At 41.9% G+C, this 260,330-nt stretch overlaps 1 protein-coding gene and 2 long non-coding RNA genes across 3 annotated transcripts; 1 reads left to right on the forward strand and 2 right to left on the reverse strand.

The window, feature by feature from the left end:
• Positions 1-54,711: 54,711 nt before the first annotated feature.
• SCN11A (sodium voltage-gated channel alpha subunit 11) lies at positions 54,712-133,846 on the reverse strand. Its single transcript, XM_075994292.1, has 26 exons — positions 133,580-133,846; positions 130,194-130,312; positions 128,813-128,905; positions 118,849-118,977; positions 117,481-117,575; positions 113,591-113,770; positions 112,758-112,824; positions 107,484-107,625; positions 106,790-106,987; positions 105,767-105,940; positions 102,960-103,089; positions 101,671-101,909; positions 90,724-90,903; positions 88,333-88,698; positions 86,345-86,773; positions 80,859-80,972; positions 80,050-80,164; positions 78,607-78,761; positions 75,831-76,004; positions 73,198-73,299; positions 72,442-72,711; positions 71,711-71,764; positions 67,504-67,645; positions 62,933-63,033; positions 58,681-58,951; positions 54,712-55,745 (listed from the first exon to the last, which is right to left on the reverse strand). Exons 1-26 carry the CDS (start codon positions 133,844-133,846, stop codon positions 54,712-54,714), a joined length of 5,340 nt encoding a protein of 1,779 aa, XP_075850407.1.
• A 5,184-nt stretch (positions 133,847-139,030) lies between these two features.
• On the forward strand, positions 139,031-145,240 carry LOC142861933 (uncharacterized). Its single transcript, XR_012913048.1, has 2 exons — positions 139,031-139,260; positions 144,020-145,240. It is a non-coding gene; the product is annotated as an uncharacterized LOC142861933 (long non-coding RNA).
• A 35,194-nt stretch (positions 145,241-180,434) lies between these two features.
• Positions 180,435-186,065, reverse strand: LOC142861939 (uncharacterized). The gene is made up of 3 exons (XR_012913052.1): positions 185,885-186,065; positions 185,472-185,550; positions 180,435-180,630 (listed from the first exon to the last, which is right to left on the reverse strand). It is a non-coding gene; the product is annotated as an uncharacterized LOC142861939 (long non-coding RNA).
• Positions 186,066-260,330: the final 74,265 nt, after the last annotated feature.

A 260,330-nucleotide genomic window follows, 5' to 3' on the forward strand; every position in this document is an offset into this window, starting at 1 on the left:
CTCATATGTCCTTGGGGCTTAGTTCTTCATTTGACATCTCCACTTTAGTGTCTCGCAGGCACCTCAAACTCAACATGCCCCAAATTAAACTTACTATCATCTCCCCACTCTTTTCTGATACCTGCCTCTCCTCTGTGCTCTCTCCCTCTGTTGGCCCCAAATAGCTTATTTCTGTGCCTTCCCACAACCTGAGTACCATCTTTACGTCCTTTCTATTCCATTCCCATATACAATTAGACATTTAGTGCTGCTGATTCCATCTCCTTGGTAACTTCTCTCCATGCCTCTCCAACCTCTCCATTGCAGAGGAGATCCAGCCACTGATCCAGCTTTCCAAATAGCCTCCTATGTGTCCTTTTGATACCCTATTATTCCTTTCTAGCTATGCCCCAACTATAACCAAAAGATCTTTCTAAGATGTAGATCTATGTTATATACTTATTTAAAATCCATCCAAAGCTCTGCATGGCACTCAAGATAACCCACACTATGTGCTGCCCTCCCTAGCACTGGAGTTACCAGCCATACTTTTTACCTTGAATTTGACCCATTTCTTTTATGTTAAGGCCTTTCCATGTTCCCTTTCCGTTGCCTGAAATTATCCTCCTACTTTGTCTGGCCTGGCTAATCCTCTCTAGTTCTTTAACTCTAGGCTTTGAGACAACTTTTTCCATTTCTGACCCTATATGAAGTCTATGTTAAGATTCCTAATTTATGCTTCTGTAACTTTCTGTGCTTTCCCCATAAACCTCTGATTTGTAATTTCTGTGTGCCTTTCTATTTCCTCTACTAAATTGTAAGCTCAGTGAGGGTTGGGCACACGTCTATTTTTGTTCAGCATTGATTCCTTAGAGCCTAATACAGTGCCTGGCATATAGTAGATATCCAATAGATATTTGTTGAATGAATAGTGGTAACTACAATGCTCAATAACTAAAAAACTAAAGAACATTTTGTTTAGAAAAATTCATGGATCCAAAAATCATGGATCCATTCATAGGAATGGAAGGAACCAAAGAGATTATCAAATCCATTGACTTTTTAAAGCTAGCACACCCCAAAGTCAAGCAGAGGACGTCAGAGGCAGCACTTGAATCTAATATTCCTGTAGTGGAGATCCTCCTTGCTCCAGCCAGGCCTAGAGGCAGCTCTTGAATTCAACACCCCTGTGATAAACATGCTGCAACTCTTGTATCCAATGTCCATATGTGGGAGACCCTGCTGACTGTCACCAGTCCCCCCATATACTGTCGTTGTAGAAGGAGCTCTCACCTCTCTAACACTACCCCTTCTCCTTAATGTTCTCCATTACTTTCTCCTGGAAACTTTCCCTGTTCCTTCCCTCTTCTCCTGCCTATTTGTACTTGGTCTGTCTCTTAGGGAACTTTTCAAAGTCAATTTACATTGAACATCTGTCTTGTACTTCCTTCTATCTTCGAAGTTGTATGTGCTGTATGTTTTTGTCCTGATTAATGTGGTATATTTATGCAATGGCCATTCAAGCACCATTGACTTGATCAAATCTAATCAGTGTTCTTAATTCTTCCCTTGAGTAACAAGGACTAAGTTAACTTTCTCTTCCTTGTCTGGGGGAGAAGAGCTACTTATATGTTGGAACCATATTTGGGTCCCAGGACTTAGTTATAGAGAAACAATTCAGGGATTCCCTCAGTGATGCTGGAATGCAATGTTGAGGCTTGAGAACAGGACTAAGCCAGAATTCCAGGTGCCAGAGTTGGGCTTGATTTCAAAGCAGATTCAGCCATGAGGCTAGCTTGATGCCAAGTGTCCATAATTCTGCTGATCCACCATAAATCCCATTGACCAAGGACAAGTTTGTTCTCAGAGCTGCAGGTGGGACTGTACTCGCAGGTGAGAATTGTAGTGATACAATGTAGGTACAAGGGCCTAGTCCTTCTCCCAAGATTTCCCAATCAGAAGAAATAGCTCTGGACTTGGGATCCCTTGATCAAAGTGGTTCTCTTTATTTCCACATATTGCCCATTGCCTTTACCTGGTACCCTGAGACAAACATTTGGCTGCAAGTAGTTTATCTGAGAGCTTATTCCAGGAACGTCGTAGCAAGTGGAAAAGTAAGACAGGAAGGAGAAAGCAGTATTTTTATGAGAAGATTATTCTTATGGGTACCCAGGGCTCAGAATTGTTTTACTGAAGGATAATGATACTGGGGTTTTACTTATCAATCCTGTCTCTCATTTGCTGAGAGTCGCATCAGGGATGCTAATTCTACATAAGTTACATCAGTGCCCAGAGAAAGCCCTAGGCAGAGATGCAGGGAGCCTACATGTAGGGGAAGTGTCTGCAGGTGAAATTTGGGCTAGATTTCTGGGATATGAGCAAGGTGCAGACAGTGACTGCTACATCCCTGGACTAAGATGCAGCTGCTTTCAACCCTAATTGGGACTCCTTATTTGGGGAGTCCATTTGGATGCAGTGAGGAAGGCACATCCTTTGTAAAGTAGCCACATCAGAACTATGTGTTATGGGATTAGTCTGGGCCCTGGATTCACTTCTTGGATTGATGGCTGGGAAGGAGCCAATCCAAGAAATTTCTTATATTCTGCTTCAGTCCCAAGCTCAGCCCTGGATTTTAAATAGTCTGCATGAGTATTTTCACATGTATTCACTTTAGTCCAGTATCTCTTCCTATTGAGCAGGACGTGGCCATTCAGCCCTCCCAAGGTGAGCCAACAGGGACATTTGGTTCCCTTTGCCTTCTTAATGTCAGGTGGGAGAGGACTTCTTCTATTGCTCTCTTCTAAAGATCCCATGTCTTCCAGAACTTTTAGGATCTCTAGGGGGAGGCTAAACTTCCTTAATGTTAACCTCTATCATGGGCAGATTAGCTACAGGGCCAATGCTTTCTTCTCTGCAGTGGTGACTCTCTCTGGCCCCAGCCCCCAAAGGCCAGACCCAGGCCTACAGAAATTCCTCTCACAGAAAGCCCCCTGCCCCCATCACTCACCTTGACTGATTAATTATAGGGGGTTTGGCTCAGAGCCTTCAGAGACGATTGTCTAAACTTGCATTTCCCCCAATGTGTTCTGTAGAATTTTAGTGCATTGTAAACAAGTGTTCTGTGGGGAAAACAATGTTGATACAATTTTCCTACTATAATGTATTTGTTTAAAAGTGTGGAAGACACTAACATATTGTATTGTTATTTTTATTATGTAATTGTGTGCTTTTAAGAAGTGACAGGCCTTCCTGAATGTGGCAGGGAGACAGAGGCGCAGACCCAGCTCCTTGACTTCACGGCTGCACTTGCCAACTGAGAATGTGCTTCTGCTGACACCCCACAGCTTGGCAGCATATTGGCAGGTTTTTTGTTGTTCTTAATAAATTATTTAATTTCCCTAATTGGTTACTTTTCCTTCAAGTATAAAGTTTTTCTTAAAAAAATCATATGAATAAGGTTTTGATTATTCCTTCATGTGATTTATTCATGAGCCCATTTTTGCTGTTTACTTTAATCCAAGTGCATCTTACATCTCCTGAGAGCCCATTGATGACTTAGCAATGCATGGTGATTTTAAAGTTTTTCATTGGTCTTATAAATTTACAAAATCCTGACCTCAGACATGTTCTCTAATGCTCCTAGAAAGGATCTCTGGGATCCCTGGTCCACCACAATCCATGCAAACCCCAAAAGGCAGTCCAACGACTTTCTAGGTTTTCTATGGGCTGTAATGTTCTCAGGAAGCTGTCACTGCTAGAGCTAGTCTGCACATAAAGAGGATGGCTCCCCATCATAGTTGGCTAAGGAAGTGTCTAGATGGCATTTTCCCTGAGTTCTCTAGGGAAGCTAGATCCGGAACTTCTACAATAGGCATGCATCCTCTTAGTTCTCTGCAGGAACCACTGGCTCTGTGGATAACATTGTTCTCCTGCCTTCTCTGGTACAGGGATTTTTAAGTGCTAGCCCACAATCTAGTTCCAGTCCAGCTGTATCACCATCACGGGGGGGGGGGGGAGAGGGGGGCGAGTGTGTTAAAATTTAAATTCCTGGACTCCACCTGCGAAGATTTTCCTTGAAGAGGTCTGAGGTGAGAATCAGGCCACTGTATATCTTATAGGTTCATGGCTGAAGCTGCTGAAGGTGTTTTCCCTTTCAGAGGCACTGAAAGTCTCTGCAACTGTGGATGTGAGATGGAATGCAGGTCAGGCTCATAGAATCTGGTGCAGCCATGACCTACTTCTACAGCTCTAGAGCCTGGATGAAAATCTTCCTGGATTTTGAAGGCAGGTCAGAAGCTACTGTTGGGTGTGTTAGGGGAGAAGAAACCTGGCATCAAGTGGCAGGTGTTCTTGTTGAGTCACCATTCTAAGAAATTCTAACTTCTCAGAGGTTTTGGTGGGACCTCCTCCCTTCTGTTGTCAGAATCAGGAAAATTGCTGGCCAGGAACTTCAGGTAGCTTACCCTCAGGGGATGAAAATAAATGGTGTAATTTTGTTGTTTCTGAGGACTAAGCTCCAAAGATATTTACCCTATGTCTGGGATCTCTGGGCTATAAGAGGACCAACTGAGTCTCCTCTTCATGTACAGAAACATCTTGACTTGAATTTCTGAGACCTGAGGAGTGAGCAGTTTCCAAGAAGGGAATTAAAGGTGATTTAACAGATAGCAGATGTTTCACGTTTCTCATTTCGCTGGTGATGGAAATAGCTTTGGTCCATCTTTGGTTAAGACCTATGGTCTGGGAAGACAAGTAGACTCAAGGCTGCTCAGTGAAAGTGGGTGCAAATAAGGGAGCCACTGAGGGTCTCTCTGAGATTACAATGGGCAGAGCAGGACAGAGGGTTCTTTCTATCAGTTTTGGTGGGTCTTAGCAGGAAGAAGATTTCTCTGATAATACAGCAAGCATGAACTCTGCTATCTCCCTAGTGTGTACTAAATCAGGTCTGAGTTGATCTCAGAAATGCCCAACCCTTATGAGAATTACTCAAATCTTTAATCCGCAGTAACATCAACAGTGCCTCACTTATGTTCAGTGAGTTTACAAAGTGCCTCTGCATAATTATCCCTTTTAGTTTCCACGGAAATCCTGTAAAGTAGGTAAAATTCTATTCTAAAGTAGGTAAAATTATATTCTCTTAAATATAAGAAAACTAAGAACCGGGGAGGGTCTGTTCTTATTGTAGGTTTTAAAGATATTAATTGGACTAAACAAGTTTGTCTCAGTGCCTCCCATCTCTGGGGTGGGCCTGGCTGGCTGGAGCAGTTCTGGCATCCTATTGACTAGTGCAACATTGGAGGGGTCTGGGACTCAAGGCAGGCAGGAACTGGTCTGAATGTGTTAGATTTGATGAGGTTTCAAGGGTCCTCAGAGAAGTGCCTGTTTGTCTCATAATTCACTGAAGTTCTTAAGAATATAGAATTCAGCTGTGTATGGCAGATATAATGTGGACAAATAGGTAATTGTAGTTTTTTCCAGAGCTTAATTAGTGGATAAAAGTGTCAGCTCCTATCCCGTGTAGGATTGTACCTTCTCCTACTTCTTATGTTGCTCTCATCTACGAATATACATTTTCATGCAGGTGACTCCCACATCTGGATCTTTCTTCAGAGCTACAGCCACACTAATGCAAAGCCTTTGGACATATCCCCTTGCATGCACCATAGTCACTTCAAAACCCTTGTCTTCAATGATCTTATCAACTTCCTCCACCCAAATCCAGCTTCTCCTTCTGTGTTTTCTATCTCAATAAATGCATACTCATTTTTCTAAGATGGAAACTTAGGGGCCCTCCTTTATACATCCTTCTACCTCCAATCTTCCTCCCTTATGCCAGATACTATTTTAGACTCTGGGGATGCAGCATTAAACAAGCTATAGGTAGATAACCTTTGGGAGCTTAAATGTAGTTCTGGGCCTCAGCCAATTTATCTGGCCAGCTTCCCAGACCCTTACTTCCCAGAGGAGAAAAAGACTGAAGTTATGGTGACAACATAAGTAGTCTGGAGCCACATTTGAAACATGAATCTAAATTTATATCTCCAGCCCAGGTCTTTCACCTGCATTCTAAATTCTTGTATTCAATCATCCACTCATCACACTCAACTACATGTCTGGCAGATGAATAAAGTAAAATTATAAATTTCTTTACCTCAAACATACTCTGTCCTTAGTGTTCCTCCCATTACAATACATTGAAATTTCATACTTCTAGTAGCTCAGGTTCCAAGCCTTGAAACTTTGTAATTATCCATTACTTCTTTCTCTCAAATTTCAAATTCAGCCCCTCAGAAAACCATACTTCTAAAGTGTAGCTGTCTACTTCTCATCACAGCTACTGCTACCACCATAGTCCAAATCACTATCACCCACTTCTACTTCTACTTCCATAGTCCAATATATCCTCATCTCTTGACTGGACTGGACTGCTATTATGTCTTCTTAACTTGTCTCATTGCTAGCATCCTTTCAACCCCTTCAAGCCTATACTTTTGCAGCAATTAGAGTGATCCTTAAAAAAACATACCCTTTAGTATGTTCCCATTAACTTTGTATCTGAACTCATCTCATATCATTCTCTTCCTTGTTTACTGGAACCCAGTCCCACAGACTGCCTTACTGTTTCCTGAACATAGCAAGCACACTCTTGCCTCATGGGTTTTGAACTTGCTGTTCTCTCTGCCCACTATTATCTTCCCATTTATAAAGACATGGCTGATTCCAATATCACCTTGCTAGGGAAGACTCCCACAACTGTCTTTTGCCAAACAACAGCCTCTGGCCACTCTCTATCCCTTTACTTCTCTTGATTTTTTCTCCATAACACTTTTCACCACCTAATATTTGGCATTTTTATTTGTTAATTATTTACCTCATTCAACTAAAATGTTTGCCCCTGAAAGTATGGATTTGTCTCTTTGGTTAACTGTTGCACTCCTAATACTGAGGACAGTGCTTGGCACATTGTAGGTGATCAACAAATATTTGTTGAATAAATAAATAAATATTCAAGGAATATGGATATGGGCAGGCATCAGATATTTATGGAACAGAGCTTTTCATCTGACACTAGTATTGAGTTTGGGGAAAACAGTGAAGAGAAAGCATATATACCTGAACTGTGAATCCAGGGTGGATGGAAATTGACTATATCCCATGTTACTGAAAAATAAGGGTCTTCTGTTTGATAATAACCTACTAAAACCCACCCTGATTTGAATAAAAGTTGTTCTCAAAGGTGAGAGGAGAACAATGAAGGCTGAAACCAGGAGGGTTGTGAGGGTGGAGAGGCACTGAACATTACAAAGATGCAGTAGCCAAAAAGGAAAAAGAAAAAGGATACATCAGTGTCATAGAAACAGCAGGCAAAAGTTTTAAGAATTGCTTATCCTTATTTTAGTTGTGGGAATGACTTTAGTCATGGGCACTCAAGGGAGTGTGAATAAGTACTTTGGAGTGGAGAGGATGTAACTTGGCTTCTTGAGTTGCTGGAAAAGGATAGTTGGGATATTGTTGTGAGAACAAACATGACTCAGCTAATTATAAGAGATACCAAAGGAGGATGGTCATGATAATGAGCTGTTTCAGGTTCTGCTGGTATGACTTAGCTGCTTGGTGGAATGGTGAGTATGTTGTAAGGATGTTACTAGTACTGAGGATGTGATTGGAACTTTCATGGCATGGGTTGAGAGTGTGACTGAGCTGGTGCTGAGAAATAGTAGCTGAACCTTGGTGCATCTGAGTGAAACTGTATGGTTCATTGTGCTGAGGGCATGATTAGGTTCTCTAGTTCATGGAACAAATAACTAAGCTAGCTTTAGCACTGACAATAATGCCATCTCTCCATGGCAACAGAAGCATGGGATTAAATGTTCCTGGTTTAGGAGATGTGGCCAGACTGGTCAAGATTTAGAGAAGATTGTCCCCAAGATGTCAGCATTTTATATAGTCAGTAATACTGGCATGTGTCTAGCCAAGCAATTCATTGCCCTGAAAATTTTAATCTTCAAACATCTGATTAGAGCAATAGGACACTGAACATGTAAGTAAGTTATCCTGGAAAGAAATAGACTTTGAAGTAGCTATGACACTGAGAAAGTATAATAAGCTATTTGTGATGATGAAAGTGAGATCACACTATCCATAATCCTGCCCAGTCGTCAGACACTGAACCTCAGTGGCACCCGAAAGATAGCCCTGAGCCATCTTCAAAGTTGAATAATTCTGAGTTGCCTCTGGTACTAAAGGAATGGATCTAGGGGGATCCTTGCTGAACATGACTTAACCTCTGAATGATTTCAGAGATAATAATAGCTAGCTAATCTGTCTGTTGTTGGAGTAAGACCAAATGCTATTTACAGGGCTGAGTAAAGCGTGTGCTGTCCATGGTTCTGAAATTGTGAGGCAGTGTCTAGTATAGGCTTGAGCTGTCCGTGGTGCTGAATGAGAGAGGTGGAAATGAGTGAGAGCTGAGTGGGACTGGTTTTCTGTAAGGGTTGGTAAGTAATTGATCTGTTTGTACTGCTGAATGAGTGCACCAGACTGAAATATTGAGAATAGCTGCATTTCTTTGGAAGCTATAAGGGAGAAGGGAGTAATTCAAGGAAGAAATAAAGATGAGAGTTTGAAGGAGAAAGTGCCTAATAAGGCACTTAATCTAAACAGCTCTGCTCACCAGAATGGAGATTCAAATGAAGTTGAGGAGAAAGAAAGTCCCTATCTCAAGAGTCTTTGACTCCCTAGAATCTTCCCCAACCTATTGAAAATGGTATCAGAAGGAAGGAAGGAAGAGATTTTTGTTTCTTAGGAAGAAAAGAAGTTTCTCATCACATGATCTGAAAGTGCTGTGAACCAAGAAACTCAGAATGGTGGATCGAATCAGCTCTGGAGAATTTGAGTTATAATTATTCAAAAATATCAGAGAGGTTGTGTGGTTTTGTTGAAACATTCACTGGGCTTGGAGATAGGAAGCATGAATTCTGACACTGACTGGGCCTTTTGAATTGTGACCCTCATTTGTATGATTTGAAAACTGAGGATGGCTACCTCTACCCTACTCATCTGGCACTGTTGTTGGGAGAATCAAATAACATATGTGAAAGTACTTTTTAAGCTAAGTGCTGCACAAATTCACAATGTGGACACTATTTCCATTACGCATGTGATTTAAGGGCCAATAGCCACATAACCTGTTTCAATTCCACAGCACTAGCTCTCAGCATGCAAACTAAATAAACATGTGAGATCATTTGCAATTAAATTTAATATAAAGAAGTTACAATATTCCACTTTATTTCTCCATACCCTATCTTCAGTGTGTGAATGTGTTTGAATATGGTTCAACTCTTCAAAATAATGAGATAATTTAAATTACAATAGACCAAAGAAGTTGAAGAGGATTCATGCTGTGGATAAGATTTTTTATTTAAAACATATAAAATCTATGTCCTTTCTCCTACCCCTAATCACCCTCCCACAATTCCTGTCCTATTCAACGGGACCCTATCAAGTATATATCATGAACAGACCTTCAGACATTTTGGAGGAGTGGGCCTGACAAGTACTGTGAGTTCTTATGATTTTTAAAACTGTAGTTTAATACTACCACATATATTTAAGTAAGCCAAAGATTTTGTAAGGATGAAGCATAAGGTTGATTCCACAAGAATATTGAGATCATCAATGTAGACAATTCTTTGCTATTTGTAGCGTCCTGGTGGACAGTAGAGTTTAAGCAGTCAATTTAATAGCCGATGAAGGTTTTCTAGGGATGCTGGGGCCATGGGATTAACTAGGCGACATAATATCACAAAGGACATAAATAAAAAATGCATCAGTACATGTTGCTTCTTCTCAACATGCTCTACTAAGTCTCTCCCAGCCCCTTTTACAAGAGCTTTTACTAAGTTGCAAATGACCACCAGCCTGCCCATTCCAGGCACTCTTTTAGGCCTCTATTTACGTGACTTCTCAGCAGGATTTGACACAGTTGACCACCCAATTTTTCTTGAAATACTCTGTCTTTTTCTGTTCCATCTGAGGCTTCGCTGAAGGCTTCTTTTCTAGTGGGCCATTAAACTTCGGAGCATCTTAGACGTCTATTATCAACCTCTTTTACATCCCCTAGCATCAAAATTTAAACTTCTCTCATTGTTTTTATTCCCACTAACCTCTCTTCTGTGCCAGACCGACTACCCACCTACTCTTTTAGGATATTTCCCACCTCTAAATTGGCTCCTTTTTCTCTATTCTTTATTTGGTTAATTGGCATCATCAAGTACCCAGTTGCTCACATCATAAACACATAGACTTTCTCTTTACCCCATTCTTCACATGGATTCCCACTACTAAGTCACAACCATCTATTATCTGGCCTCTGTGCTTACTTATTAACTGGTCTCTGCCCATATTCTTTTTGCCTATATTCATAGCAATCAACATGATCTTTTAGAAGTGCAACTATGATCATATTGCTCCTCTGATTATACCTTGAAAAAGCTTCCCAATCTCTTCAGACAATGTCTAAATTCACTCACATGGCACATAAGGCCTGGCATGATCAAACCCTTCTCATTACCTCCTTCTACATCTCTCTTTTCCTTATTTTCCCCTAGTGGTTACCCTGGTCTTCTTTCAGTTATTAAAATGTACCAAATTCCTTTCTGCTTTCATTCTTTCACACATGCTTTTTTCTCTCAGTAATTCTTTTTCCATCCATTTCCCCTGACTGACTTCTATTCTCTTTCTGTTTAGTTTAAATGTCACTTCCTCAGAACAGTATTTCCTGACCCTCTGGACTAGACAAGTTTTCTTTGTTATTCATTTGCATAACAGCTTGTATCTCCATGTTGGCCATTTATTTCAATAATTATCTGTTCCATGTCAGTTCCTATGCTAGAAAGTAAGTTTCCTGATGCCAGAGACCATGTCCATTTCTTCCTCTGCTCCATCCTTGGCACACAGGACAATGTGACACATGTAAGTGTTTGATAAATATTTGTGGAGGAAAGGAATAAATGAATGAGTGATGGTGGCTTTCTCAGAGACAGACTATTTTAGGGAAGCATCATGATTGTGCACTATGATTAGTTAGACTAGAATTTCTGCTGTCAGTGTGCCTGGTTTGACCTTAATATGAAAGAGTTTGTTCCCAACCCCCAAAGATGCCAAGCATGACTGGGCTTTTCTTGTGAAGAAAGAGTAACCTGAAGCTGAAATGCAAAGGCAAGAAAACTGCAATAGGGGCAATGACTGAGGGAAAATTCAGTGACATTTAGTGAGAGAGGGTCATTGGGATGCAGTGGAAAGAACTATGATTTGGGAGTGGAGTTAGCCCTGGACTTCCTGCTGGCTTGGTTTCTGATGTTGGATACAGTGTGTTTTTTGGGTTTTGTTTTTGTTTTGGGGTTTTGTTTTGTTTTTGTCTCTGCGAAGTAGTTACTACACAGGAAGATGAAGAAATGTTCTAAGGTGACTTCTGTGAACACTGATGCTTTATGAATCTGGAAGTAATGTTATAGCTCTGATTTATTCTGATTGTGATCTTGTGAGGAAATAAAATCCTTTGTTAAATTATGGGCTAGGCAAGTTCCATGAAGACCAATTGACTTTGCAATAGCAAACATCAGGACAGGGTTTGGTCATGCATCTGGCAGGGGTATTTCTCCCAAATGTGATTGGTATGTTCGGTTGCCTTCTGGATGCAACTCCTGGAGGAATAAGAAGACTGCCTTCATATTTATTTGGGTTCTTGACTCCCTAGAGAAAGAGAAGCAAAAGATCTGTGTGCTCTTGGCTTTAGTCAAATGTTCTTGTGTCTTTAAGGTTCAAGGGCTTCTCTCTTGAAATGGTCATAACCTGGAAGTACCAGCTGAGTCACTCTTGGTCATGGGGTGTCAGTCAGAGAAACAGCTGTTTCTCATTCTGATGAATATTAATAAAAATTCTTTCATTATCAGTAGTTGCAGAAAGTCTACCAAGCATTTAACACTATTAGTTGTTGCAGAAGATGGTGTGGTGTAGTGGGCTAATAGTTAGGAGACCGGAGTCCCAGCCATAAATCTGTAAGAAACTGTATTCAGTCTTTGGGCATCTTCCCTCTCTGTATCTTAGTTTTACATCTGTGCAATGAGGAGATTAGTCCAGGTATATAATGAGGCTCTTCCATCTTGACAAGAAGCCTTGTTCCTTACTTTGGAGGTCTTTGAGTCTACCCAAGGAGAAAAGAAGTCCTAACAAACCAGGAAATCATTAGAAAAATAAATAAGAGCTATATTATGTGGTTCTGACCATGGAGTTTTAAGTAACAAAGGTAAGTGCCCCAAGGTATTGAAGAAGGAATGGGCCAACATAGATAAGAAAACTGGTGCAGGCTTCCTGGAAAAAGCTATTGGTAGAGTGTTTTTATGACTGCATGTGTCACAATATGAGTGCCACATAATCTAACTCAGAGGGACATCATGTAGTCTGGGCTCTGGGACCCTCAAGAATACACAAATGCATTACTAGACTGAGGGTCCTCACTGGGGCACTTTCTCTCTGGGTCTAGCCTTGGTCAAACACCTACTAAAAGCAGGGGTGCCTGTATGGGGCCCCTGTCAGTGAGGCAATTCTGTGGTTCTCAATCTTCTTAAACACTAATTATTTTAAAACCAAATTTATTTCTCATGGACAATAATCCCCCTTTTTCTTTGCTGAGTTTTTAAAGAAAAAAATATGCAAATTCTAATAAAAATTGACAGGTAGAAATGGGTTTTGGACAAGGTTCTGAGGCAAGAGCACAGTGAACATTATGTAAATGCCAATCATTATAATGCAGCCCATTGGTTTATTCCAGGGAAGCAAAGGGTACTCAGAAAATCCAGTGTTGCTGAGCAGCTCCTGACATTGAAGGAATCCGTCTTTTGTTCACAAATCACATTCTGACTTGGCCCTCAAATTCTGCTTCCAAATGGCAAATTCTGACAAAAATAGTGCATCTCCTTTTAGGCCAAATCTTAAATGTCACTTCCTCAGGGAGGCCTCTCTTGATCTTGCCTGTCTAAATTAGTTGCCCCCAAGATGATCTCCCAAATAATCCAGAGTTCTTTTCTTTCCTGGCACTTATCATAGTTTGTAATTATATTTATTTGTGTGTTTGTTTAATATCTGTCTGCCCCACCAGACTTTAAATGCTATAAGGGTAGAAATGAAATGTATTCTGTCCACAGCCCTGTGCCTCCAGTGACTGGCATAGTCAACAGCATGTAGCGGATGCTCCATGTGGGTTCATTGAATGTCTGCATGAAATATTGTCATTAGGTAAAAATGGGGTCTTGGTGAAATAGTCACAGTTTTAAAACTTTGTGGCATATACTTAGTGTTTCAGATTTTTTAAAATGCGTTCGATTGCATCTAGTGTTTGAGTCCTCTAAATTTTTTTTTTAATTTTTTTACACTTATCATATCTCTTCAAAACAACAACATACTTTCCATTGGTGAAGAAAGCAATGTTTAGAGAGGCAGCATAGTGTAATGGTTAAGTTCTTGGATTCTGGAGCCAGATGATCTGGGTTTAAATTCCTACTCTACAAATTACTAGTTGTGGGACTATGGGAAGATTACTTAACTTTTCTGTGCCTGTTTCTCAACTGTAAAACAGTCATAAAAATAGTATTCTGAAGCAAGTAGTCACTAGAATTAAATGAGTGAAGAAAACATATACAGTGCTAAGAGCATAGGAAGCATTATACTAATTTGACTATTAATATTATTATTTCCCAAGGTAATGTAATTATTAAGTAGTCGACTCAGAAGTGCTACCAATCTGTCTGATTTCACATCATACCATATATTTTTTCTGATGTGCAACACTATTTCCAACCGATAGGTGAAGAATTTGAGACCCAGGTGGATAATGGATCTTGCCTAGAACTCCAGCTAATAAGAGGCAGAGCTGGGACAACATCCCAGACTTTCCAGGGCTCTTTATACTCCAGCACCAATGCTGTCAGTTTCCCTGGGATTCCCTTTCTCTGCTCTCACAGTGATTTCCCACAAAGCTAGGACTGGAATCAATGGGAGCGGGAGATACAGGGCAGTGTCTGGATGAGCCCTCTGTCAGCCATGGAACCAGTGGGCCAACAAGGACGTTCTGAGCATTCTACCTCTCACTTATAGCCGGGCAGTGGGCCAAGAATCCAGTCAACACTTTCTGAGCATCCTGATCCATGGTGCCTGCCAACAAGCTCTGGGCCACCAGTAGCCCAAATGCTATTGATGCACGCTTGACCTATGATCCTGCACTGAGCCAGCTAGCACTTCTCACACAAAATTTCATCCCAGTTTTATTTGTTTAAAATTGAACAAAAAAAGGATGATTATCTTACTAATAAATACATCTTCTAGCTTTCTATTTGCTGGGCGTAGTGCAAAGAATTCTATGCACACTGTGTCATTTAGCCCTCACCCAATCATACACAGCAGACCCTATTATGAACCCATTTCTACAGATAAGGCTAATTTAGCCAAAGTCATAGCTTATTGGAGATCTAAGTCATTATTCTCATCTCCTCTGCCCAGTAGGTAATGAATAAAAACATTAACACTGATTATCCTTGGAAAGTGTTATTACTGGTGATTTTTTTAAATTGAGGAATAATATACATACACAAAGTGCGCAAAGTTCACTAATCTTAAGTTTACAGCTTGATGATTTTTATTTTAAAAAATATGCAAACACCTGTGTAACTACCACCAACACTAGGATATAGAACGTGTACTGCACTTCAGAAGACTCCTCTGTGCCCCTTCCCAGTGGCTACCCCTCTCAACCTGGAGGGAACAACTATTCTGACTTCTATCAGCATATCAGAGGCAGCACTTTCTAGGTGTTTCTAGGTGTTTCTGGTTCTTTGCCTGTGCCACTACACTCTGGGCACAGTAACCTTGCCTCTCTTTTCCACCTATCTAAAGTCTACCCACTTTTCATGGCCCCCCTCAACTCTCCTTTCCCTGAAGCACCCTTTGATTTGTGCTGCTGGTCAGCTCTGTGAGTACCTCAAAATAATAATAATAATAATAATAATAATAATAATAATATCATGACTCATTTTACCTTCCCTCTCAAAGGACTGCCTAATGCAAACTCAAGCTCACACCTACTGAAGCATTCGTGCCGGGCTTTGAATACCTTGGCTCCCCCCTACAGAGTATGAACAAAGTTTCTTCGACATGGCTCCCTTCTTGTCACCTTACATTGTGGGCAGCGGACTCAGGACCCTGCTCTTTACACAAGTAGCCAGCTATGTGACCTTGAATAAGTCCCTAAAACTGAAATTCCAAGCCTCAGTTTCCTTCTCTATAAAACGAGGGCATCAGTCTGAACAATGACAGAAGGAGGAGCTAACAGACTGGGCTAAGTCCTTCATGTACCTCTCCCTGCCTCATCTTTACAATAGTCTTGTGATGCAGCCAGTTCACAATTGAGGAAACAAAAAGAAGGGGAGTGATTTGCCTAAGGTGCTGATAAGTGGCACAATGAGGACCCTAACCAAGGTCTGGCTCAGCCCACAAGGCCTGTGCTCTTAGCCACTGAACTCTATACCTGGCCTTGGTCACTCTGACCCATTCCAGCTCTTGTGAGCTGGTTCATAAAACATAGTTCTAGTTATTTTTGGAGAACCAGAGAAAAGCACAACAAGTGAATAGCGAGTTAAGAAGAGTGACCATGGAATCTAATGAGCAAGATGGACCAGAGTGACATCTCCCTAAAGACAAATGGCTCTAAGCCTCTCAGAATTGATACTCAAGGGCAAGGGAGCGATCTCATTTGCTCATGTGGAGGGAGGGAGAGAAGGTGCTGTCATATTTGAATCTTATTCCCACATGATCTAGGACACCCAGCCATGATTTTTATTCAGTAAACGATAAAGCCACCAGTGTGTGCAAAGTTTTGATAGGGTCTAACCCTCAAAGAGAGTGAACCCCTGCCCCTCACAAACTCACATTCTCCTGGGGAGAGAGACAAATACAAGTGGCACTGTGATGTGACACATGCACCATATAAATAAACATAAATAAAGAAGAAGAGAAGCAGAGAAAGGGAGGGAAGGCACTATGCCTTGTGGGAGAATGAAGTCTACCCAGGAGTCGGAAAGGCGGGTAATATTTGGGCAGACAGTGATTATGCAGAAAGGGGGAGCCCAGTGGATGCAAACTGAATGACAGAGGGAGGGAAGGACACAGTGGTCAGAAGGAATGCGCTGTGAACGCCAAGCTCAGGGCATTCTTTGTACCTGGGCATCTTGGGGCTGGTCTTGTTCTAGAGAGAGGGAGCTAAGGGGAAGCTTGGGGCTGGTACTCAAGCCTTCTTGACTTGACTGGGCTCTGACACAAGGGAATACATGGTTTCACATGGCCAAAACCAGTGAGTCCTTGTTTTCTCCTCCTGCAATAGCATTTCCTTGGTCATTTGTGAAAAACCCTTTACCACCATTTACCATTAACAGACCATTCTCAGGTTTCTTTTTCATTTCCTTCTGATGATTATTATCTCAAAACCATCTTTGTAGTTATGTGCTCCTTCCTATGTTTGGAGCAAAAATAAAATGCTGATGTTTCAGTTTACATGCTTGTTTATTATTATCATTATTACCACCTTTTTTTGACTGAGTGGACAGGGAACTAGGAAATTACTTTTTAAGACCACTCTAAAACCTTCCTAACATTTCAAACCAACTTTACGCCATTTCAAAACAAATTTTTCCATCAGTCTAAAAGCAATTCATTTCTCTGTGTCATTTCAACCTTCCTCCCACACTGTGTGGCTATAAAGCCCAACCTTTGGCTTCTGTTACTCAAAATATATACGTGTGGTTGCTTCTCCCTGCTTCATTTTGCAAGTCCACTAAAGCTGACTCAAACTACATTTTAAAACCATAGCAGACTTTTTTTCTGGCTCCAATCCAATCAGGTAATCTCAAAGAGCAAAATTACGATCACGAATCAAATTTATCCTAAGTGCACAAGAGCTATGGGGGAAAAACAAAAACCAAACAAAGTCAGAACCAAAGAAATTTCTGAATGAAATTTCTTCTGGATTGCAGATTTAAGGTTAAACATAAAGTATAGGTGGCTTTGGTCCTACCTGTTGTCACCACTCTAAACATGTATCAGTGTTCCACAGCAGGTTGGATAACACCCTTGGCCACCTGGGTTTGTCTTTTTTTTTTTTTTTTTTTTAATCATAATATCTTAAAACAGGGGTTTCTCAACCTTCTTGTCCATCATAATTTTTGGGAGAGTGTTGAAAAAAATACAGATTCATGCTGTCACCCCATTCAGATTTAGTAGACCTAGAAGTGGGGCCCAGGAGTCTGTGTTTCTAAAAAGTTCTCCAGTTTGTTCTGATGTGTGACCACAACTGGAAACCACAGCTCTGACCCTCGCCCTACCTCTACGCCCTACCTCTAACAAAAGAACTCGTTGCCTCCAGTTTGAGGCACAGCTTACATCTGAAACTATGTATCACCACCTGTCAGAGACCATGGAGTCTCTGCTCTCTGTGTCCATTTTTCTTTAGTTTTAACAACTTCATTAATACTCCCAGGATACTTGACCTCTGTCATCACAGTTTTGGTAAAATTTCTGAAATGACACCTGCTAATAAAGCATCTTTTTATATCAATTTGCTTCTTTGAAGAGCATAAACTTGACGTCGATGTGACATGTAGAAATTAATAGCTTTGGGATTTAGCTATGATCTTTCCCCTTGTTCTTCAGAGGGAGGGAAGCAGTGGGAGTTTTCTATACAAATAGATTGATAGTAAGTCTTTTTCTAAGAACTATGGGTGTTTTGAGAAGGCCATATATTCAAACATTCTACAAAAATTGCTTCATTTTTGATTCATGAATAAAATCTATAACTCTCCCCAGAATACCCCAAACACACAGCTTTACACCATCAGCCACAGACTGGCCCCTGAGTCCCAAAGCCAAACCTTTGCTGCTCAATCTTGAATGTCTTCTAGGTAAGAGATCCTCTCTTCTATCCCAGATTGCCTCCACTGGAAACCATGAGCTCCTGGAACATATATTCAGCTTAACATTCAAGCATGGCAAGAAGAAACTCCATCTGACATCTGTTCTCCAGCCAAGAGGCTAGCGGGTGGCTCAGGCAGGGGAAGCAAGTCTGAGATGCCCAGCTTTGCAAAGACTTACACTTGCTTGTCCTCTGCAATGTGGGTGGTTCAGCTTGTCTGATGGCAACCTTGCTGTCACTCACGAAACTACAAGGAATCCTTTCTTGGGTGCCATTCTCATTTCCCGTCCCGAGTTCCACCCTGGTTGCTGGTGCTCCAGAAAGTGCACTCCCAGGATGGAGCAGGGCGGGGGTGGGGGATCGCAGGGAGAGGCTTATGTGTGATTAGATGGTAAAGTAGCAAATGTGATTTTAAATGATCTCATGGGAAATGCTGAAACCTGAGGAAGCAAAGAAGCTGCACTTAGATAACGATGCCTCCAACATCCACAATAGACTCCCAGCCTGGACAAGGCAGCCTTGATAGTGGGATGGGCTGACTCCTACCATTGACCCCAGAAAGCAGAGCTGCTTCCGTTCGTATGGTGCCTTCCTTACCTCTAGGACCCAGTTCCAGAATAAACATCTCATGTTTTTTGAAATATTTTTGTGTCCCTTCCTCAACTGAAACCTAAAAATCTTATTTTTTTGCATCTTGAAAATTTCATTTAAAACATATTTGGAGGAATTTTCATATGCTTCGTGTATACTCAGTAGAAGAGTAGGTTTCCTAAAACAATAGTTTGGAATAAAATTATAAGGGAAAAAAAAATAAAGAAGAGTTGATGCGGGAGATCCCAGCCCAAGCCAGCTGCTCTGGGGCTGCTTGATTCACTTTGGGCTGGAATGAGAGCTGTCCCTCCATGCCAGTTGATGCTACAGGAAATTGGCTAGATGCTTTATTGCATTACAACTCTGTTTATTCAAATCCAACCAAATCAAACAAAACGTAGCTTCTTAGGGTCAGGGTTCCACCCTTACGAAGCCTTGGCCTCTGTAGGGACCATAACTTGTAAGGGAAAGGCCAAGGAGAGCCAATACCCCTGCCTAGAAGAAAGGGTGGAGGTCAGAGGGCATGGGCCCCAGGACAGCTCCATGGAGGGGCAGGGGAAGAGGAGAAGGACAGAACCTCCCCCAGCCCTGCAACCTCTTTAAGGTGATTCTGTTGGCAGTCTCTCCCGGCAATGGTATCCGAACTGCCCCAAAAGATGATGATTCTGAAATACTTATGTGTGAAATGACAGGATGTCTGGGATTTGCTGCAAAATAATCTAAGGGGAAGTGGGGTGAAAATGAAGCAAGACCAGCTCTGAGTAGATAATTGAGGAACTGGACTCGGTAAGGATTTATTGCGTTATTCTTTCTACTTTGGTATATACTCGAAACTTTCTTTCACAAAAGTTTTAAACGTATGATACTCATGCAGAGGCATTACCACCAGGCTGTTACATGAAAAGTGCATTATGACACTCTATTGAGCCTAACTTTATGAAAAAAAATTCTAGCAATATGCAGAGAATATTTTCTAGGAGGAAAGACACTCAAGGTTTGAGTGTTTGTATGTATGTGATAAAATTATAATTCTAATTTTCTTTTTTGTCATGTTTGTTTTACTTCTGTCTATATTAAATTTTTTTTCTACAACAAATTCAGTAATTTAAGACAATATTTATTTATTTATTTATTTAGAGACAGAGTCTCCCTCTGTTATCTGGGCTAGAGTGCCGTGGCATCAGCCAAGCTCACAGCAACCTCAAACTCCTGGGCTCAAGCAATCCTCCTGCCTCAGCCTCCCAGAGTGTTAGAATTACAGGTGTGAGCCATTGTGCCTGGCCTTAAGACAATAGTTGAGGAGCAAGGTTAGGGCTCCTGCTCTCAGGATCTCTGCTCTCTTGGTCTGGTGAGTAGGAAGGAGAGACTCTGGGAATGTTATCTGGGGGAAGAGAATCCTTTCACCCAGAGGGGGTTCCCTGAGCACCCCTCGGCATACATTAAGACCTGTCATCATCCCTGGAATGAATCTGCACAAGGGCTGCTCTCTGTTTTTAGAAACCACCTTTTGCACCTGCTCTCTCTCCCCCTCCTAGTTTAGAACCAGGGCTTCAGAGTCCTCAGAGGTGGCATTGTTAGGGGAAATAGCCCTGGAGTTGATGTCAGGGAGGGTCAGTGCTGCCACCGGTTAAGTTTTGTGTCTTAATTTCTCTGGGCTTCATTTTCTCTGTGAAATGAACATGTCGGGCAAGGGGTCCTCTTAGCTGCCTTCTGGCTCCATGGTTCTATTCACACTTAGAAATATCATAAAAAGCCCTGGCTGTCTCTTTCCTTGCAGAGTTCAGAAGTCTCACCACGCTGTTGGTATGGTGCGATCTTTCCCCTCCTGTAACTAATTACCACATTCAGGGTTCATCTCAATATCCTTGCAGAGTGATGTTTTGGGAGAAGCTGCCAATTTTTTAATGTGGCTGTTTTTATGGTGGTGGTTCCATTTAGTTGGAAACGCTTTTGCGCTTTGGCGTGCACGATCTGGGCCAAATGCCTCTACCAGCTGAGGCGGAGTGGAAGGCAAGGGCCCAGGGAGTGAAAGCGTGTGGGGAAAGTCACCTACTGAAACTCCATTTCAACACCTACAACGCCCCTCCTCATTCTTGGACCACTTAGGAATACCGTTTAGAGTCGTGGGTGCCATTGACAGAGTGAAAATAGTCATTCCATGGGACTATTCCATACATCTCAGAGGAGGAAAATCTCCCAGCTCTGCACCAGGCTCCCATGCTTCAAAAACATGTTGCTGAAATATTATTCAGCCATAAAAATAAATAGAGTAATGATACATGCTATAACATGCACAAACCTTAAAAATATTACATTAAGCAAAAGAGGCCAAACATAAAAGGCTGCATATTGTGTGATTCCGTTTATATGAAATGTCCAGAACAGGCAAATCCATGGAGACAGAAAAGAGATTAGTGGTTGCCAGGAGAAGGGAGTGAAAGAGATGATTGCTAATGGAGATAGGGTTTCTTTTTAGGGTGATAAAAATTGGATAGTGGTGATGATTGCACAACTTTGTGAATATATTAAAAACCACTGAACTGTATACCTTAAAAGGGTGACTTTTATGGTATACAAATCATATTTTAATTATGATGAAACAACAAAAAAGTTAGCTGTGTTAAAATTGTATAGAACTCTATATCAATAAAAGAAAGAAAAGAAAAGAAGAAGAGGAGGAGGAAAAGGGAGAATGAGGAGGAGGAAGAGGATGAAGAAGGAGGAGGAAGGAGGAAGAGGAGGAGGAGGAGGGGAACAAGAAGAAGAAGAAGAAAGGAGGAGGAGGGGGAAGAGAAGAAAAATAGGAGGAGGAGGAAGGAGAAGAAAGAGGAGGAGGAAGTAAGGATATGTAAATTCTGGTGCATCCCAAACAAGGCTTATACCTGAGTTAACAGTATTGCACGCGTATCAGTTTCCTGGTTTTGTCAACGTACTATGATTATGGAAGAGATTACCCATTGGGGAAAGCTGGGTTAAGAGTACACGGAAACTGTACTATTTTTCCACCTTTTGAGAGTCTTAAAATATTTCAATAAAATATTACGTATTTTTAAAAGTGTTAGGGCAAACTGATAGCAGGTGGCAGTGTGGTGGCATGAAGCCAGAGGAGGTGAGCCCTGGACCCACTGAACACCATCACAGTGGCCTAATTGCTGTTAGTGATGAATACTGATACTTAGGGTTCTGTCCCTAGGTTCCAAGGCTCCCTGGCTTGTACAATGTCATAGACAGCCCTAATCAGACCTCCTTCCCCAATGACCCACTGTTGGCTGGGATGCATTCATTCTTAAAGAATGAATCTCTTTAAGCTACCCAGAAAAGACCAGGTTAAGGGAAAAAAGAGAAAAGGAGGTAGGCATTTAACATTCTGATGGTATCTGGTCTGGGCGGGTATTCAGCCCGCTCTAGTGAACCTCTTGGAAGCAGAAGGAGACCCATTTCCGAAATGTGCAGCTTCCTGTTGTTAAGATGGGGCATCTGTAGTGGAGTGATGATGCTGGCTGTATATGTGATGGTGAAGATTATTTCAGGGGTTTTTCAATGTGTCACCAGCTGCTCAAGCCTCTCACCAAACTCCAGTTAAAGGGAGAAATGGACTGAATCTGGAATTCCCGTCCAAAGGGAACAAGTGAAAGAGGGAGAGGAACGGCTATATCTAAATAAGGAAGAAGCTTTGATGGTGGACCCAGCTCTGAGACCCCCAGAATTCTAAAGGATTTCCATTTTTCTCCCTGTGGACTCATAAATCTCTCAGTTGATCACCACCATTGGTGTTGAGCATGATTGGTCACATTCTCCTTGCAGAAACCTTCCCTTCCCTTGGCTTTGATTATCAGAGGATCTTCCGTGGCCCCTTTTGCTGTCTCCCCATCCTCTGACTACTGAATCATGGAATTGCTTATGGTTCTGTCCTAGCCCTCTTTCTGGTGGCTTCATTCATTCTCACAGCTTGAGATGGCACCTGAACATTTATCTCCAATACAAATTTCTCCCCTGTATTGCAGACTCACAGAGCCACTTACATGGCAGAGTCCCAGATGCCCATTTACATGCATTTCAGATTAAGCATGTCTAAAACTAAGCTGGTCATTTCTGTTCCCATGCCCCACCCCAAATGGTCCTCCTCCAGAGGTCCCCAGCCAATAGTGTCACCGTCTACCTGGATACTCAAGCCAGAAATATAGAGATTATCCCAGAGTCCCCCCTCCCCTTCACCCCATATCAATTCTCCACCAAGTCCTTTTAACTTGAACCTCTAGAAAGCCCCTGTTTCCAGTGGCTTCTCTCCATCTCCATGATCTAATTCTTTTGAATACAGATTATATTTCTGACCTGGGTAGTAACCATCACGATATGGTCACCACCTTCTCTCCCAGGAGACTTCAGTGACATCCTCACAGGTCACCCCACTGCCAGTCCACCACATTCCAGTGTGGTCCCCACACAGCTGGAATGTTCTTTATGAAAACAGACGTCCGGTCAGAAGACATCTCTGCTGAGAAGGCTTGGGTGCCTGCCCATTGCTGTTACGATGAAGTCCCAAATCCCAGAAGTAATGTGCGAGCTTTCCATGACCTCCCAGCTCTACTTTGAAGATGCCCCTCCCCATCCCTATTTCCGTGCCCTGGCGATACTGGGATGCTTTCTGGTGCTTGAACACACCACAATCCTCCAAATAGGAGCTTTTGCAGATGTTGTTTTTTCTTGTTTTCTCATATTTCGTTTGTTCCCCTCCCATTCACTTACTAATTTCTAGTCCTCCTTCACCCCTCAGACTGAACATCACTGCCTTGAGAACACATTCCCTGACTCAACGATGGTGAATACTCATGTTACACTCGCAGATGAATTCATTTATTCACTCATTCAGGATATATATTTGTTGAGTACTACCGATGTTTCAGGAGCTCACAGTGTAGTGAGGAGACAAATACCGAACAAATATTTAATAATTCTGAAAGTGATCACATTAGTGTCTTGTGATGACATTTCCCAGAATAACGCAAATTCAGACAGACAGCAATCGGCAATTGGCTCTCATCCGTGGCAGCTGGCTCACCCTGGTCACTTCACCAGGCTCATGACAATGCACCACACATTCTGCATGACTGAACTTTTTGGGTCGCACATTTAGGGGTATCATGGCAGAATTGCAATTTTACTACCAATTGCAATAGGAGTTTTGGAGAAAAAAAATAAAGGGAATAAAGTGTTTACATAATATCACTGTGGATAGAAAGCACTTCTTTAAGCCACTTGTTGAATGCCCATCTTCTCTACTAGTTAATTATTTAAGTAGTGCTTAATAAAAATCTGCTATGTATCTAAGCTGAGTGCTGGGAATACCAAAATGAAAAGATGAAGTTCTGTACTCATGGAACTTATATTCTGGGGGTGGGGGGGAGATGTGGAGAAAATAAGCAGCCAAGTGAATTAGCAAATACATTTTAAAGAATAAGAGTTATTTTTCAGAAAGCAACATATTTTGCAAAGATTTTTTTTTCTGTTTCAGCAAAGCAAAGAATTTTATGATGCAAACTAGTGTTACTCCCGACCTTTGACTCAACCTCTTCTTTCCATGCTATCTCCCAGGAGCCTTTCTGTGTCTACCAAAGACACCATTAAAGTCTTCTTCCCCAATAAGTTACAATCTTCCTTGTCTGTTTCATAGGTACATGTGTTGTGTTTGTCTCCCTAAAGTTTCATTTGTGCTCCTTAAGAAAAGGCTTGCTATGTCTATTCTTGCATGCGTCACAGTGCTAGGCACATAGTAGGTCAACCGAGAACACTTCTGTGAGGTTAGAAGTTCCTCCAGAAAAGGGCTTATGACTTATTTCAAAGCTCTCCAGCCCCTAGCAGCAGGCCTGGCTAGGTAGAGGAATGTTGAGCTAAGACACATCAAAAGAATAAAGGAATTACTACTTTTAATAATCCGTCAGCATTTGGCATACCTGCATTGATCTAATTCTTTTGAATACAGGTCATATTTTTAACCTGGACAGTAACAATCCTTTATACATACAAGGGCTTTATAGCTTACACATTATATTTGAATAATGATACCTGATGACTATCTGGTGGATGAAATGGCCCTTATTTTGTATGTGGGCAAGTCACACAGTTTGGGGTGGAGTTGAAAGGGAGGAAGAAGATGCAGCTGGGGGATGGGCAGGAGCCCCAAACTTTGTATGAGGCTGCCAGGCTTCATGAGTGACACCCAGCTGTGAAGTGTTAGAATGAAGAGGAGAGCTCAAGGTCTCCTGCTCCAAGGCTCCTGACACCAGAATTTCCCAGAAGTGACTCTTGTCTTCTTTGCTTACTGCCTCTTGGGTAAGTCAACTCCTTTCAGGGAGTAAGCAACCCCGGGGAATGTGGCAATGGCCGGATGAGGTAGAAGGGGAGAATCATGGGCAGTTTCTTGGTTCCTCTCCTTTCCCTGCTCCTCCAAGCCCTTTGACCCCTCTCTGTGCTCACAATGTGCCCTGGACACAGACCGAGTGGCCGAGGAGGATGCCAGAGATGAGGACACGCTGGTGGAGTCTGGCCTCCCTGTCAGAATGCCAGACACTAGGAAAAGATGAGCAGCTTGGTTTCCATGGCAACCTGCCCACCCAGTCCCTGCAGCTGCAGCCCCTTGTGGGCCCCTGAGGCGGGGGCTGCAGGTGCCCTGCTGGGCTCCAGGGCCTCACAGGCAGGAGGGAGTTCAGGCTCAAGGCAAGCTGCTCACTCCGAGTTGGAGCTTTGTTTGACATGGTTCCCATGGGGACGGCTGTGGGCATGTGCTGCCTGTGGTCAGATACCCAAATCAAAACTGCCCTGCAATTCAGGTGGCTTCCTCCTGGGCTCAGAGCCTTTGGAAGAAAGACTGAATTTTGAGCCTCCTAGCCCCTCAAATCTTCCCTGCCCCAAGCAAAGGTGGATTTAAGAGCTTGGGACTATGGGGTTTTCTGGATCATGTATCGGGCATCCCTCTGTGCCGGGGCCTAGAGACACCAAAATGACTGAGGTACAGTCACCACCCTTAAGGAGGGGTGAGGAAGAAAGGCCATCAATCAAGCTGATCATTACAACCCAGCATGGCCCAGCAACAGTTGAACTCAGAGAAAGAGAGGTGGACTCCATCAACTCTGGGAAAGATGTAGAATTGGAAGGGGGAGGCATTCCAGGCAGACAAAAGTGTTTCTGTGAAACGTGAGATGAAAGAACATGCTCTGTGAAGTCACACAGTTTGGGGTGGAGTTGAAAGGGAGGAAGAAGATGCAGCTGGGGGATGGGCAGGAGCCCCAAACTGCAGAAGGCAGTTGAGGCTGTATCCCATAGGGAAGGAGGGGTCATTCTGTGCAGGAAAGGCAGTAGCATGGCTGCATTAGTGATTTAGAAGGGTCGCAGGGATGCTGTGAGAGAACCGATTTAAGGAGGAGGAGGCATAGCTGCAAAAAGGGACTCGCGTGAGACCCTGCAGGACCTCGAATGGCCATTGTTCTAGGAGAAGATATCATGTGATACTTGTTTGGGAAGCCTGGGGTTCCATAGACAACAGATTCATTGAACCGCCTCCCACCCCAAACTCCTGAGACAGGGAAGTTGCTGGGACGAAAGAGGGGTACTCTGCTAAGGGTCACAGAGTCATCTGAGAGGGAATGGATTGATACCTTGACTTTCCTCTGGGGTTCCAAATTACCAGGACTTGGATGGACCAAGTTCAGTGAACTATTGGCAATCTTGAACTTTGTATGAGCCGTGGGTGGCCGTAGGAAAGACTGACACCCTCACAGTGAGTAGGAATGAGCCTGGAGTTAAATTAATTTGAAAACTGAAAGAGATGTGATTTTGTTTGTACCCCTAGCTCCTAGTTACCATAGGAGTGGATGGGGGTGGGGCTGGTGAGAGAGATGCACTGTTACTCAATTGTCGTTGAAATGGATTCACATTCGTTTAAATGACAATTGTTTTAGAGTCATAACTGATAGCTGTTTTCATAATATCAAAGTAAGGGGAAAAAATAGGTAGAAGAAAAGACGCCTAAATCAGCAACGGCGGTGAAATCTGAAGGCACCGTTTTTAGACAATAATAGCATTTCATTTTACAGAGAGCTGTCCAAAGAAAAATGCCTTGCCTGATGTGGTTTCAGTGCAAGCTGGATGGAGAGGTTTTTATAAGAAGAAAAAACATTTGGGATCTCAAACCTCTTAGCCTTCGGCTGGAGGAAAAACTCAGAGATGGGCTGAAAGAAGCAGAATGTGCTCTAAGAGCTATGCCATGCCCAGGAGAATCAGGAGCTCGGAATACAACTTAATCTAAATGGACAGAGGAACTACGGAATGGATGTTAATGGATATTTCAATCCAAGATGAAATATGAGTCGAAGGGAGCATTTCAATATAATATATATTTAATTGATATGAACTACATATCTTAAATCAAAAATGATGTTAGCAATTCCATGCAGAGGGAGAATTACTCTGTGAACTTTATTTTCTCCCTCTCTAAGGCTTATGTGGGGTGAGCTCAAATATTTGCTGAATGAACAATTGCATGCATGGATGAATGAAGTCAAAATTAGCAGATGAGGGTTTTAAAAATGTACTTTTAATAATGCAGTTAATTTCCTATGCTTTCCAGGTTTTCTACAGTGAAAGGTATTATTCTGACAAGTAGAATAAGGTTAAAAACAGAGTCGGGGACTGGTTAGGAGTCTGTTCTCCTGGGGGAGAGTTTCCCAAGGGGGCCAGTGAAGTGTCCACTCTCCCGTGCCAGAGATGGTGCCCTCCTGACCCATGAATCAACTGTGGGTGACAGAGGAAGGCAGGTGCTGGTCACAAGGCCCGGGCAGTGAACCAGCTGGGATCATGTTTCTCTGTATCAGAAGTTGTACACAAAGCTGGCATTCCAGGGGAGGGCACTCGGACGGCCTTTCTTGCCAAGAGCTCACGGTTTGGCTGGACGTCTCATGCACTTGGTACATGTAAGTCCAGAACAACCTGTCTGCGCTGCGGCCAATAAAGACGGCAGCGCTGGAGCGGGGCTGCAGCTGGCGAGCTGGCAGCCAGGTGGGAAACGTGTCTACTGAGAAACAATTGTGGTGGCAGAGAAGTGTGCCCCTGGCCCATGACCCCCCTCACCGTGAACGATGCCTGAACGCGGCGAGCCATCTCAGCTCTCCCTAGGTACACTTCCTGGCATGCGCTGCTGAAACCCCATCCAAGGATTTTACTGGAGGAGGTGTTGGGGGGTGGAACTTTTCTGGAAGGGGCCGGGCCGTATCCGGACTCCTTGGGATGGGGAGTGTGGAGTAGGGGACAGGGAGACTCGGCAATGGATGGGCGGAGGGGCATCTAAATGTCATCAGCAGGAGTGTCCCATCCAGCAGTGCCTTCTAAACTTCAGAAATGGCCTGGGGGGTGGGGATCCTAAAATTCATATTCTGGGGCCCCATTCCTATCTTTCTTCCTCCCCTATCCTTCCCTTCCCTTCCCTTCCCTTCCCTTCCCTTCCCTTCCCTTCCCTTCCCTTCCCTTCCCTTCCCTTCCCTTCCCTTCTCTCCCCCCCCCTCTTTCTGGTAGGTTTGAAGTTGGTTCCAAGAATCTACATTTTCCACAAGTACTCTGGGTGGTTCCAAGGCAGGGGGTGAAGTATTACAGTTTGGGATTGTACTACTGACCCCAGGTTGCCATAACAAAATACTGCAGACTGCGTGGCAGAGAGATCGTTCCCTCTTCCTTTTCTTCTAAGGCCACTAATCCTATCAGATTAGGGCAGGGTGGGGATCCTGAGGCTTTAAGGCCACATATGACCTTCTAGGTCCTTAAATGTGGCCTTTTGACTGAATCCAAATTTTATAGAACAAATCACTTTATTTTTATTGATACTTTTTTCATCTTTTATATTTTAACTTTATTTTTTAAATGAATGTATTTAAAATACCAAAGAATAAAATAGGTTTCAACGAAATCATCCTCCCAGATTGACTGGCATAGTTGGAACATTAGTGAGACATAAGGGCTAAATTGACGGCTGCTTTGCTCATGATTTAGTTCCAACTTCCCCCACCTGACTGGTGCCCCTACCATACAAAGCTGGTTGGCAAGAGTTTATTGGGGTCAAGTAAGCCAGTCTGCTATCAGCTATTGACAATGGTGCACAGTGTTTCTGTTTGAAGTGGAGTTTGTGCATAGTTGCACAGCTCAACGGTATTTTTTAATTCTGTCTGTTTAATAGTCCATCCTGTCAAAGAAGACTAAGAGAACACCGAAGGAAGAAAACTGATTTTTTAAATGAGAATTGGGAATTGCAGTATTATCTTGTTTCTGCTAAAATAAGATGATTTGCTTGCTTTGGGATACTGCAATATCGACATTAAAGAAATTCAATGCTCATCAGCATTATAACACTCATAAGGACCACAAATATTTTAAAATAGAGGGAGAGGAGCAGAAGGTTGTATTGCAGAAACTAAAAGATGAACAGCAAAAGCAAAGACAATTCTTTGAAGCAGCAATACGACCTGGAAATAATACCACTGAAGCAATTTATAAAGTAATTTATATAGTGGGGGGGGGGGGAGGGAAGCCACTCAGTGATATAGAAATTGTGAAAGAATTCATTGCCAAAGTTGTAGGATGCTTAAGTCCCGATAATGTTTCAAAGTACAAACAACTCTTCTTTCAAGGAGAACCATAACTGATGGGGCAGCATGAATTAGCCTTCAACTTAACAGAACAACTTCATGCAATACTTCAAAAAGAAAATATATATTATTCAACTGCTTTGGATGAATCAACTGATACTACTGACTCGGTGTAGGTTTTATACTTCATTTGGATCATAACAGAAGATTTTCTTTGCTATGAAGAGTTACTCTGGGCACTCTTATGAACAGAACACGGAAAACAGATATCTTCAACAACTTTCAAGATAAATGTTATGAAGTTGGACTGAATTTGGTCAATTCAGTGAGTGTATGTAAAGACAGTGCACCTTCCATAACAGGAAAATATGAAGGGTTTATTGCATAGACAACAAAAAAGTATTAACAAATCCAGATACACTCATTTCTTTTCATTGTATCTTGCTTCAGCAAAATCTCTCTGCTAAACCTACTATTTTAAGTGACACTTTGCAACAAGTTATAAGTATTGTTAACTATATTCCTGCAAATGCAACATGGCATCCTCAGTTTTATAACATGCTAAAGTTGAACAATGAATTATTCAGTGTGGATTTGCCCTATCGTTCTAAAGTGCATTGACTATCACAGGGACAGTTGTTGGCCAAAATTTATCTCTTCGAGAACAGATAGTTAAATTTTATGAACTGAATCAACATCGTGAATTATTGTTGATTTCTATGGGAAGATTTCTATGGGAATGTAGCATTTCTGGGTGATATCCTGTCAAATCAAAATGACTGGAATATTTCTTTGCAAGGTAAAACTAAGTCTATATATGATATGTGGCAAAAAAATGAAAGCATTTCAAAAAAAGGGATCTTTTTTCAAAACAGTTCTTCTTCAAAAGGAAATTTCAGATGAACATTTTCCCTAGTTACCAAAGGTCATTGATGAGCAGGATGATATATGCAAACCATTTGCAGAATATGCAGCTGTTACAGACCCATTAATTGAAGAATCCAATCAAAGATTCATGGACTTTGAGAATCATGACATAACACAAAATACCATTTCAGCCTCACCTAGTTGATATCACCAAGACACCTAAAGAACTAAAGGTGGAATTGATTGAGCTCTCAGTAGATGGTATTTTAAAGTCATTATTTGATGCTAAGAAAGATCCAATTGAAATAAGCAAAAATGAGGTAGAACACACACACCTTTGGCAACATGCCCCCCAAAATGCTTTCCTGCTTTTCAGCCACTTATTGCTGCGAATCTACATTCTCCTACCTAACCTAAATCAAGATGCCCTTAAGATCACTCATCTAGAGGGTCCACTGAAACTGCGGACCTCCATGCTGCAACCAAATTTTCAAATGCTTTCCACCAAAAAAGCAGACACAACGAAGTCATTAAAAGGTTAGTTAATTTAAAAATTAACGAATAGTTTCAATTTTTTGAAATTATTAAGTACACGGTAGTTAGACTTTTATAAAATAATGTACATTTTTAAGTATATCTAATTGAAGTTTCTTGATCGTGGTTTTATTTGATTAGAGCTGAATTAGTGAGGCCTTCCAACATGGAAAGGTTCCCCACCCTGAGATTAGGGCCTTGCCCTTAAGACCTCATTTAGCCTTACTTACCACTGAAGGCCGTGTCACCATGCACTGTCACTTTGGGGGTTAGGGATTCCATCTGGATTTTGGCAGGACACAATTCCATCCACAGTGGCAGCACTCCATAGGAGAACAGAGCCTGAACACCTGGCTGAGGGTTGGGGAGGATGTGACAGAGAGGGGCCAGACCCCTGGTGAAGGGTCTTGTGCAAGGAGACGCTGGATGTCAATGTTGCCACCTGCTTCAGATCGTCTAAAGATGTATGTGCTGCAAGTAGGGATTTTGCTTTGCTACAACGCTCTGGTGCAAGCAATGCTACATTCCTTCATTTTGCTAAAATTCTATGTCTCTTCGATCACCCATTCCTCTAGGGCAGGGGTCCTCAAACTTTTTAAACAGGGGGCCAGTTCCCTGTCCCTCAGACCGTTGGAGAGTGCAGCGCATATTCCGCACATGCGCACCATGGGCCCGGGAAGAGTCGGCTGCTAAGCAGGACAGGCAGCGGCAGCAGAAATACCCAGAGGGCCGGATAAATGTGCTAGGCGGCCCGTATGTGGCGCGTACTTTGAGGATGCCTGCTCTAGGGGATGGGAACTCATCCCGGTCATCTCTGAGGCTCTTCCTCTCTCCACCTTCTCCCAGGGGCAAGTGAAGCTCTTTGTAAGAGTTTCTTTACAAAGTCTGCAACACTTGGGAACGTTGCTCTGGCCTTGCACCCACACGGGTCACACTGGCCATGCTCATTGTCCGAATCTGCCTGGTCTTGTAAAGTCAGAAGGTTACTGGGCTTGGAGTTCAGCTTCCCTTTTACACCAAGAGGACTTTCTGCTCTGGTTCTGCCATCTTTCTTGAACACTAGCTCAAGCTCCTAGCTCAACATTTCTCCCTGGTCAAATTTAATAGGGTTCACAAGTCTTGAGGTCTCTACTACTCAAGAAAGTCTCCTTTCTAGTTCCAGGCCATGTCTGGCTCATCCATGGACCCGGACAGTCCATCCTGCCCCACTCCATGCCCTCTTGTTCTGGGAGGGGCCCACACAATCTGTGCCCAGTAGGCCTGTGACAGAGCAATGCTGTCCCTCCTTAGGGAGGGGCTTGGGAAGAACAGGCCGAAAGCAGGTGATCTGGTGCCCGTTGAAGGTTGAGACCACTGCCCTGCAGAGTTTAATGCTCTATCCCTACCAGATTTCTTACAGCGTTTAGGTCTCTGGGACTAGGGCACAATATGCAGCCTCACTCAGCCCTGGAAGGCAGGAATGAGCCAGTGGGTGTATTTTTAAACTGTGTGCAAAGTAACAGGGCCAAAAGCAATCCAGAGTGTCTCTGCAAGGGTGAGCAGATCACACAGTGTCCGTGCTGGGAGAGGAAGTGGCGCTTATCTCATTGGCCGCCTTGTTTTGCAAATGAGGAACCAGAGGCCCAGAGAGGGCAAGGAACTTGCTCGAGGTCACACAGCAAGTCAATGCCAGGGCAGGAATGGATTCTTCTTATTCTCATTTAATGTGGGTCTGGTTACTCTGCTCTAATGAAATCTTGCCATTTAACTTGGTTTTTCTATCCTTAAAATGACCATGCATGTCATTAGAAAACTCACAATACATCTAGAGCATCTAGAAGCCTTAGGGAAACACACACACTCCTCACCACCACTGCAAGGTGACCGCTGTTAGCATTGGGGGGGGCACATTCTCACAGGATATGGAGAAAGCCCCTGACCCAGAGCTTTGGCCTGCATCTGGGGGAAGTAGCTCCACCCTTCACCGCCTCAGCACCCTCCCACCTGCAAGTGTGAACCGCTGCATCTGGCCCTCACCGCCACCGCTTGGGTAATGGGTGTCCGTGAGAGAATGATCTCAGCCCAGAGTGGAGGGAGAAGATCCAGAGACTACTGGCGCGTAGTCTCTTACTACGCTTCTCCAAGAGTCCACGAACCATTAGGAAAGGCACTTAGTGCATTTCCGAGAGACCTGGCAGCCACGCAGCCTGACCTGGGCGTGCTGCGGCCCAGGCAGCGAGGGTGGGGGACCTGGATGTGGCGCCAGTTTCCTTAATCAACAGTGACCTGCAATAAGCCGTTCTGGACTATGGAGCAAGGTGAGGCCACACAGAATGGTGAGAGCAAGGACTAATGCTAAGGGCAACGCCAGCTAACACTTACTGGTGCTTCTTACATGCAAAGAGCCTGACGTGGATTATCTCATTTAATTCCCAGAACGAAGTGTGGACAAGGGTGCTAGATCTGGGGGCGAGGAGATGGGGCTGGATGTGACATGCATGGGTTGACAGAGCTCCCCAGCGGATCCATGTGGAGCACAGGTTCCTTTGATGACACGTTCTGGGCCTTCCCCTGAACTCATAGGCTCTTCCGTCAGCAGCTGGGAGCCGCACTGTCTGGCAAAAAGCAAGTGTGTGTGTGTTTTGCTGGCCAGAGCCCTGAAGTGAGAGGAGAAGGAGGGGGAGGAAGGAGGCTGCTCTCAGCGCCCCTTCTCTGTCTGATTCTGGCCCCCAGACCCCCATTCTCCCCTCCCCACATTCCTGCCCGGGGCTGGTGGCGGGACAGGCAGCCACCGCGATTCGGGGACAGAACCAGTCAGCTCTCAGAAAAGAGAAGGGAAGAAAGGCTCACTTGTCTAGTTCCTTCTCTAGAAAGCAAGCTCTGGGCTGGGCACAGGTGGGCTTCAGACAGTCTGGCCTCAAAGGCAGCTGCTGCCCTAGTGGCTTTGCAGAGCACTGACTCACTGATTCAGACAAATGGCGGTTTGCCATATTATTTGTGGGGCTCCCCCTCTTCCCACAACCAGGAAGGATACGCCAGTTCTCCATGGGCAGCTCTCTGCAGTGGGGAGGGGAGGGGGCTGGCAGGTGGACCTGTCATCAGAGAGGTGTAGAGAAGGGGTTGTGAGTGAGGCTGGGACGGCAGGTGGGCTCCATGGAGGGAGGGCAGATATGGACCTGGTGACAGGCAGCACGCCCAGCCACTTCACCTGCCAGCCCTCGCTGAGCTCTCCTGCAGCCCTGGGAGACGACTGGCTTCATCTTTCTCATTTTAATGCCAAGAAAACTGAGTTAGGGACAGCTTTTTCCAGAGAAATGCCAGGAATGGGGGTGAGGTGGCCAGTTCCTTGAAAACCTCTGGGCATTGTTGAGTGCCCTGGAGAAACCCATTTAGAACTCACCCCCGGAGTCCCCAGGGGTCCCTGGATAGTGACTCCAGAGGCTTGCAGGGGCTGGGGCCCAGGATGCAGCCTCACCTTTGGGCTCGCTCCTTTGGCAGCATCTCAATGATTTCCTGACAATCAAAGGCAAGAAACAACCCTCCTCAAGGAACGAGATTGGGAGGTCCTCAAGGGAACAGGACTGCTCTTTCGTCATCTTTGTATCCACATCCAGCTCTTCACAATTTAGCAAATACACCTACAATAAATATTTAATAAATAGTAATAGTGGTCAATGCTAATTGAGTTGTATCTCATTTAAGGATCACAGCTGCCTCAGGAAGTGAGTATTGTCATTGCTGTCTCTGGGAGCCTCAGAGAGACTGAGGAGTGGAGTCGAGGTCACCCTGCTGCTATTTGATAGGATGGGTGAGACTGCATCATGCAATGAGGGTGACATAGACCTCCTGTGGGAGCAGACTATCTGCACCTACTCATAGAAGCGGTGGCACTCTCTCCAGCTCACCCCACCCAAATTAGTCCATTCCTGCTCATTTTAAATCCAATTTCAGTTCCATTATTTCATTCTCGGAATGGAATACATAAAGATATGTTGCATCACTCTTTAGGGTTGATGACAGAATCATTGTATCAGCTAGAAATTCTCTACGATGGCTTGAAACAGAGACTCACAAAATAATGGCTTAAAGAATATGTGGGTCTCTTTTTTCCCAACATAATGTGATATGCAGAATTAGGTGATTCAGGGCTAATGCAGGAGATCCACAATCCCATCTGGTCTCACATTCTTTCCATCTTTCAGCTCTGCCATCCTTAGGCTATGGCTTCCTTTCTTTAGAGTACCTCATGATCACATGATGGCTGTTGGAGCCCTACCCACACATCTGAATTCCAGGCAATAAGAAGGAGGAGGTGTCAAACTTTTTTGATGGGGGGAAAAATAAAAAAAAATAAAAATAAAAATAAAAAAACAAGAAGGAGGAGGTGGAGAAAGATAAACAGTCATATTCAAACTGATTTAGCCTCTTCTTTTAAGGATTTTTCTTTTCTGGAAGCCTCATCCAGCAATGTCCGCTTAGAAGTCATTGGCCAGAACTTAGTAAAAGCCTACTCCTAACATCAAGGGAGAATGGAAATTGTATTTTCTTTTAACTGGGCACTTTGGTGCCTCCAATGAAATCAAATTTCTTTTAATAATAAGAATGAGGGAGTGGGTATTAGGTGAGTACCCCACCATCTTTGCCACAGCTTTACTTTGCTTTGGCCTGGCTTTGGTCTATGTAGCCAAAGACAACCCTGGGGAACATTTCCATAGAGACTCAGTTGTAACTGACTGCCACTGTCAGAAACCTAAGGTGGGTCTGTCCCTGCTCTGAACTTGTTCCTCTCTCCAACAGCAGCCTCAAAAGCACAGCCCCTCTCTGGGCTGGCCTCAGGTAGGAAACACCTAGGTGTGGGGAGAATAAATACCTTTGGCTTGGCCCTGCCCAATGGCAGCTGAGAGCCTCAGGGGAGCTAATGCATGTGACAGCTGGTCATAAAGTAGGATGACTCTTCCTGATGTCACCAAGTCACTGTTGTCACTGCCTGTCTTAGTCTGTTTTGTGAAGCTATAACAGAATGCCACAGGCTGGGTAATTTATGAGGAACAGAAAGTTATTTCCCCGCAGTTCTGGAGGCTGGGAAGTGCAAGATTAAGATGCCGGCATCTGGTGAGGACCTTCTTGCTATGTCATCACATGGTGGAAGGGCAAATACACACACAGAGAGAGAGAAAGAGAGAGAGAGAGAGAGAGAGAAAGAGAGAGAAATGGGGCCAAACTTACCCTTTTATAAGAGCATTAATCTCACCCATGAGGGCAGAGCCTAATCACCTCTCAAAGGTCCTGCCTTTTAATACTGTTACGATGACAATTAAGTCTCAACATGCATTTTGGAGGGGACAAACATTCAAACCATAGCACTGCCACTGTCCAGGACCTCACTATTCAAATGGGGTCCATGGACCGCAGCACTGGCATCACCTGGGGGCTGTTAGAGACCCTCAGGCTCACCAGAGACGTGCTGAATCAGAATCTGCAATATTTTTATTTTGGCATATTATGGGGGTACAAATGTTTAGGTTACATATGCTGCCCTTGCCCAGCCCCAGTCGGAGCTTCAAGCGTGTCCATTCCCCAGACGGTGCACATCACACTCATTATATGTGTATATACCCACCCCCTCCTCTCTCCTCCCATCTGCCCGACACCCGATAGCTGGTATTCCTATATGTCCACTTAGGTATTGATCAGTTACTACCAATTTGCTGGTGAGTACATGTGGTGCTTATTTTTCCATTTTGGGGATACATCACTTAGTAGAATGGGCTCCAGCTCTATCCAGAATAACACAAGATAACACAACTTGGATGTCTCAAAAAAAAAATAATAATACAGAATAACACAAGAGGTGCTAGATCCCCTTTGTTTCTTATAACTGAATAGTACTCCATGCTATACAAATACATTTTATTAATCCACTCATGTATTGATGGGCATATGAACAAGATCCTGGGGTAATTCACACGCACATTAAAGTTTGAGAAGCACTTCACTAAAGAGCTGTGGGCCTGTATCACAAGAGAGGCCAGGTGACAGGAGGCAGGTGAGCCCACCTGAGACACTTTCTCCAGCCTGATTTAAATATCTTGAAAAAGTACTTCTCTGACTCTGGGCTCAGGTTTCCCACCTGCAGGATGAGGGGTGTGCACAGGACTCCTGCTCCATAAACTGTGGTCTTGACCAGCCACAAGAGCATCGCCTTGTTAGAAATGCAGACCCTCAGGCCTCACTCCAGGGTGACAGAGTAAGAGTCTGCATTTTAGCAGGCTCCCTGGGGATGCATCTGTACGTTAAAGTTTGAGAAACCTTGCACTCAATGCTCTGTGTGCCCTGAAATGAGAGAAACAAAAGTAACAAAAATGTAAAAACAAAACAAAACAAAACAAAAAAACAAGCCTTTATCGGGCAAGTGGGAGGGGAGAGGAGGGGATGGGTATATATATATATATATATATATATATATATATATATATATATCTCATAAGTGTGCACTGTCTGGGGTATGGACACGCTTGAAGCTCTGACTTGAGGAGGGAGGGAAGGCAAGAGCAATGTACGTAACCTTAACATTTGTACCCCCATATTATGCTGAAATAAAAAAAAAAAAGGAATTCAGACAACTGGTTCCAAGTTCCCAGACTGTGATGTGGATGATGAGAGATGATTGATTCTTGCAGCTCTATGAGGTGGGTTGAGTGGAGATAAGCTCCCTTTGGAAGCTCAGGGACTGGCAGACCACAGGGTCAGGGTGGCGAGCCCCTCCGCTGGTACTGCAGATGCCTCTGCTAGGTCTGGAGTGGGGATCAGGCTTGGGGGCGGTTCCCTCCTCTGGTTCATCTCTGGAGCTGGATGGGCACCTGGAGACCAAAGCAGGAGCTGCAGGGCTCTGGGGATGGCTTTGGACCATGCCTCTCACCTTCCCTTCTCGCTGTCCGGGGAAGGTGGGCACCCCTGGGGTACATCAGCCGGCAGTGAGCAAACCACTGAGTTAATGCCACCTGCATTTTCAGCAGCAGAAGGAAGCGGAACCTATTTCACCCATCTTCTTGCCACTGAACACTTGGTTGTTAAAAAGAATCCTTTAAAACCGATGTTTGGGACTAAATAAAGCAATGCTCCCACTCCAATTGAGCTTATAATGGAGTCTAATTTTATAAAGAAGCCAATTAATGGCTTTGTAAATATAAAAGAAAGGATCCCTGCTTTTTCTCCTGACCAAAAGGCCCCAGAAGTTAGTCCTGTAAAAATGTCAAATTTTGCTCTAAAGAATGGCAGGACTTCTACGACGAGAATAACAGGAAATGACTCACGGAGGGCACCCTGAGGCCGCTCAGCCACACAAAGGGGCCCCCTGCGCAGTGATGCCTGGCCGCTGGCCCCAGCCGCAGGGAGAAAAGTGCCCCGCCCACGAGGGGGGACGCTGCCCATCTTCTCCAGGCAGGGGCTGCTCTGTGGGACCCCAGGGACTGCTGGCATGCTGGCTCGCAGAGACGGGGCAATGCTGTGAGCCTGACAGCCGGACAGAGTCAGCACTTGGTGCCTCAAGGAAAACTTGTCCACTGAATTAACCGCACAGAGCTGTCAGTCTAGGGCTGCTTACCTGCGCTAGACTCTCTCTGGCTCTCACCTTGATCCCATCGGATGAGCTGGGTGGGGCTCATTACAGAGCAGGTAGAGTCCTGGAAAACGCCTCTCCTGATTTCTTGTGGACCAACTCAGACCTCAATCTGTTATTCTGCCATCTAGCTCCTTGTCTGCCTCCCCTTTACCTCCCTTCTCCCTTCTCGCTTTTCTCCACGCCCTTGTTCTATACTCTCCCCAAGCCCTGGGTTTTGCCCTGTCCAGGGCCCTCGCTAAGCATGGGGGTTCCCCCGCCCCGGACTTCCGAGATCTTCAAGTGATGAGTCAGAAAGCATTCAGATGGAACATACCGGTATAGCCACAGTCTTGTTAAGATGCCAGACTTTTTCTATACCAGCGGTTAAGAGGCTACTGCATGGAGCCCTGTATTAGTCAGCAAGCAGAAGCCACCTCAGATGATTCGGGAAACTTTAATGAAGTGACTGTTTACAGAGGTATGGATGGAGTTGGATTAGTTATCTACTGCTGTGTAACAAATTACCCCAATACTTTGCAGCTGAAAACAACAAACGTTTACCATCTCCCACCATGTCTGAGGGATGAGAAGCTCAGTGTGGCTTTGCTGGGTGGTTCTGCCTCAGGGTCTCTCACGAGGCTGCAGTCAAGCTGTCTGCAGGGGCTACAGTCATCGTGAGACGTTCCTGGGGCTGCGGGACCGTTTCCAAGCTCATTCGGGGGCTTGCTGGTAAGCTGCAGTTCCTTGCTGCCTGTTAGTTAGAGACTTCAGGTTTTTTCCACAGGGCTACTCACAACCTGCCTCCCCTCAGAGTGAGTGATCCAAGAGAAAGCAAGCCAGAGGGTACCCAGGACAGAAGTTGTAGTCTTTTGTAGCTTAATCTCAAAAGTTGGCATGTTATCACTGCTGCTGTGTGCTATGGGCTATCCCAAACGAATCGGGGTGATGGGGGAGGGACTACTCAAAGGGAAGAATACCAGGGGGCGAGGACCAGGAGGGCCAGTCTGGAGGCTGGCTGCCCCAGGAGTTCAGACGTTGAGGCATCAATGACTAGCAATAGCAGAAGTCATCTCCATCCTCAGACCGGAAGGGGCAGAGGCAAGATGGTGTTACTGGAGCCTGTGGAGGGCTGGAACAGGGGACAAAGAGTGCATGGCAGGAGTTGTGGCATTAGAGGAGTAGAACCACTGCTAGAAACACAGCCTGGAGCAGGGAGAAAGAAGCGAAGAAATATCCTGATTCCTCTTCCTTCCCTTCAACCTCTTGCTGTGCCTCTCATTGATGGAAACCAGCAAGGGAGTCCAGCCGGCATAGCCTGGAAGCATCCATCTCCCTGGACACAGACCAAGGAAGAGAAGGGCAGAGAATGGATCTGGAGTGGGGTATGGGTCAATGGATTCTAACCAGCACCCATAAATGTCCCCTGGCTGCCCAACTGCCCTAGCTCCTCCTCTGATACCCCATCCCCCAATACATCCAGGGATCCAACAACTAAAGGGTCACACCTGGCTGCACCTCTCCTCTAGCCCCCCTACTATCTCCCCTTTGGCCAATCTCAAGGACCCTCTCCAGCACCCAGTGATGTCCACGCTGTCTGGCCAGTGCCTAAACCTTGCCACGTATTCTCTTTTGCCTATCATTTTTGGCCAGAATAGACAACAAAGAAAATAATTTGAACCAAAGCAGAGAATGTTGGCCCAGTAAGAGTTGAATGAGAGTTCAGTCTGGAAAGGGGAGAACCTGTGGTTCACACACTGGTCCACATTTCTGAAGCAGCCTCCACCAGGGGCAGAAACAGGCTCTATGTCCCATGGGGAAGGGCTCTCCTGGCTCAAAAGAGCTGCCATTTTGGATTTGGAATGAATCTCTCAGGGCCACCAGCATGTTGCCTGTGGTTTAGCATGCTTTGTAGGGTCCCAGTGTGGGATGGGAAAGGGGACAGATTAAGGTGCAGCAGACTAAGCTTATGGCCCCAGACAGAACCTCCTCCATACCTTTGTCCAAGCTGTTTCCTGCACAGCAGCAGGTTATGCAGAGTTTGAGGGCTGACAGGAGTCTTCTCAGTCAGCTTGGAAGGCAGTTAGGCAGAGCCGTTTTCTCCTAGATTGAGTCCAGGGCTGCTTTGGGAAGGGAACAAGAAGGGGAGGGCATTCCAGTGGAGAGGATTGGTGTGAGGAGGATGCAGAGGCAGGAACCACCAGGATTATGCAAAGAACAGCCTAGGGGCTGGCAGGGCCTGAATGGGAAGTAATGAGTGGGTGGATTAGCAGAAAATGTCCATCATGGCCTGCAAAGGACAACCCAGGTGCCCTCATTCTTTCTCCCTCTGGGAGCTGCCTGAACCATTGAGCCCATGCCTGAGGCCAGCTGTGGCACATCTGGGCCAGCTACTGAAAGGTCTGTGATGGTGGGTGGAGTTGGATGCCATACAGGAAAGGTGGCCAGGTCACTGTAACCTGGACTGTACTTTTGCATAATTCTTTACATGCTGATTATAATGTATTTGCTCTCTAAATGAGCAGAAACCCATCTAGAATTTCTCTTTCTTTCTGACACCTCTGGTTTCTGGCATTTCTGCCCTTGACAATTCTCTCACAAACCTCCAACCTGGCATGTGTGCCCTGTTCTTGCTCTGCCCACCCCGAGATGAGGCCTTGTGCGGACGAACAAGCCAAACACACACCCAAGTCAGTCCTTCCACTTTATGAATGTCAGAATTAGGCCCAGAGAGGGGATGGGGCACACAGCAAGTTGGTGGAAAGGCAGGCTGGACCCACTGCACTGTGAGGAAGGGCAGGGAGTCTTTCTCAGCATAGAAAGGAGGGAGCGGGAAAGTAGCTGCATGCCCCAGTGGCTCTGAGAAAGCTGTTGTTGGGCTCATCAGAGCATTCTTAAGTGTAATTGACTTTTAGGCATTAAACTTTTACCAGAATGAGCTCACACATGGTCTGTAGGGAGAGGGAAAGTGCCTGGCGTTTCCTGCCTCCTGGGGCAGCGTCTGGGGGTGGAAAGTCCATCCTTCTGGCTGCAGGATGGAGTCCTCTCCTGGGAGGGAGAAGGGAAAGGGTGCAGGCCAGGACGTGCAGTGTTTAGTGGCCAATGGGTCCTCACCAGCTCTGGGTGGGAGGGGACAGGGGCTTTGAACACCCATCCAACAGCCTTCAAGCAGCCATGCTCTGTTCAGTGAGTGACTGCAGGGGTTGGGGAGAAGAAACAGAGAACTCAGTTCCTGCACAAAGCTATACCCCCTACCCTAACCATTCTCACTCACCAGTTTGTCCCTAAATCGTCCTGCCATCAACCACAAACCTTGTTTAAATCACTACCAACCTCTATGCATCAGTTTTCTCATCTGTATAATGAGGAGCTGGATCATATGATGTCTTGAAGGTTTATGAGCTTTGTCATTCCCTAATGAGGGAGTTATCATAATTCTTAGGTGGGCGAGTGCCCAGGCTCAGCAGCTATCACTAGAACAGCTGCAGCCTCTCCCTTCAACTTTAGTACTAAAATGAGGGATCCAGAGGCTTATTGAGACTTCCATTTAGATCCCTGAACTTCAAGGGTTGTATATTTTTTACAGGTTGGTTGACATTGACATACCATAAACTGCACGAATCTAAGGGGTACAATTTGTTAAATTTTGACATATATTATTCACTTGTGAAACCATCACCACCATAAAGACAGGTTTCCTCTTGCCCCTCTGTCCTCCCTTCTTATCAACTTTGCCCTCATCCCTAGGATGGAAAATAAACTCAAAGAAACAAGAAAAACCATTCAGGAAAACAAGAAAAAAATCACTAAATATATCAACATATTTTAAACATTTTGAACTTCTAGAAATGAAAAATTCATTTAAGGAAATACAAAATACAGTGGGAAGTTTTAAGAATAGACTAGACCAGGCAGAAGAAAGAATCTCAGAACTTAAAGACAACTCTTTTGAATTAATTCAGTCAGTCAAAAATAAAAAACAGGCCGGGCGCTGTGGCTCACGCCTGTAATCCTAGCTCTTGGGAGGCCGAGGCGGGCGGATTGCTCAAGGTCAGGAGTTCAAAACCAGCCTGAGCAAGAGTGAGACCCCGTCTCTACTATAAATAGAAAGAAATTAATTGGCCAACTGATATATATATATAAAATTAGCCGGGCATGGTGGCACATGCCTGTAGTCCCAGCTACTCGGGAGGCTGAGGCAGGAGGATCGCTTGAGCCCAGGAGTTTGAGGTTGCTGTGAGCTAGGCTGACGCCACGGCACTCACTCTAGCCTGGACAACAAAGCGAAACTCTGTCTCAAAAAAAAAAAAAATAAAAAAATAAAAAATAAAAAACAGAGAATTAACAGGAATGAACAAAGCCTACAAGAAATATGAGATTATGTGAAACAGCCAAATATAAGAATCATAGACATCCCTGAGGGTGAGGAAAGAAAATGGACATGGGCTGGAAAATTTGAGAGAATAATTGAGGAAAACTTCCCTGGTCTTGCTAAAGATTTAGACATTCAAGTACAAGAAGCCCAGCAAACACCTGGGAGATTCATTGCAAAGAGGCAATCATCAAGACACATAGTCATCAGACTGGCCAAAGTCAACATGAAAGAAGAACTCCTGCAAGACATGAGGTGAAAACATCAAGAAACTTACAAAGGAAAACCCATCAGGCTAACTGCAGACTTCTCAATTGAGACCTTACAAGCTAGAAGGTATTGGGACCCCCATCTTCAGTCTTCTGAAACAGAACAATGTCCAGCTTAGAATTTTGTACGCTGCAAAACTAAGTCTCATATATGAAGGAGAAATAAAGACTTGTCCAGACAAGCAAACACTGAGGGAATTTGTCAAGACCATACCTGCTGTGCAGGAAATACCCAGAACTGCATCATGGATGGATCAGCACAATAGACACCCATCAGTGTAAAACCACCCAAAAGCTAAAACTCAGAGCTCATATTAAACAATAGCACAGGAGGTAAAACAAAGCAATAAGGTACTATCCAACAGTATGAATTAAACAGTACCCCACATATCAACTCTATCAACTAAGGTGAATAGTCTGATTGCCCTACTCAAGAGACATAGGTTGGATGAATAGATGAAAAATACAAGCCAAGTACCTACTGATTCTAGGAAACACATCTAACACACAAGGACTCAAACAGACTCAAGGTGAAGGGATGGAAAAAATGTTCCATGTAAATAGAAACCAAAAGAAAACAGGTGTAGCCATTCTTATATAAGATAAAATTGACTTTAAATCAATAATATTAATAGTAAAGAAAGACAAAGATGGTCATTATATGATGGTAAAGGGAGAAATTCAACAAGAAGGCATAACAATCCTAAATATCTATGCACCTAACACAGGAGCACCCAGATTCATTAGCAAACCCTAATAGATCTAAGCAAAGAGATAAACAGCAGTATTCTAATTGGTGGGAACTTCAACACCCCACTGAGAGAACTGGACAGATCATCCAATCAGAAGATAAATATAGAAACATTGAACTTAAATGGGACTCTAGAACAAATAGGAGTAACATTTACAGAACATTTTACCCCCCAAATACTGAATTTACATTATTCTCATTAGCACATGGAAAAAATCTCCAAGATCAATCACATCTTAGGCCAAAAAACATGGCTCACCAAATTAAAAAAAAAAAAAAAAAAGAAATCATTCCATGTATCTTCTTAGACCACAGTGGAATAAAACTAGAAATCAATTCTAAGAGAAACATTCAACTCTACACAAAGTCATGGAAATTAAACAACCTGCTTCTGAAGGATTATTTGGTCAATAATGAAATTAAGATGGAAATAAAAAGATTCCTCAAACTGCATGACAAAGGGGACACAAGATATAAAAATCTATGGAATTCAGCAAAATCATTCCTAAGGGGAAAATTCGTAGCCTTAACTGCTTACATCAAAAAGACAGAAAGATGAAAAATTAACAATCTAATGACACACCTCAAGGAACTAGAAAAGGAAGAGCAAACCAAAGCCAAAGCCAGCAGAAGAAATTAAATAACTAAGGTTAGAGCAGAACTATATAAAATGGAAAACAAATGAAAAAGATACAAAGGATCAATGAAACAAAAAGTTGGTTCTTTGAAAATATAAATGAAATTGATAGACCTCTTGCTAGATTAATCAGGAATAGGAGAGAAAGGACCCAAAAAGTTCAATCAGAAATGAAAAAGGTGATATTTCAACTGATACCACAGAAATACAAAACCTCATCTGTGAATACTATGAAAATATGTATACACATAAACTTGAAAACATAGAGGAAATGGACAGATTCCTGGAAACACACAACTTCCCAAGACTAAATGATGCAGAAATAAAACTCCTCAACTGACCAATAATGAAGCAAATGAGATTGAAGCAATAATAAATAAATAAATAAATAAAAAACTTCTAATAAAAAAGCCCCAGACCACATGGAGTCACAGCTGAATTTTATCAGAACTACAAAGAAGAGCTGGTACTCATACTGCAGATATTATTCCATAATATTGAGAAGGAGGGAATCCTCCCCAACTCATTCTACAAAGCCAGTAACACCTGAATACCAAAGCTAAGAAAAAACACAACATAAAAAGACAAAAGAGACCAATGAATATAGATGCAAAAATTTTCAATAAAATACTAGAAAATCAAATTCAACAGCACATCCAAAAAATAATCCACCACGACCAAGTGGTCTTCCTCCCAGGGATACAATGATGGTTCAATTACATAAATAAAAAATGTGATTCACCACATAGACAGAAGCAAAAACAAAGACCATATGATCATCTCAATAGATGCAGAAAAAGCATTTGACAAAATTCGGCACCCTTTCATGATTAAAAACCCTCAACAAACTAGGCATAGAAGGAACATGTCTCAAAATTATGAAAGTCATACATGACAAACCCATAGCCAACATCATACTGAATGGGGAAAAGTTGAAAGCATTCCCACTAAGAACTAAAACAAGATAAGCATGCTCATTGTCACCATTTCTATTCAACATAGAATAGCTAAATGGTGCTGGATGTCCTAGTCAGAGCAATCAGTCAAGAGAAATAAATAAATAAAAGATATCCCAGAGAGGAGGGCAAACTATTGTTTTTTTCTGATGATATGATCTTATATCTAGAAAACCCCAAAGAATCCACCAAGAGAATCCTGGAGTTGATAAATAAATTCAGCAAAGTCTCAGGTTACAAAATTAATGTACACAAATCAGTAGCATTCCTATATGCCATAAACAGTCAAGCTGAGAATCAAATCCAAGATTCAATACCATTCATAATAGCAACAAAGAAAATAAAACCTAGGAATTTACTTAACCAAGGAGGTGAAAGACAGACCTCTACAAAGAGAACTATGAAACACTGAGGAAAGAAATCATAGATGACACAAACAAATGGAAAAACATATCATGTTCATGGATCAGTAGAATCAACACTGTTAAAATGTCTGTACTATCCAAAGTGATATACAGATTCAATGCAATCCCTGTGAAAATACCAATGGTATATATCACAGATCCAGAAAAAATAATTATATGCTTCATTTGGAACCAGAAAAGAGCCCGAAATAGCCAAAGCAATCTTAAGCAAAAAGAACAAATCTGGATGCATCACATTACCAGACTTAAAATTGCACTACAAGGCTAAAGTAATCAAAACAGTATGGTTGTGGTGCAAAAATAGAGACATAGACCAATGGAATAGAACAGATAACCCAGATATAAAACCATCCACATATTGCCAACTGATCTTTAAAAAAGCAGATAACAATGTACACTGGGGAAAAGAAGCTCTATTCAATAAATAGTGCCAGCAAAATTGGACAGCCACATGCAGAAGAATAAAACAGGATCCATATCTATCACCACTGACAAAAATTAATTCAAGATGGATAAAAGACTTAAATGTAAGGCATAAAACCATAAGAATTCTAGAAGAAAATGTTGGAAAAACTCTTCTAGATATGGGCCTAGGCAAAGAATTTATGATGAAGACCCCAATGGCAATCATGGCAAAAACAAAAATAAATAAATGGGGCTTGCTTAAATTAAAAAGCTTCTCACGGTTAAGGAAATAATCAACAGAGCAAATAGACAACCTACAGAACGGGAGAAAATATTCACATTCAATACATCCAATAAAGGGCTAATAAACAGAATTTACAACAAATTCAAGCAAAGCAGCAGGAAAAAAATCAAAGAACTCTATTAAAAAGTGGGCAAAATCCATGAACAGTAGCTTTTCAAAAGAAGATAGACAAATAGCCAATAAACATATGAAAAAAATGCTGAACTTCACTAATCGTCAGAGAAATGCAAATCAAAACCACAATGAGATATCACCTTACTCCAGTTAGAATGGCTTTTATTAAAAAGTTCAAAAACAATAGATGCTGTCATAGATGTGGAGGGAAAGGAATGCTTATACACTTTTGGTGGTACTGAAAATTAATATCACTTTTGTGGAAAACAATATGGAGATTCTTCAAAGAACTAAAATTAGACCTAACATTTGATCCAGCAATCCCACTACCAGGTATTTACCCAAAGGAAAATAAGTCATTTTATTAAAAAGACGCCTGTACATGAATGTTTATTGCAGCACAATTCACAATTGTAAAGATGTGGAATCAACCCAAGTGCCCATCAAATCATGAATGGATTAACAAAATGTGGTATATATATATATACACATATACACACACACACATATATATGTGTATATATATATACATATATACATATATATATATGTATATATATACACACATACATACCTTGGAATACTACTCAGCTATGAAGAAGGATGAATTAATGCCTTTTGCAGCAATTTGAATGGAATTAGAGACTATTATCCTAAGTGAAGTATCTAAAGAATGGAAAAACAAACACCATATGTACTCATTATTAAATTGGAACTAACTGGTGAGTACACATGTACGGAGGGAAGTAAAACTCAGCAGAAATCAAGTGGAGGGTGCAGGAGGAGGGATTGGACAAAAACCTAATTAATGGGTACAATGGACACTATCTGAGTGATAGGCACACTTATAACCCTGACCCAAGCATTACAAAAGCAATCCATGCAACCAAAAACATTTGTACTCCCATAATATTTTGAAAGAATAAAAGAAATGAAAGTTACTAACAAATGTTTAAAAAGATCAACTGAACATATACATGTAGGTCTATTTCTTTTCAGGATTCTTTTCTGCTCCATTGAGCTACTTGTCTGTTTACTGTCTCGATTACTGTAGCTGTATAGTATTTCTTGAAATAGTATTTTCTTGGGTAGTGTTAGCCTCTCCAACTTTTTTCTTCTTTTCAAATCCATTTTTTCTAATTCTAGGTCCTTTGTATTTCTGTATAAATTTTAGAATCAGCTTGTTAATTTCTACAAAAAAAACCTGCAGAGACTTCAACTGGGATGGCTTTGGGGGGAAACTGGTATCTTAACAATATCGAATCTTCTGATCCATGACCATGGTGTTATATTCTTTAATTATTTATAGCTGTTTAAATTTCTCTCAGCAATGTTTTGTAATTTTCAGTACACAAATCTTATATCTGAGTTGTCAAATTTATTTCTAAGTATTTCATTTTTTATGCTACTGTAAATTCAATTTGCAGTTTTTCTTTGCTAATATATAGAAATATAGTTCATTTTAAAATAATGATCTTGTATCCTGATGCCTCCCTAACCTCACTTTTTTAATACATTCCATAGGATTTTCTACATAGTCAATTATGTAATTTGCCAGCATATACAATCATACTTCTTTCCCAATCTATCTGGTTGCCTTTTACTTTTTCTTGCTTTATTTTCCTAGCTATAATCTTCTGTTCTGTATTGAGTAAAAGTGGTATAAGCAGACTTCTTTGCCTTGTTTCGGATCTTAAGGGGAAAGTACATCAGCATGTAATTAGCTCTCATTTATTTTATGTCTTTCTTCAGGTTGAGGAAGTTTCCTTTTATGCCCAATTTGCTGAAATCTAAAACCATTATTTTTAAATTAAGGAATGGATGTTAGATTTTGATAAATGACATTTTTGCATCTTTTGAGATGATCATATGTTTTTTCTTCTTTAGTTCATCAATATGATGCATTATGCTGATTGCTTTTCAACATTAGATCAACCATGTATTTCTGGGACAAATCTCACTTTATAGTAATATCTTCTTAAAATTATATTTACAAATTTGATTTGCTAAATTTTGTAAAAGTTCTTTGAATCTATGTTCATGAAGGATATTCATTTGTAATTTTCTTTTCTTGATATGTCTTTGTCTGGTTTTTATATCAGGATACTGCTGGCCTCATAGAATGAATTGAAAATATTTCCACTTCTTCAACTTTTTGGAAGAGTTTGTGTAGAAATGGAATTACTTTTTCCTTTGATATATGACAGATGTAACCATCTGAAGCCATCTGACCTGGAATTTTCTTCATGAAAAAATGTTTTAACTACAAATTCAATTTTAAAAATAAAGCTAGAACTATTAAAGTTATTTCTTCTTGAGTGAGATTAGTTTCTATCTTTTAAGGAACTTATCCACTTCATCTAAATTGTTGAGTTTGTCATAATAGAATTGTGATAACCTCTTATTTTCCTGTTATTATCTATAGAACCTGTGGCAACATCACTGCTCTTATTCCTAACATCGGTCATTACTGTCTCTTCTTTTTTTTCCTGGTCAGTCTAGCTAGAACTTTATCACGTTTATTGATCTTCCAAAAGAGCCAGCTTTTGGTGTCATTGATTTTTCTGTATTATTTTTCTGATTTCCATTTAATTAATTTCTCTCTTATCTTTATTATTTAAGTTCTTCCATTTTCTTTGGGTTTAGTTTACTCTTCTTTTTTCTAGTTTGTTATGATGGAAGCTGAAGCCGTTGATTTGGGAACTTTCGTTTTTTGAACATAGCATTTAGTGCTGTAATTTCTCTCTAAATACTGTTTTAGCTGTATCCCACACATTTTCATATGTTGTGTTTTTAATTGAGTTAGAAATCAACAACAGAAAGATATCTAGAAACTGGAAACTATAAATAACATACTTCTAAATAACTCATAGTTCAAAGATGAAGTCAAAAGGGAAATTAGAAAGTACTTTGAACTAAAGTTGTTTTCTCACTCAATTCCATTGGGATCTGATAATGTATTTTTAAGAGTTAAATATTTTTAAATTTATTGAGACATTTTATGGCCCTATCTTGGTAAAAGTTCTACATGTACTTGAAAATAATGTGTATTTTGCTCTTGTTGAATTCTACAAATAGCAATTAGGTTAAGTTGGCTGACAGTTTTGTTCAAGTCTCCCATAAGTTTCTACATTTTCACCCAAGCCTGGAGCTGTCACCCTCAGCTCCAGGCGGGCCATTTCCTTTGCTTGGTAAGTCTCGCTAGATTGGTGAGCCATCTGAGGCTCTGTTGAGCTCTCATGGAATAGCAGAAACCTCTCCTTTTGAACCTCAGTGCTAAAATGGGTGATTCAGAACCTTATTGAGACCTACATTTGGATCCAAAGAAATTTTTTTTCTCAAGTATTGCACTTTGAAGCATTAATTTATGAGGAAATCTATCGAGGAGTCTGACCAGAGCTCGTGAATCAATAGAAGATGAGCCATCAGTGTAATTTGGCTCCAGAAGCGATTTTAAAATATAGAAGAGTTTAGAGTATGGAAAGGGGGTAAGGGACCTTGCAGCTGCATTGTCACAGCAGACAGACTATTTTTACTGGGCCTGTAGGTCCATTCATAGTATCTTGAGTTAGGGGATTGAGGGAGAATAAAGGAGGCTAGATTAGTAACCCTAGGATACCCTCTCGGTACCGTCCCTGTCTAACTAGAGCACTTACAGTCTACATTAACAGAGGTATACTGTCCAAAAGCAGGAGATAGTCCACTGTCCCCTGGGCACCTGGTTTTAGAGGAGAGAAATTAACCAGAGGTTTTCTGAAGAAGGAGGGAGAGAAACGTAAAAGGATAGAAACTAACAAAACATTCAGGAAGCAAATACATACACAGAATTGAGTATGTGAAACTTGGAGAGGGAGCAGAGCATCTCCTCAAAGCAGGTTTCCACACTGTCAAAAGAACTTTTAACATATGCATTATCTCCAGAGGATAAAAACCCTAGGGTTCCCCCAGAAATGGATGGTGAAAGGTTTACAGACACTACCAGGAAAACCCCATTCCCTCTCTTTGACATCAATCACGGCGTCCCCTCTTGGAGCGGTGCAGTGTAGTGGTTGATGCCTGGCTTTGAATCCTGACGGGGCCACTTTTGGGCCACGTGGCCTTGAGTAAGCCTCTTATTTTTTCTACATGCCTCAGTTTCCTCGTGTGTCTAATGAAGGTTAAAAGTCGTTTCTACCCGATAGAGCCGCCGCGAAGGGGCAATGCTGGTAAAGTGGCTACCTGACCCAGGATAAGTGCTCAATAAATGTTAGCTCTTGTTTTCTCAGTGCCACTTCCACTACTCCTTGTGTGCCAAGGGACAAGATTGCCCATTCAATGACCCTGGAGGTTCTGTCTGGGTTGCCAGGCAACAAGCTATCTGGGCTCCCCCTCCTTGAGCAGGAGGAGCTGTGCAGGATTTCAACTCCCCCAAGGGCACTGGGGACTAGTAGCTGACATTCCCAAGACTGCTCCCTGGAACAGCTGGCTCCCGAGCCTGATTATTTATAAGGCAAGCTCTCATCCTTGCCCTATGAAAAGGTAGAGGAGTTGGCGGGGTGGGATCCATTCCTGGATCCTGCATGCTTCTTGGCGGAAGGGATGAAAAGGTGGGAATTTGTACCTCATTTTGTTGGCTGAATTTCTCCAGCGAAGCCTGCTCCGTGCCTATACTGTGTGTCATGGTATTTGCCTTCGCCTACCTCCCCGCATCCTTCTCTGAACTGTCTCACTCCTCTTCATCTTTACTCTCTGAAAGCGTACCCCAACAGCCCCCAGGGAAAGTCCTCTGCCTCCTTCTAGGTCTGGGTATGCTCTCTCTCCCACGACACCATCTGCTCCCAGAGTTTCAGATGCACCTTTGTGCCAAAGACTCCTCTCCACACCTGTCCTCAGGTTCTAGTCCTGGCTGGGCATCATAATTTGGACCTGGCATCTTAAACCTTTAAAATATTTAAAATTGAATTAATTGTTAGGTTTTCTTTCTCCTTAGCCATGAAAATAAACAAAAATAAAAACAACAACAAAAACACTCTTGCTCCTCATATACTTATTAACTTGGTAACTTGTACTGTTTTATCATCTCTTTTGTCACCCTGGTCAAAAAATCCTAAGGTTCCCCCAGACTCCTGCCCCATGGCCAGTCAGTTGGCACAAGCATCCTAGAGTCACACCACATTGCTCCCACCTCCTTCCTGGCCCAGTGCCTCTTCCCCGCCAGGAATGGTCTCCTTCTCCATTCCACTTTGCACACCCTGTCCAGCTAATGTTCCTTCCCTGTTCAAACACCTTCAATGCCTCCCTATTATCTAAATGTAACTCTGGCATTTGAGGCTCTCCACAGATAGTCCATTTCTAAGCTTCAGTTGCTGCCGCTCTACTGTCTACACTGTATGTCCAGTCACTTGGGTAGCTCAGACTTCCTCACACTTTCTAGCTTCCATGGTGCTGCCTCCTCTACTTCAAACACCTCCCAAACCATTTGCACCTGTCCAAATCCTACACATCTGTTAAGTGCATCTCAGATGCCCCTCTCTCATGAAGCCTTCCCGTGAGCTTGTCTCCATTCACATCTTCAGAGCAGAGGCATGTCCCTGGTCCATGGCACTTGTTATGCTGCATTATATTGTCATCACATGAGCACTCATCTAATTCTCCCGACAAGCATATATGCTCTTGGGGTTGAGGACCATGGATTAGAAGCAGTTTACACAAATGTATTGCATTGGTCCTCGAGAATACGTCTGTTGATTGACTTGTGCAGGAGCTGATTTACCTGGAGAAAAGAAGACTCAAAGGACAAGGGGACTGGCTTCATGTGCCAGAGGGCTGTTTACCATGGAAGATCAGTATGTCTCAGGAAAACAGAGCTCAGACCAACATCTCTGCCTCTTGCAGGTGGCCTGGATCCTTGCACAGTGAGCAATATCTCTATGGGCTTTCTAGCCCTCGTCCAGGGTTTGGAAAATTCACCACTTCCTGCCTTGGCCCTCCTCCCCCCAGCCCTCTGGCTCTGCAAGTGCCAGGCTCACAAGCTCAGAAAAGAATGCATTGGACATTTGCTGCCACCTAGTGAAGGAAGCATGGTTCAACCTCCTGCTAAACTGAAGCAGATTCTGTTCTCTCTCTGGGAGGTGGCTCCAGAAATCCAGCCTTGGGCAAATGGAACCATGTCAGGGTGGATAGGTGTGTGGGGTGGGGTGAGGGGTACGAATCTTCTATGCAGAACAGTTCACATCCCTAAATAGTAGTCTGGAATGGGCAAGACCGTGTCCTTCCAGCTCCTTTGTTATCTCTAGCCAAGAAGTATCCCTACTGGAATGATGACCAGCCATCATTTTCAGAAAACTTGGTAGGAATCTATAAAACACCCAGGTCTCATAATCAAAGGCGTCTTTTAAGGGAGCTATAGGTCATTCCCAGTGCCTCAAGAAGAACTTTCCACGAGGCTCTCGCAGTACTGCACGAGAGCCTCCGTGGCCCAACTGAAAGTGGGACTACCCACACTCCCTTCCCTAGCATGGCACAAAGCCTCAGGCTCTATCAGGCACACGACTGTGTGCAGGTCACTCAGCTTCTCTGAGCCTCAGTTTTCTCATTTTTAAATAGGTTATACCTTCCTTATTGAGTTATTAGGAGATACAGATGAGATTATTCATGACAAACGTTTAGCCAGTGCCTGATGTGCAGCAGCCACAAAATAAATACTAGATAATGATATTATTACTATTTTTCCCAATGCTCCAGAGCACAAGGCTGCCTGCAAAACTTACAAAACTCAGGTTCTGGATATGAATACACCATCATGTTAGATCTTGTACACATTGAGAATAATCACCTGCAGCCCAGTCTGGATCCAGTGCTGCCCTTCCCTCTGCTGGACAGCAGGGGCAGGTGGAAGGCTCAGAACGCAGACTCCAGGCTGCTGACAGACACGTCAGCTCTTCCTGCCTGTCTGAGATACAGGATTCCCTGGCTATATCTGTGGGGTTTTCCTCTGCACCTAGATTGTCACAATGTAGGCTCTTTGCCCCTAGTCCAGCCTCTTTGGGGGCTGAAAGCCTAATGCCTTGTTTGGCCTCTTGGTGTTTCCAGTGTTTAGGGAAGCAGGCAAGTCCTGGACTACTCCTGGGGCCAAGCCCTTCTGATAGGCCTTGGGTTTTCCTATGGGCTGCGTTGCATGTAAGCTTTCAGCCAGAACTGAGTGCAGGGCTCATCAAATGGCTAAGAGCACTGGCGAAGAGGGATGTTTTTAGCTCCTCCACCCTATGACCTGGCCCAGGTATGGCTAAGAGGGTGTTTTCTACATCCAAAGGACCCACTGCAAATATTTCAAGCAGGGCTCTCTCATGAGTTCCAGCAAGTGGTTGTGCTGGAGCCAGCTAGGACCAGCTCTTGCGAACTTGTTACAAGCTTCTCTTCCTAACTCCGTATCTGGTAACATCATGTTGGTGGCTTGAAATTAGCCACGGTGGCAGCGTTCACACCACAGAGATGGGTAAATGCTACAAAGCATGGCTTTCTTTTTCCCTGAAGAGCCAATTGTTAAAGTCTTATCAGACACGCAGCTGGCTCCAATCTTTAATTCCAAGCAAAGCACCACATTTAAACCAGTTCTTATACAACCACTGAACAAGAAGGAAGTATTAGTCTGCTACCTTAGAGAAACACAAACTGAAAGTCTTATTTATTTGTTTATTTTCAAAACAGAGATTGTAGCTTACGAAAGATAGAGTGGTAAATGACAAGTCAAGATTGTGCCTTTAGGTTTGAAATAAACCCCAAATATTTAATGTTGGTGTAAAAAAAAAAAACATTTGCAATAAGATATTCATTTATTGGCAGGTTTTAAATTTTTTTTACTTAGCATGCAGAAGAGCTATGTGATAAACCACATACTACTGGGAAAAACATTAAACAAAGGTATTTGGGCAAATGTACCTAGAAACATATGGAAAAACACAACTTAAAATTTTAATGTGCTTTTTGTTTCTTACTCTTTTGTTTTGACATAATATGAACTGTGTTTTGATCCTAACATTAGCATGTCCTTTGCAGCACATTCTAGTCTCTTCTTCCTTATTAAAGTAGTACCAGTGGTTAATAGTTAGGCAGCCTTATCTTCTATTTCTGTAAGACTCATTTAAAATGAAATAAAAATATATCAACTCAATTAGCTAGAAAACAAATGGAATGGCTTGCTTAGTGAGTCTACTGCTTGTTTTTACACTGAGCTTCAGACCCCTGGGGCTCAGAGGCTAGAGGCAAGGCTGTATGTGGCTGTGAGGTAGGGGTGAAGGTGAGGGGCTCAGTCATAGTGGGCCTTGCCCTGGGCCACCCCAGAGCTGGACAAGTCTCCATTGCAAAGTGTCTCAAGTGGTGAATGAAGCTCGTTTTCCAAGTCGCCCTTGGTCATTTTCCTGTACTTTCGAAAGGCCTTTTGAATAATAGCAGCACCTCTTTCCTCTTCCTTTCTCTTGGTGGTGGTGACTATGGGTTCATATAACTTCTTGAAAGGATTGGCTTCCATGAACTTCTCCTCCATCATTGCCTTCATGCTATCCAGGCCATCGGAGTCACCAAGCACCCTAGTGGTGAAGGCGAAGAGAATATCCATGCAGTGGAGGCGATCTCCACTGACCATGGGCAGGTCCATTACTAGAAATTGAAATTTATTTGGCTTCGCCACACGCAAAGGCTCGGGTAGGGAATCGGCAAAGTCAGACAGAGCAGAATATTTGATAAACTGTGTTGCTTTTGGGTCGAACTTTTCCCAGACTTCGTAGAATATTTCAAAGTCGTCTTCACCCAGAGGGTCCTCACTTTCTTCAGTGGCTGTATTGAAGTTCTCCAAAATCACAGCAATATACATGTTGACAACAATGAGAAAGGAGATAATGATGTAACTGACAAAGTAGGTTGTGGCTATGACAGGGAGGTGGTGACATTTGTCTGGGGAGGAGGAATTACAGGGGTCTTTTGATCGCAGCATGGGCTTGAGGAGGGCATCCCAGCCTGCTGATGTGGTGATCTGGAAGAGGCAGAGCATGCTGCTGGCGAAAGTCTCGAAGTTGAATATGTCATCAATTCCAGCCCCTTGCCTCACATCGGAAAAACACTGCATGCCAAAAATGGCATAGATAAACATCACCAGAAAGAGTAGAAGACCGATGTTGAATAGGGAGGGAAGAGACATCATCAGAGCAAAGAGGAGAGTCCTAATTCCTCGGGCTGCCCGAACAAGTCTCAGGATTCGGCCAATCCGAGCCAAGCGAACGACTCTGAAGAGCGTCGGAGGGAAGGGAATGTGCTCCTGGCTTTCCAAGGCAGAAATAATTGTACCTCAGGAGAAGGAGAAGGGTCAGTAAATTTCCAGCAGATGCATTGGTTTCAGACTCAGCCTGTCTCCCACCTCAGAATCTTACTGGGGTAAACTTTTTATCAATACTTTTGTGATTTATGCACACAACTGAGAATTTTCTTTACCAGTATCAGGGAAAATATCTATCTGTACCTGAACTTGGAGAATAATTTCCAAAGGCCATACAATTTTAGATGGGACTTTATATGGGAGAGGATGTCTAAAATATTGATGACAAGGAAAGGAATGCAGTTTACAAGAGGCTATTTTGTGAATTATCTCATGTACTTAAAGTATATGATCTATGTTGAGTTCTTAAAGCCACTTATGAAGTAAAAATTACAATAGGTTTCTGCACTTATTGAACATATAGAATGTAAAAGAGATAAACTACACCTTGAGTCTTTTAGATTTACAGTGCAAGGAGAAGTTTCTGCTGTTGAAGTTAGCTTGAGCCTGAGCTGCTGGAGGAAATTACACAACCTCTGACTCCAAAGGGCAGGTTCTTATTTGTTTGGAGGAATTTGAATATAGCCCGGCTACAGGTGAAGACTGATCTGCTGAAAGGAGCCACAACGCGTGTAGGGCTAGAGGCAGATGGCAGCGTTGGAATGCTCATCTTTAGGCTGAGGTTGCCCATGGATCTTCATATTTACCACTATGCTCAGTCCTGAGGTCCAAACTTAAAAAGCTCAAGGGGCAAAATTGAGAGATATTTCCTCTGTGGCTGTGAACACCCCAGAAATGGCATCTCAAACAGAGGTTTGTGCAAACAGCCGAATATTGGCCTAAAATGTCAACCTGTTCTCTCATTGCCTGCTCTATAGGCAAGTGACACACAGATTTAAAATAACTCACATTTTGGCCCAAATATTATAGAATGGCTGGAACATGGTTGCTCTGTGTAAACATGGCATTTTTCTTGTTCTAAGGGTCCTCTAAGGTCATTAGGGGTCACAGGTAGTCAAAATGCTTCTGCCAGTACCTAGTGGCTAAATAAAACTAGTTGATATATTTCACCAACTGCCCAATTGTGCCAAAGCACTTTAACTCATACATTAATTGGGAAGTCAAATATGGTAAGACATGAAATTTATTAAATGCAAGTTTAGCAACAACTGGAGGAGGTCTGTGATTTAAGGCTTACCACCTCCACAAATATTTCTTTGGCTAGTCACGCCCACAGTAATCTGTCCTTTCTCTGAGCTTAGTACTTCTGTGAACCATGTGATTTGGTGTTCGACTACTTCCTCTATCTTCTTCTGACCCTTTAAGATGAGTAGGTTTTAATACCTCAACTGAATTGTTAACTCCTAGACAGAGATGGTCTTCAAGTCACACTCATTTTGTATTTCTCTGAAAGCTTCCAAAGCAGCTTGGGAAAGTATTGAGGCTGGGCCTTGGGTGGCAGACCTACTGGCAAAGGCACATAAAATTCTGCCTATGCTGGTGAGTAGGATTTGGCTCAACATGTGGGATTTTCTCATCCATCAAAGTAAAATGCTATACAGTATGTGTAACTGCAATTGTCTAGCAGCTGTTCAAAGGACAGAAGTCAGAGATATTTACACAAACCCCAAAACTGCACAATGTCTGGCACTGCCTGGAAGGGGCTGTGGAAAGAAGGAACTGCTCTTGACTTATCAGAGGAAGGGCTCTTTGAGCTCTCAGGGGGCTGCCTCAGACTCATCCTACCACCATTATCTAACTGTTTTTACTTCTAATCAGGACTTGTGATTAGAATTGACTGAGAAAAATCAAAGGTCTATTTAACCACAAACACACAGAAGAATCTAGTGCTAAATTTTATCTACATTGACTTCATCATGGCTTAGAAACCAGAACACACTACACACTATAGCATTTTTTTTTTTTCTCCCTGAAACATCTGTAGTGCAGTGGCAGCAGTGGGAACCAAAATATTTTGATCCAACATATCTCTTTGATGTATCCTTTCTGAGACTACACAAAAGCTTCCACTTGTAAAATCAGTTTTCCTTGTCCTCATTGCTTTTTGAACTAGGAGAAGGGCTTCTGGACAGTTTTGCGCAATTATAAAAAGTGAAACTAATGGTTTCGTTCAAACCAGACTTCAAAAACCCAGAGTCAATGCCATGGTTCCGCCATGACAAATTTAATTTCAATGCTGATGTGTGCATGTATGTGTTTGATAAAAAGGGGGTGTGACAATAACCCCCTTTCTGCTTTATTCTTCTTCTGTAAACTTTATAGTTAATCCAGCCTATGGTTAAGAAAAATATGGTCATTATAGAGTGAGGCTAGTTGGTAAATGTATCAAAGCAGTTGATACAAGCACAGTTCACACTGTGGCTTAAGTTAGCATGATGTAGGGGATGAAGGAAACGCACTGCCCCTCTGTATGGTACACTCCCAGAAGCCTAATCTAGAGTGGGCCGTGGGCCTTGTATAGGAGGTGAGTGAAGTCACAATGCCACAGGGGCATAATAATTGTGATCTGGCAACACAAATTGTTCACAAATGCACAAAGGAAAAACATGGGCACTAAATATGAAATCCTTAAAACTATAAAAGGCTCATTAGGGCTTACAGTTGAACGGGAAAGCTAGAACTTTGGCTCAATTACCTGAATAAATCAGGTACCACCACAAAAACTTCCAAGTCATCTTAATTTTGTCTATCTGCATCGAATAAATTATCCACATAATTATTTAACTCTCAATTTCTGTTGTGTAGACAGTCAAGGGAATGGAAATCACCCCATTTCCTAGCATCTTCCCAGTAGAGAATGGCATTAGTACACCTGTTTTTTCAGAAACCACAATAAGCTTAGTTTGCTGTGTTGTGGGTAGTTTGGACATTCTTCCAAATGGTAAGTCTTTCATGTTTACTTCTGGCTCTCAGTTTAAAGCCCCTCTGGCTGCTGATTTTACTTACTAACAATAGAAAGAACCACGACCACACAATCAAATAAATTCCAGCCATTGGTGAAGTAGTATTGCCTCAAAGCAAAGATTTTGATGAGACACTCTATTGTAAAGATGACCACAAAGGCCAGGTTGAGTTGGTCAAGGATGAATTTCGTCTTTTGAGTTTGGTTATATGATTCAGCCATCATGCTAATCATGTTTAGGATAATGAGACTTATGATGACGATGTCAAAGACCTGGTTTGTTACTAGGTCAAACACGAGACCTTGACATTTGTTCTAAGGAAGAAAAAAAGAAGAAGAAATCATAGATCACTTTGAGTTGCAAGAATGAAATCACCTACATTAAAAACGCAGTTTAATAAAACAGTTTGTTCTTTCTTACAATTAAAGCAGTTCTGTGAAAAATGCACGGACTCCTTACAAAGGGGAAGAAATTCTTATAAGATTCCCAGTGTTGCCTTATGTATTTTCAGTTAAATTTAATTAGATAACTGGTTTTAAGTGCTTAGGCTTACAGCTTTAATTCCATTTTAAAACAAAAAATAATAATAAAAAAGTCTTTGTAACAACATAACTTTGATGTGATTGATGATGTTGCTTTGCTGAAATAAAACAGTGCATGTTGGATTTAATAATAAAAAGATGAAGTTTGATCTCTATGTTTCATCTGTTACTGTATTTTCACTTCAATAGTATTAACGCAGAGAATACCTTCTCACATAAGTATGCTGGGCAAAATGGAATTAACATCTCTAAGGCTCCATTTGCCAGTTCAGAATAATCAGAACTTTATACTTAACCAAAACTCTATATTCAAACAATTCTTGAATGCCAATTTTTAAATTCTCATTTACTTTTAGATAATGCTACACAAATGGAATTCTGATCCAATGATTACTAAAAATGGAAAGAGAAAAACTAATAATTTCATATTATTACTGATGGTGAACTTGCATGTTTGTTTCTATAGAGATGGCCACACTGTTCATCCATAGTGAGTATACGCTGATTGCCCTGGTACAGGTTCTAACTCAAATTTGCACACCTAAACTATCATGTGCAGTGAAATGACTCAATTATTCTATGATTTTCTTTACTGTAAGTGTTTTGAAACACTACTTTGTTCTTTACTTAGTGGAAAACTGTTCCTAAACACAAACTCAACAAAATTGTATGGCATTCTTGGGCTATATGTTGGTTGTTTTATTATATGTGCATACGCTGGATTGTTTTATATTTTATCATCTAATCAAAGTAGCATACACTACTCTACTTAAAGAGCTCATAGACCCCTAGGTACATCTTTAGACCCCCCTTTCAGAGATTTGCTATGGTAATCAGGCAAAAGATAATGTTGGCTTGTGGTGGTGATAGTAGATAAAGACAGAAGCATATGGATTTAGGAGCTAATGTGGAGGTAGAAACAAGAACAGTCATACTGTTTGAATGCAGTGGGCTGGGGAAAGTTAAGGCCAAGGTTACTGTTTCTGGTTGATAAAACCATTTAACCAGCCAGAGAACAGAGGATGAGGAGTACTGAAGGAAGATGATGAGATCTGTCCTGAGCATGTTGAGATGAAGGTGCCAGTTGGGCATCCTGGGGCCAGGAGCAGGTAGAAGTGTGGGTTTGGAGCTCGGGGCAGAAGATGCAATGCAGATATGGAGTTTGATTGCTTTAATACTGACATTTATTAAACCCATGAGAGTGAATCACATCATTCATGGAGACCAAGAACAATGAGAAGAAGGAGGGTAGGGACAGCACTGGTGGGACACACATTTTAATTGGTCACTTTCAAACCATGTGCCAGGAGTCCTAAGGCTTGTATCGAGGAGCCTGGAGAAGACACTTGACAGTCAAGTGCTTTTCCTATATGAGAATGCATCTGGGAAGTCAGGAAGGAGCTGGAGAAAAAATGCTCTTAAGGGCACACTCCAGGGAAATAAAATAAGGGGCAATAAGAAATGTGAGGAAGGGTGAGCATTGATATTATAGTCATCTCTAATGTTTAGACAAATAAAGGAAATTAAGTTTATAAATTACCTAAAGTGTTAGATGATCAAAAAGCATTCTGTATCACTTTAGAAGGAATAGACTCCTATACTATAGTGTGAATTTTTAACCAAGTAATGCAGCCACCCTGTGGGGATGCTTCAGGAGAAATCAGAAATGATTCTAAATCCCTTGGTCTATTGCTGGAAACGAAATGCATCCATGCTCAGCCCAAAACAGCTGAATTTCCTTCTCTATGAAATTGCTATTCATTTTTTCCAAAGGTCAAAAGATAATATTTAGATTTTAGAGATTTAAAAAGAAAATCTCTGGGGAGATAAAGTCATGGGTCCACTGTTGATCTGAATTCTTAGTTCAGACTCAAGGACTTCTGGAGGTACGTTGGATCTGTCTCATGCAACACTGCTCTCTGGAATACAGAAGTTAAGATAAATGTGCAGCCTCAATTGGTGAGATTGTACTTGGTTATCAGAATCATTCATTGAAGGTTTCGTTGGTGAATTGCAGGTACACAGGGAGGGCCGTGACTGGGCACCTACGCCCAGATGAGCCATGTGATAAACATGCTGTAAGAGACAGTTAAGGAGTGCAGGTGGCAGCTTTCCTGTGGTCAAGTAGTCCACACTCACTTTCAGTTCATCTCTTGTAGCCCAGCAAAGCCCTGTGCAGAAGAAGGGCCAAGAATCTGCATCTGTGCTGTTGCAACTTCTGTTTGGCTGCGTGCTGAATCGCTTGACATACACTGGGAAATATGTGGGAACATATTGTGTCTTTTAGTTAATTCCAAACGTAGGACCAACTGGTATTGAGCCAGTGGTTATGCAGCATGTACACATAAACAAAAATTCTCTTTTTCTGTTTATGTTGGCTCAAGTTCAGATAAGAACTTCAAAGTGAAATGGGTGCTAGAAAGTGAGGTTGGTATTTAAAAGCTGGATTCAACTTAGCTAAATTGAAGTTTCATATACTGTTGGCAAATTAAACCTCTCCAAATACAATTTTGTCATTAACCCTACAGTCAAAAATCCCTCTCTATATAAGGGATAAATTCTAAATACTTGGCTCTAACACTCACAGACATTTTTAGTGCAATACAAATATTTAATCTTAGTGGAATGGAATCTGTTTATGCTCTAAAACATATTTTTTTTCATTCAAAAAATAATTAACCGAGAAGATATTTTATGCCAGTTTGTCTTCTGAGTGCTGGGAATAGCAGTAAATTAGAAATATCTTTGATCATTTGGGGTCTTGTATTTGAATGAAAATCTCCAAATCCTCTATGTGCTTGAGATTGCAAGCTCTTCTTCCATACTGCTTTCTCTGACTTCTCAGCCCCTGCCAACCCTCCCTGCCTTGAAAGCTTTCAAACTCACTGGTCAGAGCCACCAACTGTGCCTGCTGTATTACTTTATAATGTAATATCCTCATATACGCATACAGCATCTCAGCTCCTCAATTAGACTCAAGCATGGAGCAACTCTGAGTGCTGCTTCTGTCTCACCCTGTAGTACCTGATACAACAGGATTCACAGGAGAGCCGGGGTCAGCAAACTATGGCCCGCAGCCCAAACCCAGCCAACCATCTGTTTTTGTACAGCTCATGAATGGGTTTTACATTTTTAAATGTTGGGGGAAAAAATCAAAAGAAGAATAAAATTGTGTGACATGTGAAAATTACACGAAATCCAAATTTCCGTGTCCCTAAATAAAGTTGTGTTGGAACACAACCATGTTCGTCTGTTCGTCTGTTCTGTGGCTGCTTTTGTGCTACAACAGCTGAGTTGAGTAGTAGCAGCAGATACCATATGGCCAGCAAAGCCTAAAATATGTGCTATCTGGCTCTTTAAGAAAAAGTTTGCCAACTCTTGATATACAAAGTTTATCATAAATACTGTAAAGTGGAAATGAGTGTGGGTGACCTCAACTTCATACCAATGATACATTTTAAACTCGTCAAAATTAAGTTCAAACAAACTGCTAAATTTGTGTTGTTGCAATGAGTATTCACTAAGCACCTACTGCATGTTCACTAAAAAATAAATTTAAGTCGTTGCCTAGGCTCTTACTATTAAATTTGAATATATAATTTTCCTAAGGACGTAAGTGTATCTGGGTTTTTGTTGAGCTCTTAGATAATGTCTGTAAATTTAAAAAATAAGGGAGGATGGCAATACAGAAATCTGAATTCCTCACAATCACTCAACTGATCTATATATTTAGAATAATTCAGTTGCTCTCACCAGAGGCCTTGGAATGGGTTTTTGAGGTTTTTTGGATCCTAATTTTTTCATTGCATTATAGTATTTCTTCTGTTCTTCTGTCATAAAAATGTCTTGGCCACCTAAGTATAAGGAGAAGATGAGAGCTAATTACCTTTAACAGGTTTTTTTTTGTTTTGTTTTTGGAATCACGTTCTGAATTTCTAGAAACAATTTTAAAGTTACATTTCTATTAACAATTCCTAAAATTGCAATGGGAAGCAAAAGAAGCTGGACTCTAGGGAAAGGCTGAAAAGAAACAAGTTTTAACTTGAAGAATAATGGAGAAATAAGGTTACTTTTATCACTCATATTTTTACTTTTACTTTTTTCTACTTTACTTTTTTACTAATATAAAGATTACAAATTCTTTGCAAACATTGGCAGAATCTTTACAAAAACTGAATATATTTCAGGTTGCATAAATCAAGCCACAATGGACAAAAACAGAAACTAGTAACAAAAATTTAGACCAATGTCTCATAAAGTAGCAATTGAAAGTCTCCTAAATAATGAACACATAAAACATTATTAGTGAAATTGCATAAAATCTGTCCAGAGCCAGGCTCAGGGAAACAAAGTAAGAGTTGTACATGTTTTCACTACTGAGCAAGAAAGGGTAGAAAAATGAAGTGGGATTTTATTTCTGGAAATTTGGGGGCAAAATATCTGAAAAATGCTAAATGAAATAGAACAGAATTCTTTTTAAATGTGTAGTTTAACTTGCACAAAAGTAAGGAAAATTTCCAGAGTCTCAAAATGAAGAGATACAAAAGATTAAGTAAAGTAGCCCCAAAGCTGGCCTAAGATCTGCTAATCTCTGTAAACTAGAATCTTGGGTTTTAATAACTGCAGGGAAGTCGTGCATGAAAAAAAGGCAGTGGGCTTAAGGGCTTCCAATAAAAGGACGAAGAAAAAACCCAGAATCTATTTGTTGGACATGGAAGACAACCAAGAAACTGTCTCAGTCTGGACTGTGAGTAAAAATCCAGTCTTCCCTGATAATTTGTGACACCAGGTCTTCATTGATGAGGGTTTATGGTTTGGATTTACTCCACCAGTATAGACCAAAAATGTGTAGGCCTAGAAGTTAACCTAGAAGTTAATCAGGTTGTTTTGGGATGCAGAGCAAAAATAAGTCTTTTAGTAATCATATTTGTCATGATAACATTAATCATATTATTCTGAGACTGTAATGTCTATATGTGTGTTGTAGAATGAAGAAAATGAGGCCAGGCGTGGTGGCTCACGCCTGTAATCCTAGCTCTCTGGGAGGTGGAGGCGGGAGGATCACTCAAGGTCAGGAGTTCGAAACCAGCCTGAGCAAGAGCGAGACCCTGTCTCTACTAAAAACACAAAGAAATTAATTGGCCAACTAAAAATACATAGCAAAAATTAGCTGGGCATGGAAAAATTAGCTGGGCATGGTGGTACACGCCTGTAGTCCCAGGTACTCAGGAGGCTGAAGTAGAAGGATCGCTTGAGCCCGGGAATTTGAGGTTGCTGTGAGCTAGGCTGACGCCATGGCACCTATAGCCCAGGCAACAGAGTGAGACTCTATCTCAAAAAAAAAAAAAAAAAAAAAAAGAGAGAGAGAGAGAGAGAGAAAATGAGTAATCGTGGAAATTTTTAATTCTATCATCTCTGTGCCCTTAAGAACCATGTTTTTCAGTATGGAAAAGAGGAGATACAGATATATCACAGAAGAGGTTAAATGGAAAACTTTGTAGTCCCAACTTTGAATTATCAGCATGCATATTTCCACATATTTTTTGTATTCTTGAATTTAAGTAGCTTTGTCCACTGCGAAGGCCTAGAAATAATGAGAATGAGCATCCCACATTGTGGTCTTGGAACATCATCACTTCCCACAAAGAAACCAGCACTTTTTAGAGAAATGACTGATTTCAGGTCTAGGGTGGAAAGAGTACAACCTAAGCCTGGAACATCTGAGCATTTCTAAGAATAAGAAAGCTGTCAAATGGGAAAATTTATATATTTGAATCTGATTTGAAAACTAAACAAAAAACTCCACACAAATAGAGCTTTAACAGAAATAAATAAATGAATGAAAGAATTAATAAACATTTTTTTAAAAATTAAAGGCTTGGGCCAGGGACAGTGGTTCACACCTGTAATCCTAGCACTCTGGGAGGCTGAGGCAGGTGGATCGTTTGAGCTCAGGAGTTCGAGAACAGCCTGAACAAGAGCAAGACCCAGTCTCTACTAAAAATAGAAAGAAATTAACTGGCCAACTAAAAATATATAGAAAAAATTAGCCGGGCATGGTGGTGCATGCCTATAGTCCCAGTTACTTGGGAAGCTGAGGCAGGAAGATCACTTGAAGTCAGGAGTTTGAGGTTGCTGTGAGCTAGGCTGATGCCACGGCACTCTAGCCAGGGCAACAAGAGTGAGACTCTGTTTCCAAAAAAAAAAAAATTAAAGGCTTGGAACAATTTGAACATAGACTAGGTATTTGATGAATTTGAAGAATTCACATTAAATATTTTAGGTGTGATAATGGAATTGTGCTTGTGTTTAAAAAGAGATATGTTCTGAAATATTTATGAATGAAATGATGTGATATCTGTGATTTGCTGCATTAAAAAATCCAGTGGCAGAGTTGAGTAAGGGCATTGCTGGCTTAGAACAAGGATATTCTTAAGTCAATACATGTAGTGCTGGATGGTGAGTATTTCAGTTTTCTAACATACTCTTGTGCACATTTGAAATTCTCGAGTAAAACAAAAACAAAACAAAAGGATGCATGGACTGATCAAAACAATGATTTCTAATGTAAGCTTAAATCTAAAATCACAAGGGCTGACACCCAAATTGCAAGTATCGATTGCAATCAGGATGCATATTACAAAGGGGACTTGCTATCAAATACTTCTGAGTAGGAGAAGCCGTGTGGTTGTGTAAAAACAGTGAAAGACTTTCCCAGCAGATGCTAAGAAGGCCAGTTGGTATCTAGGTACATTTTGGATGAATTACAACAGTTCAAAAGAAAAATTAAAAACCCACAAAATAAGCAGGAAAGCAAATGGTGAGTATTTAGTTATCTGATTTTAGGATTAAAAAATGCCTCAGTTCATTAAGTGCATGAAAAGGAAGCCAAAAAGAACTAACTTGGGAGGTTGACTCCATAAAAATATTAATGTCTATAAGTCAAAATGTAATTACAAAAATGTAAGTAGCAAGCCACAAATTGGACTTACTATATAAAAAGGCATGAAAAAAAGTTGACAATCTCAGTCTTAAAAATAGATAAAGGATACAAATAGGTAATTCTTTAGGGAAAAATATTTATGGCCATTGACTTATAAAAAAGTGTATAGCCTCACTAATGATCAAATAAATAAATATAAAACGATGAGGTAATACTTTCCCCCATCAATCTAGAAAAGATAATAAAAATTATAACAAACAGAATGATGAGAACAGAGTGACCATTCTCATGTCCTGCAGAAAGAAGATACCTGGCAGAGCATTTCTGCAAGGCAATTTGACAATATGTCTTTAATGCCTTACATATTCTAATTCTGGAAACTTATTCTGAGGAAATAATCAGAGATACACAGAATTTCAAGAATGTTCATGACTATTTGAGAAGAGCAGCAAATTTGGAAATAATTTAAATGTACAAACAGGGGAGAATGATCAGTATAAACTGCAGTCTATCCATAACATGGGATATAATTCAGCCCTAAAAATTCTTTTTTTTTTTTATTTTTTATTTTCAACAGGGCAGACTGTCTCAAGCCCTAAAAATTCTTATAGCAAAGATGATTTTATGACACAGGTTCATAATTACTGAGCTCATAAACTACAAAATTAAAAACCTTAGATAATACCAACCATGTAAAAGGAATATATATCTTATTGGAAAGTACCTGGAAGGGATTATACCAAAATTATAAGAGGCATTGTCTAAAGTGGTTATCATTTGGTGGTTGCCTTTGGGTGATTTACATTTTCTTTTTGTCTTCTTAATGTCCCACATTTACTACAAAGTTCCTATGGGTTTTAGAGTCAGCAAAATCAATATCTGTTTATGACAATGCATTAAAACCTCCCTGCCCCAGCCTCTTCCCCAATCTTCTTTCCAGGTAGGTCTGCTGAGGCTTGGGCATTGGGAGTCAGGACACAAGTTTGCTGAAAAAGGAGAGCCCATTCTTTTCATAGTGGATAATAAAGTACACTTGAAAGGTTATTAAAATATGAGTATTATATCATAAATACTCATCTGGTAGTGCTTGTTCTATTAGGGTTTAATTATCAGGATTAATCTCAACTATAGCAATATCCATTGATTAAGAGGGTGAGACAGAGAGTGAAAACAATGACTTAATAAAACCCAGGTGTTTTCAATATCCTTTCGGCTTCATCTTTGAGGCAGAACTTCTCCAGGCAGAAACTGGTAGGGACCCACTTTGTTCTCATGCAGATCATAAAAGCTACTTTGCACAACAATCTAGACCAGAATTATGATTCATTAAAGCCCTTTGGAGAACGGAGGTGAAATGACCAAATCAAGGTAGCATGCATACTTATCTTTTTCTGCTGTTGGTTGAAGTTGTCAATAATAACACCAATAAAGAGATTCAGAGTGAAGAACGAGCCAAAGATGATAAAAACCACAAAGTAAAGGTACATTTGTGAACTCTGCTCAAACACTGGCTGTTTTTCTTTCTGTTATGGATTTTTTTAATGAGAAAGAGAAAAAAAAACAATTACTAGAGAAAAATATAAGCATCCTAACTTCTTTATCTAGAAGATCAAAATGTTTCTCAGCGGCCACGTTGATTACATAGCCTTCTCCCAACAGCTATGGCTCCTGGGTGGGGGGGCACGGAGGGCTCTTTTAGTTTCCCCAACTCAACTCGAGTGGTACCATGTGGTGGGGAGCTGGGGTCGTAGAGAATTGGCCCTTTATCTTCTAAGCAATGGAGAATCATTGAGGAGTTGCACAAGAGAGGAGTGACATGATCACATTTGTTTGTTTGTTTGTTTGTTTGTTTGTTTGGTTGGTTGGTTGGTTGGTTGGTTTTTGAGACAGAGTCTTACTCTGTTGCCCCAGCTAGAGTGCTGTGGCATCAGACTAGCTCACAGCAACCTCAAACTCCTGGGTTGAAGTGATCCTTCTGCCTCAGACTCCCCAGTAGCTGGGACTACAGGCGTGTGCCACCATGTCCGCCTAATTTTTTCTATATATATTTTTAGTTGGCCAATTAATTTCTTTCTATTTTTAGTAGAGATGGGGGTCTCGCTCTTGCTCAGGCTGGTCTTGAACTCCTGAGCTCAAGTGATCCTCCCGCCTTGGCCTCCCAGAGAGCTAGGATTACAGGTGTGAGCCACCACGCCCAGCTAATCACATTTGTTTTGTGAAAAAGTCATCCATATAGGATGTTTACATGGGTATGTAATTGGAGGGAGCCAGACTGGAGGTGAGGCCACCAGAGAAGGGGCCATACTCACCTTGGGCAGAGGTGACTAAACTACTAACTGTTATTGAACTACCACATCTTCCATACAGAGCCCACTGTTCTATTTAATTTGTGGTTGCGTTCTTTCACTCTTGAATTCCTAATACCTAGCATTACTTCTGGTATGTAGATTCTCAACACACAGAATAAATCTATGAATGAATGGATAAGCAAGCTCCAAAATGTACACAAATTAACGACAGCCAACATCTCCCAGTTCAATATCTGAGATGCCTTTTGCCCAAGTTCTTCACATTGTCATTGGCTTCTTGCACTTTGGGGCAGGTGGTGAGAAGATTTCCCCTTTTTTCTCCCTGATCATATCAGAGATATAGATATGGGCATTGATAGCTCTGTTATATGGTGAATGTATTTATGATATTTGTTATTTAACACCCACCACGTAGACTAATGTAATGGAGGTAATTATCAGAAAATGTTATTTCCCCCTTTTGCCATGAAGAGTACCTGACCTTAGTCCCAGTTGTCTTGAGGCATCCACTCTGTACTAATGCCTGTCCTCTGAACTAACAATGGTCATAACGACTAATTCTCATTCTTCAGCGCTGCTATAACACCACTTGTACCACCTCCCCTGCTACTACAGGTGGAGCATCCCTATTCAAAGATTCAACAATTAGGCCGGGCATAGTGGCTCACACCTGTAATCCTAGCACTCTGGGAGGCCGAGGCAGGCGGATCGCTCAAGGTCAGGAGTTCAAAACCAGCCTGAGGAAGAGCAAGACCCTGTCTCTACTAAAAATAGAAAGAAATTAATTGGCCAACTAAAAATATACGGAAAAAATTAGCCGGGCATGATCGCGCATGCCTGTAGTCCCAGCTACTCGGGAGGCTGAGGCAGGAGGATCCCTTGAGCCCAGGAGTTTGAGGTTGCTGTGAGCTAGGCTGACACCACGGCAATCTAGTCTGGGCAACAGAGTGAGACTTTGTCTCAAAAAAAAAAAAAAATTCAAAAATTAGACTAACGGTAGGTATAGAAACAATGTGATAAAAAGAAAGAATTAAATTTCAGCACCAGATATTTAACATAAGATTACCCTGTGGACTAACAGTCTTGCAAGTTAGGTGAATGCCTTAAAATATAAGAATGTTTACATTCTTGAGTGTCTCTCTTTGGTCTATCAAGGGCTTGAAGGGGAAGAGTTTTATGAGAGGGAGGTTAATACAGAAAGAGGAAAAAATAAAAGCTCATTCCATTTATCCCTAGGGAATTGTGGTAAAAAGAAACAGAGAGACAGAAAATCAGAGCTACAAGATGTGTGGTCTGATTTTCCCTCTTTGGGTCTGGAAAGGGGGATTGGGGTCCAGTAAATTGAGGGGAACATGAAAGGCAAAGAGAGTGCTCTTGTTTCATGTGTGTTTTTCTGGGAGGAAACTGCTGCTGGCAAGGCCTGGGATATATTGGGCAGGCTGACATAAGGGCCTAGAGGAACATGACTGGGCAGGGAGAAGTCTCTCGAACCTCTCTCAGTCCCCATGTGGTGTGGACATGGAGTTGACAGCCATGGACCTCCCATGGTGGGCCTCTTAGCAAGGGATAGGAGTGGACTTCTGGGCCAGGGACCAAATGGAGGATATGGCATAAGTCAGTACTTGAGGGCAGGAGGAATTGAGGGGAGAATGGCCCACATTTTCACCAGTTACAGCATCAATATTTGAGGCCATCGGGGTGCTCCGTGGCTGCATAGACAAGGGTCATCATGCAAGAAGCCAACATACAACAGTTAGCACATACCAGGATGAGCATCAAACAGGCACCCCTTCACCTGCTTGTCACTCACTATGGTAGCGTATGTAAGCCACACACCTGGTCCACCACATCTGCAAAAGCCTTCCTCCCCCTTCCCAATCTCTACCTCAAGGCAGATGGATGCCCAAGGCAAACTAGAGTAAAAGTCATGCACTCAAAAAAGACAAAAGAAGTGAGTACATTAATATTTTTTAAATATTTCCTTTGTTATAAATTATATTATAACGCATAATTACATTGTATATATAACATATAACTATAAAATTACATTGTATATAAAAATGTTACAATATAAATTGTAATTGTTATAAACAGGTAGCTACTATTAGCTTTGCCTTTCCAGAAACTTGATTTTATTAACACACCCAGAATTAAGCAAATTCAGATTCGTTGCTATGTGTCATCTATATATTAACTCATGATGACAGTCTATGAATTCATGATGAGAACTAGGATGGCCATAAAGACTAATTCTCATTCTTCAGTGCGGCTGTAACACTACTCATACCATCTCTACTGCTACTACAGGTTGCGCATCCCTAATCCAAAAATTCAAAATCTGAAACGCTCCAAAATCTAAAACTTTTTGAGCACACATATGACACTCACAGGTCATGCACGAGGTAAATGCTCACTGGAAGAATTTGGATTTTGGATTGGGGGATTAGAAATGCTCAGCTGGAAAGTATTATGCAAATATCCCCAAATCCAAAGAACTTCTGGTCCCAAGCATTTTGGATAAGGGATACTCAACCTGTACCAGCTCGCATGTATTGAACACATCACATGGCAGGCATCAACTCTGCAGACACCCAAATACAACGAGACACATGTGCTATGATAGGAAAAAATAAACAAATTTTTCCATTGATTCCATCCTTGACTCAACCATCTGCTGACCCCATGGCTTTGGGCAACTCTCTTCTTTTCTATCCCTCAATTTTACCTGCTGGAAAATAAAAACTAGAATAGATTCCTGAGTATGCTTCAAACTTTGTGAATTTATAATTATTTTTTTTCTTTAACTAGAATTCAACAGTTGGCAATCACTAGAAATCTCTCTAGTCTCCAGGGAGCCATGAGAGGGTCTCTCCTGCTCATATTTAGTCCAGTCTTAAGGTTTTCCCACAATCTGAAACAAGTACCCTTTGACATTTGGCTTCTGCCTGTCCACCCATTTGGAGAAGAGTTAAGAGGAAAATCAAGGCATCCTGTGCTTCGCTGCTTCTGGCTCTATCTCCTACATGAGTGGTTTGTCCTTGGCCACCATGGAGAAAGAAGACTGGACTTTAGAGAATACGGGAGTGTTAGATACTCACCAGAGGATGCATAAGAACCCTTTTATCAGGCAGTGGTATTTCATAGAGTTTTGTCCCAAGAAAGAGAAGGCAGAGTACCCTGGCCCCCTGGAACTATGATGCAATGTCCATGTCATTATGCTATTCCTAGTTTGACCCTACACTTTAGAACTTGGTAGAACTTGGTGGAACACAAACTCACCTCTTTGGAATCAACAGCTGCATACATAATATCCATCCAGCCTTTAAATGTTGCCTGCAGAAAATGCAGAGAAACATGAACACAACTGTAGACTTGCCCTCCATAGACACATGGCATACAAAAGCAGGCAAGGCCCAGCGGGCTGATGAATATAAGATAATGTCGCACCTTTCCAGGACAGAATATTCAAATAAATGAACAGTAGAAGGGAACTCTAGGACACGTGTCTTGCATTTGTTTTTCCTTTCCCATTTGCACAAGATAAAGAGTTTAAAAACAAAAGAAATTTCCACCTTAAAATTTAGTAGAGAAGCTGTGGCCCAACTGCCGATTAAGTCTCTTTCCCAATGCCACATGTATTTGCACTGCCTGTCCAAGACTTGACAATTGTGGTTTAAACAGGCAGTTGCTCAAAACGTCATTACCTACATCTAAGGTGCCACTCCTCTCTGGCTGGAGTTTTGGAGAGCCAGCGAGACACCATATAGGACAAGGTGAGAGATACAGGTCCTTATAGGAGTATCACTGGGAGGTACAGCTCAGTAGTCTACAAAGTTAGAGATGCTCGGTAAGGGAAAATTCTAGGAGGTGTTGGCTCCCACATGAAGAACTAGGATTTGATTCCATCATCTCAGTGGAGTCACTGCATTTCTTTTTTTGGCTGAGAAATGATTTATGATTCTCTCGAGTTTTCTCTCCCTCAGAGTGAAAAACATACCAACAGCACTTACCACCTGCAACAGAGCCAGGTAAGCGTTCCCCACGTTGTCAAAGTTGACTTCCATATTGTGCCAGGAGAAATTGCCATTCTTACATTGAGTTCGGTTGGGAATGACCTCATAGGCGATAGGTAAGCTTGTATCTGTTCCGTTAATGCATCTTCCAAATTTTCCAGAAAAGAAGTTTACACCCAGGATACAAAATATGAGCCAGAAAATGAGGCAGACAAGTAAAACATTCAGAATGGCAGGTATGGCACCTATGAGAGCATTGACCACCACCTTAAGGAAACAAAGTGGAAGAAAAACGTAACAGATGGGCAGGACTCACCATGCTCTTCATCTTCACAGGATGGGCCTGCTGTGCAGGGCTAGGTTTCTTGCAGCTCGGTCTTTATTCTCCACACCCCACTACCCCCGGCCCATGGCAAGTTCTGCTCTTGGTTCCATACCTAATGGGTCCTTTCTGTTGCCACTGAGGGTAACTAGAGAAGTGCCCGGTGATGACGGTGTTAGAAACGTACCAGGCACCTGCTCTGAGATCCTGAAGGGAAGTCAGGGCTCTTCTCGGCTGTCACAGAAGCTCTTTTAGGATAGAGAGTATGTCTTAGACTTTTTTCCACCTCTCAAATTCCAAGCACTGGGCTGGGCGAGAAGCAGCTCAGGAAAAGCTTGGCAATTTAAGAAAATCCCAGCCCAAGAAGAGCACCTGGCCTCTCCGCCTTTCCCTGTGAGCTGAACTTCCACCCTTTGCCGTAGAGAACGTACCTTCATTCCTTCAAACTGGGACAGTGCTCGAAGAGGCCTTAGTGCTCGCAGAGTCCGGAAGTATTTCAAACCCTTTATGTTAATCAGACTGGGCACAGAGACCTGGTGGGAAGAGAAGCCACAGGTAGTACATCTGACTTGGTGTCCAGGGGAGCCAGGGAGGGGTTGAGAGCCCTCTTTCTGAGAGGCATAATGCATCGTGCTCATAGCAACAAGTCAGACCCTGCAGGAAGTGACAGGGCAGAGGGAGGGTCCATTTTTCTCCTAGCAAATCTACAGTCCATTAAGGTGGAAACCATGCATTATCATCATTTGTTTCAGGAAAGACAAAGAAAGCCTGAGAAATTGTTGTAAATTAAAGGAAACCAAAGAGCCATGACAATGATATGCAGTATGGGATGTCGAATTGGATCCTGGATTGGTGTGGGGGCAAGGGGTGGATGGGTGGAGAGAATTAGCCATAGAGTACCTCATGACAATTGACAAAATTTGAAAATGGATGTGGAGTTTAGTATTGAATCAATGTTAAATTTCCTAACTCTGATCACTGTATTATGATTATGTGAGACAATGTCCTTGTTAGGAAATACACACTGAAATGTTTAAGGGCAATGGGCATAACGCTTGCAACTTAATCTCAAGCAGGTTAGATTAAAAAATGGAGAGAGAGTGAGAGAGAGAAAAGCAAAACAAAAGCAGACAGGTGATAACGGTAACAGTTGGTGAATCTGGGGAAACAGTATGAGCATTTCTTTATAATATTTCTTGCAACATTGTTTGCAAGTTTGAAATGATATCAAAATAAAAATTTACAAAGGAAAATTAATTATTTGTTTACTAATATTTCCTCTCATTCAAATAGCCCCTTTTTGGGGAATTAAATGCAATTTTTTTTCCCCTAAAACACTCTCCCCAATGGCACAGGACTGAGGACTGGAAAGCTCTGTTAAGGACACGAAATTAAAACTTGACAATATGCTGCAGTTAAGTTGAAGACCACTTTTTGAAGATCTTTAGCCATTCTAATTAGTTATGGAGAGTCTTCAGAGGCTCAACTTGAAAGAAGTCAGGTTCAGCTGGACAGGAAGTGAATCATGATACTCCTGATCAAGCTGATGTCAGAGTTCGCTACCATCTAAAAACATTCACCACTATTCCTACCAACCTCATAGTAGTAGTGAAGAGAAGTTAAGTTAATATGACAATTCTGTCAACAAGATTTAAACATTTTTAATCAATTTAAAACGTTTGTATTCATAATCATAAAACAGGGTTTTTGTTTATGATGACATTACTTTTGGAGAGAGTTATTTAAGCAGTTTTCTCGCAAATACTCCTTTTGTCCCTACTCAGATGGGAAAGGATGGTGAAGTTTAGCAGTTCTTCTGGCTTTACCAAGTCATTGCCATAAGTGATGTGAAGAGTTGTCCCCTAGAGGGACATAATATTCCTTTTCATCTGGAGCCTCACTCCAGTCTCTGTTCCAACAAATTTAGAGGCATCAATGAGACACTCATATAAAACACTGACATTCTTTCCCACTCTACAGCGCTCTTCATGTGGGAAGTCTTCTGCTAATTTTATCTTATTTTTTTTTCTACATAAATTGCATTTATCACTGCACTTTTTTTTTGTTTTTCAGCCAGTCAAATTTTGAAATCCCTCATGTTGATATGGTTTGCTCCTTTTAACTGTTGTGGAATATTACAGCATATAAATATTCATGTTTTATGGATTCATTCCCCCTTGGTTAAATATCTAGGGTATTTCCATGTCTTTATTATCATGAACAACAGTATACTGGACAGACATGTGCATTTTGCCTGAATACACAGACAAGAGTATTCCTTGGATCTGTTAATATAACAGAAAGTGGTATTTGTGGATTGCGAGTTAGGCTCTTTTGTAATTCTACTTAATAGTGCAAAATGTTCCTTTCAACGGCCGTGCCAATTAAATTGTTAGCAGTGCTTAGAAATTACACCCTCCTATATCCTTCTCAATATTAGATATCTTTCAACTTTAAAGTTTTTGCCAATCTGATGAGTGAAAAGAGGCCTCCCACTTTAACATGCACTCCTATGTTAACTGGTGATATACCTTGGGTGTATTTCTTCATACACTTATTCCTTTTGTGAGTTGCCTGTATAATGCTGCTTAGCACAGAACATTGCTGTGCACATTAAATGAGAGAATGTATATGAACAATCCCTTTATGCTGCCCGGCAATCAAGGTGGGCACCAGCCCCGTCTGTTGGCTGCTGACCTGCTTTGAGAAGTCTTGAAAAGAAATGGAAAACCGGAAGGAGGAGGAAATATCAAGGATACTGAAAATTCTTCTACGTACACATGAGACACAAGTGCTTGTGCAAAGACGTGGAGGAGTGCCGTGGTGGGAAAGGCTGGGTGGTGAGCATGTGACCTGCAGTGTACGAGGGGTCGGACCCAGGAAAGGGTGGACTGCCGATGGAACAATGGCAACTACTTTCCAGTACCGTGAAGGAGCAATATTAATAAGAAAAAATATTTTGGAAAGGCATTCATCTGAGACACATGGGAAGAGCAGCTTGCATAGGACTCCCTTCCCCAACCCCCCACCCTGGTCGGCATGGACACAGCGATGACAAACTTACAACCACAATGATGAAGTCGAGCCAGCACCAGGCACTGGTGAAATACTTTCTAAATCCAAAGGCCACCCATTTCAGACCCATCTCCAGGATAAAAATATATGTGAAAATATTGTCAGTATAATTTAGTAGTTCTTGGATTTGGGGTCGGTTTTTAAGGTGAACATCTTCAAATACCTGAAATGGTAAAATATAGCCATAGGCCAGGTTGCATATTTACAAAAAACTCACTGCTCACTTTACTTTTTACTTTTCTTCCTACTGCAGTGGCTCTATTCAGCGCCTCTCAAGTGCTCACGACATTGAGCCCAAACGCCTTAGTCTACCAGCCCTGGGCCCCGTCATCTCCCACCACAGCCCCCTCCCTTTACCCCAGCGTTCCCGACCGATATTAACATTTTGTATGCACACCATGACACACAAAATTTGGGAAGCCCAGGGCTAGAGCACCCAGGATAAATTACTTTGAATATTAAACACTCATTAAGTGTGATTATGAAAAAGAGATATCCTGGCTTTCAGAGAGACTCTTTTTCATGCTATATCCAAACATTGACCTCACCCAAAGTGTATGTGATTCTTCAGGGTCTATGTAACTGGGGTATAATCTGTTATTTTGGCCTTTACAGGGTTTCTGAGAATGAAAGGAAGGGAAAATGCCTGGTGCTAAACTTGCTCATAACATTTAGGCCAACACTGAAGGCAGGAAAGAGATCAGCCCTGCTGTCAGGGACTAAGGTAAGCTCACAGCCCCACATCTCTGGGAAGAAAGAATGCGAAAAAATAAAACAATCCCACTTCCAACTGCCAAGTGAGTTTTTGACTGGAGAAGGCCTCCATCTCCTCTGTCCTGTTGGTTCCTCTTTTCAGCCGTAAGATCTCAGTTTCACTGATATTTGCTGTAGGAAACCTAACAGAAGGCTGGGTTAGGTGCCCATCCTACAAGCCCCCATGTCACCCACTGTTTCTCTGAGTGTATCATTTAATTGCCTCATCTATCTTGGTCTATAATTGCAAGTCTATAATTGCTCCATCTATCTTTCCTACTCGACTCCAAGCTCCTGGAGGTCAGGGACTTGACAGTTTGTTTGCCTCTTAAGGAAAGACAAATCAGAATTTTATTAGAAGTTAATTTCCTCCCTCACTTTGGAAGCTTAGCAGTAAGCTGGCTCAGCAGGTCTGCGTTAGCTCAATGGATGACCAGCCTGATACCAGCGACTGAGCTTCAGAAGATTCTGCATTGTGTAATAACTAGGCCATGTTATGATCCAGGAAGCTCTCATTATTGCATAGTTGCCCAGACCAGAGCTTCTCAAACTCTAATGAGACCCAAATCACCTAGGGAACTTGTTACCGTGTAAGACTGCATTTCTAACAAGCTTCCTGGTGATGCTGATGCTGCCGGTTCATAGACCACATACAGTGGCAAAGACTAGATGTCTCCTGTTCTCATTTCTCTACAAATAGGTACAAGGGCTGGGTCCTGCTCCTGGCATCCTCCCTCTGCATTGTGTGGTCAGTCTTGCTCTGCCCAGCCTACACTTGCCTTTCTGAAGGCAGATGAGAACTAGGATTGTGTGCCCTCTGGCACGTCCCTGACTATAAATTTTCTCTTTATTGCACCATGGGGCATTTGTCTGTGGCCTTTTGACACCACCACTGCTTTCCCACTGATAGCACAAGTACCACTTGTGGAATAAATCAAAGAAATCTTACCACTGGAATAAGAGTAGATAGCCAGTGAAAATGTAATCGCTAGAAGACTACAGGTCACCCTAGACCCAAGACGAGCAATAAAAATTAATCAAGAGAACTCCCAGGATGCTTTTAGAGGAATTTGCTTTTTGTCTGAGGAATAATTTACATTGCAGTAAGTAGATAAATAGGGCTGTATGTTGATCACAGTCCCCGGTGGGTCTGGTACCTTTCACCCAGAGATCATACAGGTATAAAGCACTAACCAGAAGGCAGGGAGTGTAGGAACAAAGCATTTCTCTGACCTTTCCATTTCCTGGTGACATTTTATGAAATGTTCTGTCACTCTAAATAACAAGGGGGAACATAGGACTCCATTCATTTGACATAGCAAACAATAAGAGAGTTTAGTTCCATATTACTTACGACCATTATAAGGGAAGACACAAGACAGAAGGGAGAGGGAAAGGGAGGAGAAAAATATGTAGGTAAACTGATGGGTTCAGAGTTATTTCCAGACCTCACTGGGACTCACACCACACCTCGGTTTGGAAGGACCATACACATACAGAAGTATCTCACTGTCCTTCCTCTCAAGGGATCATGAGTGATGGAAAATACCAAAGCAACTTATCATATCCTAAACTGGCCCCTGTAGCCCTCTCCCCTAATATTTTATGTTTTAGAAAGCAGCATTGTGGTCTTCAGGAAAAAGGAGAGCGTAGGAGCATTGCTGCCCAAAGGAGGAAATGTGTAGGATACAATGAAGACGTCTAGAAATCCTCCAAGAATAAGGGGTAGATGAATGGGCCTGGGCTCAAGGGGCCAGAATCCAGAGGCCACTGTAAGGCTGTGGGTTGGGTTACTCTTTCACACAGAAAATGCATCTTTGGCTTGGGGGCTTCCCAGTTGAGCACAACTCCAGAAGTCATGCAAACCCCCACCCCCTGAGGGAAGCATCAGGGAAGACCCCACTTCTGCCTGGTATTGCACGTTCACACCCCCCTGCGGGGGGACCAAGTCAGAACGTGGCTCCCCCAGCTGCCCTGACGCCCAACATCCCCACGAGACCATGAGGATTTACCAGTGCCCCACTGCTCAGCAGAATCACAAAGATAATAAAGCTCTCAAACCAACTGTGATTCACAATTTGGTAGCAGGTTTTCCGCAGGTTCCACCAAGTGATGCAGGGGGACTTTCTCTTGTCCATGCTACAACATGGAAAGCAGCAACTCAGGCCTGAAACGAATCAGTAGTGGCGATATCATTAGTGTCTGTAGCCAGTGGCACTCATAGCTCCAACTCTTTGCCTCTCCCTGTGTTCATGCCCCTTGCGATGACCTCTATTTAAATGGGAGAGGTAGAGTCTTTCTAACCCCTTAAATCTTGGCTGAGCCATGTGATCTGCTTTGGCCAGTAGAGTGGAAGCCACAGTGTGCCAGTTCTGAGTCCAGGCCTTGAAAAGCCTTGCATGTCTCACTTGCTCTCTTGCACCATCTCCATAAAAAAAAAAAAAAAAAAGGCATATTCATGCTAGCCCATTGGTCCTGGGAGAAGAATGACAGTCACATAGAGCAGAGCCAAGCTGCCCAGTTGAGCCCAGGCTGTATCTGCTGACTCTCAGGCAACGCCACACATACGGACAAAGCTAGCCAAGACCAGCTGTGATATCCAGCCTAGACCAGCTGAATTGTTCTTTTTGGGCCTAGGTTAGTCCTAAACTTAAAGGGAAATTTTTAATTTTCAGATCTAGTCATTAATTTGTTAAGTCGCTTATTTATTTATGAACACTTGTTGAACCCATTGTCTAAGTCAGCTTCCATTCCCCCATCAGAGATACAGTGCTGATAAAGTCACTGCCTTTGTTTTTAAGGACCTCATGGGGAGACAAGTACAAATAAATTCCCCATGCTGAATACAAGAAATAATGAAGGCCCATAGGAAGAAGCCACTACATTCACTCAAGGAATTAGGAAAGGCTGCATGGATTGCGTACTACGTGCCAGATACTCATCTAAGTGGTTTCTATTAACTCATTTAATACCCACAACAACTCTTTGCCATAGGCACTATTATTATCCTCATTTTATAAATGAGGTGCAGCGAGGTTAACTAAATTGAACAAGTCAAATATGGTGGAAGTGGACAGGCCAGAATTTGAGCCCAGGCAGTCTGGCTGCTGAGCTGGAGATCCTGATTACAACAGCCAAGCCCTTCTCTTGGTCTATGACCTCAAATACATGTGCCAAACAGGTTGGCCCTATTGGGGCTTTCTAGGAAGTTTTCTAGAATGTTTACCCTGCTTGTTGGGCTGGCATGAGTAGAGCCCACTTAAAGCAAGAATTTCCTGAAATCTTCTCTGCTTTGACCTGACAGTGTCCCCAAGAATCCATGGGTGCCCTCTCTTGTTTTTGTCCCCAGTAGAAGGGGAAAGAGGCATTTATTACCATCATCACAGAGCTTCAAAGAAGAACTGAGATCTCATCCAAAGACTCTGTGAACTTGATGCAGGAACACTGCCACTTACCTTTGGGAAAACATCTCTCTGGTACCTTTTTGGGAACCATTTCAGGTAACCGTCTAAATGTATCCTGTAGATCAATGGTGCTACATTCTGATAGTATACTGGTAGCGTCAGACTTCTGCATATCAGAACAAAAGAAAGGGGGTGTCATTTATCAAGACTCTTGCTCACCATGGTAGTACCTAATTCCTCATTGTCAGATTTGTTAGGGAAGACACCAACTAGGCAAAGGCTTCTAGGTATGAGGGGTATCAAGAAAGCGCCCCACTTGATGGGTCCCTTTCTAAGTGCTATGACCAGCCTGACTTCATACTCTCCTTGGCTGAGGAAGAGCAAGGCATATGACAACACAGTTTCTTAACTCTTTTATTCCTAAAGATCATAACCCTGATAGGCTGTCTAACCCCAATTAGGGAAAGGCTACGTTCCAGATACTATAATTTTTCAGCTATCTCAACTGCTGGAATAATAAGCCCAGACCAGTGGCTCTCATTGATTTTTGCCCTCCAGGAGACATGCTGGCAATGTCTAAAGACATTTTTGATTGTCATAACTAGGGGATGCTACTGGCATCTAGTGGGTAGAGACTAAGGATCCCGCTACACATCTTGCAATTCACAGAGAAGCGCACTAGAATGATTAACTGTCCTATTATAGTAGTAAAGTTGAGAAACCTGGCCCAGACCTTTGCTTAAGACTATATTCTGGCAATTTTGTCAGCATCAATGCTGATATTTTTCCATAATGGCTATCCTGGAGAAGGTGTGTGCATGAGCCACATGTTCCTTCTGACATCACCCTAGGAAAATTACCTTTCGGGGATTCTGTGTAGCCAGACAAGTGTCATCTACAGAGAACACGTCAATTTCCACACTTTGAACTCCTGGGCTGGTGGGCTTCTTGGTCTCCTGATGGAGTTCATAGGCCTGACACAGAAAAGCCCAGAATAAAATTAATATTCCTCCTGGATATCTCGTTTGAGATGAAACAAGTTTGAATTCTATTTGGTTTTCTGTTTGTCATGAGCATAGTCTGCAACAGTATTACTTTTCCTTTTCTTTATAAAAACTGCTCCGGGAAAACTCAACATAAAATAATTCTGGGAAAACTACTTGAGGAAAAAGATATTGAAACTTACTGCAAAGTTACATGATCAAAACAGTATGGTTCTAGTACAAAACTCAGCGAATAATTCAGATATGAAACTTATATGGGGATTTAATATATTTTAAGGTGTGTCCTTTCAATTCAATGGCTAAATAATAAATTACTTAATAAATGGCACTCATATATATTGCCATAATATAGTAAAAATAAAATCTATAATCATCTGATATTCTGATAAAGAAACAAATGAGTAAAAATGTTAAAAATTTTCAAAAAATATTTTTTTATTATTTGGGGTACGGAGGGTTTCCTTAGTAAAATAGGAAACCAAAAGGTATAAAGAAAAATATGAAAATATTTCATAATATTACATAAAATTAACAAATAAATTTGGTCTGATGACCTGCAGGTATATCTAAGAAGGATGTATGAAGTCACATTTTAGGTGACTAACATCTATGAGGGTTCCTGAGACTCTAACATTGTAAGGCCATGATTTAAGAACATTTTTCCACTTTGAACACAGGTAATAACTTAGAAAACACACACACACAACTATACACAGAAACACACATAGAAAAAGAGGTAAATGTATCTATGGACTAGACACAGAACAGAAATATAAAGTAGTAACAATTTAAAGCAAGTAGCACCTCTTGTATTTTCCTGGATAGAGCTGGAACCCATTCTACTAAGTGAAATATCTCAAGAATGGAAAAACAAGCACCACATGTACTCACCAGCCAATTGGTATTAACGGATCAACACCTCAGTGGACATATAGGAATAACATTTATTGGGCGTCAGGCAGGCGGGAGAGGGGAGGAGGGGTATATACAAACATAATAAGTGGGATGTGCAACATTTGGGGGATGGTCACGCTTGAAGCTCTGACTCGAGGGGATGAGGGGGCATGGGCAATATACATAACCTTAACATTTGTACCTCCATAATATGCCGAAATTTAAAAAAATTAAAAAAATAAAGCAAATATTAGATAATGGTAACTAAAAGTGCCCTATGTGAGGAAGGGAACCAGAGCTACATTTAAGGTTTGAAACCATGGGCTAGGGTAAAGTTCTTGAAAATGAAAAAAGAAAAGCTGTGGCAAATGCTTGTAATTGCAATTATGCAAAGCTGCATACCTAGGGAGGTAGGAGGAAGTACAGCTTCAGAAATAGGACCTGGGCAAACATACCTACTGGTTCAGTGTCCAAATCTGCAATATGCCCAGTATCACTATTAGACAAGAATCCCAAGTTGCAACATAAGAAATGAAATGTATGCCCCAGAAGGGTTTATCAGAGACAACCACAGAACTCAGACTGCAAAGAAAGTGACGGATCCTCCCACTAAAGATGAGCTTTTAAACTAATATCCAAAATATATGAGGAAACAAACATAAAATCAGTAGCATTCCAAAAATGAATAACTAGGAGGTGAATTTACTTGAGAAAAAAATGAAAGCAATATCATAATCTGAAATTGTCTTTAAAATTAATGTTTAGAATTTAATAAAAAAAAGATAACTAATGTATAGAGTTTCACTTCCTGGATGACAACATGAAAAGCTCTACAGATATTCTCCCCAGGGAAATAAGAATAAGTGGTGAAAACTATTAAAAAATCATTTAAAGTCTCTAGAAATTGTCCTGAGGGCATGCATCAAAGGATGAAACATTTAAGAATATATACTAAAATTCAGTAAGAACAGCAGAAGTCTATGGCACCTAAGCCATGACCTACTCTCTCCTTCCCCAACCCCAGCCCAGTTTCTTAGAAGTTCCACTCTAGGCAGAGGAGGCCAAAAAGAAGGGGCTCAGCTTCCAACCAAGGGCTACAGTATCTTATCAGGACCTGCAGGCCACCAGTGTTTCTCATCTCCTCCAACTCTGAGTTGAAGAGTCTAAATTCTTGGTAAGTGTGGCCAAAAAGTGTACTCCTTTTCCCCATCTAGCCCCAACTCATAGGACAGAGACTCTACCCCACAAGAAGCAGCCTGAGAACAGTGGAGCCCTGAGCATCCTCACTCAAGCTTACTTGTAGGACTACAGGAGGCTACCAGAAGAGGGAAGCTAAGAAGATGAGAGGCTACTGCCCCTGCTGAGTACCTGAAATAGTGGCTAAGATATTTTGCCCAGGCTGGGAAGCAATTCCTAAGAAAAAAGAGCTCTGAAGCTGTGCTGGAAAGAACTGACTTCATTTGAAACAAAGTGTGGGAGAAGTTCAGGCTTAAGAGAGTTCTTGAAAACAATGGACATTGTGATAGCAAGCAAATAAGAAGAGGCTAGGAGCTCTTCTTCATTAAAGGCATAGGCCAGCAAGTTCATTGCAGAGAATCATAGAAAGAGACAGCTAAAAAGAACCCCCCCTGGAGTCAAAACAAATCTCAAGGTCTGGCATTAAAAGCTACCCCTTCCTGAATTTAATTGAATCAGACTGTTGAGCAATTTATGCCTTGTGGGTTGTCAAAGAAAATAGAGCAATTATCCAGCAATTAGTTGAGCTTAAAATCTGAGTGTAATACCAAATGAGGCAGATGGCTTAAGAGAAATCATAGAAAGAGACAGTCAAATAGAGTTCTGCTAAAACAACAATCATCCTAGACTATGTGCACATCCAAGGCTGTACTCTGTGTGGTGACACCAAAGATTTCACATTGTATGTGTGTGGAGGAGGGTGGGTTGGAGAGAGATAGACATCACTAAAATACTCTAGCCAAGTCACCATTTAATAAACGAGCCCCAGAGAGGATAAAGAGGACTCAGTTCTAGATTTTCTACAATATATTACTTAAAATGTCCAACTATTAGCAAAAATGATGAAATGTGCAAAAATAGGAAAATGTGATCCATACATAGGAAAAAATCAGATAACAAGAAACTGCATGTGAAAGGGCCAAGATATCAGAGTTAACAAAGAATGTAAAGCAGCCCTTATAAATATGACCAACAAACATATGAAAAAATGTTCAACATCACTAATCAGTAGGGAAATGTAAATTAAAACCACGATGAGATACCACCTTACCCCAGTCAGAATGGTCATTTTTAAAAAGTCAAAAAACAACAGATGTTGGAGCAGATGCAGTGAAAAGGGAAGGCTTATACACCATTTTAGGGCATGTCTATTAGCACAACCTCTATGGAAAACAGTATGGAGACTTTTCAGAGAACTAAAAGTAGACCTACCATTTGACCTAGCAATCCCACTACTGGGGATCTACCCAAAGGAAAATAAGTCATTTTATTTAAAAAGACACCTATACTTGTATATTTACCACAGCACAATTCACAACTGCAAAGATATGGAATCAACCTCAGTGACCATCAATTGATGAGTGGGTAAAGAAAATGTGGTAAATACCATGGGATAATACTCAGCCATGAAAAACAATGAAATAATGTCTTTAGCAGCAACTTGTAGGGGACTGGAGGCCATTTTTCTAAGTGAAATAAGAAATGAATGAAAAACCAAATACCTCATGTTCTCACTTATGGGTAGGAGCTAAGCAATGGTTATACATGGTCATACAGAGTGTCTTAATAGACATTGAAGACTCAGAAAGGGGAGGTGGAAGAGGGGTGCTGGATGGAAAATTACCTATTGGGTACAATTTACACTATTCAGGTGATGGGTAAATTAAAAGCCTAGGACTCCTCCACTATGCAATTCATCCATGTAACAATAATCCACTTGTACCCCCTAAATCCAGTTAAATAAAAAATTAAATTGAAATGGATCATGGACTTGAACCTGAGAGTTAAACCTATAAAATTCTAAAAAAAAAAAAATTAGAAAACTTTTGCAACTTTAGGGTACATTAAGAAAATATGCCAGGTGCAGTGGCTCATGACTATAATCCTAGCACTTTAGGAGGCCATGGTGGGAGGATTGCTTGAGGCCAGGAGTTTGAGACCAGACTGAACAAGAGTGAGACTCCATCTCTACAAAAAATGGAAAAATCAGCCGGGCATGGTGACATATGCTGAGGCAGGAGGATCACTTGAGCCCAGGAGTTGGAGGTTGGTTGCCAGGAGCTGTGATAACTGCACTCCAGCCCAGGCGACAGAGTGAAATTCTGTCTCAAAGACTAGAAGAAAATATGGCAATATACATATCATACAAGGGACTTGTATTCAGACTCTGTAATAATCTCTTACAACCCAATAGTAAGAAGACAAATCCCTCAATAAAAGTGAGCAATAGACAAACCCACCAGAATGATTAAAATTAAAGAGGTTGACAACACCATTGTCACATTGGTAAGGATGTGGAGCAACTGGAACTTCCATTCCCTGCTGGTGGGAATGCAGTATGTTTCACCTATGTGGAAAATTCAGAAGTATACAAACAGCCCCTGTTGCATCCAGAATGGTTATTTATTTAATGCGTCTGGTATGGTCTGAATGTTTGTGTCCCCCCTAAATTCATATGTTGAAATCCTAACCCTCAAGATGATAGTATTAAGAGGTGGGGCCCTTGGGAGGTGATTAGATCCTAAAGGAGAGCTCTCATGAGTGAGATTAGTATGTAAAAGAGACCCAAGGGAGCTTGTTTGCCCCTTCCACTATGTGAAGACACAGTGAGAAGATGCCACCTATGAACCAGAAGTGGGCCCTCACCAGACATCAAATCTGCAGGGACCTCGATCTTGAACTTCCTAGCCTCCAGAAGTGTGAAAAATGAATTTCTGTTGTTTAGAAGCTACCCAATCTATGGCAGTTTATTATAGCAGCTCAAAGAGACTAAGACAACATCCATTGCCTTCACAATCCCCAACAGCCCTCAACTCTCACCACCCCTCACCCACGAGACTGGTCCCTGCAGAGACTGAGTTTGTTCCTACCATTGTCTCTTTTTCCAATCTATTCACTTCATCTTCCACAACCCATTTGTCACTTTCCAGCCAATCCAAACTCTAGATTCTTTTATGGTTTCTTCCCCTGTCCCCTCAGCCCATTCTGATCTTGCTCCCCTCTGAACTCTTCTGACACCTCTCATCCACTCCACATGTGCAGGGCCATGATTATAACCTGCCCTGGGATGTGCATATGGGTACCAAAGAGCAGCCACCACATCTCCTACCTGGTATTATCCCAGCAGAATGCTCAGAAGGGGCCAGGCAATCTGTTCCCTGTGGTAACTCTAGCTTTGTATGATCTCTAAGTCTATGTGTGCACCTTCATACCTGTCTTTCAGCCTCAGATTTTGTGGTGGGCTGTGCATTTTCTTCACTAGGAGATTCAACATCATCTTCTTCTTCTGCAAGTGGGGCCAGCCAAGTCCGATCATGCCCAATGCCCAAGGTCTTTGGTGTAGAGGTTAGTACACCAAATGCCTCCTGGGTCTCTGGTCCCCTTTTCATCTTTGTGACCAGGGGAATGATGTCTTTGCTCTCTGCAGCAGGACCTCCTGTCGCTTCTTCCTTTGGTAAGTTTTGCCTCCTGCAGCACTTTTGACAGAAATGCTCAAGAGTGTGCATTACAAACCAAAAAGCCCGGCGGAACCGAAGCAGGGCTAACTGGACTTTAGTTTTCCTGGCTTCTCCTTCTACATTTCCATCTCTCTCCTCATTGCTAAAGGAATTGAGCAGTAAGGCAATGAAGAGGTTGAGCACCTAGGAATGGATTGGGTAACAAGGGAGAATGGAAAATTTAGCAAAGGAAAGGACACAGTGTGTTTCCAGGATAACTTTTCCCCAAGACTAAAAGCAGAATCAAATGAGAGTTCTACATTCTGCTGTATCCCAAGAAAGTTAATCTTTAAAATAAATGAAAGAAGAGAAGATTGAGGAAGGAATAGAGACAGTATGACAGAACAAAAAAAGTTGAATTCAGCTGTTAGTGGCACCAATAAAAAAAAAATTGAAGTTAAAGGGTGTGAATAGCCAAATTCAGTTTACATACATATAAAAACATGTAAGTATAGACCTTGGCCAGAGTAAAGCAGAGAAGGATAATCATGGGGCAAAGTTAAGAGTGTGTCTTCCTTGGGAATCAGCTGGATCATGAGCTTGTATTTTTACCGGAATTGCCCACAGGTATATGGATCTGATATCCAAGGCTATTGTACAATCCTCTCCTGTTTGCACAATTTGAGAGATAGTGTACTCTGTGCAGTGTCTTTAGTTTCTGTTGCAGTAACCTTAATCAGGTACTGGGGCTGAGCCAGAGGGGTTTGGACCAAATCTGCAACTCTTCCATTGGAGCACATTGCACTTTAAATTCAGATCATCCCAACAGCTTCCTTCTGGGGTTTTTGGCTTACACTTACCCTCTAATCCATCATCTTTACCTTTTTCAAATTCCTTTGTTTGTGGCTCTTATCAGCTCAAAAATAAACAGCCTTGTGGGTGTAAATGGGTCTAGTCACAGGCCTCAGCTGCACGGTGAGAATTCCAGATCTTGGTGCAAGCTCTCCTCTATTTGCCTAAGTAGCCCTCCTTGCCTCTTGAGTGGTCTTCTTAAGTACCATATCTTCGTCCACAAATCCTTTCTCAATGCTCTCTCCTCACTCCCAGTGGTGATGCCTTGCTCTTCTGAACTTTTATATCATTTACTGTCTATGTACACCATTTATAAGGAACTTAGGATAAAGCTATCGTGTGGAGATAGTTAATTATATTTTCACAATAGCCCCAACCTGATTCTGAAGATCTTGTGGTCAAGCATCCTTGTGTGTCTTCTGTCTCTTCATATCTTCACTAGAATTCCCTTAATCAGCCTCTCCATAATACCTATGCTTTCAGTTGCAAGCAACAGACACAAGCCAGCTTACCCAATAAGAAAATGTAACATAACGAGAAGTTTGGAAATAGAACAGGGGACCAATTATGACACAAAGACAGGTTTGTTTCATCTTCCTACTCTAGTTTCTTCAGTGTTTGCTTTGTCTTAGGCTGGTTCTTCCCTTTACATGTAAAGAGATGTCCGCTGGAGAAACCTGGGAAAGATATCTCGTTTTTAAAAAGTGTATACGGGAAAAAATGGTTGAATGTGCCAAGGAGATTTTGTTTCATGATTATCATAGTTTCCTCAAACTCAATTCAAATGGATATTTAAATTAGTTGGCATTATATTTGCAATAATAATTTTCACTAGTGAAGTGTTGCAAAAGAAGCTAATGAATTTGAAAGGCATGTATTTTTTTTGGGAAAAAAAAATCTAAGAAACTTACCACAAGTTTTCCTATCACCATGATCAACACAAACACAATAACACACAATGGTATGTCCGCTTCTTGCATACATTCCCACATGTTTTCGATCCATTCCCCACAGAGGATGCGGAATACCACCAAGAAGGAGTGGTAAAAATCCTCCATGTGCCAGCGCCGGTAACAGGGGGGAGGAGTGTCACACAATTTTGTACTTTTTTTGGAGTTGAATCTAGAGCCAAAAAGCTGCATGCCAACTACTGAGAAAATAAAGACCACAATGGCCAGGACCACAGTCAGGTTTCCGAGGGCTCCAACGGAGTGGCCAATTATCTTTATTAGTGTGTTTAAAGTTGGCCAGGATTTGGCTAACTTGAAGACTCTCAGCTGTAAAAAAAAAAAAAAAGACAACAAACAAAGATAGAAGAAAAGCCAGTTAAGGACAAACTCCTTCTGCTCTTCTATATAGCAAATGGCATATTTTCAAACAGCGCTTATGACTCCCAAAACTCCTTTCCAGGCCAAATCCATCCTAAGCATAGTCCCCAACTCCCTGTGCCAATCTTATATTCATCTGTATCTACTTTTTGATTTAAAAGTGGAAATATTTTATTCTAATTATTTTTAATGGTAAAGACTTTGGGGCCAGCATAGTGACTGAGCATTATTATCATATAATAATTATTATATAAAATGAATGATTATTATATAAAATGAATGTTTTAGAATTGTATATAATAGACCAGAGGTTAGCAAACTCTGGCCCGAGAGCCAAATCTAACCCATTGCCTGTTTTTGTATAGCCTGGTCAAGATAAGAATGTTCTTTACATTTTTAAGTGGTTGAAAATAATCCAAAGAAGGATAGCTCACGACATGAGAAAATCATATAAAGTTCAAATGTCAGTGTCCATAAATAAAGTTTTAATAGAACATAGCAATGCTCCTTGGTTTTCCAATGTCTGTGGCTACTTTTGTGCTACAATGGCAAAGTGTAATGGTTGTAACAGAGACCATAGGCCCGTAAGGCTGAAAATATTCACTATCTGGCCCTTCACAGAAGAAGTTTGCTCATTCCTGCATTATATAATTCAGGCCGTAAGTTTGAATCTAAACCTTTTAACAATGATGACAGAAATGTGACATTTTGTACTCAGGAGAGAAAAGGTAAACAGCTATTTAAGATAGCTAAGAGAAATTTTATTCACAGAACCCCACAGACTATGGGAAATAATCTTAAAGAAACCTTAAAGAAAACACAGCAACTAGCTTTAAGGTTGTTTCTTACAGTCACTTTCAATGTAAACTGGTGATTTCACTGCAAAGGGCAATCCTGTTCAGAATCAACTATTTGGGGATGGAAATATTGCGGGCCAATAAGATTTATGCCCAAAGACAAGAACCGTCATTGTCTACTCAAAATGGAACTAGAGAAACCCTAGGAAGAAATCGTGGTTCTAATTTCATATACAGACAATGCCACAAAGTTCCTTGCTTCAGAGCGTGACTGTGAGAAGCGTAGGCAAGGGTAAAGCAATGTAATTTTGGTCACCTGAGTGCCAATAAAGCGTTAGTAGAGAAGCCTAATAATGCTTGACTTTGAGCAGTGTTACTGAACCAAGTGTCTCTACAGGCTTGGAAATCCTACCCATACCCACCCCAAAAAGTAAATATCTTGGAAAGAAGACAAAAGCCCATCTTAGAGGTTTCCCAATTCCCCTTTTAGATGTGATTTTTTTCTGTGGTTTTCTATCTGGACCTCTTCCGGGCACCCATCACACTCTACTGAGCACTGTGGCTCCCTTTTGGCCCAATCTTACACCACCTGGTACTGCAAACTCCTTGAGGATGCTGATTTCTTCATCTTTCTGCCTTCCCTCATGTCAGCTCCTATTAGGTACTCTGCAAAGGTTGCCAGAATGCCTCCAAATGAGCAGATAGAGGGCAAAACTATAGACCAGGAATGTGACCCTGGCAGCAGTGAGAAGGGACCTTATTGTGGGGCAGCACTTGCTGGCAGCACACCCATCCTCTCCTGGGCTCTGTATTTGTCACTCCCCTCGGTGAGTCCAGTGTGAAGGTGCCTGCCTTAGATCTCCATGGGGCGGGAGAGCATTGGAGGGGTCTTGCTCAAAACAAGGCACAGACTCTTGATACTGGGAGACACAATTTGGCATCTGGTTGCCTAAAGGGTCACCTGTGGGTGGGTGGGTGATAAGTGTCCAGCTGCGAGAAGACACACTTGGGGCTCCAGAGGGTATTAAAAACCCGGGTGAGAGGAGGAGGGGTGCAGTTTGGGTTCTGGGGTTAACTATGGTAGATAAAAGTGTAGTGCAAGATAGCCATTGAACTCACTCATGACTCTTCAAATTTGGGAAGCTAAGAGACGCAGTGGAACAAGAAGGTGCCTTACCACTCTGAAGGAACGTAAGAATGGCCACTGTTGTTTTCCAGAGAGACCGTTCATCACATCTGCAAAACTCAGAACAGCAACAATGCTGTCAAAAATGTTCCAGCCTCGGCAAAAGTAGTGGTAGGGGTCGAGTGCGAGGATTTTTAGGCACATTTCTGCTATGAAAATGCCAGTGAAAACCTACAGCAGGACAAAGAAGAGTGAAAAAAGGAAGCTCACTCTCCTGGAGACACACTTTTAAGAATGGTCTTAAACAGAGAGTGACAAAGCAATGAAAAGCATTCTCATGGTTGATACACTACACCCTGAAGACCAGGCAACAGAAACATTTCCTGCTGCAGCCATGAACCTCACCCTGCCTTTGCTTCTCTTTCCATCCCTCCATGGTGCCCAGCCTAGTGTTCCCAAGCTCACAGATATCAGGATGGAAAATGAATAGCATTTCCCATCCTGTTGAAAATAAGGCAAAATTGGCTTCTTGGTAGATAGCATGGTGATAGAAAGTATCAGGCAATTTTTTGTCTGAATTCTCTTTAAATACCAATTAAAACTCCAAAATGGGGGGAAAGGGAGGGTGCACAACAGCTCTGAAAACTAAGGATAAATATCCTCTGTAAACCAGGATCCAGGAGAAGTTCACCTAACCAGTCAGTCTCAACACTTTGATCAGAAAAATAATAATAAAACAAAAAAAGGAGCTCATATCAAAGAATTAGGAAACAGAGAAAAATGTCTTTGAGCAACTCAGTATATAGGATAAGCCCTAGATTGCTTATGGTTGAAAGAAGGATTAGTGAATCAGAAAATAATCCTAAAAATTCACTCAGAATACAGGGCTCGTAATCCCAGAAGAAAATATCAAAGAATAAAAAGGAAAGGCAAGAATTACAAAAAGTGCTAAATGTTGTGATTTGCATGGGCAAAAAAGTTTTGTTTTTGTTTTAGATAAATAAATACAGGCTTAAGAAATTTGTAAAAAGGTTGAATAAATAGTATCCAGATTAAAACCAAATCTATCTCCCACATCTTTGCAGAAAATAGAGCAAATCATTTCTTCACAGCAAGTACCATGTTCTCTATTACACACATGCGCACAAACACATATACATATACAAATAGAAATTTAAAAGTAAGAATATGAAAATAATAAGGTAATATTAAAAGGGTTAACAACCTTTAGAAATGTTAACTACAAGACTATCCACTATAGTCCTTGGGGGGGAAAAAACCTCTATAAACGATTAAATCCTTTTCTTAAAAGTAATGGGTTATCTGTTTTTATAAATTATTCAGTGATTTAGTATTTACAAAAAACATGCCGAAAATAAAATGACATAAGTTAAAAATAAAAGAATAGGCAAAGATAAATCCAGGATAGACAAATAAAAAGAAATCAAGGGTGTCAAAGAAAATCCAAGCTTATCTCCATATTCCACCTTTAAACACTGCTGTCTACCCCTGCTCAATGTCACCACCTAAAAGCATACAGTGGTGCCTGTCCTAGATAACTGTGGGCTGATTTCTGCCCCTTTTGGCTCACTCCTCCTCCTCTTGTCTCCTTTACACTTTGGGTATCTAGCTTTCCAGCATCCTAGATGCCTTGGGACACTTGGTTTTACCAATGCAATCCAATTTCTATGTATGGCTTCTTGGGAGCTCACTGTATTCCCCTGATTTGAGCAATCTTTAAGTCCATTTCCTAGTCCAGTCCCACAGAACTCCACAGAGTGGTTTAATTCTGGCCCATTCAGAGGAGGGAGGTTTGGATGTGTTCCTTAAAACTCAAAGTCCCAAGGCTTCCCACCACCACTACCACCATGAGAGCAATAAATGAAGTGGCTGCCATTTTTGTATTGCATGTCTAGGGAATGGGACACATGGAATGGATGCACAAGCTATGTGGACAGTTCTATGTGTTACCTGTGAATTTTTAGGAGCTAGGCAGCTGCTGCCTGTGTACTTGGAAAACAACAACGTCCCTGTGGCTCCTCCCGCTTCTGGAGAGAATGAAGACAAATGTCACTTAATCAGTCAGCTTCCAAATGCAAAATGCAGCTTCGCCTCAACACTCAAGAGGCCTAGTCAGTATGAAATCTGAGATGGGGGCTTTTCTCATTTCCTACAGTTGGACCACCAGATGAAGTAATGGACAGACCACTTTTGCAATGGAGACTCCCTGTCCAGGGAGATGCCTCTGGGTTCCTTGGGTATTCTCTGGAATTTATCCATTCCACCAGAAAGATGGAGTCTGCTGACTCTATTCAGGCAGGAACCATGCCCATGCGGACCCAGCATTCTGTCTCCAGCTGAAACAACATGGGCAGCCCATGTCTAGGATACTTCTGCAGAGGATAGCTGAATACACTGGCCTGGAGCCCAGAAGACCCCAATCTGTTAGGAGAGACTGGCTATACGTTAGGTTTACCATGCACATTGGAATCTGATCTGACCCATTCACACCCACAAGGTATTTATTTGCAAAGGCTGTATGGGGAAAGAAACTTAAATGCAGATAGCCTGTAAGGAGAACCACCCTGGTCTTCTACTATTGTATCACTATTCTTCATGGGGAGGATGTAGAAATGAGGATGATAGGTACTTGTCTCTACTTCCACACCATCCTACATTTGATGTGATGCACAGAAGCAGCTTTGTGAACCAACTCCTGATTCAATATGTATGGTGGATTCTCATCAATTTAAAAATAATTAATTATAAAATACATGCAAAAAGAAAGCACAGACATAAAAAATACAAAAAAAAAAACCCACACAAAATAAAAGAGAAACAACAAATAAAAAAACAAAAAAACACACATACACACATACATACATATTGCCTGGAAATATTCTGAAAAGATAAAAATGATCACTTTTGCTGTAGAATCATGGAAAATGAACTTCTTTGTATTTGCCTTATTTATATTTTTCCTTATTTTTAAAATTAAAAAAGCATGTATTGCTTTTTAAATTGAAAAATAAACAAAACTTTTAAGAAGAAAAGGCTAGACATTTTGGTAAGATTCTTAGCTCATTAACCCATTAGCTAATTAGGGTAGGACATCCAGTGGGTAATTTTTTATTGTTTCTGATATTTGGAGGACTAATTTTCTCTTGATAAAAATGCCTTTTATAGGAACCATGAATTAAAGTGAACAATCTTAGAAAAGTCTGCTCCCCTATCTTAGTTTTCCCAATTGAACTTAGACTAGATCCATCAATGAGAAACATTGAAGCAGGCACAAGTCTGCTGCCCCACCCCGACCGCTCCCCACTACCCCACCCAGGAAAGCGAACCTCCTACAGAGATCAGGCACTGACTCATCTTTCCAAGAAGAATAACACTTAGTAATGATAGCCGCATTATTTTATAACAAATGATGTCATCAATATCTCTGGGGACCATGGTAGTTACTACCATGCATCTCTGGATATGGTCAACATTTTCTTGATTATCCAAGATGGCTGACCCTTTAGGATGTTACCACTGGATGGCTAAAAAGACACCTTAACATACTAGAGGGCCAACACAGGGGCTATGAAAAACTACTGAACTGAACGGGGTAAAAATAAAATCATAACAATCATCTTTTCCCTCTACTCCACTAAAGGGAACAAAGAACTAGGTCAGATTAGGCCACTCGGAGAATGTTTAGACTTTGAAAGAGTTATAATTTAAAGTTTGAAATCTGACCCAGTCCTGGCAAGATTCACCACCTGCTGACTAAAGACCCCCTGGGCCTTGAAATAACATTAGCAGTAGCCAGGCAGCATTACCACAGGCCGTGGGTGAGACCCAGTACTATGCAGGCTTTAGGTGTGATCCAGCACAGTCCCAGCTGTGGTGGCCATGTGAGCATTTTTGTCACCCCTCCCCCAACTCCAGGCAGTATAGCATGGAGAATGAAACTCTTTCTGTTTGGGGGAAAGTGAGGGAAGACAGTGAAATATTTTGCCTGGTAATCTGGGGAATTTTCCCATATTTTACCCTGGCCCACCAAGGTGGTACCACCAGGAGTTTGCAAGAACTCAGGTGTTACTGGGCTTAGGGTGTCCCCTAGTGCTAATATGGCTGCAGTGATCAAAGACTTAAACCACAACACTCAATTCCCTTTGGATACTTGCAAGGCCTTCTTAAGAAGGACAGGTACAAACAAGCCCAGACTACAAAGATTAGAATAAATACCTACCTCTCCAATGCCCAGACATTGACAAACCATACAAGCATCAAGAACATCCAAGAAAATATGGCCTCATCAAATGAACTAAATAAGGCATCAGTGACTAACCCCAGAGTGATGGAGACATGTGACCTTTCAGACAGAGAGTTTAAAATAGCTGTTTTGAGGAAGCTCAGTGAACTTCAAGACTACACACAGAAGGAATTCAGAAGTCTATCAGAGAAATTTAATGAACAGATTGAAATAATTTAAAAAATCAAGCACAATTCTGGAGCTGAAAAATTCAATTGACAAACTGAAAAATGCATCAGAGTCTATTAATAGCAGAATTGATCAAGCAGAAGAAAAAATTAGTGAGCTTGAAGATATGCTATATGAAAATATATAGTCATAAAATAAAAAGGAATAAAAGAGAAGGAAGCCTGACTACTAGATATAGAAAATAACCTCAAAAGGGCAAATATAAGAGTTATTAGCCTTAAAGAGGAGGTATAAAGAGAAATTGAGATAGAAAGTTTATTCAAAGAAATAAATAACAGGTAACTTTCCAAAGCTAGAGGAAGATATCAATATTCAGGTACAAGAAAGTCATAGCAGATGTAGCACAAATAAGACAACCTCAAGGCATTTAATAATCAAACTTCCAAAGATCACAGATAAAGAAAGGATCGTAAAAGCCACAAGAGAAAAGAAACAAATAGCATATATAGGGATCTTCAACACATCTGACAGCAGACTTTGCAGTGGAAACCTTACAAGACAGGAGAGAATGCCATGACACATTCAAATTCCTAAAAAAAAAATTTAATCCAAGAATATTATATCTTGCAAAAATATCCTTCAAACATGAAGGAGTAATAAAGACTCTTCCAAATATTCAAAAGCTGAGGGATTTCATCAACACCAAACCTGTGCTACAAGAAATACTAAAAGGAGTTCTTTGATCTGAAAGAAAAGGACATTAATGAACAATAAGAAATCAACTGAAGGTATAAAAGTAACTGGTAACAGTAAGTACACATACAAATACAAAATACTCTATCACTGTAATTGTGATATATAAACCAGTCATATCTTGAGCAGGAAGACTGAAAGGCTGACCTACCAAAAATTACAACTTTTTAAGAGATACATAGCATAAAAAGATATAAGTAGAAATAACAAAAATTCAAAAAGTGGAGGGGGGATGGATTTCAAGTGGTTTTTAAAAATCTTTATCTTTGCTTGGTTGTTTGTTTTTTGTAATCAAAGTTAAATTTGTGATCAGTTTAAAATAATTGGTTGGCCAGGCACAGTGGCTCACGCCTGTAATCCTAGCTCTCTGGGAGACCGAGGTGAGCGGATTGCTTGAGGTCAGGAGTTCGAAACCAGCCTGAGCAAAAGCAATACCCCGTCTCTACTATAAATAGAAAGAAATTAATTAGCCAACTAATATATATAGAAAAAATTAGCTGGGCATGGTGGCACATGCCTGTAGTCCCAGCTACTTGGGAGGCTGAGGCAGAAGGATCGCTTGAGCCAGGAGTTTGAGGTTGCTGTGAGCTAGACTGACACCATGGCACTCACTCTAGCCTGGGCAACAAAGCAAGCGAGACTCTGTCTCAAAAAAATAAAAATAAAAAAATAATTGGTTATAAGATTTTTTGCAAGCCTCGTGGTACCCTCAAATAAAAGAAACCTACAACAGATATACAAAAAATAAAAAGCAAGAAATTAAAACACACTACCAGAGAAAATGAAGAGAGAGCCACAAAATAACCAGAAATCAAATAACATGGCAGTAGTAAATCCTTATTTATCTATAATAACATTGAATGTAAATGGACTAAACTCTCCAATCAAAAGACAGAGTGGCTGAATGGATTTAAAAAAAAAAACACAAAAACAAGAACTAACTATATGCTGCCTACAAGAAACTCACTTCACCTATAGAGACACACACAGACTGAAAATAAAGTGATGGAAAAAGACATTCCATGCAAATGGAAACCAAAAAGGAGGTGAAGTAGTTATACTCATATCACATAAAATAAATTTCACAACAAAGAAGGTCATTATATAATGGTAAAGGGGTCAATTCAGAAATAGAATATAACAATTGATAACAATTGTAAATATATATGTACCCAACAGTGGAGCACACAAATATATAAACCAAATGTTATCAAAGCTAAAGAGAGAGATAGGCCCAGATAAAATAATAACTGGATATCTCAACTCCCCCATTTCAGCACTGAACAGATCATCCAGACAGAAAATCAGTAAAGAAATATTGGACTTGACCTGCACTGTAGACCAAATATGTAATAAATATTTACAGAACATTTCATCCAACAACTGCAGAATACACACACTTCTCAGCACATGAATCATTCTCAAGGATAGATCCTATGTTAGTCCATAAAACAAGTCATCAAAAATTTCAAAAACATTGAAATCATATCAAGTATTTTCTCTGACTACAATGGAATGAAACTAGAAATCAATACCAGAGGAACTTTGGAAACTATATACACTCATGGAAATTAAACAATATGCTCCTGAATGATCAGTGGGTCAATGAAGAAAAAAAGAAGAAAATTTAAAAATTTCTTAAAAGAAAAGGAAACACAACACACCAAAATCTATGGGATAAAGCAAAAGCAGTACTAAGAGGAAAGTTATAGCATTAAACGTGTATATCAAAAAAGCACAACTTCAAATAAATGACCTAATGAGGCATTTTAAAGAACTAGAAAAACAAGATCAAACCAAACCCAAAATTAGTAGAAGAAAAGAAATAATAAAGGTCAGAGTAGATATAAACAAAATTGAAACAAAAAAATACAAAAGATCAACAAACAGAAAGTTGGTTTTTTGAAATAAAAACAGAATTGGCATATCTTTAGCCAGACTAATTAAGGAAAAAAGAGTGAAGACTCAAATAAATAAAATTAGAAACTAAAAAGAAGACATTACAAGTGATACCACTGAAATTCAAAGGATCATTAGAGACTACTATAAGTAACTATTAATATATGCCAAAGAATTGGAAAACATAGAAGAAAGAGATAAATTCCTAGACACATACAACTTACCAAAATTGAGCCATGAAGAATCTACAACCTGAACAGGCAATAATAAGCAATGAGAGATAAGCAGTAATAAAAAGTCTCCCATCAAAGAAAAGCCCAGGATCCAATGGCTTCACTGTTGAATTCTACCAAACATTTAAAGAAGAACTAATAACAATCTTACTCAAACAATTACAAAAAATCAAGGAGAAAGGAATACCCCCAAACTCACTCTATGAGGACAGTATCACCCTCATGCCAAAACAAAACAAAGACACAAGGAAAAAAAATAACTATAGACCAATATCTCTGATGAACACAGATGCAAAAATTCTCAACAAGAGCTAACAAACTAAATTCAACAGCACATTAAGAAGATTATTCATCATGATCAAGTGGGATTCACCTCAGAGATGCAAGGGTGGTTTGACATACACAAATCAATGTGATACATCATATCAACAGGATGAACAACAACAACAACAAAAGATCATTTCAATTGATGCTGAAAAGGCATTTGATAAAATTCAACATCCCTTCATGACAAAACTTTCAAAAAACTGGATATAGAAAGAACATATCTCAACTTGACAAAAGCCATATATGACAGACCCATAGCTAGTATCATATGGAATGGGAAAAAAAAAAAACTGAAAGCCTTTCCTCTAAGATCTGCAACAAGACCACTATTATTCAACACAGTACTGGAAGTTAGAGCAATCAGACAAGAGAAAAAAATAAAGGGCATCCAAACTGGAAAGGATGATGTCAAATTATCCCTGTTTGCACACGATATGATCTTATATTTAGAGAAACCTAAAGACTCCACCTAAAAACTATTAGAACAGATAAACAAATTCATAAAAGTTGCAGGTTACAAAATCAGCATATTAAAATCAGTGCCGGCCGGGCGCGGTGGCTCACGCCTGTAATCCTAGCTCTTGGGAGGCCGAGGCGGGCAGATTGCTCAAGGTCAGGAGTTCAAAACCAGCCTGAGCAAGAGCGAGATCCCGTCTCTACTATAAATAGAAAGAAATTAATTGGCCAACTGATATATATATTAAAAAAAATAATAATAATAAAAAAAAATAAAATCAGTGCCATGGGGTGGGGAGCCTGTGGCCTTAAGGTCGCATGTAGCCATCCAGATCCCCAAGTGTGGCCCCTCAACTGAATCCAAACTTCACAGAACAAATATCTTCATTAAATGGATTTTGTAAAATTTGGATTAATTCAAAAGGCTTCACTCAAGGATCTAGAAGACTACATGTGGCCCCAAGGCCACAGATTCCCCACCCCTTTGAAAGAAACCAAGAAACTAATCTCATTTACAATAGCTACAAGTAAAAAATAAATAAATAACTAGGAAAAAACTTAGACAAAGAAGTAAAAGATCTCTATCATGAAAACTATAAAACATTGATGAAAGAAATTTAAGAGGACACACACAAATGGATATTCCATGCTCATGAATTGAAAGAATAAATATTGTTAAAATGTTCATACTACCCAAAGCAATCTATAGATTCAATGTAATCCCTATCAAAATACCAATGACATTCTTCACAGAAATAGAAAAAACTCTAAAATTTATATGGAGTCACAAAAGACCCAGAATAGCCAAAACCATCCTGTGCAAAAAGAACAAAACCAGGCCGGGCGCGGTGGCTCACGCCTGTAATCCTAGCACTCTGGGAGGCCGAGGCGGGCAGATTGCTCGAGGTCAGGAGTTCGAAACCAGCCTGAGCGAGACCCTGTCTCTACTAAAAATAGAAAGAAATTAATTGACCAACTAAAAGTATATATACAAAAAATTAGCCGGGCATGGTGGTGCATGCCTGTAGTTCCAGCTACTCGGGAGGCTGAGGCAGGAGGATCACTTGAGCCCAGGAGTTTGAGGTTGCTGTGAGCTAGGCTGACGCCACGGCACTCACTCTAGCCTGGGCAACAAAAGTGAGACTGTCTCAAAAAAAAAAAAAAAGAACAAAACTGAATAAATTACGATACCTGACTTCAAATTATGCTATACCGCTATAGTAACCAAAACAACATGATACTGCATAAAAACAGACACATAGACCAATGGAACTGAATAGAGAACCCAGAAAGAAATACACACATCTATAGTGAACTCATTTTCAACAAAGGTACCAAGAACATATATTAGGGTAAGATAGTCTCTTCAATAAACAGTACTGGGAAAACTAGATGTCCATATGCAGAAGAATGAAACTAGTCCCTATCTCTTGCCATATACAAAAATTCAAATCAAAATGGATTAAATCCCATTCTATTAGCTATGGCTTTAAAACAAAAACCAAAAATGGATTGAGGACTTAAATCTAAGACCTGAAACTATGAAACTACCAAAAGAAAACATTGGGGAAACATTCCAAGATGTTGTTCTGGGCAAAGATTTCTTGAGTAATATCTCAAAAGCACAGGCAAACAAAACAAAAATAGACAAATGTGATCACATCAAGCTAAAAAGCTTTTTGCATAGCAAAGAAAATAATCAACAAAGTGAAGACACAACCCACAGAATGGAAGGAAGTATTTGCTAACTACCTATCTAACAAGAGATTAATAACTAGAATAAATGAGGAACTCAGACAACTCAATAGGAAAAAATTAAATAATCTGATTAAAAAATAGGCAAAAGATGTGAATAGACATTTCTCAAAAGAAGTGACCAAAAGATACACACAAAAAATTCCCAATATCATTAGCCATCAGAAAAATGCAAACAAAACCACAATAAGGTATCATCTCACCCCAGTGAAAATGGATTTTATTCAAAGGGCAGGCAATAACAAATTCTGGCAAGGATGTGGAGAAAGGAGAACCCCTGTACACTATTGGTGGGAATGAAAAGTAATACAACCACTATGGAAACAGTATGGAGCATCCTCAAAAAACTGAAAATAGGAGCTACCACATTACCCAGCAGTCCCACTAGGTATACATTGCTAGGTATACATTGAAAAGAAAGGAAATTAGTATACCAAAAAGATATCTGAACTCACATGTTTATCACATTACTATTCACAATAGCCCAGATTTGGAATCAACCTAAGTGTCCATCAGTGGATGAATTGATAAAGAAAATGTGGTGTATATGCACAATGGAATATTATTTCATCATAAAAAGGATGAAATCCTGTCATTTGTAACATGGGTAAACCTGGAGAACATTATGTTAAGTGAAATAAGCCAAGCACAGAAAGAAAATTTCATCTGTTCTCACTCATATGTGGGAGCTTGAGAATTGCTCAAGGTCAGGAATTCAAGACCAGCCTGAGCAAGAGCGAGACCCCCTCTCTACTAAAAATAGAAAGAAATTAGCTGAACAACTAAAAATATATAGAAAAAAGTAGCCGGGCATGGTGGCACATGCCTGTAGTCCCAGCTACTCGGGAGGCTGTGGCAGAAGGATCGCTTGAGCCCAGGAGTTTGAGGTTGCTGTGAGCTACAGTGATGCCACAGCACTCTAGCCCTGGCAACAAAGCAAGACTCTGTCTCAAAAAAAGAAAGAAAGAAAGAAATGATGAATGCTTGAGGTGATGAATATCCCAGTTACCCTGATATGATCATTACACATTTATATGCCTGTATCAACACATTATACGTACCCTATAAATATATACAACTATTATATACCCATAATAATTAAAATAAAAATAAATCAAAAAATATGTTTTAAAAGCCTGTTACCAAATTTCCTGTATTTAACATAGACTCAAAATCGCTGTTCATATTATGATGCTCCATGGCCAAAAAGACAGTGTTGATTATGATGCAGATGGTGATGGCCAGCTCAGTAAAGGGGTCAGTCATCACAGTTCTCAGGACCTTCTTAATGCATAGCCACTGGGGGCTACAGTCCCACACAAGGTATTTGGATGCCAGGTTTTTCCCACATGGGAGACAAGGTTCCTGTGATTTTTCTTGTTCTGGAGGAGAATGAAAGAGCAGGTAAGGAGTTAGCTCTGAACCAATCTGGCCGCTCTTTGCCTGAGGACCTTCTTTCCTCCCTCTTCCCCAGGGTCTCTCGCAAAACGTGATCGGTTGAGAAGGGCACTGACTTGTGTAGCCAGAAAGGTTTTTCCACCAATCACAGTGCAGAAGAGACAACATCCAACATCCAACTAGTATGTGGTATAGTCAAGTACGAGCTGGACTGCACATTAGCGATATAGATTTGGAAGTCGATACTGGCTGGCTGTGAACCCATGAGCTAGATACAGGGGACAACTGTAACAGAGGCACAAGGGACAACCAGTACTTAGGGGAAGGAGAGAGGGTCAGGCAGGGGCATCTGTAGCACCAAAACAATAAAAGACAATGAAAAGCTGGCTGAAGTTCAGGCCATAAAGCAGTTGCACACCTCATTTCCCTGGTACCATTTCAGGGACTCATGCAGGCCAACTGAGGTGGTGCAATGGGCTCACAAGTGCTAAGGTACCCATTTGACTTCACACTTGCAGGGACTTGATCCTGCCCCTGAACACCAATCCCTTAGTTGGGGCCCTGTTACTTGCTGTTAATCTGGCCCATCAGATGGTTCCAGCCCATCTACAGAGGTCCTCTTTTGCCCATCCAGATTCTCGACTCTAACCTTGACAACAGCTGCCACCTCCTGGAGACTCATAAGTCTTTTCTTCTTTGGCTGACCATTGTCCCTCAGGCCTCCTGTGACTGCCTGGCCTGGTTATGAGGTCCCGTCTAGGCTTCTGGTCCAACATCCCTGGAGCCCAAGTCTAGCCAGTTCCTACCACTACCCAAGCACCAGCTCAGTGGGGGTCTACAGGGGAGGCCCACTTCTTGCAAGCTGCTTTGCTGACATGCTCTGGAGGCATAGAAAATTGCTCTTTGCAGAATGGTACAGTGGATTGGTTCCAAAAAAGCCTCCACTGCAGAAGGTTTCTGGGGGACCAGGGAAAGGGAGAATGGAAGGACAATGTTGAAATTAGGCTTTCCCTTGCACTGGGGGCAGAACTTACCCTGCATGGTGATGGTGAGGATGCTGACAGCACTCAGCGCCCTCTGCCTTTGGAGGGGGTCTCCATGCTCATCAAAGTGGTCCAATGACAGATTCTGGGACAGTCGTTTGGTTTGCTGTAGGAGGTGTGGCTGTAAGAGAAGGCATAGTGGATGGTCTAAAAACAGGGGCTGCCTCTGTTCAAAACTTCACAAACTGCTTTGTTTCAATGCCACATACAATGAAGGCACTTGACATTTTCATATAGGTCTATTCACCTCATCTTTACAGCATGCCAAATGTTCAGTTTTTTATTTCATGTTTAACACATAAGAGACATATTATTTGGCCATTCATGTTTCTTTTGCATGCACATTTCTAGAGTCCTACCCACAGAAATTTTACTTTCTGTGCTTTATTCATTGTCAACAAAGAGCAAACAAAGTTTTCACAAAAACTAGTGAGGATGGTTCAGGGAACGAAAGCAATAAAAAGTCTAATTTGCAAATAATGTTTGCAAAGGGCAAAAGTCAGGGATAAATTTAGAAAGGTGGCTTGAAATTGGCCAGATAGTGAAGGGCCTTCAACAACGGCCTAGACAGACTTAAAAAGAGTAACTAAAAAACAAAAACAAAAAACAGTCAAACTAAATATCACAAAATATATATACTAAACCCCAAGCACCCTTTTTCAGGTTGTTCCCAAGGCCTTGTTGATTCTCACTTTACCTACAATTCTAAGGTCACTAGAGGTTAAGGGACGTGAATCTCCAGCTATCCGGACAATTCAAGTACCCATAATGGCTTATTTCCCAAAGTTTCTGACCAACCAGAGCCTTAAACGGAACTACCCCTTTGTGCAACCTCATCTGTGTGGTTTTCCTATAGCTATTTCTTGTTCTAATTAAAGAGAAAACACATTTTCTATTAGGTGTCTGGGTCTTTGCCTACTGTTTTGTGAATTGAGGAAAAATTTTTTTAAATATCCAAAGAAAAAAAAATCTGCAGTCTCTTCACTATGCTGTAGTCTGTAAACCATGAGACCTGTCCCCATCACTACAGCAGAGAACTAACCATAGCCAAGGATGGGATCCTTCTATCTAATTCTACAAAGGTCCCTGGACTCCCTGTCCCCCACCCCATCATCCAGCACGTATACCCACCTTCTGCCCATTTCATCTTCTTTCTCTCTCAAGAAAGTGGCTCTTGCTATCCTTCCCCAGCCTATATCTTCAACATTTTCTTCTCTTTACAATTAAAACCTGTCTGAACATTCCGCCTTAATGATAAGAATAACTTTTTCTACTGACACCCCGCCCCCGTGGCTTCATTTCTGCATGTCACACTGCCTACCCAACATCCTGACTTGGACGTCCCATAGGCACCTCAAAATGGGCACCTTCAAAACTGAACGTGCCATCTTTCCCACCTCAAGACATGTTCCTTTCCTGTCTTAGTAAATTACGCTCCATCTAGTCAGCTACCTGTGTCAGAAACCAGGACTCATCCCCACCCTCTACATCCATTCGATTGCCAAATTTTATCTTCTGTCCCTCACTGCAATCTGTTAATTCCTCTTCATCCTCACTGCCCTAACCCTGGTGTAAGCCCCTGCCACCTCTCTCCCATGAGTTACTGTAACAACTTCTTAATCGTTTGCCTCCAGTCTTGCCCTCGTCCAATCCCTTATCTTCAATGCATCCAGGATTTCAAAAATGTAAATCTGATCATATCCATCTCTTGTTTAAACCTTTCAATGCTGCTTACTTATTGCCATCAGGGCAAAGGGTGAGTTCCTGAGCTTGGTTTTCAAGGTCTTTTGCGATCACCCCATTTTACCACCACAGCTTCTTGCCACCCACCCTCCCCCAACCTCATCATACACACACACACACACACACACACACACAAGTTTTCTAGTGGGTCATATTCTCCTGCTCACCTTTGCTTCCAGGCCTTCGTACTTGCTGTTCCCTCTGCCAGTAAAGTTCCATTCTTCCTTTTGCCTGGTGACTTCATCCTTTCTGCTTATACACTGCTTCTTCTGGGAACCCTTCTCTGATCCACTGCATTTCCCCCAGCCCCTACCAAGTCTGGGTTTGTTGTCTGAAGCAGATGCTATTGGTTTTCCCAGCTAAATCTTCCCTAGCGCATGCCAGTTAGAAATACAGGGAAATTGTTCTCTCTAGTCCCCAACAATCTTTCACCAATGATAGGCCAAAGCTGGTGTGTGTACTTTGATCCATCATTGGTTAAAGATATATAGATAGATAGATATGTACACACACAAACTCCAACGCCCTCACTGCAGAGGGATCGAACCCCAACTACCTTCAGTGGTAGCTAGCTTGATGGTGCACCTTCACTGGCCATCTTCCCTTCTACATATCACTTCTCCCTTCCCTCTCAGTGCTTCCTGGGATCACTTCCCCAATAACCCACTTGCACTCCAATGTCGGGGAGTTTGCTTCAGAGTGAACCCACACTGACACGTTGCTCCCTCTCTGTCCTCCTGCAGTGATCATCCCTTCAGTCATCCCATTCCATCCTAACTGCCTCCCTGTGAATGTGTCTTCATCATTAGTTGTAAACTCTGTGGTGTAGGAACCATGTATTCCCCCGTCCCTATTCTAGTGCCAAGCAGGTTGTAAATGCTGTATACACTTGAAATAGGTGCTTATAAAAAGTGGGTAATTGCATAGACATAGGATGCGTGTATGGATGAATGGATAAATAAGTGAATGAATGAATCCTTTCAATTAGACTGGCAAGTGGACCTGTCCACCTGGACAGCACTGTGGTTATCATTAGTCCCTTGGACAAGACTTACCTTTTTGGGGGAATCTTCATCAGAATCTGATCCTGGAGCCTGATTTTTCCCAGACCCTCTGAAAAAGAAGGACTTCCTTTTCTTATAACCAAAGAGCTTTCTCTTTTTGGGAGAAAAGGATGATGCTTCAAGGGAAGTAAGTGAACTTCTGTCAATTCCCATGGCAACCAGAGCCTTAGAAAGTGAACAAAAGCAATTAGCAAACAGATTATACCTCCTCATAAAGCATTGCAAATGACCTCAACCTTAGAGCGGTGGAACCCTCCTTTCTTTCGGTAGCATTGTACATTTAGATTGCCCATCATCTAACTGGAATATGCTAGCTCTGTCATTACATAGCTGAGGGAGCGTGTCCTGTTTTTGCACAGAGATTATAGCCATCAAAGGCAGTATTGTCTCTTTTATTAACTAGCACACTATCCAGTATGTGCTAGGCACTCAACAAATGTTTATGCATTTATTGATGATGCAGATAGTAAGCATTTATGATAAACTTCCCTCTGACAAATCCCTGTAGAGAATGAGAGGAGTATAAAACACAGTCCCTGTCCTGAAAAATCTTAGAATTGAGTGGGAAGAATGTAAAGATTCCAGGGAAACTATTAGAATGACCGAATAAATATGATTTCAGGCAGGGAGAGGTGATCATGGCTGTTGCTCTAGGGCCTCCCTCAAGCAAAGGCCCTCAACACAAAATTCTTCATATTTCCAGAAGAAAGCCTGGATCTGAGCCTGGATTTACATATACATAAGTTATACCCTCTAGTCAGTAATGTGGGACATGTCTGGAAGGCCTAGGCTTCAGAAGGTCAAAGAGCATCAAGACCAAGCGTCCCCTGTTCTTAAGATGACTTTGTGAGAGACAGCAGCACAGCCAGTCTGCAATGGGCTTAGATTCTCAGAAAAGCACCAGTAGAGAAAGCACTGAGACCAGGCCCCTGACAGGAACCTTGAGCTCCAGGCCACATTGCCTCTGAAGTCCCTCCCCCAAGCAGAACCCACCGCCGGACCCCACGTCCCTACCTCCTTCTCCTCCTTTAGCAGCTGCTGGGCTTCCTGAAACATCTTTTCCTTGGCCTCCGTCTCTGCAGCTACGTTTCTGTTCTGCTCCTCATAAGCCATGGTGACAACGGCCAGGGTTAGGTTAATCAGGTAGAAGGAGCCCAGGAAGATGATCACCACAAAAAAGAAGACTGAGTAGAGCCCACAGGTGCGCAGGGTCTACAAGGGACAGAGCACATGCTCGCATCTGAAGCTTTCTTCCCCTGAGTGGCGATAGCAGCCCCAAGCAGAGATTACACAGAGACTCCTGATGCCCTGTCTCTCAGTGGGGAGATGCCAGCCATACTGTCACATGGAAGTTTCAGGGACTTTATTACCTACGACTTTCTCAAGGGTATTTGCATTTTTTTACATGTAAGGCAAGAGAGGTAATGCTAGTGGTGAAACTTCAGACAGTAGGGAATCCGGACAGTGGTAATATTTCTAGGAAGAGGAATGTTTTTGCACTCTTCTTTCAAATATCACATTTATAATTTTCTCGGAAGTTCCTAATAGAATTTAACAGTACCACCGTTAAAGATGAGACAGAGATGACAAAGTGGAGGGTAGATGGTAGGTTATAAATAAATGACTGATAAGTAGGTGAGTGATAGACAGAAGGGAGGGAGAGGGAGGGAGGGAGGGAGGAAAAGGAGAGAGACTCTAAATAGATAACCTGTTGGTAAAGCTTCTCCCAGGAATCTTGAGTCATAAGCCGGAACATGGCAAGAAAAGACCAGCCAAAGTTGTCAAAATTTGTATAATTATAGTCAGGATTAATTTTGGTGTTCATGCATTCAAATTGTTCAGAACAGGCACTAGATATTAGAAACAAGGAAACAGAGAAAGAATTACATACCTTATAGCCCAACTTCCCTTTTCCCCATGAGCCTGGTTCTTCAGAGGGCCATGGGCTCACACCAGAACGCCCTAGGAAGGGAGTCTCTCGAGACTGGCCATCCCTGTCTGCCAAGCCTCCCAGCCCACACCTTAATGTGGACACTCATGGACTCATTTTCCAATGGATTGATTAATAAATTCATATTAGCTCTTAATTTTTCAGTGAAGAACTTGCTAATATGAACAGCCACAGTGAACAATTGACAGCAAAACAATGCATACAATGGATATTAAGTCTCTTCCTCTCCCCAGTCCCTTGGTCCTACTTCCTAGAGGTAACAGTCACTTTTGTAACTTTCTAGAAGTTTTCTATGAGTATAGAAGCACATATATTATATCTATACATATCTTTTATAATACACAAATGGGAGCATGCCTTGAACACTGTCCCGCATCTTGCTTGTTTTATGGAACAATATATCTTGGAGATCATTCCATATCTGCACACAGGGAAATACATCATTTCTTTTCATGCCTCCAGTCCTAGAACTGCTCTGCTAATGATGAATATTTAGGTTTTAGTGCTTAAAAGCCCTTACAAACATTTGGGCAATGGGTACCTTTGAACATAAATCTTTACCCGTATTCCCAAAACACACATCATTGAGTACATCTACAGGATATACTAAGGGTATGTACATAATATATGTTAATTTAATTACTATATTAATAATTATGTTAATTTTTAATAAATATAGTGTTTTAATCAAAGTAATACATATGGTTTAAAAATTACATGCATCAAAATGCTCGTAATGAAATAATGGTATCATTCTTTATGCACCCTGAATGCAACAAGTTTTAACTCATTTATATCTATATCTCTGGATACAGTGCTGACATTGATATTTGATTCATCAGTCTTCGTCCTTGTTGATTAACTTGCCCCTATGGTAGCTGAGGGTTAGCTTCTCCTACATCTCACACCACTTCTTCACTACTTATATCACTTTTCATAGAGAAATATTGTGACCTGCGTCAATGGCTCTCCTGGGTTGGATACAATTTTTTCTTGGCTTTTGCACGTTGCCCTTTTATAGTTTAATTCTTTGTTTTTCTGGAGCACCTCTCCAATAGCTTCTTAAGAAGGCTGAATGATCTTTGCATGTATCTATTTTTATTCTACCTTCACAATCAATTGGTAGTTTGACCAGAAAAAGAATTCAGGATCAAAAATCACTTTTCCTTAGAACTATGAAGGCACTGCTCAGCTATTGTCCTGCGTTGCTATTGAGAATTCTGGTGCAATTTTTTTATCTTTGTTCCACTGTGTGTGACTTTCTTTTCTCCTTTAGTTTTAAGATATGCTCCCGGCCCCCTTCAAAGTTCTGAAATACCGCGATAATGCCTTTGGCCTGGTCATTTTCCATTCATTGTGTTGAGCACTTTATGGATCACTGAGGGACTTGCATGCTTAGTCGCCAGGGAAATTCTCTGCATCATTTCTTCCCTTATTTCCTCCCTTTTGTTTTTTTTCTGGAGCCCTCTTTCTGGAATTTCGACTTAGTCAAAAATTGGAACTACTAGACTGATATTTACTCTCATATTTTCTGTCTTTGTTTTTTGTTTCTATTTTCTGGGCTATTTTCTCAACTTTATCTTTTAGTTCTATCATTGATTTTTTTTTGTAATCATGTTTAATTTCTAAGAAATCTTCTTGTTTTCTGACTGTTCTTCTTTCATAACAAGCTATTTCTGGCTTTATGTATGCCCTATTTCTTTTAATTTCACCAGGGACACTATTTAAAGTTTTTAAAGCCCTTTTTGGTTCTCTAGGTTCTTGGGTTTTTTTGGGTTTTTTTTTTTTTTTGTCCCTGACCACTTTTTCCGTGGCTTTATTTTGGTATCCTTTTTTTTCAGCATTTTATGGGGATACAGATTTTAAGATTTCAATAAATGCCCATTTTCCCCCTCCCCCCACAAGTCTGAGTCTCCAGCATGACCATCCCCCAGATGGTGCACATCTCACTCATTATGTATGTATATACCCGCCCCCCTCCCCCCTCCCACCTGCCCAATACCCTATTACTGTAGTACCTATGTGACCACTTAGGTGCTGTTCAGTTAATACCAATTTGCTGGTGAGCACCACCAATATGTTGTGCTTGTTTTTCCATTCTTGGGAAACTTCACTTAATAGTATGGGTTCCAGCTCTAACCAGGAAAATATAAGATGTGCTATGTCACCATTGTTTCTTAGAGCTGAATAGTAGTACTCCATGGTATACATATACCACATTTTATTAATCCATTCTTGGATTGATGGGCACTTGGGCTGTTTCCACAGCCTTGCAATTATGAATTGTGCTGCTATAAACATTCGAGTGCAGGTGTCTTTTTTGTAGAGTGTCATTGGATCTTTGGGGTATATTTTGGTATCCTTTACAGCAAAGGCTTTCTTCAGCCCAGTGAGCCTGGGTAGTTCAGCCATACTAATCAGAGGCCCCGACAATGATCAGGATCCATCTGGTGGGCAGAGTGGGACTTTGTGAGTGGAGGTTTTGCTCTGGGGTCACTGGGAAGGAGGGCATCCATTGTGCCTGCCTCCCCCCAGCTCTTGAGGAAATTCTGTGAAGTCCCAGTGCCCTCCAACTCCCAGGAGCCTGTTGAGAATGGACCGACCATACTTGGTCTCCCTTGTTTCCTGACTACCACTCAAAATATAAGTCTGTTTTGTCCAATCTCCTTCTCTCTGGATGCACCTTCTCATCAGCTTATACAGCTGATTAAGCCTCTCTTCCAAGGCTCCCATCACCAGTCAGTCACTCACATCCAGAAATGAGAAACACCTGTAACAGTTTTTTCTCCTTTGCACTTCCCACCACTCTCTCACACATGCATTTTGTACACACAAGTAACGCCAACACCCCTCTTCAGTCTACAAGTCCTGTTCTTTCTATCTCCTAAATGTTTTTGGAAGTCATCCATCCATTTCTCTCCATCGCTACTGAATAGCTTCATGATTCTCACCTGTACTAACACAGTCTCCTAAGTGGCTTCCTCATCTACTCTGTTCATCCATTCTCTACACAACTCTACATGGCTTTTGAAAAACTCTAATATGCCCAACTCACTCTCCTGCATTAAAACCTTTCCATTACTCCTGTGTCCTCTAAGATCAAGATCAAAGTTGCGGGCACTGATGGGCTGCTAGGTCCTGCATGGTGGGCTCCTTTCTCTCCTCCTGCCTCCTCTCTGCCCAATAAGCCACTGGGGCCTCTTGCCATCCCCGACATGCTCTCATGCCCCAAGGCCTTCACCCTTCTGTTTGTACTGTCTGGAATCATTTCTTCCACCACTTAACCTACTGGAACCTCTTTCTCATACTTCATATCTGAGTTGTAGTCACCAATTAGTCCTAGGGCAGGAAGCAATGGGCAAAGGGTGGAGACTAGGTCTGGGCCCTCAACTGCCTAGGAAGGTGACCTCAGATCTTCTCAGAGTGCCATTTCCTGGGAAATTACCCTGTTATGATCGATGTGGAATGTTGTGTACTAGTAGTTGTTTTACTGTAAAATTCCTGAGCTCTCCCTCATGTTGTACCTAGACTGAGAGAGTTACGCTTGGCACGTAAACTTGGAATGAAAAGAACACTGCAAAGACCAATTGGAAACCATGGCTGCTGCTTCTCTGTGTCTAGATGACACCCCCCACCTTGGATGTTGCCTATCACGACTGTATCTGCTGGTGTGGGTGAGGGGTCAAGGAAGCATCGCATGCAGCAGCTGTTGGGCCCCCTTTAAGATGAAGACACTGTGGGTACAATGCGTGCTGTCCACGATCATCCTAGAGAGCTCGGGAAACCTCATATTAGATTAAAGCCTATTGTGTTCTGCAAGTGGAGAGAAGTCTTCCCTAATTCTCCAGGCAGGGTCACATGCCCTGTCATATCTCTCAGAACCTGCACATCTCCCTAACACTCATCACACTTTCTAGTAGTCGTATGTCACTTAACGATGGGTACATATTTTGATAAATGTGACATCAGGCGGTATCATGGTTGTGCGCATGCCACGGAGTGCACTTATACAAACCTAGATGGTACAGCCTACTCCACACCTGGGCTATCTGGTGTAGCCTATTGCTCCTAGGCTACAAACCTGCACAGCATGTTACTGTACTGAATACTGTAGGCAACTGCAACACAAGGGTAAGTGTCCGTGTATTTAAACTTAGAGAAGGAACAGCAAAAATTACAATATATACAAATTATTATAATCGTGTGGGACCATTGTCATAGGTGTGGTCCATCGTCAACCTATATGCTGTTATGCAACACATCATTTTATTTCCTCTCTGCCTATCTTCCTTGGAAGATATCGACTTCAAAAGTGTGGAGCTGCCTTGTTCCTAATTTCATTTCTTGGATCTAACTCAGAGTTGGGCACACTGTAGGCTCTTGATATCACACTTGTTCTTGAGGACTGAATGCAATCTATTTTATCAGAGTGCCTCGCATGTTATCTTTATTTGAAATACACTCAATAGATCTTTACTGAATTGAATCTTTCACCAGAGAGAACCCTAATATCCTAGAAGAAATAAGCGTTCCCCATAGGGCCAAAGGGCTACCAGCAGGTGAGGTGAGTGTATGTGAGTGTGTGGACAGCTCTGTTTCTAGCTCAGGCAGTGGTGGTCAATGGGTCAGCAGAGAGAAGCAGCATGCTCAGATATCTTGCATCAGGCTGATGCCACGGACCAGGAAACAAGGGCCTCGTGGGGCTTTCAGCTACAACATCCCTTCTCACCTTTGGAAGTCTTGAATATCCACCCCACATACAGTTAAAACATCACTGAGTTTTCAGTAGGTTTCTTATAAGCTACCAATTCAGCACAACTAGGGAGAGAAGCGGCTCTAAACACTTGAAAATAATTTTTAACTTAATATTGCAAGTCCAGACTTGCGTAGACATACGACATAACCAGTACCATGTGGGAGCTATGATCCTTGCTTCCACCAGGGATCAAATGGGGACTGTGTGCCACATCATTCCAAAAGGCCTAGAGGTGCTCTGCTTGGGGGGAAAGATGGAGAGTATAAGCCTCTTACTTGTGAACCATCCAGGTGCCACACATTCTGAGTTCAGTGGAATTTTCCTTCCTTTCAAAACAATGATCTAAGAGAAGAAAAAGTCATAAATTCAGAGTTTAAAGAAAACACTGAAAGGAAAGAGAATAGCAAATATGCCAGAGTATGCCTGAAAATAAATTGGTTCTGCATCCTCCAAAATGATCAAAGTGGGTGTCTGGAGAGGAGCAGGGTTGTGAGCCCCCAGAAAGGAGCAAGGGAAAAGGAGGGAAAGGAAAAAGGAAGTAGAAGTGGAGGAGGAAGCAGTGACATTGCTGCCACCACCCTGCCTTCTTGGTACGTACTACTGAACCGGAGACCAGCCCTGAGTAGCTGGGCACAGACTCAGCCCCTGGCGGACATGGAGAGGATGCAGTCGCGTGTGACTCGGGACACATGAAATAGGGGTAAGGTGATGTCAGTGGGGCGAGGGTGGGTGGGCAGGGAAAGAAGTGTGGTCTTTGGAGAAAATATTTGAGGATGGGGACTGGGAAGTTGCTGGTTTCCTTTGGCCAAATTCAGGCATTCCGAATACTTCTGCAAAACATTACAAAGAAGTGGGACGAGATGGAAACGGCAAGGGATGGGAACAGACACTGCTCTTGCAGATGTGGCTTCAGGCTTTGCCTTCTCCATGGAAACCCAAAGAATGAGGCAATCCTCCAAGAAATGCATCTGCCCACAGGAGCACCCTGGATGGGTGAAGTCCTCCCTTGCTCCCCGGACTCTGCAATGCAGGCATGCAGGCACTAAGAGTCGGGCTAAGTCAGAGTGAACCATGCACACACCACGGAGCAAACGGCGGGGTTATTTACTGTTACCTTCAAAGTGACTGTTATTCTTACAGTCCTTCCTGATACATTTCTGATTCAGACTTCCCATGAAGAGCTGCTGACCTACCAGGGCGAAGATGCTGAGGCAAAAGAGGGTCAGGATCATCACGTTGACGAGTTTCCGCACAGAGCGCAGCAAGGCCCCCACAATGACCTTCAGACCTGAGGAGAAGGACAGGTGTGGGGAGAAGCCCATCCCCCTCAGCTACGAATGGGCCAGGGGCAAGGCGGGAGCGACCAGAGCCTTGGTCTCACCAAATTGCAGGCTGGAATAGAAACTGGCCTAGCCCAGGAGTTCTTGTTCCGACTCTGTGCTTTAGAAACTGTGTGTCCAATCTGAGCGGTCAATTCCTCTGGGACTTGACATCTTCCCCTGCCCTACGCCTGCCTTAGGGCCTCTCTGAGGAGCAAGTGAGGGGACTTGGAGCAGAAACCTGCCACACAGGCACAACTTAATGACAGTTGTGGAGGCCCCTACGCAGCTGGGGCCACTCTAGAAAAGGAGATAGACCTGTAATCAACATCCGGTAGTCACTGTCTCCTATCGAGGTACATGAGGTGCCCTGAGACAAGCTAAATTGGGGGTCACAGGAGCAGAAGAAGGAGCTCTGTCTAGATCCAAGTAATGAGGAGGTCCTGCGGAAAAAACTCAGATTACCAGTTAAAATAGGGTGCTTTTCTTTCCATTCACTCAGTCAAGAAATATTTATTAAGCACCTACCATGCCCATGGCACACTGTTAGGCTGCCAATGTCACAAAATAAAGACATACTCTTGTGGCCTGCTAGTAAGTGATTAAAACTGGCTCTTCACGGGAGGGTAGGGTGGGGTGGGGAAAGCCCTGATTTGAACCTGCTACAGGTTTCCTTGTTGGCTGGATTCTGTGGCATAGATCCTGATCCCCTTTCATGACCATGGGAGATTTCAAGCTGCTAACATGATGTCACCGGGCATGAACTTGGAAAAGGAACAAGTCAGCCCCAGCAGTGCACTGAGTCATGGTCTTTGCTGTCCAGGTGGCTGGAGAGATGGGCTCCCAGATGTGAATTGCAATGCACAGGGTGACACTAAGTAGCAAAAGTTCAACCGATCGGAGTAGACCTTGAATTGCAAGCTTGAAGGTGGAGAAGGTGAGAACACGTGGCAGGAGCATCAGCGTGAGGCCAAGCCCTTGGTGAGTGGGCTTCTCACACTCACAGCGTGACCCCAAATGGGGAGGAGGCTCGAGGCCGAGCTGGGACATTCGCTGTATCTCTAACCGAAGCCAAACCAGAGGCTACCACAGCCTCACCCAAGCCAGCTTTTAATCTCTAACAAGAGTCTTCTCCAATGAGAGAAATTTGGAAGCAAAGATGGTTGTGTTTCCTGAATAATTCTTTCACAGTTTCATGCACCTCACATCCTTACTTCCAAAAAGCATCCAGGGATCTCAGCGTGTCTAATGGGCCACAGTGGAGACCACACTCACCTGCACAGAGATGAAGGAGACCCCAAAGCTGCTAAATGTCTGCCTAGATGTGTATTTGATCCATGCAAAAATACGAGGGGCTCAGCTTGTGCAAAACACTTCTAAATCTACCCGGGAAAATGAGGTCCTACTTGCAAAGAAGGAGGGACAGACTCTACATAAAGTGCCTTCTGACTGCCAGTTTCTTTACCATGATGTAGTTGTTTTTCTGGAGTTTCAAAAAAAAATAATAATAATCCATAACCTCTGTTTGAAAAGATCCAAATTGCATGAAGTTCAGATATTGGGGCTCTATGACATATGAGGGCTGTAGAGCTGGATACTTTCCGGACAGCCCTCATCGTTTAAGTCTACATAATCTGCACAACCATGTAGTCCCCATGGCTTTCCATAGTGTACTAAAGCCACTGGCAGAAGACAGTAGGAGGGAAGGGAAGAAGGGAGGGGGAAAGACTCCAAAGAGGGAAGATTTTTTTCATGAAGTTTTTTGTTTGTTTGTTCTAATAGAGAAGAGAGAAGAGAGGGGAAGGAGAGGAGAAGGGTGTGTCATAATAACCCCAGTTTTTTAATAATCTTGAGTTCATATTCACAGCTCACCCTTGGCTTCCTCCTGATTCCCAGGCCTAAAGAACCTTCCTCACCTGGCTTCCGGGATTCCTTCCTTGGTTTCCTTCCTACTTCACGGTTGGCTCCTGCTCATCTCCTTTTCTGGTTTCTCCTCTTCTCTGCTCCCTTTTAATGTGGCAGTGCCTTGGGGCTCAGGCCTCCGTCCTCCCCTGTTCTCCGCCAGTGCAAATTCCCTTTGTGATCTCATCAGATTGCACGGCTTTAAGTACCGTCCACAGGCCCATGATTCCCAAATGGGATACCCAGCTCAGACCGCTCCCTGGAATTCCAGACTCGTGTATCTCACTGCCTGCTTGACCCTGTCCCTTGGCTATCCCACAGACAGCTCATGTCCAAAGCCAGCTCCTACCCCGACCCCCAAGGCCTGCCCCTCTCACGGCCTTCCCTGTCAGCCTCTGTGACATCTCCATCTTGCCACTCACAGAAGCCAAAAACCTTGGAGTCATCCTTGAATCTTTTCTTTTGCCCACACCACATATACAGTTGACTTATCAGGAAATCCTATTGTTTCTGCCTTCACATCGACACAGAACCTGACCACGATCCACCGACTCCACAACCGCCACGCTGATCTAAGAGTTCCACCATGCCTTGCGTGGACCATGGTTTCTCGGGTCACTTTGCATTCTGAGAAGCAGACGTTCTGGGATCAGATGCACGAGAGATTTGTCGGAGCCAGGAGATGCCCTTGAAAGATGAGGTGGGGGAGAAGGAGTGGGCAGAGGGAGGCCGCAGACTGTCATGCAGGGCTGGCGTCTAAGAAAGGCACGAGGCAAGGAAGGAAGCAGGATCGGGCAGGAAGAGCCTCAGACTGCAGTGCAGCTGGGAGAGAGTCTCAGTCAGGCGGCTGGGAGCCACGGGTCCCCATCAGAAGAGTCCCATATCCTTCAGGAATGGGCCAGCGCTAGCGCCTCCGCCATGCATGGCATGCATGGGCTTGGCACGAGCAGGAGTGCAGCGGTGGACCCAGACGGGTGGCAGCCGGGACCATCAGGCAGCTACACTCCCATAGCTGGAGTCTGGGACTGCGCGTTTCCATGGAAACACCGCGCCTCCTACCTGTCTTCCTGCTTCTCCTGATGCTCCTCCATTCTCTGATCACACAACAGCTCCCACTTCTTCAGAGTGAAGCCCAAGTAGCTCAGTCCTCCCCGTGGCTCCAAGTCTCCCCTTCACTTCTGTGATCCTACCTCCACTGCTCAGCCCCCACTGCCCACGCCCCAGTGCCATTCCCACCCCTGCTGTCCCCCATCTCTGCACTACCTACTTCCTATGCTCAGAACACTCTTTCCCGCATATTGCTCAAGTCACTCCTTCAAACCTCTGCTCACCTCTACCCCCTCCAAGACCCTTATCCTGATCACTCTATTTAAATGGCTACCTGCTTCCTCTAACTCTCGTGACTTCTCATCCTCAGGGGGTTTGCTTTCCCTTTTTATTTCCCATGGCATAGAGCACTTTTGCACTTGCTACGCAATTTGTTTAATACTTTCTTGTCACAGTTACTACTTCGTGTCTGTCTCCCCACCCTACCCTAGAAGGTCAACTCCATGAAGACAGGACCTTTGTCTGTTTGCTCACCTATAGAGTCCAAGCAGTGAGCACACTGCCTGGGCATCTTAGGTGCTCGATAATTATTGGTTGAACAATCAAATAAATGTGTAAAGCAGGGTTTGTTTGTTTGTTTTTGTTTGACATGATTATATTTTGAAAACTTTAAATATAAAAGAACATTCTCTCCAGCTAAGAGCCAGTGTTGAAAGTTAGAGTGACTTACCTGAAACTACTGAAATGGCTTTCAAAGCTCTGAACACTCGGAAGGTACGCAGTGATGACATACTGAAGTTGAACTGTGGAAAATATGATAGAACCCTACAAGACAAAGCACAAGGCAAGCCTGAGCTTGCTCAGTCCTGCAGCTGCACCACACATCTCCACAAAGGCCACAGATAAGCTCAGCCTTGGGCCTGTGTCCACCCAGGTGAGGTCTGCAGCCTCACCTTCCCAGCCTCACCTTCATCTCAGGATCTAGCAATATCACTGTCCATTGCCATGGACCATGAACTACACAAGAGGCTGTTCTCGGCTAATCTTTATATGTGGACATGGATGACAATTCCTTAAAATAATCCATGCAGTTGTGGCTATATCCATGGATAATGGAAATACCCCCAAACATTTATTGACTAGTTGCCAAGTTCCAGGCCCCAATGCACTTTGCTAAGGTCTCCCAGCCACTACCCAGCCAACCCGGGGCATGAACCCAGGTGGTCTGGCTTCAGAACCCACAGGCTCAAGCACTGCACTGCACCACCTTTATAACCAAGAGCACGCAACCATTGAACTTCAAATGTAAAACTCTGAAACCAATAACACCTACCTCCAAGGGATTTTGTTAATATTAAATAGAAAAATATATGCAAAGTGCTTAACACAATGCTTCACACAAGTTAAGTAATGCTAATCACTTATTATTGTTGCACTGGCACTGGGCCATTGCTTTTCTGACTTTACATTTTACTAACTCTGTCCCATGATTCAGATGCCAAATCGGCATCCTTTCCTTCAGGAAGAACTTCAACCCTTACCTCACACCATACATAATAATTAACTCAAAATGGACCATGAACTTAAACATAAAAGCCAAAGCCATAAAACTTCTTTGTGACCTTGCAGACGCCAGAGATTTTTTTTTTTTAGACTATTTCATTCTTCCTATATGCTCTGATAGCCCAATATATACATAGCCTTTTCTGGTACTCTAACATACTATATTGTAATTGTCACTAATTGTCCTCTTCCCATCTCAACTGTGAGCTTCATGGGGTTGAGAGTCATGTCTTTTCTTTTCATTGTTACAACCCCCATATCTTGCACAGAGCCTGGCCCATAACTGCCCAGTGTTGTGAGTAAATGGCTGAAGAAATGAAAGCATGACTATTGACTTAGAAATGGGTTTGTATGTGGAGGCCTCTGGTCAATTAGCTGCATGGTGCTGTTCAGAGCCTACCAACACAGCACTCAGAGCTCTAGGCATTATTAGGCCACACTCAGCCACTCACATGGGCACACAGAGCCCTGATGGCAGCAAAGGGGCTCCTTTCCCACCCCAAGTCCCTTCAGTAAAAACCTTTAACATTCTTACGCTGTTCCAATGACAATGGAGTCCAACCAGTTCCATGGATCTCGAAGGAAAGAAAATTCATCCAGAATGAAACCTCTTGCCAATATTTTTACCAAAGCTTCAAAAATATAAATCCCAGTGAAGACATACCTACAAAGCAAATCATTTAGAAAAAGAAAGAACATTATAAGTGAAGTGAAAAGCAGAAAGCTCTTTTGTCACATCTGACCTTGATATTTTATTCCATTTCAATGTGACATCTAACATTGTGATCCTCAGCAAACCAGAGTTCAGAAAGACAAGTTCTTCAAGCAAGATCTAGTATTTAGAATTTCCAAGAAACAGGCCCATAGATAAAGTCACCAAGCCGCTTTTTAAGGCCTAGCTTTATGGCAGTGTTCTTGAAAGTAGTTTCAGCCAACATGAGGCCCTAGGACTCATGGAGGTTGTACTTTGTCAGCACCATTCTAGAGCTGCTACTCTGATGTACAGAAGGAGATGATGGTGAGAAACAATAAAGAGTAAATGACAATGAAAAAAACTGGATCTTTCCATGTCCTGTGTTCATAGGTTGGAAGATTTAATGTTGTTAAGATATCACACTACCCAAAGTGATCTACAGACTCAGTGCAATCCCTATCAAACTTCCAATGGCATATTTACAGAAATATAAGAATTCATCCTAAAATTCATATAGAATTCCAAGGGACCCAGAATAGCCCAAACCATCTTGAAAACAAAGAACAAAGTTGGAGGTCTCATACTTCCTGATATCAAAACTTATTACAAAGCTACAGTAATCACAACTGTGTGGTACTAACATAAAGACAGACCAATGGATTAGAATAGAGAGCCCAGAAATAAACTTTCACATACATGATCAAATGATTTTCAACAAGAGTGCCAAGACCCTTCAATGAGAAAAGGACAATCTTTTCAACAAATGGTGTTGAGAAAGCTGGAAATCCACATGCAAAAAAATGAAGTTAGAACCTTACCTTACACCATATGCAAAAATTAACTCAAAATGGGTTAAAGACATGAATGTAAGAACTGAAAAAACAAAACCTATAAAAGAAAATATCTGCAAATCATTTATCTGACAAGGGGTTAATATCCAGAATGTATAAAGAACTCCTACAGGCCAGGCGCGGTGGCTCATGCCTGTAATCCTAGCTCTCTGGGAGGCCGAGGCGGGCGGATTGCTCAAGGTCAGGAGTTCAAAACCAGCCTGAGCAAGAGTGAAACCCCGTCTCTACTATAAATAGAAAGAAATTAATTGGCCAACTGATATATATATATATATATATATATATATATATATATATATATATATATATAAAATTAGCCGGGCATGGTGGCGCATGCCTGTAGTCCCAGCTACTCGGGAGGTTGAGGCAGGAGGATCGCTTGAGCCCAGGAGTTTGAGGTTGCTGTGAGCTAGGCTGACGCCATGGCACTCACTCTAGCCTGGACGACAAAGCAAGACTCTGTCTCAAAAAAAAAAAAAAAGAACTCCTACAACTCAATGACAAAAAATTAAATAACCCAATTTAAAAGTGGCCAAATGACTTAAATAGATATTTCTCCAAAGATGACATGCAAATGACCAACAAGCATATGAAAAGATGCTCAACATCACCAATCATTAGAGAAAGTAAATCAAAACCACAGCGAGATGACCTCACACCCATTACTATGACTACTATTAAAAAAAATAGCATGTATTGGTGAAGAAGTGGAGAAATTGGAATGCTGGTATACTATTGTAAAATGGTGCAATGCCTATGGAAAACAGTATCGAGATTCCTCAAAAAATGTAAAATACACCTGCAATATAATCCAACAAATCCACTTTTAGGTATATATACAAAAGAATTGAAAGCAGAGTCCTGAGGAGATATTTGTGCAGCCATGTTCATAGCACTATTCACAATAGGCAAGAGGTGGAAGCAACCCAAATGTCCTTTGACAGATGAATAGATGAACAAAATTTGATGTATACATGTGAAGAAATATTAATCAGCCTTAAAAAGAAAGGACATTTTATCACATTCTACAACATGAATGAACCTAGAAGTCATTATGCTAAGTGAAATATACCAGTCACCAGAGACAAATACTGTCTAGTTCCACTCATATGAGGCAGGGGCTGAAGGGAAGGGGGGATGGAGGCTTAGTGTTTCATGGATAGAGAGTTTCAGTTGTGCAAGATGAAAACAGTTCAAGAGGCAGATGATGGTAATGTTGTGCAACAATGTGAACATAGCTAAATCCACTGAACTTAAAATTATACATTTTTTGTTATATGCATTTTACCACATTTAAGAAAAAAACCCTCTGTTTTTCCTTTTTCTTCCCTGAATCTTACATTATGTTCTATCTTTGCTATGGTTTGAATGTCCCTTCCAAAACTTATGTTGAAATTTAATTGCCATTGTGATGGTATTAAGAGATGGGAACATTAAAAGGTGACTCAGCCATGAAGGCTCTTCCCTCATGAGTGGATTAAAGCCCTTATCTTAGGAATGGGTTCCTGACAAAATGCAAGTTTAGGTCTCTCTGCTCTTGCTCTCTTGCATGTGCCTTTTTGCCCTTCCATCTTCTGCCATGGGATGACACAAGAAGGTCCTTGCCAGATGAAGTTCCCCCAACCTGGGACTTCTCAGCCTCCAGAACTGTTATAATACATTTCTGTTCTTTATCAATTACCCAGCCTATAGTATTCTGTTATAGCAACCCAAAATGGACTAAGACTAATAATTCTCTAATTTTATTTCCCTTTTTCCTTTTACCCCTCCAAAATATAGCTTATATCTTTTGATATAATCCCAAGCTATCAAAAATACTGAGTTTGTACACACAAGCACACACCACATACATATGGGACTGAAATAATCAAATCAGTCATACAAGATGTCGGTTCAGAGTAAAAGAAGTGGACCTCTTTTCTGGTAGAATATCCAGCCACTATTAGTCCTCAAAGCTAAAGAACCAAGATCTTGGAAACTTCAATAACCCCAAAGAAGCCAAGTCCAGGAGCAGAAACGGTCATGAGGCTGCCATAGGCAAGAGCTTCTCTTCGCTTTAGGCTTTTTCTAGGCTGCTCACTTTTTAGGTGATAAGTGAACACATCAGATTAAATAGTGTCTGTTCTGAAATATCACCTTTTAAACCCAGGAATAAATTATAAAATTATAGGTACTCTGATAAAAAGCTGTAATTGCAGGTTTGAGGGATTTTGCAAATCTTCATCTAGAGCTCAAGCAAATGAGACAGAAGACCCTGGCTACCATTCCTGCTTGACCATCTAGCTTCCCACCACTAGCCTCCTCATTCTCTCTTCTCCAGCTGAAACCCGGCCCAATGGTGGGAAAAGCAGACCAAGGTGACATCTGATATAAAGTAGAGCCAAGCCCACCAACAGAAAGCTGTTGCCTCCTTATCTAAGGACATTTTCAACAGCCTCCTCCCAGCCCCATTTTCACTCATTCACTGCTTGTCCAAAGGCCACCCGGGGAGAGAAGCACCTTCCCCTCCTCCCTTACCCCTGCCTCTCTGTTTCCTTATAGCCTAGAAAAGGGTTCTTTCGTATCTCTGCCTTATGGGTCTTTTAGTAGTGAAATAGCCTTGGAGCAAATCAGCTTCCAGTTGGTCCACTGCTTCCCATAACAGAGAGATAAGACTCAGTAGCATCTCACCACAAGTGCTGGGCAGGGCAAACCACTGCTGTGGGAACAATAGCCCATCCTGATCTTTCTCCTCCATAAGTCCTGCCCTGCTGATCACAAAGGCTTCCAGGGAAGCTGCAGTAAGCAATGAGTGCAGCAGCCCCTGCACTCTCAATGAGGTCTGCATACAACAGCCAAGTCTCCAAAGGGCAATGACACTGCCAGGATGGTTTCTATTCCCAGGGCTATCCATGCCCTCCCCAAGACACAGTCCCTAAATTATCTAGCCTTAACCAGATTCCAGATTCCACGCAGCAACAGAGAGGGACCAACCCTACAAAGATACCACTCAGCAGGGAGAATTTTCCAGAGACAAATAGACCAGATCAGACCTTGTAGTCAAAGAAAAGGCAATCTCCAAAGTCTGACCTCTAATCCATGTCCCAGAAACCATTAGAACCAAGTAAAGGAGAAACAGTCATGATTTAGAGAATACTTCTAGGAAAAAGGTAGTGTAGAAGTGACTGGAGACTACCTTCCCAACGTCGCACTGAAAATCTGTGGAACAATTTGAAAATATAAACATTTCCTAAAGCAGTATAATGAGAATGAGCAACACCCAGCTTGCAGGGGTAAGGGTCATCAATCCATCTCTCCCTGGGGCACCCACACTCACGGCGCCCCTTTCCTGCCAATGTGCATTCCTTGATCAGTTCTTCCAAGGTCTGGGAGTCCTTGGTCCCACTCCCCACGAGAGGCACAAACAGCTGCTCCTGCCATCACAACTAGAAGTATGGCATGAATACTTTCTTACCTCTGTGCCCAAGTCACTCAAGCCTGAGACAGAGTAAATGAGTAATTGTCCTACTCATTTTATAAATAATAGATAAGCCATTCCATGAAGAAGAAGCTTCTCACGTCTGCCTGAACCTGAACTCTGAATTCCTAGAGTATCTGAAAGGAAATATATAGCTGCAAACATAACTAATGCAGGAGAGGTAGTACAGTACTTGGAATTTGCCAACTACACACTATGAATACTACTATCAACATCCTTAAAAAGGAATCTGCAAAGAACCGAGTCAAGGAGAAAGGAAAAACAGAATACAAAAGACATTTGGAAAATATTAATAACCGAAATGTCACATATTAAAATCTATAAGGCATAGGCAAAGTTGTACCCTTAAGCATTGACCCAATAAATATTTTCATTATTTACAAAAAGAAGGAAAATGCATGAATTAAACATTCAAATTCTAATTTTAGAAAACGTTAAGTCCTTATGAATGTATGATGAAGGAAATAAAAGAAGATAGAACAAAAAGTTTTATATTTTAAGGTAGAATTTAAGAGATAGTTTTAGAAAAACATATAAAAGGGAAGCTCCTAGGAAAACTAATCACAAAAAAGAGAAAATATATGAACAAAATGATAAATGAGAAAAAACATATAGCAAAATATTCAGAGGAATCTTCAAACTAAAGAAGATCAATGACCAAGGGAAAAATGAACATGTTATTAATAAATTTTTCCTGTTCAACTATTTAATTCCTTATACCCTGCCCCATCCCTAGAAAAAAAGATTTTCAGATATAAATGATATAAATGATTTTACTGGATAATATTCTTTCTCTCTCTTTCTCTCTCTCTCTCTCTCTCTCACACACACACAAAAGGCTCATTTCCACGCTGCAGAAAACATTTCAAAACATGGAAAAGATGGGAAGCCATGCAAGCCATCAACAGAGGAAACAAATGTTGACAACAAATGTTATCAAAGATAGCACAAAATATTATATACATAAAATGTTTATGTATAACATTGATTATCTATATCAATGGTTTTATATAACAACAGCAACTAGTTACAAGGTATAATAAAAGATTACATTTATAATGGCAAAAAAAGGAGTAAAATCCACAAACATAAATTTAACAAGAAATGTGGAAGATCTATATGAAGAAAACTTTAAAACAATTCTGAAGGACACAAAAGAAGATTTTAACAAATGAAAGACGTGTCATGTTCTCAACTAGTTCCAACCTCATGAAGATGTCAGGTCCCTCTAGGTTAATTTATAAATTCTATCACCATTTCAATAAAACTAACCAAGCGGACTATAAAATTCGTGTAGAAAAATAAACCAACAGGAGCTGTAAAAATTCTTAAAAGGGGGAGTAAGGAGGAGGGTCTCTAGCACTCCTGCATATTACAACATGACAACATTAGACAGCCTTGATAGTTTAAAAGCGTGGTTCTGGTATAAGAAAATGCAGACCAATGTAACAGAAGAGAAAATCCAGAAATAATACAAACATATAAGTAACATCTCAAATCAGGGAAGAAAAGGTGGACTATTTAATAAACGGTGTTAGGATAAATGAATAGACAATGGACATCAGGGATGGAAATTTAAAGGTAGATCTACTTATTATATTCTATACTTGGATATACTTCCAAATTAAAGATTTAAGATTTTTTTAAAAAAAGAATCTATAAAAGCACTCTAAGAAAATGTGGGAGGGTTCTTTTATAACTTAAGGCTAGAGATAGTCTTTATAATTATAAATCAACATCCATAGGCTTAAGAGAAAAGTTTGTTAAATTTTACTACATGAAAAAAAAAAAAAACCAAGAGCAAAATTAAGAGACAATAGACACCTGCTTCTGGTGATGGAGATGTGAAGTGGTTGATCAAACCCTTTATTGGAAAATGAGTATTAAACTGAAAAGAAATATTAACATGGGCAGTTATTCCTGGAAAGTAAGCTAAAGGAGGCAGAAACTGGAGTAGAAGTTCCTTTTAAAGGAAGGTAATGCAATGCATAAGAATTTTTAAAATGCTTAACATTTTTGGTCTTAGACTGTTTTCCAACTTCCTCTCTCCCACCCCAACATTGGCAAGTGGCTGCAGCCCTGAAGATTTAAGATGCAAAAGGATGCAGTTCAGAGCAGCTCAAAAGTTAGGGAGCAAATCCTGGAAGCAAGTGAGAGACAGCTAAATAACAAGGGCCAGAAAACCTGGGAACGACATACTTAAAGTGCCAAAAACAGCTGTGAAGCAACAATTCCACATACAATAAAACTATTGCTCAAAAATGAATAGAAAATAAAGACATTTTCAGATCACTATAAACTGAGGATGTGTTGCCAAAAGGATTGAACCATAAGAAATGTTAAAGGAAGTTGTTCAGATTGAAGGAAAATGACACCAGAAGATAACTGATCTACAGGAAGGGATGTCTTTAAGAGACATATTTCCACTGAAAACAAAACTGTATTGTTGGGTTTATTATGTATGTTGATATGAATATATGACAAAATAACAAACAAATAGAAAACTAAACCGTGACAAGAATTCTGTATTTTACCTGAAGCAATTCAATATTAACTCTCAGTACATTGTGATAAATTAAGAATGCATATTTTAATTCCTGGAGCAACCATTTAAAAATAATGCAAAAAAGTAAAGCTAAAAAGCCAGTAGAAAATTAAAGTAAAATACTAAAACATACCTGATTAACACAAAAGGAGGGAGGAATGGAGGAGCAATGAATAGCAAAGGAGCAAAAACCCAGATGAGAGAAATAAAGAAACAGTAGAAAAATGGCAGGTTCAAATCTAACTATGTCACTATATTAAAAGTAAATGAACTAAACATTCCATCAAAAGGCAGAGATTGGATTGATAGATTGCATAAAATGCAAAAATCAACTATCTGCTGCTTATAAGAGATACACTATACATACAAAGACGTAAAAAGATTGAGAGTAAAGGGATGGAAAAAGGTATACCATGCAAACAAACAACAAAAGAAAACTGGAGTAATTACATTAAAACAGACAAAACAAACCTTAAAATGAGTATAACTAGAGACAAAGAAGACATTTCATCATGATAAAAGAATGAATATATCAGGAAGATATAATAATCACAAATCCATATGTGCCTAATAACAGTGCTTCAAAACACACAAAGCAAAATTTCACAAAAAGAGAGAAAAAATAGACAAATCCACAATCACAGATGGATATTTCAAACCTCTCGTTCAGTAATTCCTAAAAGTACTAGGTAAAAAATAAGTAAAACTATAAAAGATCTAAATTATACTATCAACCACCTTAACCTAACAACTATTTATGGAATATCATACCAAATAACTGCAGAATCCACAGTCTTTTCAAGCACACATGAAAGATTTCCCAAGACAAACTCTAAAACAAGTTTCTCTTGATTTCAAAAAATTGAAATCTTACAGAGTATGTTCTCTGACCATAACTAAATTAAATTGAAGATCAATAGCAATTAGACAACTAGAAAAAGATGAAATATCTGGAAATTTAACAAACACACTGCTAAAGAACACACGGGACATAGAAGAAATCACGAGGAATAGTATGGAATATTTTGAACTGAAAAGTAATAAAAATACAAAACAATGCATTGGAATCTATGGGATGTAGCTAAAGCAGTGCTTGGACAGAAATTTATAGCTCTATACAATTGTATAAGAAAAGAAGAAAGACATAAAACCAACTATTTAAGCTTTCACCTTAAGAAGCTAGAAATTGAAGAGCAAATTAAAATCAAAGTAAATTGAATGAAAAATGTAATCGAGACTTTGAAAATTTCATAAATTAACTTTCATACAATGATTCAGTCACTTTGGGAAAGTTTGGCAGTTGCTTACAAAGTTACACATATACTTTATGAAAAGATCTGTCAACTGCACATCTAGGTATTTATCCTAAAGAAATGCAAACATATACCTACAAAGAGACTTTTCTACAGAAATGTCCATAGCAATTTTAGTCATAATAGCCCCAAACTGGAAAAGACCCAAGTGTTCATCAATAGAGAAATGAGAAGATAAATTGTGGTATATCCATAAAATGGAATACAAATCAACAACAAAAAGGAAAAAAAAAATTAGTGATATATACAACAACGTGGATGCATCTCAAAGCATTATGCTAAGTGAAAGAAAGCAAACACAAACGTATAGTATCATACATACCATATGATTCCATATATATAACATTCTAGAAAAGGCAAAACTAGTCTAGAATGACAGAAAGCGGACCAGTGTTTACCTGGGGTTGGGAGTCAGGGTAAGGGGATTGACTACAAAGAGGCAGAGGAAACTTTTTGTGGTAATGAAAATGGTTTATATGTTGACTGCAGAGGTTTCTATCACATAGTTAAATATGTGATAGAAATAATCTATTTGTTCAATTGATTATTCAACATATTCCTGAAAGATTAAAGCAGTAAATATGTTAAACTGGAAAAACTAGGACAACATAGAAGAAAATATTTATCAAAATATAAAGCTTTCTAAGTTAAAAAATAAATTTGTATGTCTGAGAAGCCAATTAAAAATGACAAAAAGTTAATATTTTAATTACACAAAGAACTCACTCAAACTGACCAGAAAATAAATGAAATTGATACATGGGCGAAGATGGGAATACATAATTCAGAAGCAAAAACATCAAAAATAAAAGGTCTAATCTATCTGGAAATTAAAGAAATTTAAATATTTTAACTCCATAAATCAGAGAAGAAAAAATTAATGTTGGCAAAAATGTAATATGATTGGTTATTACAATGTACTGCTGATAGCAGAGTAAAATGATACAAGCTTTTTGCAAAATCTTTTATCTACATATATTTTTAAAGCATTAAAATGTATCTTTTGATCTAGGAAACCCATTTTTAAGAATCCACCCTGACAAAAACAATAATTAAAAAATAGCTTTCTGCAAAAAGATGCTTCTGACAATGCCATTTGTGTTACTAAAATACCAGAGTGTTTAAGCAAATGGTGGTTTATTCTGGTAAAATATTATATAGGCATCAAAAGAATTCCTACAAAACCTATGTAAACACAAAGAGAACCACTTAAAATCTAAATATAAAATTGTATGTGTTTAGTACAAACGTAATTTTATGTTAATAGCAATTTTATTCATAATAACCCCAAACTGAAAAAGACACAAGTGTTCACCAATAGATAAATGAGAAAATAAATTGTGGTATATCTATAAATTGTGGTATATCTACAAATCAGCAACAAAAAGGAAAAAAAATAGTTCGAAGACCTTTAAAGACCTTTCAAAGATGTTTAAAGACAATTATTAAAGTATGTACAAAAATAAAACTGACTCTGCCATCCTTTGTATGGGGGAATTGGAATCACTGGTGACTTTTTCTTTCTGTCTTTCTAAGAACTCTATTGTCATCGAAACTCTTTTTTTTTTAGGTGTGTTTGTTGAGAAACTCAGCACGGGCGAGTGGAGGAGGAACTTACTCGGGAGGATCTGTGTTGCTGTAGTTACCAAACCTTGTGGCCATGAACACACAGTTAATGGTGACTGTGCAGATGATGAACATGCTGAACAATGTGGCCATCATCCGTTAAGGCAGATACACTGCAGGTGGCATGTGTCATTAGTTACCATGGCGAAGTCTGTGGGCGCCACTCCTGGTCCCCTTTTCCACGGGTGCATCTGTCCTCTGACTGTGAGTGTTGGCTGAGAACTGTCCCCTTCTCTGGAGAACCGTCCCCTGCTGAATGGCAGCCTCCTTACCTGCAGAGGGACACACCCCCTTCCACGTGTCTGGCTGACCCAGACCCTTGCTTCAAAGTCAGGCAGTTCTGTGAGCAAGACGTGCTCCAGAGTTCCCCATGGGATCAGGCTAAAGGGGACTCAGCTGAGACCACATCCTTGCTTGGTTCTGCCCCTCTTGTACAACCTGCTTCCCTCTCTCCTTCTCCAGAGAGCCCTCACCCATTAAATCACTTAAATAAGACTCTCCATCTCAGGCTCTGCTTCTAGGGAGCCCTACCTAAATAGTTATGCATCACCATTCTCCTCAATATTTTGTGTCTACTGATCCATGTCTTTTTCTCCTCCCCCCTGTCTAAAACTGCCTGGTATCTCCCCCACCTCCTGCATGTACCAGGAATGCTTGAAAATTCCTACCTGCCTTTACCCTTTAAGATTGAGCTTGCAAGCTGTAAGTCTTAAGAGCCTGGCAAGTCACACAAATGGGGGCAATGGGCTGATGTTGAGCCGCAGGAGGGGTGTAGTTGTGGCGAAACAGAGCTTACATGCTCCTGCTAGGAGAAACATCAGTTTCTCGCTATACCAATTTTTCCCAGGTAGGAATATGGGACTGGCCTTGCCAGAGATTCCAATTTTCAAGAGAAGCTGGCAATCCGAAGTATGCATGTTAGAAAGTGTTTCTGAAAAGTGTTACACACTGTGTAGGTCCAACACAATACACTGATCAGTTCCATGTGGTGCATGGGTTTCCAGTTTGCAACCCTTGTTTGGGTGTGAACTAGATGTTCCTTCCTCCAAGAAGCCACCCTCGATGCCTCCAAAGCACAATAGTGCCTCTCCACGTGGCCACTTCCATACTACTGATCTCACTAAATAAAGTGAGATCACTTGCCTGCTTTTTTGGTCTATCTCCTTCTGAGCCCCAGGAACCCCAGGTCAGGACCCCCACACCTTGCTCACCCCCAGCACCCAGCATGGTCTCTGCCATGCAGCCATGGCGCTCGGACAATCTGTGTGGAAAGCATGAGCTATTTGCCTCCACCCAATAAACATACGAACGCCCTGGGTCTTGTGCACTTTTCACATGACTTAGACTTAGTAAAAGGTGCAAGAAAAGGATATGAATGGACAGAGATTATAATGGCCAAACTTCTGATTGAATTGAAAGGCCCCAAAATGAACAAGGCGCGCTTGGCACTGAAGCGGTAGATTGTTCTCTTTTTGTTCAGCACCATAAATGTCTGCAAAAAATCAAACACAACAGGAATTAATATGCAGTGGCAAAACAATATTTATCATGAGTTCGTTTAGAGAAAATTCAGTGGGACCATGGTTTGAGGCCTGGCTTGGCTTATGAGAACCACTGCTTCTGATTTGCAGAGTTGTCATTCTGAAGCCCAAGGTACTTGCTGGTCAGATACACTGTGACTCTGGAGGCCAACAGACGCCCCCACCTGGCCTGTGTCTCAAGATAAGTGTTGGGCTGTGGACTATTCACCTGCTGGGATACTCTGGAGGAAACAGAGGCAGAAAACAGGAGCTCTGAAAAGACCAAAAATGGGAGTATAGAGTAATAACTGGGGAAGACAAAACCCCTAATATCGTACTCCATGGTATGTGCCTATAGAGACAAGGACTAGAAGAGAATCCGAAGAGAAAGAAATTGAGTTTGGACATTCATATTCAGCAGACCATTTTAAATTATTTCAATTATTAATGAAAACTTTGTAATGGATCTTAGAAGAGTAGGTGACCTAGAGAGTCCATATTGGAGACCAACTCCTCACGTCTGAGCAGTTCCACATGAAATAACCACTCCATTCCAACCTTGATGATCTTCAAGAAAAAAGTCACCAAGGTTCCTGGACTTGCTCTCCCATTCCCTCCAGGGACACAGAGGCAAATCTGCCTGCTGTTCTTAACTGGCAGTAGAGGAAGGCACTGCTTCTGCAGAAGGCCTGTGGAAATGTGTGTGGGTGCTTTGGGTTGTCTGTCGCAATGACAGGGGGCTCTGCTGGCCTTTAGTGGGAAGGTCCAGGGATGCCAAACACAGGACAGACCTGCCAAATGGCACCTCGTCCCACCCAAAGTGCCCAGGTGAGCCCCACTGAAGACCACTGAACCTGTGCCCATTTCCTCCTAGCATGACTCCCTGGGCTCTGAGAATGAAGCAGCCCCTGGACAGCAACCTGTCACTCACAGGCTTCTCACATGAACACCCAAGACCTCCCTCTTTCCATTTAACTGTAATCTGGCTGTCCCCTTATCTGTCCCCAAGGCCATCAATTTCAAATGCCATCAGAGTGAGGGTCACTCCTGTCTCTCATCTCATGGCTCCTTTCAGATTTGCAAAACGTAGCACTTGACCATGTAATCTGGCATGTTTTCAGACAGGAGAGACAGACTTTGGCACCCAGGCCCAAAGACATCAGGGCAAGGGCCGCCTTGGCTTAGGCACCAGTACTTCTTCAGCCACTGCCAACCCTCAACCTTCCTTTGGTGAGTTGCTAGAACTTACTGGTCTGGTGGAAGGGAAAATGGTGGACTAGGATATTTTTCTTTGTCTCCACAGCAATGAAACAAGCCACAGGGTTCTTTAAAACCTATAAGCCCAGGAGACGAAGACCTGCTTTGGGGGATTCTGTGTCCTTCCTTTGAATAGACAGACAATTTTAGGGCACCAGCAAACCTCTCTTTGAGGTGAGTCACCCCAGATTGATAGGTGGCATGATATGGCTTTGCTTCTGTGCCCTCTGATTTTGATATTTTATTGATGCTGCTTCTTACTGCTTTAAATATTTTAACTAATGGTGTGTCTAACTACACTTGCCAGGGCTTTAATGATTAAAATGATAGGTACCAGCTCCTCCTGCTTGCTTGCTGACACATCTTCGCTCCTTTTTCCTGCTGCTCTTCAAAACAGGAGCTTCTAAAGAGGAGGTGGCCCATGACTATAGAAAGAGCCCTTGGGGTTGCATCCCAGCTCCACCACTCACTGGCTGTTTGACTTAGTATAAGCCACTTCACCATCTAGGCTTTGGTTTCCTCATCTGTAAGGTGGAGGGCTAAGGATGACCACACATACCTCACATGACTGTCAAGAGCACTGGCCAAGTGAGATCAAGGGTGTGCAGAACTCTAAACAAATGTCATGTCTTCTGGTTTAAAGGGAAGGCCAAGGATGAGAAGACATGGTCCTGGAATATCTGCCCAGGCTGGAACAGAGCACGCCAAGATGCTACCAGACTCATGGGTCTCCTGTCCAGCATTAAGGCAGAAGGAGAATTCTAGCAGTTAACGTCCCTCCAACAATGTGCCTCCGAGGAGCTCCCGGAATTCTGGGGCATAAAGAGAAGGAGAAATATCGGAGCATTTTGCTCCTTCATCTCTCTTCCCCTTGCCTGTCTTTTCCACTTGCACCTTACTTTCCTCTCTACGCACGATCTCCATTTGTCCTGGTAACCCTAAGTCTGTCCGGATTTAAGGACATGCAAACCAAGCAACCTTTCTTTGAGTGTTCAGTTATTTATATGTGCCAGCAAAAGTGCCAGCCCATATTTTCTAGGGCTTCCCCTAAGCTCCCAGCCTCCTTCCTGCCCAACCTCCATCTGGCAAGGTGGGCTTTCCACCATCTGCTGAATCACACAGTGAGATGACGGCAAGGTCTTCTGAGCCTTTCTAGAAAAGAGACAGTCTGCAGACAACGGTGCTCACAGCCCCAGGCAATAGAGCAATCTTCAGAGGAGCCCAAAGTGCACATTTCCTCAGTCAGAAGCCTCACTAAGGAAATTTTACTAGAATTTTCCTGCAAAAACTACACCCAGGTAGATGAAACAGCAAGGCTTTCACATATGCACATTGGGTTTACATATAACCTGTATGTGCCCACTGGGTTACCGTTTTCTTAGGCTTCATTTATTGAGCTCCTAATATGCATCAAGTATGGGTTTGAGCTTCATTAATTTTATTTAATAGCCTAGAAAGCCTATCATCAAAGAATTTTTCAATCTTATTGCTGAAATGAGCATGTCTGGACAGTAACATTAATCTTTTATGTCAGCATAATGCTTTACAGTTATAAAGTGTTTTCTTAGCACGTCTATGCTGTAGGGTGGGAACATCAGGCATTATTCCCATTTCACAGATGAAGAGAGTGAGTGTTTATGAAATGACTGGTCCAGAATCATAAAGCTGATCACTTGAAATGGCCTTCACCTAACCGCTGGAATTGCTAGTGTAGTCCTCTCTCCAGACTCCATTTGTGTTTTCTCTGTTCTCTTTTTAATCTTTCTGTGGTTCCTCATCCTCATCTTCTTCCCCAATACATGCATTGCAGAGAGAAAATGAGGACTGAGAGGGGTTCCCAGACTATGAAGGCAATCACAGGAGGTGAGAGCAAAGGAGAGGTACAGCCTGCCCTCTGCAAACCCCAAGGCTGGTGTTTGGACAGCCCGTAACACCAGTTATAACTGCATGGTTAGAACACCCCAGCCTCCCCATGGAAGCACCTTATGATTTCTGTAGAATGGGTCCAAGTCTTCCAGGGGCTTTGCTATCAGCTCATGGGGAATGTCGCCGTAGAGCTTGGGCAACTTCCTAGAGGCCTTTAGGTCAAGCTGGGGCCGAGGCTCGGGTTCTGTCCCTGTCTTCTCTCCAGACTTCTTTTTGTCCTTTTGGATGGCTATCCGCTTCTCAATTGCAGCCAGAGAATCAGAAGTGAAGGGGCGGAAATTTCGGGCATCCGGGAAGATCACTGGGTAGCATCTGTCATCCATCTTCATCCTTGGGACAGAAACAAGCCAAAGATCCTCAGAGAGCTCTCAGGGGGTAAGAATAAAACAGCCTACCTGGGGTTCCACCCTCACAGGACAGTGTCATAGGGCTCTGCAGGAGTTGAGGCTGAGGTGAGGCGCTTGGGAGCTGACTGGCAATGGGGCAAGTCAGAAGAGGTGACCACCACTGTGGGGACAGCAGGGACTTTTGGTGTAGATAAGACCAATGCAGGGCATCATTCCTGGAGGGCCTAAGGAGAGGCGGGAAGTTGAGTTCAGAAACAAGGGAGCAGACGAAGTCCAGTCTCTAAAACTGAGACGCAAGCATTAAGCAAGATGATACGGATGAACTGGCTGAACTGCAGAGTGGGGCCTGCAGACAAGTGGCCACCACCGTGCAGCAGAAGAGGAAGGAATAGGCAATCGAATGGGCCATGGCTATAGGTTGCAAAAGCAAAATTATAAGTGCATGGGTTTTTATTCAAAGTTCTTAATATGTGGTAGAGTGGAAACAAAAAGCCATAAACATAGGCATGAACATTGATACTAACATCTATGGTCCCATGACAGCTGTCTTAGTTCCAGGACCCCAACCCCAAGAAAGCAGAAATGATTTGCCAAAGGTAATAGGATCACTCCACTATAGGATAATGGCTTCTGCGAGGACTTACTTTCTCAATAGTCCCAGGGTTAAAACTAGACTCAGAAAAAGCAGTCGAGGTTGAATGCCTTTATTCCCCATGCCAGGCATCCTCTTCCCTTTTTATTTGCTGAATGGTAATCTTGGATTGACTCTCAGATTACTCTAGGGAATTACAGTGAGGAATCCAATGGAATATCGTTGGTGTGTTCACTCAACTATGTGCCCAGTGTCTGCTCCAGGCATGGATGCTAGGCACTAATGATGAAAAACCCCACAGTCCCTACTCTTACAGTTACGCTGTCCTGGTGTAGTGAGGAAGACAGATGAAGACGAGAAATTACAACAGGACAAATGCTACTATAGGGAGAAGTAGAGCATGCTGTGTCTGTGTATAGGGTAGGTGTCTAACCAGTTCTAGGGAATCAAGTATGGTCTTCTAAAAGTTGAGACCTGAAGGAGATTTAGGGGGAAAAACATCAGGACATTAGGGTGTTGCAGGGAGGGCAAATAATGTGTATAGGAACTCTCAGATGAGAAAGAACATGGTGTCCAGCAATTGGTTCTGTTTGCCAGAAATGGAGATTTCATGGAGTGGAATGACCAGATGAAGCTCTAGTCAGCAGAAAGAGAACACGTGCGAGCGTGTGATCCTTAGTAAAGACCATGGACTTCCCCCAGGGTAATGGGGAGTTACCAAAGGTTTGGGTTTTTATTACAACTATTGGGAATAGTTGTAATTGTTGGGAATTGATAGAGCTTGAGACAGGAGTGTGAAGGAGGTGGGGAGGAGAATCAGAGACATGAGCTTAGAGACTGTTGCAGCTGATCCAACTGCAGAGGATGACTTAAGGGAATGGATGGATTTGAGCAGGACTTAAGAAATAGCCTTGATATGAGATTAATGGGGAGGGAGGGATTTGAGAAATGGTTCTTACCAAGGTTCCTGGCTTGGGCAGCTGGGAGAACTGTGGTACCACTCACTGAGCTAGAGAGCACGAGGGAAGGAGCACGCTGAGTGGGAATAAACCCAGTTCACAACACATGGAGTTGATGCTGCTTGAGGGACCAGCAAGTGGAGAGACTACGAGGCACTGGAATACAGGGAAATCACAGTTGACACACATCAGGCTCTGAAAATAGTATGAAAGAAGAAAAACAGGGTCACAATTTCTCTTGAAAATCCCTTAGGAAGAGACCATACTAAGGAGGTATTCCATTGCATTTTTCAATGAGTTCAAGGGAGCCAGCCTTTTTCCAGTGCCAGAACGAGGCAGTCTTTTTTCAATTAAGCCCAAACAGGGTAGTTGGATTGCATTTAAGGGCCACAATAAAGGCAATGTATGCGTCCTTAAATATACAATGCTTAGGGCAGTGCAGTGCTAGTACTGTGAAAGCCATATGTCAGCTGGAACCAAATGTGGGACTGCAGAGTCACTGCATTCCATTCCACATTTGTTCAGGGTCAAGCTCATTACTGGGTGATGGAGTAATCCAAACTGTTTAAATTCCCCACTCCCTCTCTCTCTCCCTCAACGTATTATCACTATAATTCAATTTGTATAAATGAAGTGGGCATATGATAAGGCTCTACTGCATCTGGCTCTACAAATCAAGAAAGACATTTAAGACGGGGATTAAGTCTTTTGCAGTCAACAGCATATGGATGCTAGTTAATCCTATAAAATGGATGGGCTGAGAAAGACCCTGGATGGCAAAAACTGGCAAAAACCCTATGCTCCGTTACAACAAGGAACCCAATGGAGGGCTGCTCCCATTATAATTTGACTATTAAAGAAGAAACTGGACACTTTGACCCTGCCATTTTGACACTGGGAGGTATTTTGACTGGGTCCTTGAGGAAAAGAGACTTGATAAAGATAAATCACACAAACTAAAACTGACAACCCCTGAAGCTGCACACATTAAAGTTTGCTATAAATGATGAAAAAACTAAAGATCTTAAAATTGCACATCTTAAAATTTCAAAAATTGGCCCAAAAAGAGAGAAGTTAATAAAAATGATTAACTTGAATAAATCCGATAGAATAAAACCACATGTAGTAAAATTTTCTTATTAACTGAAAAAAATGATGGAAGAATCAAATATTCTTTAATAATAGTAAACTCAGAAAAATTGGACTGTGAAACTAGAGGCTCCCTCCGCACACAAAATTAATAAAGATAACTTAATAGAAAATCAACATGTCACATACTATAATTGGTGAAATTTGGAATGACTCAAATCTCTATTGTGAAACTTATTCAGAAAATACTTAATTCTGAAAATTTTCTGTACAGGAAATAGATTGCATTGCTAGAAAATTGGTCAAAGAATTAAATTGGCTAAGTGCAATTATTTCCCAAGTCCTGCTAGCAATCAAGTAGGAAGGCAAAATTTTCAGACACTAAATGACTCTTTACAAAAAAAATTATTTAAGTATATGCTCCCAAACAATGAAAAGAGAATTCAAAAAAAGAAGGACGCATGGAATCCAAAACACAGTGTACTTAACCAAAGAGCGTAGTAAAAAATAGTTCCAGGGTGATTGCAGTTCAATAGGTTTAAAAAGCAATTGGCCCAAATAGAATTAGAAGTCAGAAAACCCCGAGAAAAATCCTTAAAGTATAAATAAAATTCTACGTAACAAAGCATATGATTAAGAAACTGGTTTTTCATTAAGAAGCTGGTAGAAAGAAAGGTAATTAAAAATTCTATTCTAACAAAACATTCCTCAACAGTCATGGTTTACATATATATGAAGCCAACTAAATGATTTGAGCGGCTGACAGAATATAAGAATAGGAAGAAGGAGTCCATTTGACCTTGACCCTTAGAATGCTCACCTTCCTGCAGCAGCAGGTCTGTGACTTCACAGTCCCTCCCTATGCACTATGGGTCCAAACGCAGTGCAGAACTTGGTTTTGGAGAATAGTAGCTACTAAATCATTATGTTATAAAGGTTATCGATTGGTTTTTAATTTTAACAACCATTCTATAGATAAAATAGGATTAATTATACTTATAGAATAGAATACAAATGCTATGAATGTCATAGAATGGTATTGCAAGCTGGAGTTGGGGAGAACGATAGAGGGAAGCTCAGGGATACCAATCTCCTCGCCTTAAGCACTTGAGGAGTCAAGACATTCTTTGAAAGATTGATGGATCAAGCAATACAAGAGTAAGCTTATCCCTCAGAATTATGCAAGCAATCAAGTACAAAACCAAATTTAAAATACAGCTGATTGAGGCCGGGCGCGGTGGCTCACGCCTGTAATCCTAGCACTTTGGGAGGCCGAGGCGGGCGGATTGCTCAAGGTCAGGAGTTCGAAACCAGCCTGAGCGAGACCCCGTCTCTACCAAAAATAGAAATAAATTAATTGACCAGCTAAAAATATATATACAAAAAATTAGCCGGGCATGGTGGTGCATGCCTGTAGTCCCAGCTACTCGGGAGGCTGAGGCAGGAGGATCGCTGAGCCCCGGAGATTGAGGTTGCTGTGAGCCAGGCTGACGCCACGGCACTCACTCTAGCCTGGGCAACAAAGTGAGACTCTGTCTCAAAAAAAAAAAAAAAAAAAATACAGCTGATTGAAAACTGGAAGAACAATGGGGAGGACAGAAGGATTATTCCCAGTAAGTTAAATTTTTCATCTCCCATAGGGACAATTCAACAACTTCTACTCAAACTTAATAATTCACCAAATAGCAGTGTAAGCAAATTCAAAGTTAGAGAGATCCCCATAAATACATACAATTATTATTTGCCAATTAAAAATAAAATAAAACATTTTAAAAATTAAAAAATAGGCTGGGTGTGGTACTTGTGGCTGTAATCCTATCACTCTGGGAGGCAGAGGTGAGTGGATTGTTTGAGCTCAGGAGTTCGAGACCAGCCTGAGCAAGAGCAAGACCCCATTTCTACTATAAATAGAAAGAAATTAGCCAAACAACTAAAAATATATAGACAAAATTAGCCGGGCATCGTGGCACATGCCTGTAGTCCATGCCAGCTACTTGGGAGGCTGAGGCAGGAGGATCACCTGAGCCCAGGAGTTTGAGGTTGCTGTGAGCTAGGCTGATGCCATGGCACTCTAGCCCAGGCAACAGAGTGAGACTCTGTCTCAAAAAAAAAAAAAAAAAAAAATATATATATATATATATACACACACATATATATATATAAAGTTAGAGAGGCAAGGGTCAGAAGATTTAAAAACTGAAATGGTTAAAATCAGGATCAGGTATAGAGAGGAAGTTATTTTTCATGTTCTATCCTTCCCAACATTCCCCCCCTCCCCCCACCGCTGAGCTATTTGAATCATGTGTGTATGTTCCTTGTGTAGTTTTGCAAAAGGATTGTAAAAATCCTTCAGGGCCTCAAAACATTTTCTGATTCAAAATAGGCAGAACACCAGGCACAACGACAGGCTCTAAATCCCCTTGAGTCATAAAGGAAACACGTGTGATCTCAATCTGCAGTCCTACACCGGGAGGGCGGTGACATGGGAAGTACGACATGACGTGGGGCAGGCTCAGAGCCTGGGAGAGCCACGAGGAAGACCTGCAGCAGGAGTGAGGTGAGGGGCAGGGAGGTCAGGGCTGCCTGTCCCAGAAGGCTCTGCTCCTGGTCCTCTGAGGACCTCTGGCCCCAGCAGGCTCCCAGGCCCGCTCCTGCTGCATGGACAGAAAACAAACGCTCACCTGGGAAAGAGGCTCAGGACCATCCTTCCCTGGGAAGAGACCCTAAGCTCCTGGGGGATTCACTCACAGGTAAGATGAGGGTGCTCCCTCCAGGCCTTACTCCAAAGGGATATGAAATATGCTCCCGGCCCTCAAGGGGCTTACAGTCTGCAGGGAATCAGGTGAGGAAAGGACTGGGGATGAAACCACAGATGTGCGCAGCTCCGTCGGGGCGCTGCTGGGGGCCCAGAGGAGGGCGTGGCCGTGGGGGGCCCAGGGGAGGGCGTGGCCATGGGGCCCAGGGGAGGGCGTGGCTATGAGGAATCCACGTGGTCTGGCTGGGAGAAGACAGTGCCCGGACTAGGCAGTGGGCAAGCGCTGAAGGTAGCACAAGGGCTTTCAGCTCTTATGTATGAATTTGCCCATCATCATAAAAGTCACACAGTCACACTCATCTTGCCCTTTAGCGCACCCTCCAGCCCTCCTCACCCTGCTCAGCGCCCGTGAAGCTGACCCACATGGGCCCCTCAGTGGGGCCCCTTGTACTTTGGCTTCCGGTTGGGTCTGGCCGGTGGGAGGCACCAGCCCATGGCGGGAGAGTAAGGTCAGGAATATCTTTCCCAGCTCTCTCCTGATGGTGGCCACAGGCCACAGCTGCTGGAGTGACTGTCCACATGGCTCTCTCCCCACCTGTGCAGCACCTCCTCCCCCTCACCGCTTCAAATGTGGTGCAATGGCACCCCAATCTCACAGACCTGAAGTCACCTGTTTCTGTTAGTGAACTCTGCCTATGCCTTTGTATAAAATCCCCTTAATAAAATATCCTCAGAAGGCCCAATTTGAATGTGCCATCTGTTTCCTGCTGGGGCCCTGGCTGATAGAGTCATCCATTAAATAAAATTTAGAAAACGAGCAAAGGAAATGATCACCCACAAGCCCTGGCCACCTAACACATGCATTTCTTGTCAGTAGCCTTTCTGTGCATATGTTTTACATGGCTGCCATTGTCACGTGCAAGCAATTTTACATGGTGACCTTTTCCCTTGACCCTGTATCACTAACATTCTCACAGTGATAGTTACCCTTTAATGAAGACACTGAACACTTTGGCCCTGCCATTCTGACCCTGGGGGATATTTTGCCTGGGTTCTCGAAGAAAAGAGACTTGATAAAAATAAATAACATAAAGTGAAACTGACAATCCCTGAAACTGCACACATTAACATTTGTTATAAATGATGAAAAAAACTGAAGAGCCACATCTCAAAAGTAACGTTGAAAACTGCAATCCTGTTCCAGGTAAAAACGTGGGTGTGTTAACATGCATTATCTCATTTAATCCTCAAAGTTGTCCTATGGAATAAATATTATCCTTAGGAATTTCTGAAAGAAATGTTCATCTGGAATCAAGTTGTGAAGTGTTTGTGGCCTTCCCTTAAGGGAAAGAGGTTTTAACCTTATATCTTCCGTGACTAGTATTTCCCTCTAGTTTTCTCTCTGACCCTCATGCTTTACCCTAACCAGGAAGGGAAGTCACAAAACGTTTGCAACTACTCACCCAGAACATTTCAGCACGGATCAGCCCACACACCCTGACATGCCAGAGAGTTACACAGAGGGTAGTGAGAGCTACAGGCTATGGACTCAACATGGCATCTAATGCTTTCAGTGGATCATCTCTCATAATTTAAAAAAAAAAATCTACAAGGTGGGCATTATTATATTATCCCATTTTACAAAAGAAGACATTAGGCCTTAGAGAAATGGAGAAACTTGCCTGTGACCTCATAAGTGCCAGAGAATCTCAAGCCAAAGCACTCACGTTCCCGGCCTCATCCTCCCAGCTACCATGCAGTTCCACCCCCTTGCCCACTTCTCCATACTTAAAGCTAAGACATCCCCAGGGAGGTGGGAGAGGGCAGTCAGGAGGAGAAAGCCACACGGATTCCACCTAGGCTGGGCTGCATCTGTGGCAGCCTCACTGTGTGCGACATGCTTCCCAGGGCCTCAGCCTCACGGCCACCTCCCCAGTCACACACCAGTCCCACCGGCATTCCACTGGCCCCACAATGACACTTCTGCCCACCACCGAAGCCAAACAGCCTAATGGTGGCTGTGCCTTCGGAATGCCTCCTTGTCCATTTTGGGTAGTGACCTGATCACATTCTTAACTTTGGTGACACGTAAGCCATGTTCATTCATGTGGGTTACAAAAAAATAACATCTCCGTCCCCCTTCATGGATCCCATAAGAAAACCAGAAAGCAAATGAACAGAAAGCAATTATTCTTGATCCAAAGCCAATCCCAAGATTAGTTTTCTAGCTCTTCCGTAAAGAAACTGTGTTCATCAATTTCTGATTAAGTTAATTGGCCACAGGGAATTCAGAAAATTGGAAGGATTTGTACCATAGCCTCGGATGGAGACAAGATGTGAGGACATCTTTTCCAGGAAAGTTCAATTGCTGACACGAAGTCCAGGGTTGCACCTATCAAGCCAGCCGGCCATCTCCCATCCCTGTGTTCCCATGATCTCTCGGCCTATCCGAAAGTCAGGAGAGCCACCCGAGGTGGCCCGTCACCTGAATCACGGATCTCCTACCTGGTCTCTGCCTCTAATTTGAGCAGGAAATGGCCAGAAGAAGCCTATACTCCACTCTGATGAAAAAATAAAACAAAACAAGTTCCACAGTGGCAGGTCCCAGGCTTGAACGAACAGAAGAGGGCTGGCCCCAGCCCAGGGGACTTACCTGCCTGCTTGGTAAGGCAGCTACAGACAGCAGCCCCTGGAACACCTTGAGAAGCTCTCCCCCAGCCGGTCTCTCACCAGACTCTGAGCTCCTGCTCCTGGCAGCTGACTGGAGCCCTTCTGGGAGGGGCGGCTTGGAAGCTGGGTGGAGAGCGTGGAGGGAGGCAGACGGGAAGAGAGCCAAAGTGATTTTAAAGAATCGTGTAGGAAACCCTGTAACCGGAGAAGTGACTGAGAGGGTACTTACATTTATACTTTGGAAGCATCTGGCTTTAATCAGTGCTTAATCTAACCCTGCAGAAAGCATCATTAATAAAAAAACAGGTTGTTGTTTTTTTTCTGTGGCCTCATCCAAGTGGGTGAGGAAATACAGAAAAGCTGTCTGGAAAGCCATGCAGTGCTTCTGCATTGAGCTTAACCTGTGGGCCGCCTCACCCAGAGGCTTGGGGTCTTGCCCCTTAGCACCCATCGAGGCCCACGCAACACGAAATTGCTCTCGAGGCACCCATTCAGCGTCTTCTCCTTAAGTCTTCTCTTGCACCATCAACGCTGACATTCAGACCTAAGAAAATCACATGCTCATATGGTGGCCGTAGGTGTGCCAAGCAGACCCTTTGGCCATCAGAGCAACTCCATGGCAGACCTGTCACCAACCCAAAACTTCCCCAAGTGAGCTGCTGTTTTGTAAATTCCTGGGGAAAATTTAAATCTCCCTGGGAAGTATCACACCATAAGCTATTTTCAGCCATTGTCACCTTCAGGGGGTAACTGACAGCCAAGGGAGATAAAGGGCACAAGATGAGTGTTTACCAGGCAGCAAGAGGTAGGAAGTAGGTGCTTGAAGGGGTGTGGGTTGGGAATCACAGGCAAGTTTCTGCCTTTCCAGAAGGGGCCCTGAATACTAGTTTCGGCTATTAATTTATTAATTTTAATATTAATTATTATTATTAATTTAGTAATTTAAACTGTGTGATATTGGATGGATCCCTTCATTTCTCCGAGCTTTAGTTTTCTCCATGTAAAATGAGATAATTCTTCCCAACCTGCTTACCATTAAGGAATAAAGGTGATAATAGCAAACACTCGATTGAAGCGTCCGTTGATTTTTTTTTTTTTTTTTTTTTTTTGAGACAGAGTCTCACTTTGTTGCCCAGGCTAGAGTGAGTGCCGTGGCGTCAGCCTAGCTCACAGCAACCTCAAACTCCTGGGCTCGAGCAATCCTTCTGCCTCAGCCTCCCGAGTAGCTGGGACTACAGGCATGAGCCACCATGCCCGGCTAATTTTTTTTTTTTTATATATATATATCAGTTGGCCAATTAATTTCTATTTATACTAGAGACGGGGTCTCGCTCTTGCTCAGGCTGGTTTTGAACTCCTGACCTTGAGCAATCCGCCCGCCTCAGCCTCCCAAGAGCTAGGATTACAGGCGTGAGCGTCCGTTGATTTTTAAGAGGAAAAATGCCTGGTTGCTTTTCTTCCCTTCCTAACCCAACACACCCAGATCCTACAGAGAGGAACTGACACCACCAACGTGGGGTCAGCACTTGGCCTGGCACAGGGTATATGGCCTGGCTTTTTAAAGCAGAGAATTCTAAGCCCTTGTCTGATTTTTAGGGCGACTCTCAGAATAAGAGAAAACCAAAGAATGATAGAAGTACCTAGAGTTAGTCTATCGCCATACCACCCTGAATACACTCGGTCTTGTTGTCTGATCGAAAGCTAAGGTTGGGCCTGGTTAGCATTTGGATGGGAGAACTGCTTAGAATTAAAAAGCATTTTTTACATTAATAAAAACGTGTTCATTTGAAGAGGTAGAAGGCCTATAAATCCATTATCTTAAAAAGCCCTAGCCTTTTTAAATAAAAACTCTTGGCAAGTATTATTTTTCTAAGCTATTAAGTAATATACAGACTTCCTGAAATTTCAGATAATTTTTCTAGCTCCCTCTGCAAGGTGAATGCAAATGTTTTCAAGTGGAAGGACTCAAATGACAAAGAGTAATACACACACACACACACACACACACACACACACACACAGGCACAGGTCACCAGAACAGGATGGGTCTGCATTCAGGACCTGCCCCGTTCTCTGTCCCGCAGGAATGCAAACATGCATTTGGCAGGTGGAACAGAGCACCTGTGCTGAGTCCACGTAGCAAGAGGATGCCAACATCAGACGTATTCAGGATGCTCTCCGCACATCTGCATCCTGGGAGCCACGCAGCGTGCTGCCCTCACTTGGTGCTAGCAGGCGGCCACCATCCGACAAGGCGACCAGCTTGGCCACCAAGGCCAGGTAAAACTCATCAACTTCAGCAGCCACATCTCCTATCCATTTGTTTAGCGAAGATGACATTGAGCTCCCACTCTTGAAGAGCACGGTGCTAGGTCCTGGGAATATAAAAACAGGACCTGAGCCTTTGAGGAGCATGCAGTCTGCTGTGTGAGAAAGAAAGACGTGCAAAGAACTATAAAACAAGCAAAAGAGCATCAGGGAGCTGCCAGCAAGATACAAACAAAGGCTTTCACAGCACAGAACAGGGGCCAACTCATTCCGGGGTGGCTTCCATGAAAAGGTAGGATTTGAGCTGAGCCTTAGAGGATGAGTAAGAGCTCTACAGGCAGAGAAAGTAGGGATGGGCTTTCCAGGAAAAGCAGGAGCCAGGGCACACAGGCCTGGAAGTACAGGGCATGTGTAGATAATGTCAAGTTTTCCCATGAGGATGGAGCATTGGCAAGGGAAAGCGCACAGAAGAAGAAGAGGCTAAGTTGAAGGGATGATTTGCATGGCCTTGCATATCTCTTGAATACCACTAAGGAATTTGAACTTTAACTTGTACTGAGTCACACAACAGGCACGGCACTGGCACCGTCTTAAGCTTTTGATTCCTTTATACATAACCACCAGTCTTCTGTTTCCCTGATGTGCTTCACTGCTGACATCTCCCTGACAATGAGATACATATGCAAATAAGTAGATGCTAATGGGCAATGTTGAGGGTGGGAGGTTTGCCACAGCAGAAGGGATGAACACCAAAGGGAACAGAGCATGCTGTGGGGAAACTTGGAGTGAGCCAACCAAGGAGGACTGGCTGCGACTGATTCTGGGGACACAGCTCTGAAGCAGTGCAGAATCCATTCCTAGGAAGCACTTGCCCTTGGGGTTCTAATGAAGCCTCCAAAGTAGATCCTTATAGAAAACACTCTCCTTGAAGACACAGAGTTTCATGATCCTGTTCACTGCTGTGCCCCACGCTTAAAACAGTGCATGTCACTTAATAGGTGCTTAATAATTATTTATGAATAAATATAAGAACTGCTAATCTCTTCACAGTCCTTTCTGAGACCCAGCCCTGGCTCCTCAATCCTAGACCTGCCCGGTCCCCTGAAAATTAAGGTCTTGCTCTTCGCTCCATGTTTTGTTCCTGCCAGCCTTGCAGGGTACAAGCCCTTCTCACCTCTCACCTCGACTGTCACAGAAAGTCAGCTCCAGCCCCTTCCTGCTAGACTGTCCCACGTACTGACCACCCTTGCCCCGGCCACTTCCCACTCTTCTCTGTCCCCTGTTGTGACCAGGCCTTGCTGCCACTCTGAGCATTGCTAAAGCTGAAAAGTGCTCTCCTCTTGCCTTTTTTCTCACTGCCCCTCCCAATCCCTCAGTCTCTCACTTCCTGCCTCTTCCCTGAAGCCTTTCTCAGCCACGTGGTCCCTCTGTGTGCTCCCTCTACACAATTAATCATCAGCATTCCAACTGTCAGTGCCCTGTGCACTGTTATGATCTGTTCCACACCGTTTCCAAATTATTTTAGATGGTACCTTTGTGTTTTTGTTTCGGTTCCCCAAAAACATTAGGCAAGCACTTCGGTGCAAGAGTGTATTTGGGAGGTGATCACGGGAAACAGGGGCAAGGAAGTGAGGAATGGGGGCTAAAAAGGAAGAAAAGCCAACAAAGGGGATACACTTGAGTTGATACTAATGTGGGCAACTGTGGCTTGTCCCCTCTGGGGACCCTCTGAGGAACCACGTCGAACATACTTGGGTGTTGGAGGCTGGGGCATTCATCCTCCTGCTTACATCTTGGGTGTCATGATAACCAGCCTCCAAGGTGGCTCGATGATTCTTGTCTGCTGATATTCATGTTCTTGTGTAGTTCTATCCCCAGTTGAACATGGCCAGCCTGCATAACCAATAGGATATTGCAGAAATGACAATGTGTAATTTCTGAGGCTCAGTCACAAAAGGCATCGTGGATTCTGTATTGCTCTCCTGGATTGCCCGCTCTGGAGGAAGCTAGCCACCATGCTGTGAGGATGCTCAATCGGCCCTGTGGAGAGTCCACGTGGGAAGGGTCAAAGAGAGGCCCCTCGCCAAGAGCCAGCACCAACTTCCCAGCCACATGAGTAAGTCATCTTAGAAGCAAACCCTCCCATCTCAGGGGTTCGTTTCCCTCCCACCTCCAAATCCCAGGGCTATGTTTCCCTTATGGGCTCAGAGAGCTCCCGGGGCTTTGGAGAAAGCACTGAGACAGAAAAACCAAGAGAAGCAAGGCAGACCCTGGAGATGGGATGCCATTAGCACGCAAGGGAACTGTCCGTCACAGCTTTAGCTGAAAGCAGAGGTGGGTTGGGCTGCAAGAATGTGCCAGGGATACCAAAAGCAGCTGCTATACTCAGAAACCTCCTAAAAGATGGTTCCTGGATATTCTTATTTCCCCTTCAAAGGGCTGCACATACCTGTAGGAACTTAGCAAAGGCATCAACACCAGCATACAAGATCTCCTGCAATGCCACAGTGAAAACTGTTCCTTCCTCTGACATCCACAGTTCATTCCTTATACCTATACCTAGCATCGAGTCCAGTCTGCTTCCAACTTCAAATATATATTGCTAAGGATTCTTTTGGTTGCAAGTGACAAAATCCTAACCCTAGCCAGGACATTCATAAAGGAGTCTTTGTTGGCAGGGAACAGGGCATCACACAGAATTCAAGAGAAGAGAAGCTGCTGACCCCATGGAATAGAACCAAATACTGAAGACCTGCAGGATTCAGGAAGTTCTGTCTCTCCTTGTCTCTTGTGTTTGTTACTGTTCTGTGGCCTCTTTGCTCTTCCATCTCACTGCATGCTGGTTTTCTCTGGTCCTAGTAGGCCAAACAGAAAATGATCCCTCTCAACCTGCTCATGTTTGATGTGCTAATCTCTTTCATTCCCAGACACAAGTCGGGGACTGAGTAGCCCCACGTGGCTCAGGGACCTGACTCTGAACCGACCCACAGAGGTCAGGGAGATGGAGATTAGGCAGCTGCCACTGCCAACCTACAGATGGATCAAAGAGAAGCGATTCTTAAAGAAATTCTGAATGGGGATGGCAACAACATCCCAATGCCTTCGGGGTGGCAGGAGGCTACATATATGAGCTTCCCTTTGTATACTCTAAAATGTTAGACAAAGGTACAACTTTGTAGGTATTTGGAAACCAGTATAATGTAGAGGGGAAACACACACACACACACACACACACAAGAATTAGAATCAAAGACTTGGCCTTGAAGCCCACTTTGTACTGCCATCTAATAGCTGTGTGATCTCTTTTTTTAAATGTGGGCCTCAGTTTCCTCATCCAGAAAATGGCACTAACAACATCTACTTTATAAAGTATTCATGAGAGTTAAATGATCAGGGGATAACACTTTGTGCTCTGCAAAGTACATGTCAGTATAAATGCATGTGGTTGTGGTGAGAGTCGGTGTTTACACGTGTGGTCTCCCACTGGCCACCATGTCCCTACCCCACACAGAGATGCAAATGCACAGGCACTCCAAGCTCTTCATGCCCACCACAGCCCCTGCAGGTAGGGGGTGCCTCGGAGTGCGGCTTACAGTGCAGGGGGCAGCAGGGAAGAGGCAAGGAGGGAGGCAAGGAATCAGGCAGGCAGGCGAGCTGCCAGGCTGAGGCTGGGAGAGGTGGCCAAGTCTACGTGGAAGCTCAGAGAAGGGACTGGCTGGAAGTCAAAAAGGATATAATTAACTTAAGAGTCACAATAAACTTGTTGCTACGCTTAATAGGCTTCAGATATTTTCTCAATTCGCCCTGGCTTCATTATTCTGGGTTTGGTTTGCTGTGATTGGGGAAGAAGGGAGAGGAAACAGCAAGGGAAGGTCTTAAAGGGGCAGCACCCCCCAAATTTGGAAAAGTGGGGAACAGGTCTAAGCTGTGAACAAACTCCCAGTGGCCTGCCATGACATCAAGATATCTGCAAGGTCACTCCTTAGGGAACACCCCGAGCCAGGCACCGAGCCACAGAGTTGAGCTGCTGTGACAGGAAGAAACACACACATCTGAGCTGGCTGGGAAGCTGCTGTCCCAGACCCCGGGGCCCAGGGACTTCAGGTCAGTGTCTCGGGAAGAGGTGAGGCAGGGTTGCCTCAGGATGCCCCACTTGTTTGGTCATTCCAGCTTGCTTTCTTTGTTTCTTCCTGACCAGGCAGAAGTGGATGTTGGTATTTCCTAAGCAAACGTAAAAGCATCTGGAATGAATTTACAATGTGCATAGGAAAAGAGACCCCGCATCTGATAACGGAGGTTCAAGTTCAGAAGCAGGATAATTGGGGGTCACAGAATCAGCTCCCCACTCGACCTTGGGCTAACTGCTTATGTCAAAGCCTGACCTTAATGAGGCTCAGTTCTCTCTCCTCTAAAAGTGATAACACAAAACCTCCCCAGCCTACATCCCGTGTATGGTGGCCCGATCAAAACCCCCAGGCTGACTCACCTTGTGGCCATCTGTAGGATGTTCCCTTTTATCTGTCGCACAAATATTAATTGCCTGTCTCTCTGCTGTCTCCTCTGTCCCTCCTGCAGCCCCTGGCTTCTGGCCTCCTAAGAGTCTACTCTCAGGAGATCATTAGTGAGCAAACGTAGATCTCACTGATGTTTCTATGGGGAAGAGAGCAAAGGGGTTTCTATTGCACAACCCACAGCAAGAAGGGGCCTCTCTCTTGGCCTTCCCTGACCCTACTGGACCCTCGGTTCTTTCTATTCACCTCAATTTCCCACCATCTTTCCTCTCAAGAAGGAGGCAAATTTTTTTTTGACACCATGAGCATAACAGTTGTAAAGATGCCCCCTCTATTTTTTGTATGCACGTCCTTGGGATTTTACTCTCCATCTCAAGTAATTTATCTGAGTATTTCTTTCAAACAAATAATATGCCCTCTCCAAAAAAAAAAAAAATTAGTAAAGAAATGTATCTCCAGCTCATTGGATGGCCATAATTTGGAATTAAAGGTAACATTGGTTTTTTTAGTTGGCTGTCAACTTTATATTTATTATATATATTAATTATTATATATATTATTTATATATGTAATATTTATTATATATTAAGTTTAACATTAGTTAAACTTAAAAATAGATACTGCAAATCTTAGTTAATTTCTTCTGTTGAGGCCCGGTTTTTAAGCCATTGTACTGAAGAGACCCTGAGGTGAGTGTGTGTGCTCATAGATGCCTGAAGAGAGAGACATCAGGGTCCCTCTGCAGGCTCCCTCCTCAGCTTACTCCTGTGGATTATATCATCTGTGGTCTGGGCAGTCCGCACTGCTAGCTTCTTGACTTCTTGGAAGGCCAGCAGGACTCCTTCTCCAAAACACCCAACATGGTATTGCCTTCTGAGAAGAGCTCAGCACATGGGCCGTGGGACCTTGCTCTAGAGGAGGAGCCTGGGGGCTGCTTTCTCAGGCAGCCATCAGGGAGCCCCGCAGGCCTTGAGGTATGGGCAAAGCTGCTACCAGGGTCCCTGCAGAGGGCCCAGGGTCTCCCAGCCTCAGCGATTCAAAGCTATAGCCCCTGCTGCCCCTGTTGCACCACCCCAGCCCCAAATCTAGAAACTTGAGTGTGCACTCACACCCATACACTCACACTTGCACACATATGCACAGCGCCCAGAGAAAGAGACATGAAAGAAACAGACCTGGAAACCTAAAACTTCACTGGGGCCACCGTCTAACTTTCTCTGGAAGGTTGAGCTCCCTGAACCCCAGAAACCATGAGGTTAAGAAAGAGAGGCTCACAGGCCAGGTGATCCCAAAGAGGAGACAAAAGAGCAAGCGGGCAGGGAAAGGGCTCTCCTCACTGAGCCCTCGCCTGCTTAAGTAAGTCTCATCTCCCTGTCCTGACCTCACCTGCCCTCATGCCAGAGGCTTGTTCCCAAATCCACACTGTAATCCTGCAAGGCCCCTGCGCGAGCTGCCCTCTCTGTTACTTCCTCCCCAAATTTACAGCAACATTGAAAACTGGTTCAAGTCCTCTTCTTCCAGGGAGCTTTTCTCACTGCAAGGTCTGACCCCTCTGGGGCCCCAGCAGTGAGACATGCACTGACAAACACTGCGGGCTCCCTCCGCCTCTGCCTGTGTCATGTAGGGTGAGCCTCACCTCCCCAGCTAGGCTGAAAGCCGCTCCAGGGCAAAGACTGCATCTTCCTCCCCGCATCTCTCAACACCCAGCCTGGAGTTCATGCTCATAAATTAACATTTGATTCCCTATTAAGTGGGACAAAATATGTTAGATGGAAGATGGCTCAGCGGCTTCCAGAAACACACTCGTGCTCCAGTGCTCAAGGAAGACAGGAGGAAGGAGGGAGGCAGGGAGGGTGGGAAAGAGGCAGGGGAGGGAGAGGAGGCACTTGCTAAAAGCTTGCGGAATACACAGAAGAGCTGAGCACCAGAACAAAGACTCATTTAAAAGGCCAAAGGAAACACTAGATGGCTGTTAATGGTGAACTGAATATGATAAATTATTACTTAAATCACTTGGTTTCACTCCTTGTTGTTATGCACAGTTAATTGGAGGGAACAAAATGCTGCAGAGAAGAGCCTCAGGGCTGTGGCTGTCTAAATGGGGGTGGGAAGTAAAAGCCCGGGGAGCCCCCTGGCAGTCTCAGGCCTGTAGCTTCTGGGACCACAGAGCCCCCAAGAAGGGCTGACAAGCCAGCGCCCACTCCCCAGCCTCCTGCAGTGGCCGGGTCCTATCTCCAACCTCTGGTCCCCTACCAGGCTTGAGTCATTAGCAGCCAGGTGGTTTAAGGGAGATAGAATCCCAGAGGTGGGCTGAGTGGCCTGACATCATCTAAATGATGCCCCAGGCTCTGAACACCAACCAGGGCCCAGTTGAGCCCCACTCAGATGTCTCTCACCCTAAAGAAAGCCAGGTGGCCTCAATGGCAGATTTAACCTAGATCAAAAACTAGAATTGTGACTCTGTTTTCCCTTATTTTATATATATATATATATATATATATATATATATATATATATATATATATGCTGAGTTCCTACTAAATTATGGAGCACTTAGTGGGAAGAGGGTCAAAGGAGACTTACAGAAATGAGTAAGATACAGTTTCTGCCTTCACTCACTTGGAAAGACAGATGCGAGCCTATTGAACTCATTGTGGGCTGCATAGGAAAAAAGTCATTCTAACACTTAACTTAAGACAAAGAGTAAGAGTTTGGCATTTTATTAACAATCCTGAGGCCAAAGGGAGAAGAGGCAGGCAGCCCGAGCCTGATAACACCATCAGCAAAGAAAGAAATTCAGGAACAGAGAGAGCAATGTTACAGACTAGGATTTCACACGAGATGTTTATGTGAGAACTCATTAACGAGGCTGAAAGAGGTTAGTTACATTACGTAGGAGACAACATTAAAATGCTGAGGTCCACATGTCTATAAGATAGTTTAACAAATATTTTCAAAAGTCATTTTTATGATCGTAGAAGTAGAAAAAGAGGATTCTTAAGATATACTACAGGTGTTAAGTTTGAAGATCATGTCACTTTTTTTTTAAAACATGCGTTTAAATTTATATTTAATTTAATGTTTTAGAGACTATTCTCAAGCTCAGTTTTATCACAAGAAAAAGTTTTTAATTGCTATACTCCTTTGAATGTAGCTTTTGAGTATAGGAATGTTATCTCAGGAGAAAAAGCTTTTTCACAGGTCTGTTAATTAGAGGCTCACAGTTTCTTTCTTGCAGTCAGAAGTCAACACCAATACCACGTACATATTATGTTGGTTTATAAATATATATATATAAAACAAAATCAAAATGCTAACAAAGAAAGGAATTATGAGATAATGGTTTTTGTACTAAGAAACTGGTGCTTAAAAAAGAGTCAACATGTCTATCATCAATATAAAGAGTTAGATAACTTGAATAATTCTTGCAATTGAAACAACTAAAATCCTGGATAAAATATGAAAAATTAGGACATTTAAAAGCTCTGATGATTTAAGGACTCTCCAGATAAATAGAACACAGAAATCTTAGGATAGAAGAGAGTGCTGGAACCAGCTTCACCTGAAGGATCTCTGCAAACCCTGGATATTTTGTGCTTCCATGTGGATGAGAGTACAGGGTCGGGGACAGAACAGAAGGGCTGGGGACCATCTATGGTGGAATACATAAGAAGAGTCCACTATGTAAACCTGGAGCGTCAAGTGGCTATATCCACAGGGTAAGATTAACAAGAATAAAATCTGCTTTTAGAAAGAGGCTGGGAGAGGCCAACAAAAATCCTTTCTGGAGGAATTCCTTTCTGACTAATGCCTCCAACAATTCCCACAAATAACGTTTTAATGAAAATATCAGCTTACAATCAAAATTGTGAAACATATAAGGAAATAAGTTACCATGAGTGAGAGATAGTCACAGCAACAGACAAATATTTTGGGCACTAGAATTATCAGACAGAAAATGTAAAAACCAATAGAAAAGATTAAAAGCATGGAGGGTACAAGAGACCATAGGAATCATCTTAGCAAATTTGAAAATGAAAGAAATAGAATTTCTAAAACAGAAAATATTTAGCAATTGCAATTAGAAATATAATTCACAAGTTAAACAGCAGATTAGACACCTATGAGGAGGAAATTAGTAAACTGGAAAGTAAATGGAAAGAAATTAACCAAAATACAGCACAGGAATATAAAATGATGCAAAATAAGTAAGGGGGATTAAAAGACATGGAGGATAAATTTAAAAGTCCTAATATAAGTCTAATTGAATTTCCAAAAGGAAATGATAGAAAGAATAAAGAAAATACAATATATAAATTAGTTTATAATAATGGAGATATTTTCAGAATTGTTAGGAAAACACCAATCTTCAAATCTAAGAAGCTCAATAAATCCAAAGCAAGATGAATTTTTTTAAAGAAATCAATAATTACATGCATAATAGTGAAATTTCAGAACATCAAAGACAGCTAGATTCTGAAAGCTGCCATAGAGAACACACAGATCATTCATACCAATGAATGGCAATTTAATTGACTGCTGACACCTCAATTGCAATAAAGGAATCTAGAAAGTAATAAATCAAAATGTCCAATGTACTGAAAGAGAAAAAAAACCCAAAACTGTCGATCTAAAATTCTATGTTGGTAAAACTATCTTTCAAGAACAACAGTAAAGTATAGCCAATTTCAAACAAAAACTAAGAAAAGTTTATCATGTAAAAAAATGTTTTAAAATATATTTCAAGCAGAAGAAACATTTTTCCAGATGGAGAGCCTGAGACACAGAAGGGATGTAAAGATATGAGTTAGTATGTGGACACAGCTAAGCTAACACTGACTGTGAAGTTGATGATAACACTAACAATAGTAATAATCTAATTTGAGGGGTGAAAAGGTAGGCTGGAAATAAAATACTAAACAAAAGAGGCTAACAGCATTCTCGGATCCTGGTATTGTCTTATTCAGCCGAAGGATTAAAATACTGATTGGCTTTGAACTGGCGTAGGCATGTTAAAATAACTTTCTAAAGAAAGAGACATACAGTGTATAGCTTTTTCCAAACAAGTCGAGTGAGGAAATTACAGTAAGAAAAAGAAAAGAAGTCAAGAATGAAGATGACTGGGCACTATGGAAAGCGAAATAAGCCAGTCACAAAAAGACAAATGCTGTGTAATCCCACTGATACGAGGTGCCTAGAATAGTCAGATTCATAGAGACAGAAAGTAGAATGGTGGTTGCCAGGGGCTGGGAGGAAGGAGGAGAATGGCGAAGTGCTGTTTAATGGGTAAAGAGTTCCAGTTTGAGACGACGACAATTTTCTGGAGACAGGTCTCACAACCATGTGAATGTGTTTAAAACACTATTGAATGGTGCACTTAAAAATGGTTAAGATGGGCCGGGCGCGGTGGCTCACGCCTGTAATCCTAGCACTTTGGGAGGCCGAGGCGGGCGGATTGCTCAAGGTCAGGAGTTCGAAACCAGCCTGAGTGAGACCCCGTCTCTACCAAAAATAGAAATAAATTAATTGACCAACTAAAAATATATATACAAAAAATTAGCCGGGCATGGTGGCGCATGCCTGTAGTCCCAGCTACTCGGGAGGCTGAGGCAGTAGGATCGCTGAGCCCCGGAGATTGAGGTTGCTGTGAGCCAGGCTGACGCCACGGCACTCACTCTAGCCTGGGCAACAAAGTGAGACTCTGTCTCAAAAAAAAAAAAAAATGGTTAAGATGGTAAACTTTATATTAGGTGTATTTGCCACAACTTTTTAAAAAGAAAAAAAAAGTGGAGATTGTTTAAAAAAAATTTTTTTTAAAGAACAGGAAATGCAGTACAAAAAGAAAACATAACAATACGGGAAGAGATAGATCTTAATAGACCAGTAATCACTATAAAGTTAAACAGTCTGAACTCTCCAGTTTCAAACAATTTATTACATTGAATTTAAAATAAAAACCCAGTTATGTGCCTGTTAGGAGACACAATTAAAATATAAGAAGACAGAAATATTGAAAGTCAAAGCACAGAAACACATGTACTGTCATAAACCAAGTTTCCATATTTCTGAGGATTGCTCCTCATTTTTCACAAGCTCAAAACACCCATTTGCACCTCCCACAGGACGCTTTTGGGTGTAGCACACTTTACTGAAAGCCTGGGGAGATGCCAGCAGTAGCCTTGCATCATAGAAATACAAACCATTTCCAACCAAACACTGCACACTTCCGATCCCCAAGCCTCCTCCCCTCCCTTCCCCTCTCTCCCTCACTTGCACCCCAGGTCCCTAATTCTTCCAGTCCTTCATACTGAGCAATTCAGCTTTCTCCAGTTGCTCTACCCAAATCCAGTCTGCATCCAAATCCAGATAGACGCTTGGAATATTGACTGGCCTTTTACTTAACAAGAGCCTTCTCCCCAGAAGATAGTCATTTATTGTTACATGTAGAATTAGAAGTAGCTGGAAAAATATATCCATAATATATCCATATATATATATATCCATAATATATCCATATATCCATATATATCCATAAATATATCCATATCCAGTACTGCCCAGAGTGTGGATCATTCGAGAGCAGCGGTTTCTGACCAGCAGTGAGAATCAAACCTCTAGAAAGCTTCTCCGTGGACCTCCTCAGACCTCCTACAGTGGATTTGGAGAAGCCTGTGAAACAGAAGAGAAAACATGGTAGAAACTGCTGTTGCTGAGTAGGTCGTGATCATTCAAAATGAGAAGAAAAGAAGAGTGGGTTTCTGCTTCACTCTTGACTTCCACCGGCCGAGGCTGGCACTAGCAATCTGTCTGGAATGTCGCCATGGTGTCTGCTCTGGTCTGCCTGCCTGCAGCTCCTCCCACCCCCACCCCCTCCAACACACCATTTGAACGAAGACCAGGGCCGATGGGAAAACGTGGAGGGCTTTCCATTCGCGTTGGATAAGAGTCACACAACCTGAACAAGTTGCTTCACCACTCTGTGCCTCAGTTTCTTCATCTGTAAATTGTAGCTAACAATAATTTTTGGGCAGTGAGGAGGTTGATAGAAGAATGAAGAATCAATATTTGGAAAGCCTTTAGAACATTGCCTGACACACTAAAAGTGCTCAACAAATGGGAGCTATTACCACTGTTCATGCTGGTTTTTTTTCTCTTGCTTTGATCACAACTCTCTACCCTGCAGGTAAAGCTGCAGAATATGGCCCTACGCTCACCTGCCTTTCTAGACCCATGTCCCACGGTGACCCAAATTAGATCATCTCCACCCCACCCTCCCCAAACATGCCCATGAGTTCTCACTTCTGCACTTTGCTCACTCTGTAACTTTCATTTGCAATGTGTGTTTTTTCTCTCTACCCATTGATTAATCGGCAGGTAAGCCATTTTGTAAAGGCATAAACTGCAGTTTACCTCCTCTACAGGCTTTCCTCTTCTTGCCTACTTCCTATATTAAATCAGCATCACTTCTCACCAGGAATTTTTAAATAGTCAACCTACCCTCAGCCTCCACCTGCCAATACCACCATTCTTAATGCTTCCAGAAAAATTATTTTCCCCTTAGAAGCACTTAAATTCACTGATTTTTTTTTATTTTAGTGTATTGTGGGGATACAAGTGTTAAGGTTACATATATTGCCCATGCCTCCCCTCTCCCCTCGAGTAAAAGCTTCAAGCGTGTCCATCCCCCAAACATTGCACTACATTCACTGATTGCCTGTGATGTGCTGAGCACTCTTAGAACCTTCTACAACATTTTATTACTCATTACAACTACCCGCTAAAGCAGCTATTACCATCCCCATTTTATAGGCAAGAAAACTGATACTCAGCACCAAGATCACAGAGCTGGTGGTGGAGAGGCCAGGGTCCACTGCCTAATCCACTTCCTCCAGCACCCAGGCTCCTTCCACTGCAGGCGGCTCTGTGCCAGGTGTGCAATGCTCTCCAGTTCTGCCTACCATCTGCATAGCTACCAACTGAACTATTTTTATTTATATCAAATTAATTTTTAATCTTGAATATGTTATTTTTTCAAAAAATTTTTATGTCACTACTGTCCATTAAAACTAATAAAACTTGCCATAAATAGAAAGGAGGCTAAAGATAATACAGTGGAGATAATAAGATGTGATTAAATTTTAAACATAATAAGCAAGAATAAAGAAAACTCCCCTAATATGGTTCACAGGCCAGGCCCAGTGTGATCCGGTCCTGGCCCCTCAAGCCTTGACCCCTCCACTCCCCCCCTTGCACTTTTCAATCCAGCCACAACAGCTTCTTTCTGCCCTTAATGCTTACCGGGTTTATGCAGCCACAGGGCATTTGCACATGCTGTTCCCTCGCCCAGAACCCTCTTCCTCAGCATCTTTGCTTACTTACCTCCTTCCAGCCCTTCAAATAGCAGTGTAAGAGTCATTTCCTCTGGAAGCCTTCAGAAACCTCCTAATTGGGCCAAATCCTTCCATCCTTAGCCTCAGAACACTATGGATCTTCCCTTCATAGCACTTTTCCAGTGGCGTGGGTTTTCTTTATTTGTTTATGAGATTGATTAACATCTGTTTCTCCCTCTAGATTATGTACATTCCATCAGGGCTATGACCATCCCTAGTTTTGCTCACTGCTGAAGGTCCAGAATCCAGCATGGTGCCTGATACATTGTAGGCATTTAATAGTATTTGCTGAGTATGAATGAATGAATGAGTGATTCCCAGATTTTTGAGATACAGCTAGTGAAGTCCTGCAATTCCTTGTGAGCACAACTTTTCTCTCCCTACTCAACAACTGTGTTCCGATTTAACTGTGTGGCATGAGAGACATTGCAAGCTGTCTCCAGTGAGACCACTTCCTCAGCAGCAGAGGAGCAAGTGGGTGTGTTGCACACAAGCTCTGCGATTCAGTGCTTCCCAAATCTGAGTGCTCCAGACACTGCCATTTCCAGGGTCCATTCTCTGCAGATCGGTGCCATGTCATTCACATGAAGCTGGGACAGATGGCTTCCTCATGGAAAAATAAATATGTAACTAATAAAATTTAAGACAGACTTCCATTAACTTTTAAACTTCACTCTTCATAAAGCACCAAAAATCTGATTGTTTCTCTGCCAAGCCTGCGTAGCATTCTTCCAAAATCTCTCCTGACTTTGTTTCCTCATCTCCACTGCCAGACTAATTCACACTCTTGTCCTCTGGCATCTAGACCATTCCAACGGATCTCTCCAGCCCTTTTCTTCCCTAATGGGTTCTCTAGACCAGGGGTGGAGAAACTTTACATGTTGGAAGGTCACATTCAAGAAACTTCAATTAGATATACTTAAAAATGCACATTATTTTGTAAATATCCAACTACCAAGTACTTAATAATTTCAAAAAATAAAAAGTATTTATTAATTTTAAAGTTAACTAACCTTTTAATGACTTTGTTGTGTCTGCTTTTTGTTGGAAAGCATTTGAATATTTGGTTGTTGCATGGAGGTCTGCATTTTCAGTTGATCTTCCAGATGGGTATCAGTCATTTGTGATCTTAAGGGCATCTTGATTTGGGTTAGGCGGAAGACTGTAGATTCACAGCAATAAGTGGTTGAAAAGCAAGAATGCATTTTTCTGGAATGTTGCCAAAGATGTGGGTATTCTACTGCATTTTTCCATATTTCGATTGGATCTTTCTTAGCATCGATGACTTTAAAATGTCATCTACTGAGAGCTCAATCGATTTCATCTGTAGTTCTTTAGGTGCCTTGGTGATATCAACTAGGTGAGGCTGAACTGCTAATCTGAGTACAATGTTGTGATTCTCAAAGTCAGTGAGCCTTTCATTGTATTCTCCAATGAATAGGTCTGTTACAGACCCATTTTGTGTGTTCTTCAAATGATTTGAATACATCATCCTGCTCATCAGTGACCTTTGCTAACTGGAGAAAATGTTCTTCTGAAATTTCCTTTTGAAGAAGAACTGTTTTGAAAAAAAGATAGCTTTTTTTTGAAATGCTTGCATTTTTTTTGCCACATATAGACTGAGTTTTACGCTGCAAAGAAATATTTGAGTCTTTTTGATTTGACATGATATCACACAGAAATGCTGCATTCCTATAAGAACCTTCTTTCAATGATTCACATTGCTGATTCTGTTCTTCATAAAATTTAACTATCTGTTCTTCCAGAGATAAAATTTTGGCTAACACCTGTCCCTACGACAGTCAATACACTTTAGAATGATCCATCAAATCCATACTGAATACCTCATCATTCAACTTTAGCATGTTATGAAGCTGAGGATGGCATGTTGCATTTGCAGCAATATGGTTAACAATACTTATAACTTGTTGCAAAGTGTCACTTAAAATAGTAGGTTTAGCACAGAGATTTGGCTGATGCAAAATACAGTGAAAAAAATGAGAGCACCTGGATCTGTTAATACTTTTTTTTGTCTGTTCAATAAGCCCTTCATGTTTCCGTGTTATGAAAAGTGCGCTGTCTGTACATACATTCACTAAATTTACCAAATTCAGTCCAACTTCATGACATTTATCTTGAAAGTTATTAAAGATATCTATTTGCTGTGTTTTGTTTGCAAGAGCGCCCAAAGAGAGCAACTCTTCATAACAAAGAAAATCTTCTGTGATGATCCAAATGAAGTATAAAACCTGCACCAAGTCAGTAGTATCAGTTGATTCATCCAATGCATTTGAATAATATATATTTTCCTTTTGAAGTATTGCATGAAGTTTTTCTGTTAACTTGAAGCCTAATTCATGCTGCCAGTCAGTTATGGTTCTCTTTGAAAGAGGCAGTTGTTTGTATTTTGAAACATTATTGGGGTCTAAGCATTCACAATTTCTACATCACTGAATGGTGTCCTTTTTTACCAAGTATATAAGCTACTTTATAAGTTGCTTCAGTGGTATTATTTCCAGGTCTTGTTGTTGCTTTAAAGAATTATCTTTGCTTTTGCTTTTCAATTTTTAATTTCTGCAATTCAACTTTCTACACCACTCCCTCTAATTTAAAATATTTGTGGTCCATATGAGTTTCATAATGCTGATGAGCATTGAATTTCTTTAATGTTGATATTGTAGCATCACAAAGCAAGCAAATCATTTAATTTATCAGAAACAAGATAATACTGCAGTTCCCGATCCTCATTTAAAAATCTGTTTTCTTCCTACAGCATTCTCTTAGTCTTCTTTGATATGATGGGTTGTTAAACAGGCAAAATTAAAAAATACTGTTGAGTTGTGCAGCTATTCGCAAGTTCCACTTCAAACAGAAACACAGTGCACTGTTGTCAAAAGCTGATAACAGACTGGTGTACTCGACCCCCATAAACTCTCGCCAACCAGCCTCCTGTGGTAGGGGCACCAGTCAGGTGGGGGAAGTTAGAACTGAATCATGAGCAAAGCAGTCGTCAACTTAGCCCTATGGCTTATTCATGTTCTAATGGTGTGAGTCAATCTGGGAGGATTATTTCGTTCCAACACATTTCATTCTTGATATTTTAAATACATTCATTTTAAAAATAAAATAAAAATAGGCCAGGCATGGTGGCTCATGCCTGTAATCCTAACACTCTGGGAGGCCAAGGCAGGAGGATCGCTGAAGGTCAGGAGTTTGAGACCAGACTCAGCAAGAGCAAGACCCTGTCTCTACTAAAAAAATAGAAAGAAATTAATTGGCCAACCAAAAATATATAGAAAAAATTAACTGGGCATGGTGGCACATGCCTGTAGTCCCAGATACTTGGGAGGCTGAGGCAGAAGGATTGCTTGAGCCCAGGAGTTTGAGGTTGCTGTGAGCTAGGCTGATGCCATGGCACTCTAACCTGGGCAACACAATGAGACTGAGTCTCAAAAAATATATAAATAAATAAAAAATAAAAATATAAAAGACTAACAAAAATGTATTAATAAAAATAAAAGGATTTTTTCTATAAAATTTGGATTCAGTCAAAAGGCCACACACGTTTAAGGACCTAGAAGGCCACATGTTCCCCACTCTTGCTCTAGACAGTCAAAAGTTCATATTATGGGCAGGTTGCCTCTTAGCTGAGAAAACTGGGAGGTCCCCCAATTCCCTACAACATCACATCAAGACTTGCCAGCAAAACATTTGACTCTGTTCACATTCTCTTTTTCTTCTTTGAACACCTGTCATTAAATTTATAGAGTTCTTGTTCAAGTGCTCACTTTTTTCTTCTAGACTTAAAAGGAATGGTCAAGCTTGCATTATAGTTGGTTTTCCTGTGGAGAAATCTGCCTGAAAAAAAAATATCTTATAAAAAGTTACGTGCAAGAACCTGTATGTTCATTAGAGTTGATTTCATGGGATATTAATAATGTAGCAATCCAAAGATCTGAATATCTTCACTCATAGTATGCCCTGTGTAAAGGGTATAAAATATTGTCTATATTATTGATAGTAACTAAGACCCATTCTAATTAGATGTTTTATATATATATATATATATATATATATATATATATAGAGAGAGAGAGAGAGAGAGAGAGAGAGAGAGAGAGAGATGGTCATTTACCCATTCGAACTTAAAGCTTGACTACAAAGATATTCAATAGTCTTAAAATGGTGGGGAAAAACTTCCCAGTAAATATTTAAGGGTCCCCTTAGGGTGGCCCCAAGCCTACTGTTCAGCCTCTTTGCCCGCAAGGGAGAAAGCAGCTGAGCTGGCTGTTCTAGAGTCACCCTGAGATTCAACCCGGGCCTGCAGCTCACCTACAGCTCACATCACACCCACACCAGGGCCAGGCCCCAGGGACCCCGCGGACGGAGAGTGTGAGTGACCCGCGTTAGTCCCCACACCTGGGGAAACTCTCGGCGGGGCAGGTGACCCTTGCTGCTTGCTTGCTGCCTGTGAATCCTGGTGGTGGCATCACTTTAGGTCCAACTCTGTGTATGTGAATGAAAGGTTCTCATACTGCTTTCTCTGAGGAAAAAAAAAATTGCCAACTCCCCTTGAAAGAATAGAATCATTTACTTTACACAGATCCTGGAAAAAGCATGGAAAACTGCACTCACACAGAAGAACGGCAGGAACAAGGGAAATCACCTCTAGAGGCAAAGCCAATTTTAAATCAGTTCTCTAGGAAGGGAAGCTAATGGAGGAACAGCCCATCAGAAGACCCAGAACCACTAGGCAGCTGTGATTCAGTGATGTCACTCACTGATGGGAGTTAGGAGTCACAGCTACAAGCAGCTCTCACTGCAGGGGTCCAGGAAAGTCGCAGAATCTCTGAGTCTGTGACACGGAAATCGCAGAGTCAACACCATTTGGAAAGGTGGGTGGATAAGGGGAGATATGAGAAAATAACCAGGCTTCAAGTGTATCTGAGCCCAGGCGAGAGATTTGGGGGCTTTTTGAGTTTCCTGGAGGTGGTTGTTTCTGGCAGGGAGGAGCCCACAGATAGATCATGTCACACCCACAATCTTGTCCTCAGCTTTGATGGTTCAGACACATTTCATTTAACTAACAAAATAGTCCTTCCCAGCATCAGGATACCAAGGAAGCCAAATTAATAACCAAAGGTTATTACTCACTGTGGGTGGAAGCTGAGCCAAAGAGGACCAGATAGTCTTAGACACGTTTTTCAAACTAAAGCTTTGCACAGAGCCTGAAATTCTGACACAGTGGAGAAATGATCTAAAACCCGGGGTGAGATGCCCGGAACCCTAGACATAGTATCTCACTGTCTTGGTGGCAGCTTAACAAACCCTGAAGTTGGTTTTCTCCAATTCAGGAGAAATCCTCTGTCTACCCTTTCTGTGGACTTCCACTCTTCTTTCTGCATCTTTCTGTTTCCAAGGTTGCAGTTTAGGTGACGTCGCTCTTGGTTTTCATCCTTATCCTCCTAATTCAGAAAAACCCTAATCTGATCAACCACATGTTCACAAGCCTTCTCTGAGTTGGGCTGCCCATATATTATGGAAATTCTTATTATCCAGGGATGTCACTTCCTGACCTGACTCAGACTGTAACTGTCTCCTGTTGAAGCCTGATTACATTTCTGAGAAGTAGGTCGGAAACATAGACCTGGGAAATGGCTCAAAGTTGGCTCCAATGAGAACAGAGCTCTGTCCGGTGAAAAGGACTAAAAAAGCAGCGACACCAAACACCAGGGCCCGCCCCACGGTGGTGCCTTTAGTAGTCAGTCTTCGGTTTATTTTTGGGGTACTCTTCGTCTATGGCCTAAGGAAAGGGCAGCAGGTCATTCGATCTGTGGCTAATGTTTTAGGTAGAGTGCCATAGTGGCCACCACAAGGCAAAGCATGAGGCTAGCAGGGCCATCTACAGAGAGAATTCCTGTTCGAAAATACAGACACAGGGAGTGGCCCCTTCAACCTCAGGCTTATCAGTGAATGGCATGAATGTGACAGGGAATGCAAAGTGAGGTAGCATGAACTTAGAACTGCGGGAACGAGTGGAAGACAAAAGAACCAACTGAGGCCAACCCTGGGCCCTGTCAAGAGCTAAGGACCCAGTGCTAAGGCAGAGGTGACAGCCCGGCCGCCTGCTCTGTGGGACCACACCTAGACCACTAGAGGCTGCAGAATTCCTGGAAGTTTTAATGGGAGTAAAGGGCATTTGTTTCCGCAGAGTGAGAGGAAATTAGCTTTGCTCCCAACAAAGTGCACAAGTCTTCCTGGCCCTCTAAGGAGTTGTCTTTTTCTTAATGGTTTAATGGGCCCTGGGTAAACAGTAGGTGAGCCCCTGACTTAAATGGAAAAGTCTGAGATTCTATAATACAGCCCTGCAGAGCTAATAAGGCAGGGTGGGGAGCTGCTTTAAAGCTGTTACTTTTATTTGAACCTAAAGGGAGATGAAAGAACCCTGTGGATTGTTTTACTGGAACAAGCTTAAAGAGAGGTTTCATTTATTAAGGGGAAAAAAAAAATTTTGCCTGAAATTAGGGAATCAGTAGAAATAATACATGAAAGATACAGTGTGGAGGCTGCTAGTTAGAATGTGTCATGGTGCACAGGGACGACGTGACGTGATGGCTCAGGAATGGGGTGGGGTCGGGAGAGGAAACCAGAAAGGAAGATCCTGGACCCAGGGTCAGGAACCTGGGCCGTCATGTAACACCTGCTGCTAACTGGGATCTTGGGGGAGCCCACTGTGGGCCTTGGTTCCTACCTCTGTGACATGCCACCATAAGAGCAACGAACACTTACCGAGAGCTCATCCCATATGCCATACACACATTCCAAACACTCTGTATGAGTTACTTCACTGACTTGTCACAACAATATGAGGTAGGGGGGAAAAATTCTTGTTTTCCTTGAAGAATCAGAAAATCTAACAGTGTCAGGCACAAGTCCAACATGGCAACAGTGCACCAGAGCTGAATAGAGAAGGCTGCTTTGGATGAGACCATCAGCCAGAGACCTCAGCCCTCTTACTGTGCTGTCTTTTCTGTAGATGGCACCAGAGTGGTTCTGGCAGCATGTGGGCTCGTGACCCTGATCAGATGGTCTCAGTGATTCCTCCTTCACCCCTGAGAGTTGATGCTCTTTGCTCCATGCTGCCCTGCCCAGGGTGGTCAGGCTATTCCTCAGTATTTAGATCCTGCAAAGTGTGCAGGGTGATCTTGGCTTCCTAGGATCTAAGCAAGGGCACTGAGCTGGGGGAGGGTGCTCACTGTGCCCTGTGAAGTAGAGTTTCAATGAGACATTGGGACTTGAAAGGCAAAAGGAAGTAATGGAGAAATCTACAAGGAAATTTTGAAACTCCTAGGACAGAAAGGACTCCCTATCCTAGGAGCGAGACCAAGCGTGGCCGTAAGTCAAGCTACTTGACCTCTCTGTGCCTCAGTTTCCTCATTTATAAGTTAATAATAGCCCACACCTCATAGGACGTTGTGCAAAGCAGAGTAGGAAGCTCTTTGGGTTGCTAATGACTCTCAAGTTTCTGATTCTAGTCCTTTGGCCATCATGACAATTCTGTGGTTTCATGAAAGAGCTATTTATCTCTATTTTAAAAACACAAAAACCTTTTCGGCTTAAGCTAGCTTGTGTTGGATTTCACCCACCAGGAAGCTAGAAAGAGAAATTACTTACAGATAAACTAACACATTACAAATCCTTCAGTTCTGTGTGCTTTTTTTCAAATGTTCTGTTTCTAAATGGGCCTCTGGTGAAGATAACGATCAGTTCACTGATTTGTTCCCAGGAGAACAGGGTAAGATGAAGTCCTGCTGATCACATTTCTAATTCTTTTTTAGTTCCATTGCTTTGGGAAAGTCTCTATACCAGTCATCCTCCTCCAGGCTCTCCCCTTTCCCCTTTCTCTTCCCCCACCCCCACCCCCACCCCCGCCCCAGCTCCCTCTCTGTAGCCACCAGGATGTAGGAGAAATCCCAGAGCAGCCTTGCTCCATGGGAAGCAGGTCCTTTTCACCAAGAATTCACTTAGACCACAGTCCCCAAGTTGTGATTACTCTTTCTTCAACTGTGATCCCTCTGCTAGGGCAGGTGCCCCATTCATCTGGAGACCAGCATGTTCAGAGCTCCTTGCATCTGCCTCTTCCTAGCTTTTCAACATGACCTTCAATCCAATGAGCTCCCCATACCTTCCTATAATTGCTGTTTGGGGAAGACCTGAGTTCTGTTGCTTGCAACCCAAGAACCCTAACTCTAATACGGCACCTCAGTGGCGAGGACGGGAAGTCGATGGTAAAAGGGAGGTATATTGTGTTGGCACAGAAAACCTTTTAGAGCAAGTGAAATTGGTGCTGAGCTTTCAATAAAGTGTGGGAACAAGGCAGGCAGAAGTCTGGAAGGAGAAGCATTCCAAGAAGGGAATAGCAGATGCAAAGACTTTGACTTGTAAACATAGTCAAGGAGCACATGGAGGCCAAGGTGGCTAGAGTCAGGTGAGCGAGCAAGAGAGTGGTAGGAGATGAGGGTAGAGAGGGATGTAGCGTCTCTGGGCTGCAGTGAGTAATTTGGGTTTTATGATGTGGTAGGAGCCACTAAGGGGCTTGACCAGAGGAATAATGGCATGCTCGGATTCTTAACAAATATCTTTCTAGCTTTCTGTCTTAAGAATTGACTGTGTAGAACAGTCAATGCACTTAGGAACAAGTGTAGAAATGGAGAGACCAATCCTCACTGGGAGGACGCTATTGCAGGAGTCCAGGCAAGAGGTGACCACGGCTTGGGTATGAGTTATGGCAGTGAAGATGAAAAAGCTCAAACAGATTTGTGGGATGGCTTTTAAGAAAGCTGCCTTAAGGAATTTGCCAAGGTGGGGTGTGAGAGGAAGAGAAGAATCGAGGTTGAGTCTTGGATTGGGGACTAATTGACAGAAGAAATGAATTTGCCATTTGCTGGGTGGTGAAAACTGGAGGAGACAGACTTGTCATTTAACAGCCTGTATTAGTCATCTACTGCTGCCTGAGAAAGAACCGGAAAACTTAGTGGCTTAAAATTACAATAAACATTTACTATCTCACAGTTTCTGTGGGTCAGGAATTCTAGAACGGCTTCGCTGAGTGCTTCTGACTCGTGGTTCCCTCATGAGGTTGTCGTCAAGATGTCAACTGGTTAGTCTTGGCCGGGGCTGAAGGACCCTCTTTGCAGGTGGTTCACTTGTGCGGCCAGGTTGTGCTGGCCACTGGCGGGAAACTACAATTTCTCACTGTCTGGACCTTTCCACAGTCTGTTGAGTGTCCCGTCCAAGTTACGTAAGACAGTAAGACAAAAGTCACGATGTCTAGCCTTGGAAGTCACACTCATTTTTTCCACAGGATCCTGCTGGTTGCACAGGTCAGCCCCATTCATTGTGGGAGTGGGCTGCACAGGGGCATGAATGCCAGAAGCTGAGAGTTCCTGGAGGCCCTCTTGGTGGCCATCACGCTGTCCACACAGATGGCAGAAGGAAGTGTGGACAGAGCCAGCAGCATGCCAGAGGGGCCAGGCTAACGAGAAGGAGCTGGAGGATGGGCAGGGCTGGGACTGGAATGAGCAGACTCGGACAGATACAAGTGGCTGAAAGGGAGTCATTCCAGACACGTGGGATGGAGATGCCAGCGGAGGATGGTGTTCTCCATTAAAGGGGGGAGCTGGGCTGGAAAGACCCACTTCTGCATTATGTGTCGACATCCCTGCAGCTTCCTGCCTGGGGTTCAGGACATGATGAGTAACCCGCCAGAGTGTGTGAATGGTGATGTGGTGAGGGGACCCGCAGAAGGAAGAGGGAATCCCAAACTGAAGATATAAAATAAATCAGTCCAGGCTACTAACTGCAGTTAAGATGCAAGCATATCTCTTTTTCTTCCTCTCTTTCTTTCTCTCTCTTCTCCCCCCCCTCTCTTTCTCCCTCCCCAGCCCCCTCCACCACACAAGGGATTTGGGCAAAAACTCTGCAGCTGAGCCTCAGAATCAAGCCTGAAGGCAACACAAATGCGGTCCTGCCTGCAGGACTAGCAACGTAATTCATGGTGCCCAGTGCACATGGGAATTTGAGGTCCCTTGTTCATAAATAATTAAGAATCTCAAAACAATGACAAGAGAACACTCAACCAGGCTCTTGTAAGTGCAGGGCGCTGTGTGACTGCACGGGTCACACAAACACAAAGCCAGCCTTGCCTGTCTTTTGCTGCTACTGAGTCCACAGCCTTGGTGCCTGCCCTTGACATTCTTCCAGCCAGTCTCCTTGCATGCCCCCTCTAGCCCTGGGTTCAGCCACACAGGGCTCTGAAGGAGAAATACCCCCTTCCTTTTTTCCTCCCTCCCTCCTTCCTTCCTTCCTTCCTTCCTTTCCTCCCTCCCTCCCTCCCTCCCTCCCTCCCTCCCTCCCTCCCTCCCTCCCTCCCTCCCTCCTTCCTTCCTTCCTTCCTTCCTTCCTTCCTTCCTTCCTTCCTTCCTTCCTTCCTTCCTCTCTCATTCTCCGAACCTTGGCTATTCCATCTTTCCTACCTCCTGGGGCCTACACACCCTGTGGTCTCCGTGACAGTCTCTGAGCTCCTCCCTCCCTTCTCCTCACAGTTATCTTCCTGTCTTTGGCAGCAGGGACACCGCACAGCCCACCCCTGCCCTCCTGGACCACCCTGCAGTCTCTTCCCATCTCTTCAGCTCTTCCTCAGACACACCTCTCACCTCTGCCCAGCCCTTACTCCATCTCCTCAGCGTTGTTCCGGAAAGCCCTGTCCCCGCCTCCTTCTTGTCATCAAGATTCTGCCCCAACAACAACAACAAAAAAAAACTCTTCCTGTAGCCTGGCAATATTCCAGCCCCTCATAACAATTCTGTTCAGTTTTCTAAAACAGCTACATTTTAAAGCTATTTTATTAAGTGACAAGAGATATCTAAAAGCTTATTTTTGTTACCACTCTGATTTTATAAATGAGGAAGTAGAAATTTGGATGAGTTAAGTGACTTGTCCAAGATCCCAAGTGGCAAAGCCAAGGCAGGATTCCAGCACCTGCTGGTTCCTACTACAATTTTTAAAGTAATTAGAAATTACTGGGGTCATAGGGGAAAAGAGCAATAAGACAATATTTGGATTTTTAAAATAGTGGCTGCATATTCTTTGGCACCACTGAGAGGTGGGGTCTGTGTCTCTTCCCCTGAGTCTGGGCGGGCTTGTGACTGCTTTGACCAACAGAGTAAGGTGGACGTGACGCCAGGCCAGCAAAGGTCTGGAGGCCACATGTGGGTGCCCTGGTCAACAGCCCCAGCTGAACATCCAGATGACAGCCAACATCAACTGATAGTCATGAGATGAGCAGTCTTGGACATCGACATCCAGCCAGTGGGCCTTTGGAAAATTCTGCCTATAAGGTTTTCCAGCTGAGGCCCTAGACACCATGGAGCAGAGACCTGCCCAAATTCCTGGCCCATAGAACCTGTAAGTATAAAAGAATGCTGTTCAAGGACAATGATTTTGGGGTGAATCGTTATGCAACAGCAGTAACTGGAACAGATACTTACAGCCAGTGCATCTGTCCACTCACGTTTAAGTCATAAATTTCCCATGACTTTCTCCAGCAGCTCTTCAGAATTCCCTTCACAAGCAATGAAAAGGTGATGCTTTTGAAGCATGTGCTGATAAAGAGCAGGGCTTCCCCCTCCTTATCCACACTGCTCACTCCACCTAGGTCTGCTTTCTGAAAGCAAGTGGACAGGCTGAAGTTTCAATGCCAGTTCCATATGGAACCTCTCTGAACTTCAGCTCCTCCTCTGTGAAATGGGAATTAGGGACGTGGAATTGTTGGGGCATTCCAGGAAAGTGAAGGTGTGAACATGCTCTGGGAACTTTACGGCATAATCATTAAGGATAATCATTAAGGCCACTCCCAGTCTGCTTCCTGCTGTCTACCCCACCCCACCCCTTGCCTTGGCACCTGGTGCATACAGCCTGATTCTGTCGAGATAACTCTCCCAGCCCAGGCTATTAGCCTTCCGCAGCCTCACACAGCTGTCATCCTTCCCCTGCAGTTTGCACCTTTCCAATAAAAGCACTGCCTCTTTTGATTACAGGAGAATTCTCCACTCTAATTGACTTCCAGGCATTAAAGTTTTACTGAGATGATCTCAGAGGCTCTCTAGGGAGCAGGGGAAGTGCCGAGCATTGCTGCCTTAGGCCCTGGTGCTTGTGGAGAGTTCCTAAAACTGTGGGCTCTCAAATTTTGGCAGAGTACCTGCTGGAGAGTATAAAGGGCAAGGGAATGGCCCCATCTCCCTCTTGCCCTGGGTGCTGGAGGCAGGAGCCCCTGCGCCCCAGGCTCCCTGCTATGACACACTGACTTATGCCACAGGGCAGAGCAGCACACAGACCAGGAGGCCCTCACACCTGCATTTCACCCCAGATCTGTCCACACAACGCCTTTGTGGGGACACAAAGGAGCGAAAGGCATGGTGCCCGCCCCTGAGAGGTCAGCAATACACCTGCACGTAGATCATGAGGTAATAGGAGGCAACAGAATTACGTGCCAATTTAGGTGGCATAATTAGCACAAAAAGAGGCAAATTGGAGGAGGAGAGAGGAGCAGGGATTAGGGATAATTGAGAGAGGTTTCCTGCTAGAAAGGAAACAAGTGCTGGGCCTTTGAGAACCATAATAATCGTAAACAGTTACATACCACTTGCTTTATGCCAAACCGTGCCCCAAGCCCTTTGTGTATTTTAACACATTCATTCCTTCCAACAGCCCTTTGAGATAGATTATACTTTGAATCCCCTTTTTGTAGATGAGAAAATTATGGCATGAAAAGGTTGGGAAACTCAGCCCGGTGCGAGCTAGTGAATGGGGGAGCCAGAAGGTCTGACTCGAAGGTCTATGTGCTTCCCCACCGCACTGCGCTATCCTTCCAGGCACGAAAGGAGAGAGAAGGAAGGGAAAGACGCTCCAAGAAGGACACCCAAGCGCACAGAGGTGGGACTCTGCTCTCCGCTCAATGGCCAATCACATTTTTTTTTTTAGACAGTCTCATTCTGTTGCCCAGGCTAGAGTGCCATGGCATCAGCCTAGCTCAGAGCAACCTCAAACTCCTGGGCTCAAGCAATCCTTCTGCCTCAGCCTCCCCAGTAGCTGAGACTACAGGCATGCACCACCATGCCTGGCTAATTTTTTCTATATATATTTCTAGTTGTCTAGCTGATTTCTTTCTTTCTTTTTTTTTTTTAGTAGAGATGACGTCTCGCTCTTACAAAGGCTGGTCTTGAACTCCCGAGCTCAAACAATCCGCCTGCCTCGGCCTCCCAGAGTGCTAGGATTACAGGCGTGAGCCACCGCACCTGGCCCCAATCACAATCTTTTCTCCATTTCCTGGGGGAAAAAAGAATGTACATGATTTCTTATGTTTAGGAAATTTCTGGAACGATACAAAAACATGATTGGTGATTCACTCTTAGAAATAGAAATAGAGAGAAGTAGAGTGAAGAAAGAGGAATTCTTACTTTTTATTTTATATTCTTTAAAAGTTAGAAATTTTCCAAGTGCCCATCAATTCATGAGTGGATTAATAAAATGTGGTATATGTATACCATGGAGTACTATTCAGCTTTAAGAAACAACGGTGATATAGCACCTCTTGTATTTTCCTGGATACAGCTGGAACCCATTCTACTAAGTGAAGTATCTCAAGAATGGAAAAACCAGCACCACATGTACTCACCAGCAAATTGGTATTAACGGATCAACACCTAAATGGACATATAGGAGTAACATTTATCGGGTGTCAGGAGGGTGGGAGGGGGAGGAGGGGATGGGTATATACAATCACAAAGATGTGCAACGTTTAGGGGATGGACACGCTTGAAGCTCTTACTCCAAGGAGAAGGAGGGCATGGGCAATATATGTAACCTTAACACCTGTACCCCCATAATTCGCTAAAATAATAATAAAAAAAATTTTAAGAGTAAAAAAAAAAAGTTAGAAATTTTTCCTTGAATCACTTTCACAACTAAATATTCTTTTATAAAAAACAAAGGAAAGACTGTCCCGCCATGCCTACCATTCCTCCGAGGGAAATGGCATCTCAGATGGGGAAACAGACCAAGCCAGGACCAGTCCTTGGCCTGCAGATGTGTGGGGGGAAGAGGAGCCTCTGGATTCTTCCATCCACCCAGCGGGACCTGGGCACCCCCGGGCCACTGCTGCTGCCGCTGCCAGCTCAGAGGACCCTCCTGCAGGCTCAGGACGCCAGGCTCACCGCACCCTCTCCCCCCTCCTCTCCGAGCGTCCCAGCTTTCCACTCACCGCCATGTGTTTGCGGGGATCACAAACAGAGTTGAAGACCCATTTGTTTGACTCCATGATGTTCTGCAATTTTTAAAAATTAGTTGAGAGCTTACAAAAATTGACAAGATTTATACAAACATCTGGATTCTGGACTTCCTTTGATAAAACCAGAAGATCTCGCCGTCCTAGGCCTGCATTCTCCTCCGGCACTTCGGAAGCTGAGTTGATTCCACCCCCCTTAGACAGGACACGTGCCCTCAGTTTGACTCCATCCTCACCACTTCGTATAGTCTCACAATGTCAAGGTCAAATGCCATTTATATTGCACCTGTGCTATTGCTTTTCTTATAACCGGCGTGCTTCCTCCGCTGCGTCACCTGCCGCAGTTGGATTTGCAGTCTGTGGTTTAGGTTGCAAATAATGTCCAGTTGTTTCACAATTCTGTTCTTCCAAAGATTCCTGAGCGCAGGAACAAAGTTCAATATAGCCTTTGCGTTCCACACATCCTCTAATGGTGGAGCTTTTCCTAGAAGGCCTGATGAATTGATCTGTCATGATTAAGTTACAGAGCGAAGACCTGGTTTCAGTCTATCCAGGACTGGCTGTGGCCACATCTTCTGGGCAGCTCAACGGTCGGTCAATGCTCCCCGAGAATGCTCTGTGCTTTTGTGCCTCGGAACATTGATAGACAACACGCTGCTCTCCCTAGATTTGTGGGTTTACTAAATATAACTGCTGATCTCTATTCTCCGTCTTTAACAACCTGCATCCTTCTGGCTGATCTGTCTTCCCCCCCTTGACAGCCAACTTCCCATTACGTCTCTCTCCTGCTCATGCATATTATATGAATGACTCATGTATCGACAAAAGGAGGAATCCCTATACCTTCTACCTGATTCATTTCAAATAGTAAAGATATCCAGACAGTCAATATGTCCTGCTAAAGCTCTTTCACATCTTTAATTTCAGTCCTTACAGCAGCAGCACTCTGAAGGTGGCATGGTCACTATATTGCAGATGAGGAAACCAGTGCACAGATGGGGTAAGCCACTTGCCAAGCATCGCATCTCCCAGCTGGAACCTGAGTCTAATCCAGCGCTCTTTCTTAATACTTCAAGGACAAGTAGGGTTTTACTGGGTACCTTTGCATCTTCCATCGTGTTCTTGTCCACTGTCTAGCCTTCAGTTGTGTGTCAGGCTGAGGGCTTCCTACACCACTGTCCTTCCTCCCTGCACCTCCTAGGTAGGTACAGACACCCTTGATTTTCAGGAGCAGCGGCTGATGCTGCACCGAGCCCACGTAGTCCCAGAGAACCAGTCCTTAATGTGTTGCAGTGAGAAGAGGAAAGAAAAATGTCCTTCTCCCAAGACACCTCTCTGCCTCAGATGACCTGTGACTGTGGTTGTTTGGGATGACTTGGGGATCCACTTGAACCCCTCTGGGGTGGCTGTGGGAGCAAAATAATCCTTTTTGAAGAGCCTCGTGAGGGGCAACAGACCCCAGACCCTGGAGCACACCTGGGAGTCTTATTCATCAAAGAATCCGGGATCGAGGTTACTGGAATCAGCACGAAGGAGCCCTAACAGAAGCAAATCCCAGGTGCTACCGAGAGACACTCAGCCAAAGCTGTGTCACCTCTTCTCAGCCAGGTCGGGCCATATGTGTGGGGTCTCAAAGCTATGCTGACCCTGGCTCCCTTCTCTGCCCTCCAAAATCACTAGTTTCTAATCAAATACTTTCATACTAAAGAAGAGGGGGTTTGGTTTTACCGCAAGAAACAAGTCAAGTGTTGACCATAACACCAGCCCAATGGAAGCTTCCAGTGACTGAAAGAGATTTGATAAAATTACAGGAGGCACTGCAAATCCAGAAGAAACAGAGGTCTGGGAAAGAAAAGTCTGCACATTGAAAGAGAGAAGCACCCAAGAGGTTTTCACTCATCACTTTCCTCCCAGCCTGTGTACAATGGTGGCCTGACAGTTTTCTCCTGCACCTAGGGAACTTCGGGGGAGGGGGGCTGCTATTAATACCCCTGGGGGCAACTTCTCCATAAATTGGGTAGAAAGCAGCCTCCCCTGCCTCTGGTGGGGAAGTTGCGAGGCATCCCCTACCTGGTGTCTGACAGGGTCCCCAGGGAGGTGGAGCCCTGGCTGTGCCCATGGTAACCATCCATTAGCGTACCCTTTATTGGCCTTTCTCCTTTCCCTGCCCCAGTCTCCTCTGTCCCCTGTGCTTCTTCCTGGGGTCACCTCCCAAATAAACTATCTGCACCCAAGTCCTTATTTCAGAGTTTGAAAGAAAAGGAATCAAACTGGATACAAGATGAGACTTAAAGCTAACTCAACAATGCACTTTTGATAACAATTAACCTAATTTTTCTCAATTCTAATTAAAAAGAATTCCTATATATTGTCATAGCTGAGTGAGGAACCAGCTAAGCTCCTAGATCCCTGTGTAGGAACCTGTAAAAGTGATATGAAAAAGAGCACGCAGGATACCAAGTGCTACTTTTAAAGTGAAGTGCTAGGCTTGGATAGACACATTCGAAACAGGTTTAGGATGTTCAGAGCATGTCTTGGACTTACGTAAAAATCCCACTTCTGTGAAACTAACAAGCTTGGAAGGAAAGGGTAGAGGAGACAGAGTGGGACCTCCGGACCCAAAGTAGGCCCACACTGAGGGACAAGAGAAGTCTTAATTTAAGAATTTGAAGAAGGGATGTAAACGCAGCTTTCTGGATGAAACTCGTATTTGAACTGTGGATTCAGTGGACTACTTCCTCAGTGAGGGTGAGCATCATCTAATCTGTCGAGGGCCTGAATAGAACGAAAAGGCAGAGGAAGGAGGAATGCATTCCTTTTTCTTCCTGCCTGCCTGTTTGAGCTGGAACATCAGTCTCCTTTTGCTCTTGGACTGGGATTCACACCATCAGCTCCCTGGTTCTCAGGCCTTTGGACTTGGATTGGAATCACACCACAGTCTTCCCTGGGTGTCCAGCTTGCAGACAGCATGTTGTGGGGCTTCTCGGCCTCCATAGTCACAAAAGCCCATTTACCCTGACGAATATGAAGCCCTAAGCCCCCAATGGGGCTATATGAAGAGATCGGGCCTATGAGGAGGCGATAAGGGTTAAGTGAGGTTGTGAGGGTGGGGCTTTAATCCCACTGGGCTGGGAAGCTTATAAGAAGACAAAGAGACACCCCAGCACCAGTGCTCATGCTCTCATGCGCACTCTCTCTCTTCTTCTCGCTCTATTTCCGCCCTGTGAGGTCACAGTGAGAAGGTGACCATCTGTAAGACAGGAAGAGACCACTTGCCAGGAACCTGACTGGCTGGCACCTTGATCTTGGACTTCCCCGGCCTCCAGCACTAGGAGAAATAAATTTCTACTGCTTAAGTCATCCAGCCTGTGGTATTTTATTTATAGCAGCCTGAGATGACTGATACATGTACACATAGTAAAAAGTGCATGGACAAAGGGGCTGGTTCACAGAGAAAAATACTGCCAGAAGGCAGAGTCCAGCAGCACCCATGAAGCACGATCCTGGGCAGGGAGTGCCTTCTAGATAGGGCATTTCAATCTGCTTGGAGAGTCTGTCTTTTTAAAAAATGGGTGCATCTGGCTGTCAAGCTCCATGACACCAGCCATCAGTCATCGAATGAGTCTCGTTTGCAGGAATCCCTGGCGTCATGATTAGGTGGCTTCCAGGAAACAATTTCCTAAAGGAGGACTCTAGGAAGCTGCCATAAAGACCCAGTTCTCTTGGCAGTTTTGCCACTAGCAAATGAATAAATCAGCATGCTCCTTGTGTGGGCTGTGAACTTGAGACCTTACCTTTGAGAAAATTGAAGCACTCAAAGGAGAATTCCCCTAGAATCCCTCAACCCCATTGGCCCACCTAGTAGTATCTGCATCCGTAATCACTGTCTTTCTTCCTCTGGCATATTGCAAAGACCACACAGTCTTTCCCTACCTGAATCTATGCCCCACTGCAATATAACTTTGCAGTTTCTCCCATCAAGAAGGAAAGTTGCCAGGCACAGTGGCTCATGCCTGTAAAACCAGCACTTTTGGAGGCTTGAGGTGGGAGGATCACTTGAGGCCAGGAGTTCAAGACCAGCCTGAACAAAATGGTGAGACCCTGTTTCCACAAAAACTTTAAAAAAATTAGCCAGGCACAATGGCATGCACCTGTAGTCCCAGCTCCTCAGAAGACTGAGGTAGGAGGTTCACCAGAACCCAGAAGTTCATGGCTGCAGTGAGCTATGATTGCACCACTGTACTCCAGTCTGAGTGACAGGATGAGACCCTGCCCCTAAAAAATATAAATTTAAAACAAAAAAAAAGAAGGAAAGTCTATTTTTCTAACCCTTGAATCTGACCTTGGCCATGTGATTCGCTTTAGCCAGTAGAACATTAGAAATGTGATGCAAACAGAGGCTTGAAAAGTATTTGCAGGTTGGCACTTGCCTTCTCTTGCTGCATTTGGAACCCTGAGACCACCACATGAACACGCTTGAGCTAATCTTCCAGAGGATAAGAGACCATGTGGAGAACAACTGGCACATCTCAGTTGACAGTCAGACAACTGTTAGATTTATGAGTAACAAACAGAGAGATTTATGACTATCAAACAGATTATCTGATACCATCCAATTTGCAGCTAACCCATCAATTGACCACAGCTATCCCAGGAAAGATCAGTCAAGCCAGACAGACAAAAGAACCCTCAGCTGACCTGCAAATCCACCTGATATACCTCCTATTACTTTGGATGAACTCTCCATGGTCCCGCCTAAAGCCAGTCTCTCCACTTATGCACCTGCCTCATCCTAGTCTTAGCTTTAGAGACATGGTGTCATCATTTCTCTCTTCTCTCTCCTGCATCAAATATATTTCCCATTTTAATGAATAATTTCCATTACGTTATAAACATGCTATAAAAGAGAACAAAAAACCTTCTTTGGCTTCACTTCCCCTGACAGCTTCTGCCCTGATTGTCTACTCCTTTTTGCAGCAAACTTCCTTAAAAGCATCATTCATGCTTACTCTCTCCAATTCCTTTCCTCTTGTGCTCTCTGAAACTCTATACAATCAGACTTTTGCCCAAACCCCTGTAACAAAACTCCTCATGTCAAGATCACCAGTGGTGCCTAAGTTGTTAAACTCAACGGCCAGTTCTCAGTCCACATCTTCCTCGATCATTCAGCAGCATTTGACACACTTGATCATTTGCTCCTCTTATATACAGTTTCTTCTTTTGGCTTCTAGGTCACCATTCACTCCTGGTTTTCCTCCTATCTCACTAGCAACTCCTTCTCAGTGTTCATTTATGGGTTCTCCTGTTCTCAGCAACTTAACATGTGAGTGCCACTGGGCTCCATCCTGGGCCTCTTCTCTTCTCTACCTACCTTTGTTGATACCACCCATCACTGTGGCTTTACATACCATCTATTTGCTGCTGACAGTCTATATATATATATATATATATATATATATATATATATATATATATATATATATACACGTATATATATATATGTATATATATATATATATATATATATCTCCAGCCCACATCTCTCTCCTAATCACTAAATTCATATTTTCAGTGCCTATTTGCTATCTCCACTGGGAAGTCTAGCAGACACCTCAAATTTAAAATACTCAAACTAAACTATTAAGAATTTCGGGCGCGGTGGCTCACGCCTGCAATCCTAGCACTCTGGGAGAGGCCGAGGCAGGAGGATTGCTCGAGGTCAGGAGTTCGAAACCAGCCTGAGCAAGAGCGAGACCCCGTCTCTACTATAAATACAAAGAAATTAATTGGCCAACTAATATATATAGAAAAAAATTAGCCGGGCATGGTGGCGCATGCCTGTAGTCCCAGCTACTCGGGAGGCTGAGGCAGGAGGATTGCTTGAGCCCAGGAGCTTGAGGTTGCTGTGAGCTAGGCTGACGCCATGGCACTCACTCTAGCCTGGGCAACAGAGTGAGACTCTGTCTCAAAAAAAAAAAAAAAAAAAAGAATTTCTTGTGCTTGAACCAGTCTTCCCCACATCAACTGATGGAAATGCAATCCTTTCAGTAGCCAAAAAAGCTTCACATCATCCTTTCTTGCACACCACATATACAGTGTATCAGGATAAATTGTGGGTGTACCTTCAAAGCCAATCACTTCTTACTCTTTTTACCACCTCTTTTGCCCCCACGTGGGTTTAAGTGACCATACATTCCCACCTCAGCTACGGCAATGGCCTCCTACCTGATCCCCCTCCTTCCTCCTTTGCCCCCTGCCATCTATTGTCAACAGCAGTCCAGTGATCCTTCAGAAAAGTCATGCCATGCCACTGCTCTGCTCAAAACGTTCCCCCGGCTCTCTGTTTTACTCACTGTCCTCACAGTGACCTACAGAGCCCTGCTTAATCCGCTTCACACGCGTCCCCGTTGTATCTCTGACCTCACTTCTGATCACTGTCACCTGGACTCACTCGGCTCCAGCCACACTCAGCTCCCTGGCGCTCCTGGGACAAGCCGGGCGTGCCCTCGCCCCAGGGCCTTAGCCCTGCCACCCCCTCTTCCGGAATGTTCTTCCCCAGATGTCAGCATGACCCGCTCCCTCATCTCCTTCAGTTGCCGCCTTCTCTGTGGTGTCTACCCCAATCGCCCTACTTAAATTATGACCCACGATGAAATCTCAATCCACATATTTGGCTTTATTTTTATCTATTTTTTGTTTCCATAGCTCTTATTCCCTTTTAACATCGTATACAACTTACTTGTTAGGTTTGATGCTTATCCTCCCCCACCCCCCACCCCAAGATTGCTAGTTACATGAGGGCAGGGATTTATGTCTGTTTTGTTTACTGACAATCCCAAGTGCCCAGGACAGTGCCTGGCACACAAATGAGGCACCTAGTAAATGTTTGTTGAATGAAGGAATGAGTGGCTGGATAATGGAGATAAATGAAGATGGGAATCTAAAGATTCAGAAAGGAGCGAAGACCTCAGACAATGGAATAATGGGGCTTCCCCTCAGCCCATCTTCATTATCACATAATATCTGTAAATATTTATTGTAAATACCGACCAATGTCTGTTAAGGTATATGTTTATGGATTAATAGTTTTAGTTCAAGCTATCCTCTCTCAGAACAATGAGGGTGTCTATTGATATAAGAAAACTCAATTTTAAAAATAAGTACATTTATAAACTGGGAAATGGGGAGGGAAGGATATCCATAATCCTCTTCCATAAAAAGAGGGATTCTTTGCTTTAAGAACCCCCTCCGATAAAAGGAGGCATCTCTGCTTTTTAAACATGAAATTTCCCCCAGGCCTTTAGAATTGAGTTGTTTTATAAATATTTTATTTACATGTACTGCTTTTTAAGAAATACAATTAAGATTAAGGGAAGGAAGGACAGACAGCTATACAGCAGCTGGATTTCTCACTAAGTCCAGAGAGCAGCATCTATGAGCCAGCCCAGCATGGCCATGATTCAAGTTTGGAGCAAGTAGATGGAGCTTCTTATAGGGAAACATCAGTCCTCCTGGGAGAAGGAGCTGGATTAGCAAGTTGAGAGCCAGGTTTGCAATCTCCACTAACCAAACACACTGCACATTTATGATGCTTTTATGCCTCATGAGCCCTACCAGTTCTTATAACATAGAATTAAGAAGTTCCTTAGAAAAAGGCGTATTTGAGGATAACTGTTCCTGGGAAAAGGTCATTTAACGTGAATCCACTTAACTGGGAAGCAATATTTTATAGCAAATAATGGAGGTAAGGGAGAGTGTGGATTGAGGCTTTATCTTAAACAGAACTGAAAATTATAACACTAAATGTATTTTTTTTTTTTTTTTGAGACAGAGCCTCACTCTGTTGCCCGGGCTAGAGTGCCATGGCATCAGCCTAGCTCACAGCAACCTCAAACTCCTAGGCTCAAGCGATCCTCCTGCCTCAGCCTCCAGAGTAGCTGGGACTACTACAGGCATGCACCACCATGCCCGGCTAATTTTTTCCATATATTTTTAGTTGTCTGACTATTTTTTTCTATTTTTAGTAGAGACAGGGTCTCACTCTTGCTCAGGTTGGTTTCGAACTCCTGACCTTGAGCCATTTGCTCGCCTTGGCCTGCCCAGAGTGCTAGGATTACAGGCGTGAGCCACCGTGCCCAGCCAACACTAAATGTATTTTATATACAACTACATTTTGATTATAATACAACTATGGACTAATTCTTAGAACAGGAACATGAATCAAGACTTGTTTGGGGTATGCTTTTCTCTGAAAAAAAAATTATAACATAACAAAATATGGAATCCGTCACTTCTCATTTGACCTTCACAGCAAAACATCAAAGAAGGTAAATTTTGCAAAATAGTCAAGGACTTCGCTTTCCCTGGGACCTCTTTAACCCTCTGAATTGCCAACTATCCTCCTTTTAAGACTCTGTTGTGTCATCGTCTTTGTTAATTTTCTCTTCTTCAGTTGTAAACAGACAAACTCTGCCAGAACCTTCCTTTTTGAAGGCATTCTAAAAATTATTACATCGGTGCTCCACCGTCACTTTCATTATCTTAGTGAAATCCTACATTTTTGCAAGATTGACACTTCACAACTGGTTGGCATAAAAATAACAATAAAAACGTCTGACATTAAAGAGCAGATGCCAGTGTTAAGCCAAAGGGAGGTGTAAGTGGGGACTAGATTTATAAGGTTCTGGGGTTTTTTTCTTTTTTTTTTCTTTTGGCATATTATGGGGGTACAAATTTTAAGGTTTCAATAAATGCCCTTTCCCCCCTCCCCCCACAAGTCTGAGTCTCCATCATGACCATGCCCCAGATGGTGCACATCTCACTCATTATGTATGTATATACCCGCCCCCCTCTCCCCTCCCACCTGCCCAATACCCTATTACTGTAGTTCCTATGTGACCACTTAGGTGCTGCTCAGTTAATACCAGTTTGCTGGTGAGTATATGTGGTGCTTGTTTTTCCATTCTTGAGATACTTCACTTAGTAGTATGGGGAAGGTTCTGTTTTTAATGAACATTTCACCTTGAGATGACCTTTGCTTCCCAATTTGTAATTATGGGTTCCCAAGCGCTCAAAAACAGGAGTTAGCATTGCAGGTTCTGGGTGAAAGGATTCCATGGGGCAAAGGGTGATGATGGGCCCAGCACCCGGGAAGGTGGGCAGCTGTAACCTATGAATGCTGCCTGAAAGACAAAAAAAAAAAAAAAAAAAAGATAAAGTATCCAAGTAGCTTTGTAGCTACTGCCATCTACTGGATTTAAGCTTCATTTCCTATTTTATCGTTGTTGACATTATAACTTAGTCTAGTGGGCAATACATACATCATTGTATGCAATCTATGACTTGGATATGTTAGCTACCGATCTAACGAGCTTTGTAAAATCACACAAGACTTAAACTCCCTTTCTCCTGCTGGAGATCCGTTGGGAGGTCCTGGATTTGTGTCTGGTTTGGTCTGGACTGGGAGGAGTCTGACTCTACGAATCCTTAAGGCATGCGTGGTGATTGGGACATTCGGTCTTGGAATAAGGCTTGTTTTTTCATATCTCACTCTGCACATGTTCTTTACACTGCTGACCCACTCTCTGGATTCTCTTCACTCACTCAGCAAAATGTTCTCCTTCAAAATTAAGTCCAAATATTCCCTCTAGAAAGCTGTTCTCAACTCCCCCCACCCTCCCCCCCACACACAAGTTATTCTCATTTTCTTTCTGTGCTTTTAGATCAAGTTTTACTCAGTTCTGTTATAACTTTTACCACATGCAATTTAATTATCTCATAGTCCATTTCTGCACCCCCAGACTCAAGATTTTAGGGTGCAGCTGTCATGATGACATCTTATTAACATATGTTCCACTACCTAGCACATTAAAATACTCATTAAACGTTTATTAATATTAAATGAAGGAAAAAATACCACGGTCATGCCAAATGGCCCTTGGTTTCACCAACGTTACATCAACTTTCTGAACTCAGTGCTTTAAATGAGGTAAAACTTACATAACACAAGATTTACCATTTTAATTGTTTGAAAATGTACAAGTCAATGGCAGTTGATACACTACCAATACGCAGCCATCACCATTACATAATTCCAGAACATTTCATCACCCCCTCAGAAAAACTCCGTGCCTATTAAGCAGCTGATCTCCATTCTTCCCAACCCCCAGCCCCTGAAAACCACTAGTCTACTTTCTGTCTCTATGGATTTGCCTATTCTGGACATTTCATATTAATGTGAGCATATAATATGTGGTCTTTTGTGAATGGCTTCTTTTACTTGGCATAATGTTTTCCAGGTTTATCCGTGTCGTAGTATGGATTAGTGTTTTAGTGCTTTTTGCAGTCTCATCAACAAAGTATGAGGGTTCTAATTTCTCCACACCCTTGCCTACATTTGTTTTTCTTTTTTTTTATTTATAGCCATCCTAGTGGATGTGATGTGGTATCTCATTGTGGTGTGTTTTTTTTTTTTTTTTTGAGACAGAGTCTCACTTTGTTGCCCAGGCTAGAGTGAGTGCTGTGGCGTCAGCCTAGCTCACAGCAACCTCAAACTCCTGGGCTCAGGCGATCCTCCTGCCTCAGCCTCCCGAGCAGCTGGGACTACAGGCATGCGCCACCATGCCTGGCTAAATTTTTTTTCTATATATATTAGTTGGCCAATTAATTTCTTTCTATTTATAGTAGAGATGGGGTCTCGCTCTTGCTCAGGTTGGTCTCGAACTCCTGAGCTCAAATGATCCACCCTCCTTAGCCTCCCAGAGAGCTAGGATTACAGGAGTGAGCCACCGCGCCCGGCCTCATTGTGGTTTTGATTTGTATTTCTTTAATAACTAATGGTCTTTTCATGTGCTTATTGTCCATTTGTTATCTTCTTAGGAGAAATATATATTAGGTTGTTTGTCTTTTGTTGTTCAGTTGTAATAGTTCTTTCTTTATTCTGGATACTATACCCTTTTCAGGTCCTATGATTTGCAAATATTTTCTCCCATTCTATGAGTTGTCTTCTCACTTTCTAGATTTCAATTTTGACAAAGTTCAATTCTCCTATTTTTTCTTTGGTTGATTGTGTTTTTGGTACCATATTTAAGAAATATTGCCTAATCCAAGGTCAGGAAGATTTATATCTATGTTTCCTTCTAAAAGTTTCATAGTTTTACTTCTTATATTTAGGTCTTTGATGTATTTTCAGTGGATTTTTGTACATGGTGTGGAGTAGGGGTCCAGTTTCATTCTTTTGCATGTGGCTATCCAGTTTCCCCAGCACCATTTGTTAAAAATACTATTTTCCCACTAAATGGTCATGACACCCTTGTCAAAAATCAATTGATCATAGATGAATGGTTTATTTGTGGACTCCCAATTCTATTCCATCCAGCTATATATCTATCCCTATGCCAGTACCACACATTTTGATTACTATAGTTTGTAGTAACTTTTGAAATCTGTCCAATCTGTCCAACCTATAAGATTCAAAGAAGTCTAAATGAGAAGCAAATACTGTGTATTGTGTACTTGTAAGTTTACTTTGCCTTCAATATGACCCACAGTCAGTGCTTTAATAAATTCTCCTCGCTCATATATGCTTTGTGTAAGTGGATTATGTTTGTGAAATAAAAAGAGACCTGAGTTTCACTATCTGGGGTGATTTATGCAAGCAAGAGGCCAAAAGCAAACGGGACCATGAAAATATATATAGTCCAGGAATTTGCTGGCTTTTGAGTAGAGATTTAATTTCTACAGGCTTTGCAATTAAAGATTCAAAGAGCCATTTTACCCAGATCACATAAACCGTGGAGGCTCCAACAGACATTAGGAGTATGAAAGATGTCGGGAGACAGAGCCCAGTTCTTCATCCTTCCCTATATTCATACCCTTTGCCACATGACTTTGCAGTTCCTTTCACTCCTTGATTTGGCTGTATGATTTGCTTTGGCTGATAGACCAAAGCAGAGGTCACAGTATGCTGGCTGCAAGTCTTACGTGCCCTTATGGAATTTTGTTTGCTTTCTTGAACCACTACCACAGCCAAAGAGAAACATTCCTGGGTTATCCTGCTATGCCAGGAGAAGGGTAAGAGACCATGAAGCCAAACTGAAGTACCCCAGATGAGCTCAGTCTAGATCAGCCAATCCCCAGACACACGAGAAGGCCCAGCCAAGATCAGCCAACTTACGAATCTATGAGAACAAGTTATTTTTGATAAGCTACCAAATTTTCAAGTGGTTTGTTCTACAATAACATTGTGGAAAGAGCCAACTGATACAGACACATATAAGGAGGGATATTCACTCCAAATTGGGTATTTTGTTAGTGTTTTCAAAGAATCAGCGTTAAGTGTTTTGATCTTTATGTCATTCATTTGTTTCCGTTTAATTTTTTTCTGCTCTTAGTGTTTATTTCATTTTTATTCTTTGTATTGTCCATATTTTTTCTAGCTTCTTGAATTGAATGCTTAGCTTACTTATGTTTCATATTTTTTTTTATTCTCTAGTAAATACATGTAAGTCTACATGTTCACTGTAAGTACCACTTTGGCTGCACCCCACAAGTTTCATTATGTGTCACTTTCAGACTTGGCCCTTAAAACCCTCTGATGAGTGATCCCCCATAGTTTTTGCCCCTCTGCCTACTCAATGGAGAAGATCTAGGGGAGCAACAGGTCTACAAGATGAAAGAATCTTGGGTCCTGCAGTCACTGTGTGGAGACTAGCTGCTTAGGAAAGTTCCCTAACCAGGACACATGCATTGGACTTTTGTGTGAGCCAAAGATATACTTTTATTGTTTTTATTGTATTTTTATTGTGTTTTCTGAGATAAACCACTGAAAGTTGGGGGTTATTATAGCATTTTGCCTACCTAACTAATATGGGATAAACTTATTCAGTCTTTGTATGAAAATATTTTCATTTTACCCTCACACTTTAACTAGATGTTAGAGTTCCAGTTTTACAGTTCACTATCTAAGGTGATTTATACAAGCAAGAGGTCAAAAGGAAATGGGTCCATGAAAATATATATAGTCCAGGAATTTGCTGGCTTTTGAGTAGGGATTTAATTTCTACAGGCTTTGCAATTAAAGATTCAAAGCCATTTTACCCAGATCACACTGGGTAAAAGTGTGATCACACTGGGTTTTCTTCCACTCTTCTACCCAGATCACACTGGGTTTTCTTCCACTCTTGGTAGACATAATTCCATGTCTTCTGTGTCAGTCTCATGAGATGCGAGGGTCTGAACAAAATCTGCCATCCTGTCCCTGGAGCTTCCCAGACACTGGCAAGTGACTGCAACTTTCATCTTTAGCCCCTGTCCTATAGGCATGATCTAATTTGTTTAGGAGTGACAGGCAGATGGCCAAGTTATTTCTTGCACACCTATTTTTTTGCAGAAAAATAAGAGAATTTGGAAAATGGAATAGATTAGTTCCTAACAGCTAGTGGCTTAATTTTTTGATTCAGAGACCACCAGAGTAAATTCTGGATTTTAAATTTTGATTTAAGAAATGGAAGATTACAATATGTTTCTCAACTGGGAGAGGGAACATAAGAGAGCCACAAGGGTGGGATTGCTAAGTGGGAATGTGCGTGGTTTGAAGAAAAACAACTGTTCATTTGAGAACCACTAATATTTACAGAAAGAGTGATGGTATAATCAAGAGATTGTGGATTGTGTTTCCAGCTCTGCCACTTACTCCCCTAACTAAGTCACTTGGTCTCAATAAAATAGGAGGGCTGCACTTGATGGTCACTCAGATTACAATTGAGTCTAAAAATTTTCGAATGTTCTACCAAAAATGTTCTGAACAGCAAGGGCAGGTCAGATTGATCTAGATAAGGAAACTCTTTTATCCTTTAAATAGAAAAAAAATATTTCAGAAAAGAAAATAATATTTGATTTGGGCCTTGAGATTCACAAATTAAATAATATAGAATTTTGTTGGTTGAATAAAATTGGTGAACTGGATCAGTTTTTTTGTTTTTTTTTTTTGTTTTAGAGACAGGGTCTCACTCTATCACCATACCATATACCACGGTGTTTTTGAGATTCTTGCCAACAGCTTCATAAATTCTACTTAGGATGTTGTTTTCTCTTCCTGATCTCTGTGTGGGCAGAAAAAAAGATAGCAGTGCTTAAGTAATAAGTGATGATGCTCATCTTTTACTTTTTCTTATGTTCATTTCTATAGTTTCTACCGCAATTATGTTTCTTTACTGAGGATGGCTAAAAATGTACCTGCAGCTAGAGCTTGTAAATGCAAGATAAATGCTTGATTAGCTGCAATTACGGGTTCCTGAAAATAAATACCAGGTGACAGTTCGCACTACTCATCAAAGAGCATTAACAGAGGTGATAGGGGGCATACTTTTTTCCTTTTTTAAAAAACGACCAAATGAAGAAAAGTCATTAATAATGCTACCACTTAGAGATAACAACCTTTAGTAGATTGCATCGTTAATAATGTCTCCCAATCCTTTTTCTTGGTAGGTTCTGGCATTTCTCTCGGAGCCTTTCTTCCACACAGAGGTCTGAGGGCTCAGGCTCCAAGCCACAGCAGTAGCGATCCAAGTGACCCATCCATCGCGGACCTGCGGAGACAACCAGCCTATCAGGGAGTGTGGCCTGGCACCTGCCCCCACCACGCCCCACATTTAGGCCACGTGACCTACCACTCCTCGTATGACACACCAGGCTCTAAGAGCTGGTCAGCTCTGCCTCCGGCCTCCAGCCAGCAACGGGGCCTCTGCTCGGCCCCTCTGGCCAGCTCTGCACGCCAGGAGCCGTCTGCCAGACCTCGGGCCAGCATGGATTCCGCCCGTGCCACTGCCTACCCTGCACTGCTGCTCCTGATCGCTGGCCTGGCGCTGACAGGCCACACAGTGCTGGCCATCCGTCCCTCTACCCAGGGAGCCCTGCACAGGGCTCCACTTTTCTCCTTTCAGCAGTAAATAATACATCAGGGAGCCCTGCCTTTTTCCGAGGTGCGAGTCCTTTCATGAGCCACAGGAGGCTGCCTTGGGTGCCCCAGGGAATTCTCCCCTCTCCCTGCCCCACATTGCAAGAAATTTGCGGAGAGTAGCACGAGTGCGGGGACAGAAATGAAAGCCGCCTCCGCCCCATGCAACTTTCCGGGCACGACTCCAGCCCCGTGAGGTCGCCCAGGCTCCGCGAGTCCACGGCGGGTGCGCGCTGCTCGAGGCCACCTGTCCGGTGGCCGCCCCAACCGCCAGCCGCTCGCGCGCGCCCCCCGCCCCTCCCCCACCCCGGCAGTTCCTACCTGTCCTCCCCGGCGGCGGCCGGCTCCCCGGCGGGCGCGCTCAGCGGGCTCCCAGACTCATCCCGCCGCCCCACCCCAGCCGCCCCCGGCGCCCGCCGCGGCGCACCGGTTCCTGAGGATGCGCTGCTTGGGCGGGGCTCCCGGGCTGGAGGTCCACACGGTCCCTGCCGCCGAGCCGCCCCGCGCCGACTCCCAAAGGAGCGATGGTCGCCCTGATGCTCCGCAGGTGGGGAACGCCCGCGGGATCTGCGGGGATCTGCGAGCCTCTGGGGTCTACCGGGACCTTTGCAGACTTTTCAAAGTCCCTGCCACACGTCCCGGCCCAGCCTCCCCATTTCCCCGAAAGTGCGGGAGGGGGAGCTCCTTTCGTAATAAAAGCCCTGGCCAGCCGCAGCGGTCTGGAGCTGGGGTCCAGGTGATAGGAACAAAAGGGCCCAGCCCTGCCCGCCCGCCTGCCGGGTGATGCGCCCAGGCTGGGCGGCGAGGGGCGCCAGGCAGGGCCTGGTCGCGGGGCCCATCCTGCCTCTCAGGTGGGGGGGTGCTCAGGAGTACGCTGCCACCCTGCGGTCCCGCTGAGGGTCGCCCAAACTGCCAAACTCCCCTTCGAAGCCTCAGAAAGACAGGTGTTTTTTACTGACACCTCTTCACTTTGTTTGGGCTCAGTTCCCAAGGGCAGTTTGGAAAGAAAATCAGTTGACCCCTTAAGGTCACTAACAATGAAGAGTTTTTCTCCTTAATAAGGAATCACTGTTGAGGTCCCTTGGAGCAAGAGGCTGATTCCCACCTCTGCTCTGGATGCACAGACAGCGCCTTCTTGTCGCCTGGGTCACCCACTGCTGACAGTGGCACAGTGGACCTGAGAGCCTGCAGGCTCCTTGTTGGGGACTGCTGGGCTTGGAGTCTACAGCCCTGGAACCTGGGCTGGCCCCACTGATAACACTTCCATGACCTTCAAGGAGCCCCTGGGCCTGTTTGAGACTTGTGTCCCTCAGTAGCCCAATGTTTGGACCTCAGGATTCTTAAGAGCCTGTAGGCAATGGATGGACATGGGGGCAGAGTCAGCAGTAGGGTGCCCTGAGAGGATGGGGGGACCAGGCTGAAAACTTAACCCTCCAAGATTGAAAGTAAGGGGAGTCACCATTAGATAAACAGAGACTGGCATCTTCCCAGCAGTCACCTGCCCAGAATGGCTTCAGGTTGTCACTGATGGCAGTGCTCCTAAAGAGAGCCAGGATCCAGAGGGCACCCTGACACTGTGCGTGTGGGGAAAGTATTCGGTCCTTAATGTTCTGGTGCTTTCTCTACATTATTGCATTCAATCATCACAAACAACGCTAACAGGAAAAATTGATTATCATTTTACAAATGAGGAAATGGAGGATTGGGGAGTTAAAGTGACTTTCCCGAGGCCAGATGGCCAAAAGGCTTCAGCAAAGCCCTGTCTGTCTGCTAGAGCAGGAGGGGGAGGGCAGACATGGAGACAGCAGGCCCGGGAGGCAGGATGCGGTGTGCAGACTGCCCCACCTCTGTGCGTGCAGAGCAGGGAAAGGACAGGGATGTGAGCCCTGGATGAGGAGCGAGGCAAGAGGGAGGGGGAAGAACACACTAGCCAGAGTTTTATTTAGATGTTTAGGGAACCAAGGTGCTCTTTTGAGTCTCCTTTTCTGATTTCGACCCCCATAAGGGGTACATTTTATGTCGTGACCTTTTACATAAACACATTATATAAGTATAATGGAAAAGAACATTTCATAAAACATCACTCCATGTGATGCACTCTGATATTTTCTATTCTATTCCATTTTAATCATTTTTAATGGCAGTCTCAAATCACTAACTGTATTTCACTAATATTCACTAATGAGTGCAGTTTGCAAAACTAGACAGTGCCACAGAGATACTTTTTTAGATTAATGCTTTCCAAAGGGTTTTTTTGTTGTTGTTTTTTTTGTATTCTGCAGAATATATATGTTATACCTTATAAAAACTTAAATGGCAGGGGTTCTGTGGGTCAAGTTTGGAGAACACAGCACAGTTAAACAGATTGGGGGAGGGGCAGTAGGACTTATCAGAGCCTTCGATGCTAATGTGCACTGAGATTTTGTGAGACAGGAAGAGAGCGCGCAGTGTTTCCCAGGCTGACTGGATGCAGCCCTGCGGACTCACGGAACATTCGTGGGAAAAGCTGCTGCAGGATGTGTCCTGGTCAGGTGAGATGTCACACAAGAACACACAGTCTGAGTTCAACGTGTTGTCATAGGTAAGAACATAAAAGAAAAGAAAAAGAGAAGGGAGAGTCAAACCCTACATTCTGAAGCCAGACTCCCAAGCTCAGCATCATTTTGTTCACCTGATACTCTGCTCAGGTTGGATGCCCAGATGGTGAGTGTAGGAATTCCATTTGTGAATGAACAACTGCCGCTTGGCTTATACGCCAGATAGAATGTGAGCAGTCAGTACTACAGGAATGGCCACAGCTGGGGACGCAGGTAAAACTGAGCTCTGGTCCTATCGAGCTGAGGACGCACCCTGGACATACAATGACTCCACCAAGGGAGGACCTACCCTTCACAGAATGCTGCCTAGAAAAATCTACTTCCCTTTATTTACTAACTTCTAGTTGACACTGATTCCTTTCAGCTCTGAAGTCATAATTCAGACGACTGGTCCATATTATCTTAGATGTGACAATTTTCTTCCTTGATAACATCCTTCTCCATAGAGCCACACTGTGACTCTGTGACCCAACATATCTACAGTGCTCATAGCCTGGTCATGCCTTTCTTTCTTTCTTTCTTTCTTTCTTTCTTTCTTTCTTTCTTTCTTTCTTTCTTTCTTTCTTTCTTTCTTAAGTCAGAGTCTCACTCCGTTGCCTGGGCTAGAGTGTCATGGCGTCAACCTAGCTCACAGCAACCTCAAGCTCCTGGGCTCAAGCCATCCTCCTGCCTCAGTCTCCCAAGTAGTTGGGACTACAGGTATGCGCCACCATGCCTGGCTAATTTTTTTCTATATATTTTTAGTTGTCCAGCTGATTTCTTTCTATTTTTAGTAGAGATGGGGTCTCACTCAGGCTGGTTTCGAACTCTTGACCTTGAGCCATCTGCCTGCCTCGGCCTCCCAGAGTGCTAGGATTACAGGCATGAGCCACCGCACCCAGCTTCATCCCCTTTCTTATTCCCTGTCTCTCTGCTCCCTCACTCTCCATGCATGCAGGGGACACTTTTACCAGTCACCTGTAATGCAAGTGTTTGCTGCTAAATGTCAAGAAAAGAGGTACCATCACATTAGAAAGTTGCCTAGCAGTATTGAACAAATATACAGGTGCCCTGTGACCCAGGAAATCCACTCCTAGACCCATGCCCAAGAGAAACGGCTACACATGTTCAGGAAAGCTATCTATTAGAATGTTCCCAGCAACATTATTCATGGAGTCTCCAAACAGAAACAACCTTGCTACTAGCTCCGGCCAGCGAGATGGGAGTGGGAGTGACGTCACTTCCGGGTGGAGGCAGTAAGGGCCCACGCACGGTGGGCCACCCGCCTGCTCCTACGCACCTGTGGAGGTGGAGGCCTCATCGGCCTGTGTCTCTGGGTGAATACGATGAGCATAGACCCCAGGAACCCTTGCTGCATACGAGGGTGAATGAGAAAGAAATGGGTAGCGTTCAAGCATTAAGATTTGGGAATTGTTTGTCACTATAGCATAACCTAGCCCACCCCGATCATAAGGATTAAATTATTTTTGAGAAGAGTCCCTCAAGAAGAGTCATAAATCAGATTCTGTCACTCCCCCTGCTCAGAGAGCTCCCAGAGGCTTCACATCTCCTTCAGAGTGACGCAACTCCCCCTGCTCAGAGAGCTCCCAGAGGCTTCACATCTCCTTCAGAGTGACGCACAGGGACCTGCCAGGCCCTCTGTGCTCTGGCCCTCACTGCCTTTCCAGCACCGTCACTGCACTCTGTCTCCCACTCACCGTGCTCCAGGACACGGTCGCCTCCTCCCTGTTCCCTGCACACTCCGGGCACGACCCCACCCTAGGACCTTGCCTTGGCGCCTGTCATCCCCCCCCCCCCCGCCCCCGGGAGAGCCCTAGATAGCCCCACTATTTGCCCCTCGTCTCCTTCAGGTCTTTGCCCAAGTGGTCCCTGGTCACACCGAAGCCTTTCCCTACCACGCTCTGTGCGGTCGCACGCCCCGCCCTCCTCACCTCCACCTTTTGGTTTTTCTTTTCTGAACTAGGCCACTCCTTGGAAGCTAATGTTAAAGGGTTTTAAATTTGATAACCAATAACCCTCTCCCTTCTATTAATAGGAAGCAGCACTTCATGTGTTATCACCTCCAGAACTTCGGCTGACGGGTTGCTGGCTGCCCCCAGGTTTGCGGTGTGGCCTCTGTCTACACTGTGGACCCGTAAGTAGCAAACGCTCAACCCAGACGGGTGGCTGCTAGAGAGGAGCGTTGTGTTAATTTTCACCAGAGGGAGCCTCCCACTTCATTACCAGTGAGTCTGTCTTTACTGTCACCGGTTAGAAGATTTCCAACTTGCTCTAAGGATGCTTCGGGGCCCCTTATCTACTGGCACCCATGGGAGCGAGCCGTGCTCTCGCAGCGGGGGCCCTGGGTGAGTTGGGACTGACGGAGGCCCAGTCACCTAAGGCTCTGCATTGGCCTCAGCCCTGGGAGCTGTGGGGCTCCAGGAGGAGTGAGACCCCCTCCCTGCTGTCCAGGAGTTCACATCCTGCTAGAAACCAGAGCTGTGGGAGGCAGAGAGCGCTGGTGCCCACTGAGAGGGTGGCGGGCAGCCTTCCAGCTGGACGAGGTGGCCTTGGGCCTGAAGGGTGGACGCAGCTGGGCTCTGCGGAGCAGGCTGGGGGGATGCAGCAGAGGGAGCAGGAAGGCCTGCAGCCTGGGGAGGTTTTGGGGTGGTTTGGGGGACCCTCTAGGGGAAATCTGGGCAGGCTGGGTCCTGGGGGCCTTCACTACCCGGGCTGTGTGAGTTCACATTTTGGTCATGTGGACTCGTTCTGATCAAATGACAAGAAAACAAAATGGATCCTTCTCTCTTTGCTGCAAGATTAATTAACCAAATTCTTGAACAAAGAAGAGATTGTGGCTACGGCAGAAGCCCAAATCCACAAAATCCGCAGCCCAGCAAGCCTGGACAATGAATTTAGGTCTCTGGGCTGCTGTTGGGAGGAGCAGCTTATTCAGTGTAAGAACACTGGTCGGCAAAGGCTGATCCCCCTAGGCTCGGACCCAGCTCTGCCACATTCCAGTAAGGCATTTAGGCTTTGAGCCTCAGTGTTCTCACCTGTGAAACGGGTAACATTGTGCCCTGGCACACAGTGGGCGCTCAATCAACTGCGTTGGCTGCCTCCCCAGATAGCAGTTGGTGTCCCTTACAGGATCGTGACCCGTCATGTCCACCCACCCAGACCAGCTTCCAGGAGGCCACAGGCTCCAAAGTGATTGTCGCTTTGGGAGACAGAAGCTCTAACCTGTCTAATGAGGTACAGAATGAGAGGGCTCGAGTGGTCTTTAGAGAACCCTGTGAGGCTCCAGGGAGCAGGGAGGTGGCTTCTTGTGCCCCTCTTAGGGGGCTTATCCACTTTTCTGATTCAAACTCACACCAGCTCCTGAGGAAGGATTTAACCCACCTCCTCCATGCCCTTCAACCTTTTAGAAATCTGAGTCCTCCGCAAGCTCAAACAGGAACAGGAATCGTCATAAAAGAGCCCAGCTCCCGAAATGGCCTCTTTCTGAACTGGAAATGCAATTTCAGCCCTAGGTCACCATAGCAAAGAAAGTTGCAATTTACCATCATTAATCCTAGAAACTAATTACTTAGCAGAACTAGTTGCTGATTTCGACTTTTATTATAATTCCTCTCCCAAGTCGTGCATAGCACTTTCAACCCCATCTCCATCCCGTGACAGCCCTGGACAGGAACTGCCAGAAATAAGTAAGTCAATACAGGCTGCTTTTTAAAAACCACTGACCTGCTAGAATTAAATACCACTATCCTCGTTCTGACAAATGGCGCAGCTTTATGGTTTCATGGGAACCTCTCCTTTCCTGCCTCAGGGCACGTGGACAGCACTCTGCTGTTGCTGAAATGACACTCACTGTATTAGGGGAGAACCGGTGCCCTCCTAACGTGCAGAGTCCATGTGCCTTTGGCCCCTGCTGACAGGGACAGGAGGACACGCATTAGTGGCCTGGCCTGTCTGCCGTGCCCCTGGATGCAACGCTCTAGAACAAACACTGAAATTCTGATCTGAAACTCCCCGCGATTCAGAATGACCCTCTCTTCTGTGTAATTTATCCCTGGCTTTTATCAACTGTGGCTCCATCTCCAAGCTCTGGGCCGCCCTGGGACCCTGCATGGAAGGCACGTGGGCGCAGGGGGCATTCTCAGCCCAGGCAGCCTCGTGGGGCCTGCTCTCGTTCTGGAGTTTGGGGTCTCCTGGGACTGGGCATGGTGGCCCACAAGCCTGGCCACACCATCTCCCTCCCTCCCTCCTCTCTAGGTGAGTGTTCCCGGCCCAGATGGAAGTCAGGAAGACCTTGCACCCCGAGTCCCTCCTCAGCTGCCGGTGGCAGTCCCAGCGAGCCGTCTCTGATTTCCCAGCACGTGACATTTTCAGCCCAGAGCCAGGCTCTGATGCTGCTCTGGGTAAGTTTGCCAGGGTTTGAAAATGAAATGGACTTGCAGAGAGTCTGCGCCTTGTGGACATCTCAGGTTTGCTGCGCGTTCAGCTCACAGCAGCCATCTGTCCAATGCAGCAGAGGTTCTCCAGAGCCCAGCCCAGGGCTTGATACCAGGGCCCTGGCCTGTGCAGCTCCAAGTGGCCTCCAGGAGGGGTTGGCCTTCCTGAGCCGGGGCATGGCTGTTCTCAGCACCACCTGCACACATCAGAGTTCAGAGTGGAAAGCCCCAGGTCTGAGCCTTCCTCTGCTGTTCCTGCCGTTCTGCCTGTGGGTGTTGAGGCTGCTCCCCTCCAAGCCCCCTAAAATGTGGATGATGGGGCCTAGCTCTGCATGCATTTAGCAAATGAGGGGTGGCCAAAGTGTCCTTAGCAAATAGTCAAGGGCTGTACCGCGGGCAGGAGCATAATTGCAGCATGGCCGGGAGACCAGTATGGTGGAGCTGAGGCCGCACAGTGGGCTGCTGTCAGGGCCCAGGAAATGTGTCCTGTGGGCACACTCAGTGCTGGGCCTGAGCTCAGGGCCTGGCACACAGTGGGCCTTCAGTTGGTGGTCCTGCTGCCCTAGTCCATCCCTAAATCTGCCCCACAGGGGCAATGTTATCCCTCTGGACCAAGAGAAACCAAGGACCAGCAAGGACGCCGATGCGCTGGTGTGGCCGTGGAAGGGACTCCACCCTGGCACCCAGGTTCCAGGTGTGCAGGGCTCCCCAGGCCCTGCCCAACAGTGCTCATCCAACTCCAGGCCAAGGAGGCCAGGACAGGAGCCAAAACAGTTCCAGTCCGTGCCTTCATGGAACCTCTCGCTGCGCCTGGGGTGGAGCCATCCCGAGTCAGCCCTGCTCGACCTGCAGCCCAGTGTTGGGTCGTGGTGTCGTCATTTACTGTCCCTCATGCTGGGCCAGGCTGCCTGGGTCCAGAGATGCAGAGCTGGCCCTGACCCACTTCTTACTGCCCAGCACTGTCACTTAATGGAGGATCATAATGTCAGCTCTGCTGTAGCATCACCCTGACACCAACCAGAATTTAAAGAAAAAGAAATTGAATATTTCAAGTATAGACATTATGAGGTCTTTAGAAACCTAAAGTTTTTACAGATTTTCAAACAATAAATGGAAAGGTCCCTGAAGCCTTTTACAGGTTTCAATTTCTAATACACTAAATATCAATCCCTATAACCATGTGAACAAAAAACACTTGTTGTCTTTAAAGAGGAAAATGTTCTTGCGACCAAAAAAGGAAAAAAACCTACTGTGGCTTATGCCCAGCTGTGATTGGCCCATTGCTTCCTCTGACCTCATAAGGCGCCATTGTTACCCAGCTAGTAGCACCTGTATGAGCCCGTGGCTGGGCCTAGGATTTCGTCCTTACTGCCCAGAAAGCTGCTGTTTGGTGACCTGTGGAGTTTGGCTGTAGCGAGACTGCTTTTTCCTTATTGATTAGCATTGTTAGTGTAGCTAGTATAGTTAGCATTGCTTGTTAGTTGTGTTAGCAGAGGATAGTTAGTACTGTTTGTTAGTGTTGTTACCAAACTATAGTTAGCATTGTTTGTTATTAGTGTTAGCATACCACAGCTAATATTGATTTTTATTAGTGTAAGGAGAGTATACTCAGTATTGTTTCTTTGTAGTGTTAGCATTGTTGGGCTATTTAGATTATTTATTAGTATTACTAAAGTAGTTCATAAAGTTAGTATGGTTAGTATTGTCAGAGTAGTATAGCTAGTACTCTTAGCCTAGTTAGCATAGTTGGTAGTGTTCATTAGTTAGTTAGCATAGTTGGAGTAGAGTTAGCATATATGGTTGGAGGTGACCATAGAGCAGGTCGTGGCCTCCAATTCATCCACTGAGGTGCTTAACAATTATAAGATCCTCAAGACGATTGGCTCGGGCACCATTGGCAAGGTGAGGCGGACCCAGCACTTTCCTACCGGGACCCAGGTGGCCATCAAAATCATGTCCAAGCGGACCATCCCCAGCCTGGAAAGCGTGGCTATGGAGGTCAAAGCCGCTAGGGCCCTGAATCATCTGAATATCTGAACATCCTTAAGCTTCCGGATGTCACTGGGAATGAAGACATGCTCTGTTTAGTAACAGAGTACGCAGAGTGGTAGGGACCTTTCCCGGCATATAGTGAGACACCATGGCCTGAAGGAGGAGAAGGCCCAAGCCAAATCCCCACAGACCCTGGCTGCCGTGCAGTGCTGCCACGACAACCACATCGTCCACGGGGACCTGAAGCCCCAACATTCTACTTGATGAGAAGGAGAACATCACAATAGCTTACTTTGGCTTTGCCATGACACTTAGTGAGGGGAAGAAGCTGGACACCTTCTGCTGTGGGACTCCTTGTTTTGTGCCCCAGAAATGTTCCTGGGTGAGGAATACATGGGACAGGAGGTGGACATGTGGAGCCTGGGTGTTGTCCTCTACCCCATGACAGCCCGGAGTCTTCCATTTGATGGTGAAAACTGGGAGGAACTTAAAAGTAACATCACCCATTAACGTATGAGACATCAGTTTTGTGAAGAATTGAAAACATTTTTGAAGAAGGCCCTGACCGTTGACATCCAAGAGAGGCCACCCTTCCTGAAATTATGAGGGACATTTGGATCAAAGAGTAAGAGATGCCACAGGTGACCGGGAAAGCCATAGTGACTGCCAGTCCTCTACCCAGCCTGCAGAAGAGTCCCGATCCCAGCACAGCCCCCCAGCATGGCCCCATGGCCTCCCTTCCACCCATGGCACCAGCAGCCATGGGGAAGGGCAAGGAGGAGACACCCCTTCCCAGGACACCTCCAGGGAAGCCAACTGTCAGGCTGAGAAGTCAGACAGGACGACCTTGACCTTTCCCTCTGTGGAGGGTCAGGGCCAGGAGGGGCTCACTAGGAGACTTCCCAACTTTATATTAACAATGTGTTGTATCTGCCAGCCCAAAAGATCTGCTGCAGACAGGTAAACAAAGTGTTGCCAGGTAACATGGACAGCTGAAGCAGCAAGAGCAAGTATGTGGGGTGGTCCAGCCATGCTTCCTGCGTCTATTTTATTTTTCATGGTTTTACTGATATTAGTTGTAATAGCCGAGTCATAATTGCGTATATAGATATATGGGGTACAATGTTAAGTTTATATACGTGTGCACTACATGGAATGGTAACATAAATGTAATTAACATATCCATCCCCTCAGAAAGGCAAATGCAGCATGATGTCACTTTATGTGATGAATCTGCAAAGGCGACCTCATAGAAGGACAGTAGCTTGATGATGGTGATGACAGACTGGGGCATGGCAGAGGGAGGGCATGGGTATTGGATCACAGGGCACAGAGTTTCAGGCAGACAGGAGGAAGAAGCCCTGACATCTGTGGCACAGCAGGGTGGCAAGTGTCAATGAGAATGTACTGAACATTTCAAAATACCTGAGAGTTCCCTTCAAATGAGTCCTTGCCTTTAGAGTGCAGAGCGAGAAGACCCTGAGCTCCCAGGATCCTGACAACACGGAGTGGGATGTCAGCCAGGCGTGGACTCACAGCTCCGGGTGGGAGCCGGCAAGAAGCAGCCCTCGGCCTTCAGAGACATCCGAGCCACAGTAGAGTGAGCTGAAGCAGGGCCTGGAGCCCTGGGGACAAGAGGGCCCCACTGCCCCTGCCAGGTCCCCTTTGTTCCCCAGTGTGGATTTTCTTTATGCTGAACAGCCCAGTGAGCGGTCACCCAGTGCTGCTGTCCCTAAACTCCATCCCTGGCTCTCACCCCTTCAGCAATGCCCCCCCCTTTTTTTTTTATGTCATCACACATTATGATCCAAATATAGGAGATTCAAATACATTTCAATTATTTTGTGAAGTAACTTTATCTCTAGGGACCCATAGTTCCAATTCTCTGGAAGCTTCCATCCTTCTGAGCTCTGCTGCATTTGAAAGCTCCTCATTAGGTTGGCTGACCTACGTCCCTGGCTCATTTTTACCTCAAGGGCTCAATAGAGCATTATGCTATGGAGATAGAATATTCCAGATTGGTACTGTATTGCCATTGAGGTCTTTCTTGACAAGAGATGGATGTTGAAGGACCATTCAAGCCTCTGTTGTCTTGTTAGTTGACTTTCTGCAGTACACAGAGCAGAAGACACAAGGTGGAACCTGAATTGAATTGCACTGTCCTAGATTCCGAAGTTTCTAATTATGAATCCTTGTTGTGCCAAGCAGGAGAAACAGGTGAGTGGAGAACTGACTGTATTTTAGTCTATTGCTTTATTTTATATTGCTTTAGTACACTGAACAATTGTGAATGGCATATTCTCTTTGATTTATTGAGAAGTGGTGTGAACATTCTCTTTTGTCGAGGGTAATAACTAGTTTGTTCAGAAGGAAATCCCTGTGAAATCTTGTATCATTGCTGTCGATTTTTCTGATCACGAAAGAGGCAAAGGGATGATTTAGAGGAGGAGAATCTTTAATTTTGAAAACAATAACTTTTTCTGTTGCTTTGCCTTTGGTTTTAATTTAGTGTTTTTATATGTTTTTAAAAAAGCATGTGCAAACTAATGACATGGAAATCGACAATAGGGCTTCCTTGGGTAAAATGAGAAAGAACTACAATGGATGATGTAATTTACTTATGTTTCCTGTTGAAAATTTTATGGAGCTAGAAAATTGTAACATTTTTCAAGACTAAAAGTATTGTACTTAAAATCAGGAAAGCTATAGAATGGGACTATCAAAAAGATAAAAGGAGAATTTTCTCAAGTCTTAGTCTGGTTGATTTTGATGCCAGTGCACACTGATTTATGCTGTTTTTAAAAACAGCAACTAAAACCAATAAAATGTGACTTTCTAGACTTTGGATATTGGGCTCTGTAGATTCTTAGGTTCACAGGTCTAAGACTTTAAAAACAAGAAAAGGCATGAAAACAAAACAGGAACCATGACATCTAAGTATTTTTTTTAGCTCATTGTTCCTACAGATGCATGATTGATTTGGAGTAGGAGAGTTCTGGCTGTATCCATCATTCATCACATTCATCACAGTGCATATACAATATAGTAAGAACAGTTATAGTAGCAAAAAATTAGTAGACATCTAAATTTTTCCCTGAAGTCAGAATTGAAATATTCTCCGGGTTCCTAACCTCTGCTCTTATTCATGTGTTGATAAGAAAATTGGCAATATTTTACTTCTAACTGACTTGATTTTCACCCTGGGAGGTTATCTGTTGTATTTAAATTTTCCCATGGCAATTTTATTCTGTATGGGAATAGCTCCCTGAAGAACAAACCCTTTACTGTCTTGAAATCAGATTGGGTCTCACTTGTACTATGTACAAATGTGAGCAGGTTGTTTTATCTCTTGTTAGTGAAACAAGGAAATTAATAGCTGCCTTACCTAAGTAAGATAATGCTTGGAAAATGACTATGGAAACTTCCAGAAGTGGCAGGTATTCTTTCTAAGGGTAGCGTTTTAAAACACAGGGAGACAGAAGAAATTACATTGGACTACCTAGTAAATGCCATAGCTTTTGTCAGACAATTTACATATATATATTAATCCTTTAAACCTCTCACATAGGCCTTGCAGTCTTCATTGGTAAACAAGAAAACTGTGATTCAAAGATATAAACTACGACTTGTCAGATGTTCAGCCCTAGTAAATGATGCCACCTGGGCTTGAATTCAACTTTAATCCAAAGCTTATACCTTTTCCAGGACCATGTGCTGTCAAATATTTGTAAAATATTTGATACAAGGTAGATTTCTGTTATGTCCAGTGATCTTGAATACAAATTGGAAGTTAGGTCTTGAGAAATCTTTAAGGAGTGACTTACTGAGCACATCTGTTTTTCACTTAATTGATGGTCATATGATTGGAGTAAGACAATGCCACTAACCCCTGACAATAAATGATTCCATCTGGAGCCACTCAAAAGTAATAGGCAACAATTCATAGTGCCCAAATCTCATGGTTAGACAGAGCTCCTAAAGGCTACCAGCTTTCCTTTTATTCTGGAAACATAGCTGAATCAGTGATGATTTTAGTGTCCTAAAATATTTTCTATGATAGCAAATGCTTGTGTAGTAAGGGGCAGTAACATTGTTAAGAGGTTAGAAGCACAGTCATTAGAGTGAAACAGAGCTGTCATTAGAGTGAAACAGAGCTGAGTTCAAATCCCAGGTCTACCACTTACCTGTCTGGTGTGTGACTTGAGTGAGTTATATATGTAACCTAAGTAAAACTTAGTTGTTCATCTGCAAAACAAGACAAATAGCTATACCCACTTTATAAGGCTGCTGTGAGGATTAAAGTAACACATGACTAAGTTAGCCCAGTACCTGGGCTCTTTTTAATGATTAAAAAATGTGAGCTAACATTATAATGTTATAGACTTTGGGTTAATTCATGAGACCTGGGTTACATAGTAATGCCAGATTAGGAAGATGTCATTGGTGAGAAATCTTGTGGCTTATTGTACCTATTATCTACCTGTCCGTCTATCCACTATCATCTATATCCATCTATTTTTTACTAAGCAGATGGAAGATAGAGGAAATTTTCATTTGACATGTAGACCCTTAAAACATGTCATTGTAGTGTCCCTGTACCAAGTACCCGCTGGCTGCTAACCCAGATTACAAAAGTAAAAGGCAAAGTAAGTTATCCTGGCTCAGGTTACTTTGTGTTGCTGTAGCCTTGGGAAGATTCTCAGAACAATATGGACTAAGTTTTCTTTATCCTGAAAAGTACAAACACACATTCTCCTAGAAGGTATATATGGGGCGGGGTATTCAAGTGTTTTTATCGTGTTGAGGGATTAGAGTAGGGGTGAAAAAATGAGAAAAACTAATTATTAATACTTGGTAGATAATGTTAAATTTTCATTCAAAATGGAAAAACAACTGTGCTACCAGAAAACTCTGTGAAGTAAAGCAATGAAACAAGATGTCTCAAGATAATTGGGAATATATTGATGTCAGGTCTGTGCTGAGTGTGAATCTATAGTTAATAATGTATATTTTAAATTAATTATAGTTTTTTAGACACTCATAGTTTTCATCTCTTGAAGGAGCACTGATGATTTCTGCCAGCTTTTCCCCCCTCTGCTTTAGGTCAACTGATTGACAAGTGATTGTTTGGGGCAAGAAATAGGAAATTTGACCAAGTAAAAGTGTGCAAATACTTTTATTTGGGATTACTAATAGAATCCTAATGTATTCCTTTTTATGTTTACACTTGCTTTTGGCTGCCAATATATGTTACCAAGTGCTTTGTAAAGTGAAAAGCAATATGTCAACATTAATTTTTGTACCTTGACTTGTGAAATGTAAAGAAAATCTTCATCATTTGAAAAACATTAATTTCCTAAAATACTAATTTTGTAATTATGGAATGTGGTGATAATTTTTTTATTATGACAGCAATAAAAGCAAAATAGCTTTTTTTTTCTTTTTGGAGGACAGAGTCTTGCTTTGTTGCCCAGGCTAGAGTGAGTGCTGTGGCATCAGCCTAGCTCACAGCAACCTCAAACTCCTAGACTCAAGGGATCCTCCTGCCTCAGCCTCCCAAGTAGCTGGGACTACAGGCATGCGCCACCATGCCTGGCTAATTTGTTCTATATATATTAGTTGGCCAATTAATTTCTTTCTATTTATAGTAGAGACGGGGTCTCGCTCTTGCTCAGGCCGGTTTTGAACTCCTGATCTTGAGCAATCCGCCTGCCTCGGCCTCCCAGAGTGCTAGGATTACAGGTGTGAGCCACCACGCCCGGCCTCAAAATAGCTTTTTAAAAAGCATTTTCATGCATTTCACATCAGACATCTCCAGAGGAGTCTTTTAGGGCAAGGGGTTGCATCAAACAGCTCTTTACATCATGCAATGAAAAAAATAAAATAGGGAAGAAAAATCTACTGGAAAATGCAGGAGATGAGCCTTGGAGGAGACAGAGGTTGTTAAAATAATCTAGATACCTCAATCTGCAATCCAGAATGTTCTTACTTGAAACGTGTCCTGTAGTGCAGTACTTACAAATAATGTCAGGGAGGAAACTATAATGACTTCCTTTTTCATGTTGCAGAAAGCAGAAGCCACTGGAGAACAATGGCCAAGAGGCTGACCTAAATGGGTGAATAATAAGATATCATTGATTTCTGTTCTTTTTTTATAAAGAAACATTTCTGGTTTTTTAGTGAGAAAGGTTGCATTCATTAATTACCTGAATTTCCATGTTCTGATTTGATGAATCTTTGAAAAGGGTTAAGGCAAGTGACAAAGTATCACCACTTCTTACCATTAGGCTCCAGGTGTTTACTCTGAACACTTTCCTCTCCTGAGGTGACTCCTTTTTCTTTCTTTTATCACCATCAAAAGAGTTTCCACTGTTACATCTAATGGGGCAACAATGAGATGACTTGTTTAGTAGGTTGAATGACTAAAGGTAAAGGGTACACTGAAGTCTTGGAAATTGATAAAATTCAGATAAAATGTGTGTGAGACAACTTTATAGTGTTTTCTTCTCCTCACCCCCCATGGCTTTGTTTTGGACACATCTCATTGTTTAGGTGGCTCCTGTTTTCCTTTTCACATTGTATTTGTTAGGAAGCAAGGGTTTAATTTGCTGGTTTCCTTGCTTCCCTTAGTAATCGCTCTCTGTGTGCTGACATTGGAGACAGTTGCATCCAGGAAAGTGCACTTGGTCCCACAGGATCACACAGATCCTGTAGCTATTGAAGCCAAAACTTCAGTGAACCACAATAAAATCTTAAGGCTCTCCCCAACCGACTGAATGGAACCCCTGTTGGGCAAGGGGGTATCCTAAACTAAATTGCCTGCCTGAGAGGGAGCTCAGACATGCCTCATCAAGCCCCCCTCATTTCTTGAAGACATCCTTTGTAACCCATTAACAGGCCTAAGGCTATGCAAGGCACACCTTCAGGTCCCCAGTTTATACAACAAATATATGTCCAATGGCTTGTCGCTGATTAACAGACTTCCTTGCCTTAAAACATTCTAAGTCTTTAGACAAAGGTTCATGGCTTTAAGCACTTACTTGTCAAAGAATCTCTAATTGTACCTATAACCTGTAAGCCCCGCTCACCTTTTCAGGCCAAGCTGATATATGCCTTCCTTCCATGTATTGATTTCTGACTCTACCTGTAACTGCCGTCTCCCAAAAGTGTATAAAAAAGTGTAACCCAATCACAGTCAGTCCACTTGCTCCAGGTTTTTTGGCATGGCTCAGGATCATGGTCCTCAAATTTGGCTCACAATAATTCCCTCTAAAATTATTTTACAGAGTATGGCTTCTTTTTTGTTGACAAGATTGGTGTCCAGACATGGTTTCAGAGAAGACTCAGGACAACCGAAGGAGTAGCCCGAACTCAGCACCAGGTACTGGCAAGGCCCTTTTTGGCTCTCCAGCTCTGAGCTTCTCCTTTGGTGGAACTGGTAAGTCCTCCTGAGTTCCAGGACCTCCAGATTTTGGTTGATGGTCTTGTTTCACTCTGAGCTGGTTCTTTTCCTATGAATTGGTGTTTGGGATCCCAGTTTAAGAGTTGGAGGTGCATTCTAAAGGGTCTTCTCCATTGTCTTTTCATCTTAAAATGTCTTTGGATTGGCATTTCTGTGCATTTGTGAAAGAGGAAACTTAGCTGCCTTATTTGTAGATAAATGGGAGACTGCGTTTCCCATCTCTGAAGACACGGGACATTTTACTCCTCACAGCCAAAAGGCAGCCCTGCCTGACCACGGTCCTGAGTGGGAGTTGCCTGGGGCAATTCCCTGAGGCATGAGTGGCCCTATAGGGAACCCCACAACAAATTAATCCGGGAAACACATACAAGGGCTGATCAGTGTGCATTTTGAACCCCTTCTTAGGTACTAGACTCGCAAAGAGAGAAACTGAGACATGTAAGAGGGTGGGACCAATCGGTGGTGAAATATTGATTAACCCACCCGCAATCAGCACACTGTGATCTATGACAACCAACCCTATAGTTTCATTGCTTCTCTTAAATAAAAATGGAAAAAAATCTTTAAAAATTTGGAAAGACATGGAGAATGACCCCTTTCAGGAATCCCAGTTGGTTTGTGGTGCCTCTATTTGCAAATATTTTTTTTTTTTTTTTGAGACAGAGTCTCGCTTTGTTGTCCAGGCTAGAGTGAGTGCCGTGGCATCAGCCTAGCTCACAGCAACTTCAAACTCCTGGGCTCAAGCGATCCTACTGCCTCAGCCTCCCGAGTAGCAGGGACTACAGGCATGTGCCACGATGCCCGGCTAATTTTTTTCTATATATATCAGTTGGCCAATTAATTTCTTTGCATTTATAGTAGAGACGGGGTCTTGCTCTTGCTCAGGCTGGTTTCGAACTCCTGACCTCGAGCAATCCGCCCGCCTCGGCCTCCCAGAGAGCTAGGATTACAGGCGTGAGCCACCGCGCCTGGCCTGCAAATATTTTTGTAAATGAAAAGGTGCAAAGGAATGCCAGGGTCTTATGGCTCCAGCTAGTTATAGCCAATTCTTGTGCACAGGATTTTGCAGAAGGGCAAATTATGTCAAGGAAAATTCAGAGCTCAAATGGTCCACATACCACTGTAGAATTAAAATGTCTCTCCTGCTACTCCTCTTTTCTGCCTACTCTAAAACTCTATTCATGTTAAGATAATTCGTTGTTTAAGGTATTTGCAGTTGAAAGGTTACCTTGACACCCTCTGACAGTTGTAGCTAAAATCCAAAAAATGAAAACTCATTTTGAACTGAAGAACAAAAAGGGTGAAAGAGGTTTTCTAAAAACTAAACTGCCATGGAAACTGCTTTTCCCAAAACTTTGATCCACAGGCTTAATTAGTTTACTAATCAGGGAAATTAAACTTTGCCATGTGAACAAGTTCCAGTTTCATGTGAAGCTATTTGGATCCAGGTACCTTTTACAGACTGCTGAATTGTGTTACCAACTCATGGTTAGAATCCTAGGGTAAAATCTATTAGAAATGTGTGTGCCTCTGTGTGTGTGTGTGTGTGTGTGTGTGTGTGTTTATGGTTAGGTATGTTGTGTGTATGTGCATGTATTACATGTTTGTGCTTACGTGGATGCAGACTGGCTTAAAAATAAGAGAGCACTTATAAATTAAAGAAACCCAACTGGTTCATGGAAATTTAGTAATCTTTGGTAAATAAGCTGGATTATTATAAAAAAATCAAAGGTGTTAATAAAGTAACCATAAAAATGTTTTCAAATTGTCACCATACATTTGTTTTTGCCTGGGGTTTACTGCACATTTTTGGTTCTTGAAGTGTCAATATTGACATAAAGGTTATAAAACCATAAACTCAGCCAAAGACAAAATGATCTGTATTTGTATGATTCTTCGTAAGTAAGGTAAATTTAATCTTTGGTCTAATCATAATCACTAAATCTGAGTTACCAACAAAAAATACCTATGTGTTTAAATTTACATATGTAAATGTGCCCAAGTGTCAGCAAATTATAATCAATAAAACACCAAGTAGAGCACAAAAACATACTTATGGTCAAAGGTTTATGAAAATGTTTGGGTTTGCTCTTTTCATCCTAACTGCAGAAACACTTTCTTTCCACTGATACAATGTCTGTAGAAAGGTACACCAAACAGTGTTTCTAACTCACTGTCATGTGACATTAAAAGTACTGTTAAGGATTCAAAGTTGTCCTAGAAGTTGTAGTTAGAAGAGCTTAAATTGAAAGCTTTAATTTTCCCTTGATCTTGTCCATTTTTGTCTTACTCTTTACAGTTAGCCGGTCATATGTACATTATGTTGCTGGAACAAAGTTTTTGCCTAGAAAACAAATTCCTCAACTGTTAATTCTGGTATAGTAATTTATCTTAAGGTAAAGAGAGTGAATGATTGTTAAAATCCAAAGAGAATCTCAAAACAGTCTTACTCTTTAGAAATAGTGCATGTACTCAGTTCACACCCAAGTGGAGAAAAAATGTTTTGACACTATTTAGATTGTTTTCAAAACAGCTTAATCTTGATCCTCATGTAAAAACAACAACAACGATGCTACAGCTTTCTGTCATGTTTGTGGTGTTAAGGATCGGTGCTGAGGTTTTCTTTTTCAGTATAAGTCATATCTTGTTGATGGGGCTCAGAAAACTAGCCTAAAATGAAGGCTTCAGAAGCCAAAATTCTCTAAGCTTGCCTTTTCTGCCTGCCTCTGGTACCAATTCTTCCCTGAAGACAGCCATAGAAATCAAAATTCCTCTTCCACAAGGCAGGTCATAAAGGCCAGGACTTGTTTTCCTGAAAGCTAGCCATAAAACCTAAAATTCTTCTAGGTAAAAACTGGCCATAAAGTAATTATCTGGCCTACTTTGTTTTACTGTAAAGCCCCATTCCAGAAAGGACCTCGTCCTGCACCCAGAAGGAAGGAATGCACACTCAGAGAGGCAAGAGAGAGTCTAAATACAAAAGCCTTGCAGGGTTCTGCCCCTCAGTCTGTTGGAATTAGCTCCCACCCTTATTGTCCAATCATATTTCTACACAGCTGTCCATACTTTAATCATGAAGATGGACAATTTCCCCTACATCTTTGAGTGTCATTCTGAAGTCATCTAAGTATAAGTTTTTCATTATTTTTCCTATTAATCTTCATGTCAGTAAATTTTCAGGAAGTCTTCATGGGAACAGTGGCCTTTGCTCCCAAACTTTGGTGACCAGGGATGCTTTGATCCCTTTGATGGGAATAGATTTTGTTTTATGATGTGGTGTTTTGGAAGTATCTACTTAATACCTTTAAACAGGATATTCTAAAATATGTACTATGTTTATAAAATTTAGAAGTGATGTTGTATTTGTTTAAAATAACAAGTCTTATTAAAATACTTATTTGTTTTCCTTGGTAAGATTTATGAGTTTAAAAGAGAAAACAATAATTAAAACTATATTTTGATCCCTGTTCTGTTCTATATGTCTAATTTACAAGCTATAAAAATGGTTAACAGAAGAATAACTTAAATTGATAACTGGAATCTAAGTGAACTGCTGAGGTAAATAAATTAGATAAATTAGGTAAATAGAAATCAAATGAATACAAATGAAATTTTCATAGAATATAAAATCTTAAAGTCATCATGTTAAGTTAAAGAAGATCATCATAAAACGTCTGAGTCATTTATAAGGTAAAATACTAGAACATTAATTCTTAAACATAAGTTTAAATATATATACCTTGGTATCTTATATTTAGGAAAGCTAATAAAATTGGTGACTGATAACAGTTTATTTCCTGAGACTTGACATTTTGATTAATATATGTAATTAATACTGTTAGATATAAGGGAAATAATTTTATCTAATACATTGGTTTTGAAATTGCTTTAATTTAAATACATGACAATTAAATCAAGTGGATGTAAAGTTAAAGGTTATAAAAGCTTCATTAAAATCTTAAGTTACATTTAAATTGATTAAAATTTGATGGATTATTTGTTTAAGATTTTATGAAAATTAGCTTCATCATTAATGGGCTAATACACTGAAAAATTTGGTTTTGTCTTTTCACCTAGATTTTCATAAGATTATTAATAGGAACAAGAAAAAAAAATTAGGAGTAAGAAAAGAGTTTTTAGCTCATCTTTTGAATAAACTTTAAAAAGTGGGGGAAGGAGAGAAACAGACAGATTGAGCCTGCCTCCTCATTAACTTGTGCTTCAGTCCGTCTATATTAGGTCTCATAGTTGTTTGAGAAACTGAGTGTCCTCTCTATCGAAGACTAAGAATGTTGCATTTTAAAAATATTTGAATTAACAGTTTGGCTAAGTAAATATGTCTATAATTTTATAGTAACCTGCAATCCTTTTTCATGACAAGTGTCTTATAACAAACAATTCAAGACTTCCTGCTCCTGAAGCTTCCACTAAAATTTAAAGTTACTAAAAATCAGAATTCTAGTCACTGCATGTGATTTTATATACAGTGTCCCAAAGAATAAGGTGTTTTTAATAAGAAATTTAAAAAGAGGCACAAAATGTGTTCTTATTAACATGTATAATTTTGTCTAATTCAGAGGTTGAATGAAAATAGGGATTTAGAAAGGAAATAAAAACAAAATAGAAAGTAACTTGTGAGTGAGAGAAAGACGTAAAAAGGCAATGAATGTAGAAATATGTTTTTGATAGGAAAAGTTAAAAGGTTTTAGGTATGTCTTGTGGATAGTCTATGCAGGTTGGGATAAGGTTTATAAAGGGAATTTATCAAGGAATTTTGTATGTGGTCCAGTTGGCTATAATTATAAAAGAGAAATTTTGTTTAAAACAGTTTTCTGTAGATATTAATTTGCTCTTAATGAAATGACATTATGTATTCATTTTGATTCTATAACATCTTTCCTTTTAAATTAAAAAAAATCACACTATAGGACATTTTTCTCTTCTTTTCGGTAACTGGCCTAAAAAGAAGCAAAGATTTTATGCTTTATCAAAGTAATCCCTGTGCTCTCTTTATTAGGTTTTGACTAACTAGAAAAACCAAAAACTTTAAAAGGCTTAATGTTACACCCATATACCTCACTGTATCACTTTTGGATCTTTTGCTCTTGGTTAAATAAATGACCCTTACGTTATAGTGGCTTGTGATTGTATTTGAATGAACATTTTAAACTTTTGATATTTGACAAACTTTGCAAACCCAAATTCTAAATCCAGCCTTTTGACCTTAAACTAGCTTTTTATATATTAGGGCCACTGAAATTCTGAGAAAGACATTAGGCTCATTTGGCACATGAAAATTACATTGGAAACAGTGTCAAATGTGAAATAGCATTTAACTTTGGGTTATATTTGTATGTTATCAAAATATATGCTCCAATGTTATGAAATAGTGATATATCTTGGTGTGTGTTATCAACAATAATTATGGATATTATGTTTAATTGTGGTATGCCATAAAAATAACCAACTTCATTAGTCAGTTGTCTCTTTATCCATGACTAGTCTATGAATCTTTGTTTTCCTTTGATTCCTCTCAGAAAGTGTTTTTAAACTGGCTAAGTCCAAAGTCTATTTCTTCAAGAAAAGTCATGGAAAGGACTGACAAGTTCTCTTGAATACAGGCTTCTGATAACATTGGAGATATACACCATTGGACTAAAACAAAACAACTTTCCAGGACTTTAATAGAAAGCTGATATGTCCATGAGTATCCCTAACTCAACCTCAAACAGATGACAAATCAATTGCATGGGACCAAACTAAATTTTTTATGACTCTTTATTTAGAACTTTACTGATTCTCTTGCTTAGTTTTCCAGAGTCCTGACAAGTTTTAAGTAAACAGCAAGTTTCCCTGATAGCTCCAGAACCTAAAACTATTGAATCTGCCATCGCCATGTTGACAAGTCCTCCCTCTAGGCCCAGGGACTATCAGGGAAGAGGAGGCTTGTGAGATTATAAGGGCCAATTCAGAGGGACCCAATTTCTTTAGACCCTCCAGGTCAAGGAGGGGCACACAGAAGCCTAAACAAATACTGAGAAACTTTGTCAGGCCACGTGGTGCAGACATCCATCCACCATAAATTTGTTTTACCTGTTTGGTGTAGACTTTGAACTTCCTGAGTATAATTGTTCTCAGTTATGAGCTTATGTAAAGGGAGATGTAGCAAGTAACTTATCAGCCACCTTAGTATAAATTCCTAAAGAGACTAAAATATTGTGACACAATAAAGGTCTCTACATTCCCTTAGCTTAAAGGTTAACCGTGCTTATATTTACTATAAGTCTCCCACTAAATCCAAGAATATAGTAGCTCAAAACTTATAGATAAATTAGTTTTGTAGCCTTGCCTTTGACGTTTTGGGTTTTATCCTTCTGTTGTCTAGAAGGGTTTAAAGTGTTGATGAGTGCCTCTCTACCTCCAGTTCTGTTTGGCCTAAATATTTAATTGGCTGCAAGCCCTTTGCCTATTCAGTCCTCTTGACCACAAGGGTCCCACCGAGGGACTGGATGGACCCGGGACAGGTAGCCACACCACCCTGACAATGGATGGGACAAAGTAAAGGTATGACCATAGATGCAGCCTCTAGTGAATCTTGGCACAAAGGTGGGGGAGTTGTGACTTAAAATAAATTCTTAAGGCTCCTCCCAACCGGCTGACTGAACAGACCCTCTCCTGGTTAAAGCTACATCCTAAAAGTTAATGGCCTGCCACCAGGAGGCATGTCAGGCATGCCTCATCATCAGGTAAACTTGTTACTCACTTAAAGTTTGTCAGGACTCAGGAAAACGAAACAAGAAAATCACTAATGTTATAAATAAAGTATTTTTATAAAAATTGAGCCTGGGTCTCATGAGGTTGAGTTAACGATGGACATATCAGCTTTCTAATTACAGTCCTGGAAGCTTGTTTTGTTTTAGTCCAGTGGTATATAATCTCCAAAGTTATTAGAAGCCTGCATTTAAGAGAACTTGTCAGTCCTTTCCATGATTTGCCTTGAAGGAAACTTTGGACTTACCTAGTTTAAGAAAAACACTTTTTGAGATGAATTAAAGTAAAAGTCTTTAGCCTAGTTATGGTTAAAGAGACAATTGACGAGGCTAGTTATTTTTGTGGCATACAGTTATTGAACATAATAACTATACTTATTACTGATAACATACACTAAGACATATCACTATTTTAGGATACTGGAGTTTATGTTAATAATATGCAAATATAACCCAAACAAAGTTAAACACCATTTTATATTTTGCAGTGTTTTCTGTATGGTTTTAACGTGTCAAATAAACTTAATTTTTTTTTGTTTAGAATTTCAGTGTCTCTAATACATTAGAAAGTAAATTAAGGTCAAAAGGCTGAATTTATGATTTGGGTTTTGGAATGTGTGTCAAATATGAAAGGCTTATAACATTTGTTTAAATATAGTCACAACCAACTATAAAATAAAGGTCGTTTGTTTGTCCAAGAGAGTCATTAAAAGATTCTAAAGATGATTAAAGTTAGTTATGTCGGTGTAAGCTTCACCCCTTTAAAGTTTAGTTTTTCTAGTTAGTCAAAACCTAATAAAGTGAGTATAGGGAATATCTTGATATAGTATAAAATTTTTGTTTTTTCTAGGCCAATTACCAAAAAGTAAAGAAAAACTTTCTGTAGTGTGATTTTTTTAATTAAAAAGAAACATGTAATAGAATTAAAATAAGTACATTATATCTTTTTATTAAGAGCAAATTAATATTTACAGAAAACTTTTGTTAACCAAAATTTCTTTTTAATTATAACTAACTGGACCACATACAAAATTCCTTAATAAATTCCCTTTATAAACGTACCCCAGCCTACAGGGATTATAGACTAGCTACATAGCATGCCTAAGAAAGTTGTGTTTAACCTTTCTTATCAAAAAAATATATTTTTATATTCATTGCCTTTTTTACGTTTTCTCTTATTCACGAATTACCGTTAATTTTGTTTTTATTTTCTTTCAAAAGCCATATTTTGATTTAACCTTTAAATAACCTCTGAAGTAGACAAAATTATATATGTTTAATAAGAATACAATTATGCTTCTTTTACAACTTTTCTTATTAAAAACATCTTATTCTTTTGTATACTTTATATATAGAATCACATGTATTGACTAGAATTTTTATTTTCAGTAATTTTGTTGAAAGTTCGTTGAAGTTTAAAGAGCAGAAAGTTATAAATCGTTTTTCATAAAATACTTGTTGTCATGAAACAAGATTGTAGGTTATTATAACATTATAGACATTTACTTAGCCAAATTGAAAAGTTAAATATTTTTAAAATCAAAAATCCTATTCTTCGTTAGAAAGGAGACTCAGTTGCTCAAACAAGTTTAAGACCTAATAGACCAAAAAAAAAAAAAAAATGAGCTAATAGACAGATGGAAGTACAAGGTGATAAGGAGGCTGTATTGGTCTCTTCTTCTTCCCTCCCCCTTTTTGAAGTTTATTATAAAAGGTGAACAAAAAAGTTTTTTGCTATTCCTAAAATCTTTTGTTATTCCTATTAATATCATATGAAAATCTAGATCAAAAGAGAAACTAAAGTTTTCATTGTATTAGTAAATTAATGATAAAGTTAATTTTAATAAAATCTTATAAGCAAATCTATCTAATTTTAACTGATTTTTAAGGTAAGATTTTGATTAACCTTTTATAACATTTAAACTTTATAGCAGTTTAATTTAATTATTATTTAATTATTTAAAGCAGTTTTAAAACCAATAATTAGGCTAAATTATCTTTTTTAAAAAACTATTAATATTTATGTCTTATAACCTTTTTATTGAAAAATGTTTTCACCTAAAATGTGTCCCTTCCATCTAGAAATTTCAATTGCATATATTAATTATAATATCAACTCCTAGAAAAACTTAGGAAGTTAACATAACTTTGAACTGTTATCAGCACCAATTTTATTAGCTTTCCTAAATATATTTAAAAATAAGATATCAAGGTATATTAACTTTAACTTAGGTTTGAAATATATTTTATTAATCACTGAGACATTTCATCATCATCTTAATATAACATGACTTTAGGATTTTAAATTATATGAAAATTTCATTTTTGTTTTCCCATTCATATTTATTTATTTAATTTATTTATTTTAGTAGTTCACTTATATTCCAGTTATTACTTTATTTCATGTTAACTAATTTTATACTCTGTAAATTACATATATAACACAGAAAAGGGATAAATAAAGTTTTGGTTTTATTAGGTCATAAATATTAACCCCAAAAATGAGTATTTTAATAAGACTTGTTATTTTAAACAATGTAATATCATTTTTAAAGTTTATAAACATAGTAGACAGTTTAGAATATATTCTGTTTGAAAGGTATTAGTTAATTAGATCCTTCCAAAACACCATATATGAAAAGAAAATTTATTGATACCATAGGGATCAAAGTGTCCCTGGCATCCAAAGTTTAGCCAAACTGTATGGAGAAAAGTTCACTGTTCCCATAAAGATTTCCTGATAATTTTACTGACATTAAGATTAATAGGACAAAACTAAAAACTTATACATGGATGCCTTCATGATGAACACCCAAAGATGCAGGGGAAATTGTTCCTTTTTATGTTATAAGGTGGACAGCCATGTAGAAATATGATTGGACAAAAAGGGTGTGAGCTAATCCTAACAGGCTGAGTGGAAAACCAAGCCAAGGCTTTCTGTCTGACTTTCCTCTGACTGTGCCTGCCTTCCTTCTGGGTGTAGGGCAGGGTCCTTCCTGGAATGGGGGTTTTATAGTTAAACAAAGTAGGCCAGATAATTACTTTATGGCAAATTTTACAAGAAATAATTTTAGGTTTTATGGCCAGCTTTCAGAAAAAGGGATTCTGGCCTTTGTTAATTGTCTTTGGGAAGAGGAATTTTGATTTCTATGGCTAGAACTATTAAACCTTTCATATTTGACACACATTCCAAAACCCAAATCCTAAATTCAGCCTTTTGACCTCAATTTACTTTGTTATGTATTAGAGACACTGAAATTCTAAACAAAAAAAAATTAAGTTTATTTGACACGTTAAAACCATACAGAAAACACTGCAAAATATAAAATGGTGTTTAACTTTGTTTGAGTTATATTTGCATATTATTAAGATAAACTCCAGTATCCTAAAATAGTGATATGTCTTAGTGTATGTTATCAGTAATAAGTATAGTTATTATGTTCAATAACTGTATGCCACAAAAATAACTAGCCTCGTCAATTGTCTCTTTAACCATAACTAGGCTAAGACTTTTATTTTTGTTTAATTCATCTCAAAAAGTGTTTTTCTTAAACTAGGTAAGTCCAAAGTTTCCTTCAAGGCAAATCATGGAAAGGACTGACAAGTTCTCTTAAATGCAGGCTTCTAATAACTTTGGAGATTATATACCACTGGACTAAAACAAAACAAGCTTCCAGGACTGTAATTAGAAAGCTGATATGTCCATCGTTAACTCAACCTCATGAGACCCAGGCTCAATTTTTATAAAAATTATTTATAACATTAGTGATTTTCTTGTTTCGTTTTCCAGAGTCCTGACAAACTTTAAGTGAGTAACAAGTTTACCTGATGATGAGGCCTGCCTGACATGCCTCCTGGTGGCAGGCCATTAACTTTTAGGATGTAGCTTTAACCAGGAGAGGGTCTGTTCAGTCAGCCAGTTGGCAGGAGCCTTAAGATTTTATTTTATTTTATTTTATTTTATTTTTTTTTTGAGACAGAGTCTCACTTTGTTGCCCAGGCTAGAGTGAGTGCCGTGGCGTCAGCCTAGCTCACAGCAACCTCAAACTCCTGGGCTCGAGTGATCCTTCTGCCTCAGCCTCCCGGGTAGCTGGGACTACAGGCATGCGCCACCATGCCCGGCTAATTTTTTATATATATATCAGTTGACCAATTAATTTCTTTGTATTTATAGTAGAGACGGGGTCTCACTCTTGCTCAGGCTGGTTTTGAACTCCTGACCTTGAGCAATCCGCCCGCCTCGGCCTCCCAAGAGCTAGGATTACAGGCGTGAGCCACAGCGCCCGGCCAAGATTTTATTTTAAGTCACAGCTCCCCCACCTTCGTGCCAAGATTCACCAGAGGCCGCATCTATGGTCATACCTTTACTTTGTCCCATCCATTGCCAGGGTGGTGTGGCTACCTGTCCCAGGTCCATCCAGTCCCTCGGTGGGACCTTTGTGGTCAAGAGGACTGAATAGGCAAAGGGCTTGCAGCCAATTAAATATTTAGGCCAAACAGGACTGGAGGTAGACAGGCACTCATCAACACTTTAAACCCTTCTAGACAACAGAAGGATAAGACCCAAAACGTCGAAGGCAAGGCTACAAAACTAATTTATCTATAAGTTTTGAGCTACTATATTCTTTGGTTTAGTGGGAGACTTGTAGTAAATATAAGCACAGTTAACCTTGAAGCTAAGGGAATGTAGAGACTTTTATTGTGTCACAATAGGAATTTATACTAAGTCTCTTTAGGAATTTATACTAAGGTGGCTGAAAAGTTACTTGTTACATCTCCCTTTACATAAGCTCATAACTGAGAACAATTATACTCAGGAAGTTCAAAGTCTACACCAAACAGGAAAATCAAATTTATGGTGGATGGATCTCTGCACCACTTGGCCTGAAAAGACAGTTTCTCAGTATTTGTTTAGGCTTCTGTGTGCCCCTCCTTGACCTGGAGGGTCTAAAGTAATTGGGTCCCTCTGAATTGGCCCTTATAATCTCACAAGCCTCCTCTTCCCTGATAGTCCCTGGGCCTAGAGGGAGGACTTGTCAACATGGCGATGGCAGATTCAATAGTTTTAGGTTCTGGAGCTATCAGGGAAACTTGCTGTTTACTTAAAACTTGTCAGGACTCTGGAAAACTAAGCAAGAGAATCAGTAAAGTTCTAAATAAAGAGTCATAAAAAATTTAGTTTGGTCCCATGCAATTGATTTGTCATCTGTTTGAGGTTGAGTTAGGGATACTCATGGACATATCAGCTTTCTAATTAAAGTCCTGGAAAGTTGTTTTGTTTTAGTCCAATGGTGTATATCTCCAATGTTATCAGAAGCCTGTATTCAAGAGAACTTGTCAGTCCTTTCCATGACTTTTCTTGAAGAAATAGACTTTGGACTTAGCCAGTGTAAAAACACTTTCTGAGAGGAATCAAAGGAAAAGAAAAACTCTTAGACAAGTCATGGTTAAAGAGACAACTGACTAATGAAGTTGGTTATTTTTATGGCATACCGCAATTAAACATAATAACCATAATTATTGTTGATAACACACACCAAGATATATCACTATTTCATAACATTGGAGCATATATTTTGATAACATACAAATATAACCCAAAGTTAAATGCTATTTCACATTTGACACTGTTTCCAATGTAATTTTCATGTGCCAAATGAGTCTAATGGCTTTCTCAGAATTTCAGTGGCCCTAATACATAAAAAGCTAGTTTAAGGTCAAAAGGCTGGATTTAGAATTTGGGTTTGCAAAGTTTGTCAAATATCAAAAGTTTAAAATGTTCATTCAAATACAGTCACAAGCCACTATAACGTAAGGGTCATTTATTTAACCAAGAGCAAAAGATCCAAAAGTGATACAGTGAGGTATATGGGTGTAACATTAAGCCTTTTAAAGTTTTTGGTTTTTCTAGTTAGTCAAAACCTAATAAAGAGAGCGCAGGGATTACTTTGATAAAGCATAAAATGTTTGCTTCTTTTCAGGCCAGTTACCGAAAAGAAGAGAGAAATGTCCTATAGTGTGATTTTTTTTAATTTAAAAGGAAACATGTTATAGAATCAAAATGAATACATAATGTCATTTCATTAAGAGCAAATTAATATCTACAGAAAACTGTTTTAAACAAAATTTCTCTTTTATAATTATAGCCAACTGGACCACATACAAAATTCCTTGATAAATTCCCTTTATAAACCTTATCCCAACCTGCATAGACTATCCACAAGACATACCTAAAACCTTTTAACTTTTCCTATCAAAAACATATTTCTACATTCATTGCCTTTTTACGTCTTTCTCTCAGTCACAAGTTACTTTCTATTTTGTTTTTATTTCCTTTCTAAATCCCTATTTTCATTCAACCTCTGAATTAGACAAAATTATACATGTTAATAAGAACACATTTTGTGCCTCTTTTTAAATTTCTTATTAAAAACACCTTATTCTTTGGGACACTGTATATAAAATCACATGCAGTGACTAGAATTCTGATTTTTAGTAACTTTAAATTTTAGTGGAAGCTTCAGGAGCAGGAAGTCTTGAATTGTTTGTTATAAGACACTTGTCATGGAAAAGGATTGCAGGTTACTATAGAATTATAGACATTTACTTAGCCAAACTGTTAATTCAAATATTTTTAAAATGCAACATTCTTAGTCTTCGATAGAGAGGACACTCAGTTTCTCAAACAACTATGAGACCTAATATAGACGGACTGAAGCACAAGTTATTGAGGAGGCAGGCTCAATCTGTTTGTTTCTCTCCTTCCCCCACTTTTTAAAGTTTATTCAAAAGATGAACCCAAAACTCTTTTCTTACTCCTAATTTTTTTTCTCGTTCCTATTAATAATCTTATGAAAATCTAGGTGAAAAGACAAAACCAAAATTTTCAGTGTATTAGTGCATTAATGATGAAGTTAATTTTCATAAAATCTTAAACAAATAATCCATCCAATTTTAATCAATTTAAATGTAACTTAAGATTTTAATGAAGCTTTTATAACCTTTAACTTTTACATCCACTTGATTTAATTGTCATGTATTTAAATTAAAGCAATTTCAAAACCAATGTATTAGATAAAATATTTCCCTTATATCTAACAGTATTAATTACATATATTAATCATAATGTCAAGTCTCAGGAAATAAACTGTTATCAGTGACCAATTTTATTAGCTTTCCTAAATATAAGATACCAAGGTATTTAAATTTAAACTTATGTTTAAGAATTAATGTTCTAGTATTTTACCTTATAAATGACTCAGACGTTTTATGATGATCTTCTTTAACTTAACATGATGACTTTAAGATTTTAAATTTTATGAAAATTTCATTTGTATTCATTTGATTTCTATTTACCTAATTTATCTAATTTATTTACCTTAGCAGTTCACTTAGATTCCAGTAATCAATTTAAGTTATTCTTCTGTTAACGATTTTTACAGCTTGTAAATTAGACATATAGAACAGAACAGGGATCAAAATATAGTTTTAATTATTGTTTTCTCTTTTAAACTCATAAATCTTACCAAGGAAAACAAATAAGTATTTTAATAAGACTTGTTATTTTAAACAAATACAACATCACTTCTAAATTTTATAAACATAGTACACATTTTAGAATATCCTGTTTAAAGGTATTAAGTAGATACTTCCAAAACACCACATCATAAAACAAAATCTATTCCCATCAAAGGGATCAAAGCATCCCTGGTCACCAAAGTTTGGGAGCAAAGGCCACTGTTCCCATGAAGACCTCCTGAAAATTGACTGACATGAAGATTAATAGGAGAAAGAATGAAAAACTTATACTTAGATGACTTCAGAATGACACTCAAAGATATAGGGGAAATTGTCCATCTTCATGATTAAAGTATGGACAACTGTGTAGAAATATGATTGGACAATAAGGGTGGGAGCTAATTCCAACAGACTGAGGGGCAGAACCCTGCAAGGCTTTTGTATTTAGAGACTCTCTTGCCTGTCTGAGTGTGCATTCCTTCCTTCTGGGTGCAGGACGAGGTCCTTTCTGGAATGGGGCTTTACAGTAAAACAAAGGAGGCCAGATAATTACTTTATGGCCAGTTTTTACCTAGAAGAATTTTAGGTTTTATGGCTAGCTTTCAGGAAAACAAGTCCTGGCCTTTATGACCTGCCTTGTGGAAGAGGAATTTTGATTTCTATGGCTGTCTTCAGGGAAGAATTGGTACCAGAGGCAGGCAGAAAAGGCAAGCTTAGAGAATTTTGGCTTCTGAAACTTTCATTTTAGGCTAGTTTTCTGAGCCCCATCAACAAGATATGACTTGACTTTATGCTGAAAAAGAAAACCTCAGCACCGATCCTTAACACCACAAACATGACAGAAAGCTGTAGCATCGTTTTTTTTGTTGTTACATGAGGATCAAGGTTAAGCTGTTTTAAAACAATCTAAATAGTGTCAAAACATTTTTTCTCCACTTGGGTGTGAACTTGAGTGCATGCACTATTTCTGAAGAGTAAGACTGTTTTGAGATTCTCTTTGGATTTTAACAATCATTCACTTTTTACCTTAAGATAAATTACTATACCAAAATTAACAGTTGAGGAATTTGTTTTCTAAGCAAAAACTTTGTTCCAGCAACATAATGTACATATAACCGGCTAACTGTAAAGAGTAAGACAAAAATGGACAAGATCAAGGGAAAATTAAAGCTTTCAATTTAAGCTCTTCTAACTACAACTTCTAGGACAACTTTGAATCCTTAATAATACTTTTAATGTCACATGACAGTGAGTTAGAAACACTGTTTGGTGTACCTTTCTACAGACATTGTATCAGTGGAAAGAAACTGTATCAGCAGTTGGGATTAAAAAAGCAAACCCAAACATTTTCATAAACCGTTGATCTTAAGTATGTTTTTGTGCTTTGTCTACTTGGTGTTTTATTGATTATAATTTGCTGACACTTGGACACGTTTACAGATTTAAATTTAAACACATAGGTATTTTTTGTTGGTAACTCTGATTTAGTGATTATGATTAGATCAAATATTAAATTTACCTTACTTACGAAGAATCATACAAATACAGATCATTTTGTCTTTGGCTGAGTTTATAGTTTTATAACCTTTATGTCAATATTGACACCTCAAGAACCAAAAATATGCAGTAAACCCAGGGAAAAACAAATGTATGCTGAAATTTGAAAACATTTTTACTGTTACTTTACTAATACCTTTTCATTTTTTTATAATAATCCAGCTTATGTACCAAAGATTGCTAAATTTTTATGAACCAATTGAGTTTCTTTAATTAATTTAGGAGGTATTTCTTATTGTTCAGCCAGTCTGCAACCTGATAAGCACAAACATGTAATACATGGACACACACACACAACATATCTAAACATAAACACTCACACATACACAAAGTTCTAAGAGATGTTATCCTAGAACTCTAACCTGGATCCAAATATCTTCAGAAGAAACTGGATCTTGTTCACATGGTTAACTTTAGTTTCCCTGATTAGTAAACTAAATAATCCTGTGGATCAAAGTTTTTGGAAAAGCAGTTTCCATGGCAATTTAGTTGTTTTTGTTGGTTTTTTTTACACCTCACAAGCAATCTTAACTCAAATAAAATGTATCTTAATTCAGACACTGTTCCACAGTTCCCTGGACTTACTCTCTTCTGTTATACTTTACTGAAGAGTAGCAGGCAGTTTAGTTTTTAAAACACTTCCTTTACCGTTTTTATTCTTCAGTTTAAAATGAGTTTTCATTTTTTGGATTTTAGCTGCAACTATCAACAGGGTGTCTAGGTAACCTTTCAACTGCAAAACACTATAAACAATGAGTTCTCTTAACATGAATAGAAAAATTTAGCAGGTTTTAGAGTAGGCAAAAAAGAAAAGAAAAATAGCATGGGAGACATTTTAATTCTACAGTGGCAGGTGGACCATTTGAGCTCTGCATTTTCCTTGACATAATTTGCCCTTCTGTAAAGACTTGTGCACAAGAATTGGCTATAAGCAGCTGGAGCCATAGAACCCCTGGCATCCCTTTGCACCTTTTCATTTACAAAAATATTTGCAAGTAGAGGCAACATAAACCAACTGGGATTCCTGAAGGAGGTCATTCTCAATGTCTTTCCTCATTTTTAAAGAAGTGTTTTTTTAAAAAAGAAGCAACCAAACTAGTCTAGGGTTAGGTGTCATGGATCTCAGTGTGCTGATTGTGGGTGGTGCTAATCAATGTGTCACCACTGAGTTGGTCCCACCCTCTTGTCTCAGTTTCTCCCTTTGGAACTGTAGCCACCTAAGAGAGGGTTCAAAATGCAGAGTGATCAGCACTTATATGTGTTTCCTGGACAAGTCTTTTAATTGATTGATTTGTGGTTCCTTATAGGGCCACTTCCTCCTCGGGGAATCACCCAAGGCAACTCCTACTCAGGACCCTGGTTGGGCAGGGCTGCCTTTTGGCTGAGAGGAGTCAAATCCCCCTTGTCTTTAGAGGTGTGAAAGTCAGTCTGTAACTTGTCTACAAACAAGACAGTTCAGTTTGTTCTTTCACAAATGCACAGAAAATCCACTTGAGATTAATTTTAGGATAAAAAGACAATCAATGGAAGCTGGGTGGGGTGGCTCACGCCTGTAATCCTAGCACTGTGGGAGGCTGAGGCGGGTAGATTGCTTGAGCTCAGGAGTTCAAGACTAGCCTGAGCAAGTGAGAGATCCCATCTCTACTAAAACTAGAAATAAATTATCTGGACAACTAAAAAACATATATGTATATATATATATATATATATATATATATATATATATATATATATATATTATCTGGGCATGGTGGTGCATGCCTGTAGTCCCAGCTACTCTGGAGGCTAAGGCAGAAGGATTGCTTGAGCCCAGGAGTTTGAGGTTGCTCTGAGCTAGGCTGATGCCATGGCATTCTAGCCCGGGCAACAGAGCCAGACTCTGTCTGAGAAAAAAAGACAATAGAAAGGACCCTTTAGAATGCACCTCCAAATCTTAAATTGGGATCCAAAACAACAATTCCTAGGAAAAGAATCAGATGAAACCAAGACCATGAACCATAAACAGGAGGTCTGGAGCTCAGGAGGACTTAGCACTTCCATCAAAGAAGAAGCTCAGAGTCGCAGGGCCCAAGAGGGCCGTGCCAGTACCTGGCACCAAGTTCGGGCTACTCCTTGAGCAGTCCTGAGTCTTCTCTGAGCCCCACAGCTGAGCACCAATCTTGTCACCAGAAAAGAAACCAAACTCTGTAAAATAATTTTAAAGAGATGTATTCTGAGCCAAATTTGAGGACCATGACCTGGACTCGCTGTGGTTGGATTACAGTTTGGTTTTATACACTTCAGGGATACAGGAGTTACTGGTAAAGTCATAAATTAATACATGGAAGGCACACATTGGTTTGGCCCTAAAAGGCGGGTCATCTCGAAGCAGGGGACTTACAGGTTATAGGTGGTTTCAAAGATTCTTTGACTTGTAATTAGTAAAAGTACAGGTTTGTCAAAAGGATTGGAAGGTTCTAAGATAAGGAAGTCTCTTAATGAGAGACAAGCCACTGGACATATATTTGATGTGGAAATTGGGGACCTGAAAGTGTGTCTCGCATACTCTCAGGGCTGTTAATGGGTTACACAGGATGTCTCCAGGGAGGGGAGGGGGCGTGATTTGAATTGTCTGCCTCCTTGTGTCAGACAATCTAGTTTTAGGATACCCGCTTGGCCAAGAGGGGGACCATTCCATCAGCCAGAGGGAGAGGGAGGGGGAGCCTTCAGATTTTATTTTAGTTCACAGTTTTGTAGGAATCACTGAATCTTTGGCCTCAAAAGATTCAGGATCTGTGAGCTTGTGGGACCAAGTGCACTTTTGTGGATGCAACCTGTCTCCAATATCAGGACATAGAGAGTGCTTACTAAGGGAGGGAAGAAGAACTGCAAATTTTAAACCCTTGCTTCCCAACAAAGCCAATGTGAAAAAGAAAACAGGGGCCACCTAGTAAATGAGATGTGTCCAAAACAAAGCCATGAGGAGGTGGGGAAGTAAAAAAACTAAAGTTGTCTCATACCCATTTCATCAGAATTTTATGACCATTTGTAATCAATTTCTAAAGCTTCATCGTACACTTTAACTTCAGTTACTCAGCCTATTTAAAAAGTCATCTCATTTTTGGCCCGTTTGAAGGAAGAGTGGAGACTCTTCTAATGTTGATAAGAGAAAGAAAAAGGAGTCACCTCAGGAGATGAAAGTGTTCAGAGTAAACACCTGGAGCTTAGTGGTAAGAAGTGGTGATACTTTGTCACTTGCCTTACTCCTTTCAAAGAGTCATCAAAACAGAACATAGAAATTCGTGTAATTAATGAATACAAATTTTCTCTTTTAAAAAACCAGAAATATTTCTGTACAAAAAAAGAACAGAAGTCAATGATATCTTATTAATCACCCATTTAGGTCAGCCTCTTGGCTATTGTTCTCCAGTGGCTTCTGCTTTCTGCAACATGAAAAAGGAAGTCATTATAGTTTCCTCCCTGACATTATTTGTAAGTACTGCACTATAGGACACGTTTCAAGTAAGAACATTCTGGATTGCAGATTGAGGTATCTAGATTATTTTAACAACCTCTGTCTCCTCCAAGGCTCATCTTCTTATGCATTTTTTAATAGATTCTTCTTTTCTTTTCTTTTTTTTTTTTTCACTGCATGATGTAAAAAGGTATATATGCAACCCCCTTGCCCTAAAAGACTCCGCTGGAAAGATCTGATCTGAAATGCATGAAAATGCTTTTTAAAAAGATATTTTGCTTTTATTTCTATCCATAATTTAAAAAGTATCACCACATAATTGAAAAAGTATCACCACATTCCATAATTGTATATAAATTAGTGTTTTAGGAAATTAATGTTTTTGAAATGATCAAGATTTTCATTGCACTTCATACTAAAGGTACAAACATTAATGTTGATATGTTGCTTTTCACTTTTTTTTTTTTTTTTTTGAGACAGAGTCTCACTCTGTTGCCCAGGCTAGAGAGAGTGCCGTGGCATCAGCCTAGCTCACAGCAACCTCAAACTCCTGGGCTCAAGCAATCCTCCTGCCTCAGCCTTCCAAGTAGCTGGGACTACAGGCATGCGCCACCATGCCCGGCTAATTTTTTCTATATATATTAGTTGGCCAATTAATTTCTTTCTATTTATAGTAGAGACGGGGTCTCGCTCTTGCTCAGGCTCTTTCGAACTTCTGACCTCGAGCAATCCGCCCGCCTCAGCCTCCCAGAGTGCTAGGATTACAGGCGTGAGCCACCGCGTCCGGCCTGCTTTTCACTTTAGAAAGCACTTATAAGCTATATCGGCAACCAAAAGCAAGTGTAAACATAAAAAGGAATACATAAGCATTCTATTAAGAATTCCAAATGAAAAATATTTGCAAACTTTTACTTAATCAATTTCCTATTTCTTTCCAAAAACAACCACCTGTCAATCAGTTGACCTAAAGCAGAGGGGAAAAAAAAAGCTGGAAGAAATCATTAGTGTTCCTTCAAGAGTGGGAAAGTATGAGTGTCTAAAAATCTTATAATTAATTTAAAATGTACATTATTAACTATAATTCCACACTCAACACAGACCTGACATGAACATATTTCCAATTATCTTGAGAATTTATTCCATTGCTTTACTTGACAGATTTTTCTGGTAGCACAGTTGTTTTTCCCTTTTGAATCAAAGTTTAATATTATCTATCACGTATTAATAATTAGCTTTTCTCATTTTGTCACCTCTGCTCAAATCCCTCAACAAAACAAAAACACATGAACACCCCTGCCATATATGCCTTCTAGGAGAATGTGTGTTTGTACTTTTCAGGATAAATAAAACTTAGTCCATATGGTTCTGTGTGTGAAAATCTTCCCAAGGCTACAGCAACCCAAAGTAACCTGAGCCAGGATAACTTGCTTTGCCTTTTTCTTTTGTTATCTGGGTTAGCAGCCAGTAGGTACTTGGTACAAGAACATGACAATGACATGTTTTAAGTTTCTACATGCCAGATGAAACTTTCCTGTTTCTCTCTTCTATCTGCTTAGTAAAAAACAGGTGGATATAGATGATAGTGGATAGACAGACAGGTAGACAATAGGCAAAATAAGCTACAAGATTTCTCTAATAACATCTTCTTAGTCTGCCATTACTATGTAACAGGTCTCATGAATTAACCCAAAGTCTATAAGGTTGTAACGTTAGCTCACATTTTTTGAGCATTACCCAGGGACTGGGCTAAGTCACTCATGTGTTACTTTAATCCTCACAGCAGCCTTATAAAGTGGGTATAGATATTTGTCTTGTTTTGCAAGTGAACAACTAAGTTTTACATAGGTTACATGTATAACTCACCCCAAATCAGACACCAGAATGAAGACCACTATGCCCATGTCGCAGGATTAAAGGAGTTAATATACATATGTAAATTGGCTGGCAAAAAAAAATGGCATTTATCTCTTTTCCATTCCTTCATGAAAAAAAAAAAAATGGCATTTAGTAGGTAGTCCAATGTAATTTCTTCTCTCTCCCTGTGTTTTAAAATGCTATACTTAGAAACAATACCTGCCACTTCTGTAAGTTTCCCCAGTCACTTTCCAAGCATTGTCTTACTTAGGTAGGGCAGCTAGTACTTCCCCTGTTTCAGAAATGGGAGATGAAGCAACAAGCTCACGTTTGTAGGTAATACGACTGAGACTTAATCTGATTTCAAGACAGTAAAGGGTCTGTTCTTCAGGGAGCTATTCCCATACAGAATAAAATTGCCATGGGAAATTTTAAAATACAAAAAAAGATAACCTCCTAGAGTGAAAATCAATTTAGTTAGAAGTAAAATGTTGCCAATTTTCCTATAAACACATGGATAAGAGCAGAGGTTTGGAACCAGGAGAATATTTCAATTCTGACTTCAGGGACAAATTTAGATAGCTACTAATATTTTGGTATTATAACTGTTCTCACTATATTGTGTATGTACTTTGATAAATGTGCTGAATGATAGATACAGCCAGAACTCTCCTAACTCCAAATCAATCATGCATCTGTAGGAACAATGAGCTAGAAAAATATTTGGATGCCATGGTTCCTGTTTTGTTTTCATGCATTTTCATTTTTTCAAAAAAAGATTTAGACCTATTGAACCTAAATCTATAGGGCCCAATATCCAAAGTCTAGAAAGTCACATTTTATTGGTTTCAGTTGCTCTTTTAAAAAAATATAAACAGCATAAATGAGTGTGCATTGGCATCAAAATCAACTGGCCTAATGAATCAGACTAAGCCTTGAGAAAATTCTCATTTTGCCTTTTTAATAATCCCATTCTGTAGGTTTTCTGATTTTAAGTACAAGACTTTCAGGCTTGAAAATCTTATAATTTGCTATCACAATAAATTTTTCAACAGGAAACATAAGTAAATCCCATCATCCATTGTAGTTCTTTCTTATTTTACCCAAGGAAGCCCTATTGTCAACCTCTATGTCATTATTTTGCACACGCTTATCTTCACATATACAAACACCAAATTAAAGCCAAAGGCAAAGCAACAGAAAAAGTTATCATTTTCAAAATTTAAGATTCTCCTCCTCCAAATCATCCGTTTGCCTCTTTTGTAATCAGAAAAATCGATAGCAATGATACAAGTTTTTACAGGCATTTCCTTCTGAAAAAACTTATTACCCTTGACAAAAGAGAATGCTCACACTACTTCTCACTAAATCATATAGAATATGCCCTTCAAAATTTTGCAGTGTATTAAAGCAATATAAAATTGAGCAATAAACTAAAATGCAGTCAGTTCTTCACTCACCTTTTTCTCCTGGTTGACACAACAAGGATTCATAACTAGAAACGTCAGAATCGAGGACAGTGCAATTCAGGTTCCACCTTGTGTCTTCTGCTCTGCAAACTGCAGAAAGTCAACTAACAAGACAAGGCAGGCTTGAATGATCCTTCAACATCCATCTGTTGTGAAGAAATACCTGAAATGCAATAGAGTATCAATCTGGAATATTCTGTTTCCTTAACAAAATGATCTATTGAGACCTTGAGGTAAAAATGAGACAAGAACATAGGTCAGCCAACTTAACCAGGAGGTTTCAAGTCCAGAAAAGCTCAGAAGGATGAAAGATTCCAGAGAGTTGGAACTATGGGTCCCTAGAAATTTAGTTACTTTACAAAATAATTCAAATGTATTTGAATCTCCCATATTTGGATTGTAATGTGTGATGACATAAAAAAAAGAAAAAAAAGGCATTGTTGCAGGAGTGAGAGCCAGGGATGGAGTTTAGGGACAGCAGCACTGGGTTGCCCACTCACTGGGCTGTTCAGCATAAAGAAAATCCACACTGGGGAACAAAGGGGACCTGGTAGGGGCAGAGGGGCCCTCTTGTCCCCAGGGCTCCAGGCCCTGCTTCAGCTCACTCTACTGTGGCTCGGATGCCTCTGAAGGCCGCGGGCTGCCACTTGCCGGCTCCCACCCGGAGCTGTGAGTCCACGCCTGGCTGACATCCCACTCCGTGTTGTCAGGATCCTGGGAGTTTTGGGTCTTCTTGCTCTGCACTCTAAAGGCAAGGACTCATTTGAAGGGGACTCTCAGGTATTTTGAAATGTGCAACACATTCTCATTGACACTTGCCACCCTGCTGTGCAACAGATGTCAAGGCTTCTTCCTCCTGTCTGTCTGAAACTCTGTGCCCTGTCACCAACTACCCATGCCCTCCCTCTGCCATCCCCCAGCCTCTCATCACCATCAAGCTACTTTACTTCTATGAGGACAGCTTTGCAGATTCCACATGTAAGTGACGGCATGCTGCATTTGCCTTTCTGAGGGGATAGATATATTAATTAGCTTTATGTCACCATTCCACACATTCCACATAGTGCACATACATATAAACTTCACATTGTACCTCATACATGTATGCAACTATGACTTGTCTATTAAAACTAATATCAGTGAAACCATAACAAATAAAATAGATGCAGGAAGCGTGGCTGGACCGCCCCACCTACTTGCTCTTGCTGCTTCAGTTTTCCACATTCCCTGGTACCACCTTGTTTGAACTCCTGCAGCACATCTTTTTGGCCAGCAGGATACAGCAAATTCTTAAGAGAAACTTGCCAAATTTCCTAGTGAGCCCCATCTGGCCCTGGCCCTCTTCATACGGAGAGGTCAAGATCTTCCCATCCAGCTGCCAGCCTGAAGACAGGTGGCTTCCTCAGATGTTCCCTGGTGAGAGGCGTGTCCTTCTCTTCCCCATGGCTGCTGGTGCTATGGATGGACAGGAAGGCACTGGAGACATGCAGTGGGGCTGTGCCTGCATAGGGACTTGCCTGCAGGCTGGGTTGAGGACTGGCAGTCACTGTGGCTTTCCTGTTCGCCTCTGGTGTCTCCTGCCCATTGATCCAAATGCCCCTCATAATTTGATGGAAGGTGGGCCTCTCTCTGGAGTCAAGGGTCAGAAACTGTTTCAAAAATGCTCTCAGCTCTTTCTAGAAGAAAACAGGTATCTGCACCTTGCATGTGTGATGTTGCTTTTAAGGTCCGCCCAGTTGTCTCCATCTAATGGCAGAGTCTTGGCTGTCATTGGGGTAGAGGACAACACCCAAGCTGCACACATCACGACCTCTGTTCCCATATAGTTCCCATTTAGCAATTTCTGGGGCATAGAAACAGGCAGTTCCACAAAAGCTTTCCAGCTCCATCCCTTCACTGAACGTCATGGCAAAGCCAAAATGAGCTAGTTTGATACTGTCCTTGTCATCAAGTAGGATGTGGGGCTTCAGGTCCCAGTGGATAATCTGGTTCTTGTGGCACTGCTTCATGGCAGCCAGCACCTGTCAGAATTTGGCCCTGGCCTCCTCCTCCTCCCAGTGGCGTGTCTCAGTATATGCTGGAAAAGGTCTGAACCACTGGCACATTCTGTTATTAAATAGAAGGTGTCTTCAGTCTCAGTGACATCCTATAGCTTAAGGATGTTTGGATAATTCAGGTTCCTCATGGCTTTGACCTTCATATTGACACTTTACAGGCCATGGAGGCTCCAATGGGACACTATTTTTATGGCCACCTTGGGTCTCCGTAGGAAGGTGTGGGGCCAACATCACCTTGGTGAAGCTGCTGCCAATTTTCTTCAGAAGCTTATGATTATTAAGCACCTCAGTGGACAAACTGGAGCCACACCCTCTCACTTGGTCACCTATAACTGTGCTAACTCTACACTAATTATGCTAAGTAACTAGTGAACAATACCAACTATACTGGCTAAGCTAGGGATACTAGCTATATGAACCAGGCTAACAATACCACTGATACTAACTATGCTCACAACACTAAGTATACTGTGATAACATTAGTGTCGGACAATACTAACTGTACTAACCACACAAACAATGCTAAGTATAAAGTCTCACTATGATCAAACTCTATGAGTCACCAGCAGCTTCCTGGGCAATAAGGTCTGGTTATGGAATTACTAAAACCTAGCCTAACCCTGGGTTTTAGTAATCCCTAGGTTTTAGTAATTCCATAACAATGGCTCTTTCTGAGGTCAGAGCAAGAAATGGGCTAATCGGGGCTAGGGAGACTCTGGAGTGGTTTGTTCCTTTTTTGGTCATAAGAATATTTTCCTCTTTAAAGAAGTGCTTTTTTGTTCACATGGTTGTAGAGATTGATATTAAAGTCTACAGCCATCCCACGCTGAATGTTCCCAATCTCATCTGATCTCAGAAGTTGAGCAGGGTTAGGTCTGGTTAGTACTTGGCTCAGAGATCTATATTTGGTTTGTTAGAAATTTGAACGTATACAGTGCTTCAGGGACCTTTCCATTTGTAGTAGGAGCTCACAGTGCAGGTGGAGAAAGGTTTCTCATGCAGAAGTTAAGATATGAATGTATAAACGTTTATTTTTCCCTTTGTAGAAACAGAGAGAATGAAGGTGGGGAGAGGGAGAGGCGGGGCGGAGGGGGGGGAGCAGGAAGATGAAGTGAAATCTCAAAGAAAGAGAAGGGAGATGCCAGCAGCAAAGACACATGGCTTTCTGCTTTTCTGGGGGCAAAAAAATAGTAATTGTTGTGCAATAATGAGCAGGCAGTGGAAAGACATCAAGTTGTCTCTCTTGTTACTTCTGTTCTTGGAGACTTGGTTATCTTTGAAATGTAGTCAGGCTTATCACAGGGGATGTGATTTTTGCTCCTGTGATATTGTTTTGGGCAGGAAATGAAGGCCTGGAGTTTACTCCCTGCCCTCTTGCCTGGGAGCTTCTCAGGAATGCCTTCAGGCTATAAAAACAAATTCTAAATGCTGTGAGCTGGTGAATGTGAAGAGAAAGTTTTACATTTCATTTCTTTTGGCTCTTTTTTGATGTTTATGAAAACAAAGTCATCATAGAGAGCTCACAGGATTGATCTTTAGCTGTCATTAGAAAATTAGGGGATTGGATATTTTCCTGTTATATCAGCAAGGTATTCCTTAAAGTTTGAAAATCTGTAATAACTTTAGGCTTTTAAAGACCTCATAGTATCTACACTTGTAATATACCATTTCTTTTACTTTAAATTCTGATTGGTGTCAGAGTGATGGTAAAACTTAGCTGACATCATGATACTATCAAAATGTTTTCTGTGGCATGTTTAACATCTGTAGAGCTGCCGGGAAGATAACTGTCATCATAATTTCCTCACACGACCATTGTTAGATTTGTCAAAAAAAACAAAACAACAAAAAAAAAAAAACAACTTCACAGGCCAGGGAGAGAGATGAGATGGCGGATGACAAACACCTGCAGCCAGAGTGTCTGTGCAAGAAAGAAAGATTTTTGATGACTGTGAAAAAAACAAACAGGCAGACAATCAAAGATTGGATGAGGGTCAGAAGGAAGGGTGCCTGAACCTACAGGAGACACCATGAGAAGATGTTGTGGAGCAGAACTGGAAGGAGAAAGGCATCAGCAGGGTCTGAACCCTGAGAGGCTTGGAAACACGTGGCAAGGGTAGGTGGAGAGGTTAAATTTCCCCTCCCTTGCATCTAGGACTGCTGGTGGAGTCCTGAGATGATGGAGAAACCTGCTGACACCAGCCCAGAGATGACTGCCTCTTGTGAGCAGTGCAACTCTTGGGGAAAGAGTACTGGGCTCCTAGTTTCCTCAGGGCATGTCTCACCCCACAGACCTGAGCCGATTGGCAGGCAGAATATTGCTTCATTCTCTTCTTTTTCTCTCCTACCTGTGGCTGCCAAGAGAGACAATTTAGCCAAAGGCTAAAGGCATCCACAGAAAATGGGACCTTTTTCATTTGGGGCTCTGCAACAGACTGAGGGGTACTCAGATGGTGAGCTCCCTACCTGCCGGCCCTCCCTGGTACTGCTTGCCTGGTGACTCCAATAGAATGGGGCGAACCCTGAGACAGAGAGACATTGATCCATCTTGGGCACCCCGTGAGTTACGTGACACCAGCATTCTTTTCTTTGGCAGAGTCAGTAATTGATATCCAGGGCCCAGAGGACAGGCCTGCAGGCTAAATCTTGTACAAGCCGGTTTCAGTTGAATTGCCCAGGGGCACAGAAGAGGTATTTGTGAAGTAGCCTACTGAGGTACATGTCTCTTCAGGGGCAGATCTGAGTGGGTCCTAGATCTCAGCGTGCTCAAGAGGCAACCCTCCTGCCAAAAAATAGCCATGCTCCCAGCTCATGCCATGATCCTTGGGAGGGAACATCCTGGCTCATGTTATAACCAGAGGAGCTTGCTGGCTTGAGGTTCTGCCTGGCAACAGAGGCCCAGCAAAAACTGAAGAATAGGGGTGGGTGGAAAGAAGCAAGGCCTGCTCCAGACTGCAGGTCTCAGATAGCCTCACCTTCACATGCAGATTTTTTGGCTTAGTGGGCCCATTTCAGCCCCTCCTGGCAGCTTTGCCCAGAAGCAGAGAACAGACATTTGACTCCTGCTAACAGGATTTGTGGAGCTTGAGCACAGGCTCTTTTAACCTAGCCTCAACCAGCCTCACTCCCTCATCCCCCTTGCTAAGCTGGAGAATAAGGACACACCTGGAATTCTTAGAACCCCACCAACCACCTGAGGCACTAGAGTGCCTCTCCAGAGGAATGAGAGCTAGTTACAGGACCCAAAAACATTTCAGCTTGCTACTCCCAGCAATCACCACCTACTGACAGGGTAGTCGATTTGTTTTACTTACTCATCATGCAGTGTGGTTGAATCTCACCCACAACACCTACTGCCTTAGAGACTAAATTGGGTGTGTCATTATCTAAATGAAAATCCAAAGGCGAGAAGCAACAGCCACTCCAGATGTGAAGGAATCAGCAAAAGAACTCTGGAAGTATGAAGAATCAAACTGAAAGGACACACCAAAAGTGGAACACCAGCACTCCAGCAATGGATACCAACCAAATTCAGAAAGGACATAAGAAGGACATAAAATGACATAAGAATAATTTCAAACACGTATTGTAAGAAAACTCAATGATATGCAAGAGAAAATGGACCACAACATAAAGAAACTAAAAAAAAAAAAAAAAATCCAGGACTTGGAATAAAAATTCACTTAAAGAAATTGAAATATCAAAGAAAAATCAAACAGAACTTCTGGAAATGAAAAATTTATTCAAGGAATTACAAAACACAGTGGGAAGCCTCAAGAATAGGGTAGCTCAAACACAAGAAAGAATCTCAGGGATTGAAGATAACACCTTTGAATTAAACAAGTCAGTTGCAGAGATAGAGCAGAGAAATAACAGAAAAGAGCAAAGGCTATGAGAAATGTGGGATTGTGTGAAAAGGCCTAATATAATAATTACAGGCATCACTGAGGGTGAAGAAGAAAATATGCAATGGCTGGATAAACTATTTGAGGATATAATGGAGGAAATTTCCCTTTCCTTGCTAGAAATCTACATATTCATGTACGAGAAGCTCAGAGGACTCCTGGGAGATTCATTGCAAGCAGGAAGACACCATAACACAAAATCATCACAGAGGCCAAAATAACCATGAGCTGTAAGGTGAAAGCAGCAGGCTATCTACAAAGGAAATCCATCAGACTAACTGCAGACTTCTCTACTGAGACCTTACAAGCCAGAAGAAACCTGAGAATCCATTCTCATTCTTCTCAAACACAATAATTCCCAGCCTAGAATCTTGTCTCCTGCAAAAAAAGAAAGTTTCCTATATGATGAGAAATAAAGACCTTCTTAGACAAGCAAATACTGAGGGAATTCATCAAGACAAGACCTGCCCTACAGAAAGTACTCAGAACAGTGTTACATACATATCAACACAATAATGACCAGTGCAAAATCATCCAAAAGCTAAAGGACAAAGACCAGATATCACAATGGCGAGAGAGAGACAGGGAAAAAAAGCAACAAAGTTCAACTCAATAGGATGAACAGAAATCTGCCCCACTTATCAAATATTTCAATAAATATGAATGGCTTAAACTGCCCACTAAAGACACATGGGCTGGCCGAATGGATAAATATACACCAGCCAAGTATCTGCTGTCTACAGGAAACATGTCTGGCCCACAAGGATGCATTCAGACTCAAGGAGAAGAGATAGAAAACAATATTCCATGCAAATGGAAGCCAAAAGAAAGCTGTCATAGCTGTTCTCATTTCAGACAACTTAGTCTTCAAATCAACAAAAGTAATGAAACACAAAGATGATTACTACATAATGGTGAAGGGTACAATTCAACAAGAAGACATAATAACTCTAAAGATTGATGCACCTAACTCAGGTGGACCCAGATTCACATACCCTAAACAAAATGATAAACAGCAGCACTGTAGTAGTTGGGGACTTCAACACCCCTCTGACAAAACAGGACAGATCCTCCAAACAGAAAATAAAGAAACTATGGACTTAAACAGAACTCTGAACAAATGGGCCTTACTGAAATTTACAGAACATTCTACCAAAAAACCATGGAATATATGTTTTTCTCATCAGCTCATGGGACATTCTCTAAGATTCACGATATCCTAGGTCAGAAACCATGTCTCAACAAATTTAAAAAAATAGAAATGATACCATGCATCTTCTCAGACCACAATGGAATAAAATTAGAAATCAGCTCCAACAGAAATTCTCATCTTTATACAAACTCCTGCAAACTAAACAATCTTCTGCTGAATGATTATTGGGTTAAGGAGGAAATTAAAATGGAAGCCAAAGAGTCTTTGAACTAAATGACAAAGGGGACACAAGTTATCAAAAATCTGTGGGACATAGCTAAAGCAGTCCTCAAAGGAAAATTTGTATCCACAAATGTCTACATGCAAAAGACAGAAAGATCACAAATCAACAATCGAATGAATTGTCTTGAAGAACTGAAAAAGGATTGGTAAACCAAGCCCAAACCCAGCAGAAGAAGCAAAGATCAGAGCAGAACTAAATGAAATCAATAAGGAAAAAGTATATAGAAGATTAATAATACAAAAAGTTTGTTCATTGAAAAAATAAACAAAATTGACACTCCTCTTGCTAGATTAATGAGAAGCAGAAAAGAAAGGACTCTATTAAGCTCAATCAGGAATGTAAAAGGAGAAATTACAAATGATACCATGGATACAAAATATCATCTGTGAATACTATAAAAACCTCTATGCACATAAATGTGAAAATGTGGAGGAAATGGAGAAACTGTTAGAAACACACAGCCACCCTAGGCTCAATCAGGAAGAAATAGAATTCCTGAACAGACCAATATCAAGTACTGAAATTGAAGCAGCAATAAAAAAATCTTCCTAAAAAGAAAATCCTGGAGCAGATAGTTTCACACCATATTTTGACACTGGGTGTGGTGGCTCATGCCTGTAATCCTAGCACTCTGGGAGGCCAAAGTGGGAGGATCTCTTGAGGTGAGAAGTTTGAGACCATCTTGAGCAATAACAAGATCCTGTCTCTACTAAACATAGAAAAAAAAAATTAGCCACGCAATTAAAAATAAAAAGAAACAAACAAAAATTAGCCAGGCATGGTGGCAAGTGCCTATAGTCCCACCTACTTGGTAGACTGAGGCAGGAGGAATGTTTGAGCCCGGTAGTCTGGGGTTGCTGTGAGTGAGACTGATGCCTGGGCACTCCTCTAGCCCAGGTAAAAGAATGTGACTCTGTCTCAAAAAAAAAAAAAAAAATTGTTGATGAAGATGTAGAGAAATTGGAACTCTCATGCACTGGTAGAGGGACTGTACAATGGTGTCACTGCTGTTTAAAATACTATGCTGGTTGCTCAGAAAATTAAAGATAAATATTATGTGATCCAGCAATCCCACCTCTGGGTATGTACCCAAAGGCATTGAAAACACAATCTCAAAGAGGTATTTGTCCACTCACGGTCACAGCAGTGTTATTCACAAGAGCCGAAAGGCAGAAGTAACCCAAGTGTTCACCAGTGAGGAATGGATGCACCAACTGTGGTCTGTCCACACAGCGGACTGTTATTTTGCCTTAAAAATGAAGCAGAGTGTTACGCACGCTACCACATGGATGAACCTGGAGGACGTGTGCTGAGTGAATCAGCCAGTCGCAAAAGGTAAATACTGTCAAATTCCACTTACATGAGGTACCCAGAGTAGTCAAATTCATGGAGACAGGAAGTAGAAGGGTGGTTGCCGGGGTTCGGGGGGAGCACGGGGATTAGGGAGTTAATGCTTCTTGGGTACAGAGCTTCGGCTTCCGGGATGAGTTGTGCAGATAAATGGTGGAGATGCTCGCACAACAGGGTGGGTGTCCTTCACACCACTGAACTGTGCATGTAAAAGTGCAAGGCTGGGAGGTTGTTTGTTACGTGTATTTTATCAGAATCAAATAAGGTTTTAAAAATTTAATGAAAACATTGATGGAAAAATAAAGGCAGGGATGTAGGGCAACTGTTAGTAGCAGTTTCAATTGACGGAGCCACTTTGAGAAAGATATTTGGCAGTAACAATGCATGCCCCATGGCCTAGGAATCTCACCTTTAGGGACACACCCAAGAGATATGCCTAAGTGTGTCCCCAAAAAGGAAGGTGCACAGGTGTTCTTAGCAGCCCTGTGGATCAGAGCCCCAAACTGGAAGGAACCGAAGTGTGCACGGTAGCCTGGGTAAATCTATTGCTCTGTATTCACACAGCAGCATAATATATAGAAAAGTGGAGGAAGGATGCACAATGTGCAACAGATGAGGAATCTCATGAACAATATTGAGCTGAGGAAGTCAATACAGAAGAGTTTACGCTCAGCGATTTCCTTTATAGAAACGACAGCAACAAGCAAAACTGAGCTGTGCTGGGAGAAGTCAGGGTAGTGGTTTCCTTGGGGCAGGGGCTGGACATCAGCTGGGTCTCCAGGAGAGGTTGTGGTGCCAATCTGTTTCTTGATCTGGGAACAGGAGACAGCATGTGTTCAATATGTGGAAAAAATATTATAAATTGCATATCTGTGTGAATTATACTACAATTAAAACTTTTTAATTTAAAAACATCAGATTGTGTATGAAGCCCAGGAGGAAAGAGGGACCTTCAGGCTGTCGTGTCTTCCCGAGCAAAAGCAAGTTCGCAGCGACCACATGGTCCTCTGTATGTGGAGCAGCTGCCACCGGGCTCTTAGCAGCGCCCCTGCGTCAGGGTGAGAGCTGAGGCCCAGGGCTCCACCATGTTCCCAGTGAGCTACAAACTCGGCCATGACCACCTGAGTGCCAGGGTCACCTTCGCTGCCTACCTGCCCCTCAAGGTGAGACCACCCTCCCTGCCCCCTCCTTCCCTGATGTGAATTACTCACTTGCTCCGACAAATCTGTGTGAAAACCCAATAGTTCAGAATAGCTTGTGGCATAATTCTGTCTCCCTGTGATTTTCTGGCTGAAAGTAGGAATCGATGTAGAAGGAGCAGAGCCTCCCCCATGGGGGACAGAGGTTGCTGACATCCATGTGGTCACATGAGACAGTGCTTGGCAGGCTCGGCAGGGCGCTGATCTGCCAGGCTGTCCTTGCGAAGGCAGGAGTGTGGGCTCCAAAGGCTTTGAAATGCTTCCAACAGGGGTCAGTACACAGGGGTGCTTCTGGCCCACTCCAGACTTACCCTTCAGGGTCCCCACAGATCTCCAGAATTGGGACGGTGGCCTTTGGTGTGTCAGATTCCAGGGACTCCCAAGACCGGGGTCCGAAGTGGATTCTGCCACTTGCCTGATGTCTGCGAATCCCTCTTGCCCCCTGAGGAGGGAGGTGGTCATGGCGTGCGCATGCGGAGCACACGGCCTCAGCCTCCACTCCGGCCTCCCGAAGCTGAGTCCAGGTCTGACAAGAGCAGCTCTGTGCTCTGCTCATTTAATGTCTCTGGCCTCACATTCCCAGCCTGTAAAATGGGACTAGACAGCACCAACCCCATAGGGTTGTGCTGAGAATGAACTGAACTAATAAATGGAACGGGCTGGAAAACAGCCTGGGAGGGAGTGAGCGCTCAGTCAGGGCTCGTTAGTGAAACATGACTAAAAGGAAGTGGGCCTTCCTCCGGGGGTGGCTGTGAAGGCTCTGCACAGGGCTGCGGTGCAGTGGGCTGCGACTGCACCTGTTACCCACTGTGTGAGCCCGGCCTCATCCACAGAGGCCCGGAGAGGGTAAGCTGTGGGGACTCCCGCTCCTGGAGGAGCCCCCATCCTCCAGCCTGGGCCAGGCAGCCCTTGCATTTCCTGCCACCCAGAGCCAACCTCGCAGACAGTGCTGGTCCTCATAGTCTGTAATGTTTTTCTCCCTGTCTCCTGGTAGAAGCAAGCACAGTGAGCTTAGGATCCTCCATGTCTGCCCGTCTAGCCCTGGGCATAGTGCCTGGCACAGAGCAGACACCAACCAAGGGGGTTTTGTTTAGAATGAACGAGTGAGGAAATGTGTCCAGGGTCACCCAGCCAGGGCTGACGCCAAGGCCTCCTGACCTCCAGAGCAAACACAGCAACTCTTGCAGGTGTCTGCTGGTGACCAGAGGGCCAGCCCTGCCCCTCCTGCTCACCCACCCAGTTATGCAGCTCATATCGGTGAACCAGGAAGCCCTGGGCTGGAGCTGGGGCCTCCTGGCCTCCTGGCTGGGCTTAGACACCCCGACAGGATCCCTCCAGGGCCTTTGCACTCATGCTCTGCACCCTGGGGGCTCCATGTCACTGGTGATGCTCAGGAGTTCCTCAGCTTGAGGTCTCTGCTCCCTGAGAGCTGTTCTCCCTCCCAGACTCTCCTTGCCCGTGGCACCCACCCTGCACCCAGCACCTTCTGTCCTTCACTCACTCTTCCCTCAGGGCAGTCACTGCACCCCCAGTGCCTTGCACGTGGCTGGTGTAGAGGGGGTGCTCAAATAATCCGACTGTGGGTGGGCCATATCCGGGCCAGGTCTGGCAATCTCCCTTGAATGACATTTGGCAGGAAACAGAGCTATGCAATGTGCCACCCAAGGCATTGGGGGCTGTCCTTATCCTCTTAGGAGACAACTGTGAGGACTCTTCCCATGGGACCCTCCCCCACATCTGGCCTGGCCAGTGGCTTTCCCATTGGCCCACCCCCCATCCACCCCCCATCCACTGCCCCATCCACTCCATCAATGCAGTATCTCCCACGTGCTCCCAAGCCAGCCTTCTGCTGTGAGGTCCTGAGGGTTGGAGGTGTGTGTGAGTCACCCTCCCTGTGTGGCTCTTCCCCAGGGGCGGCCTGTGGGCAGGTGTGGTGTTGGCCTGCAGTTGGCCATGGCCTCCTGGATCTGAGGGTGTTGGCCTTGCCCCTTCAGCACGACCCTCCTGTGCCTGTGTCGACCTCCATAGACCTCATCCTGGTGGAGGACATGAAGGTGACTCTGGAAGAGGTGACCATCTACAACCACTGTGGCATCCAGGTACAGCCCTTGCCCTGACATGGCCCTGCTGGGGCAAGACCCACCGGGCGGCCCTTCACCCTCCAACACGCAGCCCGACCCTCCCTGCCTCTCCCTCCTGCAGGCGGAGCTGCACATCAGAGAAGGCTCAGGATGCTCTTCCTCAGCACGAGCACTGCAGATGTTGTCAAGGTGGCCTACCAGGAGCCAGGGGAGTGAGTCGCCATGGTGAGTTGGCTTTAGTTCCTCATCTGGGCCACTCTGTGGTTAGTGGATTGATTATTTGAAAAGCTGGCACTTAAGTCACACCAGCTATAATTCACAGCATCTTTAGATTCTCTGATTCATGCAGCAACTTTAGTCATTGCCATGCTACCTTTGTGGGTTTCAATCCATATCCACAAAGTCCTCGTGCTGTTAGTTACCTAATGGTTTCCTTTCAATGATCATTTAGTTAAGACAAAATATTACTTCATATGCAGCACTATAATAATCATAAAGAAAATTGTTTTTGAAGGATGCATCATCTTTTTCTGTTAATATTTTTCCCATGTTATTTCTTGACCCTCTCCCTATCCTTGCAAGTATTGACTTAGCTATGCCATGGGATGGAAGATTAGCATTCTGCCTTATTCAATTATGTTATACTAAGATTTTATATCTTTCCAGGTTGCAATATAGGCTAAGTGATTATTTTTATGCAATCATTTATACTTTAGCCATTCCCTTTTTGCAGAGCATGTGGGTTGTTTAAAGCATCTTGTTTTTTAAAAAAAATATACAAAAGCATAGAGTAAAAAGAAACAAATGCCAATATTCTACATATCTGCATATCTGCATGATGGATATCTAGGCAGTCATGAAAATTGAACTTACTTTTAAAGGAAGCTCTTACCACTGAATGTTTAGTAAAACCACTCCCGTTAAGCCATAAATACCAAGGCTCAGCACTGACTTCCACCCGTATGATTTCAGTATAAAATTAGAGATGGGGACCAGGCTGAAGGACAGTGTGAAGGAAAGATTCTATGCTGTGCAGCAACCTGCACAAGGGTGCTTGATGAATTTCATGTATGAAAACACCACATGTAACCACAATCCAGATCAAAATACTGAACATTTTCAGTGCCCCACAAGATTCTAGCATGCTACCTCCTCGCTATAACCTCCCCTCACCCAAAAGTAATAATGATCCTGTCTTCTACCCTGTCTTCTACCCTCAGAGATTAGCTGTGCCTGTTCCTAAACTCTGTGTAAATGGAACAATACAACATGTACCTTCTTGTATCTTTTCTGTGTGTGAGACTCACCCATGTTGTTACATGTAGCTGCAGTTTGTTTTATTTCATTCCTGTGCAGTGTTTCATTTTTTGCAAGTGTTACCACTGATGTTTCCATTCCTTTGCTTTGGTTGTTACAAAGTATATGATTTTTGTGGTCATGTGCACTTTTTTAAACGAATAGACTGTGTTTATTTAGGGAAATTATAAGTTCACAGCAAAATTGAGCTGTGTGAAAGTCCAGAGTTCCCATATCCCTCCTCCCTCCCCCCACAAAAGCACAGCTGCCTCCACTACCCACATCTCCTGGCAGAGAGGTGCATTGTCACACTCAATGAACCTGCACTGACACATCCCTGTCAGCCAGCTGACTCCTTTAGCATTAGGGCATGCTCTTTCCTACATCCCTGATAACTTTTCTTGCTCTGAACTCTGCTGTGATCCCTGCTTTCTTTTGATTAGTGTTAGCATCATGTATTTTTCTCCATCCATTTACTTTTCATCTGATGTGTCTTTGTATTTAACCCTTTGCACTCGCTTGCTTTTTTCTCTTGCTGCTACCGATGCTAACCATGTCGAGTCACACTTGACATCCAAGTGCAAAGGGTTAAAGTGGACTTCTGGGAGACAACGTAAAGTCAGATCTTGTTTTTTGGTGCACTCTGACAATCTTTGTCCTATATTTAAACCATTGACATTGATAGTAATCATTGATAGAGTTGGATTACCATCTACTACATTTGTTACTATTTTCTATTCTCTGCCCTGGTTGTTTGTTCTTATTTCTGAATTCCCTTCCTTTTCTGGCTTTTGAAGTTTTAATCAATCATTTGATATGAATCCATTTTTTCTCCTTTCTTTAGATATTTCTTTTTAAAACTTTTTTTTAGTGGGGGTGCTAGAGTTTTCAACTAATTCAAGTCAACTTTCAAATAACACTCTACCCTTCATGGGGGGTACAAATACCTTATAATAAAAAGAGAATCCTATTTCTTTTTTCCTGTCCCTTGTGTCATTGCTGCCATCCAGTTCATATACACATCAGCACACACATCTACTTACACTGAATGCATGCTGCTACAATTATCTTGAAGAAACTTGTCTTTTACATCAATTGAGAATAAGAAAAATAAAAGTTTTCATTTTTCCTTTACCTATTCTTTCACCAATGCACTGCTTTTTTTCTACATAGATCTCAGTCTCTGCACTATATCATGTTCCTTCTCTCTAAAGAATTTCCATTAACATTGCTTGCTAGGCAAGTCTACTAGCAACAAATACCCTTGGCTTTTGTTTGTCTGACAGACTTCTTTATTTCTTCTTCACTTTCTAGAAATAATTTTGAAGAGAATAGAGTTCTAGATTGGTGGCTATTTTCTCTCAACACATCCAATATTTCACTCTACTCTCTTCTTCCTTGCATGATTTCTGAACAGAACCTGACATAATCCTTATCCTTGTTTCTCTATAGATAAGGTTTTTTTCCCCCATACCCCATGATCTGCCTTCATTCAAGATTTTTTGCTTTATCTGTGATTTTCTGCATTTTGAATATGATATGCCTGGGGGTATGTATGGGTATGTTTTTGTTTTTTTTTCTTTTTTACATTTACCCTGCTTGGTGTTCTCTGAGCGTCCTAGATCTCTGGTTTGGTGTCTGACATTAATTTGGGAAATTCTCAGTCATTATTGCTTCCAGCATTTCTTCTGTTCCTTTCTGTCCTTCTTCTCTTTCTTGATTCCCATTATATGTATGTTACACCTTTTGTAGATGACACACAGTTCTTGGATATTCAGTTCTGGTTTTTGTTCAGTCAATCCTCTTTCTTCTCAGTTTTGGAAGTTTCTGCTGGTGTATCCTTGAGCCCAGAGATTCTTTCCTCATCTATGTCCAGTCTAGCAATGAGCCCATCAAAGGCATTCTGTTCTCAAGTTGTGGCTTTGCTAAGCTTTAGTAAATCAAGGCACAAAGAATTTCAAATTTTGATTCTGTGGATTTTTATTGAACATAAAATACTAGAGTTAGAAACTGACTCTTCTTTGTTATGGCCATAGGTTTTTTCTAACAGACAGTCAGAATTTGCACTTCACAACAACCCCAAACCAAAATGTAACTACTGAGTAACTGTCATCAACACCTGACATGAAGAGCTGGCTATTGTGACACCATAGGCTTGATTGAGGCCTTTAGATAATTGAAGTTGTCATGTACCTTTGTGCTAATAAAAATATATATCTTTACTCCAACAGAAACACATATCTCTACACAAAATCATGGAAACTAAATACCTACTGCTGAAGGATTATTCAGTTAAGAAGGAAATTAAGATGGAAATAAAAACATTGTTTGAACTAAATGAAAAGGGGACTACAGTTATCAAAATCTGTGGGGCATGGCTAAAGCAGTCCTCAGAGGAAAACTTATAGCCATACATGCCTACATCCAAAAGATACAAAGATCACAATGTAATGAATTGTCTCAAAGAACTGGAATAGGATGAGCAAAGCAATCCCAAACCCAGCAGAAGAAAAGAAATACCCAAGATCAGAGCAGAACTAAATGAAATTGATAACAGAAAAGCTATATGGAAGATTAATAAAACAAAAAGTTGCTTCATTGAAAAGATAAACAAAATTGACACACCTCTTGCCAGATTAACCAGAAGCAGAAAAGAAAGGACTCTGATGAGCTCAATCAGGAATAAAAAAGGAAAAATTACAACTGATATCATGGACATAGAAAATGTCATCTCTGGGTACTATATAAATCTCTATACACATAAGCTTGAAAACACGGAGGAAATGGACAAATTCTTAGCAACACACAGCCTCCCCAGGCACAATCAGGAAGATATAGAATTCCTGAACAGACCAATATCAAGTACCAAAATTGGAGCAGCAAGAAAAAAACCTTCCTAGAAGAAAAAGTGCTCGGCCATATGGTTTCATACCTGAATTCTAGCAGACTTCCGAAAAAGAACTGGTGCCTATCCTGCAGAAGTTATTCCACAACATGGAGAAGGAAGGAATCCTCCCAACACGTTTTATGATGCCAATATCACCCTGATACCAAAGCCAGGAAAGGACTCAACAACAACAACAAAAAAGAAAACTATGGATCAATATCTATCATGAATATAGATGCAAATACGCTCAATAAAATCCTAGCAAACTGAATTCAGGTGCTTATTAAAAAAATAATCACAACCAAGTGGGCTTCATCCCAGAGCTGCAAGGATGGTTCCACATACGCGAATCTGTATATGTAATTCACCACAGAAATAGAAGTGTGTCTGTAGGAGCGTGAGTGGACCTGGAAGCTCTTCTGAAACCATGTCACACTGGAGGAACCACAGTCTCTTTCAGCAGAGGAGAACAGGTTTCTGGGTTCTGACTTCTACGCCCAGCTCTGCTCCCACCTGGCTGAGTCTCCCTGGGGATATCACTCAGAATCCCTGAGCCAGGTTCTTCAACAAGAAAAGCAGAGATTAAGATCACACCTGATGGGTGCAGTGCGCACTGTCTGTAGGATGGACATGCTTGAAGCTCTGAGTTGGGTGGGACAACGGCAATATATGTAACCTAAACATTTTTACTCTTGTAACATGCTGAAATTTAAAAAAAAAAGTAAAAAAAGAACAACCACAGAAGCCATCTCAGGGCTGCTGTGTCCTACCTGAGGGCAGAGGATGTGAGGTTCTGGACTCACAGAGAATGCCAGTTGGCTTGGGGACCCAGAGAGTGAAGCTGGGTCTCCCCCGCTAGTCCTACGGTCAACTCCCAACTCAGATCCTGCAGCTGTGGAGTGGACTTCCCAGAAGGTAGTGAGCTCCCTATCACCAGAGGTATTCAAAGCAGATTTAGGCAGTCACCCTTCAAACCAGGAGCCAGCAGCCACGAGTGCTTGAAATGTCACTATCCTGAACTGCGATGTGCTGGAAGTGTAAAACCAGCACCAGATTTCAAAGACTTATTATAGAAAAAAATATGTAAAATATCTCTGTATTTTATATTGATTACATATTGAAATGATACTATTTGGGATAAATTAGAATAAATAAAATAGTTTATTAAATTTAATGTCACTTCTTTTTACCTTTTTGATGTGGCAACTAGGAAATGTTATATTACATGCCTGGCTTGTATTATATAATATTTCAGTTGGACAGCGTTGGTCAAAATCCTTGCTGCTCAGATGTGGTTCCTGGACCGGCAGCATCACCTGGGAACTGGTTGGAAATGCAGAATCTCAGGTCCTGCCCCAGCCCCATGCAGGGAATCAGAAGCTGCATTTCCGCACACTCCCCACGTGGTTCATGGACACACTACAGTGTGAGGAGCCCTGCAGAGCCCTTGGCCGGAGGTCTCAGAGGGGCCCCATCTTCAGTCAGAGGGGTGGGAACGCCTGGCCTGAAGCCCAGCGCACATCATGGGAAATACTAAGTAACTGATGCCTTTGTCCCTTAGTCACACACTCAGCCTGGGGTGTCCTTTAAACCCAGCTCTCTCACCAGCAAGCACCCACACGCTTCAAAGAGAAGAGGGCAGCTTTGCAAGGGATTAGGCTGTCTTGCTAGAAGTGAGCACTTTCACAGAACACACCAACAGCTGCCCTGTAGTCTTTAAGGGCTGGGAAACAATCTCTGAAAACAAGTGAAAAATAGGTCTGTGTGTTTAAAACCAAAACCAAAACACGAAACTTAACCACTTCCCTGGCACCCTGCAATTCCTACTTCTGTTTCTCCCTGAAAACTTGGAAAACAAGCATTAATGGCACTAAATATAGAAATGGTGAGCAAGTAAACCACTCAGAGAGGCCACATGTTGCCCAGGGCCTGTGTTATGGGTGAGTTGTAAACCACTGAGAGCTGAGTGCTATAATTGGAATGCTGACAGCCTCCCAATTGGGAAGCACCCAGGGAGGATCGGGGACAGGAACCCATCCCCGTGGAGGAGGTGCAGGGAAGTGGGGCTTTTCCAAAGGCAGATTAGGCCAGGTTCAATGTCCACCCTTGTTGTGCAGGACACAACGAAACTCAAACTCCCCACTCCCTGACACACCTATCTGTGACCTCATCTTCTCCCTGACAGCCACACTGGCCTCTCTGCCTCTGGGCTCTTGAACTAGCTATTCCCTCCGACTCAAACACAATTCCCCAGAGGGCCTCTTCCTCACTGCCTGTTCACAACTCGCCTTCTCAGAGAGGCCTCTTCTGACCACCCACAATATAATGCCTCTGCCTGTCATATCTGCCCTCTCATCTTGCTTTATCTTTTCATCACAGCATTTATTACTCTATGATGATATAGATTCTACATACATTCTATTATTTGTTTGTCATCTGCCTTCCCCTAGAATGTCAGCTCCATAAAGGCAAGTACCATGTCTAAACCCAGAGTCTAAAACAGACCAGACACATAAGTAGGTGCTTAGTAAATATTTTTTGAATGACTGAATGCATGGGTTTTCAATGCTTTCTTTCAGTTATTGTGGTGATCTCACTGAGAAAACGCCCAACTTTCCAGCAATGAGCTCAGCTTTTCACTCATCTTTTCACCCAGCCATTGTTCTAAATAACGATTCATCCATCCATCCATTCATCCATCCATCCAACTAGCCAAGCACCCATCTAAACAGCTGCTAGTGTCTATTCACCTAACCATCAATCCATCCAGCTATAACCATACATTCAGCCATCCTTCCAAATACTGTCTAACCACACTTCCAATATCTATGCATCCACTATCCATCCACATATCCACCCATCCATCCTACCACTTAGCCATCCATGCATCTAAACCAACTCTCGCGATTGTTAGACCTCCTATTCTGGGGCCCACAGTCCCCTAGTTCATGCCATCATGTTTATGTGCAATAATTCACACTTCTCCCTTATAATCAGAATGTGAGCCCCTCAAGCAGAAATTGTGTCTTATTTATCTCTAATTTCCACGCCCAAACGGAAATGTCTGCTGAACGAATATGTTCCTCCTTTTCCCTCATTTCCTTGTTTAGCATTTCCTCCTAGACTGGTGTGATGCCATGTTTTCATCATCTTTACTCTCTAAAATCTTGTACCTAACATAAAGAAGATACTTTATAAATATTAAATGAATGAATGAACAAAATAGAGGAAGGATAGCAGGAGTGTGGACTCTTCTAGCCTCACTGCCTAGAGTGATATCCTGCCTCGCTATGTATTAGCTGTGTGACCTTGGGTGAGTCACTGAGCCTCTGCGCCTCAGTTTCCCCATTTGTAAAAGGGACATGATGGTGCTTACCTCACTGGGTTGTTCTGAGAATTTCATGAATCAATATATATGAGGCATGAGAGTATCTAGAGTAAGACAAAAGCTATATACGTGCTTTAAAATAAAATATCCATTTACTGCTAGCCCATAGGAACAGAGATGGGAAGGTGGGAAGGAAGCTTCCGTCTGAGCCTGTGCTGTCCCACAGGAGGCCTTTCACTGCAAGCGCTTGACTCTTCCCAGACACAAGGAGATTACTTGGCAAACTACCAATATTATGTCAGTTGGTCACGCAGGCTATGTAGGAAAATAAAATGTGGGAGGCAACAGGAAGTGGTGAGAGAGATGGGAGGGCAACTTGAAATAGGGTGGTCAGGAAAGGCCTCCGTGATAGGTGACGTTTGAGCACAGACGTGAGGAGGTGAGGGGCGAATGTCTGCGAGGAGAGCATCCAGGCAGAGGGAATGGCAAGTGCAAAGGCCCTGAGGCAGGGACATGGCCGCTGTGTGTGAGGAGCTGTGAGGAGACCTGTGTGGGTGGGATGGGCAGTGAAAGGGAAGGAGAAGGGGATGGGGACCCAGGTCACACAGGGCCCTGTTGGTCACTTGGGCTTCTACTCTGAGAAGGAAGGGAGCCATTGTGAGGTTATGAGCAGAGGGGGACAAGAGTGAACCCACATTTGAATAGACTCCAGGGGCCAAGTACCGAGCCTGCTGGGCTACTCCAGAGAAAGGATGCTGGTGGGTAGGACCCAGGGTACAGGGGGCAGTTGTACCACTACAGGGAAGAGAGGCTGGTGGCTTAAACCATGAGATTGGGGTGCAGGCTGGCACAGGGGCAGATGCCGGCTGGATGTTGTAGGTAAAACTGACATATTGCATGTGGGTGTGAAAGGAGAACAGTCAAGGCCAAGGCCAAGATTGTGACCTACACAACTGGAAGGATGGAGCCGCTGTTTACTGAACAGGGGAGGGGATGAAGGCAGGAGTCAGACTGTGGGGGACAGATTGGGAGTTAGGTTTGGGCTAGGTGAACTTTAACATGTCTGAGTGCCACGTGCCTGTCAGAGTGCCCGGCACAGAGCAGGGACGGGGATCCATGGGCAGCACTCACGCAGGCTCCATTTCTGGTCTGGCTGTAGAACACAGCAATGCTTTTATTATGAGAAATGAAGACATGCTCTGTAAGGTCTACCAATGCTGGGCCGGGCCACAGGAGGACAAGGGAACCTCTCCAGGCCACAAGTTGAAGACAGAACCAACAGCAGGGCAAAGAGGAACAGAATGTGGCCGTCCTTGTGCTGCTGGGCTCTGCAAAGGAGGGTACTTTCAAATTTAGGCCATGAGGGGACAGGACACCAGGACTTGAGCCCCACTGACGCAAGACATTGGAAAGGAGACAGACCCCCAAGGAAATGGCAGGCGAGAAAAATCTGCACCCCACCCTCGCAGCAAAGCTAGACAACAAGCAAGCAGGTCTGTTTCAGCAGAGCAGGAGCTGGGGGCTGCGGGGGCTGCGGGGAATCCAAGATCTCCTGGAAATCAGCAGCCACATTCCTGCCTTTGCACAGATGTGAGGCTTGAGTTTACCCCTCTGCATGCTCCAGGGGCTCAGGCAAGCGGGAAGACGTCCAAGGGACCATATCTCTGAGACACTGGGCATCTCAGCCCTAACCACTGTGGCCTGAGGATTTTCAGTGCCTCCTGGCATATAACCCCTTAGATCTACGAGTGACTTTATGGTAGATTAGGGTGGCCAGGGGAATCTTAACAATGACTGAGGTTGAATTTTCCATCATTTTGGCTGGCTGGTGGCTCAAAATTATATTTAATTTTAATAATCTATTTAATAATATGGCATCTAACTTGCCCCATCAGAGTTTGTGGAATAAAATTTACATCCGCTGCACTTTTGGAGGCTAGTATTTTAGGAAGCCTCACCCAGTTCAGCTCCTGTACAAAAATTCTACCACAAAAAAGTGCATTTGTGACATAGTTTTTATATTTTTATTTTGCCCACTTAGTAAATATTTACAAACACATAACTTTTGCTTTAGTTTCATAATCAATTATGTCATTTTTATGGGATAAAATAGGTTTCCTGAAAAGATACTTTGATTATGACCTTTTATCAGTGAGAAATAAGTACTAAGTCTGATTTGTCACGTTAGAGCCCGTGAGTTCCAAAATCAAGGATGGCCTGGATGGTTCTCTACTGCCCTCCAGTGGGAAAGCTAGACAGAGGGCAAACCATTTTTAGAATGGAAAATGGGCTGGTTTATGTTTCTAATATGGAGAAGTAAAACATACAGACAGAAAGAGATAAAAGAACTGAAGGCTATTTTCTTCCTAGTGTGTTCAAAAAGAAGTGAACTGTTAAATGACAGCTCATTCAACAACATGACTTCTTGCCACATGGAAAGGAAATTGTAAAGACTGTATTGAAAACTGAGTTCTTTCTGACGACACAAAAAATTGTGTACAACTTTGGACATAAACATCCCGAGTCTATCTCTACTTATACAATCTTTCTTTATTTTTGCATAATTATCTAATTATGGCCTTGTAGTCCATCATGTATCATAACACCCTGACTTCTTAGAAGAAAATCATTAAAATACTATAAAGAAATTATGCGATTTCTCCATGAACCTGATAATAGCCACAACAGGCTTCCATTAAAAAGTTTATCTAGCACTTCTACATTGCCTAAATGAGTCTTAAAATGTTATTCTTTTTAAAATCCATCTTTAAAATATCCTAATTAATATATTAATCACTAACAGACAATGGCGGTTGTAAACCAAGGCTCTAATGATTTCATACTGTTAAAACTTTTAAATGTATTAATTCCTCTTAGACAAACAAACAAAAGAAAACAAAAAACCATGAAAACATTTACATCTCCCCTCTGGTGAACCAGATGGCAAATCTGGATATGACACAAAAAAATACCTGGACATTTTCACTTTGTTCAGCAAATGGACTGAACATGGAGCCAGAAATATATACTTGGGCACCAGGACAATCTGTAAGAAGGACTTACTGTTTCACACGCTTTTCTTCTAGGCTGTGACAGAAAGAGAGGAGGCAAGAAAAATAGATAGTAAATTTCAAGTTGACTTGAAAACTTTTACAAGTGAGAGTTTATATTACATAAAACTTATGAGACGTCTACCCTAAGAAATTGCAAAATTTTGCCAAAGTTTCCTGGGCAAAGCAATCACTAAAAATAATACCTAAAATACATTGAATGTTTTCTAATACCAGGTGCGGTACTAAGATTAAATCCTTTAACTTCATAAGACCCATATGAGATAGGTACCATTTTTACTCCCATTTTACAAATAAAGAAACTGAAGATGAGAGAAGTTAATTAACTTGCTCAAGTAGCAAGCAGAGGAAAGAGCCAAACTCCAGAGCAAGATTTAACAAGAACCAACCTGGTTTATTTGGAAACAGAAGACTTCTAGACTCTTATTTACTTTTTAAATTTACTGAATTTTTATTTAATATGCATGTGGGTTTTTTTCAGCATGTTAAACTTTTTTTCATGTATATTATATACTATTTTATAGTATAAATGTTTAAGACAAAGTTTCAAACCTCAGAGAGAACAGAACTACCATGTACCTCAGAAGTATTTTGTGAGAAGAGCACTGTCATTGCTGTTTTGCAGATCAGTTAAGACCTTGGGGGCTCAGAGAAATGATGTGAATTCCCAAAGGGCAAAGGCTGACCGGGGACTTGAACCTGTAGCATGTGAATAACTCCAGGTGTGTACGGTTGACTTGAGAATACTCCCCAAACCATGGCACACTGCCATCATTAGGCACTGATAGGGAATCTGAGAGATTCTATGGACATATTACAATATAGACGTCCCTCTGTATCTATGGGTTCTCCATCCATGGATTCAAACAACTGTGGATCAAAAATATTTGAAAAAAAAATTGCATCTGTGCTGAACATTGACAGACTTTATTTTTGTTTCCATTATGCCCTAAACAATACAGTATAACAGCTATTTACAAAGAATTTACATTGTATTAGGTATTATAAGTAATCCAGAGATTATGAAAAGTATATGGGAGGATGTGCATAGGTTATATGCAAACTCTACACCATTTTATATCAGGGACTTGAGAATCCTCTGATTGATTTTGGTATCATAGGAGGTCCTGTAACCATTCTCTCACAGAAACTGAGGGACAATTATACTTACATGGGGACAGAAATGAGAATTGGAATCAGGAATTTAAAAAGTGTTAAACTTTTCATGTTGTCTAGGAGTTTTAGCAGAGATCTCAAAGGCTGAGAACAATATAGTAGGTGTCAAGGCTTTGTACAGTTTGAATAAAGATACCAATCTTTCCATACAGAAAATGCTAAGAGATTATTATTAAAGGAATTCTGCCAGGATCAGCCTCCTGGCAGTTACAAAAGAAAAGGCAAAGAACTAAATGGAAGATTGAAGATAAGAGTATCTTTGTGAGAGTTGAAAAGGTGCTGTGACATTTCCCTCCCCATGAGGAAGGAAAGGTGTATGTATTGCTGCATAACAAATTATGCCATAACTTAGCCCCTTAAAATAACAAACGCTTATTATCTCACACAATTTCTGTAGATCAGGAATTGAGGAGCAGTTTAGCTCAGAGTCTCCCATGAGGTTGCAGATGTTATCTGATTAGCCAAGCTGAGGTCACATGTACACACTCTTAACTCTGAGGAAGCAAGAAAAAGTGAGCAACTGTCCTCACTTTCTGTGCTGGAAGCAACACTTACCACCACCAAGACACACACAGTGGGGAATTTCCCAAACACATGAAGAGGACTCAGATGGCAGACAGCAAAAAATTGAACCATAAAAATGTCAAACACAAAGTCCTCCCTTTGGCTGTCCAACACCAATATAACTATTGCTTCTATTGTTTATACTTGAAAAAAAAGTTGCTACTTAAAATACTGCAACTATCCTTCATACACTCGAATATGTACTCACTGTGTCACTCTCCAAGCAAGTCAACCCAATGTTTCATCAGTTACCACATCCATCCATTCATCTCCAAATCTAGAACCTCCAGCTGATGTCCATTCCTCCTCTAGTCCTGTCCTGATGTCATATCCACATTCTGTAACATATAGACTAAATAATGAAGTTTATCAACAATAACACTCTCCACATACAATAATGAAGTAAAAGCAAAAGAAAGAAAAAAGTTAGAACACATAAAATTATACATGACCCATCAAGAAAGAAAATACAAGTAAAGATGACAGCTCTCATTTCTTCCCCTGATCACGAGGACTTCACCTCTGTTTATGACTTTCTTTCTTTACAGCTGTTCCATATTCCCCTTACTTTCAGCCAATACCTTCATTCCTAAGGGATCTAAGTGTTTGGTATATCTACTGCCTTAGAGATACACTAGCAAATCTATTTCTGCTTGATGATCAGGGTTAATCACTCCAGCCAATACCATAACCATCTTCTCCTTCACCTTCTTCTTCCCCTTTTGCTTACTCAATGACACAAGACATACAAAATGGTCAGATGGAAGTCTCAGCTCCAAATCAATGGACCATTCTTTAGCTCTTGCTATAGTACAGTGCCATTTTGGGAAGAGTCACCCCTGGAGTACATCCTGCCCTGGGAGCCAATAGCCCTTATATGTCTACATCCCTGGGGCCCCACCATCATCCTACCATGCCCACACAGAAGGCTGAAGTGCTGCAATCCTATCTAGACCCAGTGGTAGAACCATGATCCCAGTACTCAAACTGGGATCTGTTTTTAGTTATTTGTATTAAAAAATACAATGAAGGGCTTCAACAACAGACTAGATAAAGCAGATAAAACAATTTCTGAACTTGAAGATAGGTTTTTTGAAATAACTAAAAACAGACTTAAAGGAATGAAAAAGAATTTTAAAAGTCCATAGGACTTATAGGACACCATAATGCAATCAAATATGCATATTCTGGGATTTAAAGAAGGTGAAGAAATGGTAAAAGGCATAGAAAATACATCTAATAAAATAATAGCTGAAAACTTCCCAAGACTTGGGAGAGATATAGACATCCAGATCCAGGAAGCTCAAAATTCATCAAATATATTCAACCCATAAAGGTTCTCTCCAAGGCTCATTATAGTCAAAGTGTCAAAACTCAAAGACATACAGAGAATTTTAAAAACAGCAAGAGAAAAGTGTCAGGTCACATAGAAAGGAATCCCCATTAGACTAACATTGATTACAAATCACACAGAGACTACACTACTGCAACTACCCAGAACAAAAGCCATAGCACACTACCCAATTAACACTATAGGACACATCTGCAATAAAAAGTCTTTCGCTGGCTCACGCCTGTAATCCTAGCACTTTGGGAGGCCGAGGCGGGCGGATTGCTCAAGGTCAGGAGTTCAAAACCAGCCTGAGTGAGACCCCGTCTCTACCAAAAATAGAAATAAATTAATTGGCCAACTAAAAATATATATACAAAAAATTAGCCGGGCATGGTGGCACATGCCTGTAGTCCCAGCTACTCGGGAGGCTGAGGCAGTAGGATCGCTGAGCCCCGGAGATTGAGGTTGCTGTGAGCCAGGCTGACGCCACGGCACTCACTCTAGCCTGGGCAACAAAGTGAGACTTTGTCTCAAAAAAAAAAAAAAAAAAAAAAAAAGTCTTTCGCCACAATAGCTACTCCAAGAAATTGGAAGAGGAGATTGTACCACCAGAGGCACAAATATCAACATAGGGACACACATTAAAAAAAAAGACAAAACAAGGAACTATAACACCTCCAAAGGAACATAACAATTCTCCAATAAAATCCCCAAAGAAAATCTCAGCAGATTTCTCAGCAGAATCTTACAGGCCAAGAGGGAATGGGATGATATATTCAAAGTACTGAAAGAAAAGGGGGAAAGATCCCCTGCATGCCAAAAATACTATACCCACCAAAGCTAATCTTCAGAAATGAAAGAGAAATAAAGCCTTTCTCAGAAAAGCAGAAACTAAAAAAATTTATAATAAGATCAGTCCCTCAAGAAATGCTTAAGGGGGTCTTGCATCTGAGGGAAGGAAAATAACTACCAACCATGAAATCACACAAAAGTGTAAAACTCACTGGTTGAGCAGATACACAAATCAGAAGGTGAATCAAACTTTATCACTACAGAAAACCACCAAACTGCAAAGATAAACAATAAGAGAGGAAGAAAGGAACATATACAAAACAACTAACAATTAATAAAATGACAAGAGTTAAGTCCTCGCCTACCAATAATAACCTTGAATGTTAACAGATTAAATTCCCCAACAAAAATAGACTGGCTGAATGGATTAAAAAAAATACACAACTATATGCTGCCTACAGAAACTCATTTCACCTACAAAGACACACATAGACTGAAAGCGAAGGGATAGAAAAAGATATTCCATACAAACAGAAAACAAAAATGAAGAGGTATGGTTATATTAGACTTTAAGTCAAAAACTATAAAAACAAACTAAGAAGGTCACTATAAATGATAGAGGGATCAATTCAGCCAGAGTAACATTAATTGTGAATATATATGTACCCATCACCAGAGGACCCAGATATATAAAGTAAATATTAGATCTAAAGGGAGACATACATTCCAATATAATGATAGTCGGGGACTTCACCACTCACTCTGAGAATTAGACAGATAATGTACACAGACAATCAACAAAGAAATATAGGATTCAAACTGCACTATAGACCTAACAGACATTTCCAAAACATTTTATCCCATAGCAGCAGAACACACATTCTTCTCATTAGCACATAGAACATACTCCTCCAGGACAGACCATCTGTTAGGCCACAAAACAAGTCTCAACAAATTTTTAAAAAATCAAAATCATATTAAGTATCTTTGCTGACCACGATGGAATAAAACTAGGAATCTTTGGAAACAAGAGAAACTTTGGAAACTGTACAAATATATAAAAATGAAAGAACATGGTCTTGAATGACCAATGGGTCAATGAAGAAATTAAGAAGGAAATTTAAAAATTTCTTGAAACAAACAAAAATAGAAATACAACATACCAAAACCTGTGAGACAGAGCAAAAGCATTACTAAGAGGGAAGTTTACAGCAAAAATACCTACATTTAAAAAGTAGAAAGATTTCAAATAAAAAAGCCAATGATGTACCTCAAGGAACCAGAAAAGAAAAAACAAAACAAACTCAGAATTAGTAGAATAACAAGAAAGGATTAGAGCAGAAATAAATGAAATAGAGGCCGGGCGTGGTGGCTCACACTTGTAATCCTAGCACTCTGGGAGGCCGAGGCGGGAGGATTGCTCAAGGTCAGGAGTTAGAAACCAGCCTGAGCAAGAGCGAGACCCCATCTCTACTAGAAATAGAAAGAAATTAATTGGCCAACTAATATATTTAGAAAAATTAGCCAGGTATGGTGGCACATGCCTGTAGTCCCAGCTACTCGGGAGGCTGAGGCAGCAGGATTGCTTGAGCCCAGGAGTTTGAGGTTGCTGTGAGCTAGGCTGATGCCACAGCACTCACTCTAGCCTAGGCAACAAAGAGAGACTCTGTCTCAAAAAAAATAAATAAAATAAATGAAATAGAGACCAAACAAAAAAAAATACAAAAGATGAACAAAACAAAAATTTGTTTCCTTGAAAAGATAAACAAAATCAACAAACCACTAGCTAGACTAAGAAAAAGAGTGAAAAGACACAGAGAAATAAAATCAGAAATGAAAAAGGAGATATTATAACTGATCCTACAAAAATACAAAGGATCATTAGAGACTATCATGGACAACTACATGCCAAGAAAATGAAAAATCTAAAGGAAATGGATAAATTCCTGGACACTTAAAAACCTATCAATATTGAACCAGGAAAAAATAGAAAAACCTGAACAGACAACTAACAATCAACAAGACTGAGACAGTAATAAAAAGTCTTCCAACAAAGAAAAGCCCAGGACAAGATGGCTTCACTGCTAAATTCTGCCAAACATTTAAAAAAGAACTAAAACTATGTTTTTTCTCAAATTATTCCAAAAAATTGAAGGGGAGGAATTCTTTCAAAATCATTCTACATAGCCAGTATTACCCTAATACCAAAACCAGACAAGGACACAACAACAACAACAAAAGCTACAGTCAGTAAGCCTGATGAACATAGGTGCAAAAACCCTCAAAAAAAAAAAAAAAAGAAATAACTGAATCTAACAACATCAAAAAGATTATATACTACAATGAACTGGAATTTATCCCAGGAATGCGAAGATAGTTCAACATACGCAAATCAATAAATGTGAAATATCATATCAACAGAATGAAGGATATAAACAATATGATCAGGTCAGTAGATTCAGAAAAATCACTGATAAAATTCAACATCCTTTCATGATAAAAACTCTCAACAATTAGGTATAGAAGAAACATACCTCAATAGAATAAAGATCATACATGACAAACCCACAGCTAACATCATACTGAATAGTGAAAAGTTGAAAGTTTTTCTCTAAGAACTGGAACAAGACAAAGATGCCTACTTTCACCATTCTTATCTGACACAGTTACAGAGATTCTAGCCAGAGTAATTAGACGAGAGAAAGAAAGTGCATCCAAACTGGAAAGCAGAACATCCAATTGTCCTTGTTTTCAGATGACATGGTCTTATACATAGAGAAACCTAAAGACTCCACCAAAAAACTATTAGAACTGATAACAAATTTAGTGAAGTCATAGGATGCAAAATTGACATACAAAAATCAGTAGCATTTCTATGTACTGATAACAAACTAGTTGAAAAAAAAATCAAGAAAGCAATCCCATTTACAATAGCCAAAAAATAAAATACCTACAAATCAATTTAACCCAGGAGGTCAAAGACCTGTACAATTAAAATTATAGAAGAAATTGAAGAGGGCATAAAAAATGGAAAGACATCCATATCCCTGGATTGAATCAATATTGTTAAAATTACCAAATACCCAAAGTGATCTACAGATTCAATGCAATTCCTATCAAAATACCAATGACATTCTTCACAGAAATAGATAAAATTTCTAACATTCATATAGAACCCCCAAAGACTGCAAATAGCCAAAGCAATCCTGAGCAAAAAGAACAAAGCTAGAGGAATCACACTACCTAACCTCAAAATATACTACAAAGCTATAGTAACTAAAACAGCAAAGTACTGGCATAAAAACAGACACAAAGATCAATGGAAAAGCATAGAGAACCTAAAAATAAATCCACATATTTACAGCCAACTTATTTTTGACAAAGGCACCAAAAAAATATACTGGGGAAAAGACAGCCTTTTCAATGAATAGTGTTGGGAAAACTGGATAGTCATATGAAGAAAAATGAAACTAGATCCCTACCTTTCAACATTTACAAAATCAACTCAAAATGAATTAAAGACCTAAATGTAAGACCCCAAACTATGAAGCTACTATAAGAAAATATAGGGGAAATGCTTCAGGACATTGGTCTGGGCAAAGATTTTTATCAAAAGCATACATAAAAACAAAAACAGACAAATGGGATTACATCAAACTAAAAAGCTTTACACAGCAAAAGAAACAATCAACAGAGTAAAAAGACAACTTACAAAATAGGAGAAAATATTTACAAAGTATTCATATGACAGTGGATAAACATCTAAAATATACTAGGAACTAAAACATCTTGACAACAATAATAATAATCCAATTTTTTAAATGGGCAAATGATTGGAATACTCATTTCATTGAAAAAGACATACAAATGGCCAAGACGTATGTGAAAAAGTGCTCAATATCACTAATCATCAGGGAAATGCAAATCAAAACCATAATGAGATATCAACCACAATGAGATATCTCATTGTGTTAGAATGGCTATTATCAAAAAGACAAAAACAATAACAAATACTGGTGAAGATGCAGAGAAAAGGGAACTCATATACATTGTTGGTGGGAATGTAAATTAGTATAGCCATTATGGAAAACAGTATGGAGATTCCTCAAAAAAATAAAAATAGAACTGTCATATTATCCAGCAATCCCAATATGGGATATATGTCCAGAGGAAAGTAAATCAGTATGCCAAAGAGATATCTGCACGCCCATATTTATTGCAGCACTATTCACAATAGCTAAGATATGAAATCAACCTAAGTATCCATCAACAGAGGAAACGATAAAGAAAATGGGGCATATATACACAATGAAATACTATTTCGCCATAAAAAAGAATGAAATCCTATTTGCAGCAACATGGATAAGCCTGGAGGACATCATGTTGAGTGAAATAAACCAGGCACAGAGAGATAAATACTGCATGTTCTCACTCACATGTAAAAGCTAAATAAATTGATCTCATAGAAGTATAGAATAGAATAGTGGTAACTAGAGGCTGGGAAGAGTAAGGTTGAGGGAAGGTTAGGTGGAGATTACTTAATAGATATGAAGTTACCATTAGATAGGAGAAATAAGTTCTAGTGTTCTAAAGCACTTCACGGTGACTATAGTTAATAATTTATTCTATATTTTCAAATAGCTAGAAAAGAGATTGAATGTTTCTATCACAAAGAAATGATAAATGTTTGAGGTGATGGATATGCAAATTATCCTCATTTGATCATTACACATTGTATACAGGTATCAAAGTATCACCCTTCGGGTGGATCACTCGAGGTCAGGAGTTTGAAACCAGACTGAGCAAGAGTGAGACCCCATCTCTACTAGAAATAGAAAGAAATTAATTGGCCAACTAATAGATATAGAAAAAATTAGCCAGGCATGGTGGTGCATGCCTGTAGTCCCAGCTACTCGGGAGGCTGAGGCAGCAGGATTGCTTGAGCCCAGGAGTTTGAGGTTGCTGTGAGCTAGGCTGACGCCATGGCACTCACTCTAGCCTGGGCAACAAAGCGAGATTCTGTCTCAAAAAAAAAAAAAGAAAGAAAGAAAGAAAAAAACAAAGTATCGCCCTTTACCCCATACATACATGCAATTATTACATATCAATTAAAATTTAACAAATACATCCACAAATTTGTTGACACTTTTCCCATTAAAAAAAAGTTATCTAACTCCCTCTCTTTAGACATTGATAGTCTTAATGACTAAGTTCTAATGAACTGCCTATGGTTTGAAGTGACACTGCATGACTTCCACTTTTAGTTTAGAAAAGGCATTACTGCTTCCAGTGAGGTTTTTCTCTCTTACAATGTTCACCCTTAGAACCCACCTACTATTAATATATTGTGAGGAAACAGACAGTCCTGTGGAAAGACCATGAGTAAGAGTTCTAGCCACAGCTTTACCTAAGGACTTGGCCAACACCGGGATCAGTTACCAGACATCTGAGGGAGTGGACCTTTGGATGACTTCAGCTTCCAACTTTTTAGTTGCTCCAGCTAGCGTCAAGTAGAGAGTGGAACAGAGTTAGGCTGTTCTCACCAAGTCCTGCACAAATTACAGATGTGTAAGCAAAGCAAATGTTGTAATTGTTTTAAAGCACTATGCTTGAGGGTGGTCATACAACAATACATCAAATGAACAGGAAGAAAGAGTACCAAATATTGGACACAAGTTCAGAGTATATACTGCACCCTACAGGACAGCACCAAAAAGGGTTATCTTCCAGAAGGAATCATAACTAAGTCTTCAATATAGCTTTAATAGGACATGGTACTTCTTGGTGATAGAGTACACAATTATACCAATAAATGCCATGGGCAATAGCTTAATGCATTACTTCATTACAGAGTGATTTTTTTTGCCAGAAACAATATGGCATGAGATACAATGATAGTGTATAAAGCATTTAGTAAGCCCTTTGATGGCTGTGTTGGCAGAAGTAAAACAAGCAGGGAAAACAAAATCTAAATCTAGAATATTATAGTATATTTTAGAAATGACAAGTAACAACCCCTCCTCCCCACCAAATAATGGGGGAGGGCCAATGGAATAAATAGACCTGCCTACACATGGTTGGCTGATCCTTCTGGAGCATATATATCAACTCAGAACTAGCCACTGCTGCTGAACCTAAACACTCAGCAAAGTGGCTTAGTGATCCCATGCATAGCTCCAATCCTATTCCCATTGCCATTTCATTCATGATTCCACTGAGTAAGCACTGAGCCTGGAAAAGGAAGATACTTCCATGCACAGAGCAGTTCATTTTCATCCATGTGATTCTTAAAGATTCATTCTGAGAGATCCACCACCATATCTCTTCCTGAGTCTTTCTTGTCACCAGCTCTCCAATCTTGCTCTTGCTATGTCCTTGACAAACTAGTCAAACAATTATCCTCTGCCCCTGAATTGATCATGAATTATTATAGTTATCTCTCCTTTCAGGAAAAGTGAACATCAAGACGTATTGCTGGAAATTCTGCCCACTAAAAGAACTTCACAACTTCAACATTCTTCAGGTCCAAAGCAGGGCTACAACAATACAACAATCCATTTCTCATAAGTACCAGCATATCATGCAGAGCAATATACTTGCATGGTGCCTGGCACATCATGGGTGCTCAATAGATACTTGTTGAATAAATTTTTTTAAATGTAGATCTATCTCTCCCCTGCTTAAGTCCCTTCAATAGCTTCCCTTTGGTCTAAAACATTTTGCTGCATGTGACCTTGCATTCTTCTTTCTTTTTGTCTCTGTACTCTAAGCCTTGGCCTTCAGTTCCTGGAATGTTCCATACTTCCTCCTGCCCCTAGATCTTTGTTCAGGCTGTTCCCTCTCCTTGCCCAGATGACTCCATCCTTCAGGTCTTGATTCAAGAATCACTCCCTGGCCAGGCGCGGTGGCTCATGCCTGTAATCCTAGCACTCTGGGAGGCCGAGGCGGGAGGATTGCTTGAGCCTAGGAGTTTGAGAGTTTGAGCTTACTGTGAGCTAGGCTGAAACCACAGCACTCTAACCTGGGCAACAGAGTGAGACCCTGTCTCAAAAAAAAAAAAAAAAGAACTTCCTGTCTTATAACCATCTTTCTTCAGATTACTTATCACCATATTCATATATATGTTTAATGAATTGCTGTCCCATCCTGGGACTCTAAGTTCTATGACTTTGCGCACTCACCACTGATTGCTCAGCACCTAACATGGTGCCTGGCACTTAGTAGGTGCTAAATAATATTTTTGTTGAATAAATGAATTCATGAATAAATGAATTCATCTGTAATAAAAGATAGTAGAGATAATTTATAAATTATCACTTATAGTTTTGCTTAAGAAGCTTTCTGTCACTTCAATTTTTACTCCACTAATTCACATTTTTTTATTTGAAAAACAAGGCATTTGTCAAGATAACTTTTCTAGGTGTTTATATACTAGTAGTACACAATAGAAACATATGAGCCATGTTTGTAATTTTTTTAAAGAGATAAGGTCTCACTATATTGCCCAGGCTGGACTCAAACTCCTGGGCTCAAGAAATCCTCCCACCTCTGCCTCTAGAGTAGCTGGAACTACAGGCATACATCACTGTGCTTGGCTCATATATAATTTGAATATTCTAATAGCCATATTATTCTTAAAAATATTAATTTTAATATATTTACCCTAATATATCCAAAACATTATCATTTCATCATGTAATCAATATAAAAATTATTGAGTTACATTCTTTTCTTCATACTGTCTTTAAAATTCAGTATTTTACAATTACATATCTATAATATGAATACTCATATTCAGTGAGTATTTCACAATTTCATACTAGCTATATTTCAAGTGCTCAACAGCCACACGTGGCTAGTGGATGCTTTATCAGATGGTATACTGGACAGTGTGCAGTTCTATAGAATTCACTCTCACAATAAAAAATATGACCATCCTCAGCTTCCATAATTAGCATCAGGAAAACCACCTGAAGTCAAACTTTCATCCAGAAGGGTCTAACTGGCCCAACATATAAACAGATGGCTTAAACAAGAACTGAGTTTCATTTCAGGGTTTGTAACTCAGAAAGTTGTCCCTGGGAACAATTTTAAGTGGTGTGTCCTTTTCACCCTCCTATAACATCTCTGTATCTCTTTTATTTAAATCTCTCTTATTTAAATGAATTCTTTGCTCATCCCAAAGATTGGAGCCACCTCCTTTGCAAGGGTATCCATTTCTCCTCCTTTGAGGCCAATTCATAATTCTCCGAATTTTCAGGTACTGCCTGGCAAATCAGTCTGTTGCCCTTCCTACCTAGGAAAGGCTGGGGTTTGGCGGGGGAGAGCCTGCCCAGCCGCCTACG

The sequence above is a fragment of the Microcebus murinus genome, chromosome 1, assembly GCF_040939455.1.
Source record: "Microcebus murinus isolate Inina chromosome 1, M.murinus_Inina_mat1.0, whole genome shotgun sequence".
NCBI lineage: Eukaryota > Metazoa > Chordata > Mammalia > Primates > Cheirogaleidae > Microcebus > Microcebus murinus.

What these genes read in the sequence shown, in the direction of transcription:
- SCN11A (XM_075994292.1), bottom strand. Translation starts at nt 133,846, where the DNA reads ATGGATGACAGATGCTACCCAGTGATCTTCCCGGATGCCCGAAATTTC. An exon ending in GGGAGAAGCTTTACCAACAG is followed by an intron (nt 106,988 to 107,483) that starts GTTATCTATTTA and finishes TGTCCCTTGTAG; the next exon opens with ACCCTGCGCACCTGTGGGCT. An exon ending in AACCCATTCCAAGGCCTCTG is followed by an intron (nt 58,952 to 62,932) that starts GTGAGAGCAACT and finishes TTTCTTCCTTAG; the next exon opens with AACAAATGTCAAGGTCTCGT.